At 47.2% G+C, this 288,358-nt stretch overlaps 4 protein-coding genes and 1 pseudogene across 4 annotated transcripts; 4 read left to right on the forward strand and 1 right to left on the reverse strand.

Annotated features, from left to right (window-relative positions):
* The first annotated feature begins 1,071 nt into the window (after positions 1 to 1,071).
* LOC121836833 (solute carrier family 41 member 1-like) lies at positions 1,072 to 47,202 on the forward strand. Its single transcript, XM_042292094.1, has 9 exons — positions 1,072 to 1,595; positions 1,652 to 1,997; positions 2,164 to 2,235; positions 2,313 to 2,460; positions 22,799 to 22,945; positions 24,404 to 24,548; positions 28,365 to 28,438; positions 32,086 to 32,366; positions 46,125 to 47,202. The coding sequence occupies exons 1-9, from the start codon at positions 1,516 to 1,518 to the stop codon at positions 46,311 to 46,313; spliced, it is 1,482 nt and encodes a 493-aa protein (XP_042148028.1). The 5' UTR covers positions 1,072 to 1,515; the 3' UTR covers positions 46,314 to 47,202.
* A 31,878-nt stretch (positions 47,203 to 79,080) lies between these two features.
* Positions 79,081 to 117,103, forward strand: LOC120848041 (long-chain-fatty-acid--CoA ligase-like). The gene is made up of 5 exons (XM_040219952.1): positions 79,081 to 79,209; positions 93,855 to 94,056; positions 95,542 to 95,645; positions 116,785 to 116,987; positions 117,100 to 117,103. The coding sequence occupies exons 1-5, from the start codon at positions 79,081 to 79,083 to the stop codon at positions 117,101 to 117,103; spliced, it is 642 nt and encodes a 213-aa protein (XP_040075886.1).
* A 13,511-nt stretch (positions 117,104 to 130,614) lies between these two features.
* LOC8033002 (4-coumarate--CoA ligase-like 6) lies at positions 130,615 to 205,433 on the forward strand. Its single transcript, XM_040219953.1, has 4 exons — positions 130,615 to 130,863; positions 135,329 to 135,473; positions 204,990 to 205,244; positions 205,378 to 205,433. Exons 1-4 carry the CDS (start codon positions 130,615 to 130,617, stop codon positions 205,431 to 205,433), a joined length of 705 nt encoding a protein of 234 aa, XP_040075887.1.
* Positions 173,592 to 176,503, reverse strand: LOC120848038. The gene is made up of 3 exons (XM_040219947.1): positions 176,378 to 176,503; positions 174,522 to 174,598; positions 173,592 to 173,948 (listed from the first exon to the last, which is right to left on the reverse strand). The coding sequence occupies exons 1-3, from the start codon at positions 176,466 to 176,468 to the stop codon at positions 173,688 to 173,690; spliced, it is 429 nt and encodes a 142-aa protein (XP_040075881.1). The 5' UTR covers positions 176,469 to 176,503; the 3' UTR covers positions 173,592 to 173,687.
* A 59,035-nt stretch (positions 205,434 to 264,468) lies between the features above and the next one.
* LOC120848042 lies at positions 264,469 to 266,622 on the forward strand (annotated as a pseudogene).
* Positions 266,623 to 288,358: the final 21,736 nt, after the last annotated feature.

The raw sequence follows: 288,358 nt of genomic DNA on the forward strand, positions 1-288,358 counted from the left end.
AAAGGATGTACTCGCAATGCGCAAACTTCATCCTTTTCTTTTATTTTTCTACTTCGAATAGGTAAATCTGTTTCATTTTTAATTCTAGTGGAGCAGAAGCTACAAGAGCGAGTGCCGGCCTTTCAGCGTCCTTGATAAGCACGCGCGCTCGTGCAGTGCAAGTACTGTTTGGAGCAACATGCTCATGCTTATACCTTCGGCTTCACTCGCACACAAGGTGGTACGATTATATTTATATTTTATAGCTTAATATTTCTTCAGGTGTGTACTTACTCTTTTGTGTTCATTACTGTCGCCTTCGTTTTTACTACCTCTACAAACAAGCTCCCTTTCACTCTCTTGGTGTTAACGTTTAGGTTTTTTTTGTCTTACAAGTACTTCAAACGTCCACTTGTGGGGCTACGCAAGCAAAGTTTTCGAACCCGCTCCAAACGCTCTTACGCTGAAGAAAAACGCTCCACTAAAACGCGTTTTTCGACCTCCGCTTTCCATTCCGGCAAAGCAGGCCGGGCATGCGCAGTTTGGCACCCCCAGAGCGGAGCGGAAAATGAAAGCGGTCTACTAAAACTCTCTATTATGTGGGCCAACAGCGTCCCATGAAAGTTGGTCTAGCGAAACGAAGCACCGACAATCTCTACTCTCAAGCAGCATTCTTTGGTGGCGGAGGTAGGTATTCACACGAGGGAGAAATCCCGGGGATTTCTCCACGGCACGCGTATCCCGCGACGAAAACGACAGGCTGTGCGATGTGCAAAAGCCTCACGTTTTCGTCTCAGGATGCGGGCGCGCCGGGGAGAAATCCCCGGGATTTCTCCCTCGTGTGAACAATCCGTAAAAACCGGTCCCCACGCGACGCCACAAAAGAAAAACGACAAAATGGCGTTACACGCGCTTTCTGAAAACAGTCAAGCAAAGGTTGGCAAAAAGAAAAAGAAATGACTGTTTGTGCCGCCGTGTTTGCCTTGCTTACGCGGATCGTCAGATTAAGTTAAGGCCAGCGCGTCGCAGCGCGGTTCCCGGAGCCGCCTCGCGTGGCTTCACCTCAACGCGGCGTCATCATTGTCGTTGCAGGGCGAGGCGTCCACGCAGCAGACACCGCCATTGAGTGACGCAAGAACCTCGGGTAGCGGCGCGGGTCCAGCGAGGACCTTGGCGCTTATCTCGGGCGCGTGTTGTCGGTGCGACAGTACCGCTCACGACGCCGCTTATCGCGGGTCCTTGCGTGAAGTTCCGACGACTCGTGAGTCCGTCTAGAAGTCGCCCGTCCTCAGGCACCGCTACGGCAGCACACAGCTCTCCTCCGCCCGGGCCCTGGATCGCAGAGGGTCCAGCCCCGGCGGCACCGGTGCCTAGCATCGTCGAAGAAGAAGAGGTCCGAGCCCGTGGGCTGCTGCCGGAAGGCGCTGTTCAGCGCGCGCCCCTTGGGCCCAAGTCAGCTTGGCATCCAGAGTCGGAGACCGCAGACCGAGCTGGCGTCGCACGATTTCCATCGGAGGCCGCCGACAACGAGGCGCCATGACGGCCGACTGCGGAGACCACAGAGGCGGAGCTGGCCAGGAGCCGCGCGTCAGCGAGGACAAGAGTGCAGTGCTGCGGTGAGCCCGGACCCTCAGTCTGGTGGCGACGCTGACGACAGCATTTCCCACCACAGGATCGAGTCTCGCGACGGGTGTAACAAGGAGCCTGCGGCTAAGAGCCCGGTCCCCGAGCCGCAGGCCGGGGAGCCGGCCGCTGGAGACTGCCACGGCGGCAGCAGGGAGATCCTGGCCAGGCGGGAGACCGACTTGCCCGGTGAGCCGTGCTGCTCGACCTGCGCCCAGGTGTTCGTGCCCTTCCTGCTGGCCGGAATGGGCTCCGTGGCCGCCAGCCTGCTGCTGGACCGCGTCAAGGACTGGCCCGTGTACTCGACCTACCGGGAGCTCTTTGTGCTCATCCCACCCTTGCTGGGCCTCAACGGGAACCTGGAGATGACGCTGGTGGCACGGCTCAGCACTCAGGTAGCCGTGCGGACCTTCGGCCGCGGGCGTCACCCGCTGCTCTTCCTCGCAGATCCTCAAGAGCGAGCGTAAAATGGCCGCACGCCGAGCGGGCCAAGTTAGTCGGGAGAGGCGCGCCGTACATCCGTGGAGGCTTCTGACGGTCTTGCTCCATCCTTTCGTGCAGGTCAACCTCGGCCAACTGGACGCTTTCCGAGACCAGTTGCGCCAGGCGGTTGCCAACATTGCGCTGCTTCAGGTGAGGTCAGAACCATATATGGCTTTGGATGAGATCTTGGACTCTGGGTGACCGTGATCTGAGATTCCTCGTCCTAGTGCCAGTCTACCGTGGTGGCGCTCACGGCCTGCTGCCTTGCCCTGGCCAAGGGCTTGACCCGAGATCCCGCTCGGGTGACGCCGCTTTACGCCTCCATGTTGTGCGCTTGTGGTCTGGCTGCCGCCAACGTGGCTAGCCTGCTTTTAGGTACGTTGGTTTGTATGTTAATTCTAGCTGCATTTAAGAAATTTCACATTCTGCTGTTAATAGACCCTCCCGAAAGTCGCCTTAAGGGCAATGTCTTTGGCTACTGGGCTGGGGAGCGAGTTCTCAGTATGCGCACTAACGCCGTAATCACACTGGCGGTTGAACCGCGTTCGCAAAGCGGTTGCGAACCCGATTTGCTTAAAGGTACAGTATGCTTCTACGCGCGTTTCGGGATGAAAACGAACGAATCAATTTCGCGGTTGCGATTGGAACGCCAGTGTGAATGCACCTTAATTCTTTTCTGCGAATTATTGACGCCGCGCCTGTGTCTAGAGCCCAATTACTCGGCATTTTTCGCCAGAGCGATAAGGTAAAGAAATGTGTTTAACCTGCCTACTGTATACATAAGCGAGTAAAAGTACTATATATCTAGTATAAAGTAACTTAATATAAAAAGAGCTCGTGGCTGTCAATACTAAATACAGCATGTCCCCGAAAAAAAAAGTTTGCAGGGTTTTTTTCGTCCCAAAAATAATCTACGCATCGTCGTACGCTCATGCTTCGCCCAAAGCACGAACCGACATTTTATTCAAAAGTTTAAAATGATTTTCTGAACATTTCAGTGAGAAAATGGTGGCCGACGGGGTTCTCGAATACATGGAGCTCTATGGGCGCCAGAAACCGAAAACGGGTAAAAATGGGCTCTATTTTCCTGTTGAAATTTTCAGAAAGTCACTTATTACTTCTGAATAAAATAGCGGTTCGTGCTGAAACTTCGGAATCTGGTTCGGATTCCTAGCGCTACCTAGCGAACAATGAGCGTTCATTGATGCGTAGCTTACTTTTACGGTTAAAAATAAGAAAGCTGTAAATGTTTTTTTTTTTTTTGGGTGGAAAGGGGGGAGGGGGGGGGACACCCTTTCACTGGCAGCCATGGTCAAGTCCATAGCTACTGAACGTGAGCATAGGATGAGCATCCACGGCACTTCCGCAATCTGCATTTTACACCACCGATGTAAGATCCGGGGAAAGTGGGGGGCTTGTTCTGAACCTGCGCTCTGAAAGCCGCCATTAAATATGGAGCCGCGTGAATGCCCCGTGTAGAAACACGATTGATAGAAATGCTGTCGAGAACCTGAATACTTCCTGCCTTGTGCTTTCTGACTGCGTTCGTACTTAGAGGTTCCTTAAGGTATTAATATGATATAGTATGACTTAAAATAAAGGCTAGTAAATGTGTAATTCCACCCAACGTTTCGTCAAGAAAGTGCGCACTACATCTTATGTCGCGCGCATGTCGTTTTACGGTTTGAGTCTCGAAGCGCGTGCATTTTTTGCGTCGAGATGTCCTTGAGACCTTGTCATTCACTGAACTGCCTTGACAGATACGACAGTGCTTTGCTTTCTGAGTCAGTTATCTGTAATGAGGTAGGCGACACGTCGTAAACATTAAGAAATTCCAATACACAATTCCGAAACGATGTGTCGTCCACGCCGCCTGCTTGAATATGATAATTTGATGCATGACACGTGAATGATCACACCAGAATAGGATACGAAGTTAAACATTTTGTGAATCAGGACGCCATGAAGGCGGAAGGAAAGCAAAACAAAACATGTGATTAAGTTTTTGTTTTTGTTTTTGTGTGTGTGTGTGTGTGTGTGTTTTGAGCTCACAAAGGCTCAAACGAATCATCGCCCTCGTCGGCTTCGAACGTATACATCCGGAAAGCCCCACAATTCCCTTTGCCGTGAAAGTGCAATCTGGGATAGTTGCGAGGTCTCCTGGGATTTTCCAGAGAAGTCAAGTGGAATTGAAGGAAGCCTTTTAAAGTGTTGCGTCTACCTGACCATCTCATAACGCGACAATTACAAAGTTAATGGAAAAGAAAAGAGAAAGTAAGATCGAGGTACACCTAAGCATTCCTTATGAGCTGTGAATCCGAAAGCATGCAAGCCACTCGTCCGCTCCCTTTTCCGTCTGCTGCGTACTTTTTTGTTGCCGGTCAGCGCGTGTGCTCCCCTGGGCATGGTGACCTTGGACGCTCCGTGTTAACGCCGCGCTGATGGACACGCAGCGCCGTGGGGTGAGCGGTCGCGGAAACTGACGAGCGCAGCTGCCAATGGGAGGGGAGCCCCGTCGACGCGCGACAGCCAATAGAACCGAAGGAAACTAGGTGCCGTTTTCGCGCTTCAAACGGATGACGTCAGCTCGCTCCATGAGACAGTGAATGCTTTCGCATTAAAAAAATGGCAGTAGGCTATCTTAACCGCATTCAAGTCAAAGATTTTAGTCGTTACATCCGTTTTCTTTTCTTAAGATTCAGTCTCGTAAATCATGGCTTCAGCAGATTGAGTGACTATTTTAATTTTTTTTTTCCATACCTTACCAGGGCCCCGAGATTGCATATTCCACTCTAATTATCTCCAACAAATACCTGAAGAAAGAAAAAGATACGCAGAAAATGATGCGAAATATTCAATATCATGATGTCATGCGGCAGAAAAAAAAAAGCATTTCAATTTTATTTATATAGTAGTTTGCACGTTTCAGTCCCACAGGAATTTTAGGAGATGCAATGTCTGCTGGCAGACATGTTTCGTTTGGCAATTGACAATGGTAGAAAAATCTTAAGTTTAGTATGACGCCCGTATCTAGGATGTCCATAGCAGACTATACAATGTCAGTAGACCTAGGACGTTTGTAGGCCAATTTTCTATAGGGGACTCCTGGGCCGACGTTAGGATGTTAGCATCATAGGCCGATGCTAGTCAAACCTTGTGGTCGTTCTAGGCAGATATTACAATAGAGCGTAGCTGGGTGTAAGAACATTTTTTGTAAGGGAATTAATTACCGAAATATGACAGTATCTAGTTATTTGATTTCCCTCAGCCGACAGAGGCGCGAGTGCAAGTTATCATAAAATGCAACATTCGATGTACAATGCTCCGATAGCTAAAACGTTACAAGTCAACAAAATGTATGAGATGTTCGGTGATGACTGTCATAAACAAAATTAGATATTTTATAGAAGCGGTTTAACTCTCCAAGTGTGCTTTGAGTAGGATCGAACATAAACACATATCTGTGATGTTGTAATATATTGAGTCTTTATACTGCTAATTAATGCGACATAAAATGCATAAGAGCTGTGAAAGGAGTTCCCGTTGCAGACGTAAATGACACTGCGAGTTGATAATTCTTCCCGTAAAAATAAAAACTCGTATTTTTTCCCAACAATATGCGAAGAAATGAAAGTGATAGCTGTAGCAGGGTCGCGCAATGCGGGCGGAATGCTGCCGTCACGTCCTGAAGACGGAGCTGCGACGTGGTTAATTCTCGTAACCGTCATGGCTGGCGTCGCGGATGCCAGTGACGACCGTAATCTGTGAAGTAAGTTGGTAAGCGCGCAGGAAGTTTCTAAAACCGTTCAACATTACGCGTAGCAACTGGATATTGCCAAAGTGGGATTTCGCATAACGCGAGGAATGTTTGGAAACAACTGTTTGTTTGAAGCAGGTGACAGGAAGATTCTCCCTTCGGGGCGTCTTTAATGGCGGGACACCGGGGATCCCCTCTCTTCTCCCTTCGAGCTGCGCGGCCGACAAAAATATCCGCCTTCCCCCTCCTCACACCAAGGAGAGGAGTGAAGAATTCCTCCTTCCCTCTCCCAGCACCAAAAGGGGAGAAAAGAAGGGTTTTCTTCCATAGCGGCGACAAAAGCCCACCAGTTCGACATCTCTACAAAGTGTCGCCGTTGAAGCTATCGCTTCAAAATGTTAGCCTGGCATCCTAAGAGCACTTCATTTTCAAACCTTCTCCAAAACAAAGTTTGTCTCGGTCATACGCCAGGTACAGGGAGTCGACGCAGAATTCAGCTTTTCTTTTGTCTGTTGCTGGAGAGGAGGGTCATACCCTACAGATCAGTAGCGCGTACCAGCTTTGGAGCACGTGACTGCTTTCTTTTATGCTTACCTGTCGGCAACGGACGCGCATGTGTATTGCAACGCCAGCGGTTGATTGGTCCAGCAAGCGTGTGGCATTCGCTGAACTGTCAGGTAGTGAGTAGGCTTGTATGCGCAAACACCGAGGACGAACACGAAGGAGTGGACAAAGACAAGCGCTCTTTCGTACTCGTCCTCTGCGTTTGCGCGTTCAAGTCTACTCAATACCATGAACAAACTAGCCTAACAACAAGCCTTGCTCAACTGTCAGCTTTGAAAATTGCCAGATTTTTTTTTTTTTTTTTCCAGAGCTCGTTTTCTTATTTGCCCCGCCTAGCGTTCGGGGGTCTGCCCTGCTATTTGCTATTCTGAATCGCCAACGTTCAATATAAGGTTTCAAGAAAGGGTGAGATTTTCTGAAACGTTTAGAGGTGTCGTGGTCGAAACTCGGTTAACGCCGACGCGTAGCGAAGAAAAACAACGAATATCGATGCCCCTTATTTGTAAATTCTGTTCGTTCTTCAGTCGTAGAATAAAACAAAGTATATTACATACCCGACTTCACGACGCTGTAAGATCATCGAGGACGCTTGCTCTACAACGTGGGTTTCAGCAAAGAACTTTGGGCACCGGATTTATGCCTCTGCGACAGCCTTCATATTGGAGTCCAAGGACTGTCAGCGGAGTACAGGAAGCCAACAGAAATACAGTGAACTGTGATGTGTCGCACTTGTCGTAAGAGCGAAAATTTTTAACAAAGACCACTCCAGTATGCACACGTGAGCAACGTGAATGCGAGCAAACATGGATTACGGATTAGTGTTTTAAATAACAAATTCGGGAAGCCGAGATTTAAACTATTACTTTTCTTTTGTCTGGTGAGCACATACGTATACTGTCTGTTCCCATCGATACATTGAACGCATAAAATTGAATACATAAATTAAGCAAAGCACGTTGCTGCAGCTTTACAATCATTCTTTTTTAGTCGCACATCAGTGCCTCTTCTAACTCTTGAGAAGGTTGAGGAGACAGTTCGGTCACGTGGTCGGCATAATCTATTTCTCCTCCAGAAACAACTGCGAGCGATGACAATCACAAGCAGAAAATTAAAATTTTTGATGGAACAATAAAGTAATAACTTTTGATATCCGTGTCCAGTCGTTGGATTGGATTGAATTGGAGTCTGCGGCTCTCTCCTTTGCATAGGATGATCAACAGTAATGTATACTGGATCTAGCCTAGTCAGTCGCGCCTCCCGCGACTTCCGCTTCCGCTTGGTGTTCCGGTGGTCGGTTGCACTCCCTCCGCCGATGTGTCCCTCTCCACCAGACTTCCAGCCGCCTTTTCGTCACGTCTACCGCCGATCGAACGTTCATTTGTTCTTCCTCTCCCTGCTCTGCACCGATTCGGAAACTCAGTGCTACTGGTAGCACCGTCGTACTAGGGACCGGTACAATGTGCCGGCACTGCAGCACCAGGTGCTCCGTCGTCTCGTTGGCCTGCCCGCTGAGTGTGCACGTCCTCTCCTGTCTTTCCGTGAACCTGGCTCTCCACGCCCGGGTCTGTAATGTACCCATGCGGGCCTCTGCGAGGAGTTCACTGCCTGTCGAGTTGTCGTACCAAGCCCCTTTCTTTATGGCCTCCTCTGCGAAGTACATCGGGAGGGACGGCTTCGCCGCCGCTCCCGCTCTCCATCTCTCCGTCTCCACTAATCGGATGCCCTCTCTGATTGCCGCTGGGCCAACCCTGTTCTCACCCGCTGACTCCAGCCAGATCGGTTCGAACCTATAGCGTTGCCGTAGCTTTCGGAGGCGGTCCATCCATTTGGTGCCTCTTTACTGGTATATCATATAGCGCAGGGTGCAGTGGGCCCAATTCGCTTCCGGGAGCCTGTGCACTCTCCTCTCGTACAGTGCCTTTGCGCTGGCTTCTCTGGCTCCGAAGGACGACCAGCCTAGGTCCCCCTGGACACTATCGTTGATTGCTGTTCTCAGGACTGCCAAAGCCATTCTTCCCGCATCCCTCTGTCTTCTCGCCGGGAATTCCCTTGTTTGCGATGAGAGGACGAGTACGCCATTTGCATTCCAATATAATTAAATAAAACCCGTTTAAAAACATCAGCGCCAACGCCTGTACGCCATTCATTAATCATACACTCTGAGCATGCATGCATGGGACATGATGTCCGCGTCAGCGTTCGGTAAAGACTCGGATTTTCTCACGCGCTACCTGTCCAAGCAATGGCGACAAACAATGGCTTTATGAATTTTTTAAAAGGGTCTCACTACTCGAAACCACTCCTTAAAGTGAACACGTTATGGACCAAAAGTCTTGCTATATAAAGCCTGGAGTCTCGCTATTTGAAGTCTATAAACTTACTTCTAGACGCTTCAGTCTATACCATTTGGATAAACAACACGATCGAAACTGTAAACCTGACAAGGCTTTTTTTTCTCTGCCGATGAAACACGATATAGTGTAATCCCCTGACCCGCCCACAGAATGGCGTCCTATGGGAGATGCTGTCGCCGATGAAGTGCTTCGCATTGCCGTTGGGGGTGCTCAGCAAAGGTTTTTCTTAGAGTTCCTGTATAGGCTCCCTACCCGCTCATTCACACTGGAAGCGGATCCGCGTTCGCAAAGCGGTTGCGGACGCGGTTGTATAAATATCCAGTACAATTACACGCGCACTTGATGTCATCGAGTGCACGTGCAATTGCACTGGATCTTTATACAACCGCTTTCGCAACCGCTTTGCGAACGCGGATCCGCTTCCAGTGTGAATGAGCGGTACGGGCGCCAGAGTTCCACGTGCCGTCGCGCCGCTATTCGCCGAGATTCAATCACGTGAGAAGCAGACACAAATGCCGTGCAGGAAAGTAGACGTTGCACTGGCCCCGGCTTACATTCCCGTGCTTCGAACGCGCGCCTCGAACGCGCGGCGCCGCTATTTGCCGAATTTAGTCACGTGAGGAGCAGACTCCATGCGCCATGCAGGAACGCCGGCGCTACGGGGATGAACGCGCAACTCTGGCTCCCATAGGGAGCCTATACAGGAACTCTAGTTTTTCTTAAAGGAGCTGTGCAACGATATTTAATTGGAATGTTTTCACTTGACACGAGCTTACTGGCACACCTGGGACTCAGGGATACTCACACGCAACGCCACTGGCCAAGAAACTCCTTTGTTGCGGTGTAATTTCAAGGACAAAAGCGATCATTTTCATTCAATCTCTCCTTTGCAAAATTTGATGACGTAACGTGGGGATCGCAGTACACCCAAGTGACGATATTTGAATGCGGTGCATAGATTGGACCCGAGCATTGCGTGGGCACTCGACTTGAGCTCGTGATAATTGCTAGCTCGAGAAACATTCGGGTAGTGACCCGTGTCCAATCGCTGCAACGACGACAACAGCCGAGCCATAACAATGTCTGGAACTCAGCGCGTGTCCTGTGCTTTGCCAACCCCAGCGCGTGGCTATGATCAACACTGGCGGCATATAATCGGCTCCAGATCACGTGGCCGCTTGTTCTGGCTGCGAGTTGAGGGTGTGAACGCTGCTCGTTTTTCTTTAATTTTTTTCTGAGACTTCTATTCCGTGGGGTGAAAAACGAACACGTGTTTCATAGGTCATTAACGTTGGGGATCCGTTTTAAGCGGTATTTGCGCAAAGTACAAAAATTGTTGCATTGCTCCTTTAAAGTCCTGGGAAAAGTGGCGCCATTCCTTGGGAGTGGAACTGCTCGACACACGTGCGGCACGCCACTTCTGGAAAGAACATGGCGTCGGAAATCTAGCCAACGTTTAATCTAGCTCAGTGCTGCGCTGTGCAGTCATGATCTTCCCAAAGGCTGCACGTTGCACATGCCTCACTTATCGACGCATCTCGCGCTACTTTTAAGACATGAAGGGGCTTTAGCTTTTCTGCGACCCAAATATGGTGGCGGTTGGTGGCGGTCGGTGGCGAGATGTTTTGGTGGCACCATTCTATGGTTCCCGGTTTTTACTTTGCGAACAAGAAGTTCGGTGGTGTTTGTAATTAGCATGGTGGAAGCTCGATATAATTGCGCTATCAAAGCAACACTCCCAACACCGTCAACATTGAAGTTCTTACATTACTCTTGCTTTCCACCGATGAGAAATGCTTTGCTGAGGCCATAGCCTTTCGATCGCTCACATCGCCAATAGACGTTTTTAGGCAGCTGTGCATGGACGCCGCTATAACCGACCTTCACTCTTGTTTCCTCTTATGTTCGAATTCACTTCATAATTACCAAAGCAGGACAGGTTATTCCCACTTAAGGTGGTACTGTGTCCTTTTCCCTAGCATAAGTTTTTGTGGAGACTCGTCAACGACCGCTTCAGGGGCCCGGCATGTCGGTGGGACAATGGAAGGTCGGCAGCTCAATCTGGCGCGTGTTTAAAGCGTCTAGAGGTAATACCCCCTAGACGAAAAGGCCTGCAATTGACGTAAATTTGTTAGTAGATCCCCGACTCGCCCGAAGCAGCAAACAGGCTGAAGCTTGACCAGAGTATGGGCCGCGTCACAACTACTTCGCATTCACTGGCGGCCACAGCTATGTGCGCGACTGCTGAGCGCGAGCTCATAGCGAGCTTCCAGTTTATTTGCAACGTGCGAAACCTCCCTCGGCCAAGAGCGCGAGCTAGCACGCGCTCCTGGCTTTGAGACGAGCATTTCTATCGCGCGTGCTCGTTCTGCGGAAGAACGCTCCAAAGCAGCGACCTCGAGCTCTTGTGCTCGTGGCGTCGGCTGCATTATCTGTTTGAAGCGTGTTTCACCATGGCCGGACTGAAGGCGCGCGCTCTCTTTCTTTTCTTACGGCCTTTGCAATTGGGGCAATCGCCACCTCCCGCGCAATTCGCGGGGGGCGCTGTCACCTCACCCCTGGGCCAACCTTTGCCGTTTGCTCAGAGCGCGTCTGACCGTGTATCTCAGCGCTGTCGCAACTTGCCGCAGAGATTTTTATAGCCTTTGACACCTGATCCTTACGTTTAGACCCTCAGCCACTATCTAATGCGCTTCTGATAAGCCCGAAACGGTGAATATTTAACGCACATCTCCGAGAGATTCGGGAGTAAAAAGTAGTAAATAAAGACAGCGAATGCAGTTGCGGAAAACCTATACTCGTCTTTACCTCCAGGACTTCTACTGCAACTCAAGAACAGGAGGAGACGGCCCCTTCTACGTGGAGGAACGTTAAATGATAAAGAATTCGTACACTCTCGTGAAATGTAAGCAGGCCCGATCTATCTATTGCCGTGGTCTGCGTCATCATTTCGTGGGCCGCACATGAAGTCGGTCAGCTGCTCTAGGCTTCGACTGACAGGCTGGAACGCAGCAGCAGACCATGACCGCGCTTTCGGAACAACGGCGTGCGGGGGGTCAGACAAGTGCAAAGGTCCCGTCCATGTCACAGGGGAACGCAGTTTGCTGACGACACTGCCTGTCGGCAGAGTGACTTTAACCGGAGCGAAGTTCAATAAACCGTTACCAAAACAACAACCTACGAAACTCGAACACCCGGGCGTATAGCACTTCGAAGGGACTCTCCGAGTGGGGCGAAGTGGGGTGAGGTGGTTGCGCCCCTGGCGGCAAGCAAGTGAACTGCATACGGAGAAAAAATGTCATTGACTCCCGGGCGATTGCAAAGAGAAAGAGAGCGCGCGCTTCCTGTCCGGCCGTGGTTTCACGTGCAGCGATGTTGGCCCTAAAGCGGCCCGATTTCTGCCGTCGCGGCGCTCTGGCCAGCCGCAGCGGTTCAGCGGCACGAGCGCCGCGACGGCAGAAATCGCGCCACTCTAGGGCCAAAATTGCTGCATGTGAAACACGCTTAAGAGTGAACGGAGTATAAACAGCGGCCTCAAAAATGGCGTCCATTGCCAGCGTCCGGCGAAAGGCTTAGCAGCCCTACGCACAGCAGTAAGGCATTTTCACTCATGCATTTGACGCTCCAGGCGAACGTCTAGCTTCATCGTATGCTACAGCAACAGACGCTCGGCGTGGGCATCTGTTTCCTTATCTGCTGCACAAACCACTGAAGCAGGTGATGAAGCAGGTGATGAAGCAGGTGATGAAGCAGGTGATGAAGCAGGTGATGAAGCAGGTGATGAAGCAGGTGATGAAGCAGGTGATGAAGCAGGTGATGAAGCAGGCGATGAAGCAGGCGATGGAGCAGGCGATGGAGCAGGCGATGGAGCAGACGATGTCGCAGAGGATGTAGCAGACGACGGTGCTCAGCCGGGCTACCTAGGGAGCGCTGATTGGGTCTACTAGAGATGACGTTTAGAGGAGGAAACGCTGAGGCCTTGTGTTCTAAGTGGTATTGCTAGAGGGGTAGGTATATCGCGCGCTCCACCGTTCTGGGTAGTTACACGTGCCGCCTCTTTATCACGAAAACGTGGCGCTATGGCCAGGGTAGCGGTGTATTCCTACTCAAAGGGGCCGCGTCATGAAGCGTCTCCTCCGTATCTGTTGTGCACTGAAGTGTTGCGATTGAGCGCGCGGGGCACAAGAGCGTCTCGCACTCCGCGTGCTTATACGGGACGCATTTCTAGATCCAGCGCGACCATCGCGAACCGCGGGATAGCAGCACGCGCAAGCAGGGTACCGGTACCATCGCGCGGCGTCATTAACAAGTGCATAGCTTCGAATATAGGGAGTATTCACTGGACGCCATATTTGAGTGCGATGTTTAGAGCGCATGCTCGGAACGAGCTCACGTTAATAGGCTGCTAAGACCGGCAGTCTTGGTGGTGCGGAATGCCCGTGGCGAAAGAACTGTGGAAGCACGCCGTCAGCACGCGCTCAGCAGTCGCGCACACAGCTATGAGATGTTTCGGTGGCGCCCTCGTTCAGTTACCTTTCGTGACGTTATTACCTTGTGAACAACAAGTTCGATGGTGTTTGTACTGGAAGCCTGAAATCATAGCGCTCTCAAACAACACTGCCAGCACCGTCAAAATTGAATTTCTTATATTCCTCTTATTTCCGTCTATGAGAAATAATTTGCTGAAGTCATAGTCAGCATTCGGCCAATTGTGGTGGCTGACGACAGCGAAGCTTTCGATCACTCTCGTCGCGAATACTCACAAAGCCTGGAAGTTTGACGGCGGAGCCATAGAGTGCCCAGTCGCAGATTTGGAGCGCGAGGATCTGGTAGCACAGAGCATCAATGAGCCATTTCTCGAGGAACCTGGACGTCAGCACACAGCTTTTGCAGCGGCGAGAACCCGAAACACACTTGTTCGCTCGGGAGAGGTGTGTTTCGGCATCTCGCCACAGCGGGGCACCAGTCACGTGGCTCTCCTCTCATCCGTTGTCTGCCTATCGCGAGCACGGTCGGCACGGCGCGCGACTGGTTATATCCGATTGCTGTTTTTCGGAAACACCTGCCGTAGGTAGCGCCAGCAGGCTGCGGTAGTACACTGCAACAGGACGCATCGCTGGCATTGCTCTCATGTTTGTTCGGATCGAAAGAGCGCGTTTCTCAGGCACGGAAGCGCAAGGGCGTTTTTGAGCCCTGACTGCTCTCGTGCCATGGTCGAAATAAGGTGAATTCTCGGATCACTCATAAATAGCCACTTTGCTGGCAGCCGGTGCCTATAGGGACTATTCACTGGACGCCATATTTGTGGGGGCTGTTTAGAGCGCATGCTCAGAACGAGCTCACATTAATAGGTTGCTAAGACCGGCAATCTTGATGGTGTGGAATGCACGTTGCAAAAGAACTGTGGAAGTTCGCCATCCCGCACGCGCTCAGCAGTCACGCACACAGCTATGGCCGCCAGTGAATACTGTCTATAGTCATCAATCTGTCAAGCGCACGCTGACAGACGAGATTCTGCGTGGCCCGCGAAAAGAGCAGACCAGATAACGCCGCCGCGCCTTGCACGCCTTCGATTCAAATGCGGATACCCTATAAAAAACAAAATACCTTTGTGCAGCGCCGCTAAGTCATAGCGTGACGAAACGCTGCGGCCGCTCCTGTACTACAAGGAGGGCGGTGGCACACTTTTCTGTGGGCAGGTCAGGATTATAGTAGGTCATGGATGAAAGCACGGCAGCGAGCGTTTGGCCAATTGTAGAAAAACGACCACAGCGACGCGTTTGGTCGCGCAGGTGGCCAGCGCAGAGCAAAGATTCGACACAAGTGCTGCTTCAGCATTTGGATGGGCGGCAGTCAGCGAAGAGAAGAGATCCAGCTAAACGCTGACACGGCACTCGTATGCCGCTCTTTGGTTACAAGTGTGCGTCACGGGAAGTGGAGAAGGCCTGATAAGGTTATCTGTTATTCAAATATGAAGATAAAGGAGGCTGCGCGGCGGTGAAGCGAAAAGAGGAGTTCATAACTTTCAGGTGCTGTCATTGCACCTTATCAATGGTCGTTTTTACTTGTTCTTTCCGAAGGAAACGAATTCGGAGGTGCGTAATATAGGCGGCAGAAGGCACAGGCAGGTTCTTCACAATGACCGCCGATACGACGTCAGTGCAAGCCATGGATGCTCGTTTCACCCAGGGTGCCTTCGTGTGCGTTCTAATAATAGCGATATTATTATTAATAAAGTGTGTTAAAAAACTACCAGCAGGTCTTCATTTTCGTCCACAAAGATAAAATGCGAAGAAAAAGACGAGAGCAAAAACCAAAGAAAGTCATATACTCAATAGAGACAGCTCAAGGAGAGTGTGCAGTACAAGCGCTGCAAGTACTGCTTCTGCAGAAGTAAACGTTCTAAAGAAAAAATTCAAAATAAATTGCACTTTTCACGCGTGTTCATAAATAAACGTATAATTTTGTTGTTTATATGGAATATTTTATACAAACAAGGTGAACGCGTGCACCGCTCGACCTACGTTCCCAGCGTTGTTTTTGATGCCTTGGTAATTTAGCGAAAGGTCTGTTCACAAAGTAGTAACAAGCCATTCAACTCGCTTAGGTTCTACTCCGTTCACCCTAAAGCTGAGACCAGAAGCTCCGCCTTCAGCGCGAGCTTTCTGCCCTCGCTAACACAAGTGTGAAGGCGCACGCACGCGCAGCCACAGCGTTGCGAAAGCCGGCGACCTCGCGCTGAAGGCGGAGCTTCTAGTCTCAGCTTAAAGGACACATGCAAAGGAAAAAAACATTTTTTTTTAAACGGCTTAGATGGAAAAAGGACGCCATAAAACGATTCTACAACGAAGAAAAAAATTGTTTAGAGCTATATTTACGGCGCAAAACGAATTTGTAGTTGGCGCCCGCGGGCGCCGCGGAAAAGTGGTCTGTATTTATCACGTGACTGGTCTTTATTTATCACGTGGTGCTTGCGCTCTTTCGGAAGCTTCCTATGGCCTCTAAAAGTAACTTATTCATCTTTCTTTGAAGTATAACAAAAAACCAAGACGAATAAGTAACTTTTAGAGCCCAAAGGAAACTCCTGAAAAAGCGCAAGCAGACGTGATAGACCTTTGCGCCGGTCAGACGACGGCGGCGGCGCCCCGAAGCAGACGAACTTGTGCGGCGGCGGCGACGGCGGCGTGGAGAAGCGCGTTGAAGCGGCGTTCGCACAACGCTCAGCGTGCGGCGGCGACGCAGCGCGGCGGCGCGCGGGCCTACCACGTGACCAGCGGCGGCTCCCGCGAGCGCCAACTACAAATTCGTATAGCGCCGTAAATATAGCTCTAAAAATTGTGTTTCTTCGTTGTAAAATCGTTTTATGACATCCTTTTTCCATCTAAGCTGTCTAAAAAAAATTTCTTTCTCCTTTGCATGTGTCCTTTAAGCGTAAACGGAGCATAGTGACTTTTCTTTTTTTTTTTTGTTCTGAGGCGCGTGTAAAGGCCCTGCACAAGCTTTGGGCATTAGCTGTGCCCAACGTTGCTGTACCACGGGGCGTTTTGTTTCCGTGCTCTTTGTTTTGCATTTTCCCCGTGAGCGCGTGTAGTCGGCTTGGAGTGATACAAATAGGACCATAGAACCCACAACTGCCATAAATAAACTTTTACCAATGAAAATAGTATTTGCGTAAAGATTCCTTGGAGTTTGTGCTTTTTAGGCGCGTTGTGTGATATTTTGACAAAAGAAACGTCAAATCTTTGGGAGCAGGGGACGTAATACAGAAATTATTGTTTAAAAACGCTGTCCTACGGCGCTTTCATGTGTCCTCAGGGGTGCAGAAAGAGGGGTGTGTCACGATCTTTGATGTGACTTTTTTTTTTTCTTAGGATGCTCGCAGCTTACAGGTTGGGTTATCAGTATCGACAATCTCAGAATCCACTTGAGTGCCCCAATAAGGTTTTCGTAATATTTCTCCGAGTGGTGCTTTCCAGGTGTGTGTTTGCGTTTGTGCGTGTTTTCTAGCTGGTCACGGTGCTTTCTAGCCTGTTCCAGCCAAACTCTGACTTAGTACACGTGTCTGATTTCTGTCCCGCGATGGCGTCCGTTAGGTGTAGTAGAAGAATCTAGCACCTCACTCTTGGTATCTAGGAGGACTGGATCTAGGCCAAGGTGCGTCAGCGTAAATACCCGGGTGTTTACAGTTCAACTTCCTGGCCCGGCGACATCGTTGTTTTTCCAGTTCGAGGGCTTTGTCGCTCCAATATATTATCTGCAAAGCTTTTATTGCAGCTGCGATATAGTATTCCGATTGGGCTTACGAACCTTGCAGAAAACTCTTAGGAACGGGCAAATGGGTCCGCGTCCCCTTTGAGCGAACTAGATAACATAATGTAAGCAGAAAACAATTTTCTTAGAACGCAGCTCTTAGGCGCCCGTTTCCGGCTTGAGCGGCGTCGGACCCCCCCCCCCCCCCCCCCCCCGAGGTCACGTGACCCCCCCCTCCCCCCCCCGAGAACACGTGACCCTCAGTACCCTTCCCTCCTCCTCCTCAAGAGCTGCGCTCTAATTCGGCGTTACAGGGAGTTGTAAACGGCTTTCATTTTTTTAGATTGGGGCTTTAATTCACGTTGTGAATTTGGTTGGTCAGCGAAGCTGTGGCCACCGTTTTGAGGACGGCTGCTACCGTAACTGCATTGCATTCCATGGAATGCGTATTTCTTGAAGCACAGCGTCTAGATTGCATTTCACCGTATTCTATGGAACACAGTTTTGAAACGAAAATCTAGGTGGCATTTCAAACGACGGGGAGAAGAGGGGGGGGGGGGGGGGGGGGGGCTGCCTTCGCAGGAGTTTTACAACTGAGCTAATCTAGTAAATTTGGCAACTGTTAAGAAAGTTATCGTGCGCACACGCTTTCTATTTCTTTATGTTTTCCTTTTGGGGTTATTAGACCGACATCAGCGACTTGAAAGACTTATCAGCTCGATTTCCAAGCTCAAGCGAAAAATATGCAATGGAACTTTGGAACCATTTTGCGGTTATAGTTTGCACGTTGTTCTTGGAAACAGCTTCTTGCTAAAGTGTGTTTTTTTAAAGGAAGGAAACTATTTTGTAGAAATCAAAGCTTTATGCGAATTTTGAAAATTATTGACCTACAAAACAAGACCAGCGAAGGCTGTCTGAATGTTTTCCTCATTTTTACAAAAGGCTAACTTCGCTATCTTCTACATGTTGAATCACTATATTCTAATCTTACAGTTTGGCTTCGGTGCTGGCAAAGGCGCGGGGGCGAGGTTTATGAAAGCGCTTTCTTTCAATGACTGAGGGCTTACAAAGCATTCTGGAGCGATCGGTAACCAAATACTAATATTACTTTAAAAAAAAATAATCGGTGTTCGAGTGTGTTAGCGTGCATCAAGAGAAAGCTCGCGCTAAAGAAACCAAGGAATTCTGGGTGCAAAACGTTTTAATTTATATGTGCATCGTACCGGGGTGGGATCGTGGATGCCTCCTAGTGATGTTCATTACGCACAGGTTGGTTCATTTTACATACTAGTGTGTGTTCTGAACCTTTTACTCCCTTGCTGCTGCCGCTGCTGTCATATTGTTGTTCGCTGTTGGCTTTGATGTACGAACATGACATGCCTGGTGTGTAACGAATCGTTACCAGAAGATAAATTTTACCTGACTTGTGTAGACTGCAAATACCAGTATCACACTGGTGATTGTTCTGGTGTTACAAAGACAGAATACAGGTCAAAAGGTGCACCCTTCCGCCAGGTCTGGCAGTGTCGAACGTGCGCCACGGCAAGGGCACGGGGGAGTCAACGCGAGAAAGAAATAAACGAAGAGATCGGTGTGGCGAGCATGCTTACTGCAATAAACAAAAAACTGGACAGTCTACTAAGCCTCAGGGAGACAGTAGTTGGCATCGAGAGCTCTGTTCAAATGATGTCTAAACAATATGATGACCTGATGGTACACGTCAAAAATCAAGACAAAGAAATGAAGGACCTAAAAAAAACGCGTAGTTAACATTGAACAAGCTGAAGCGTCTTCTAATAAAGAAATGAAGTCCCTCAGGACCGAAGTGAACGAATTGGAATGGCGCAGCAGACAACTTAACCTCGAGGTACATGGCATCCCATATTCAGAAAATGAAGACCTGCTTGCCAAGCTAAATGAGGTGGCCCAAATGATTGATGTGCGACCACTGACGATGGATGAGGTTACCGCCGTTCACAGACTTAAAGCTAAGCCAGACAAAGTGCCTGGTATCATTGTAAGATTTTTGAGGCAGACTACTCGCAATCAGTGGTTGCACAACAAGAAAAAGCTTGATCGAGACAACATCTATGTACTGGAAAATATGACGAAGCAAAACAAAGCACTACTCTGGGCTACAAAAGAATGGGCGAAAGAGAAGTCTTATCAGTTTGCTTGGCATGTGAATGGCAAAATTCTCGTGAGACGAAAGGCGGGTGAGCGGGCGGTTGTGATTGAGTCTGCAGATTCTCTGCTTAAACTGCCTTAGATGTCACGTGGAAAGGTTAAAAGAAGGATCCATCTTCCGTAATGCTTTATCATGAAAATGTGCTTCCTCGGGAGCTGAAACAGCTTCTTGGTGGCGAGGACGAGCGTTTTTTAAAATGTTTTCACGTTAATGCACAATCTGCTAAAAATAAAGAGCTTAGTTTAGAAGTTCTTTTTGCACAGTTTCAATTTTCATTTGATATAATAATGTTAACCGAAACGTGGTATGCAACAGAAACCGAAGCACTTCAAATGCCATTATATTCCACTTACTTCTTGAATCGCAAATCTCGTCGCGGGGGGAGGTGTGTGTTTGCTTGTAAATAAATCAATAAAGTGTGAACTTTGGGCTGATTATTGCTGTATCACTCCAGACTATGAAGTGCTTTCTGTGAGAACAGGGAATACTGTTATAAGTGTACTTTATCGACCACCAGATGGCCGCAGTATTTTCTTCTTTCAATTCTGCAAGCGGTTTTTGCAGGTCGCAAATGATAACCATTACGATTTAATTTTGGGGGGAGACTTCAATATCGATATGTTGAAAGATAGCGCTTGTAAGCGTGAATTTAATATTTTAATCGAAACAAACGGATGTGTCAACGTTATTGAATCTCCCACTAGAGTCACAGTGCGTAGTGAAACAATGATCGATCTTTTTATTACAAACGCACAGCCTGATAAGATTACATCCGGAACGCTAGGTTATGATATTAGTGACCACCTTCCAATATTCCTATGCTTAAATACCAAACCATATAAAGAAGTTAGAGACACAGGAACATTTGTGTTTCAAGACATAACAAACGACAGATTAAATGCTTTTAAAGCAGATATCTCTCAAATTAATTGGAGCCCAATATACAACTGTGAGGATGTTAATCTTGCGTATAATACATTTTTGGAGAAAGTTACAACTATTTACAATCGTCATTTTCCTTGGAAAACCTTGAAAGTGTCTAAAAAGATTCGCAAGCCATGGATAACGCCTGAATTGTTGAAGAAAATTGAGAAAAAAAATATGCTATACCAGAAATTCCTTAAAACTAGAGAGCCGTCTCAGCTTTTAAGTTTTAAGGTGTATCGAAATCAATTAACAAAAATACTACGGAAAGCTAAGACGGTGTATCACACCAACTCTTTTCAGGCGCAATCTACACGTGCGGATGTTGTCTGGAGAAAATTGAACACCGTTTTAAATCGCGTTCCAAATCGGCAGCCTATAGATAGCATTGTCCATGAAGGGGTGTACTTGAATGGTAATTCTTTAGCTAATACTTTTAATGACTACTTTGCAGGCTTAGTTAGTGACAATACTACCACAGATGCGTTCCGCGGTTACTTAGAGTATAGAAATAACCATTCTATTTTTCTTGAACCCGTCACAAATTCTGAGGTTTGCTCCGTTTTTATGCAACTGAAAAATAGCAGTAGCTGTGACTGTGATAATTTGCAAATTCGACCTATTAAATACATACTTGACTTAGTAGCACCCTGTCTGTGTCACATTTTTAATCTGTCTTTAACAACGGGGTTATTTCCTGAAAAGATGCAGATGGCGAAAGTGGCAGTGTTGCATAAAAAGGGTGATAAAAATATACTCGGCAACTATCGACCCCCTTTCTATCCTCCCGTTATTCTCCAAAGGCCTAGAAAAAATAATACATAGTCGTCTAGTTCAATTTTCTGATAAGCATAACCTGCTGACTCCCGCCCAATTTGGTTTTAGGAAAGGTCGATCGACCGAATTAGCATTACTAGAGCAAAAAGAATATATTTTAAAGAAATTCGAGGAAAAAAAGCAGGTTCTAGGTATATTCGTTGACTTCACGAAAGCCTTTGATTTTATCGACCATAACATCTTACTTAAAAAAATTGAGCTTTATGGTGTCCGCGGGTTGCCTTTAGAACTTCTACGTTCCTACTTGCAACACCGTTGCCAATATGTTTCTATTGGCCAATTTTCTTCTGACGTTAAACCTATTCACTCTGGCGTCCCACAGGGGAGCATTCTTGGACCGTTTCTTTTTAATATGTACATAAATGACATTGTAAACATAAGTCAGGCAAAATTTGTCATATATGCCGACGACAGTAGCTTATTCTTTTCTTCAGATAATAGCGATGATCTTGTCACAATCGCCAATGACAGTTTGTCCAAACTTGGGGTATGGGCAAAAGATAACTGCTTAAAAATTAATACTGATAAAACTAAAGCTATCATTTTTCGACCCAAAAATAAGTGCGTACATCTAACGAGAAGCATTGTGCTTGACTCTACGCCAATTGAAATTGTCAGTAATTTTAAAAGTCTAGGAGTCATATTTTCAGAACATATGTTGTGGGACAGTCACATTAACCACTTACTTGCAAAATTATCAACCATCATAGGTCTGACATTCCATAACGGCAAAACACTCCCAGTTAGTGTGAAGCTTCTAATTTACAATTCTTTATTCTATTCTCATCTCAGCTACTGCAACCTCGTCTGGGGTAACACCACATTCACAAACCTGCAAAAATTATTTTTACTGCAGAAAAAAATGGTTCGAATAATATGCAACGTACCTTATGATTTCCATACCGGCAGTTTGTTTAGTAAGTTTAGCCTATTAAAAATTCATAGCCTTTATGAATATAGATTGATTCTGAGTTTAAAGTCAGAAAAAAGGAAACATTATAAATTGTTGTCAACTCTAGCGGCATTGACACCAAATGTACACGTTCACTTAACTAGACACATGGAGTATTGGAAGGTTGTTTACTGTTCTACAAACTATGGTAGGCAAATGTTACGATATACCGTACCAAAACTGTTAAATTTCCTTCTAGAAAAAGAAATTTGCGTTGACTCTATCTCCTTCAAGGCTTTGCGTTCTCTTTATATGTAGCAGTGATTTACCTCCCCCACTCAAATGATTCATTAATTTGTTTGTGCTATACAGAATGCACTGTTTTGTGTTTTTTGGATTTCTGTTTGCAACAACTGTGCTTGCTATCTCTTTAGGTGACTAATGGCTGTTTTGTAATCTGGAGCACATAATATACATTTTTTTTTTTTTTTTTTGCCGCAATGCCAATGTACGGGGCCGAGGGCCTGGTCAAGCCTCCTTTGAGGCTTTTACCCTTTGCTCCACCATGCTTCATGGAAATAAACTATTATTATTATTATGTATGTTAATAACTCCAGGCCAGCAGTGGTGCTGCATTAGCTGAATTTAAAATCTACAGTTGAGAGACCAGACACCAACTGGGGCTAACTCACTTCCTGCCATAAAAAAAAGAAAAAAAATTCTACACAGTTATTTTTTTTTGCGGCCTAGCCTTTCCCGCCAGTGAGGTCGTTTTGTGAGACCGAGTGTGTATTTCGGCGTTGAACCTTCGATTTTGCAAACGTTTGACGTTATATGGTCAGGCAAGCAATGGGAGCCAGGCAGTAAGCCAAGTGTTGATATCGCGAGTCAGAGGTCGCTATAAGGACGCCAGTCAGAACGGCCAGGACGTTCGCTTGCTTGCGCAGGGGCCTTCATGACGACCATCGTCCTGCTGGCGCGCAAGATGCACCTTAATCCGGACAACGTGGCTGCGCCCATCGCGGCTTCGCTGGGCGATCTGACTACGTTGGCGCTGCTGTCGACCATCAGCTCGAGCCTGCTGCCGTGGAGAGGTGCGTGACGGCCGCCAGAGTCGGCGGGTAACACCGTTTTAGATAACGGCACAATCTTACTGGAGATTTCGCAATTGTTGCGTCGCTCGAGCGGCAACAATAAAAACCCACCCACGTGGGCAAACACACACACGCACGCACGCACGCACGCACGCACGCACGCACGCACGCACGCACGCACGCACGCACGCACGCACACGCACGCACGCACGCACGCACGCACACACGCACGCACACACACACGCACACACACACGCACACACACACACACATATGCACACACACACACACACACAGTCGAAGCTGCGGTGCTCTACGTCGCAACTGTGAAATCGCATCAGCGGCCATTGTGGTGATAGCCTTGCTGCTGAGCGCGTACATTTTGCAACCACGCATTTCTCGCCACCCAATTCATTTGTTGTTTTTTAATTCGGCAAGAACGAATAACTGTAAAGTCTAGCATGGTGCGATGACACCACGAATTTTATTCGTCACCTACCGAGGACAACTTTATTAGATTACCTTAGTTACGGAACTGCTCATAGACACTGCTTGCACGGGCAGTACCCACCGTACCCCCCCCCCCCCCCCCCCCCTTTTCCTCACCACGACTCGCCTCTCGTCGCTTGACGAGCCGGACGGCCGCTATGGTAACTGAAGTGTATTCTATGGAATACATACGTTCTGAGGCACAGCGTCTAGAAGCTTTTCCCTAGAAGGTGTTCCCTAGAAGCGTCTAGAAGCACAGCCCCATAGACGCTGTTGAAAATTATTCCGCTCGTTTTATCCTCAATAATTATCAACGCACTGCAAGTTTCACCTCTATGAAATCTAACTTATCTTTGACTAGACTTGTCTCACGTCAAACGGTTGTCCGTTTGTGTCTCTTCCATAAAATATTTCACCCTAACTCATTCCTGAGTCAACGTCTCCTCACACCACCTTTCTATGTTTCCTCCCGTCTTGATCATCCTCATAAAGGAGGTCTACTACTATGTACCACGAACACATTTCAACAATCTTTTATTCCTAAAACTTCTTCACTTTTTTTCCATCGCGATAATCCAGGCAGATGATTTGTTTAAAACTGCTGTTACTAATTTCTTTTTTTTTTGTTCAAAACTAATATGTGCTTTGCCTTTAAGTATTTTTATTGTATTGAAATAAATAAATTAATTCTCCTCCCTTCCCCCCCCCCCCCCCCCCCCGGAAACAAAATACTGGCTACGTGCCGGCTTGGAGTACTTTCTACATCATCAAGAGAGCGTCTGCTATTTTCCGCCATCGCTGCTTTGATTTCTTTTTGCCGTGGCCCCAGACGAAGCCAATCCGCGTAGTATCCAAATGATTACCCGGCCGTTCCTAAATAGAGTCGCGGACCGTTTACCCGCGGACGTAGGAGAGGTGAGCTGGGTAAGATTGGGAACATAGCCGCTGACTACTGGCCCATTGTTGCAGACTCTCCCTGGGTGACGCCGGGGCTGCTGGCGATGCTGCTGCTCCTGCTGCCCCTCTGGGTGCTCGTGGCCCACAGGCACGAGCGCACGAGGAACGTGCTACGCGTCGGCTGGCCGCCCATCCTGTCGGCGGTCGTGGTATCCAGGTCAGTACCGCAGCGTCGCTCTCCCTCGAGCGACACTTTTGTGTCACCGAAATGAACAAATTGTTTAACGCGAATCTGTTTTACTTTTGGTTCGGGGGTGACTTTGAGACGAGACGTAATGTTGCGGATGGAGAGTACGCCAAGATCATATGGCGAGATGGTCACGTTTCACCTAGGAACACCTGACGTAGGCGTCTCAGGTAACACGGTGACTTCACGTTCACGTGACCTGACGCGGTATGATCGCATATATTACGTTATGTCACGTGACTACACGTGACGCCACGTGACATGGTAACGTGACCCGACGGCACTTAATTGCCTCCGGTGAAAGGATGCTCCATTCACGTCTGGCGGGAGCCTGGATATTTTAATGGAAAATTGTTTCCATTAAAATGATTACAAAAGCTGAGTTTGGATTTGTGTAGCCGTCGCGTCGCCGTCGTCGTCGACGGCGACGCGACGGCGACGCGAAGCGACTTGAACGTGGCGTCTTTCAGGTAAACTTTGTAAGACGCTACTATGGATCCTGGGATTGGTGCCACCACTGTTGACGTGCGTCACGTTACTCTATGCTACGTGAGGTCACGCTGCCTGATTTGCGTACATATCGCTAGTCCCTTTCGCAAAAGGGACGTCTGGACGGTCGATCGAACAAGTACATTTACTTTTTTTTTCATGAGCAGGGCCCATGGCATAAGCTTTAAAAGAATCAGTCATTACGGTAAATAAAACAGCCAGCCTAATAAAAAAAGTGAAAGCCGTTTACCACTCCCTGTAACGCCGAATTGGAGCGCAGCTCTTGAGGAGGAGGAGGGGAGGGTACTGGGGGCCACGTGTTCTCGGGGGGGGGGGGCACGTGACCCCCCCCCCCCCCCCCGAGGGCACGTCACCTTGGTGGGGGCACATGGGGGCAAACACGTGCCCCCTCAGAGGTCACGTGACCTCGGGAGGGGGTCACGTGACCTCGGGGTGTGACTCCCCAGGTCACGTGACCCCCCGGGTCACGTGACCAAAATTTTTCCGCTAGATTTAGCGGGGAAAATTTTCCGCTAGATTTAGCGGGGAAATTTTTTCCGCTAGATTTAGCGGGGGCTTTTTCCGCTAGATTTAGCGGGGAAATTTTTTCCGCTAGATTTAGCGGGGAAATTTTTCCGCTAGATTTAGCGGGGAAATTTTTCGCTAGATTTAGCGGGGAAATTTTTCCGCTAGATTTAGCGGGGAAATTTTTTCCGCTAGGTTTAGCGGGGAAATTTTCCGCTAGATTTAGCGGGGAAATTTTTTCCGCTAGATTTAGCGGGGAAATTTTTTCCGCTAGATTTAGCGGGGAAATTTTTTCCGCTAGATTTAGCGGGGAAATTTTCCGCTAGATTTAGCGGGGAAATTTTTCCGCTAAATCTAGCGGGGAAAGTTTTTTCGCTAGATTTAGCGGGGAAATTTTTCCGCTAGATTTCGCGGGGAAATTTTCCCGCTAGATTTAGCGGGGAATTTTTCCCGCGATTTTTCCGCTAAATTTAGCGGAGAAATTTTTCCGCTAGGTTTAGCGGAGAAATTTTTCCGCTAAATCTAGCGGGGAAATTTTTCCGCTAGATTTAGCGGGGAAATTTACCCATAATGCACCGCGCCGTTACGCCGACGGCGACGGCGACGGCGATGGCGACGGCGATGGCGACGCCGCTCAAGCCGGAAACGGGCCCCTAAGAGCTGCGCTCTAAAAGATAGCGTCAGCGTTTACACACGAAAGTGCCGTTCGGGCCATGAAGATGCGTGCTCAGAAAGTAGAGCGAATGACAATTTCGGGATTGATGATTCTTTTGGTAATTGGAAGTCACTGTACCCCACACTCTCAGAAAAAAAGGCTATATTCTTACACCCCTTGTCGCATATAAGACGCCCCAGAACTTCAGTTCGACGTACAGCCAACTGTTGTCGAACTGACGGTACCAACTTTCACGAGCGGCTTGATAGCCAAGTGGGGCAACTTATTAAAATAGATAATGTCCGTGCTACTGACTACAAAGAAAGTAATCGGGGTTTTCTTGGCTCTTCTGCAAAAAAATTGTGTTCTTTTTTTCTGCAGTCTTTGATACATACTTTACCTGTTTAATTAGGTATATCTCACCGTTATCAAGCCCCTCGTAAACGTTAGGACCGTCTGTTTGAACTCAGTGCGTTGTACGTCGAATCAAAGCTTTGGGGTGCATTATCTGGGACAAAATGGTGTAAGACGACACCCTTTTTGTAGAGTGCACAATGATTGGTTCTAAGGATGATTTGCGCAAAGGTAGACTCGCAATCTAGGTCAGATGCATGTTGCATGTTTTTATCGCGTAAATTCCGTTCAGTGAGAAATCAAGTGTAAACGAGACCACTGGGTCTAAATGGTCCCAGCAGTCCTCACTGAATTCTTCTAAATGGATCTTCTACGGGAGCCTAGCGGCCGCAGCCTTTGGCCATTAAGTATTGGTTCTGGGTCTTCAAGGAGTCGCTTTGCGAGTACGACGATCTGTTGTTTTTGAGCAAGTTGGAGAGTCTCCTCGTAGTCTTTGTATTTTTCTGGGTCTCCGTGTTTCGAGAAGCGCGAGCAGAAAAGTTCGGAGATTTGAGTTGCCCGTGCTCCTGTGCTGCAGTGTGCGCCCTCTCGTCCCCTTAGAACTCATGATGACCGGGTATCCGTGAGACTGGTGATCGGCCGGCCCGTTTTAGCTCTCTTGTGATGGTAGGGATGCCCTAGGCGGTCCGACTTTTGGTGGCGTTCCTTCCTCACTCTCTGACCGTATCTCTGCAGTCAGAGTGGATGATGACTTGGTAACTTGGCTAGGCTTAACTATTTATCGATGATTACCAATTTTTTCGACATTATTCAGGATTTTAGCTTTACCGCCACGTGCTACAATTGAGAATCCAGTTCAGTCGACGACGTTCAAATTCTGACTTTGTCAGTCAAACTAAGCTCGTGCCCAGACGCGATTCCCTTACGTTGGTCTTGTGTAAGTTCACTGTTTCGGACGTCCAAGGAGAGCTCCTTTGTTGCTTTACTAATCCAGTAAGTGCCACATTGGCTGCATCTGCGACCAGTCCCAACCTTGGCTTGAAGAGTTTGCACAACGGCCGTTTGCAGAAAAGAGCACAACTTTGTTAGACGTTAGCCGACCATGGATGTTCGCCAAATAGTGTGCAGTGCTTCTGTGGAAATTAGGTGTTTTTGTTTTCACAGTAACGCCGTGTTCAGTTATCAAATTCGAAGGGTTGTTAGAAAGCAGTCTAACTCTCTGTCGCAGTAGCGGTAGAATCCGCAAGAATCCGCATTGCGATTGACGTTTTGCTCAAATTTGCAATCGCAAAAGGCGTTCGTATGACGGCACGATTTTCTGGGGTTAGGTTTTTCAGAACATTTTATTTCCTACTCCAGATGATGATGTAGCTAGGATGAGAAAATGAGATTCAACTGCCAGACAAATTTTTAAATGTGGTTTGATGTAGAAAATCGTAACCAAAAGTTTGATTTTGCTTCATAACTTATGGACCACCATGTAATATTGGAGGTCATGAAGGCAAAAAACTGTATATATATATATATATATATATATATATTGCATTGATCCCAGTGAGTTCTTGAGTTCTTGAGGAGACATGGCGATTTGGTCACTTTCGTTGTCCGGCAACACCCCTGTGGAACTTAAAATGTTTTGTACTTGTAAAAAAAAAAAGAGAAAAGATCAAAATGCTTAGGATATCTGTGGATTTATACTTAATTCTCCGGAGTGTCCTTGGTGGCGTCCGAACATCAGTTGATCGGAGGTACATCATGCGCAGCTTTGGCGGCTACATTCTGGACTACTCGGTGCTCCGCTTTGAGGGGATCGCACTGCATCTTTCAGCGGTCAACGGTGAGTGAATCTGATTTGCTTTTGCGCAATTTGACAGGAAAAGTTTATTATTCGTTGATTGAATATCTTTATTGCATGAATAATGGCTCGATGAACTAATCACTGGAAGGGAGAGTGGGGAACGAAAAAAAATACCATATTGAGCGGTCGACGTCGGTGGTGCGTGCAAACGTCCACAGTGATAGTAGCGTGTCCTTGATAAGATGCAGACCTCTGGGCTTCGAATATCAAGGGTAAACTTCCATATGTATAATTTAATAGTAATCTATTTTCCTTTAATAATACTTTTTGTCTCAAAAACCGTATCTTTCGGGTGAGGGCCCGCAAGCGGTGTACATAGTCCGCAGACACAAATTTAGGGTAAAAATATAAGTTTTTGCTTCAAAAGTCGGCACGCCGCTATAGTCTGCACTTAGTGCCTCAACCGAGCGCAAAAATTATTGTACACAGCACACCTGGAAAATTTCCTGCTGTATTAACTCACAAACAAGCTTGTGTTCTTCATAAACCGACATTAGCATACTCGGTTATTTATACAATCCTTCACGTCTTATGCAAATAAGGGGTCTAGAAAAAAAAATCCGCACGGGGTCAAATTTCAACTTATAAACATTCATAGTCCGCAGACTAAAGTCCGGAAAATACGGTAATCAAGTAATCTTTTTGTATACATATCAAGGAAAAGTAAATGTAATTGTAGTCAATTTCTTCTATTGAGTATCGTGTACGAGACTGCGCTGATCTGAACAGGACAGGTCTCGTGCAAACCGCACTCATCATGTGTGGTGTACCGTCAACGCATTCTGCGCTCCCCGGTCTCGGTCAGGAGGATTGATCTTGAGTAAGTTTTCCATTAATTTGGATGAGAACTCATCCAGCTGATATATTTTCATACTCTCAAAAAATAAATGTAAACTATTTACAGGTATGTCTGCGATAAATCGCGGCGCGAAACTCCCAAGGAACCGATTTATGCACTTCCATCAAATGCACTAACGAGCCATCGGGTTCGCGCCGGGGCCACATTGCGGGCTGGTTCAGGCGTCAAAGCTAGCACGACCGATTGCATCCTGACCGCCGACGACCGATAACGATGAAATACGTTTTACCATGGTAACAAAGGGCCCCACGTAATGCAGAGTGGAACGCAACGCTAAGTACGTAACGGAACGTACGTAACGAAAAATGTGTTCCCCGAAGAAACAATTCTAGTGCAATGTCTCCGGACACTGCCATCAAAAAAAGTCAAATTGGACGTTTTAGTGATTTATACAGCGTAAGGATGGTCTGCCAGTAGGGGCGACACTGGTTTACACTGTAGATGAGCAATTTAGCCAGTGCAGTACGATTGCTAACCTGGGGTTTTTAACGTGCTCACGCAGTAGTGATACAGGGCCGCACGCCGCTACGATGCTCATCCACATCGAAACGGGCAGGGGTGGCTTCAGCCCACTCGGGCACCGATCCCCCCTGACACTGCCATCGAAGTTGGTATCAGTCACACTTTTCTTAGACCCCGAAACGAGGCAGCAAACGAGGAGAAAGGAAAAAAGGGAACCACACAACGACCTCGTTCTGTTGTCCCCTTTTTCCTTTCTGTTCGTTTGTTCCCCTGTCTCGGGGTTTATAAGTATGATCTTGCACCAGCTAGCCTGCACCATTCCTCTTATTTTGGTATCGGTTTCACTCTTAACTCAGCATTTCACTCACGACGTAGGTACTCCGCTCAAATTGCATCCTTATTTTTGCGCGGGGGGGGAGGTAGGGGGGGGGGGGGGAGAATTCTTTTATGATATACGTGTTCTATCCCTATCTCGGCACCTAACATTGCTTAAGTGGACCATGCAACGAGAGTGGGTAGGAATGTGTCTCACTTTAGACCAGCTTAAGGCCGGTTCAATCATTCGTGACGGTTGCGTTCACAACCAAAACGACAAAAACGATCAGAACTCCGGAAGAAGTGTGACTCACGATTGCTTCAGAAAGTTACCTCTTGCATCGTTTGCCACGTTGTGCACGGCAATCCCAAACACATTTCGGTTCCTGCAAACGCAACTGACACAAATGTGCGAACCAGCCTCCGGTGGCAGGTTTACAAATTGGGGGAAATTCCATCCACCTCTCTCTCCACTCCAGCAGAGCGACTGCTGGAGAGCAGGCGATCCCCTCCACGGCCTTCGCCCTGCTGAGGTGGAAAGAAGAGAGAGGAGTTTCACTCGCACGCGACGCCACTGACCGACAAGCCTCTTTGTCGCTGCGTAATTTCGAGGAGAAAAGCGAATGCTTTCCTTCAGTCTGTCCTTCGCAAAACTTGATGGCGAGGATGAGAGGATCGCATCTCTGACGTTGTCAACATTGCGATCTTCAGGATTTTGTCCTCAAGCTTTGCGATACTCACGGTGACAATATCTGATGAGGCTCACAATGTGGACGCGAGCACCGCGTAAGCATTCGATTTGGGATCGTGACAATCAATGCCAGTGCAACATGCATTTGGGTAGCGGCTCGCGCCCAATCACTGCGATGACTGGAGTAGCCAAACTTCAACAATGTGTCGAACCCAACCCGTGCCCTGTGCTTTGCCAAAGATATATGGTCGGTGACCGGTTAAGAATAAGGCGGAAGTTCCTCCCACCCCTTTCCACTTTAGCAGAGCAAACTCTGGAGAGGTCACCTCCTCTCCAGCGTTCGCTCTGCTAAAGTGGAGAGAGGTAGGAAAACCTTCCACTTTACTCTGAGCTTTTCACCGCGATAGAGACACTGTATATGGTAGTCTTAACTGCCAGAGTAGCGATAGGACATAAAAAAGACCTAGATGCACGACGTCAGAAGCGTTATAGTGATCTCCATGTTGGGCCTGGACGTTACCATGGTAACCTAGCTGCTAGCGGCGCCTGGATTCCTCTTTGTTGGTATACCATATTTTATCTCTTCATCCGTTCACTGAAGCGCGATTCAAGCAGAAAAAAGTGATTAAAAGCCATATAAAAGCGTGGTTGGCATACCAGCGGGGGTTTAATATACAACGTTTTGAGCTCCTCACTCACCATATGTTCAAGGCACGGAGAGACGCGCACTCGAGAAGCGAAAACAGAGGACGATAGCAACGCCGAAATTCCTCGGAACGTCTCGGTCTTCTTCGGTTCTCTCAGTTGCTGTATGAACCGAGCCAGCTCAGCTGGTTACTATAGATACAGCGCTAGGCCAACCGCGGCGAGAGGTGGCGCGGGGAAAAGCGTAGCGCTATTCTGGCAGCTGAAGCTGTCATATGCAGTGACTCCAGCAAACACCAGCACGTAGCGATGACAAACATATATTGGTGGCATGTAATCGGCTCCAGATTAAGTGACCGCTTGTTCTGGTGTCGAGTTGAGAGAGTGAACGCTGCTCGTTTCTCTCGAATTTTGCGACTGTCGTTGTGTGGAGCGAAAAAACTAATGCGTGTTTCATGAGTTGTGAATGTCAGAAACCTTTCCAAGTGGTGTTTACTAAAAGTTAAAAAAGAATGTTGCATCGCCCCTTTAAAAGAGGTCAGCGTTGTATTTAGACCGCGCTCGCAGCTAAGTCTTCTGAAAGCGCGGTCTAAATGGGCGAGTCTTCTTTGTCCATGCGCGTGTTTTCTGAGACGTCGCCGACCGTACATGCAGCGGTGGGAGGCAACCTGGCGGCCATCTACTGCTGCAGGCTGTCCACGTGGCTGAGTCGGAGCGGGAACCGCGGTCTCCTGCCTGTGCACGAGCCCCGCTGCATGGACCCGGTGTCGCTGTTCTGCACCCGCTCGGAGCTGAGCGCTGTGGCGCGCATCCTGCTCCTGGTCGTCATCCCGGGACAGATCATCTTCGTGCTGACCACCGACCTGCTCCGCTTCAAGGGCTTCACCATCACGCCACTCTTCGGACTGTTCTACGTGATGGTGGCTATCGTACAGGTACGCCGAAGCTGCATGCTGTCACAAAGAGCCTTCCCCTTACAAAAAAAAATATTTATATGTATATTCTAACGAAAATGTACATACTTTTCAATTCAGTGTCTATAGTTTTTTTTAAATATATTTTTGTAGAATTTTTGTAGAAATTGGCGTACATATATTGGATAGATACTGTAGAGATAGCAGATAAAAGATCTAACAACATTTCTATCCACCTTCTATAAAAAATTAAGCAGTTTTTGTTTCATCTTTTTGAAGGAAGCTGTCAACACGTAGAAACGTTCAGTCCGCTGGTAGCCAGGTCCTCGATGCGATAGGTGTCAATAGGAAGTCGCTTCATGACTATATACGCTATATACGGTCATCTGTACTTCTCTCGCAACCTGCGCGACTCTCCCGTTGACGTCGGTTCTGGCTGAACTACGACTATTCGCCTGGCTCAAACGTGGGCGCTTTACGTCGCTTTTGATTTTAGCGGTGTTTTTGCCTTTCTTAGTCAGGGCGAATGGCTTGAATAGTGGCCGCCCTTCAACTTTTAGTTTTATTGCACATATCACGCAAAAGCTTCGTCGAGATGATCTCCCCTCATGCATCTTGGCTCGTAGCTAAACAACAGTATGAGCAGTGTGCTTTCAATTGCCTTGTGATACGCATGTTGTTCGGACTTCACTGGACAAGATCAATAACTTCATCCCAGTTTTCCCCAGTATTGTCTCTCGTTAAGGTGGCAGTGCTAATGTGATCGTTTTTGTAAAACATTCGACTTGGCCATTAGCTTGCGGTGTGGCCGTTGAAGTCAAGACGTGAGTGATGTCAAACTCATTCCAGCACTTCTTAAATATCCAGCTTACGTAAGCCACCCATCTGTCCGTGATGGCTTGGGTCGGTAGTTGGCGCCTATGGGTACGGTTCGGATGCGGATACAAAGCATGTGGATGAGGATGCGGAACGGCTGCGGATACAATAATTTAAGAATATTGCGGATGCGGTTTGGGTGCGGATGCGGATCGGATGCGGGTGATCAAACTGCCATCCGATCAGGGCCCTACTGATAATCTATCGCATCTACAAGTTTGTTGCAGGATAAAAACACATTTCACACGTTTCCTCGAAAAACGCTAGAATGCATACACAAAGAAACGAACGTGAATTTGAACATAAAGTATTCAATGATAATGTAGTGAGTGCTCAGTATAAACAGCGCCAAAAAACGACAGGACAAAGACGAGAGTAAACAGGACGAGAAAAGTGAACAGTCCAGGACACGTCTCTAACACAGCTCTGTGTTAGAGACGTGTCCTCGACTGTTCATTTTTCTTCTACTTTGAAACTTTCCTCTTTTCCTGCCTCAGTCTCGGGCGAAGAACAAAATGAGAGTATTGTTGCATAATATTTGCGAAAAACGAGCCAGACGAGGAAGTTCTCTACACGAAAAACACAATGTGGTGGCTTTTTTTTAATTTTTTATTCAAACATCTGTTTCAGTGTTTAACGGGTAATGCCCCTCTACATAATGAATGGGCCACCGCAAGCGCGGTGCCGTGACATCTGTTTCCTGTTTGCAACCTCGTCCGCATAGTGAATTCTACGAAGCAAACAAAGTAAAAACTCCGCCTCTATCCCGCGCTCGTCGCTTTGCATTGCGCTTTAGCCGCACATGCGCCATGTGCGTTATAAAAGGTACAAAGCTCGCGCAGGAGGCGGAACTTTTACTGCGCTCTTCCATCGACTAAAGAATAGTGGTGATCCCGTTTGCAGTTCTCAAAGGGCAGCGTACAGAATGGGCAGTCCTCGGACCGCACGGAGAGTTGTTTCTATTGGAAATAAATGTGCGCCAGCTGCGTCGATCCACTCGTGATGACGTTTGGAGGGGTAAGGCACGGGCCTTGTGTACAAGGCTGTATTGGCAGGAGGCGGCACGAGTCATCCCGTGCAGTGCCACCCGCCTCCCGTTAATCAAAGCTTCAGTGGTGTCACGCATGCGCCGACCGCTTGGTGAGATAGGTCCATTGGCGCCTCAGCAAGGTGGCGCTGTTTTCACGACCAATCTTATCAAGGTATACTTAGCCATCGAATATGTAAAAATCTTAGCCGCACATCATTAGAACGGCGAATGGGTTGCCCGAGACTGCACGTTCTTTACGCCATTCAATGTCAGCGACGATGAACGATCATTTTATGATCAATATTTTGCTAACTTATTGGTTTTCGTACAGTAGAGTATTAATTTACTAGTTTTGTAACAAAGGGAATGGTAAGCCATTTACATTGAGGAAACCAAACATTTAGTGCTTCTTTAACCGTAAAATAAACTACAAATCGCCGAACGCATGGTCTTCAGCCAGGCGAAGTGCTAGCAGACGGGATCAAATTTCAAAGCTCCAGAGCGGCCGTTATTTAGTTTAAAAGCTTTTCGTGATTTTCGAAAACTTTCGATGAGAAAAGGAGACCTGTGGCCGGCAGTCGTCGCCGCTTCTGCATTCGTGGGCTTCGTCCGTCGCCACTTCCTCATTGAAAAGTTGGAATCCTGTCTTCACACGTCGTGCTTTATTTCGGAGGAGTGAGCAATCGACGATGCGTATTTCGCGTTTAAAAATATTAAATTGTTCGTGTTTCAAAGTAAATGTTCTCGCATTTTTTGAAGAGCAATTTCACAAAGTTCTCGCCTTTTTTAAGAGCATTTGGTCATCGCCAATTAAACCACACTCTCGCATATTGATTTAAAGACATGTTACAGTGGTTTCGGCGTATGATTGTTACATCCAAAGACACCTTGACGATCTTGAGCTTTTTATTTATTTCTTATTTGTGAAAACGAGAACTTCGTCGCCTCTCGTGGAAATGGCATGGTGGAAAAAAAGTAAGTGGTCAGCTGGATTCAGATTCAATTGTTGGCCCGTCGTATAAACGCAACAAAATATGTTGAAGATGTATTCCCGGACAATAGCTCATTAGACAAAATAAATCAATGTTGTCGGCTTTCATCGCGCATTTTTTAATCCTAAATTTGCGGGTTCTTTTAAAGACTGCCAGGCGCTGTAAATATCTGATTCGCTCAAGAAAGATGGCGAGCGAATCTGCGGCCACAGCTTTCTGCTTAAGCCGCTAGGTGCCGTCGATTTCGCAAAAGTCGTTAATACACAGCAGGTGTTAATTTCGCTTGCCTTCCCACTCCCACGCCGCTGCTCAATTGAATATTTTCCGCGACGTTACATCATGTGACATAGTCATGTGATAGAACGCGGTTCCCCACATGTTTCATGCCCTTGAAGTAGGAAAGTAACTCTCTCTCCCTGGCACGGTGGTAGACCGTCGGGCTGATAATATTGGGGTTCTTTCTTCTAAATTACCTGTTCGCTTGCATATTTTTCTTCCTGAAATTCGTGTCACAAATTTTGTGACGGTTCTTTGTGGCGTTCCGTCACATTTTCCTCCTAGAACCCAGTCCGCACTGCGCGTGCGGGGCTGTAACAGATAAAACGGGGACACTACAAGATAAAACAAGGATTTCATCGCTTGCTCATACACGTAAAAAAACAGAAAAATAAAAAAAGTTTAATTTTGGAGGGTTAGGGAGCAAACCGAATCTGAAACCACATGGGAACGCGTCCGAGTATTCTCGGGCGTGGCACATCAAAGGTTAAGGGGGATTCAACCACTCGTCACTCAATGGGCAGATTTCGCTACACAAACCTTAGTTTCAGGACTGCACGATAGTATTGATTCTTTTGGAGGTTACTTATGATAACGTAACAAAGGTTGTACGGCCTTTAAATTTTTCTTTTAGAGCGCTGGAGAGTTTTAATAAGATTCAGAAATATGACCATTTTGACTGCTTTTAGCGCGTTTCGAGGCGTTTTTGAAAATACAATTATTTAGAAGAGAAGCGTGACAAAACGCTTGGCCGTACGTACTGGGGGCGCCTCTAATCTTACTTTTCAGACCATGACGAAAAAGCAAAATATTGTTGTATTTGCGTATTTGTGTAAATAAAATCACCCTGTTAATTTTATTTCCAACTTGTTAAACGAGATGGCGACACTAGTACTAAATGCCTCAAACCGGAGATTTTCATGCTGTTGCTGTTGTTGTTTTTATCTCGAGCTCGAATTCGATCGCCATGTCTCGTTGCTCGTGGATCAGTAGCACGTGTAGCGAAAGCTCGCGCTATAAAGCTCACTGATCGTGGATTTAATCCGCCTCTTCTGCCCGTTTCAATCTGGATGAGCATCGTACCGGCGTGCTGTCATGTATCGCTATTGCGTGATGCACGTTAAAGTCGTTAGGCAAGCAACGGGAGACTGCACTGTCTTTCATTTCCAACGAAAACACCAGACGCCCTCAGGGCTGACTAACTTCCCGCTGTCTAAACATACACACAGCACAACTACAATTGATGGCTCCGTTGGTCGGCACTTTTTGAATGTTGCAAAAAACGTGTAACTATTCAACAGCAGACTCCTAGGGAAAGGCCTGATAAAGGGGTATTCACACAAGGGAGAAATCCCGGGGATTTCTCCCCGGCGCGCGCGCATCACGAGACGAAAACGCGAGGGTTTTGCACATTGCAAAGCCTGACATTTTCGTCGCGGGACGCGCATGCCGTGGAGAAATCCGCGGGATTTCTCCCTCGTGTGAATACCCCTTAAGGGGTATCCACACGAAGGAGAACTCCGCGGATGGATGTCGTGACGTCAACAGCCCGGGAAACTCCGTCCCCGGCTTCGCCGCGTGCACCGGCGGAGCTTTCGTGCTGACAGCACGAAGCCTCCGCGCCTCCGCTACGGAGGAGAACGGCGGCGCGAGGTCAGCGAGGCGTCGAAATTGGATGACGTATGTCTCACGTGATGCGCGCTCCGCGGAGGAAAGGAGAAATCCTTCACTTTCCTCCGCGGAGCGCGCATCACGTGAGACATACGTCATTCCTTTTTGACGCCTCGCGGCGCCGTTCTCCCAGTTCTCCTCCGTGGCGGAGGCGCGGAGGCTTCGTGCTGTCAGCACGAAAGCTCCGCCGGTGCACGCGGCGGAGCCGGTTAAAGGGATACGGAATCGAAACTTGAAATATAGAGAAAACATCAAGAAATGAGTTCACTATGATCAGCTAAGCCTGTAATGAATAATCGCACGGTCGTATTTTGAGCAGATGGGTATATTTTATGCTCTAAATGCCGCGATTTTGGCGAGCGCTTCAAAATCAGCCATGGAGGAGCGCGATGCATCTCGGGAGATCCGGCAGACGTCTTGACGTCATCATGCCTCGGACGACCAAGCGTACCGTAGTGACGAGTTCTGCCACTTGGAGGCGTCAACGCATTACAATCTCGCTTTGTCGAAGTACCCAAGGGCTGTAGATATCGCGGGGCCAGCACGCGCACCAAACCTGAGAACAACCGAAGCACGCGTTTGCACGTCGCGCGAGAGCTGAAACCAAGGTGGCTCACTTCGTTTTGGCTCTTTCCACCAAGACGCCTCGGTATTGCGTTCAGGCCTAGGCAATCTATACCAGTGAGCGGACATACCGCTGCGGCGCTGCTTTCAGAGGCATGTTGTCGTCACGACATTCCATTGAAGCTTCATAACCAACTACCAGGTAGTTTTTGATTATCGTTTAATTCACTTTAAAATATGTTTTCTTGCGTTTTCTAGCGCAATATTTATGTTTCTGCGGTTGTGCTGCTACCTGCGTCGTGTTGAAACAAAGAAATGAGCTCCAGAATTTGGTTTCCGTACCCCTTTAAGGGGTATCCACACGAAGGAGAACTCCGCGGACGGATGTCGTGACGTCAGCAACCCGGCAAACTCCGTCCCCGGCTCCGCCGCGTGCACCTGCGGAGCTTTCGTGCTGACAGCACGAAGCCTCCGCGCCTCCGCCACGGAGCAGAACGGCGCCGCGAGGCGTCAAAAAGGAATGACGTATGTCTCACTTGGTGCGCGCTCCGCGGAGGAAAGGGGCGGATTTCTCCTTCGTGTGGATACCCCTTTACAGAGTTTCCCGGGTTGTTGACGTCACGACATCCGTCCGCGGAGTTCTCCTTCGTGTGGATACCGGACGGATGTCGTGACGTCAACCACCCGGGAAACTCCGTCCCCAGCTCCGCCGCGTGCACCTGGGAGCTTTCGTGCTGACAGTGCGAAGCCTCCGCGGCTCCGCCACGGAGGAGAACGGCGGCGCGAGGCGTCAAAAAGGGATGACGTATGCCTCACGTGATACGCGCTCCGCGGAGGAAAGGGGCGGATTTCTCCTTCGTGTGGATACCCCATTAAGGGGTCATGAAAGCAGTTTCCTACTTCTTCCTCCTTAGCTTTAATCCTCAACTCAAATGCGAATTGTGATATCACGTGGTCGTGACATTCCTTCGGCACCGGTGCGATGACCCCTAGCTTCCACCGCGCTTTTTATGCACACCATAGAACTTGTCATCCCCCAGTGACAATAAGTTTCGTCAGGGCACTCATTGGCCTCGAACGCGAATCCAAATATTCGTCGACGGATTGATTGTTGACGAGCGCATACGTCCGAGTGACGCAGTTATCGTGTCCAATACGTGAGCTGAGCTCTGCTGACGTCAGTTTGGCACCGCTGACGCGCTTTGGGAACCGCGGATGTATCATAGTGAAAAGGCGGAGAGCTTTCGAAGGCAAGAAGGTACAAAATAGTCCGCTATATTTTCAAATGTTAGTATCGAAAAGCTGGCTTTTGACTTTCTAGCCTCTTTCTTTTGGCCAACTAAACGATATGCGATTAGTAAAGTCCCAATTTAAAATCATTCATCCCAACCCAAAATTCGTTTCATGGCCCCTTAAAGGCTTTGAAGGCGATACTTTTGTTGAGTCAATTTTTAGGAGCGACGCTCCTTAAGGTGTATCCACACGACGGACCGGGCCGCGGACCGATTGATCACGTGATGCGCGGCCCGCGGGCCGCCCGGCTGCAATGAGCATCCACACGGCGGACCAAAAGAGCAGACGACAGAGTGAACGGGCCGGTCTAACCCTCGACCTCACAGCACCGCCAAACGTATGCAGCGAGCTGCTTTGAGGCTATTTGTAAGGAGCCAAGATGGAGGTTGAACGAAAGAGACGTTTGGCCGCGGTGGCCCTGGCGTTGACTATTGAGGACGAGCAGGACTTAAGTGAACCGAGAAGGGCATGCATCTATTGTCCCACAGAGCGGGGAATTGCTCCACGAGCGCCATGAAGTAAAAGTTGCATCGTCGCACCATGCCACCATCGTCACACAACAAAAGGTTCGTCTTCAACAGTTGGCGCCAAAACAACACGACTTTGGATTTGGATTCCAATCCAAAAAACAAAAGTCAGCTTGTTGCCAGAGTTAGCACTTCAATTATACTAAAAACGCCGCGGTCCGCCGCCAAGGTCCGGGCGAGAAAAGTCGCTTGGTCCGCGGGCTGCGCATCACGTGATCTTACGTCACCGCTTTTCGAGGTCCGCCGGCGGTCCGCGGCCCGCGCTTGTGAGAAATGCCAAGCGCTTTTCTCTCCCGGACCTTGGCGGCGGACCGCGGCGTTTTTAGTATAATTGAGTGCTAAGTCTGGCAACAAGCTGACTTTTGTTGTTTGGATTAGAATCCAAATCCAAAGTCGTGTTCTTTTGGCGCCAACTGTTGAAGACAAAGAAGACGAACCTTTTATTGTGCGACGATGGCGGCATGGTGCGACGATGCAACTTTTTACTTCATCGCGCTCGTGGAGCGATTCCCCGCTCTGTGGGACAATAGATGCATGCCCTTTTCGGTTCACCTATGTCCTCCTTGTCCTCAATAGTCAACGCCAGGGCCGCCGCGGCCAAAAGTTACTTTCGTTCAACCTCCATCTTGGCTCCTTACAAATAGCCTCAAAGCAGCTCGTTGCATGCGTTTGGCGGAGCTGTGAGGTCGAGGGTTAGACCGGCCCGTTCACTCTGTCGTCTGCTCTTTTTGGTCCGCCGTGTGGATGCTCATTGCATCCGGGCGGCCCGCGGGCCGCGCATCACGTGATCAATCGGTCCGCGGCCCGGTCCGTCGTGTGGATACACCTTTAGGGGCTAGCCATGTCCGTATGTCCGTCCGCCGTCGGTGCACGTGCTCCTGCTAGTGAGCTCACGTGCTCACGTGCTCCCGTGCTCGTAAGGGCAAACAAAAAAAAAACAAAAAAAAAAACAACCGCATCTCCACGTGGTGAATGATGTTGATTGGGGCGAAGCTCTAGTGGTGCTTGTCTGCGTAGATGGTGAGCCGCAGCATGCCGAGCCTTTCGTTCGTTTTCATCCATGTCAGAAAGAGGATGTGCGGTATGGAACGTGGTTATATACTCATTAGAGCATTTGACCGCAGCGTGACATGGATGAAAACGAACGAAAGGCTCGGCATACTGCGGCTCAGCGTTTACGTAGACAAGCACCACCAGAGCTTCGCCCCAATCAACATCATTCACCACGTGGAGATGCGTTTTTTGTTTTGTTTTTTGGTGTCTGTCCTATGTTAGCGCGCGTGGTCAAACGCTTGCATACGTTACAAGCGTTGCTCGTAAGCACCCTAAGATCGTGCAGGGTTGAAGAGAGATATCCTGATATGTAGGGCGCCTCCATGTCCTTCTGCTTAGGGTGATGTCACCCTTTGTAGTACCCGATGCCGACCGACAGCACGCGCTCACGGGTAAAATACGAATAAATCGACGAAACCAAAATGTCGCCATAGCACAGTCAGCGCCACAAACACGTGCCAGGACAAGCTCTTTCACACGCTTCTGAACAAAAAAAAGAAAAATAAAAGTGTGGGACAAAATGGCCAGATGTCTTCACCCTAAGCAAAGCGCACATGAAGGCACCTAGCTACTAATATGTATTCGGAAATTAAAAAAAAAAAATACTTGAATGAGTTGCAAATAAGGCTGAAATAGTTATTCCGAACAACGCTTATTTCGTTAAACATTATTTCAGATATTGTCATTCTCTGTAGACCTTGTTTGGTGCCTAGTGAATATGAAAAAAAAAAAAAAAGAAGCATGATTTTTATTATTTTGAACAATTAAAATATATTTTCTCAACCAACCAACAAACAGATGCTTGCTCTGTGATGGAAATTGAGTTTTGACGTTAGCGTTCTGGCGCCCGAAACAATTTTTTGTTTTGTTTTGCGGATTACTAAGAAAACCGAACGGGCCATCAATAGGTAGAAGATACGTTTCTACCTAAGGTGAAGCGTATATTTCTTTCTTTCTTTTTTTCTCTTCACCTTCCTCATTTTTAAGCAAAATTGAATAAACCTCTAAATAACTTTAGTGTCTTCATAAATAACCTCGGGCGACGGCAGTTCACTATGCTATTAGAGAGTTTTAGTAGATCGTTCCCATGACTCCGATAACAATACCCGATACTCCGCCACCGCCTCCCTTGTGCATGCATAGTATCGTTATCGGGGCTATCGGAGGTATCGGAACGATCTACTAAAACTCTCTAATGTCCGTTATCAACACCTCTTTCAACAGTGATCTTACTGTGTTATGGTGGAATGAAGCGGTGCTACCTTACCTGTCTGGAAATAAATTAGGCTGTAAGTATGTTTATACAGCCTAGAAGATAGTCTGCCTCAACGGGCGATTGTCTCCCAGCTATAGGTGAGCAATTTAGCCAGTGCAGTACAACCGGTAGCCTGGAATCTTTAACGTGAACCACGCAGTGGTCATACACGACCGCACGCCGGTACGATGCTCATCCAGATCGAAACGGGCAGGGTTGGGGATTGAACCCAGGATCTTTGGGTCATACAGCACGAGCTTTTGCTTCACGTGCTCCGAGCTAGTGTGCTCTAGCCCACTCGGCCACCGATCCTTTTTCTTTTCTTTATTGTACTTGGCCACCGATCCCTTTTTATCTGTCTGGACTAATGCCCTTTGATGTGTTTGCGTTTGTCTTGCGAGCAACGTCTAATGCGCCAGTGCACGAGGCCCATGTTTCGAGCGGCCCTTGGAAGCAGTTGTCGGTTCAGTATTGAAATGAGCGGCCCTTGGAAGCGAATGGCATCGGAGCACCCGCTTCTCGCATGTGTCTTGCGCGTTTCCACAACAATTAATGGTTGGCGGTACTTGTAAAGCGTGAATTTTATCAAATTAATTTAGTCTGCACTTGCCGGCAGCACCTTCAACTTACGGAGTTTACGAGGCTAACTCGAGTGCAACATGGCTTTGTGTATTTGAGTGGTTCTTTTTCGCTGACAGGCAGACAGACGGGAAGTGTCCTTTCTTGCCATACCCTTTGCCAGTCTTGTCAGCTGCTATGTACTTGGTGCGCGATTGTGGACGAGTAATAGAGTCGCGCCACTTGCTTGGACAGCAAAGTCATTGACAGATGATGAAAATAATCCCTCGAGAAGAGGAACAAGGGGGACAAAGGACAAACACAAATCTCCTAACACAGCTAATTGCATTATAATCATTGATACAGTTCACGGGTGGGAAGCGGTTGCTTCTTGTTGCTTTTGACTCGACGCGCAGAAGTGTAGACCTCTTCTAATGAGCTATGCTTAGGGTCGGTACTCTGTTTACGAGGCTAACTCGAGTGCAACATGGCTTTGTGTATTTGAGTGGTTCTTTTTCGCTGACAGGCAGACATATGGGAAGTGTCCTTTCTTGCCATACCCTTTACCAGTCTTGTCAGCTGCTGTGTACTTGGCGCGCGATTGTGGACGAGTAGTAGAGCCGCGCCACTTGCTTGGACAGCAAAGTCATTGACAGATGATGAAAATAATCCATGGAGAAGAGGAACAAGGGGGACAAAGGACAAACACAAATCTCCTAACACAGCTAATTGCATTATAATCATTGATACAGTTCACGGGTGGGAAGCGGTTGCTTCTTGTTGCTTTTGACTCGACGCGCAGAAGTGTAGACCTCTTCTAATGAGCTATGCTTAGGGTCGGTACTCTGTTTACGAGGCTAACTCGAGTGCAACATGGCTTTGTGTATTTGAGTGGTTCTTTTTCGCTGACAGGCAGACATATGGGAAGTGTCCTTTCTTGCCATACCCTTTACCAGTCTTGTCAGCTGCTGTGTACTTGGCGCGCGATTGTGGACGAGTAGTAGAGCCGCGCCACTTGCTTGGACAGCAAAGTCATTGACAGATGATGAAAATAATCCATCGAGAAGAGGAACAAGGGGGACAAAGGACAAACACAAATCTCCTAACACAGCTAATTGCATTATAATCATTGATACAGTTCACGGGTGGGAAGCGGTTGCTTCTTGTTGCTTTTGACTCGACGCGCAGAAGTGTAGACCTCTTCTAATGAGCTATGCTTAGGGTCGGTACTCTGTTTACGAGGCTAACTCGAGTGCAACATGGCTTTGTGTATTTGAGTGGTTCTTTTTCGCTGACAGGCAGACATATGGGAAGTGTCCTTTCTTGCCATACCCTTTACCAGTCTTGTCAGCTGCTGTGTACTTGGCGCGCGATTGTGGACGAGTAGTAGAGCCGCGCCACTTGCTTGGACAGCAAAGTCATTGACAGATGATGAAAATAATCCATGGAGAAGAGGAACAAGGGGGACAAAGGACAAACACAAATCTCCTAACACAGCTAATTGCATTATAATCATTGATACAGTTCACGGGTGGGAAGCGGTTGCTTCTTGTTGCTTTTGACTCGACGCGCAGAAGTGTAGACCTCTTCTAATGAGCTATGCTTAGGGTCGGTACTCTGTTTACGAGGCTAACTCGAGTGCAACATGGCTTTGTGTATTTGAGTGGTTCTTTTTCGCTGACAGGCAGACATATGGGAAGTGTCCTTTCTTGCCATACCCTTTACCAGTCTTGTCAGCTGCTGTGTACTTGGCGCGCGATTGTGGACGAGTAGTAGAGCCGCGCCACTTGCTTGGACAGCAAAGTCATTGACAGATGATGAAAATAATCCATCGAGAAGAGGAACAAGGGGGACAAAGGACAAACACAAATCTCCTAACACAGCTAATTGCATTATAATCATTGATACAGTTCACGGGTGGGAAGCGGTTGCTTCTTGTTGCTTTTGACTCGACGCGCAGAAGTGTAGACCTCTTCTAATGAGCTATGCTTAGGGTCGGTACTCTGTTTACGAGGCTAACTCGAGTGCAACATGGCTTTGTGTATTTGAGTGGTTCTTTTTCGCTGACAGGCAGACATATGGGAAGTGTCCTTTCTTGCCATACCCTTTACCAGTCTTGTCAGCTGCTGTGTACTTGGCGCGCGATTGTGGACGAGTAGTAGAGCCGCGCCACTTGCTTGGACAGCAAAGTCATTGACAGATGATGAAAATAATCCATGGAGAAGAGGAACAAGGGGGACAAAGGACAAACACAAATCTCCTAACACAGCTAATTGCATTATAATCATTGATACAGTTCACGGGTGGGAAGCGGTTGCTTCTTGTTGCTTTTGACTCGACGCGCAGAAGTGTAGACCTCCTCTAATGAGCTATGCTTAGAATCGGCACTCTGTTCCGCAATACTGCTGTGGGCGCCGCCATCTTGGTGCTTCCACAGAGCAGACGCAACTGCCGATAGTCATGATTTAAAAGTGCGACTTCCTCGGCATTTGATTCGGTGTTAGGAAGCTCATGTAATATTGCTTTGCTCTGTCATGAAGCGTTTAAACATTTGTGGAGGACGTAAAAGCGTTTCCTGTGATTTCAGATAAATTTTCGGATAACTGGCAGTCATGATTTGAAGCCACAATATGGACAAGTGCCGTTACCCTGAGCGTAGCGTATTTAGTGGCACTAGGGAAGATCATGGCGGAACAGCGCAGCACTGAGCTAGATTTCAGACACCCTGTTCTTCTATATATAATGCCACTAAATAAGCTACGCTTCAGAGTAACGACACTTGTTCATATCGCTGCTTAAAATCATGGTTGCCAGTTATCTGAAGATTTATTTGAAATCACAGGAAACGCTTTTCCGTCCTCCACAAATGTTTAAACAGTTCGCGACAGAGCAAAGCAATATTGCACGAGCTGCCTTAACACCGAATCTAATGCTGAGGAAGTCGCGCTTTTGAATCATGACGATCGGCAGTTGTGTCTGCTCTGCACAAGCACCAAAATGTCGGCGCCCATAACAATGGTGGGGAACAGAGTCCCGATACTCTAAGCGAAGCTCATTTAGTGGCCCTAGTTCTTCCCAGAAGTGGCGCGCGGCGAGTGTCTTGAGCATTTCCACAAAAATGATTGGCGTCACTTTTCCCAGGATAGATGGGCTTTACTCCACACGTCCTGGGAGCGGGTTTGCAAACCAGCATTCAGACGGAAGTGCAAAACTGCCACTTTATTTCTTTTTTGCTTTCTAGCTTTAAATTAAGCCCTAAAAATAAACCTTTCTTTTTTTCTTTTTGCAGAGCAACGGTCGCGTGTTAAATCTGGTGGTCCAAACGGCCGCAAAGCCGCACCATGTGCTTTTGATAATTTCGAACGTGGATGGAACTTCGAGTCCATTCGAAAATCAGAGCATATTCTACGTTTCGTAAGCCACTGTAATCTACGTATGTGGTGGCTCGTATCTCACACCGCCTGTCGGCCGCTTTCTGCAGCGGTGGACGCAGAGCGAAGAAGATCTAGCTCGAGATCGGCGGCGAACAGCCCGTGGCCCGAGTCCACGTCGAGCGCCCGACCTGCATGCGCAGCTGCGAACATGCAACTCGTTTGTTCCGAAAAAATTCTGCGCTATCTATGAGGAAAAGGGTACAAATAAATAGCGGTTGAATCCCCCTTAATGAGGTGTGTTATCCCGCAGGTGGCCGTTCTGCTCTACCTGTCCCGCAGCCTCGTGTACTGGCTCTGGTGGTGGGACGTCGACCCAGACAACGCGGCTATTCCCTGCGTCACGGCGGCCGGAGACTTCACCGGCACGGGGCTACTTACACTCGCCTTCTTCGCCCTCGAGGCTCTCAGGGACCCTGTGGCCGTCAGCCCACTCGGCTGAAGAACCGCAGCAGAGCCGGAGGGGTCCCCGGAACCCCCAGCGATGTGAATAGAGATGCCCTCGTGCTTTGCCCTGTCTTCGCTTTTTGGACCCTATGTCTGCACGCCATCGTTGTTGGCAGTGAAGATATCACGGGTAGAAAACGCGAGAGGGTTGCACAGCCCCATGTTTGGACTCTGGTCATTGAAGGCAAATGTAGCTACTGCTGGACGCGGTAGTCGACTGTTAAGCGGCTGAAAAACTAAGTCAGTTATATGAGTGTTCAGTCGCAAAATTGTTCTCGCACCTGAACAGTGGTAAACGGCCAAACGTAAAATATCGTTTAATTCTTTTTTTTTTTTTGCTTGTTCATCTTTTCGCTGTTCAAATGCAAGACAAGCTGCCCGAGGGGCGGAGGAGAATAAATTTAAAGTATAATTTAGAAAACAAGTATTGCCACACCTAAAATATTATGGCTTATTTAAAATAAGTTATAAATAAGAAGTGTTCGTGATTGGCAATTCAAAGGTTATTGAACATTTAGGGCAAAAGGTTTTATTATGGTGCTATATTTTTTTATTATTATTATTCATGTGAGGTGTCTGCTTTATTACAAACTGCATGCAACGATTTTTGCCCCGAGAAAAACGGTGTAAAAGAACGATGACCTCAACTCTTAAAATTTGAGCAGGCCTAGCGTTGATCGATATTATTTTGTTCGCGTTTTATCCCAATTAAATTTTTGCCTACGGTAATATATACGTTCGAAAACAAGGGTGGCACATTGTTCTAGTTTGCTGCAATATTTCTCTCAGATGTCACAAGAAGCGATCTAGCAGACATACGCGTGTTAGAAACATTCGGTATCAGCTTTTTGATGCACTGTGATCTAATTAAACGAGTGCTGGAAGTGTTGTTCTCTCATTTACACGAGTTTGCATTTACTCATCAAGCAGCAGCATCAGAAAATCTGCAGTTTCAGGATTTAAGATTGAACTTTCGAACGAATCCTGTGTGCTCGTCATATGAACCTCGCTAATAAAAAAGATCTTGTTCTTTAATTGCACGTATTCCTAGCTGGTCTTAAAGGGGTACTCCGGCGATTTATTGATGGTCCCCGATCTGCCTGAAAATAACTTGCCAAACATACCAAAAACAAAAAGTAACGCCAGTGGTAGGCAGGGATTCTTTCTTTAGACTGCGGATTTTTTTCCCAAGAGATTACAAGCAGTTTTATGGTGTCAAACGAATGCTTTCGAAGCTCGCTCCAGTATCCGCGCATCACGGAACAAATGCTTGGCGTAGTCTATTTTTTGACTGCTTGTTCGAGTGGTAAGCCTACCGGCCGCTGCCGTCACGGCACTGAAAAGTACGGGTATATTTGAATGTTGGTTTTTGCATCATTTTCTTTGGCCGATTTTACAATAACTCGTGAGTTTCCCGATACTAAATAGCATACCGGAAAGGGTGAAGGCCGGGAATTCACGAAATATAGTTAGTCGGGAGCACCCCTTTAAAAGGGACCGCATCTTCGTCATGAGACAATGCTTGCTAAAACGTTTGGAAGCCATGAACAACAATTACGAGCAAAGTAGCCACCTAACATTAGTGTCATACATTCATAACTTATTCGTAGATGTAAAAAAAAAAAAAAAGAACCTCCAAGGCTGAAAAAAACAAGAACGTGAGAAAAAGAACCAGTGTTCGTGAGACATTTTAGCGCGTGATTGACAACATTTCTGAAAAACACACATTGTTCAGAGTGAAAATGATTCCTCGTCGATGTTTTTACCTTAGCTTCCGTACTCCCTATACATTTTCTGTGAAGACCCGAAACATGAAACCCGTGATATTTGGCGAAATGTGGATTGCTGCTATTGCTCCTGTCATGGGAATAATGCTTCAGGAGATGCTCTAGCACTTATCACACTTTTAACAACATTTACAGTAGCGTTCACGTACTACGCGAAAGCTTTCGCTCCAACTGCTATCAGTGAGTGAGAATATTCTTTCTCATGGGCTTGCACTGATTTTTCGCAGAGAAGGACTTCAAGGTAGAAACACGGCAGATAAACGTCTTGTCCTGGATAAGATGGCACTGTTGCGAAGATGGTACTGCCTCGAAAAAGCCTCATGACTACAAACTCGGTATTCTAGCAATACCAGAATGTAGAGTATACATGCGCAGGGCCCAAGCTTTCGCTACGCAGCATACATTTCTACGCGAATGTCCATGAGATCTGAGGTTTTCCCACCCTCTTGTTTCTATTAACACTGCAGGTGGAACTCTTGCCAATTGAAGTAGCGGAGAAGAGACAAATGATTTTTTTACTCGAACGCTCGGGTAGCTCGCGTGTCGTGATTTGTTAAACAGCTGGTGTAGGAAGTCAGCACTTGCGCGCCTCAAGTTTTTCTATTTATATATTTTAAATAAATTTTCAGTAAAAAAAAAAAGAGTACCAGTTTCGGATAAAAAAAGCAAAAGCAAAACATACTCGTCGGTTCTAGCGGCATGGTTTGGTTGTGCCAGTCGCTAATCTTAACTAACAACTGGCAAAGCGGACAGTCTGGCTTGTGCGCGCGCGTAACCCACGAAAATTGCTGTTCGGCGTGGGAGTTCAACAACCTTCGGTAAAGTTGAGCGCTAGGAAAGGTAAGCCTTTTCTTTTTTACAGAACCTGTTCCTTCTGAGTAACTTGAACCCTGTACGTTTTGTTATTAGTTAAGCTCGTATTCTTTTTTCTTTATTACGGACTTTTTACGAATCCGAAGACGATTTATGAAAAACCCGCCATCAAAATAAAAAAACAAAAAAAAAAAACATTGGTTTTTTTTTAAACGGCATGTGTTCTATTCGAGTAGGTGCATGTACTCTCAGCTATAACGTTAGACAAAGAGGAAATGTATCTTGTATTTGGACTGCTATAAAGTTACTTCGGTAAAAAGTTACGTCCTATTTTATGACAGGAATAATCAAAGCGTCGTGCCTTTGCGTGAAAATTTTAAGCTGTATATATATATATATATATATATCTATATACATATATATATATATATATATATATATATATATATATATATATATATATATATATATATATATTTTAAATGTATGGTTTCAGATAGTGCTACTTCTAATCTAAGCGATGTGATAGTTTTAATATACCATACAGTTTGATTTAAAAGGAACTTACTACTAGTACTATAAATGATATAGCTTCGCGATCACAATAGTATAGATTTCTAAAAATAGGGGCTCAGTACTGCGCATGCGCCAAACCTAAACTGCGTTTTGGGGTATTGGGTTGGCGCTCGCCCCTAACGCAACATCCGAGAAATAGCGTGGGGCCCCTAGCGCCGCTATATGCTTGGGGCCGGGTTGCGTCGGCGAACATGGCGGTACCCTTTCCACTCGCTTCGGAGCAAATTCGTCGTGGTCCCTGCCGTATCAACCATGTTCGTTTCCAGTGAATGGTGCAGCCTAAAGAGACGCGATAACCGTCGACATGGTAAAGTCTCGCTACTCCAAGAGTGAAAGTGGATTTCGTTCGTGGTACTTACCTGCAAATTAAAAAAACAAGTCTTCCAAGGCATCCAAGCTGCTCCAGCTCAGATCTAAAAAATTCAGAGGGTCCCTTGTTAGACAGTTTTAGTGCACCATACGCTATAGCTTTGCGTACGCAAGGAGATTGCGGGTCGTGAGTGCGCATGCGCAGAACGCAATAGAAGGGCTAGCGTATTGCGTACGCACGCAACGCCGGCGATTTTGCGTTGCTGGCTAGCGGGCCTTGCGGGACGCTCTCGAGAGATCTCGGACCCAACGAGAGCGCCAGTTTCAAGATGGCGGTTGCCTCGACTGGCGCAGCAAGGGCGACGTGGTGTTTTCGAAGTTCTGTTTTACGTTTAAATGCGTGGTGTTCAGCTCGGTGATTCTTTCTGGGACCTACCGCGGTCGAATCAGATCGCACTGCAGCTGAAGGAGTGCTCAGTGGAAATGTTCGCCGCTCGCAGTGTGCGTCGACGCTGCGATCTGCTCACTGCTAAGCCTATTCCCACGGTTCATCGCCGACAGACGGCGATGAACTGTGGGAAGAAATCGCCGAAGTTCTCGCTATGCAGTGGACATCAGGGTCATGAATTTCATTCCACGATAGCATTGATAAAAGGTGCCGTTTCCACGGGACGACTGACGGAGGCTCCGTGATCGAATTTGGCTACGCGCTCGTACTCGTAGCCTCTGTACCCCGCAGAAAAGCGCGCTTGACGAGGCAGCTGTGGCTTGGTTTAATCTGAAATAAAATGATTGGACACTTTTTCTTTTTTTACATTTCTTTCCAGGAGTACGGTTGTGCTATAAGCATGCGCAATTCTACGGCTCTAGCAAATTTAACCAAGATCACGCACGGTGTTCACTCGAAAACGTAACGCACAACTCAATTCGGTCCGAGCAGGTCATTTTTAGCGTACGCTATACTATTGCGTATCGCGTACGCAAAAGCCAGCAACGCTATACTAAAACTGTCTATTGTTGTGTATGAAGGTAGACGACAGCTTGAAGACTGAGTAGGCGTTTATTACTACATGGTGCAACTTGACCAGTACCAAGCGTGAGAAGAAACTGCACGGAGCGAGAGCGCTTGCTTTTCTAGAAGTTGCCGGGACCACGTGAGCACACGCGGCTTTTGATAAACTGTTATCGGCAGCGCCGCTATCTATAACACTTATGTTATTCCTAAGACGACTTGAAGGCGAAAGCCCAAGCGTCGATGCATTAAAGGCAGATATCCTTTTTAATGCGCTGAGCCATCCTTCTTAATATGCTCAATCATCCTTTTCAATGTGCTGAGTCATCATCTTACTTCGCTTAGTCATCCACTTAATTCGCTTAGACATCCACTTAAATCATTTTAATTCCTCCTAATTCATTTTAATTCCTCTTAATACACTTTAATTCCTCTTAATTCACTTTGATTCCTCTCAATTCGCTAGTTCTTAATTCCCATCGATTACTCTTACTATTTAATTACTCTAAATTCACTTTAATCCATCTTAATTCACATGAATTCCTCTTAATTCGTTTTGTCGTCCTTCCTAATTTCATTTCTTCCAATAGACCGATCTCACCAGCCAGTTTGACCACGCCACCGCTGCCGCGATGCATCGACGGAACTTTAGTCTTTATGCACGTGCAATAACCTTGCCGGAGCTCTGAGCTTGTGGAGCACGAGACGGCACGAGCGCTTAGATGCACGACTGTCTGCCTCCCGTGAACTAAAGTTATGGCGGCGTCACGCATGCGCCGAACGTTTAGTGAGATCGGTCTATTCGCCTGAGTGGCCACGTAAACGTTTTGGTACCTTTCGTTTCGCCGACGTGTTTTTGTTCTTCGGCTTTGAAGGTCGACTGAACGATGAAACAAATAAGACTTTCACCTTGACAAAGCAGCTGCTCGCAGAGTATGCTCGTTCGGCGTACGCCTCAGTTTCGGCAGAGTTGAATGCCTAAAGGGTGATTCACACACTTGCCTCGAGTCCAACCGATGGTGAGGGTTGCTATAGCAACGGCTGCGTCGGTTTCAACAAAACGGGGCAAAAACCGGTGTTGGAGCCGACGCAGCTGCTGCTATAGCAACCCGTAAAAGGACTAATGTCGCAAGCCGTTGCATTCGCACTATGAGAGACTCAACGCAGGTGTGTGAATCATTTGAATAACCCAGCACATGAACGGCCAAAATCAGTCCGGGAGCTAGCGCCAAATTAGAGCGCTACGGATTGGACTGTTTTGGTTGAAAACAGCTTAAAATATTGTCAAGTCAAAATGTCACGAACGACAAGTTATGAGGAGACGAAAACTGAAGTAAACTAAAGGTTTAATGGGCCGAACTTGTGCCCAAAAACATAAGAGAAAAAAAGCTAGCGTCGCGAGTGTCGATGGCGGCGAAACAGCAGGATCAAACGTTGGACCGAGACTCACTCAACAACGTCCCGGGCAGCGGCTTATCTATAATGCGTCACAATGCGTCACGTCGCGCGCTCGGGGCGAGGGTGAACTGGCACTTTTGAGAGCAAGAAAGCAGGACGGAAGTTACAACCGGAACCAGAATAAACGCGAATCTTCTAGAAGTCCGTGACCGAGCGTTGCTTACTCGGCCCTGCGGGCGGCATTATCCCCCTTTTAAAAGTGTATCATCCCAATGCAACGCGAAAGGAAACGGAAATGGCTAAAAGATTTATAGTGAAACGAAATAAACGTGCAGTGTCACAATCCTAACGCGCGTAGAACGGCTTCAGTCAAACTACGTGGACGACTTCGGGTCCTGGCTGGCGGCGTCCTGATGGTCGGGTTCCGTCGGGGAGCACCTTGTAGTTCAAGTCCCCAAGGCGGCGAATGACCTTCCACACCCACACCCTGTCTCCGGGCTGGAACTCCACGTCGCGGCGACGATGGTTGTACCGGCCAGCGTCGACACGTTGCTGGTCCTTTTTGCGAAGGCGGGTCAGCTGGCATACCCGTTTTGCTCGTTGGTTGACCAGCTGGGCATCGTTGGTGCCGTCGTCCGTCGGGTCGTGGGGCAGCATGGTGTCAAGAATCGTCGTCACCTTTCTGTCGTGCACCAGCTGAAATGGTGTAATCCCAGTAGTTTATTGAACCGCCGTGTAGTACGCAAACGTAACGTACCGAAACACTTCATACCACGTCTTGTGTTCCACGTCCGCGTACACCAAGATGATGGCGGGGATGGTCATGTTTAATCGCTCCGTCAGCCCGTTGGTCTGCGAGTGGTATGCCGCGGTTCGGCGGTGGTCGGTGTGGCTCAGGCGGAGTATCTCTTGTGTCAGTTGCGCCATGAACGAGGAGCCGTGGTCCGTAATCAGGACTTGGAGAGCGCCGTGTCGGAGGACGATAGACTCAACGAAGAACTTGGCTACCTCCACGGCGGTTCCCGACGGGAGTGCTTTTGTCTCGGGGTACCTGGTGAGGTAATCGGTTGCCACGATTATCCAACAGTTTTCCTGCGTCGACGGCGGGAAAGGTCCAAGAAGATCCATTCTAATCTGCTGGAACGGTGCAGTCGGGGGCGCACCCGGCTGCAGGAGACCTGCCGGCTTTGTTGGTGGTTTCTTCCGTTCGTGCCACGAATGTAACGACGCAAGAAGTTTGTGGTGTATTGCCGAGGTTCGTCCTTGTGGTACTCGTTTGTCTTGCGGTTTTTCTGCCTGGCTCGGGTTAGGACTTGATCCACGGCTCGCTCGGGGTTTAAGACACGGGATAGTCCGCCAGTCGTGTCCCGTTATCGGGCAACTCGGCTGAGGAGGCGCCAGGGTGCACACAGAGTGAAAGGCTATGGATAAAGTACCCAGCAGCTCCACCAGAACATACGATGACAGCTGAGCATGGCCTGGAACTTTCCAGAAGATAGAAGATTCATAGAAGATAGGACTGGGAGCAAGCATCCGTGACAATATAACAAAACTGACAGAAGAGAGTCTATCCTGACAACTAAAGAAGCCGCATTGCTTTAGTGGCATTCTGCTTGAATAAATCCTCTCCTTCGGGGTTTGGCGACTGCCGTGGACGAACTGAACTGAAAGAAATGTGGAACCACTTTTCTGGTAATGAGCCACTGCAGACTGTCGTCGGAAAGCGACGTGAACGGGTGGACTGGGTAGGTAACACGCGCGATGAAATGTCCATACAGCTTGCAATTCGCGTACCGAGTGTTGATGAAACTTGTGTCGACTAAACGTGCGACAGACAAGCGGAATCAATACCGGGCGTGCCAGCCCAACAAGTGCGAGCCCGCGCTTGTTTGGCTTAGTGGCTACCAAATAGATACCGATTTTCGCGAGAGGAGTTTCGAAATGTCTACAGGCATATTTCATGGCTGGCTATGTTGATTTTCTCATGCCATTGAGTATATTTCAACACCAGCCAACAGAAAAACGCTATGGAGAAGATGAAGCCCAGGTAAAAACATTTAGTCATATGTATATATATAAAAGGTCAATATTTTTTACTGTACACAAAAGCAGATGCCAAAACATAAATTGTTTCGCCCGCTTGTCTCCCACTGACTAGTTTCAGAACAAGTAATACAAAGGCCTGAGCAAAAGGGGCCATGCAACGATTTCGAGTTCGAATTTTACGTACTTTACGCAAGCATGCTGACGCAAGCGTGGAACAAGTATGCTGGCATGTAACGTGCTAAGCCAGAAGCTTTGTTTTTGGCGATTAATCTCAAGAGTAAAAACGGACTATTTCTTTTCTTCTCGCTTCGCAAAGCATGGTGACGTAGCCACAGGGCCACGGTGTAGCCACAGGGTACTTCGTTCACCCTCGGGTGACAGTGCAGCGAAGGCTATAAGCGCGAGCGAGCCCGCGCTCCTTGCTTTGAAACTTGTCTTCATCGAGCGAGCGCTCGTTTTACAGAAGCCTGCTTCGAAGCCACAAATTCGTGTTTGTAGCTTTCACTACCATGAAAATAGGACATAGGTGAAGCCACAGAAATCACCCGCGGTTGCGTCGGCCAAATGAGACTCGTAGATTGGGCACGAGCGCTGCATCATATCGCTAGCTTAGACTCGAGAACAATGAAAGCCGCCGTAGGGGTTTGGCTTGGAGCTCGTGTTCAATCACTGCGGTGACGGAAATGGCCGAACTCCAACAGTGTCAGGTTCCAGGCTTCCTTTCTTTTGAACACTTCTCTCTCTCCCCAACAGTGTCCGGGCAGAGCACGTGTCCCCTACATTCTAATGGCCGGTTCTCACATGCAGCGAAGCGCTGATGTAGCGCTCCTCACGTGCCGTCAGCTACTTATCGTCTGCCATGAGCAACAGTTTTGAAGGTGCGATACAAAGCTGGTGAAGGCTCCCATCAGCACGCGCTTAGCGCGAGGTAAGCGCTATGCTTGTAGCGCTCCGCTGCATGTGGGAACAGGCCTTAACCCGAGCGCGTAGCTATGACGAACATTGGCGCCATAAAAGCGTGGCGCCAGCTCACGTGACCGCTTGTTCGCGGAACGAGTTGAGGGGGAGAAAACTGCTCGTTTTTCTTTAATTTTTGAAAGCTGCTCCTAGTACGTGGTGAGCTAAACTAATGCCCTTCTCCTTCATTATGAGCCTCAAGGATGCTTTCCGTAAAATATTTAGCGAAAGTGAGAAAATCGTTGCATAGCATCAGCTTGTGGATGGGTTGTGGGCACACGAAGACCTCACCACAATTTGCTTACATCACCCTAGCCTTTTTCCTGGCATATTGGCAAGCTCTTCAGACTTACTGAGCCTCTTGGAAGTATCTCTAGAAAAAATATGCATAAAAAGACAGATGTAATATCTCAGGAGTCGACATGTGAACTCATCGGCGTGAACAGAACAACCTAGTCTTGGCACAGCTGTTTTTTCCAGCGCATCCAGAACAAGCCAGAAAAAGTACACGCAGATGTTTGTTCCATCCAGGACCGCTGCCACTGTTCCCTCCACCACTTGAAAAGCAGAGAACATTTTCAGGGAGGGCTGCTTGAGGCTGCCCTTCTTGAACGACCTGAGTGCAGTCAGGTAGGCTGTCCGTCCAGCCGCAACTAATGATGGTGCCTCAATATCCCTGAGGCACAACTTGCAAACACCACGCTTTGAAAATTTGCCTACAATGTAACCACTCATGTAAAACATTATGCAGTCATGTGCATTGGGTGCAGTGTAGTCGTGATCCAATGTAAGGGACTTTGGCTCTGTGTTAGTCAAAGCTCTAGAAAGCTTTCCGGAGATTAAAAGTTCCAGCCTGTTTTGCGACGACTGTTTGTCCTTCTTCTTGAGCCGCACTGCCTCCTCCATGGTTGCGAGGACTGTGCTGGGCTCTCCGTCAATGCTCCCTCTCAGAGCAGTCTTGATTGGGCTGTAGAGGCTCAGTAAGCGGTAGATGTAGCTGAATGTGATGACCGTCGGGTGGCCTTCATCTCCTCCAAAGGAACGAACCATGCCGAAAAACCTCTGATGAAAATGAAATAACAAATTGGCAAGTCAGTCGGAATGCTGAATTGATATTGAAGGTCCGCTTAGATATGGAACAAATTAAAAGCCATGTTAATTATCATAATTCAATACTGTACTATGTTTGTTATGCATCCTTTAGTGGTAAATTTAGCGTTGCCTCTTAGATAGTACTCTAACTGGACTGACAATGCAAGACTCGGTTGTGAAACTTTACCATACACCATCTCGTACGGTGTTGTTGGTTCTCTGCAGAATGATTTGTTTTCATGCGTATAAAAGACATTTTCGAAAGCTATGCACTTGCTAGCATTACCTTTGCTTGCATTGCTGCACACAACTTGGTCATTTTGCTGCGGGGCAGTTTATCATAAACTTGAAAGCCGATAGAAAGCTATGGCTCTAATCAGGTCTGATACAACGTTTTTTCTGGCATATTGCTCTAATAGATGCAGTTTACATTATGTCTTACTCCTGTTCCACTCACTGCGCTATACTTTTCTTTTTGCAGGAGACAGATGTTTTTAAGCACTAGGCAGGATGCTGTGATATGTGTTTCAACAAGGTCCCTTCGTACCTTTGGCTAGATGGTTATATGATAATGGCTTTATGACCTTTTGTAGTGGGTGGCAGCTTGCACCATTGAGCCTAAAATGTTCCTACTCCTCTTCAGTGCCACCCCGTTTAGTGTACAAACAGATTAATTTCATGCTTACATACATTGTATAAAGAAAAAGCAAGTAAAATTTAAGTTGAGCTAGCTAGGGTGGGAGCAGTAAGTTTCACCTCATTTCATGCACGCAATAAGGTGAAATCCATTGGTCTACTTAAAATTTTGGCCTCTGGCTTTACTATCCTTGAATCAAAACAAACAAGGTGCTTTGGCTGTATTCAAGGTTTCACATTGACTAAGTTTGTTCATTTTCACATTGTGTGGTCACGAAACAATACTCACAAAAAATTAGATGAAACTTATTCTGACTTGCCAAATACTGCCATGAGTAGAACTTGAAAGTACTTTATTGCTGCTGATGACTGGAATTAATGTGCTAAGCCAGGGGTGGCCAGACTGACACTGCCCACGGGCCTCAAGCAAAATTGCTCAGATCTAGAGAGCCTCATGAAGCAAAGGGTGTGTGTGTGTGGGGGGGGGGGGGGGGGGGGGGGGCTGATATGATGGGAATATCGTCCCTTTCGCATAATTTCGGCGCCATCTTACTCGTACCCCATGCCATAACTCATAGTGCCTAAAATATAGGGATTATAGTTTCAAAACCTAACAGAAGATTACCAAGCTTGGAAAGATATAGCAGTTTTTCAATTGCATATCTGCATACCGCAGTGAGCTCGATACTTCATTAGGCAGCTGTATTGCATTGTATGGACAAAGCCAATACGCAGAGCTAGCTCAGGCAAAGACTCTTAGGAAAAGCTTCCCACACAAAACTAACGAAGTTACAAACTAGCACGCAGAGAGCAACAAGAAATTTGGTACATTCAAAATCGAGCTGATATTTCTGCCTGATATGCCCGCTTCTGACATTAGTTTATGTCGAAACGCTTATCGATAGCAATACAACAACCCAGTAATTTTATATGTCGTGTTTTGCACCTTCTCCTCACTGTAATGTTTCGATGAACAGGCTGTGCTTGGCCAGAGCCATTTTAACTTGAGAGTCCTGAGATCACGAGAGACGCACTTGAGGGCATGAAGAGCCGCATGCGGCTCGCGAGCCGCAGTTTGGCCACCCCCGTGCTAAGCCATGTACGGACAGAAACACTTGTTTTGTATATATTTACCTCTAAAGGATCTTGATTTAACTTTGCAGTCAGTACGTAGATGGCTCCTTCTGTTAAAAGTTCTTGAATAATGTCTCGAACAAACAGTAGGGTCACCTTCAAGGACTGCATTGTTACTGCCGATGCAAACATGATCCTATTGGTTATGTGGTTGCGTTCTGTCAGGTTGAGGAGGTCAATGAAATCGTTGATGATCTGGAACAGTAAGAAACAGAAAAAACATCATCTAAACTTTGACAGACGAAACTATAGACTTCAATTAAACATTGAAAAGAATTGAGGAGTCATGGGCTATTGCATGCTGTACTTCCTCATACATATCAGTGTTGGACAAAATACTCGATAAAAGTATTTAAGTTAAGTTGCTAAATACCTGATTCATAAAGTATCTAAAATACTACCCAAGTTACTTTCACTGTAAAGTATCTTGAGTAGTGTACAAATACTGAGATATGTAATTCAATTACTTTTGAAAATACTTCCCCATTGCGTAAGTTGCATCGACGTCAGTGACAACGACAATTATACAGTTGCGCAAATCTGGTTTACCAGAATGTTTTATTAGCACGGCAACAACAAAAAAAAACCGACAAAAAAAGGCATCGCAGGATTACTTTATGCAGTCCAACTATAAAGAGCAGGATATTGTCACGAATGGCAAAAGACGAGACGGCGAATAACTAAAGAAACTAAACGTTTAATGGAACGAACTTGTGTCGAAAACATAATAGAGAAAGGCTAGCGTCATAGGCGTCGATGTCGAAGAAACACCAGGATCGAGCGCTGGGGCGAGACTGACTCCGGACCGCTACGTGGAGCATCTTTTGTATCCACGTCGGTTTCTGGAACACTCGGCGTAGAACGGTCGGCGCGTAGAACATTCGTTCCTCGATGAGACGACAAGATTTTCGAACTTACCGAGAATTTCAAGTTGAAAGATTAAATAGAAGAGGAGTCCGCTCTCCGGAATCGAACCCGGAGTCTCCGCGCGATAGCCAAGCGCGTAACCATTTGGCCACACGCTCGCTCGGATACACGCATGGCAGTATCACTACAGTGTACTAGAATACTTGGGTAGTGTTGGGACCGGAGCGGCTCCGCAACCGGAGCTCGTGAGGGCGCGTTTATTGACAGTTCGTGGCGGCGCTGTAATCGAGTTATACGGAAAAAATCGCGAAGCCCACCTTTTTCTTTTTTTTCACTTTGAGCGGTGCACGTGTCGGTACCACGATTTTATACACTCCATTTCACCTTATGTTGTACCGCAGCGAAGGCTAGAATCGCGAGCTCATAGCGTTGGCAGCTGCCCTTGATGCACGAGAGCTTATGCCGCCGAGATGTGCCCTACAGCAAAGAGCTCGCGCTTGTAGCCTTTCCTGCGCTACGACACAAGGTGAAACAGAGTATAGACCTCTTCTTCAACGGCGCCGCCATCTTGAGAATTGCGGCGCCGACGACGCCGTCTAGCGGCTTAGAAAAAGAAATACCGGCTAGTTCTGGCAGCACAGCTATCTGGGTAGGCAACGGTGTGGGTATGGGGGGAACTTGGCTAGACTTGGCTATGGTGGGCTGCAATGACTTGGTTAGAGCTTGTCCGGTTGGATCCAGCTGGCTACTCACAGGCCATCACCTTGACTCCTCGAGAGAATGAGGACGAAGGCGGTGGGTGTTTTGATTGAGTTTCAACAGCGAAGTATATATGAGCAGTTTAATGTAGTCTATGCAGGTAAGCACTCGGCATTTGATAGCTCCATCTTGAGTGGTGGCACGTAGACTTTTTTATATATTTCACAAACCATGGGGCTTGCAGTGATAACCTAATTGGACCACCTGCACCGGGAATTAAAATCGGTCCTCTTGTCGTAGACGAAGTGGTCGTGAGCTTAAGCGTGACGTTGATTCTGATACGAATCTCTCGCGATTCAAGCTCGCAATCGACTGACTTCATAAATAAGAATTCTTGGGGAAAATGCGAAGCTCGATAACATTGCAGCCACACTCGCGCTGCAGCTTCTTGTGCTCATGACACACTTGCTGCTAGCGTTCTTATGCTTTTTTTTTAATTATTTATTCATTGACCACACAGTTGTAGCCAGACAACCGTAGATTTTCGGAAATTGCAGCACGGTAAAAAGGAGCACTCGGAACTAACTCATGCACGACGTCCGTTTTTAAGCCTTTTCGCCCATACCCTTGGCGGTTGCGTACCCTGTGTCAGCGGGCTATCCAAAAATGCACCAGGTCAAGGGTATACGTCAGTTACTGGCTGGTTTGAGGTTATGCGAAAAAGGTCTATAGTTCCGTGTGTTTTTTCACTTCGAGCAGTGCGCGTGTCGGGACCACGATATCATAGTTCCGTGTGTTCGATCGTAATATGCTTTGAATCTTATGTTCCGATTTTCCGGATGGCGAACGCGTAAAGCCTGGTTCAGACAGTTGCGTTTGATTGCGTTTGACTGCGTTGCGGCGGCGACAAACCAAGACATCCCTGCTGCTTGTATCGCGTGCCAAAATGATTCTTTGAATTGGATTCCACGCTTCATGCGGAGCACAGATGTGCCGGTGACTCGCTTTCGGTTCTCGACGCAACGCAGTCAAACGCAAGTGTCTGAACCGGCTTTTAGGGTAGTGCCGAAATGCCGTCGGCGAACCAGCGACAAAACTCTTGCTCTGCACCTGGTTGCAAAACGGGCTTCATCCGAGTGAAAGGAGTGAAAACGGCGTCCCTTTTCGGCGTTTTAAGTTCAATGTTAAGACGCGTGATAAAAATTGTCACGGCTTATAAGCCATTTCTTACAAGTGAACATCGGGTGGTCCTCGGATGGTCGTGGCAGCCATGAAGAAATAAAAGATTCTCACCCCTTTGCGACCATCGCTTGGGTGGTTCTTCGCATAAATGAACACAAGAATGAGTGACAAGTGAAGCGAGCTGATTAATGTCAAGAAGAAGAACACGGGCAGAAAAGAAGACAGAGAAGTTAACCTGGATATTAAAAACATACTAAATCTATCTCGGACTTTAGTATGTGCCGTTTCCTTCCATTTTAAAATAAGATAGGAAAAAAAAAAAAAAAAAACTGGTTCCGAGTTTTAGATATTCCTTTCAAATATCTAATGTTCGGCCTTTGCGACCAAGGAAATGGGCATTTCATTTAAAATGCTCACCATCCGACAAACCGAAAGTCACAGCCAATTCTACGCTGAAACAGCTTGCAATCCGCGCGCTGGTGTCGACACCTGTAGCGATCAATACCACGCGCTTCAGGCGAGCCCCTCCGGTCCCAACACTACCCAAGTATTCTAGTGCACTGTAGTATCACTGACACATGTTAAAAAACATTTCTGAGACAAAAAAAAAGAAGTTGCTCAGCTATAGCCACATTCCTGAATATCACATCTTGCGGCGCACATTAGACGCATCGTTTAACTACAATCCATACTCCCTATATGGGGAGTTGACTATAAACGAACTTGGGATACGGATATGAGTGAATTAATAACTAAGAGAGCCCACACAATAGCCACGGCACTGGTCGGACCTTCTTCAAATAGGTTGCGTTCAGAAAGGCACTCAAAGTTTGGGGACGCCTTGTTGGCATTTTGAGAGGTCCTACAACTCGTTGTTCGTTTCCTGTCCTGTGCACTCCTTATCAATGTTCGCGAGAGAAAGAAGCGACGGACTGATGACAAAAAGGAAAAAAACAAAATAAAACCTGTAAATTTTGCTGTAGTGGGGTCAAAAATACTTTTTTTTTTGGGGGGGGGGGGGGTTCACTTTTAATTTCTATTTTCTATTTGTTATTTTCTTGACACTCGTGTCTGCATTGTTGTCGTAGGTCGTCTCCCGGTCTGCGTTGCGCCACTGTGTGGCAATCTTTACTTCCGTAAAACCACCCCTTTTGTAGCTTAGGAAACTCTAGGAAATCAAAATGGCCTTTGGGGAGGAGAGGGGAAAACCTTTGTTGTACGAACTTTGGGCTGAAATATGAATCACTATCGGCAAAAAATCGATGTTTTCAGGAGCTCAATCAAAGTCACCGTAGCTAATTGGAGCTAGCAACAGGATTTGATTGCTCGAAAGAATGTTCACGTTTGCTCGTGCCACGCCCACGCCACGTCCACGCCACTTCATACCCAAAAACTCGAAAAATAGCGGAATGTCAAAAATGTATTTGAGATAATGAGTACAAGATACTCAGAAATGTAATTAAGATAAGTATCAAATAGTCACGATCAAAAGAATTTGCAAGATAGCAAGATATTTCAAAAAGTATTTGAAATACAGTATCTTGAGTAGAGTATTTGAGATAGGCACAAGTCTGATACATATACAGGTTAAGCAAGAGGCAACTCATGTTGCAAGTGAAAATTTCAAAATTTCTTTTGGCATTTCTTTGCTGTTTGTTCCAAATTGGCATAGCAATCTGTGTGTACCTGTCACACTGGCATTTAATTATAATTGTTTCCTAAGCTACAAAAAGATAGTTCTGTAGTATGATATGATGTGATATCCGAAATGTTACTACGTGTTCAGTCATAATTGTGGTGCAGAAAGACATGCAGGTATACTTTCTTTGCATTAAGGTCACAAATAGATAAGGTGGTTTTTCCCTAACTGCGCTAGGGGCCTCACTTGCCCATGAACTATCTGCTAACAGTATGCTTGCAACATATAATGCTTGGAGGAGAGGGGACCGAAAAGGGGCATGTGCCACTTTTCCTCTCCCCGAGACATTTCAAACAGTTCTAGTAATCAACATGACAAAAGTGTTAGGCTCCATGTTGGTCCCTCACCTTCCAAGTACTTCCGGTGCCTCTGTTTATGGCCATGCAATCAGTGGCTAGTGTTCAAGGAGCCTTCATATGTGACTGCTTGTAGAATATTAGTCAAGTGGGCAGGTCGGCAGCAGCACGACGTGCTACATGCTTACCAGACTGTCTTTCGTCTTTGTGCAGCTTCTGCTGCTGCCACATGGAACCACTATCAACGCTTCGGGGGACGTCTTCGAGCACGCACCCACACACGGGGGCAGCGGTCTGGCGATGACACAGCCGATCTTGACGCCTTTCTGCAACCTCACCACGGTCGCTTCCTCGAACCAGCACCAGATGTCATGGCTAATCGGAAGACCACGTGGGACATCGACGTCATCAACTGAGACTACAAAAACCAGAATCATCGACAGCTTCTTCAGTGGGCAGGTCGGCAGCAGCACGACGTGCAACATGCTTACCAGACTGTCTTTCGTCTTTGTGCAGCTTCTGCTGCTGCCACATGGAACCACTATCAACGCTTCGGGGGACGTCTTCGAGCACGCACTTACACACGGGGGCAGCGGTCTGGCGATGACACAGCCGATCTTGATGCCTTTCTGCAACCTCACCACGGTCGCTTCCTCGAACCAGCACCAGATGTCATGGCTAATCGGAAGACCACGTGGGGGGACATCGACGTCATCAACTGAGACTACAAAAACCAGAATCATCGACAGCTTCTTCAGTGGGCAGGTCGGCAGCAGCACGACGTGCAACATGCTTACCAGACTGTCTTTCGTCTTTGTGCAGCTTCTGCTGCTGCCACATGGAACCACTATCAACGCTTCGGGGGACGTCTTCGAGCACGCACCCACACACGGGGGCAGTGGTCTGGCGATGACACAGCCGATCTTGACGCCTTTCTGCAACCTCACCACGGTCGCTTCCTCGAACCAGCACCAGATGTCATGGCTAATCGGAAGACCACGTGGGAGGACATCGACGTCATCAACTGAGACTACAAAAACCAGAATCATCGACAGCTTCTTCAGTGGGCAGGTCGGCAGCAGCACGACGTGCAACATGCTTACCAGACTGTCTTTCGTCTTTGTGCAGCTTCTGCTGCTGCCACATGGAACCACTATCAACGCTTCGGGGGACGTCTTCGAGCACGCACCCACACACGGGGGCAGCGGTCTGGCGATGACACAGCCGATCTTGACGCCTTTCTGCAACCTCACCACGGTCGCTTCCTAGAACCAGCACCAGATGTCATGGCTAATCGGAAGACCACGTGGGAGGACATCGACGTCATCAACTGAGACTACAAAAACCAGAATCATCGACAGCTTCTTCAGTGGGGAGGTCGGCAGCAGCACGACGTGCAACATGCTTACCAGACTGTCTTTCGTCTTTGTGCAGCTTCTGCTGCTGCCACATGGAACCACTATCAACGCTTCGGGGGACGTCTTCGAGCACGCACCCACACACGGGGGCAGCGGTCTGGCGATGACACAGCCGATCTTGACGCCTTTCTGCAACCTCACCACGGCCGCTTCCTCGAACCAGCACCAGATGTCATGGCTAATCGGAAGACCACGTGGGAGGACATCGACGTCATCAACTGAGACTACAAAAACCAGAATCATCGACAGCTTCTTCAGTGGGCAGGTCGGCAGCAGCACGACGTGCAACATGCTTACCAGACTGTCTTTCGTCTTTGTGCAGCTTCTGCTGCTGCCACATGGAACCACTATCAACGCTTCGGGGGACGTCTTCGAGCACGCACCCACACACGGGGGCAGCGGTCTGGCGATGACACAGCCGATCTTGACGCCTTTCTGCAACCTCACCACGGTCGCTTCCTCGAACCAGCACCAGATGTCATGGCTAATCGGAAGACCACGTGGGAGGACATCGACGTCATCAACTGAGACTACAAAAACCAGAATCATCGACAGCTTCTTCAGTGGGCAGGTCGGCAGCAGCACGACGTGCAACATGCTTACCAGACTGTCTTTCGTCTTTGTGCAGCTTCTGCTGCTGCCACATGGAACCACTATCAACGCTTCGGGGGACGTCTTCGAGCACGCACCCACACACGGGGGCAGCAGTCTGGCGATGACACAGCCGATCTTGACGCCTTTCTGCAACCTCACCACGGTCGCTTCCTCGAACCAGCACCAGATGTCATGGCTAATCGGAAGACCACGTGGGAGGACATCGACGTCATCAACTGAGACTACAAAAACCAGAATCATCAACAGCTTCTTCAGTGGGCAGGTCGGCAGCAGCACGACGTGCAACATGCTTACCAGACTGTCTTTCGTCTTTGTGCAGGTACGTCCCTTATTTGACAACAGTCACTGTTACCGGTCCGACGACCGCTTTCTGCTGCTGCTGCCCTGCCCACAACGTCTGTCTTCGCTATTAGATTGTATTGAAACGTGTGTTGTCACCTTTGGATCACTGCTTTGCTGCGGGGATGTTGAATCGAACCCGGGCCCCATGACCGTGGAGCAAGCTCACCAGTTCGCACAGATGTTTCAATTACTAACTGAACTCAATTCTCGGTCACAGGGGTTTGAGGCTGGTCAAACAGCGCTAATTAACTCCGTTGATGAAATTAAACAAAGTCAAAGGGCTATCGAAGAGAAGGTTACAAACATCGGTGCAAGACTCGCATCCGTCGAGATAAGGACAGGCGTCTTTGAACAGGAGATACAAGGCTTGCGACAGGAAATCGGAGAGCAGAAGAAAACAAATAGTGCCCTGCCTGATCGTTTAGATGACTTAGAAGATAGATCAAGGCGAAACAACACTCTTTTTTATGGAATTGCTGATAGCGGCACGGAAACATGGGCACAAGCCGAACAAAAGATAAGCAAGGCTCTATCTGACTGCTTTGATGGTGAAACTAACTTGTCACTGGACATTGTGCGTGCTCACAGGCTCGGTCAGTATACTGTCAATAAATGCAGGCCAATAATCGTCAAATTTGCTTCTTTTAAATTAAAAGAGCAAGCCCTGGTTTTAAAGGCAAAACTGAAATTGATGAATATCGGTATAAGCGAGGATTTTTCCTTTTCGACTCGTTTGGCACGAAGGAAGCTAATTGAGTTCGGGAAATCGCATGGAACTACGTTTAAGCTTAACTACAACAAATTATATTTGAATGAAAAGTGCTACGTCTATGACCGTGAATCAGGAACCGTCACCGAGCTGTTTCGTCCACATGCCTCCAACAGTGGTCCACGCCGTGGCACAACTGTTACTGCAACAGAAGGCGCCTCCGTTTCTACTTAGCAATTGCAGAGGGGTAGTGACCACTTGCATTCTTTGTCAAACTTATCTATTCTTTCTACAAATATACGAAGCTTATTAAATAAACGTGATGATTTATGCTCTGCAATTGACTCTTGCGATGCTAACATTATTGTGCTAACCGAGACGTGGCTCTCGGCAAGAATCAGAGATACCGAATCATTCTTAGGACAAAAACAATTCGTTACCTTTCGGCAGGACAGAGAGTTGGGAACAGGTGGAGGCGTGCTAATTGGGGTCATTAAGAGTATACCATCATTTCTTGTTAATATAAACAGCTCCTTAGAAATAATTTGGGTGTGTATTAACGTTCAACATAAGAAATATATATTGGGATGCTGTTATCGTCCACCCTCATATGTCTGATTTTGCTGATAAACTACACGATGCATTGAATGTAATTACAATGCGTTTTCCTAACACGCCTTTGCTTTTGATAGGTGATTTTAATTACCCTAACATTGTTTGGGGTCCGGGGGATCCCAACTCTGACCCATTTTCAGCAGACTGTGCGAAGTTTTTAAGTGTGCTTTCTGATTTTCATCTTACTCAGCTAGTTCATAGCCCAACTAGAATAACTGCCACTACTTCAAACATTTTGGATCTTGTTTTGACTACGATGCCCAACCTGGTTGGTCCAATCGCATGCCTACCTGGCCTCAGTGACCATCTGTTATTGCATTTTACTTTGAGTGTTCCTAATATTTGTGTTAAAAACAAAAGAAAAGTCATTCGGGACTATAGCAAAGCTAATTATGATGCCATTAATCTTGAATTATGCAGTTTTTTAGATACTTTTTTGGGTAACTTCTCAGAATACTCTGTTGAATCCAACTGGACGCGCTTTAAGGAAAAGGTGATTTCGCTCACTGAGAAATACATACCTTTGAAAACATTAATTGTAAACTCTAATTATCCGTGGTTCAACAGGGTGCTCCTGAGATTGTCAAACAAAAAGAAGCGTCTATTTAGAGCTGCGAGACTCACATCCTGCCCAGTTCGCTGGCAAAATTATTTCAGTGCTGCTCAGTGCTACAAGAATGCTGTACAGTCTGCTAAGTTCAACTTCTTCTTCACCTTACTACCTTCCATGTTAAAAAATAACCCGCGTCAGTTCTGGAATGTGTTGTCCCATCGAGATAAGCCTTCATCTATTTTATTGAAAGCACCTGACGAAACTTTGACCGATGAATCCTTATGTGCCACAATGTTCCAGGAAGTGTTTATTAAATCCTTTTCTAGCACCCTAAGCAATGTGAATCCAAGCTATAATCTTGATCCTTTTCCACTGATGGACCCTATCATAATCAGCCCCGATGGTGTTCTGAGTATTCTAAACGGCCTAAAGCTGTCATCGGCAACTGGTGTTGACGAAATTAACTCGAAATTTCTTAAAGCTACAAATCAGTACTCCTCTGTTATTCTCGCCCATCTTTTTCAGCAATCACTTGACACATCATTGGTACCTTGCGACTGGAAAATTGGTAAAGTTATTCCTCTACATAAATCTGGTGATAAGCACTTTCCTATCAACTATAGGCCCATCTCGCTAACCAGTGTTCCCTGTAAAGTTCTAGAACATATAATTTATACACAACTTGTTAACTTCCTGGAGTCCAATTCATTTTTTCCCCAAATCAACATGGCTTTAGGAAATCCTTGTCCTGTGAGACACAGCTACTGTCTATCACTAACGATTTTCATTCAGCATTTGATCAGGGATCTCAGGTGGACTGCATATTCTTAGATTTTGCCAAAGCGTTCGACAAGGTATCGCATAGACGTTTACTACATAAATTAAGTAAACTCAACATTGATTCTAACGTGTTTAACTGGTTGGTATCATTTTTAACAAATCGCTCGCAATTCGTAACATGTAACGGCATGAACTCCTCCTCCGCACCCGTCGCTTCCGGCGTACCCCAAGGATCAGTTTTGGGGCCTCTACTTTTCTTGATCTATATTAATGACTTGCATGAGATGGTTTCTTCTTCAATTAAACTCTTTGCTGATGATTGTGCTATTTATCGTGTAATAACTAATGACTCGGACTCGCAAAAACTACAACATGACCTCGACTCCATATTTAGATGGTGCAAACTCTGGTCAATGGAGCTTAACATTAACAAATGTAAAATCATGCGCATAGCCCGCAAAGTTAAATTTACTACCGCTTATAACATTCACAACATACCCCTGGAACTTGTGACCTCCTACAAGTACCTAGGTGTGATCTTAAGTGACGACCTTTCCTGGAAACTTCATATTAACTATGTGATTAACAACGCTAACCGAATGCTTGGCTTTCTCAAACGTAACTTTCCTTTAGGTCCATCGTCATTAAAACTGACTCTTTCTAAAACACTAGTTAGGCCTAAGCTCGAATATGCAGCTTCCATCTGGGATCCCTCAACCATCTACCTCATCAACTCACTTGAAGGGGTTCAGAACAGAGCTACACGTTTTATACTGGCCAACTATAACCGCACAGCAAGCGTAACGTCAATGAAAAGCACATTATTACTTCCGACCCTCGCACATCGTCGCATGGTTTTTCGAATCTCCCTTTTTCATAAAATCTATCACCATGTTCCTTACCTAAAAGCCCAAATGATAATCCCCCCATACTTTATTTCAGCACGCCTTGATCATCGTCAAAAAGTTGGTGTACCATTTTGTCACTCTAACGTTTATTACGCTTCTTTTATTCCAAGAACTTCTAACGATTGGAACCGCTTACCTGCATCTCTCACATCAATGACTGACCACGCTCTTTTTTGTAATTCTATTACCAACCTCATGTTCCCTATTGTTTGAGTTGTTTGAGATTTTGTTCATTGTTCCTTGTGTATTCTTATTGCTTTTATTCCCCACTCCCCCCTGTAATGCCTTTGTGCCCTGAGGGTGAAATAAATAAATAAAATAAAAACCGCTTTTAACACAGAACGTTTTTATATGCTAGTTTCCATGGAAAGGCCGTCAGATTAGACCGTTGGATGGAAGTAGCGGGTGGCCAATGGTGATGAGATGGTCACATGCTCATGATATGGGGGTCAGATGACCATTATCCATTCTCTATGATCATGCACATCATGCATTTGAGTGAGCTGAACACATGCTGTGGTTTCCTGGTCTGTCAGCATGATCAAGCTGGCCTAAATTTTTCCACGGCTATTTTCACTGCTTTGCAAATTATTAATATTATTATAAATATTATTATTATTATTTACTTTTTATATATGTCTCCATTTATTGGTTTATTTTCATAATTTCCTCTGCCAGTGTGAAATAATTGTCCGATTGGAATATTTTTATATACTCATTAATTATACTTTTGTTTTCGTGTTGACACTATTACATATGTTGCACCACATTGAGGTTACTTATTCTGGTGTTCCAACTAAATTGAAGGCTGGTGCGCTGTAATTATTATTAGAGTCTGATGCAGGTTAAGAACAGCAGGACGAGTTTTTCTCCTCTCTTTCCCTATTTGCAGGGCGAGCGCTGGAAAGAAGGAGGGTGGAGAGGAGGAAACCACCAATCTTGGAGAGGGTGGTGGTTTCCTCCTTTCCACATTACTGACATTCTTAACCTGCAACAGACTATAGTAATAGCTGTAGTTATATTAATAAATAAAATATTTTTGGATAAATAATGTAACAGCCTCATAATATTATGAAGTTATATGTGTGCACATAGCACATACCTTTATGCAAGAAGAAGTTTTTCTTATTCCTTGCAGCGGTAGCTTGAAATTTAAGGCGTCGAAGAGGTCATTCAGTAACCTTGTAAAGGTTTCCGTCCCCTCAGAGCTTTCCAGGCCTGGCCTCCTTTCATTACGATAGATGCGTATGCCCAAAGCTGTGCTTCGACTGAAAAGCTGTTAGGGAAAAAACATTTACAGAAAATTAACTGAACTGAGTCGCCTTTATTTGCTTTTTTGAGTATAGTTAGGTATACGAGACGCTAATGAAAGCTGGAGCATGAATCCATTTTAGCTTGTTCATTAGTTCTGTACTCATTCATTATTGCTATACCAATTAGCATTGGTTGTCACATGATCTCAGTGGGCAAAGGTTGGTCATAAATTAATCAATGTATTTAGTGCATCAGTGAAGAAATAAAATTGTATATAGTCACCTGGGTTGCTAGGCGAACATTCATTTTTCGGAGGTTATCAGAATCCACATGGGCTTTTGAGAGTTTAGGAACTGCCCGCAGCTGCTCGTTGCATTCAACCTCACATAGAAGTCTGTAGTGGTTGTAGTCGATGGGATGCTCCCGGCCTATGAAAAGATATAAGTATTCGACATTAAGACCACAGTTTGTTTCTGCTGGATTTAACTAATGCTTACCTGGCCAAAATTGTGGATTTTGAGATGATTGCGAATGCACTCCATGACATGTGGCACGTCACACAAAAAGTACAAAGTTTTTGAAGGGTCGCACGGGTGTTCCAGCTTGTGGCAAGGTGCTCCAAACTTTTCACGGATACCGAGCTTGGTCCACAATGACTTGTTGCTTCCGGCACCGTCACTCACAACTGCCAGCACAAAGGCGTTGTGTTTATGGAGCTCGATAATTGCATTAAGAACAAGCTTGGCCAGTATATGTCCAGGGGCTGCTCCTTTGCTTGCAAAGCTTGCAATAGGCTGGACCCAGTCAAAGTATAGGGGCACAAACATCAGTACAAGGGCATGGTCTGCTGGCTTCTCCTGCAATGTGGTGTCTTCTTCACCGTAATCCACCAGGCCATCTAGCTTGTACGTGCTCTTGTTGAACACCAGTGCCTTTCGCACCTTCAATTTATCAAGCAACAGGGTACCATAGCACTCGAGCGGTTTCTTGTGTCAAGTTGCGCAGCAATGCTGACAAGCGAGAGCCGGTTAAATTCGAACTGGCATGGTGCATCCTGGAGTATCTTTTGCGGACGGCTGGCTCACTGAAGGAAGTGGTAGTAGGTTCATTTGGGTCACGAGGTTGTATGCTCCAGGGCTTGAAATTATCATGTGCATGCAGCTCCTGAGCCAGTCTATCTCGTACCTCATCCCTTTTGCCGATTTTGCAGTTACCGCCTTTAGGGCAGTTCTGAAGGCCATCTGCTGAGCAGCCGGGAGTCTCTGGATTGCATCATCAACTTTGCATTCTGACAGGGTTCCAAGTTGCCTCCTCAAATTTGTCAACTACTCTTTCAGTGCCTCCCGACGACTTGCTGCTTGTCGCTTTTTGCGAAGCATCCTCTCTTTTGGTCGGGGTTTTCTTCCCTGAGGCTCCGTTTTTACCTTGTTTCTCTGATGCACTAGCTTCCTGAGTCTCATGCAGGAGGGACAGATTTTCTTGTCCACCAGAACTGTGCAGTCTGTCCTGTGCCACACCTCTTCATACTTCACAGCTGTCTTCGAGGTGACAACGTTGGTAAAATCCTGTGCAGCGTAGCCCGAGCAGATGTGGCGCTTATTGAGGTACCCCAGTGGGCTCTTCACTTCCTCTGCACTGTTGAAGTTGGGGTGGTCTGATGCCAGGAAGCTCTGAGGCGGTACCACCCTTCCTCTGGCATTAACGCTGACGTTAAAGTTAGTGTTCACGATCAGCGCAATTTTAATGCGGAAAATGTCCTTGCTTAGTGAGGTCTTGTAGAACACAATGTGTTCGTCTGTGATATCAACTGACCACCCTTCGAATTGCCGCTCTTTTCCAATTGCTGCTAGAAGTTCGCAGAATAAACTTGGCTGTGAGCTATGCAGCTGTTCTGCATGTGTTGAACCAGAATCTGGGTGTACTTCCAACTCGGCTGCAGTTGAAAGGCTCTCTCCGTCCTTCTCCGATTGATAGAGATTCTCAGTAGCTTTGCAACAGCCTTCTAAGGGATCTTTACTAGACAGGTCGGCGCCCCCAGGCAACGTTGGCTGAGCACCTCCCGAAGAGTTATCCACGACATCTTCACACAGAGGCGTCTCACCTGACCGCCTAATCTCAGGCTTCGTATCAAAACGCGGCAAAGGGTCCGCGAACGACGCAAATATGCTTGGGACGGCGTCGGGTTTCAGGATCCACTTATCCTGTGGCCTTAAGACGACTTCTCCACGAATCTCGTGCTTGAAGTACTTCAGGATGCCGTGTTCTCTAAAGTGCAAATCACAGAGGACGTCCTTGTGCGATAGGTCTCGCCAAGGAAAGTTTCTCGACCATAGGGCGAGTTGTTTTTCATCCAAAGGGACTTTGAAGAAATGTCTCGCCTGAGTACCTGGCCCCGAACGTTTACGATGTCGACACTCCGGTGCGCAGCACGCCACCGGCATATTCCAGTAAGATTGCACACTCACGGATTGTCGCTTCACAAGTTTTGAGAAATGTGTGAACTCTTATGTTCTGGTATAAGCTTCTCTGCCTTGTTTTTCCGAGGCGTGAAATGAGCGCGGACGTTCCCGTCGCGGGCGGTTGCAGACGACCGAAGGAACGTTCGCGCGCGCGCGATCATTATTTTACGCCGACAGCAGACGACACTTGGAATGTGGTTTAATTAGAGCCAACAGGAACACAGATTCAATGTTTTATTGGTCAAAAAGAAGTATCGAAATTTCTCATATGTGACTACCAACTGCAGCAGAAACAATTTGAAAGTCGTCTGCTACTGTCATGCCCATGTCCCACTAGAGCGACATACAGAAACAAAAGACAATGACAAGCCTCAAGCCAGAGTCTTTCGCGATTTGAGAGGCTTTGTAGAATAAAAAAGGCTATGCTCAAACACGAGCACCATGCACGCGAGGGTGGCTTTGGCAGGCTTGCAAACGCTCGTGCTTACTTCATGAGCACCGAACGACTAAACACCTGCCAAAGGTACCATCGCGAGCATGCTGCCTGGGTTTGAGGCTTGTTGCTGTCTTTTGTCTCTGTCTGTCGCTCTAGTGGGACACGGGCTTCAGAAAAAGCGCCACGAACATCCGTAAGCTCAATAGGCCAGATGGAACGGCCACAAGCGCGCCGTCAATGATGATGATAGCGAGTATTAATGCGGAGCGCGCGCCCTCTAACAGGCGCCACGCATAGGGACCCCCCTCCGGAGTGGAGTTCCAACTGAGTTGGTTCTAATAACGTTGGCTGAGACGCTGTTTCTAGCAAGTCGGCCCTGGTTTGGAGCGCATGTTCGTTTAGTGTGCCCTTGAATAGGGGCGTGATAAAAACCTCCCATTCGCCAAGTTTTCAGTCACCAAGAGTTATACCTTTTTACTTGAGCGACACTATAGCGACTTAAATTAGTCGAGTCGCGTTTTTAGAGCTCGTGATTATCACTAGGGGCTGTTTGGCGCCCTGTGGTTGGCCCCGAGATGCTCGCCTAATCAAAACAATGTACGGCCAAACTCTCCCAATACACGGCTCTGCTATTAATCAGAGCCGTATATTAGGAGAGTTTGGACAACGGGAGGAGCAAAGGCCACCGCCAGCGCCGAAAACTCCCCCCCCCCCCCCCCCCCACCGCGGTTAGGGCGTAAACTAAAGGTACGACGCAGCGTCGACCAATCAGGAGACTGCAACGTCACAAATTTGCAAACGACATCTAAATCGTGAAATAGACGCGTTCAATCTGGGCCTCTCCTACTCCATCTCACAAATATCTGCAGTAAAGACAAAGGCACAGGCGGGTGAGCCTAGCTTAGCGAAATGCTTTTGTATGTAGGAGAACTCGTGCATAGGAGGCACTTTCCAAAGCCACGCGCTCGTGCACATGCCTTTGTCTGCACTACTGATGTTTGTGCAGATGGAGTATCGGTGACAGTTTGCTCTGGGCCCGCTTGCTAGGACAGCGTCTAAGCTGAGACTGGTTGAAAGAAAACAGTGCAAAGGGTGTGGCGCGCGAGCGTCTTGAGACGCGCATTCCCGCTCGTATCGTGCGCTGGCTTTGGCAGTGCTTTCCTTCCCTGTCTTAACTGAGAAGCTGTTTCTAGCAAGTCGGCCCTGGTTTGGAGCGCACGTTCGTTTATTCTACACTCGAATATTGGAGTGATGACAACCTCACATCCCCAAAGCTTTCAGTCATCGAGAGCTAAACCTTTTCACTTTAGCGACGCCAAAACTGCTTAAATTAGTCGTGTGATATATTTAGAGCACACGACCACTGCTAGGGGCTGTTTCGCGGCCTGTGGTTGGCCCCGAGATGCTCGCCTATTCAAACCAATGTATGGCCAAACTCTCTCTATAAACGGCTCTGCTATTAATCTATTAATTAAGTTGTAGCGCCATCTCCCGGTGGGAGCAGCAAGTAGACGACGTGTTGTCTGCCCGCAGCGCATATTGGGAAATATGGCCAAAAGGCGACGGGGGGGGGGGGGGGGGGGGGGGGGGGGGGCTTCGCTACCTCTGGCGTCTGCCAACGGGCATCACGTGGACTTTGGTAGGTTTTTTGCCTTGAGATTCCAAACGGTAACACTGAACTAATCAGTGCACATTTGGTAAAGGTTAAAGCTTTCCATATACAAGCGCCGAAATTTCCGGCTCGTTTTACAGCGGAAGGTCTGCCAAAACCACTCTATACATTGCTGAGAACAACGGCCTCTTGCAATTCATCCATGCCACGAATTATCAGGTTGTTTCTGCGACCCATATTCTTTTAGTCGTTATAGCACTATTAGGCAGAACGCCTGCTGGTTTCTTTAGCTGAGATCTGAGTGCTTTCCCGCCAAGCACCTTTTCTTACCTACCTCAAGGTGTTTGCAGAGTAATTTCAGAAGGCTTCTAAACAAGTAAAGAATATTAAGGCTCCAACACACGCAGTGAAGGTGATTGGATGGGGAAGCTGTGGTATTACCTGCAACGATTGCCCACCTGCGCTATAGGCCCTTCTTTGGCAAACGCCACCTGGTGTTTGACAGTCTTTGACAGCCTTTAACGTACCAGAGAACTTCCGCTTTATAAAAAGAATGAACGTCGAGCTGTCATAGCAACGAGCTCACCTTAAGACCACTGCTTGAAATGTAGAATAAACATTTAAGCACCAATTCTCCAGGTGAACGCAAAAAGAACGACGAAAGGCGAGATCCGTTAAAATGTGTCAAGTATTCTTCTAAACCAACTTGCCTCCTCCAAGATGTACCACTGAACAGCCGAACGCACTCGCTAAATCTACACCTTTGTTGTCCGTGTAGCATTTATGCTTTCTAGCACTATTGACATAAGCAAGCTCAACAGGTATGCAAAGACGGCGCGACCGGAAATGGTTTGGGACGCAAGCGGCAGTTCATGTTCGTAAACAGGAAAAGGGTCTATACAAAATGACTGACGAAAGAAAAGCAAATGCACTGTACCAAAACGTATTCTATATGAAATGCTTCGTACGCTGCCGCAACCGCAATCTTTACCGAGAAACGCATGCCGGCAGCGCTACGTGCTTAGTATCTCTCACGTCGTTTTAAATGAAATTTGGGGTTTTTACGTGCCAAACCAAGGACGGGCATCTGCCACGCTCCAGCGGAGGACTGAGGATTAATTTGGACCACCTGGGCCGGTTTTCTCGAAGCGATAGAAACCCCTTTTGGTAAACCACGGTGCCTAGGAAGGAAAAACTACCTAGCTACTGTAATAAACGGCTGGATATAGAACAACAATATTATTTTTGATTGGGCAGTAAGATGCGCCATCTAACGGTGAAACAAGCCAGTCATTTTGTTTATCCTCTTTTTCCGCTAGTTGTTATCGATCTGGTATGGTATTTTAAATCAAAATATAGTAATGTACTTGAAGACCAATTTATTTGCTTCAGATGGTACGAAGAAATTTTAGCTACTATGCTAGAGTTTGTCGACGAATATTCGAAAATGTAAGAAACATTTCCTTCAATGTGTTTCGCCATAAACAACGCATAACTTTCCCGAGTGCCTTCCAGTCTGGCAACGCCGAAGCTGTAGTTTGTCCCTTGCGACGCGCGTTTCTGCGATTCCTGCTGATCTCAACTGTTTGCCCTCTCTTCCGTTTGCCCAACCGATCCACCGGTGACAAGAAGCTAAGCTTCTCGTCACCGTTGAATTGCTGGCCACCGGGAATATGTAGAAACCTCGATGCTGTCGGCATACTGTCGGCGCACTGCGAACAGAAAAACAGTACAATGTTGCAGCTGTTCACCCGGAACAACGACTTTATCGAGGATAACCCCCTTTCTCCGCAAAGTAATCGCTGCTCATGAGTTGGCGTGCATAGTGTAACAAATTAAACGTGTTGGTATAAATATATACCAACTTCTCATTCGAAAAACATTTGTTTTTACTCACCATAAAAACACTTGCAAAGCTTATGTATCGTCATATGTCTTGGATCCCGGACTGTTGAAGAGTGATGCGTTCGCGGAATGCTGCCGTCGGTTAGTTTGGTAGTCCCTCTGAACTACCGCTTTGCTTGACGTGCTAATAGGTTGATGGTGCGTCATTAATATAACAACCAGGACCGAAATTAATGTTCAGCAGAACCAAGCAGAACTATTAGCCCTTTAAGCGAAGTCGTGGCCATTTTGCTTGTAGGTCTGCTCCTCCCTCGGCGCCCCTGCTCTCCCAGTCACGTGACCTAGAATTCGCCATTCTAGGGACTGTAGTTAGCTTTATCCCACGGTTCGCGTTCGAGAAAACAGGCCCAGGAGATCTTCTGACGTGCAACCGAAAGCTCTTTTACGCGGCGCCTTCTCCGCAATAAGCCTTCGTCGGATTACGGGCACCTCGACCGGGATTCGAAACCGCCACCTGGGGATCCGTACGCCGGCGCTTTGCCTCTGTGCCACCGAGGCTGCTTATCACGTGGTTTTGATACTTGTTATGTGGTTTTGTTATTCAAGCAAGTGCCAAAACCACTTGATAAGAGATAAGGCGCGCGCGTGGGCTTTCTGTCAACCATCTTATCTGTCGAGTACTGTTCTGTCATTTTTTTTCTTCATGCATTCTTCATTTATTTTTTTCTGATTCAAAATAGGTTGAGAGCTACATTAGTGAGAAAGAAGCATGCAATTCACCATACCCGTCCGAGGTGAATGAATTTCATTTGGTGTCAGCACATCGTATCACTAGTAGATTTACGAAGTCGTGTACTCATTGTATCTATAATTGTTCACGTCTCGGCGGGCGTTACAGCAGCAAGAGAAATAATTCAACGCCACAATAGCACAAAACGGAACGACTATAACCCCCTGCATAACAGAGAAGGCGCACCTATTTAGGTATCTCAATTTCACTCACAAGCCCGACCGTAGCCGGCGGTACCATCTGACGAAGCGAATCGAACAGCACCAAGAGTAAGTACATCGTCGCGACGCTTATAGTTTTCTTTGTGGGTTTATTATTCCCGGATAAACCAATCACGCACAAAAAAAAAAAAAAAAAAAAAAAAAAAAAAACGAAAGCTTGCGGCACTTTTACACCGCGTGAATGGTTTAGTCGGGAATAGCAAACCGGCAAAAAGAAAGTCGAGCGCCGTGGCGGTGCAGTCCCGGCACTGCATTACTGGTCGGTTGGTTGTGGTCAGACCTAAAGTGATACACGGAGAGCACATCTGTCGGCCTAAACCGACAGATTGTCCACCGCTGAACCGCGACAATGAAATTCAATCAGAATGTGGCGTCACTGATGGCGAACGGAACTGGGCGTTTTCAAAGACGCGAGTCAGCATCGTATAGGCTTGCTCGATCTTCGGCGGCCGACGGTTGTCCAGCGTCGCACCGAAGCGGAAAAGGCCGAAAAATTTGGTGACGTACCGAAGTACTTTTCGTTCTTCACTCCATGCGCTCCGAGCAACGAAGTCCAGGATCGTTAAGCCTTTGACGTTCGTCGCCGTACGAGTATGCGACGAAAGTTACGCGTCGAAAGGTGTCCAAACTTGTGCGCATGTACCGCGGGTGGTGTTGTAATTTGTTTGTCTCTGGCGAACTATAAGCGTCATATTCGCACGGTGTGTTGCTTTTCGAGAGGAAGATGGTCACTTCGGATTGTCGGCTGCTCTGGCGCAAGTAGCAATTAGAGCGCCGGCTCTTTCGATTCAAACTTTATACTCTTCTCAGGATTGAATTCGGAGTATAGGAGAGCATACCAATCGACAGAGAAGCTCTGAAATTTTTTTTCAAACAATAGGGCTCCTTATTGTATGAAGACCAGAGGCTTTGTTGCATTTCCATAGGAGTTAAGCCTTTTTCTTTTTTTACGTTTTCCTCGGGTAAATTCGCTCTTTGCGAATCTGACAAAAAAAAAAATGCACCATCTGTGGGCAACGCTGCACAAAATGGTAGTGCGGTAGGTTAAGAAACCGAATTCTGCGGTCGATTTAAAGAGCCTGGCCGCTATTTGGGACAGCCAGTAGTACTCCATAAAATAAAAAAAAAAAACGCTAAAAAGCATTTTCGGAAAAAAAAAAGCACCGTTAAGAGGTTAATACATTAATACGGGCCTGCCTCACGTCGTTTTTATGACATATGTACCCATGCACGCCTTGACATCCCACGCAAACGGTGGCGCTGCGAACGCTACGCCGCACGCGTGGACACTTTAGCTCGGAGAACTGTTATGGGCGTGCACAGCGGCAACGTGTAGGAAAACTTGAATTGTTTTTTTCTGAACAAAATTAGGTGTTTATATTCGATAAGTTTCCACTTCCCTGGCAAAGGTTAATTTTGCAAAGTGACATCAGTAGTCTGAAAAACCTAATAGCAATATGTTTCCATGCCTTGCGTTCTGATTACAGAATGTGCACAGGGTACTGATTGAGCAGAGATATAAAAACATGCAATTTCTATAACCGGTGCGTGCGATATGCTTATACAAGACAGACCAATGGTCTGGCGAAAATGTGTGAGTTTGTGGTCTTGCCAGCCACGAATGTTTCGAATATATTTGTGTTTTTGTTTCAGTTTGGAGCGCGCAGTCTCGACCTTAAGGGGGCACTGCGAGATCAAAGAAATGGCGCTGAAGGTCTTCATCGAGCACGGCATTGTCCATTCCCCCTACCCAGGGGGTTCTGTGCCAAAAATATCAGTGTATCAGGCCCTGAAAGAAAGACTGGCTCAATACGGCGAAGGAACCGCGTTGGTTAGTATCTTCATGTTTCTTCCCCTCATTACGTGACGGAAAGATGATTACCAGACAGACAACTATACCAAGCGCGACCATAGTTCCCTGCACACATTTAGTCGCAGGCGGAGGTATATGATCTTTTATATCTGCTTGTTTGTGCACACCCGCGTTGAGCTTAAAGCCTTCCAGATGATTGTCTAAAAGTAGCTATAATGATACGTGCATAATCACGACGAGTACGCTTCAAAAATGGCCCCAAGAATATCGAAAGACGGCCGGTTTCGTGCCACTCGTATGTATAGTTTTGGAATGACCCAAATACCTCTTCGGCACGAATGGGCATATGAGTCGTTGCCGCTCACAGAATAATTAAGATATGTTAATAGATCGATTTATGGATTCATTTTTGATGTTTATGGCGTAAAAACAATGAGGCCATTTGCGCCAAATTGATTGAATCAATCACTATAGTTTGGGAACGTTTTCCCAAACGTGTAACCTGAAGCTACGCTCTCAGACGGGGTGTAGAGGGATAGACCTCTTGTCCCATATGTAACACTCCAAAGCTACATTTCGGCGTTCAGTCCACTGATGTCCAGCTCGCGATACCAACTTTTACGCGCGGCTCGATAGCTGTTGGATATAACGTACTAAATAGCGAATGTGCGTATCAAAAACTACAACGAAAATAAAAGACAATTTTTTTTTTTGCAGCATTGCATAAACGTACATTAGCTATTTTAATAAGTTGTATCCCTCGATTATCAAGCAAGCGGCTCGTGAAATTTGGTACCGTCGGTTTGACGTCGGTGGACTGAACGTCGAATTGTTTTTTTGGGGTGTTACATATTTCTAAGAGTGTAGAATTAGTGTAGAAGGTGAATGCTAGCAAGAATGTCTATCACAAAGTCAAAAGAGGCTATATGGTTTTCTGAAAAAGGAGCAGGATGAAATGGGATCTGGTGTTAAAAAAATTTAGAAGAATGAGTGCCGTGCTAAGGCTCAAGGCAGGATAGGACCAGAACTTAAATATTTAAAATAGTAGCAGTATCGCCACACTGATCTGAATGGTTTGTTTTCTTCCCAAGCAGATACTTATAAACAGTAGAAGAGTGCCAATTATCACACGGCACAAAGAGGTTTCATGAAGTCGATTCTGGTATGAAGATATTTCACAGTACTCAATAGCAGCTTTAGTCATATGGAACTTGCCTTCACACTTTCTGTCTGCATCAACTGCAAAGGAGGAAAAAGCGATGACTTTATTAAATGCGCTCTTTTTTGATAGGGCAAACAGGCAGACCATTTGGAAAGGTTACCTGCACAATCCGCAAGCCGGTCGGCTTCCTGGTTGCCTGCTATGTCGATGACCGTCATGTGAAGCAGACATGAGTTCACATCGTTTTTGTTGTAGTCATATTTTTAGTATCTTTCAGAACACGTTGCAAGAATCACGCTCTGAGAGACATTAAACAGAACCGCCCCTAGTCTTATTCATAATGCTTTCAATCGCCAGTGATGGCGATCGAAATGCTGGCAAACCAATTCAGTCGTTTCGCTTTAGAGAAGCGTTCAGATTGTATAGCGCAGCCGAAATAAAATGAAGCCTCGGCACCCTATGCAGAAACATAAAAGAAAACTCTCACACTTCATATGCAGTTAAGAAAACTCTCGCTAAATTGCAGCTTACAACTTGCCGTGTTTCACTTTTAGAGAAAAAACGCTAAGAACTGGAATTTTGTGCATATTGAGATGAAAGAAAGGTCTAAGATGCAGTTCGTCAAAGCCGCGAGCGGGCGACGCGCGTATATAAATGTATATTTGGACTGTTTAAAGCGAGCGAGTTAAAAGCGAATACTTAAAATCGAAGGAATAACAACGTGGTGGACAAGCACAGGACAGCCACATAGTTGTCCTGTGCTTGTCCTCCGCCTTTTTATTCTTTCTATTTTAAGGAATGTATATTTATTTCGAATTAATTTTTGTAATTAGTTTACTGCTTCGATATTTTTCTTAACTGCAATAATAAGGAGCATCAAATAAGTAATTCAACGTGAATAACTAACATTGAAAGCTAAATAAATTGGCGCTGTAAATCTATATTTGAGCATGGATGTTAACGTATGCACTGTTAGCAAGTCCCGTGTATTTGGCGAATATTTGGGGTGAAAAACACGCTATTTACACAAATTACCATACATTTACACGATGAGTAACGGATAATTCATTCAGAAATCATGCGAGGTTGTAAAAAACGTGTTTTGGTTCGCTCATACACGCATAACCGTGTAGCCGACCTCGATAACACGCATCGCCCCCGGCGACGACCGCGGCATTGCCGGCTATCGAAGCACCGGAATGCTTGGGGACACACTTAGAAAGGACCGTCGAGACAAATGCCGCGGAAAGAAACATGTCTCGGAGACAGATATATGCACCAAAAGCAATTGCGCCATGTCGCAGGACGTTGGCGAAACCCGCGCTTACCGTTTCTCGCCGCCATCTTCTGGTCGATGGCAATGCGGCTTCCCTCATGTCGCCCATGTTTGTATTTAGTTTAGGGGTCCTGATAACAGTTTCTTAGACACCACAAATAAAGTTATGGGTCTAATTATTCGTTCCAAACAGTTAAAATGGATATAAAAAGCGTGTCCTCGGTGTGAACACGTGACATTGCAGTTGGTTTCGTTTTTGCTTCAACCTTCAACTGCAAGCGATCTGGCCACGGCGCAAGCGCAACGCCGATGTACGCTGGAAGCAAGCGCCGGTTGGCTTTCGTTGTTTTTGTTTGACCGGAGAAAATCTGGCAAGTACGCAAGGCGCCGCTACTGTTTTGGTTTGACGGGACGCGAGAAGCTTCGCATAGAGCTTCGGAGTTTGCGAGCACATAGTGAAGACGTGACCTGAGAAGTGCCCCTGTGATATTCCTGGAAGACGGAGAGTAGCATTCGTAATCGTCGTGTGTGCTTTGAAAGCGAAGGGAGTCACAGGGTCCACGAGTTCGCAACCACAAGCCAAGGTTCACGACAGCGCGGCGTTGACTTCGGCGATCTCGTTCTGTTTGGTGCAACCCGGCGATGCGAAAAAGAGCTGAAACATTCGTCGTGTGTGGTGCGGTGCTTTGTATTCCGGGTCTGTTTGAACCACGCTTTTAACACGGATCGCAAATTGTTTGTTGCGTGGTGGAGGTTCAACGGGTACAGTCCCGTCGTCGTCAGCTGATCCGGTCCAGCTGGTCCGGGAGGACGCAGCGAGCGTTTTTAAAAGTAAATCTTCCTTCGTTCCGTTTGAAACTGTGTAAGTATCCCGACACATACCGTGAGTAAGAAGCAGCGGGCGTTTTCAACAAAATTCCGTTGTTTTAATTGAATAATGGACTCCAGATTGTTGTCTTAAATCTGCCGTTTTTTATGCTTCGTGTTGGACTGCGTTTGCATAGCGACGCACACCGCTCGAGTAGATGATTCGGTCCTGCAACGAGTTTGTTGCGCCAATCATGCGGCGTGAATAAATTAGGGCAAGGTTTCCTACCTGCCCACAGATGCATGTACTGAGACCATTTTTTATGTTGTGAACGTAGTGCTCTTTCTTCATTTTGGAAGACGCGTTGGTGCATTTATTATGGTACAATCACTTGAGAGTTGAGCAATTGGAGAGCGAGCAAGCTTTCTCAACTTTGTCTCTTTCTCTCTGGCACTGCCCTGTTTCAGTTTCAGTAGGCATATCTACTAGCAGGTACAAACTGCTCTAAAGCAGGTAAAAAACGGGAAGCTTAGAACGGTGCGGACTCCGTATTTCGCGCTTTTCGCAAGGTGACAGGGTAAATGCTTTTGTGAGATATGCGGATTGTGCAAGCGATTTTGTTATGCCTGTCATTTGCGACTCTCCAGCAAAACGAATAAGATGATCTACTACAAAGGCGCAATCACAAGCCAAGATTTAAGATAGCAGTCGTTTGCTTCGGTGATCCGTGTAGCTGTATTTTACCCTGCTCTCTGCAACACCGTGTCATGACGAAGAGCTGGAACGGTCACGGTTTGTGCTGGCCTCCCGGTTGACAGAAACCCGCGTCGCCCGCATCGGCACCGAGTGCGCTTGGGTTGTTGATGCTCAAGCCTTTCATCCGCGGCTTGTCGCCAGCTCATCCTGCTGCTCAACGGTGAGGAAGCGGCGAAAGTAACCTCGGAAGTGAATGTAAATCCTCGTTCATTCAGTTATCCGGTGTCAAAGTGTGGAAGATGTCCAACGTGTAGTGAGGGCGGGAACTACGAGCGTTTTGCCTTGTTTTTGTAACCGAAACCAGACCAACGAGATAACTGCCTTGCGTACTCTAAAATGACGGAAGCAATAAGTTTCAACAGGTCGAGTACGTCACCGGGGATGTAGGCGAGACGGTGCACACTGTTTAAACGCTTGCAGTATCCACGAGTGGTACCAGGAAAGCGACGTCAACAGAGAAGGAGCTCGCGATTCAGCCCAATGCACTGCTACGGGCCCGTGTATCTTCAAAGTTCGGGGTGGTGGCAGTATAAAAAAAAGACGCATCAGCGCCCCACACCAGTGTTCACGAATAACACCGGTCACAAACTCCCAAGCCCCACCGCTCTTCTCGACACCGACACGACATACGACAACAAACTGCATCAAAACGCCCCAAAAGTGAAGGCGTCTGCTCCCGTACTGCAACTGCTGCAACTAGCGGAAGTGAAGTGTTGGGCGGATGTCCTTCACAAAAATATATAAAAAATGCTTTGCGCAAGGATCATTTTCATTTATTTTTGTATACGTAATGACAAAATCCCAATAATTTGTTTTCCTATCTGATTCAAGCTAGTCGGACTGCTCATAACACTGGTCAAGCAAGAAAATAACAAAAATTTGAACTTTTTCATCACCGGTTTAAGATTTATTGTTAACATATCGTTATTTATTGCAACGGACTAACATTATAGATTTTGCCTCCATACTTTTTAAATGCAAACAGTTCTAACACACGGCTGTCCATTGCGCCGTGTTTTGTGTATTCTTCTATAAATCTGTAATGGTCAGCGACCAAAGAGCTCACCCGCACATGTCAAGCTTATATGCGCCGCGGGGAGAAATGGATATCGAGTAGGAAGTGTCGGGCGTAGTGTCGGTTGTTGTGTTTGTGTACATGTCGGTGCTGTGTAGCTGTGTGCTGTGTTGTCTGCGCTTATGTAGGGTTGCTGTGTAGTCGTGGTCGTTCGCAATGTTAACAGACTCGTCTTTTTTTTTTGAACAGGCTGCTAGAAATCTCGATAGGTGGCGCAAGTTACCGCCCGATTCTAAATAGTTTGCTCAAGTTATTTATCCATGTAAGTTCGGCATTCGCTTTTTTTTTTTTTTTTTTTGTCTAGCGGCTCGCCGACCGCCGACAACGCACGTACGTACCTTTGCAAGTAGCTACGTCCGCCGCTTGGAGACTTCACTGTGTATAAAAGACATCGAACGAGAACTAACGCGCCCTGTGTGCTTTCAATTCGGCTGAAAGGCGCGCGGCTCGCTGGGCTCGTCTCTCGCCTGTTCTCGGCCGCTGGCCGCCATGTTTCATAAGGAACACGCTCGAAACGGTTTTGCGGAAGGCAGACACGGTGTAGCGTGTTAAGTTTACACAGCACCTCATGTGTAGACGAAAAACACAGATGGCCTCGTGTAAAACGAACACGTTTCGACGTGTCCGCTATGGGACGACGGTTTACACGTCTGGGCGTGTTATTTTTGCTAACAGTGTAGTACTAATTTCAAGTAATCTGGAGAGCATTTCATTTTTGTTTAAATAAAACGGTAAATACCTTTTGCGTTTCGTCGTTTCATTGCACGATACTCTCGTAGATATATAAAAAAAACAGAGGATCGCAAAAAAGTTGTCGACGACCAGAACAAACATCATAGAGTAAACGTTTTGAAAACGACGGTCAAATCTGTATAATCCTTGCATTATTTAAGTTAGCCGAATATAAATATCACCATCCGCTTTGGCTCACACTGCTGCATAAAAAATGGTAAAAGCAATGCAGTCGGGACCCATTGTTGAACAGAGTGGTAAAAAGTGAAACATGATACCCCAAATAGAAAAAAAAAAGAATACAATGAACAAATCAAGAGGGGATGCAAGCTGTGTCGGGAGGTGTGGATATAGTCTCGGGAAGGTTTTCTTGATTCTCTTTGGCATCACCACCTTAATCGTGAGTGGCGGTGATATAACTTTGGGCTACAGCTCGACTAGGATCTCCAACAGTCGAGCGCACTGTCAAGTGCCCCTCTCTCCCCCTCCCCCCCCCCCCTCACGCTCTAAAAAAAGCCCGTGCATCTGGTTTCCCGCACAACACTCGGAGAGCCAATCAGCGCAACTTACGGAGGCAGCTCAGCGAATGACGATACCAAAACATATGTTTAGACCAAAAAACGCAGTCTGAGTTGTGACATTAAGCAATGCAAAACGTCACGCTTGCATTGCTTAATGTCACAACTCAGACTGCGTTTTTTTGGTCTAAACATGTGTTTCGGCATCGTCATTCACTGATCTGCCTCCGTAAGTTGCGGAGATTGGCTCTCCGAGTGTTGTGCGGGAAAGCAGACGCACGGGCTTTTTTTAAAATGCAGACTTATTGCTCCGCATGACAAAACGAATACTGAGGACTTGATACCAACTCGGTATTGTGTCGGGGATTACATCCTGAGAAATGCCGACCCTTGATGAGCAAAGTTGAAGCGGGCGTTTATTGAGGCGAAAGCCTTACTTGTCCCATTGATCGAAAAAGCGTCGTATAAACTTATAAAATACGATTTAGCGGCTCGCGCCGCTCAATGAGCGATTCTACTTGTCCAATTACCCTGGCGTCGTCCTTGCGGTCGTCCTACACCTTTAGGACCTCACTTGTAACATTTCGTGAAAAACAAGCGGCGTCGGCGGCGTTATTGTTGTACCCGAAAGATGGGCATAAAAATACGTCATCAAGCGTCATCAGCGTTATGGCATCAAGCGTCATCAGTGTGATGTCATCAAGCGTCATTATACGCCATCAGTGTGATGTCACCGCCGGAGCACCGTGTGCAAAAGGTGCGATTTGGACTTGATCTGTTTTTGTTGTGTGCCTCGTGCGATCGACTGTGAGGCGACCGCGCCTCAACACCGCCAGCCGCGTCTACATCTACCGCGGATTCCGCAGGCAAATGTTGCCGCCCACGCAAATACGCCAAAGCCTTCTTAACTGTCCTCCTCTAGGCGTCGTCCCTAAGGTCATCCTAGGTGTCGTCCTTAAAGGGCCCATGAAAAGAATTTCGGGTTAGGATAAATCATTTTAGATTGGGATTTTACTAATAGCGCATCGTTTAGTGGGCCAAACAAAAAAAGGTAGAAAATCAAAAGCCTGACTTTCAGTGCGAAAATTTGAAAACACAGCTGACTATTTCGTACCTCCTCCCCTTCGCAACCTCTCTGTTTTTTCACTGTGATACATCTGCGGTCCCAAAATCGCGTCATCGGGTTCAAACGCACGTCACACGAAACCGGGCCTCACTTACACCCTTCACCGCTAAGCTGGTATTGTGGTAGGAGCTACGCGCTTGCCGAACCAATCAGCCGCCTCCCTTTCATCACCTAACCTCATTCTTTGCGGGTGGGTATGCGCGAAGGAGCGTGATCACGTGGCAAGTGTGGCTGGCCCAACGAGCACGTAGCTTCCACAGCACTGTCAGCTTTGGAGTGAACAGGTTGGGGAAAGCAACTTTTGTCTGAATTTTGAGCGACGGGCTGATCTCCTAGGGGGACAACGGCTCTGTCCGGGTACACAAAGCAGATTCCGAGCAAAAGGGGCCTCTCCTCTTTTCGTCTTCTTGAACTGTTTAGTGGAATGCGCGATTTATGAGTTGAGGAGGAAAGCTAAACAGGAAAAGTTGGAAAAGGGTCTCATGACCCCTTTAAGGTCGTCCTAGAAGTCGTCTAAGACGTCGTTCTTGATATCATCTTAGATGTCGCACTAGACGTTGTTCCTAACGTCATCCTAGAGGTCGCCCCATACGTCGTCCTCTAGGCGTCGGTCTGGACATCGTCCTTAAAGTCGTCCTAAAGGTCGTGCAGGAAGTCGTCCTTGAGGTCCTCCGTAAGGTCGTCATAGACGTCGTCCTAGGCGTCGTACTAGAGGTCGTCGTAGACGCAGTACTTGGCGTCGATCTGTAGGAGGTCGTCCTCCACGTCGTCTTAAACATTAATACCTGTAGAATCATTACTCGAAATCATTTCTTCTACGGGCCTATGATACTTTCGCCCTCCTACATGTAAACAGTCTTAAGTGTATTTGTGTTTCGTTTTATGGCGGATTTTCCTAGATTCTTCTGGCTTCACTTCTTACTTCCGTCCTAACTCTAGCCAGTCCTTTTGCATTTTCAAAACACATTACACCCCCCCTAACTTAAACAAAAAAAAAATGGTGGTGGAAATAAAAAAACACTGAAAACACTGCAAGCGATGAGTTTGTGAAAAAAAATGAAAGGCCAAAAGAAACTTGTCACAACAGTGCTGAAGTTCAAAGTTAGCTTTCAGTGTCTGTATGGTAGGGGCTTATTCCCTCTCCATGCTTTGGCAGTGTAGTGGCTGTCGCTTGACAGCTACTACACTGTCGTCTTTAGTGGTTTCAACTATTTCAGTACGTGCTGAGGTGCTTCCAGTCTGAAATTGAAGGTCCTTGTCCTCGTCATCGGAGTTTTCATGTTAGAAATTTTCGACTAGGATGATACTCTTGATCGGACTTTACCCTCTTAAAGAAATTCGCGTTTCTTGTTGTTTCCATATCACGACGACTTATTGTGATTTTCGATCGTTGGGCCAATGTCACCACGTACGGATAGGGTCAAAGCACGTGGTTAGCTTGCTCTGCTCCTTTTGCTTGCACAGTATTCTGTCCCCCAGTTTGAGCGAGTGATGTTGTGTGTGACGCCTTGCATCGGTATACTGTTTGTATTTCCTTTTTGCAACATTGTCGTCTCGGCGCACATCATTGTTTGGTTTGCTTCGTTTGATATGTGTTGTGGTAACACTGTCTGCATCTGTCCGAGAAAAAGGTCGTACAGAGACATTCTTGTTATGGCGTGAGCAGTTGTTTTGTAGCACATTAGGAAGGCATGGATGACTGGCATCTAGTCCCTTCCATGGACATGCAGTGCTTTGTCCGCCTTGGTTAGCTTCTGGACAAAGCACTCTGCTTCAACCTTGGCCTCAGGCCAAAGAGGCGTCACACTGTGGTACTTGAAGCCTAGTTCTGTTGCAAGCTTTTTAAAGTTTCTTTAGCTGAAGGGAGGTCCGTTGTCCTTCTTCACCCGCCAAGGAATCTCTCTTCGTGAAAGTGTATGGCACAGAAACTGAAGGGTTCTTGCCGCCTTTGCCGAAGCCACCACCTTCACCATGGGCAAGCGCAAGTGCTCGTCGATGAGTATGAGCAGGTGGTTGCCATCGGGACAAGAACCAGCGAAATCAATGCAAATGTTTTTTTTATGGGCCACTCGGAAGAGGTGTTGGTTCTACAGGGTCACGATGGTACGTGAGTGTCGAGAACTGAAACGGAATGCAGTTATGTACCGCTTGTTCTACTATAATTTTCCGCTCCGGAAACCATACTGAAGTACGGAGAAGTTGCTTGGTCTTCAAGATATCCACGTGTGCCTTTTCAGCGAGCTTAACAACACGTTGCTGAAGACCTGCCGGCAGTACGAGCCTGGTGCCACTCAGAATGAGGCCACCATGTGTCACTGCAAGTTTTGACTCGACGTTCTTGTAGAGCTTGATTGCGGAAAAATTTCACAATGCATGTCTTTGTGAAACCTTAGCTTGAATGGATTGTCGCAGCTGGCAGTGCGTAGCTTTTTTGCTGGCTGATTCAATTACTTCTCGTGTCATCATTGCCTTTGATCCCGTGTCATCATTGCCTTTGGGACAGGAACAAAAGATACTCATCAGGAACTTTATCTTGTATCCATTTCCACTGAACTTCAGTGGATACCGTGATATGCAGTCGGATGGATTGTCTATGCCCTTCTGGTGATGTACCAAGAAGTTGTGAAGCTGAACGCTCAGACATATACGCACACTCCTTCCGGAGGTTCGAACAGAAAGGTTAGTCAAGAGGCTACGCAGAGGCTTGTGAGTGGTGTGGATATTGAAGTGAGTCCTGTAGATATACACGTTGAAGTGCTTTATTTCCCACACCCCGGCCAGGGTCCCTTTTCCGATCTGGGAGTAGTTGCGCTCCGGACAAATTAGACAACCGCTGGCGTAGGCGACCACCTGGAGTTCGGTTCCATTCGCTTGTGTTACGATGGCTTCCTGACCTTGTGAGCCAGCATCCCGGTCAGATGAGTTGTCTTCTTTCTGTCAAAGCATGCCAGAGTGTGACCACTAGTGAGAGCGCTTTTAAGCACGTTTAGAGCTGCTTGATATTCCGCAGTCCACTTCCAGTCAGCGTCTTCCTTTGTGAGATTACGCGTAGGGGCGGTCAGATCTGCCAGGTTGGGAATGAATCTTCCTGAGTAGGTGATCATGCCCAGCTAGGAGGCTTGCCACTTCTGTTGTACCGCTTGGTGAGGCAATGTCAAGGAACGCCTGGACTTTCGCTTGATCGGGTTTCACGCCTTTCGTTGAGATGTAGCCAAAGAATGTCAACTGGCGTTGGGGAAAGGAGCACTTTCTTGGGTTGAATGTGAGTTAGCATTCCATGAGGCGTTGCAGCACGCCTTCAGTGAGTCGTCGCTGATGTTGATGACTCCTGGAATCCCAGTGAGCACTTGTCCGATCGTGTTTTGGAACAGCTTAGCCTCAGCATAAATTCCAACGTTCAGCCGGTTGTATCATAGTCCGAAGTGTTACAAAAATTGTAATGTCTCTTAAGTCCTCGCGCAGCACTAGCCGGTGATATCCGTCGTTGAGGCCAAGCTTCAATGAAAAAAGTATCACCACTGAGGCTTGTGACGAGATAATTCAGCGTTGGTAAATCATGTCACTTTCTAGTGATGGCTTGGTTCGCCGGGCGCATGTCCACATACATTCGCACAGAGCCAAGCGCATGTGGCTTTGGTGCAACAACTATGGGACACACCCATCTGATGGGACCTGTTGCGTGCTCGATTACATCAAGCTCCTCCAGTCGACGTATCTCTTCTGTAACCAGATCATAAAAGTTGAATGGGATGGGCCGTAACTTTTGTGCCACCGGTGGAACTGCGTCATCAAGGTACAGCTTCACCTTCACTCTCTTGAGCTTTCTAGGTAATTTAAAATGTCTTGGGTGCATTTCCTGAATGTTTTGTGAGGGAGAGGCCTAGTGCACTATCAAGGCGAGACCCAGGGCTTCAGCTTACTTGAAGGAAACAGCGCCTCACTCGGTGTTTTTATCACCGTGACGGTGTCTTTATCATTGTGACGGTGTCTGGTAGCTTGCCATCTTTGGAACCAAATGAAGCAGAAAACTTGCCCATCAAGGGAAATTCTGTTTTAGACCCGCAAGCAAACAGCTTTGACACTAGATCGCTTAGGGTTGGTCTGGTTGCGATGTCGCTCTACGTGCTGTGACTCATGATGCTCACTGATGGTCCCATGTCTACGATGAAATCGGGTGGTTCTCATATCAACCCGTTCGCATTTCTACCCTCTCGTTTTTACCTTCTCATTTCAACCCAGCGCAAAACAACTTTCGCGTTTCTCCCTTTCTCATTTAAACCGTTCTCAAAACAAACTTTCGGGTTTGGACCCTTCTCAAAACGACTTTTCTCATTTTAACCTTTCTCATTTCAAATTTTCTCAAAACATACTTTCTGGTTTTGACCATTGTCAGAAAGACTTTTCTCATTTTAACCTCTCTCATTTGGAACCCAAATTAATCCAACATCATGATCTCGCAATCTTTCTGCGGTATATACGGCGAATTCGGGTAATTAATTGCCTTCGAGCCCTTGCCTGTGGCACCGGCGACCAAAAACGCGCCAGTGGTGCATCACGTGACCCTCTCCACCCGAATGCAAAGCACAATGAACTGGCGTTTTTATTTGACGTGGTCGCGAGTGAGCTCTGTTAACGTCTTCTTCGATCATTCTATGGTACCATGAGCACGCTGCATACGCCAACAACATAAATTACGACTCTTTGAGATGTGTGTAAACAGAAGCGGCTTCACAAAACGTTTCAAAATATTGGCATTACCGCAGTCCGTACAGCTGACAGAATATTAAAATATAAAATCAATGAAAGGGCAGATGTATAAATCAGTGTGGTGCTGCCCGCACGCGCGTCAAATTTCAATAAACTTTGTTTCGATTTTCGATTAACTGTTGCCACGGAGGCTTGCTAGCATCGCTTTCCATATTCTGTTTACTGTTAGTAGAGAGTTTTAGTAGATCGTTCCCATGACTCCGATAACGGTACCCGATACTCCGCCACCGCCTCCCTTGCGCATGCATAGTATCATTATCGGGGCTATCGGGGGTATCGGAACGGTCTACTGAAACTCTCTAGTACCTTTTTTGGAATCCTCAGTCTTCTCATTGCACCCACCCTCCTTGAAATTGTAATGCGTGTTCAAGTTTCAAACTGCATCACAATGCATACTTTTTTTTCAGCGGTGTAATAACTTGTTATTACAGAGTTGTAAAATAAAGTGATGTATTATGCAGCCCGTGTCTCAGAGCAAACATACCTTGCTCAGGCTGGATAAATTCTTTCAAAAATGTTGACTTCCTTTGAAACATAAATTATCTTTCTCTTCGTTGTTTTTGCTATCTTGTTTTAGAGCACAAAAGGGTGCCTGTCTCGATGGCTTCGTTTGCCACTCGAACCCGCTATTTGCCGCCTCGGCGAGCATTGTTTCGTTTGGTTCCCTATCCCGATTCGGATGTGCCGATACCGGATACAGTCTGGCAGACAAGCTGCCCGACCTCTTCGAGCTCGGGAAAACTTCTGCTGGTAAATTGCCGGTACACGTCTGAGAAGCGCAACCCAAAAAGCTTGCACCCGCCAGCCTTTGACCACGCGAACGCCCTTGCCGAAGACATGGGAAAACTTCTTTTCAGGGAAAATGAACACCCGAATTGGCCATTACAAGCAATAACACACGACAAGCACAATGATCCGTCCGCTCCACACGACAACATCTTAACGACATACAGCGACAGAAGAGAAATGAAGTACCGAATCTGCGCTTGCACTTTTGAAACCACGTCACCATGTGACCACGTAGCTGCGTCAGCAGACTCTGCGTGGCACGCAGGCATAAGGAAAATTGTTTCATGTGCTATGCAAGAGATGGTGCCGCTTCGCTTCATCTTCAACCTTCATCCTCAACCGTTTTTTCCTTCTTTCTATAACTCACTATGGTGTTCAAATGACAACGGGTTCAAATGAGAAAGGGTCGAAACGCGAAAGGTTAAAACGCGAAGGGCGTTTTGCGAATGGGTTCAGACGAGAAGGGTTCAAACGAGAATGGGTTCAAATGAGACGGGTATAAATAAGAAAGGGTCGAAACGCGAAAGGTTAAAACGAGAAGGGCGTTTTGCGAATGGGTTCAAACGAGACGGGTTCAAATAAGAATGGGTTGTTTCGAGATACACCCATGAAATCTACATAAGAGACATTGATGGTCAACGTTACTTTCGGAGCTTTTGAGCTGTCGCGTTGGACTGCGAAAACTTAGTCGTCCGACTTTGACTCTGAACTGCGCATGGTTAGCCAGTGGGCCATGTCGTGTTCACGTTGTTGGTCTTTTTCTCTACATGCGTCGGCAAAAAGTCCTCACTTTCTGTAAGCTTTGCACGTTTTGTGTATTGCTGGAGAGGAGAACTTTCTTTATAAGGCCACACTCCGCCCTAGTTAAAATCTTTCTTTTTGAATGAAATGGATGGTTTCGATTTTGAATTGTGGTTGCCCTACCGAAAAATCAAGTATAACCTTTTGCTAACTGGATTATGAAACTGAAAATCTGACTAAGTTTTGTCCTAGACACCTGAAATTCAGTTTGCAAACAATTGTCTACGAACCAGATTCTGTTCAGTCTCAACGGAATTCAGTTTATCGTTGAGTATCAGCGAAATTTTGTTGAGTTTTGATAAAACAGTTGCAGCGCTAGCCACTCCAGCGGCGACTGAAGTCACGGCAAATACCTTTGGTCGGGATGCTATATTCGTTCAATTACAGAGCGCTTTCCGCCGTTCCGCAATTGCAATCGCGCTCGTACGTCAAAAAAAAAAAAAAAAGATACAGAAAGATTCAATAGAGCTGAACAATCACGTGGTTTTGTTATGACTAGGTGCATTTTATGCTTCGTTTCACCTTACAAAGCACCACAGCGAACTCTACAAGCCATCCCAACCAAACTAGCGCTGTGAGAGTATCACGTGCCCACGCGCCTTGCGCGTTGTTGCAAATGCCCCTTCGGAAAGTCACGTGAAGGTCACATGGCGCTTGATCGGGTCCGCTGGCTAATAGCATCCGGTGTGTGAAATCGGAATGTAAAATGGATTACAGTTTCTGACAGACGTGATCGTAAGTCGCCAGTGTTTCCATTGTCGGGTCACAATCACTTTTTTTTTCTAATTTGAAGATGCCTAGCGTGGCCATCGTCAGGTATCATTTATGAAACGTACATGTTTTGCTGTTGCAGATATGCAAAGGAAAGGAGGTGACGTATTCCGAGATGCTGAGAATGGTGCAGTGCTACGCGGCTGGTTTTCAAAGCCACGGCATAAATCCTGGCGACAAGGTGCTCGTGCACGTGGACGATTCTGTGGAAAACTTGGTTGCCATGTATGGAATTGTGTGTGCTGGAGGGGTCGTAATTCCATCTGAGCCGGGATCGGAACAAGGTGTGTAAGATCAACCCATTTTTGTTACACCCAGAACGGGAAAAGATGACAGTCTCTATTAAGGAAGTGTGGGTTCAATCGTGGCCTTACCAAAAGAAGGTGGTGTTGATATTGTATATCACTCCAAGCACAGATCAAGAACAGAATTTTTAGGTTAAAGAACACATATTTTTGGAAAGTGGACCTGTGAAGGTTAAAAAAAAACAAAAAAACATTGGGTAAACACAGCGCCGCAAGTTCGTCAAACCTTAAAGTTAACGTTTTTTCCCCATAAGATGTGGATAACGTTCTCAATCTTATAACTTGCAGGTGACATAACAGCTACTTTTTCAGTGTGCAGACAAGGCTACAGGCTTAGTTTTATTATTTGATTCTACCGGAAAAGCTATTTACAAGCCAGGAACTCCGCGCGAGTTATTTTAAGTGTATAGTGGGTTCATAATGTGATGATGTATACTCTAATTCCATGGCTCGTCCCTGCGCCTCTCCTCAAATAGTAGAACCAAGTAGGTTGCAATAACTCACTCATTTTTTAAGTCACTTTATTATCACAACACACACCGTAAAAACACTGTGACACTGAAAACACAGGTGGCACGCTCCAAGAAGAATGCCCCAATCCATTGCAAAAAAGTAAGACCAAAAAAAAAAAAGCCGCCAGGCTCGTTAGCAGTGAATGGAAAATGACCGAACGCTAAGAAAATCTAAACCTCGTTGAACTGCTGTAGCAGCACACTCCCCGTCTGATATCACCGGATACCACCTAACAACTGCACATCAAAGAAAATATCGGAACTTTTAAAACGCTCACAACTTTGCAATAAATTTTAACTTGGAATGAGAAGGACAGTCTCAGTGACTGGCCCTAGGTATTTACAGCGAAGCTGTATATAACTCTTAGGTGGGATTTTTTCGTGTCCATCGACAGAAAACCCACGCTCGCGCCTTTTCACCCGTTCGCGCACGCCTTATCATTGATCATGCGGTTTGGATACTTGTTCCAATAAGAAAACCACAGAACAAGTGTCGAAACTACGTGATAGACTGCGAACCATCCTGATGCCGGGACACAATCAGGTCGCCCGATCGGCTCTCGTTTCCCCACCTGCCTATCTTACACCCGGGTTTCACCCTGGTGTTCGGTGAAGTAAAATAAAATCCGCTCATCGTTATTTACCCTGCGAACTTAAGATGAAACGCCCGAAAACTGATCACTTAACCTGCCGACCGGGTGGATTCAGCCATGCATGATTTGGCTTTTGTCGCGGACCGTCTTTATATTCGGCGATAACTCAAAAATAGCCTGTCAAGCGGGGAGTGACGGCAAAAACTGAACCACTGCTGAAACCTCGATAATGGTTAAGCTTTCTTCTCATAGATTGCGTGGCTGGCCTTTTGCACATTTTTTTTATATCGTCCACCTCTGTACATGTGTGCCCCGCTTGTTTTGCGGGGAAACTTTGACATTTCAATGAACTCTTGCAGGTGAAGTGCTGAGGAAAATAGACGATGGAAATGCTAGTCACGTGCTCACCACACCAGGAGAAGCCTACCTGTTTAAGAGTCTAACTGAGGGCACGCAAATCCAAGTAAGTACTATGTTATAAACTAGGAAGTGCTACACGTAAAACAACATAGTCATTGTGTCTTTAGATGTGTGATGTTTTCATTCCCGCTGTCGTACGACAAAAGTCATCGGGATCGTTACCTTTATTGAACTGCGTAAATGACCTCTCGTGAGACATGTAAGCTTGCGGTGCGGTCTGGCAAGTTACGAAAAAAATGTGCGAGAAAGAAATAAAAACTAGGTACAGAACGTACGGCCTCTTTAGTGAAAAACAGATTTTATTCAGTTTAAACTGAAACTAACAGCATGGAAGTATCATGCTTCTTGTAATCTCAAGCACCATCATCCATGTTATGTTTAGGAAGTTTTCATCAATTTTAATTCCTTCTCTTTACCATGGCGTTTATCATATCGCTATCCATCATGTTCCATAGATGAGGTTTAGTGTTTTTGCTTTAAACCGAAAAAAAGCCGAAAACCGTTTCCCGGTAAAATTTTCGACTATTCGGATTTATCCGAAAAACACCGATTTTCAAACAAACGATAGAACAAAAAAAATTATTCCCAAACGTTTTGTCGCCAGCTGTCGGAAGGAGAGGGCTACAGGGTCTTAAAATCTGGGTAGACTAACAAAAGGGGAGCTTAGTTTGTTCAGATCCGTTCAGGACACCAGCTCACTATACCAGGGTAACTGCAGTTGTATGGAGGACGGAAAAGCGTTTCCTGTGATTTCAGATAAAGCTTCAGATGACTGACAACCATGATTTTAAGACACAATATGGCTAAGTGTCGTTACTCTGAAGCATAGCTAACTTAGTGGCACCAGCGGGAACAATGAGGAAGAGGCAGGCGTCAAAAGGTGGTGGCTTGTGGAACCCACGGGACTTACGTCATGGCCCCTCCAAGTAATACAAGCTCCTTGAACAAGGGCATGAATAGTGTCATTACATAAGCTATGAGCTCCCTGCGCATAGCTGCGCTCCCTGTGCGCTCCCTGCGCGTGTGCGCTACCCGCGGCGATGACTGATTTTTTTTTTTCGGTTTCCTTCCCTTCTGAAATTTCTCAGCATTCCTTCTCAGATAGTCAACAGCTCACACACAACGTAAATTTACCAGAATCGGAGCTTGTATGAAGGAAGATGTCGCATCGGAGCCGGTTCATTCGAAAAGTGTGGGGAGCTGCGGGACTGCACGTAGTCCCGCGGTTACAGAATCATAAATATAAACTTGGTACTTTTACCTTGGTAACTCGTTGTATATTACGTTTATATCATATATATAATAAATTATACAAGACCGCTCTTTTAAAACGTATATTAATGTCGGATAAACGCGCACGAACACCATCGCGCCGCTCGACAAGAAAGATTTTTTTCACGCCGATACCATATATTTTCTCACGTAGTTGCGCCATGGCCTTCCTTCCTCCGACATTGTGGCATAACCACTCAGAGCGCAGCGGCCTTCTCTTCTAGGAGGTGTTGCCTACATGCTCTCTTTTGTCTCACTAGCCCTCGCACTCCACACCTCGAAAACTAAGAAACAAACAAAACAATTCTTCCAGTTGTTGACGTTCCGTGTAGTGTTGGCTGTGTCCACACTGCGGCGTTGACAGCGCCCTTTGATTGCGCTGCGCCACGCGTCGCCCGCTCGATTGGGCGGAATTTGGTGACCCTGGAGACGCTCCAACTGCGTTGGTTAGTTTAATAAATACTTAGACGGAATGTAATCGTAATATTTTACACGTAGGCTTTTTAGATGAAACTAAGTAGGACTGCGTTATTTTTTCAACATCGAAGATTGACCGGAGTTGTCCTTTAAGCTACCCATCCCGACTCCTCCCTCAACAGCCTTTGAGCCATTGTTCGGTGAAATGCTTACTTGGACGTTTATACGACCAACATCTCAAGTTAAATTTACAGCGTTTTCAACGCCCAAATAGCGGTAAAAACGTTATATAAATTGTGTGGCACATTTTGTGTCCCAAATGAAAAAAAGACTGAATTTGTCGAAGGAGCGAGACATTTCTGAATCCACCAAACGCACTCAAAGTTCAAACTAATTGAGAGAATGTCCGTCGCTCGCAAGGACACTAATACGTATATACAATTGCGCATATTACATCATTCAAGTACTAATGTGAAGCTGGAAGGGGCTTCAGAGGTATTACCGATCGCATTCTACTCGGTTCGACGAAAGCAAATGAATGCAGCTCCGGTCAGACTAACCGACAAGTATGTTTTCTTGTCGTTATTTTTTTGTCGCAGAAAACGTCTTTGTTTTTAATGCCGCTTATAGGCATTAACGTGTGCAGAATATTACAACATGTAAAATAGAGCAAGAGGAGCACACAGCCAAGCTGTGTAAACGTTAAACAAAAACCACGGAAACGAAAGCAGCACCTGCCCGTATTGAGAGAATACCGATGACTTTTGCATGACGTGATGATGTACTACTGGGGCATGGGGGTATGTGAAACATAAGCAATCGAGAAAAAAAATTTAAATAATTTTGGTATTTTTATTAAGATAGGTACGAGAAAATGATTATACGGCAATTAAATGCAAAGGTGCAAGCGAGCTAGACAAGAGTGAAAAGACGGTGAGAGTGCAGGCGAGCTGGTGGTAGCTAATCATGTCGTATTACACCTGAGACTGCGGTGCAGTCTCAGGTGTAATACGACATGATTAGACAAAAGTGACGAAAATAATCCCTGGAGAACGGCAACAAAGGGGACAAACGACAACCATAAATCTCCAAAAAGAGCTAAGTGACTGGTGCGCGACCGAAAACATTTGCCTGGTCCTTGCATCAAACCAGGGACCTCTCCATCTCCAGTGCAGCGCTCTACTAACTGAACTAACCAGGAGTTATGCAAAAATAGTCCAGAAGCCGGGAGATGTCATGATTAAAATAAGAACACCACATAACAAGAAAACAGCTTCATTAAACGTTTCGCCTCCCATGCGGGAGGCATCATCAGTGCATTCACAGGAATGAGAGAGCTTCGGTCAACGCAGTCCTATTTATCGGGAAGGTCCATATAAGCTTCCGGGAGGGGGCCACGGTTCTTGTTGCACGCCGTCTTATATCCGCGAATGAACCATGACTCAAGTAGTTTGCGTGGGCCTCACCTATCCTCCTTCACCAAGGTCGTCGCGGCTGTGAAGTCAAAGGTGTTTCCTGTGGTCCACGCGTGGTCGACCAGCTCCGTCTTGAGACGTGTGGCGTTCGTGGAATACTTGACGTCACGTTGGTGTTCTTTCATCCTGGTTATCTTCTTGCGTCCGGTCTCCCCAATGTACGAAGAGCCGCAGTCCTGGCAGGGGATCTTGTACACAATGCCTTTTTTTGTGTACAAGATCCCCTGCCAGGACTGCGGCTCTTCGTACATTGGGGAGACCGGACGCAAGAAGATAACCAGGATGAAAGAACACCAACGTGACGTCAAGTATTCCACGAACGCCACCCGTCTCAAGACGGAGCTGGTCGACCACGCGTGGACCACAGGACACACCTTTGACTTCACAGCCGCGACGACCTTGGCGAAGGAGGATAGGTGGGGCCCACGCAAACTACTTGAGTCATGGTTCATTCGCGGAGATAAGACGGTGTGCAACAAGAACCGTGGCCCCCTCCCGGAAGCTTATATGGACCTTCCCGATAAATAGGACTGCGTTGACCGTAGCTCTCTCATTCCTGTGTATGTACTGATGATGCCTCCCGCATGGCAGGCGAAACGTTTAATAAAGCTGTTTTTCTTGTTATGTGAAGTCGGTGTTCTTATTTTAATCATAACCAGGAGTTAGACGTCAGTAGTGCAAACGGGTTTTATCAGCAGCCACCAGCCTAACACCAACGAGCGTGAACGGCTTGCATTTTAAGGTTATGATTATAAGGCAATTAAATGCAAAGGTGCAAGCGAGCTGAACAAGAATGCCGAAAATAATCCCTGGAGAAGGGGAACAAGGGAGACGAAAGACAAACACAAATCTCCAAACACAGCTAGGTGATATGTGCGCAACCGAAAATATCTGCCTGGTCCTGGTATCAAACCAGGGACCTCTACATTTCCACTACAGCGTGTTATGACGCGTCTCCATCTCCCTGTGCTTGTGAGGATCGACCTTGCATTCCGGTGCGGACGACGACCAAGTGAACGTCGAGACGGTTGGAGTGCGATCCGAACCCTTTTTGCACGTTCGACCGAAACCGGAGAAGCGTTTCTCTCGGGCCTCGGCTCAAGGGCAACAGAACCGACGTTGCCGTCGGTGTCTTCATTCTACGGCGTCTGCATTCCACGGAGGTGTCTGCATTCCACGGAGGTGTCTGCATTCCGCGGGAACGCCAGACAGAATCCCACCATGAACAGATGGGCAGTCTGTTCTGTCTGCGTCTATTGCATGCAAGACAATCGCCTACTAGTCGCCCTCCATTCGGAGAAGAACAACGATCGAACATCGGCGCCGAGAGGAGGAGGCTGACGTCGAGGCCAACTTTGGAATGCGGCGTTAACCAACCAATGGCACGGCAGCTCCAGAACCCCGATTTTTGTTATATAAGGACCTGTTCGGCTGCCCATTCGGCGCGCTCCTTTTGCCAACATGCTGCACGATATACCCATGTAAATCAATTAGTTTTCAGTCCTGTTAAGTTTTCCCGATCTGTTTCCCCCACTGTCTGGCTGGGACGTTGTTCGCGAGAAAGGTTGGACGCCAGCGAGATGGCCATGCTACCCGAGAGACCAGGCTTGGCGTCGACTCATAACAGCTGGATGGCAGCGGTGGGATGCTGAACAACGAGGATCAAGACCTCCCACAGACTCCACGAACCGATGACCACAGATGTGGGTGAGTGTTCGGCTTTTGTCCCTAGAGACACACCAGGCTTTCGCTACATTTAATTGTTTTGTTAGACGAAGCGGGTGGTTTTGATTATTCTGAGGCGTGGGTTTAACGAAGCCGTCAGGATATGAACAGAGCCAACATTCAGAGCAATCATGAACCTCAGTTCGTTAGGGCAAGGCAGATCTCATTCTGATTTGCGAGGAACCTGGTGTGGAGGGGGTGAGAAAGAAAACGAAGGCGCACATCATTGAGGCCATCAAAGCCACGGGAGGAGATGCGGATGAGCTTGCGGAGAGTTTGGGCTTAGCTAAGGACAGACCACAGATCTCTATGACAATTGCTGGATCGCGCTTCCCCGCGTGTTCGCTGCAGCGCAAGTGAAGCCACCGGACTTCACTCGCTTGGGATACGATTTGCCGTTTTTGCTAGCCTTTGCTGCGGTTTTCCAGCGTGCTGTGGACACGTTTTCTACTCGTTCGTCGTCATTCGCCGAAGAAGTTTTTTGAAGACTCTGTGTATTGTTGAGACTTGCCGTTGTGAACACGTGGAAAAGTTTACGAAAGTGCAGTGTCGCAGAAAAAGGCACAACGCGTCGAAAGGAAGGGCTGGCGGCGTGTTCAAAGCTTCCTTGGCACGCCGAAGTGCCGTGTCTCTGTGCCTTCGCACGCTTTGATACCGACCGAGAACCGACGCCGTGTGTATGTGTCTAGCGAGTGCAATGTGCGTGAAGCTGTTCGTGCCTCTGGATCAGCGTCTTTTCCCCTCGCGGTTTAGGAACGAGCTTAATCCAGCGTCCACTAGCGACGGAAGATGCGGGGAAGGTACGTCTTTTTTTCGTCCTTAGACGATTTACACAATACCGTGCACAACAGCTCCTCATCACTGATCAGTGCTGGCTTATTATCAACCTACTTAATTGCACTTGACGTTTGAGCGCGGCTCGCCTAATTGTAATTGGTCAGCAGATTGCACACGACCATATCGGCCGCGCTTCAAAGATTTTCATTCTCGCCGTCTTGTACTTTTGCTTTCGAAAACCCCCCTGGCTCCACAACGTTGCCCTATTCGTGCTCCCACGGAATCTATTAGAGTAGATTTGGGACATAGCCATGGTTAATATAGTACATAAGAACACGTACAGATCTCTCCCTTTTATTGATAGCAACTCAGCGGAACAGCTGGACGATCGAGAACTCCGTGGCCGATATATATAAATGATCTAAAGGCTTCTACGCGCGACACACGTTCAGAACTTTGGCGCGGCGTCAATTCTTGACCGGTAACCAAGCGTGCGAAGGCACAAAGATGCATCACTCGGCGTGCCAAGGAAGCTTTGATCACGCCGCGATACCGGCGACACTTGTTTTCGACAAGTTGTACCTTTTGATACGGCTTCACGCACATTGCATTCGCAAAACACGGCACCATGACAGAACAGCACACGACAAAACAGCACGCGACAAAACAGCACGGTCAAAACAGCACGCGCCAAAACAGCACAGCGTCAAAACAGCACGACGACAAAACAGCACGCGTCAAAATAGCACGCGACAAAACAGCACAGCGTCAAAACGGCAAAGCGACAGAAGAGCACGTGCCAAAACAGCACGGCGTCAAAACAGCACAGCGTCAGAACAGCATAGCCTCAAAACAGGACATTGACAATATAGCTAGGGTTTGGCGTTTTCGGTTTTTATTATTTTGAAACTCGGCGTGCATTTTTTTTTTTTGGTTTTTATTCCAAGCAGTAGTTTTCGGTTTATTGCTGAGAATATTTGTAGACGCATAAACTTTTCAGTTCTTTTCGGTTTATTGACGAAAACCAGTATACTGACGAAAATGCAATATTTAAAGGCGTTTGTTTAAAATGAATAGTGAGTAAACCAGGTACTGGATTTCTTCTTTATTGCTGTCTGTGGCAGCCGACGCAACCTGTTCTGCAAGACGCACTGGGGCCCTATCGTAATCTGACATTATCGTCGTGTGCTCGTATTTGTACGCAGAATGAGCATAAGCTTTACTACCACTTTGGTCGGAGAGGGAAATATCAAAATACAAAAAAATTGGAAGCATTGTACTCAGTGCGACTTTCCCCCATTTTCACGACTGCGAGAGGTGGTTAAGTCGCGCAGACCAAAAAACGATAATGCAATATATTTATGACCTCCTCTAGTAAACGGAAGCTAGGGGTGTTAAAAAATGTGCTACATTTACGGATGCCCTTTAATTTCATTGTACAGTTCACGATTAAACTCTCTTCTTTGAATAAAGAATTCGGCACAGAAATCTCTATCAGGTGAAAAACCCAGATTTCGTCTTGACGACCATTACGTCGGTTCTACTTTTGTTGAAAGTTGAACCGATCTCGGAGACAAGCTGAAAACTGCTAAAGGAAGTGGTAATACGGTCAGTAATGAGGCACATCCCCCCCCCCCCCCCCAATTCCTCCAAACGCCCTCGAATACTGACCTTTTTCAGTTAAAACCGAATTTGTAAAAAAGATTTCGTCGTACTTTTACCGGTTTTATTGGTTTCAGCGAAAACGCTGAACCCTAAATAGAGCGTATGGAGTTAAAAAATTCATGTCTCAAAGTATGCACTGTAAAGGAATGGAGGGTGTAGGCCAATTCCTCGAAGGTCATCTCGTCGACGGCCAATATGTCGAATCCGTTCTCATGGAAGCAAGTGAGTGGGGAGTATACTCGATGCGCACATGAAGGCTCCGTGGGCAGTACCGAAGCCCCCGCTGGTGCGTATTATGGCTATTTCTCGAGCAGGTCTGCTAATATTGACGCTCAAGTTTGCTGGTGATGTCGTCTACAATAAATGAATCAATCGCACCGCAATGTGTTGTTGTTGGTCGTTAAGAAAAAAAAAAAACAGAAAGTGTGCGCGGCAACGGTGTGCTTAGCCCATGCTGTACGGCAGGAGCATTGAGGCTATGGCATGTTTCTGCTTCACCGGTTTCCACTCGATCGAGGCCTTCGTCGGCAATAATTTGTGAATTTAACTGAAAACAACTTCTCGCCTGCAAGCTGCAGCCGCGTGTTTTCGGGACATTTTGTTCACGGCGAATGAACCCCACAGAATCGGTGCCCATGGTATACACCTTGGATTCGCTTGACATTAAAGTTGCCTTATCTTCCCGGTTCTATCAATGCATCTGTAATCGGCGCATCTCCCGCTTTTTTGGGGGGACGTTTTACGCTTAGGTGGTAATTACGAAACAACGAGTACCCTCACCGGACCGCCGCAAAAGTCCAGACGACGCGGCCAACATCGACGCGAAGATATCACCTCTATCTACCCAATCTCCTCAGAGATCAGCGCAGTAACTACTGCTAACTTCGTTTGTTTTTAGCAATAACATAGCAGCACCAGTCGGGACACTTACTTAGCAATGAAATAGGCAATAAATTTCTTTATAACCTAGCGACAATAAATGAAAAAGTTAAGGAAGTTCGAAAATATTCGCGCAGAGGGAGGTGAAGAGCGCGCTCGAAGTGGCTACATGCGTGCTGTTTTGTCGCTGTGCTGTTTTGGCACGTGCTCTTCTGTCGCTTTGTCATTTTGACGCTGTGCTGTTTTGTCGCATGCTATTTTGACGCCTGCTGTTTTGTCGCCGTGCTGTTTTGACGCTGTGCTGTTTTGACGCGTGCTGTTTTGACCGTGCTGTTTTGTCGCGTGCTGTTTTGTCGTGTGCTGTTCTGTCGCGTTCCCCGCAAAACACATCCACACGGCGTCGATTCTTGGTCGGTATCCAAGCGTGCGAAGGCACAGAGACACGGCACTTCGGCGTGCCAAGGAAGCTTTGAACACGCCGCCAGCCCTTCCTTTCGACGCGTTGTGCTTTTTTCCTGCGACACTGCACTTTCGTAAAATTTTCCACGTGTTCACGACGGCAAGTCTCAACAATACACAGAGTCTTCAAAAAACTTCTTCGGCGAATGACGACGAACGAGTGGAAAACGTGTCCACAGCACGCTGGAAAACCGCAGCAAAGGCTAGCAAAAACGGCAAATCGTATCCCAAGCGAGTGAAGTCCGGTAGCTTCACTTGCGGGAGCGGCAAGCGCGATCCAGCAATTGTCATTGAGATCAGTGGGACAGACAGAGAGAGGAGCTCGAAGAGAGGGAGCGAAGCGACCGCATTCGTCGCGAGGAGCTCTAAGGGATGGAGCGAAGCGACCGCATTCGTCGCGAGGAGCTCGAGCTTGAGCTAAACAGGCAACAGCAGGAAATAGAGCTCAAGAAACTAGATCTCGGGTTAAAGAAATCTCCATCGGACGACGGAAGCGGAACGGGCTCTGGCGGCGGAGACAGGATATCCTTCAAGATGAAAAACCTTATGCAGCCCTATAAGGTAGGAAAGGATATTGGCCTGTTTCTGGTCAATTTCGAGCGAACTTGCGAGAAGGTAGGGTTCGCTCGCCACACCTGGCCGCAGAGACTGCTAACCCTTTTGCCGTGTCAAGCAGCCGACGTCGTAGCGCGGCTCTCAAAGGAGGACGCTGAGAGTTACGACGTGGTGAAGTCGAATCTCCTTAAGAGTCTTTCCACGGAGGCGTTCCGGCTGCGCTTTCGACAGGCCAAAAAGGGGAAGGACGAATCATACCTCGAGTTTGCGTATGACCTAAAGGCGAATTTTATTGAATGGTCAAAGAGTGCTGAAGTATTCGACAATCTGGAGAGTGTGGTGGAGTGCTTCTGCTTGGAGCAGTTTTACCACTCCATCCCTGAGCAGACGCGACCCTGGATCCTCGACCAGAGGGAAGTAAAAACAACCCAGAGGGCAGCAGAGCTGGCGGAGGAGTACGCGGTACGCAGAAACCTTCGCGAGGAGGACCGCTATGGTTCGGGTCGCCGGGACACAAAGCCAAAAGGCTATTCACGAAAAAAAAAATTCGGAGAACGAGAAATTCTCACAAAGAAGGGTGCGCCCGAAACCCAAGGTAACGAAAGGAGGAGTCGTCCTAATGAGGAACATCAAGCGATCAGAAAGAGTTCGGGCACAAAGCCTGAACGAAAGAGGGCGTTCGAAGCCAAGAAGCCAATGGTGTGTTTCAAGCGTCCAAAACCGGGGCATATCGCGGCCGGATGTAGGTCTCCCAACGTCGTGTTTTCCTACATAAGTGAGAACGAGGAAAACAGGCGGCTGCTGGAGCCGTACTTGAGCGACCTGACGGTGAACGGGAAGGCGTGTAGGGTTCTCCGAGACTCGGCTGCCACAATGGACGTGATCCACTCAAACTATGTGGACCCCAACGGGTATACAGGAGGTTGTGCGTAGATCAGGCAGGAGGTCGAGGAGCAGTGTGTGCCTCCCGGTCGCCCAAGTTTGCATAGAGGGTCCGTTCGGCACGCTCCACACCGAGGCTGCGGTGTCGGGCAGCCTGCCGCTTCATTACCCCTACATCTTCTCAAACAAATCGGATTAGGTGATCCGAGGGACGGGTCTTTTCGGTGGGTCTGTTCAAGGTCTAACTCGCTCTAATGCACGGGACCTTGCTACAAAATTTCAGTACGAATCGGAGTGCTCGGATTTGGCTGAGACGGTGTGTAAAAAAGTTACCGACGAAAAAACTAGGGATCAGGCGGACAGTGCTCAGGCACCTGTAAGAGAGACTGATCCCGAGATCACGGAGGCTGAAACAAGCGCGGCGGAAGATGCTCAGCATCTCGCAGGGGAGCTGGAGCCAGAGGGAATCGCCTTGACACCGGCGTCAGCTAGTTTTCAGAGGCTCTTGAGCGTCGAGCGATCAAGTTTGGTCACAGAGCAAGAGGGGGATCAATCGCTCCAAAATCTTGAATGAGTGTTGCCAGGAAGGCCTAGCTGGGAAGAACGTTACGTTCTACAAGCTGTCGGGTGTCCTGTACCGGAAGTATCGAGACCACAAGGGGGCAGAATTCGATCAACTTGTCCCAAGCAGGTACCGACGAGACCTTCTCCACCTGTCCCACGGCGGCTCGTGGTCTGGCCATTTGTGGATCAAAAAGACGAAGGCACGCATGCTGCAGCAATATTCGTTTGACATTAAGTACAAAGCGGGGTAAACTGCATACGAACGCTGGCAGCTTGAGCCGCTGCTCCTAGGCTGATGGAATCGATGAAATGGATTTCCCCCATTTGCGGAAAGTCTATTTGTGCGTCCACAAAGTTGTTAGTGAAGCATTGATACTGGGTTTTAAGGAGTATTCCTAGTCTGTATGAGTCTTAGCTGTGCATTTATGTTAGTTATTTTGGGGTTTCTTTTTACGGGAGTCCGAGTTTATTGCTTTTGTTCTCCGTATTTGTTCCAAGCAATAGCAATGTTGAATTTTGTTTTGCTTTTGTTAAGAACCTTTTGGTGTTATGCCTGGTGTGTCTCGGGGGATGGGCTGGGCGCTTACCTACTGGGTGGTTTGAGGTTGTCGACTGCGGGAGTCCTGGTTATCATTGTTGTTGACCCACCCAAGACACGGCAAATGCAAGACCTAAAGCGGCTGGGATTACAGCGTCACCATCCCAGCGTCATCGACTGCGATCTTCGGCCGAGTGGCTGCTGACCGACAACACCTCAGGATCGACTTCGGGTGGCGGAGGTGCTGTTATGACCCGTCTCCATCTCCCTGTGCTTGTGAGGATCGACCTTGCATTCCGGTGTGGACGACGACCAAGTGAATGTCGAGACGGTTGGAGTGCGATCCGAACCCTTTTTGCACGTTCGACCAAAACCGGAGAAGCGTTTCTCTCGGGCCTCGGCTCAAGGGCATCAGAACCGACGTTGCCGTCGGTGTGTTCTGTCTACGGCGTCTGCATTCCACGGAGGCGTCTGCATTCTACGGGAACGCCAGACAGAATCCCGCCCTGAACAGATGGGCAGTCTGTTCTGTCTGCGTCTGCCGCATGCAAGACAATCGCCTACTAGTCGCCCTCAATTTGGAGAAGAACAACGACCGAACATCGGGGCCGAGAGGAGGAGGCTGACGTCGAGACCAACTTTGGAATGCGGCGTTAACCAACCAATGGCGCGGCAGCTCCAGAACCACGATTTTATTATATAAGGACCTGTTCGCTGCCCATTCGGCGCACTCCTTTTGCCAACATGCCACACGATATACCCATGTAAATAAACTAGTTTTCTGTGCTGCTAAGTTTTCCCGATCTGTTTCCCCGACTGTCTGGCTGGGACGTTGTTCGCGAGAAAGGTTGGACGCCAGCGAGATGGCCATGCTACTCGAGAGACCAGGCTGGGCGTCGACTCATAACAAGCGCTCTACCAACTGGTTCGATACGAGGACCAGGAGCCGCTTGTTCTGGCTCTGAGTTGAGGGGACAAGCAATGCCCATATTTCCCAATTTTTGCGACGTTTTTTTTTTTTATTATTAACGCTAGGGAGTGGTTTTAAGTAGTGTTTAGCGAAAGTAGAAAGACCTTTGTATGGCTTTTTATGGTCGAGGTCACAAGAAGCTGTGTACACTCCGTTTTTTTTTTCGTTTTTTTTTTGCGTTTTCGGAGTCGCTTTAGCTGCATCTATTGCGGCCATCTTGGCCGCCGACAGTCAACCTTCTTCATCGCTGGCACGTCTTAAGTACGAATAAAACCCGGTGTGTTTAAGAATCAAATATCAGCCTGAGCTCGCTTATGTTCTCGACAAGTTTGGCTGGCGCAGTCGATCACGACGCGAAATAACTCGACCGACCTGAAAATCGCTGCCTTTGCGCGTAGAAATACATACGGCGTAAGTTCATCGAAATGGCTTCCGGTGAGATTTCGAGCCGGAAGTACGACACGTGAAACCGCCCTATATAAGACAGAAATTGCAAATTTTCCTTCAATAAATCCACAATTGCAACTAATAAGCATGAAATATCTTTCCCTTTCAAATGAAGTGAAACAATTTTTTTAATTCGAATTTTCGTTTTAATATTTATTTGGTTTTTGCGCATATTTTCACCCAGTAATCGCTATGTCGAGACTAGTAAATCCTGCAAGTTGGAGGTGTACGGACTTAGGAACCAAGGCAATTTGCAACAGCCGTTTGCTCTGTTATGCCAGACGCAATACCTTTCTGTGGGAATTTTAGCTGACAATGGTTGACAACTTAAGAAAAATCTCTTTTGCCACGTTTTCGTTTAAATTACTTTAGTTAGACCAGGGTTAGAAAAGACAACTTCCCTTCCTCCTCTCCCCACACACATAGACGCACAGTCCGACACCTGTTTCTCGCTCAATCCGAGGAGCGTACGTTCGAACTTTGAAGAGATAAGGGAACAAGTAGTTGGCACAAGAGCTTGCCCACGCTCCGTGATTCTTCCGCGGCTCTTCGTCTTAATTGAAAATATACTCATCCTTTAAGAAGCACAAGACACCCTTCTGTACATAGTGGTAAGACACCAGAGGGCTATCTGTGATAGCTCGGAACTATCTGTGTGATAGTTTCGAAGTAATCGATCTTTGATACCGAATTTAATAGAAAAACCGGCCACGTATGAACATAATATTTGATCTTAGGATGCTTAGAGCCTATATTGAGTTGTGATCATAGACTATCGCAGAAAGTAGTTTAGTGCTCCTTTAAGCGTGTGAAAATGGTGATCCAGATAATTGTACATATGATCACTTTTTTTTCTTAACCCTTAGTTTCCGTGATATGCCTTTTACATTACGTCGAAATCTTAACAGTTTGTGTCTGTTCCACAAAATTTATTACCATAATCCTCTGCTACGTGACAAGTTACTAACACCCCCCTTTTACATATCATCACGTCTCGATCATCCACAGAAGATGGGCATTCTTCAAAGTAACACTACAACTTTTTATAATTCATTTATACCTCAGACCAACGGTCTTATGGAACCACCTTCCAGCGTCTGTGGCATCCGTATCCGATTCCATCGCTTTTAAACAATGCCTTAACAGTGTTAAGTTTTAGCATTTCATTCGTATGTATTTTTTTCATTCTTAGGATTGTTGTTTGTTTGCTTTTGATGTCTCCTTGTAACCCACCTTCTCTGCAATGCCCTTGGGCCCTGAGGGTATTTGAAATAAATAAATAAATAAATACTTATGAAGTAGAGTGTAGCCGAACGGAACACCCTTGATTCTTTCAAGGGTGTAAAAAGGCTATAAAAAAGGGCGCCGGGGAGAAGCGACAACATGAGCAATTCAAACAACTCAAGTGAATGATGTTTTAGCGATTGCATCGAATAATTATTGCACGTACCGATGCTTTTACTTTTTAGATACATTCCTCAAACTTTGAGATAATATTTGTGTGGAATAAGGAGGAGAACACAGCAACATACTCGTAATATTCGCAATCAAGGTGCCGGTCAGCTGCGAATAAGTATCTTTCCGTAGGTATCTAAGAGTCAAGCAACTACATTCGTCTCCGCGCTATTCGATGGTAAAGTTAGGCAGTCGGGGATCCGCATTAGCAGAACTAACGGGAGAAAGCGCCAAAGCTGCGCAACCGAAAGGCAGTAGGGTTTTGCGCATCTTTCTACGATCACGCGACCCTTAGATATCGCGCCGCTTTCAGATCGGCTCGTGATGACCCGCGATGACTCGTGATGACCAAACGCACTCACTGCGGATGTTAACGTCGCTTTCGGATGGAACTTCCGTCAATCTCTAGGTTCATCACGGCTTAAATTTGTCCCAGAATAGCGCGTAACAATTATTTTTTTTGCCCGATTTTAACACCAGCTTCGGCATATTTGGCTGACAGGCAACATATATCATATTGAGATCTGCTAGCTAAGACAAACAATTCAAAAGTTAATTAGGCAATTTTACGTTATTATCTGGAAACTATCACCTTGCTCTCGTAAGTTGACTTCCACCGCAGTCAACGATGCTCTCCCGAAATACTAATTTCTTTATGGCTGGTGTTATTTTTATTTTTATTCTCGGGCTTGATGCAACAACAACATGCAACTATGTATATATGAGAGATAACAACGCACGAAAGATGGAACTTCATGAAACACCGTGTATAGGTTTGATGTGAGGGGTTATTTAAATAAGCGTAATACTAATGAACAGCTTCTGGTTGCGTAAGATGCCAGATTGTTAAGTAATACTTTATGCCTAATTGAGTCGAATACTTTTCTACTATTTAGAAGTATTGTAAAGGTAACTGTACAAGTTTACAAACGGCCTTTTTTGGTATTTTCTACATGCATCAGGGCGCATTCGGTCAATTTTTCCTACCGAAAACCAACCTACTTCTCAATTACAAATATATTAGGTGTAAAATACGTATACAATATCGAATGAATGTTCATTTTTCTGGCTTCCGACAAAGTAACATAGGGAATGAACGCAGGCCTATAATGATTAAGACTTACAAGCGTACCGACGTGGGGGATATCACAATATAAAAAAATATCGTTTCATCGGAGAATGTAGAAATAATTATTTTATCCCAAATGTGGGGTTCCATTAGATCTGGTATTAATTAATTTGGAGTGATCGTGGGTCTGTTAATGACACGTGCAACGTTATTTTTAAGGAACATTTGTGCACTACAAATGTTTTACTCGTGTGTTGATTGTAAACTTTACTGAGCTCCACTTATTAAGAGGAACATTAGAGCGATAATCACATATTAGACCGACGATCTACCCACACACATGGCAGACGCCATACATTAAACATGTCTTCCAATGAGACTTGGACATACGCCGCCTTCTATTTGAACCCTCCTGGAGTTATTATAACATTGTAATTGCGCTCCAAACCATAGTAGTGTCTTTAGAATTAAACAAATTTATGCCAATAAACATTTTGTGTGTCTTTCTAATTTTTAGCTTAAGCTTGATTTCACACTTACACGGTAACTCAGGAGTGGGGGAAAAACGAAACTGACAACACAACCCCAGGGAGCTTTGTGTTGCATGTCCCCCCCCCCCCCCCCCCTCCCCTAAGTTATCATGTCAGTATTGATCCAGCTCACCTGCACACTTGTCTCAGTTTCAATAACTGCGTTCACATTTTTATATTTTGGGTTCGCCTTTTCCTAAATTTATTTTTTAAGAAAATAATTGGGTGTTTCTCAGTTTCTATTTTTTGCCTAACTTTCGGAGCTTGACGGATATATCGTTCATCGTCCACAAAATGCTGAGTTCCGACGATCAGCTTCCAGAAAAACAGCCTGATGATTTTTGAAAACGTTTCATAAACAGCACATTGATAAGTGAGACCTTTAGGATGTAGATGAATTTGTTCGAACTAAACATGCTGTCAATTAGCAGGCGAATTCATCTCGAGACAAGGTCTCTTCAGCTCTATGTCCAGCTTGAAACTCCGGTCCCCAGAAATGCGGAGGGCACCTTTCGCATTAGCAGTGGTGGAAGCAGCATTGAAGCTTTTGTATCAGGCTTTGTACCTGGCGAAATATTTTTTTTAATCAGCTTCTGGTGCTTTTGGAGGCGACGTCATCCCCTGTTAGCCCGTCACTTGAAATTAAAAATGTGATTGCATCGCTAAATGAGTTCGTATCTCATAATAATTGAGGGCCTTGTTTAAATTGAAGCATAATATTTATTACCTTTTTGTAATAAGAATATACGATGCAAAAAGAACGCAGAACCTTCTTTTTAGAAATAAGGAGCCCTCAGGTCAGAGTAATTTTAATTTATAATAAATTTTTAATTGTTAAAAAGTTCAGCATTGCTCAACACTTCGGATGATATAAAGTATTTTTTCCTTCCTCTTTTACAATCGGTAGTTAATTTAGTGGATAAATAGAATCTTTCTAAAATACCGGCCAAAATCAGCATATCCTCTAAAACGTTTATCAATAAAAATACGTACCCCCAAAGTTTATGAACAATGAACTCAAGATTTTAATTACATAAGATGCAAAACCAACCACCCGCCCATGTTGTGAACATCTTAATTTGTGTTTTAAATGTGACACTGCGTTTTAGCGACGTTCGAATCAGAGTTGATGCAAAGTTCGCTGCCCTTTCGATTGACCACTGTACGGAAACTACCTGGACTAAAGTATTTATTCAAATATAGTTCTACGTTATCTCTATTTTCTCTGCTCAACGTTTTAATATCAAAGTTCAATTTACAGTCAAGACCAAAGAAGTTTCATCTGTATTAGCACTGAACGTATACATTACTCGCCAATCATGCTAACCCAGTGCACTTCCCTGAGGGGGTGCCTCAGGGAAGTCTACTGGGACCCTTGTTATTCCTTATAATTACTAACGACATTTGCGAGGGAATACAGTCAAATATCAAGTTATTTGCAGATGATTGTGTATTATACAGAGTTAAAGAAAATGACGCAGACGTCTGTATGATGCAAAAAGATTTAGGAATGTTGAGCGCTGGTGCGATCATTGGGAAATGGGCTTGAATATAAAAACGTGCAAATACATGTGTTTTACTCTATCTATTGTTAGAACGGCTACATATAAGATAAAAAATTATAAACTTGAGCAGGTAGATAAACACAAGTATTTGGGAGTTAATTTTTCAAATAATCTAAGATGGAATGACCAGATAGATAATATTGTAGCAAAGGCAAGTAACATGCTATTTTTTTAGCTGGAGAAATTTTAAAAATACATCTCGTAGCGTAACAAAAACATTATATTTTTTTTATCACACCAATTTCGGAGTATGCTTGTGTTATCTGGGATCCGCCTCACCGTTACTTCACGAATAAGTTAGAGCGAATTCAAAATCAGGCATCAAGGTTTGTCACAGGCGATTCTAGTCCGTACTCGAGCTGTACAGAAATGAAGAACAGACTCGGTTGGGACCTTCTTAGACAGTGTTTGCGGTTAAATGTTTTCACAATATATATCACGGGGAAACAGGCATTCAAAAGCGTCTTTACATTCTTGAACCACACCATGTACCTTCAAGGCGGAATCATTCTAAGACGGCGGCAGAGTATCGTTATCGTACCGACTGTTTTTGTTATTCATTTTTTTTTTCAAACCGCCCGGGAGTGGAATGCCCTTCCGGAAGAACTGATAGCTGTTATCAAAAATGACGTCTTTTATTCCAGACTGCAGAGAAGCGTGCTCGTATGAAAATGTAGTACTGAATGATTGTCGATTGCATTACTGAAAATGTCTTTTGAATGCGTTTTTCTTTTGTTCCCCTCTGCATAATACCTGTTGGCACAGCAGGTATTTGTGTAAATAAATAAATAAACAAATAACTTAAGCGCTCCCCACATCAGCCGCTGCTCCAAGCACTCCAGTGCAAAGCTGTTAAGCTCGACGCGCGCGCGTGTGGAGCTTCACCGTCTTGCTTTGTTACGCTGCTTTGCTAAAAAATCTATATTTTAGAAACATTGTAACACGTTCGTTAAACATCCCAGACATGTTACTAAAACACGAAACCTTGCTAACTATACGTAAAACTCCCTTGCGAGGCGTTTCTAACAATGGTTTTCTTTATCTAAGACTTTAGACTCGTTCCAAACAACACCGCAATCAGGAAAACCAGAAACATGCTTCCAGCTCCGAACATTCACATTTTAATGCGAAAGCATTAACTGGTTCCATGGAGCGAGCTGACGTCATCAGCTTTGAACCCGCACCGAACGGCACCTAAACTCCCCTGTACCAGTTGAAAGAAGTGAAGCTGCGATCTGATTGGGGGGGGGGGGGGGGGGGGGATAGGCTACCATTGGATGGTGCACGTCATCAAGGAAAGAGGCTCCTATTGGCTCTCGCGCGGCGTAGTTCCAAAAACAACGCAACCAGAAAAGTCCTTTCCATGGCAGCGCAGCGCACGCAGCGGCACGGCCGCCGGTGAGGTGCGGGCCTGGCCGCACAGCCCCTTCGGGCAAACGCTCCAGAAAGGTTACACGGCCGAGCTGAGCGCGGCACGGCCACTTCACGAGGGCGCGCGCTCGGCCGTCAGCCGCTACCTCGGCAGTAGCGAAACGTGGCTGTTCACGACACTACGCCGGAGATGAACTAAGGGAGCGGAAGAACGACATTCATGCTTTCGCATTCACAACTCATAAGAAGTGCTTGGGTGTCCTCGGACTTTTATTTTTTTTACCGCACACATGTGTTCGCGTAACCCATCGTTTGGCCACCTAGCAGTCTTACCTACGTAGGTAGCACCACATTTCAAAGAGACTTCACAAACAACCCCATGATCACAAGCCACCGCGGTTCTCTAAGCTTCCTGCTGCACTTCGCATTTTCTGACAAAAAGGGCGTTAATCTAGAGAAGCAAAACTCCTGTTCAAAAACTACAGTCACATCAAACTTATTTGCAATCGCCTTCAGGCATGAAAGTAAGGTAAGCAGGCAAACTTGATTTTATCTAAACCCTCTATGGGCTGCCTCTTAGCGCAAGTTAATTTTTGGAAAACAAGAGACGACACATCCACCCCACTATGATTCGCATGCGACAACCTGCCAGACTTGTCCACACCTCTCTTCACAATCTACGACTGACAACTTAATCTAGAAACCAAATATTTTGAGCGCGTCATCCCAAACTCCCAACAGAGACCAACTTTAACCAGAAACCTGATGCCCAAAAACTCCGACGTACATTTTCCCTCACAAAAGCCTCGAAGCAAATCCTCATCAGGCCCAAGTTAGGCCCTTAAGGCCCATACGCACATTCGCGTTTGAACGCGTTGGTGTGGGGAGCGGCGTCCTTGCGGCCAGAAGCGTTTGCTTGCGGCTGGCTTGCGGTACGATGCGCTCCGTCGTGCAGCGCCTCGGAACGCGCCGCAAGGGGGAAGAGACCGGCTCAACTTTGGGTGCGGCACTAGCGGCAGCGCGTTGCGTCAGACCAATCAGAAGCCGAGAAAGGAAAGGAGGGTGACGTGTTCGCTCGCGCCACTCGGCGAGGCTTATCCGGTTCTCCGTTCGCGGAACTTGCTTTTTCGTTTTGGCGAGCGGTGGGGACTGCCTTTTACAAGGCAGCGACGGTTCAAGCTTGACAGAATGTTGGAGAAGCCAGCAGGATTGCACCCAATATCGAACACTTCGAAAATGTTGCCGGGCGCCGCCATGTTTCCGTGGATTTCGCTTACTATTTGTGCGCCGCTAGGGACGATTGCGCGTTCTTATTGGCTTTTGACTCGGTGTCAACGCATCTCTGTGTACAAGCGTGGCGCAAGCGCTCTTCGCAACGCAACGCGTCTGCTCGCCGCTACGGAACGCACCGCGCTGAAACGCAATTGTGCGTAAAGGCCTTTAGGATGTCGCGAAACTGGGGCAAAGTACTCGTTTCGCTGGTGTGCCGCCTGAAAAGGTACCTAGAATTTATTATTTTTCAACAAGAGCTCGCAGAGGATGAATTAAATATATATATATATATATATATATTGTTCACTTTAAACAAAAATGTAAATGTGAACAAACATTCAAGTATGCAGATTTTCGCAGAGGCGTCATCAAATTTAATGCCACGTGAGAGAAAATAAAACTTCGATGCCATATTCTGATTATCTTTTTCTATAGAGGGTAGCGTTGGAATGCCATAATGGTGGTTGATGGTTGGTTTGTTCGTTCTATCCCACGTTAATATAGGGTCCTCTCTGCTAGCTATTGTATCAAGACAAGTAGGTGTAACTCATTTAGTAAAACACATACTACGAATCGCGGGCGATTGATCCCGATGTGCAAAAAGCTCTCTGATGCCCTTTTAAAGGTTTCAGAATATATAAAAAAATTGAAATCAACTTTGATGAGACATAAATTTGCATATAGGCATTGTTTTAACAAACGAAATGGTATTTATAAATTATTAATGAAATATTAGGTAGCTGCTTCTACAGTGCTATATTTGAATTTGTTGAGATTTTAGTGTCTTGTTGTTACTCTCGTTAGTAGTTTTAACTACCTATAAACACTATACTGTTATATATTGTGTTATTTAGGGAGTTGTTGGAAAATTAGATAGTGTGCAGGTTCTATATTTTTCAAATGGCACAAAACTGAATAATAAAAAGGAACACTTTTTCTGGCATTAAGATTTTCTTAAAGGGGCCCCTCAAAGTTTCATCCGCCCATATTAGAATAGTTTACTGTGGCGGTTAGTTTTCATGCTCAGTATCGCTCTTTAACCCTGAATAGAATGCACATGTGCTGAAGGCTGATTCAAAAACACTTGACTGAACACTTTCTGGATAGTAAATGTTATGATCATATTTATTATATAAAATTGTCGAGCTGGAGGAAACAAACCTTCACGAAGCTTTCCCCCTCGCTCAATAGGCCAGCTGGGCTGTTTGATCATCATTTCCTAATATCAGTCGGTCGACATTTCTGTAAAAGAAACACTCTAACCCATTAAGATCCTATTTTTTTTTTATTTACAGACATTTTTCGTCACGGGCGAGAACCCTGCATACATTTCGGTAGCGGAATTCAAGACCATAAAAGAGGAACAATTTACTGAAATTCCTGATATTGACGTTGAAAGAGACCTCATCGCTCTCTGCTTTACATCTGGTACAACAGGTCGTCCAAAGGCAGTCGAAGAAACGCACTACAGTTGTGTCGCTGGTTTACAGCCTTACAGGTAAGCAAGATTGCCTAAACACTAGCGGAAAAGTGCCGTTTCTCATCTACACATTATATTGATTAGAGAACACATATTGTAATCTTCGTTAAAGTAAAAGTTCCCTCTTCAGTTGATAAAGGCTCTTGGTCCTGACAATTACCTTAATACCCCCAAAGAACCAGAGACCGTGCATTCGGTGGCTTCTTGACTACCTGTTGAGTGTCGGGAGTATTGGTATGAAGTCCGAGTACGGCTGGGAACTGTTTCCATTTGTTATGAAGGCTTTATTAGGTATGGAAGGTGTTAAAGTTTGTAAAATGCGTCATTCGTTCTATGTCAATAAACCGGGTATCTGTATTGCGTGCATAAGAAATATATTTTGTACGCAGTACTGAGTAAACTTTTCACCAAGTGTTCTGAAAGCTCAGTGCCTGCTCAGAATGAGGCAGGTGTTTTCATAGCTCAATTTCTCCTTTGTGTTGATTGGATTCTCGTGTGTCGATAGGGTCAAATATTAGTTTGCCAGTGAACTACATCCTTAATACCTGAAACACACATTAAATTAAAAGATACAAATATTATATATTTTCAAAGGAAAACGCATGCCTTTGTGTCATCGCCTTATCTATAGCGGACGTAGAAATTCGGGACGAGGAGATACTACACCTCATGTAGACTGTGTATAATAATATCGGATGGTGCGATTACAACGTATAGAAGGGCCAGTAATGTGAATAGTCACGCCTTTTGGAAGGAGAGAAAGGGGGGGGGGGCAGCCATTTTAAAGACCCCTTTCTGGCCAAGTTTATGGAAAGACGATCGATTGCGGAACATTCAGTGCATCACAAAGTGCGCCACGTAGAACGGTAAACAGGCTAGTATGAACTAGCCCACCTCTCTATTCTGATCAGGGCGACTGACATAAGGTAGGCCATGAGTTTTTTCACTGTTTAATTATAAGGAAGATCGCCGGATGTTTTTCAGTGTATATTAAGTATTCAAAAAGATATGTCCCCGCAGGGTGCACCTGTGAAAGCAGGTGTTTAGTGAACGACGTCACCACGGACCCCTAGCCATGTGGGTTCGCCCACACACGTCTGTCTGTGCGTGGCTTTCCTGTGTAGGGAGAAAAGGGCCTCCTGGTGGTTGAGTCGAGCCTTCGGGGCCCCGCAAAGGATCCAAACCTTCGGGGGGCCCCGAAGTTTTGGACCCTTCGGGCCCCCCGGGCTAAACAACACACCACTTTGGCCCTCGCTTCTCGTAGACGGGAGTCCTGGTAAAGCCCGGCTAGGATCATTCAATCAGTCGTCTCTTTTCATCTCTCCTTTCTTTGTATTTTTTCTCCTTCTCCTCTTCTTTCCTATTTCGCCTTCTTTGGCGGCAAGGGCTAACACTGGGTGGCGATGGACCTCTGTCTAGATTCGCACTTAAGTGTAGTTTCCCGGCAGCACTGTTGGAGTAATGCCTCCAGCAAAGCCATCTTAGCTATGGTACGGTACATAAACCCTTGCTGGGCTCGGCAGTGGGCAGTGTACAGCGGATTCTGAGCACCCTTGTCCTTTTAATACGTCCCTCTCTTCTAATCCCCAGGCAGAGCGACCCCCCAAAATGGTTCGCCTTGCTCTCCCTACTTTTGCAAAAGCCAAAGAACCTGGAACCTGTTCACGTTTTCTTGCTGTTCACGCTGCAAACGACAGTCTACCTTTGCCAAAGATTTCACCTTTTCTTGTCTCTAAGATCGTAGAGCAGGCAATTGAAAAGAATCACAACACAAAAAACTTGCTGGGGGCCTCCTCGTTGAGGTAGAAAATAACGCTCAAAGCACAGCATTACTTAAGTTGGCAAGCTTAGGCGAACACAAAGACTCTGTAACCCCACACCGCACTCTGAATACTGTCCGCTGCGTCATCTCTGAGGATGACCTCCTTCAGTGTACTGGAGAGGAATTCCACAAAGGTCTGCGTAGAAGTGCCGTTGCAGCCGTGCGGCGAATCAACCTTCAACAGGACGGACGGGAGGTAGCAACCCGACATCTAGTTCTGACTTTTGAACTTTACTCTGTGCCTTCCACCGTGATGGCAGGCTACCTAAACTGAAGAGTTCATCCTTTCTCTCCAAATCTTCAGCGGTGCTTCCGTTGTGAGCGTTTTGGGCGTGGTTCCCGGCATTGCTGTGGCCGAGAAACTTGCGAAAAATATAGTGCCTCTGACCACGTCGCTGACATCTTCGAAAATGACCGTAAATTCATAAACTCTGGCGGACCAGACCCCGCGTTTTAACGCACAGGCCCGAAATGGAAGGAAGAAAAATAAATAATCACGTTTAAGGTCAAACACAATCTAAGCTAGCAAGACGCCAGAGAACAGCTTGCCTTCAGGGTATAGGGTTCATATGCCCAGGCAGTGCGAAAAAAGACCCCACTCTCTTTGGTATCCGTGGAGAAGCAGACTTCCCGGAAGACCTGTCTTCTCCGCAAGGGCCCTCTTCTTAAAGTCCGAAGACGGTGGGGGAACCACCGCCTTCAAGCTCCAATGAGGTTGTTGCGCCTTCTAAGGAGGGTTGTGCACCCTCCAAGGAGGCTAGCTTGCGGTCACCGGCACCAGCTGGCCCTTTTGGCCAGGGTCCGGGGCTGCGTCCTGATGCCTCTAGCAGCTTTTTAAAGCCTGGGTGGTCAGTTCCACCTCTGCCGCCCAAAGGTCCTAAGGTCTCAATGGATGAGAAAATGGATGAGAGTATCCCACCCTCCGACGAGGACCTTCCTTTCTCTGGATCAGGGTCTGTCTCCTCGGTCTCCTGCGAGGCTGCAGAATGGCCTAAGTACACAGCAAAAAAGAAAACTATTCCACGGATTGTGGCACCAAAAAACACATAAACTACATTTTACAATATTTTTGCATAACGCATATATCGAACCGTTTCCTTTATTGGAGATAAATGTATTTCTTCCTTCAGTGGAACTGAAGAAGCCTCTTGCCTGACTAAGACAATGGCAGCTATCTTTAAAAGGATCACCGGCCCATTGCATATTGTTTACAGAAAACGCACCAAAAAGACCACCCACACTAATGTTTTTCAACCCTTCGAGGTGCCTCGCAGGACGCTTACAGATGCAGCTAAAGCAGCTGGAGGTGTTCCGGTGGTTGTGCAACATTCAATTCCATGCAACGAGGTGGCCCTGCAGATGTCACTGGAGGCTGTGACTACACGCATTGTGTTAGATCGAAAAATTAGTCTGTTCTTTGTACCTACTTCCCACTTATCAGTTACATATGGAAGAGCTAGAAGACCTCGTTAATCAACTTCCTTCATCTTTTTTTTTACTTTTAGGAGATTTTAACGCAAACAATCTCATGTGGGGTAGTGACAGACGGGATTCTAGAGGGCCCTAGTCGAACGCTTTTTGCTTTTTATAGAATTGTGCCTGCTAAGCAGAAATGAATCCCCATATTTTAGCTCAGCAAATCACACTTTTACTTCTATTGACCTATCTATTTCTTACCTATCATTATGCGTATTGCTTTCGTGGAAGGCCATCCTGAATCGTCACTGAAGTGACCCCCTCCCCATCATCTTAGACTCCAACGAATTTCCCATGAGAGTCTCAACGCGCTTACCTCGTTGGAAGTTTGAAAACGCGACGTGGCCACCTTTCAAAGGAATCATCTCTTTTGCAAGCACATCCTTTGACGATCTTGATATTGACAGAGCCACTGAGCCTACCACTCCCCTTCTTCTCACCTCCTCTCCTCCCTCCTCCTCCACCCATCCTCCTTCCCCTCCATCCTCTCCCACTTTTCCTCCCCTGCTCTTTTTCCTCCTCCCTTCCTCCTCCTCTCTTGTGGGCCACGTGACGTCATAAGTGACGTCACGTGTGACGTTATTATGGGCAACGTCCCATAACGCAACGCGCGGTTACGCCGACGGCGATGGCGACGCCACTCAAGCCGGAAACGGGCGCCTAAGAGCTGCGGTCTAAAAAACTGTTATCACATCAGGTGCCACGCACGAATCCAAAATTGCTCTATTTACATTACACGAAGTTGAAATGGCACTTCTTTGTTCCAAACAAACTCCCCCTGGACGAGATGGTATTCATTACAAAATGCTCGAAGATATTCATCCATCCACTATGAAGATAATTTTGCACCTTTCTAATGGAGTTTGGCTTGAGGGCCGCTTTCCATCTTCCTGGAAGATTGCTGTTGTTGTGCCAGTGCTAAATCCCGGCAAAGAACCTTCTTGTGCATTGAGCTTCAGACCTATAGCCTTAACTAGCTGTCTTTACAAGACATTAGAAATGATTTGATTATAATGCAATTAAATGCAAAGGTGCAAGCGAGCTGCACAATAATGATGAAAATAATCCCTGGAGAAGGGGAACAAAAGGGACAAAGGACAAACATAAATCTCCAAACACAGCTACGTGACTGGTGCGCGACCGAAAAAATCCGCCTGGTCCGGGTATCGAACCCGGGACCGCTCCATTACAGGTGGAGCGCTCTACCAACTGAGCTAACCAGGGGTTAGACGTTGGAAGAGCAAACGGGTTTTATCAGCTGCCACCAGTCTAACACCAACAAGGACCAGGCGGATTTTTTCGGTAGCGCACCAGTCACGTAGCTGTGTTTGGAGATTTATATTTGTCCTTTGTCCCTCTTGTTGCCCTTCTCCAGTGATTATTTTCATCGTTATTGTCCAGCTCGCTTGCACCTTTGCATTTAATTGCATTATAATCATAACCTTAAATTGCAAGCTTCACCCTTGTTGGTGTTAGATTGGTGGCAGCTGATAAAACTCGTTTGCTCTTCCAACGTCTAACCCCTGGTTAGCTCAGTTGGTAAAGCGCTCCACCTGTAATGGAGAGGTCCCGGGTTCGATACCCGGACCAGGCGGATTTTTTCGGTCGCGCACCAGTCACGTAGCTGTGTTTGGAGAGTTATGTTTGTCCTTTGTCTCTCTTGTTCCCCTTCTCCGAGATTATTTTCAACATTAGAAAGGATGATTAAAAAAAAGGTCGGAGGACAGATTCCCAAAACTTTCTTACGAAGAAAAAGTTGGTAAATTTATCTTACGGCAAAGGTGCGAACTTTTGTTTATTCCCGAAGCAAAATGTTCGTAATTTTTGCGTAAGTTACGAATTCCGTCGTAACTTACGCAAAACTTACGAACATTTTGCTTCAGGAATACTCGAAAGTTCGTACCTTTGTCGTAAGATAAATGTACGAACTTTTTTGTCGTAAGAAAGTTTCGGGAATCTGACCTCAGATTTTTTTTCTAGAATGAAACAAGTTCCTTGATAATACCACGCGCGTCGGCGAGCAAGCGCGTGCGTGGCCGAGTGGTTACCGCGCTTGACTCTCGTGCGGAATATGAGGGTTCGATTCCAGGCAGCAGATTGTTTTTTCTTAATTTTTTCTACTTGGCACTCTCACAAATTCGAGAACTTTTTTGTCTGATCGAGTAACGAATGCCCTACGCGCCGAACGTTCTAGGAAGAATGTTCTAGAGATCCACGCGGCTACAAAAGGTGCTCCCCGTGGCAAGCCGCAGTCAGCCTCGCCCCAGCGTTCGACCCTGCTGTTACGCCGACTTCGACGCCTGCGACGCTCTGCTGTTATCTTGTGTTCACTTTTTTGTTTCGGGCACAAGTTCGCCCCATTAAACGTTTTAGTTTCCTGAGTTATTCTCTGTACTTTCGGTTACCACCCGTGACAAAAAGTTCCAATGTGGCTTTCGTTCAGCACGGTTCACTGCCGATCACCATGTTCGCTTTGAGTCTTTCGTACATGAGGCGTTGTCAACAGGCAACAATGTCCTTGCATCTTTGATTTGGAGAAGGCATACGACACGGTCCGGCGCTACGGCATACCACAAGATTTATTCCATCTTGATTTTCGTGGCCGAATGTTGAGCGCTGTACAAAGTTATCTGAAGCACCGTAGTTCCCGCGCGAGGCTGGGAAAAACTCTTCTGTAAGGAGCTCTCACAGAAAAATGGAGTTTAAATGGGATTAAACCTGTTATAGCGCCAGGTGGTGCAGGTTGAGAGGAACAGTTTATTTCCCTTTTCTTGGCTCTGACTTTGAAATTGAAAAGTTGAGGAAAATGAAGTCCCTCGGAGAGTTGTGCTAACTGTCACTCCTTTTATCGTCAAACTTAATTCCATTGGCCGTGCAAATCTTCCTTCAGTGCAATATTCTTTATGTGTTGATAATCTACAGATTTCCGTTTTGTCCTGTAATTCCTCCATTTGTGAACGTCGGTTCGAACCTGCGGTTAATAATTTGGTCAGATGGGCCGATACAAATGGTTTTAAGTATTTATTGAAAAACAACTTGTGTTTTTTTTTTTTTGTTGATGTCGAATTCTTCAAGAACCGTCTTTAAACATCTATGGTACTCCTATTGATGAAAAAAATTAACACAAGTTTTTGGAGCTTCTGTTTGATTCCAAGTTGTCTTTCGTTTCAGCTATTAAGAGCTTAAAACTCAAGTGTCTTAAATCTCTGAACATCCTTAAGTTATTATCACATGCATTATGGGGCTCTGACCGACTATGCCTGCTGAGCATCTATCGCTTCGTCATTCGCTCTCAGCTGGATTATGGTTTATTGTTTATAACTCTGCTCGGATACCAGTTCTGAAGATGTTGGATCCCATTCATCATCAGGGGATGCGATTAGCTGCTGGTGTGTTTCGCACCTTTCCTTTGCATAGCCTTTTTACAGAAACGAACTGTCCCTGGAGTATAGGAGATTTTCTTTGGGTTTTATGTACTCCATCCGAGTACCCTCTGTCGCCGAGCACCTCGTTCGAGATAGTATTGAAAATATCAAGTTTTAGAGCACATTTCAAAGGAAACCTTCCCCTTTTATTCTATAAGGAATAATAGTGCATCACAATCTGGTGGGATGGATGCAAAGCCTCTAATAGTCCAGTACCCAACAGACATATATAGCCCCATGAAACATCTGCCACATGCATTGCGACCTTACACTTACTAAATCTAATAAAAAGGATGTTTCACATAAAGACACAAGGCAGGAATGTTTTGAACTTCAAACCAGATATGAGGAGTATGCAAGTTTTTATACAGACGGGACAAAAAAAAAAGACTCGGAAGTAGGCTGTGTTATGGCGGAACCATCGGTAAATCAGATAAAAATAATCAATTCAACAACACCTATATTAACAGCAGACCTTTGTGGATTGATGGTGGCAGTTGATTACACAGTTAAAACAAAAGACTTCCTTACGCTGTAGTCTATACCGACTCTTTAAGTTCTCTAAAGGCAATCACATCAATCAACTGTGTAACAAAACCAGTGGTTTCTGGGTTAAAGAACAAGAATCTCTTGGTTGCAAAAGAAATCTTGACATAGTTTTTTGCTGGGTACCAAGCCATGTTGGCATTCCTGAAAATGAAGAGACTGATTGCGCAGCCAGCTCTGCTAATGATAGAGAAATCGACACGCACCAAATACTATATAGGGATTATTACAACTCTTTGAAACGCTGCATCCAAGCAAAGTGGAAGCTGGAGTGGAGTAATAAAACCGGCAACAAGCTGTATGTGATCAAACCTTTTCTAGACGAGTGGGAGAGTGCCCGACATGGGGAGCGCTTCTATGAGGTCACGAATCGGTCATACCCGTTCTATACATGGACACCTTCTGAGGGGGGGGGGGGGGGGGGGGCATGCCCCTCAATGTGGACACTGTAACTTACCTCTAAGTGTTATGCACATACTCATTGAATGCCCTATGTGTGTGATCCATGCCGTTATAAACACCTCTTACTGCTTTATAAAGGACGCAAACCACTACACCTTGCATTACTACTAGGTAATGCACCGCTCATCCCATACAGCTGTTTTTTTAGCTTACTCACAGGTACAGGCCTTCTACACCGACAGCGATTTTACTTTATATCCTAAACACATTGACATTTGTTTACACTTATACACAGTCATGTGCATAGCCTTATTACATTCGCTACTATAGCCCTTTCTTCTCCATAAACCTGAATTGCCATAGTCTAAGCTAGGCGCAACATGGCCTTAGATGCGGATGCGCTATGAACTCCCAATAAATCAATCAAAAAGGAATCTATTTGTCGGTTTGCTTTATACTAACAAAACAAAAATGATGGTAGTCGGCGAAAAAGTCTGAAAAACAGAGTTCATGTTAATATGCAATTTGTACGCACACAGACCACGCTTAGGCTTGTCGTAATGAAACAGTACTTGCAAACCACGCACAAAGAATTCGAATATTCTGGAGCCTTTCGTGTTTTGTTTTTTTTTGTTTTTTGTTCTGCTATTCTTTTGCTCCGTGTGACGAAAACAATCGAATTCTTCTCAAGCGAACTGTTTCTTCAACAAGAAAGGCAAGTTGCTTTTGCTGCTTTCACAAGATTCAACCGATAACGACAGCCAGTGTACTTTCGAACACCTTCGTCTAGCTCTTACCTGAATAAAACTGAGGCATATTGACAATCTGTGGTAACCGACCGACTGACCTAACCCTCACGCTACTTTCCTTCAGTATCAGCGATTCTAGTGGTTCGGAACTGGCAGGGTGCTTGATTCGTGGGAAGAGAACGCTTCCGGCCAAAGGCTGAAAAATACGGTGCAGCAGTCATCTAGGGTGGCATGTATCCAGGAACGAAGTGCGCGTAGGATGTCCGTGGGGTACAAAATTTTTTGGGGGCAACATGGGACGATGAACCGTTATTGCACACTAAATAAAACGCAAAAAACAAACGACATTCACACATATAGAAGTATAAAACTTCTTGACCTAGTATTATCTTGGTGGCTAGATATTTGTCAAGTATCCTTTTATGTCCGGCAAAACAGTTGAGTAAAACGAATAGTATTGGCGAATAAATACAAATCACGAAAGTTCAAGTTAAGTAGGTCGCTCCTATTGAAACAATGTTAAAAATGTCCTCCCATTTGCTATATTAGACACGGGCTACTATGGTCTTAATTTGTTTTTTTTTTTTTTTTCATTTCACATCTTGCGTACTTGAGCTCGCCACAACAAGCCAAATACGGTTTAAGGCGGCATAACAAAGCACATAATATCATTTCTCTGATTTCATTTAGACTCAACATGATGTTTGACCAGGCGGAAACTGTTGGAGCAGTGTTCTCGTGCGCAATGCCCGTTGGCTTCCGAATGCTGCTCAGAGTTGTCTGTTCCGGGGCCACGTGCGTAAATATCTCCGAGGGAACAAGTTTTCAGGAAATGGTGAACACTGTTTGCAGATGTCAGGTAATCCGATAGGTTTCATTAAAAAGAAACACATTTGCCAAAAAAACGTTTTATTACCGGAATGCTATTTTTTTTCTGAAACCTGTTTATTCACAGGGTGCACCAGATAACTTAACCAAACTTTAAAAATAAACGGAGCACACTGCGGGGAGTGAAATCAACTGTATGTTACTTAGCGTCTTTCGAAAGTTCGCGACTTCTTTTAGTGGGCCTAGTTTTTTGAGTGATTCAAACTAATTAGCTAATTTTTAATTATTCGTTTAAGGGACGAGTCGTGAATCAGAACATTGCAGAGAGTATTAACAAACAACTACTTAAGATGTTTGCTACATATTACGAGTTGTAGGCTCCTTTTCTTTACCCTAAAAAGTAAGCTCGCATAAAATGGAAAAAAAAAAGAAAACACCTGACAACGCGCACTCACATCGCGTTTGCACCGCTGTGAAGGCTCGTTCACGAACTTGCAACCGAGTAGGACCGGCTGAGGCGAGACCGGTTTTTAAGCCTCTTGCGACGGCTTAGGACCTGCTCCGCAGCAGTGCATCTTGTCTTACGACGTCGCAAGAGGTTTAAAAACCGGTATTGTCCCACTCGGTCGTACTCGATGGCAAGTGCGTGAATGGACCTTTAGGCGTGCTCTAAAGGAACGAAGACCATCTTATTACTGTCGCGCTGTCCGATACAGCGCTTTACGACTGGAGGTGCTCGCGCCTAACTTCGGGGCCTACACCCACAGGAAGCCCTGTCTTGGAAAGTGTTAAAGTCGATTTCGTTCCTTCAGAGCGCGTCGGAAAGTGCTGCAATCACGATGCGGCGTTTTCACGTGATCTTTTTTTTCTTTACATTTCGCAGGCCTTTTTTCAGGCTAAAAAAAGAATCGCTTAAAGCGTATTATGTTGCAACCACTTTAATTGGGTGTTTTTAACGCGCTCCACAACTTTCCTATTTACACCTCGGCCCTTCTGCGAAAAATTAAAATGTTAGCAAATTAGTCATAATTAAATAAAGAGCTAGGTGCACTAAAAAAATGCTAACACTTTCGTAAGACGCTTGCAAACGACAGAGTTGCTTTTGTCCCCGCAGAGCGCTCCACCTTTTTTTTAAGGTTTGATGTAAGTAATCTAGTATATTATTACGAGAGGAATTAACTAAGTGATGCAAATATTGCTGTCTTTATTGTTATCATTCTTAGTCTAACTCAAAAATAGACCCCACACGGCGACATGTAGGAATACAAAATCTCGAGGTCGGTGTACTGGTATCATGAAGATATAAATGCTTAGCTTGCAATAGTGAAGTAGTTTTCATTGTATGAACCGCCTCGATTTAACGCGGAGGCAAATTAAAGGAATGCTTCATTGATCGCGAACCTTCTAAAGTATTAAGACACTCGGGTAATTAGGTACGCACAAAAGTCAACGGCTAAGGTTAAATAATTTGTACTTTGTAACAATCCTTAAAACAAAGTGCATGCTTATCAGTCTGTCTTCCAGAAAGTTCATTCCTTAAAAACGAAGACAGAAATGTAACCCATGATGTATAAAGAAAAGAGTCGTGGTGAAACTCAGTAGCCCATCTGGTTAAACTTCTACTTGAAATTCCAAGTATGAAGTGCTTTCAAATGTTCGGAAGCGAATGCGTCAAAATATGATCGGTGCGCACGAGCTTTTTTTTATTAGTCTTTATTAAGTGCTACCAATCCAAAGGTCTAGTTTTCTTTCGCCTGTATAAAATAGTTCATACGTACGTGCAAACATTGCCCTAAATGTTAAAACTGCCTTTAAAGAATCTGTATTTTCCTCGAAATGCTAAACTCCACTTCCGTGATTTCTTTCATCTTTTTAACTCGTTATATTGCTCTTACCAGAACCACCAATGACTATGTCTAACTTTGTTCCGCCTGCCTAAATATTGATTATGTATATTTGTGAACTTTATTTTTGTATATTGCAGCAGTGTTTTAGACTTTCTCTTTTTTGTGCTTACACTTAAGTAATACATTCTTACGATGTCCTTGAGGGCAATGAGCGTGAACTTAAACTTGAGTTTTCGCTTGAGAATAGCACTTCTTGAATTCACAAGGTCACCCCCCCTCCTCCCATCCATCCCCCCCCCCCCCCCCCCCGACACTGCAAAATTAGCGAGTTTAAGGACAAACAATGAAGCCCTCAGGAATACCTTTAGGTTTCAACCACGGTCATCTCTAAAAGAATATGAGGATTTCTAATCAACGTTGCAATTTTCAAGGCAAAAGCTGTGGTAGTTGTAATCCAAATTCCGAGAACAAAACATCACACATAGGCTTGGTGGCAAAGTGCGCTTCAGATATGAAATGTGTGTGTAATTTAATGAAAGTACTGCAGTGATCTAATAGCAACGTCTACAACGTGAGAGCGCGCGCCCTACTGATTAACCCTGTCAGAACTCACAAATGTGCCTACAACTCCTTCCACAAATGCACTAACGCCATTATTTTTAGTTGCAAACTTTAATTTCATACCATTTCAGTTACTTCCCACTTAAAGGCCCGGCTAGGGAATTACAGAAGTGGGGACAAACTCGAGTGGATTACATCGCCTTGGGAACCTGATATTATTTTGGTACCGAAACGTGGCGGACATCCAATGTCCAGAACACAGATTGACCCTTATGTAAGAACTAAAATATTTTCGAAAATGATCGAGTTTCTAAGATTCCTTGTGAAGTGTGATTTGTATCTAGAAATAAGATGGGTTTGAGTCGAGTTGGACTTCCGCCACGCACTGATTGATTGGTATATGTTACCGCCTGCCTCGGATAAATCCCGGTGACTTCATTGAAAATATTTACACTTGTCTGAGCAAAGTGATAAGTGTTTACTTCAATGGCATTATCATAGTTGCTGGAAATTTAAACTTTCTTGGAATCAGATAGGCGAAACTTAAGCCATTTTTGAGTTGTATACATCCTGGTCCCCTCAACGAGGGTCTTTGTTTCAAACAAACCAGTATAAAGGATTAAAGTTCCAACTAGATATAACGTAGTATTATATTTTTTTTTGTTTTTGGTGCTGAACTTGCGAATTCAAATGATGTTATTGACCTTATTGGATATCACGTAATTGTACATGTAAACACATTTGCCCTTGAAGTGCTTCAGGAACTCTCAAAAGCAGATTAATAACAACATTCGCACGAATGTGGACGGATTAAATAAGATGAAACTCATGTTTTTCTCAGTATAACACAACCGTCACGCTGCACACGGTTAACGACAACTGGATTATACTCAAATCTAGACTGCAGCGTTTGCTTTCAATCTGTCTCTAAAATTTATACCAAAGTACCAGTAACCTACCATTGGTTTATAACCAACTTAAAAGGTTTACTGAATAAGAAAAAAACGGCTATTTACAAAAGGATTGATGACATGATAAACGCTAATATATGTACCCTTCGTAACGGGCAGTAGCTTCCTCCCTTGCCCTTGTAAATCAATTTTCTTCCCCCCTGCATTTTTGTAACTATCACCAGGCAGTGTGTGATATCGCCAAGATAAATTTCAGAAGATCGGGCCAAAAAAACAAAAAACTAAAAGAATCACCTTCGCCAAAATAAACAACTAAATCGGTTTCACACGAGGTGTTTTGCGTACGCTTTGCTTTCGCGTATTGACACGCAACAACCAGCCACTGCCATACTAAAATTTTCCACTGACGTTTTGTAGGAAGCGGCAAGCAGCTAGAATAGAATAATAATAAAACATTATTGCCTCTACTTACAAAAAGAATGCAGTACAACGAACCTTCCTGATATGCTGTCACGTCCTATGTCGCCATCTTACAAATCACTAGCCCTTTTTACGTCGCCAGTTTACCTTAATAGAACTCCACGGCCGTGTGCAACACCAATGTTTCAACGAGCTCTTCACATACCGTGCGTGATGTCTAAATAAAATGTCCCCATACGTCGTATCAGCTTAAGTCTAGGCGCAGCCGACTCTACGAGATAAGGGACCAATCAAGCCCTGCAGCCAAAAGAGCAAGAGACTAGGCCTCTTCTGTTACTCATTGCTTGAGCGATCATAGAACACGCACAGAAATATGACGAACATCATGATAGCGCCTTGTTTGACGCTGCCTGATTGCTCCCATCAGCTCGTAGCGTCGGCTGCGTCTAGACTTGAGGTGAAACAAAGTATAAGTTTCTGCATGGAGCCCGAAAGTGCCGAAAATACCCTGTTCTTCGTAGTATATTAGTATACCTCTGGAAATGGTGGAATACGGGCGGCTGAAAGTTGTACTACATCCCTCGTATTTGACTTCATCGATTCGAGTATTGACTTGAGTAACCTTGTTTTCCAGATTACGACGCTCTTTGCCGACAGCATGGCCGTACATCAACTCGCCGCGAATATGCACCGAAGCGGAATTCGACTTCCCAGCGTAAAACATGTTGTTGTAATCGCCATCCGCGTAACGGAAAGGGCCGCAGAAACTATAATGTCGGCGTTTGATCTGAAAAGCTTCAGGAGCATGTATGGGACCACAGAATACGCGAACGTGATCTCCTGGCTGCCACGGGAAACAATGGAATATAATACGATCGGCTTTCCGGCCCCAGACGTGAAAATAAAGGTGAGCGATTTCTACGGATAAATACTTGAGGTTTTTTTTTCAGTTGAGCCGCCTTTTGCGCGAACACTTTGATAACAATTCGGCGTCTCGTCAATCTCCAGCGAGCACAGGCAGCCAAAAAACACGGCGGAGGGTAACAAGCCCGTGCTGGAGGCCGGGCGTCAAAAGTAAATGCACTGCCGTTCTCATCCTGCCAGTGCATGTACTTTGTTCTCGCCCAAGCTTGTAGTGCGGTGGAAGCTAGGCACTCGCCCGTAGCCTTGTAGCTGTGAAGGTTAAAGGAGATCAAAGAAAAGAGCGCGCGTAGGGGACCCGTCAGGGAGCGCCAAAGAATGCCCCAGTGGTAGAATCCGGAAGCACAGACGCGCTCCTTTTTGTTTTGTTTATTTCGGGAAATGAGCGAGTCGTGGGACTACCCTCCCCTAATACGCCCCCCCCCCCCCCCCCCCCCATTTCTCCGTGCGCCGGTAGCCTCTTTTCATAGCCTCCTTTCTCTTTGTCTCGCAGCGCTGACTGCTCATTCAACACCTCCTAGATGCCAAAGGCAGTAGAGCTCTTCTCGTGACGTCGCAAAGGAAGGCAATCGGGAGCGCGCGTCGAAGCGCCGAACCGGAGGCAAGACGCGTGGGTCGACCGTCGTAACAAAGCGCTTTTATTCTAATAAGCGTGTCTTATAAGATACAACGAAAGATGCACATCCCCCGGAATCATGACGTAGTTTTTCTCGGGACGCGCAAAGCTGGGCCGAGGCTGACGTGGAGAGGATGGCCTACTTGTTCCAGCCACCGAAGCGGCTGCTTTTGTACGAATTTTGAGTGACGGGTTAATCTTCTGTAATCTTGTAGAGGGACAATAGCGACTTCTTGGACACAAAAAAGACATTCTCGGGGAGAGGCGAGTTCCTCCTTCCTCTTTTCTCTCGTGGTGGCTGGAGGTCAGACAGTTATCGTCACTACCTGTCAAGGTTCCCAGACGGGCATTACAAACGAGGCGTTAGCAACAACCACCAGGTGCACTTTGCTAATCGTTTAATTCGTTTTAAAATTTCTTTTTGTGCCTTGTTCATCAAGAGATTGGTGTGTCTGATGTCATACTGCTCCCTTGAACACGAATAGACCAAGAAATAAGCGCCGAAACTTCGTTGTAGTATCCCTTTAATGGAAAAAAATATTAGCTTTTACGTGTGGTAAAGGAACCAAGCTTACTATTTACGATGAACTAACCCACTTCTTTTTATAGGCTCAAGCTGCCTTTAAACAAAAAATGATTTATGCATTATTCAATAATACTATTACATTAATATAGCTAGGATTGTAGTATGAACGCAATAAGGGCAAAAAATAGCATCAGTATAAATAAACGCATCAGCACAAACAGCGCACTTGCAACAATCGCACATAGACTTGCTATTCACATTCCAGTGTAAACTTGAATGTTATCACGCACATTTACAAAATGTCCACGCTATTGCACACCGATAACGACGAAGAACGAGATTCCATTCTATCACGAGACTAAACGAATCGACTGCAGCACTCTACTCGGGTCCTACATGAACAACAAAGCCCGTAAATAAGTTATTTGTCACCTGTCGATCGTATCCCTACATCCCACAATGTCCGTCACGAAAAAATTTAACACGAACTCAAAGAACTCTTTCTCCGTGTCGAGGGAGAGAGATCTATCGAAAATTGACCAGTGCCATCCTTGACTTGTGGCCACACATGTCGATTACACCGTAGCAGGACCGAGAATCCACGCAAATGCCGTAGTATCAAGAAAACACAAAAGAACGACACACACGAGCAGCGGCAGAGCGTGGAACGAGACTTACGTCGTCGACCCATCTCTTGCTTGTGTGCGCTCCCTGCAACATTGACTGAATTTTTTTTTTTCCTTGCTTTTGTGAAACGTCTCAGCGTTCCTTTTCAGAGAGTCAACAGCTCACACATAACGAGAATTTACCAAAATCGGAGCCCAAGAAAATGTCGCTGCCAGAGCCGGTTCATTCGAAAAGTGTGAAGAGCTGCGGAACTGCAGTGTGGTCTCGCGGTTTCGGGGATAATCATAAATATAAATTTGGTAGTTTCAACCTTGGTAGCGCGTTGTATATTACGTTTATATTATATATATAATAAATTATACAAGGCTACGCATTTAAAATATATATTAATGCCGGATAAATGGGAAAGAACAAACCACGTGACCTGAGCGAGCAGACGACGCGGCCGCAGGAGAGAGAACCAGTGAAAGTGCCTTTTCACGACGTGTCCTCTCTTCCTCGGCCATTGTGACGACACCACTCAAAGCCCTGCGGCCTTAGCTTCTAGGAGGTTTTGGCTGATTGCACCTGGAAGTGGACTATGATTTCCGAGGTAATGCAATCATCCAAACGAAGATGTGTTTCGCGGAGAGGCCCAGGCCGCCGCGCGGTGCTCTGCCCTGGTAACCCCAGAGCCGTATATTCGGAGAGTTCGGCCAGTGGGTGGTGGCGACGAGGGCGCCAGAGAGGAGAAAAATAAAGAAAAGGGAGGAGGGCGCCGAAGGAGCGAGAGAGAAAGAAGAGAGCAAAGACGGAGACGACCGCCATTTTGTTGCAACGCTGTCGGCGCGGAGCACTGTTGAGGCTACGCGCCGTCTGCTACGGGCTTATTTCTTTTTCACCGAAATCAATGTTTACGTTCAAAATTGGAGGCACTTAATTCGTTAGTTTTTTAAGCCACCGAGGAATAACACTAAATATTTTCCTGCCAGAGCCTGCCAAATAAAAGGAAAGAACCGAAATTTGGATGTCGATCTCATGCATTCCGCCGGACGAATGAAAGAAAATGGCGGCCCTCCCCGCTAAGCTGGGAGCAGCCGAGAGTTCACGCGTATGCGCTCACGCCTCTCGCTCAGCGCCGCGGGCTGATTGGCTCACTCGGGACAGGGTCTTTCCGGCGGCGAGATCATAGACTGGCCAAACTGTCCCCATACACGGCTCTGGGTCACCCCACAAGCGGCTCTCTGCTACCCTATCGGTAACCAATCAATGCCGCCCCTCGCCTTTTTTTTTTGTCAGGCGGCCGGGCGTTATATGGCTTTATCTAGGAATAGACAGGCTTTTAAATATAAAGTAGGCTATGGCTCGCCGATCTAATTAACCCCCACCCTTCTATCACCTGTACAAATAATTAAATTACTTGTAGTCAATTACTTTTGGGAGTAATTTTGTAAGCGTTCGATTATATTTGTCCGAAAGTAATCGCAACAGTAATCTGATTATTTTGGAAGTACTAAGATCGCTTGCAAACGTTACTTTTGTTTTCCACCCTCGTTTTAGAGCGCAGCTCTTAGGCGCCCGTTTTCGGCTTGAGCGGCGTCGGCGTCAGTAACGTCACTGATGGCGTCATCAGTGACGTCATCGGCATTGCCATCGTCACTGATGACGTCATCAGTCAGGTCATCGGCATTGTCACTAATGACACCATCAGTGACGTCACTGATGACGTCATTGGCATCGTCATCGTCACTGATGACGTCATCGGCATGCGCATCGTCATCGCCACTGATGACGTCATCAGTGACATCACTGATGACGTCATCGGCATTCGCATCGTCATTGTCACTGATGACGTCACTAGTGATGATGACGTCAACAGTGACGTCACTCGTGACATCATCGTCATCGTTACGTGACCTCATAGGGGTCACGTGACCCCGGTAACGTCACAAGACCCCCGTGAGGTCACGTGACCCTTGTGAGGCGACGGCGACGCCGCTCGAAGGGAGGAGTAGCAGACAGGATGAGGACGTGAGGAGGAGGGAGGAGGGGTATACCTTCCCCTCAGTATTCTTCCCTCCTCCCCCTCAAGAGCTGCGCTCTAATTCGGCGTTACAGGGAGTTGTAAACGGCTTTCATTGTTTTTTTAATGGCGCGTCTTTGTCTGCACAAGTTTTTCTACCAAGGATTCCTCGAATGAAACTTCCAACGGGAAACCCGGCTTACCGAAACTGGTGGCATAAGTAGATCGTAATTCGGTGATTCTAATCCAACAATTGAGCGTGCGAAAGTCCCATTTTCAGGCCAGCAGAGAAATCGGTCGTTTTAAAAATCTCAAATTATCGGGGAAAGTAACGGTTTTTTCTTCAAGTAACGGCCAGTGTCTTATCGCTCGATCAATCACGTAATTAAATTGCATACCTTTTTAAGTGAGAATAATTTGAACTTTAATTCGATTACTTTTTTCATAACGCGTACAAGACCGCTCGTTTTTCACGCGTGGATATCGGCGTATGTGTATGTGTTTGTATATGTGTGTGTGTGCGCGGGCGTGTATGTGTCTGTGTGTGCGTGACCTCGCGGTGAAAGAAAGACGAATGGCCGGTCCAACGAGCGCGCGTACCTTCTACCGCACTGTAAGGGGTAAATGGAGTCAAACACCAACTATCTTACGGGCTAACCGCCGATTTTAACCGAAACCAGATTGTGGACATCGACACCGGAAGAGTGGTTGGACCCGGGGAGCTTGGAGAACTCTGGGCCAAGTCCCCGACAAGCATGAGAGCCTACCATAACAACCCAGAGGCGACCCGCACAGTGGTTACTCCGGATGGGTGGCTAAAATCAGGTATACGTTTGAGACATTTTGAATTTGAATGTATTATAATATCTAGTGTAAAATATAAGCTAAGAAGTATCGTACATATTATGTTTGCCTGTTTTCTACGTTTGGCGGGTATCGGAAAGTTTATTGAACGCCGTTCCATTGAACGCCATTGCATAGAAGGGGACATTTTACCAAACACCATTTCATCGAAGGCCGTTTCATGAATAGTCCGACGTCGTTTCACCGAATTTTACTCTACGCAATGTTGGGAGTATTTTCTTTTTTTTTAAATTATATATTAGCATCTTAAAACTAAATAGTGCCTTTTCGACTCTTTTTGATGCTGCTTTCAGGTAGTATTAGAAATTTCGACTTATCCTCATTCTGGTAAACCCGTTGGTTTAGAAAGCGCAGATTGCGCGATGGACATACGTTCCCTTGGAAGGGGAAACCGCTCGAGGAGGGTTTGGCCCTGACGGGGCGCTGTCTATAAGGCGAAAGAGCAAAGTAGAATATATTTTCCGAGTAAAGTATTTGGGTTCCGCTCCTTCCGGGCGTGCGTGTAGTCATTGCTTTTGGATTGCGAGGAACCTCTTGTGACGACCAAAGTAATCGTAAGGGGAGGAGTTTAACGCACCCGCTAATGTATCTACTGTCGAGACCAGTTATAACGAAGTCGGCTATAACGAAGTCGGCTAAAACGAAATAGCGGCTACAGCGAAGCGATCACGATTTCCTATTTGCTTTTGCACTTTGTTATAACCGAAGTCGATTGTAACGAAATAACAGCTACAGCGAAGCGATCACGATTTCCCCTTTCCTTTTGCACTTCGTTATAGCCGAAGTCGGTTATAACAAAATAGCGGCTACAGCGAAACCATCACGATTTCTCATACTCTTTTGCACTTCGTTATAACCGAAGTCGGTTATAACGAAATAGCGGCTACAGCGAAACCATCACGATTTCTCATACTCTTTTGCACTTCGTTATAACCGAAGTCGGTTATAACGAAATAGCGGCTACAGCGAAACCATCACGATTTCTCATACTCTTTTGCACTTCGTTATAGCTGAAGTCGGTTATAATGAAATAGCAGCTACAGCGAAACCATCACGATTTCTCATACTCTTTTGCACTTCGTTATAACCGAAGTCGGTTATAACGAAATAGCGGCTACAGCGAAGCGATCACGATTCCCCATTCTCTTTTGCAATTCGTTATAGCCGAAGTCGGTTATAACAAAATAGTGGCTAAAGCGGAGCGATCACGATTTCCCATTCCATTTGCACTTTGTTATAACCGAAGTCGGTTAAAACGAAATAGCGGCTACAGCGAAGCGATCACGATTTGCCACTCTCTTTTGCATTTCGTTACAACCGAAGTCGGTTATAACGAAACAGCGGCTACAGCGGAGCGATCACGATTTCCCATTCCCTTTTGCACTTCGTTATAACCCAAGTCGGTTATAACGAAATAGCGGCTACAGCAAAGCGATTACCATTTCCCATTCCCTTTTGCACTTCGTTAACCGAAGTCGGTTATAACGAAATAGCGGCTACAGCGAAGCGATCACGATTTTTCATTCCCTTTTCCACTTCGTTATAACCGAAGTCGGTTATAACGAAATAGCGGCTACAGCAAAGCGATCACCGTTTCCCATTCCCTTTTGCACTTCGTTATCCGAAGTCGGTTATAACAAAATAGCGGCTACAGCGAAGCGATCACGATTTCCTATTTCCTTTTGCACTTCGTTACAACCGAAGTCGGCTATAACGAAATAGCGGCTGCAGCGAAGCGATGACAATTTCAAATTCCCTTTTGCACTACGTTATACCCGAAGTCGGTTATAACGGAAAAGTGGCTACAGCGAAGCGATCACGATTTCCCATTTCCTTTAACACTTCGTAATCACCGAAGTCGGCAATAACGAAATAGCGGCTACAGCGAAGTGATCACGATTTGCCATTCCCTTTTGCAGTTCGTTATAACCCAAGTCGGTTATAACGAAATAGCGGCTACAGCAAAGCAATTACCATTTCCCATTCCCTTTTGCACTTCGTTATTACCGAAGTCGGCTATAACGAAATAGCGGCTACACCGAAGCGATCACAATTTCTCATTCCCTTTTGCACTACGTTATACCCGAAGTCAGTTATAACGGAATAGTGGCTACAGCGAAGCGATCACGATTTCCCATTCCTTGTCGCACTTCGTAATAACCGAAGTCGGCACTAACGAAATAGCGGCTGCAGCGAAGCGATCACAATTTCCCATTCCCTTTTGCACTTCGTTATAACCCAAGTCGGTTATAACGAAATAGCGGCTACAGCAAAGCAATTACCATTTCCCATTCCGTTTTGCACTTCGTTAACCGAAGTCGGTTATAACGAAATAGCGGCTAAAGCGAAGCGATCACGATTTCCCATTATCTTTTGCACTTCGTTATAACCGAAGTCCGTTATAACGAGATAGCGGATATAGCGAAGTGATTTCCGATTCCCGTTTACTTCCTTATAACCGGTCTCGACAGTATATGCTAAGTTGTGACATCATAAGCTTGCTGCGCTATCCGCTGGTTCGGTATGATCTGCCCCGTGACGTAGGATCACGTGTGGAGCTATAGCTCGTCGTTCGAGAGCTGCAGCTGTGCGTGCCGACGGTCGCTTGTTCACGCAGACTCGCGTGAGTCGTATTTGCTCCCGCTGTCAGCGCGCTTTCTTTTGGCCCTTCTCATAGCGTCGAGTATAGGCAATGAGCTGTGGATCGCACATTCCGGTGTTCGACGCCTACTGAGCCGCTTGGGAGAGCTCGCTTTTTTACATTTAATTATATCGAATTATGACTAAAAATCCCTTCTCTTTAGATTCTAATGAATTGTCTGCTATGGCTTGTGTATGCTTAATGTTGCTTTGTGTTGCTAACACAACACAAATTCCCCCGCCAGATTTAGCAGGGAAACAACATTTTTTACGCGTTATGTAACGTCAGTGTTTTCGCTAAATTTAGCGGGGAAATTAAATTGTAGGTGTGGTGACGTGACGTTAATGTCGCCGTGAAATCTAGTGGCAAATGCATGGGCGGACGGACGGGCGGACGGACGGACGGACAGACCAAATATTTACCAAATATTCTGTAAAAATGCATTTCATGCTTTGATAATGTGGTCGAGTACGTTGGGGAAGTTTGCAGTCGCGTTCTTTTCTAGCCACATACTCTTGAACCAAATCACGCAACCATGGGGCAGCACTGATGCAGAAAAAGGAGGATTAAGAGTCTGCGAACGGATCAACCTTCGCAGGTGACAAACATAACTAGCCATCCCTCCTGCAAATTTGAATAGCCAAACTCCAGAAACCCACCTCCCCAGTGGGCACGGACCCAAGTTCACAGTGCACACAATGTCGAGTGCCGGACACATGCACGCACTTAACATTGGACTGCTAAAAGTTCTAGGTCGTTTGAAATCTCCATCTTGTTGACCTGCCACCCCGAGTACGACCCCCGAACTTACACCAAGTGATCAAATTCCTACCCCTTAAACTTCCCGACCACCACAATCAGATCCTGGACTCTCTGCTCGCCTTCATGACCAATCTCACACAGCACATTTAGGCAACCATATTTTACCATTTCCATTTACGAATTGCTCTAGTTAAGAGAACCGGTTTTTATATCCTTCCGTTTGAATGGCAAACATACTTAATAAAAAGTAATTAAACAACGTTTCCAGGGAGATTGGGAAAATTGCTCATAAGATGGCGCGACCAATCTAGCCAAACTTTATTGCCCAGCCGGTATGGCTATCGAAAAAACACGATCTACTAATACTGTTTACTGTAATATCCGCGGTAAACAATAATCGTCGCAAGGAGGGCCGTATAATATCTGATGCACATTGCGTCACCCCGTTAGCGTAAACATGACATTAGCACGTTTCCGCATCTTACTTCGAAAGTGTATTGGCGTGCACAAAATTTTAACGCTCAGGTTAGGGTCCCCAATGAGAACTTCCTATTCCATTAGTACTCTTTTCGACAACCTTTGAATTCTAAAAAAAGAAAAAAATGGCGATGTATCAGTCGCGCCAACAGTGACATGCGGTGGCTATTCCAGTTTAGTCACGAGAAAAATGAATGAAAAAAAAAATGGATACGGTGATGATAGCAAAATTAATTTTTCTGTTGTTCGACGGGTCACAAACACAATAATACGAAAACAATAGCACGAGAAGTTGATACTTAGAGGAGTTAGTATATGTCTCATAATAACATTTTTCGAACAATTTTACAAGATCATTTTCTGATACGTAGAAGCTAAGGATTTTCAAAACACGGTTCAGCATGCTGGATGCTGCGGAATTGTGAAAGGAAATATCTAGCAAACAAATTTCGCACGTTTACATTTTCGAAACTAGTCGTTGACTAGTCAGCGAAGCTAAGTAAGCTGAAATTAACACTATGCGGCACTGGTTCGAAAAACAGGTGCCCGCCCCAAGTCTTCGGCCTAGGGACAAGGCTGTAGTGTCTCTATAAATGCAACTGCTAGTGGGATTATGCCATCACCTGCACGTCAAGTCGAAGGCGTGCCTGTCAACACGGCTCACAACGTGAATGACCACCCTCGCACTAATCAGGATCTTCGTCCGAGGCCCCACTGGGCTAACGGTAACCCGGAGCACCAAAACCATGTGTCGAGTAGGCACCGACACCTGGGGCTGCGACCGTTACCCGATAACCATAAGAGTCCTCCAAACAGGACTGAAGAAACGGAAGCAAAAAGCCAAAACCATCGTTTGGGATGACTACAGGGCAAAGATGCTCTCCTTAATCGATCGGTAAACAGCTTCGAGGACCTGACCAAGATTATGGCAGAAGCCAACTTAAAGGCGACTTTCAGGAAGCTGGTCGACGAGAACGTACCCCACCCAAACACACGCCTCCCCGTCCTATTGAAACAGAAATCCATCAGCTTAAAAAAGTACGAAAAGCACTGGAAAAAGAGGAATCTCAGAAGAGCAAACTGCCTGGCAAAGAAGGCCCGAGCGTACGCGAACAAGCTCAGCAAATTCCACAGGTTATAACTCTGCGAAGACTTCAACGAACATATACCTCTCTCAAAATGGTGAGGGAGGCGTGCAACTCCATGTTTCGAGAAAAAAAGAATGGCAACGCCGTACGAAACTAGGCATTAAATACTGACAGGAGCGTGAAATAAGTTCTAGAAGAGACATGGAACATCTTTTTTCCTCAACCAAACAACCACACGAATGATTCCACGTACCAGACGAAATTCGAAGAAGAGGAACAAGAGCACTACAGCACGAATTTAGATTAAGAGAGTTATTGAAGAAGAAAAAGCCAGCTGGGTGGGCCACTCCTTTCTCTGCTCCTGGTATTTTTGATGATTTCGGCCCTGTCTCTATTTGCAAGTAAGACAAATCTGAGCAATTAGTCGTGTCCACGAACAACCGACTGCAGCTCATCGCGGTACGGGTTACTTCAAGTAACCCAAAACACGGCATAACCTCCCAACCCAGTACACCCGTATTGGCAAAAATAGTTAGTGTTCCACTCCCTGACGCAAGAATAGCTTTCTGCTTCCGTCTTCGTATTTTATACCGGAGTTTCTTGTATTAGTCTCCAAGGTATTTGACAAGACTCTCCTCCTTGAACAGAACAACCGAATTTGGAAACAGGGAAAGATCAGTAGACACTGGAAACTGTCCTGGGTACACCCCATACCTAGGCGTGGGAAGAAGCCGACAAGCCACAAAACACAAGTCCTTTGTCCCTAACGTCGGCTCTTTGCAAGTTGGTCGAAGGTATGGTTCTCAACAGAATAGACTGGATCAAGGACGTGCGAGGCGTATACGATACCGTCCAGACCGGATTCAGGAAACACCTCGGCACCCAAGACAGCCTGGCCCTGATCAGAGAGAGAATACACGGTTCCCCCCAAAAGTGGAGAGCAAGCGCGAGAGACACAACTGAGAAGAAAGATGCTGGTGGCGGTCGGCACTGCCAAGGCTTTCGACTCGCTACCGCACGCGACCGTAGTGAACACCACGAAGAGACTGGGATTGTGGGGCAGGCCCCTGGACTTTGTAAAGTCTTTTCTGAGCGAACGACGATACAAGATCAAAATAAGAAACATTGAAAGCAGCGAGAAGTTCATAGTGGTTGGTATGCCGTAGGGCTTGGTCCTATCGCTAACGCTCCTCAACCTGGCCATGGCACCGCTCCTCTGGTGACTAGCCTGAATACCCGACCTGGCTTTCACGATGTACGCAGATGACATCAGCATATGGGCGCTAACCAGCAGAGACGACGCGGAGCAGCTTAAGACGTTACGACAGGGACTGGACATCATCGATGCATTCCTCACACTCACGGGCATGAAGCCGTCCCCGGAAAAGACAAAGTACCTGGTCTTTGGTGAGGGATGGGACCGAGCGAGGGCCAACCTAAAGTTCGACGGCAAGAATAAAGGTAAAACGAAAGAACACGCGATCCTGGGGATGCACCTCAACTAGAACCTGGACACCAAACCCTGGTTACAAAGGATGAGTAGCACCTAAAAACAGGAAGTGGTCATCGTCAGAAGAGTAGCCTCTCGACATGGCGGTGCCGTCGAAACCATCGCCAAGACGATCATCCAGGCAGGGCTGATTTCCAAAATCGCCTACGAAATAAAATTCTATAAACTAAACAAGCAACATAAAGGCAAGCCGGAAACGCTACTGAACGAAGCGAGACACGGAACATCCGTTCTACCCAGGTCCACGAGAATCGGAGACGTACACAAAGCAGTTCCCCTGCCGTAGGTAGACATCGCCAAGCAGGGCAAAAACCACTTTGAACGCGAGCTGCGCTACAGGGAGCAGGAGCGAGTCCTGGCCGAATTATTGAGATGGAAACTAAACGACGCAAACAGAAGCTGCAGCGACATACCAGCGCCGCTCCCTCCATAGAAACAAGTCGTGGTCCCGTCCAACAAGCCTTTGCCTCGCAAGATGAATACCAGCAGTTATCCCGAGAAGAGTGAAATACGCCATGAAACACATTAAGGAGGTAAAGCAAACTCAGCACAACGTGATGATCGGCTACGCGGATGAGGGGTTCTCCGAAGAAAAAAAAAAAGGGGTGGCCCCCGCGTGGCACACACCGAAAGAAGGAATCGCGCGCACAAAACTCTGTACGATGGGATACGGTTCAGCCGTAGAAGCAGAAGCCGAAGTTGTACTAGGAGCTGTACGCGAAGTGGGAAAGACGGCCGACAACGGAACCAAATTTTGAATATTCAACTGTCAGGTTTCAACGTCTCTTAAACACTTGCTCGAAGACACCCGCAAATCATGGCCGCTCATTCCAACCGCCAGAACCAACTGCCCCCGAGCTACCACTTCTTTCTCCTCAACCCGGTGGCTCGGCTGTGCGTGGCAACGGTCGACGAGTCTCGTCGGCCAACCCGATACCTTACAATCCTCCCCCCTTAGATTAAATGTTCAGCCGGTCTTCACAAAACTTCAGCAGCTGGTCAGCATGTGCCAGTCCTGCTGGTCGTCCAGTATTGCGGTCCTTCAAGCGATAGTCGTTCAGCCCCACTTTCCCCACCACCACGAATGGCCCCGAGCGTCTCAGTGCCAATTTTGCCGCCACGCCCTTGCTGGCATCGCTTAGAGTGTGCAGATCACGGAGAACTAGATCACCGATCCTAAAGTTACACTGTCGTCGATTTCTGTCGTAGTAGCGGCGCTGCTGCTCTTGGGCTCTTCTCTGGTTCTCTAGCGCAAACTCGTGTGCGTCTTGCAGCCTAGATGTCACCTCTGCCACGAAGCCTGGAGCTCGGCTGTCTGGTGTAGGAAGTTGACCGGGGTTTTGTTCCCATGGTTTGCGGAGCTGGCGCCCATAGCACAGAAAAGCTGGCGTGTACCCTGTGGTCACACTTTCGCAAGTTCTCATTGCGAATGAAACTTCAGGGATACGTTGGTCCCAGTCACAATGGTCATGGCAGTATGCCACGAGGCACTGCTTCACTGTTGCGTTATGCCGCTCTACCATCTGCCCTGCAGGGCGGTACGGTACCGTGTGGCGGTCTTTGATGCCGAGGTGCTTCATGACGTTCTTCCACAGCCGAGAAACGAAGACTCTTCCATTGTCACTGGATATGCTTTTTGGGAAGCCATGTCGACAAAACACGCCAATCATTTTTTGCAGGATGGCCTTACTGGTCGGAGCTCGAAGGGGAAATAGTTCAATAAACTTCGTGAACTTGTCGATGACCACGAGAAGATATCTGTGGTGGCGTTTTGATATAGGTAATGGCCCAATTATATCTACGCTCAGGTGTGCCATAGGTTCCTCTGCCCAGGTACTGTCCATTAGTCCCCCCGGCTTTTGACGACGAGGCTTCAAAGTCTGACAGGACGGGCAAGATCGCACATAGCGGGAAACGTCAGACCTCATACCGATCCAAAAATACCTCTCCGCGACCCGCTTCAGAGTCTTGAAGTACCCAAAGAGTCCGCTTAAAGGGTTATCGTGTGACAACTGCAGTACCGTTTGGCGTATTTGTTTTGGAACCCAGATGAGCTTTCTTTCCCCTGAAACCTTTAGTAGCTGTCCGTCATGATCGATTTCACTATCATCAGAAAGATGTTGTATTCGACGTGCTTCTGTTTCGTTGGTCGGCAGAGTTCGGTCTTGGAGGTAGCGAATTACCTCAGAGATTTCAGTATCTTTCTGTTGTTCATCAGCGAGCTGGGATGCATTGAGGAGCAGTGATATGTCCGTCTCCTCCACTGTGGCATTTTCCTCAAACCGAAGTCGGTGCTCTGGCTCCACCGTCTCTATGGGGAACCACTCATCGGTTTCGGTGTCCAGTGCTTCCGACGCCGGTCCCGTGACTGGAGCAGGGAACCTGCTCAAGGTATCAGCTGGGATGTTTGCTGCTCCTTGACGGTGTCTGATGAGGCAATCGAAACCTTGCAAGCGTAGCACCCATCGACGTACCCTGCTTGAGGTCTGCTCGGTGGTGAACATCCACTTGAGAGAAGCGTGGTCGGTGTGTACCTCAAACTTGGTATGTTCCAAATACGGCCTGAACTTGTCAATGGCCCAGACTACGGCCAAACACTCCCATTCTTGCACGGTGTAGTTCCTTTCAGCTGCGTTCAGAGATCGACTAATAAATGACACTGGCCGCAGTTGTCCCTCCGTGTCCTGCAGGAGGACTGCTGCGATGCCGGTGCCGCTCGCATCGGTCTCCACCACAAACGGTCGGTTGAGATCAGGGAGTGCAACCACCACCTCGTTTGCCAGCATGGTTTTGAGCTGGTGAAATGCCATTTCTTGCTGGTTGCTCCAACGCCAGGGTACATTCTTCTGTGGAAGAATGGTCAAAAAACGGGCCACTTCAGAGAACTTTGGCAGGAAAGACCGGTAATACCCGGCCAATCCAAGAAATGCTTGAATATCCTTGACACTTTGGGGGGTTGGGAAGTCGCGTACAGCTGCAACTTTATCTGGGTCAGGCCTGCACTCTCCCGGTGAAATTATGTGCCCTAGAAACTTCAGCGACCGCCTACAGGCTTGCGTCTTCGTCGGATTGATGGTAAGCCCAGCGTGGGCGATCCTAGACAAGACCACTTCAATATGCCACAAGTGATCTTCAAATGAACTGGAGTATATTAAGACATCATCCAAGAAGGCCATACAAAATTTGTGCTTGATTCCCACAAGTACTTTGTCCATGAGAGCTTGGAATGTGGCTGGTCCGCCAGCCACGCCAAAGGGCATCCTTTTGAATTCAAATGTACCCTTGTGGCATATGAATGCAGTCTTGGGGATATCCTCGTGGCGGACAGGAATTTGGAGGAAACCTTGGGACAGGTCGAAGCTTGTGAACCACTGAGCTCTGCCTAACTCTGCCAGTACCCAGTCTGTCCGTGGCATCGGGTATACCGGAACTTGGGTTTTAGCATTGAGCGGCCGGTAATCAACAGCTAGTCGGTATCCTCCCGACTTCTTCGCAACCAGGACTAGGGCACAGGACCACTGGCTCGAGCTGGGTTGTATTAAGTCCTGCTGCAGCAGATCTTCGATACAGGAATCCATAATCTGCCTTTTGTGAGCATTGACGGGGCGAAGCCTGCAGCGAATCGGCGCGGAATCTCCAGTGCTGATGGTGTGCTCCATCAGTCCCGTGCAGCCAGGACGTTTGTCAAATAGTGTGCCGAACTTTCCCAGCATGGTTAAGACATCCGGATGCTTTGCATAGTCAACGTCAGGATTGTCGGCGTGCAGCAGATGTCGATCATCTGTAGGCATCTTCTTGTTATGGTAGGCCTGACGCCAGTCATTTTCTCGTAGGGACTGATCATCCGCAGGCTGTTCTCTCTGCACACAAGGGCCTTCACTTGACTCGGCGAACAATCGCTCTAAGCTATAGACTTGTTCGTTATTGGCCTGACCGGACTCTTCTCTTTGGATTTCACCCTTGGAAAACGGAATACGCTTCTGTTGTTCAGACCCGATCGTCCAAGCGCTCGAAGAAATGTGTATGGAGATGCCGGTAGCGTTAAGAAAGTCTCTGCCTAGCACTATGTCCCTGCAAAGGCCTGGCATGTAGAGGAATCGCTGCTTACGTGATCCCCCTGCCCAATGCACTCGGCATCGTACGGAGCTTGTTGTCTGAGACCAACCGGCTGCAAGACGAAGGCAGTGCTGCTCTTCTCGAACAGTCGCTCCTCCAGCCACCGCTGTCGCAATAGCTGCATTTCCTGCTAGACTGACGCTTGACCCGGTGTCCAGGAGTGCGCAAAAGATTCTGTCCCCTATGCGAAGCTCCAGAAGCGGCTCTTTTCCACCGGCTGCTGCAGCTACCTGCACTGACATGTAGACGCCTGCCGGTGCGGCGTCTACTGTCTGCCGTTTCCCGGACAACTCGCTTGCATATGCCCGGGCTCGTTGCAGCGAAAACAGCGAGGCCGGCCCCGGCCCCGGCGCGCGCTCGTAGGGCACTGACGTGACATGTGTCCCACACCCCCGCACCGGTGACACTGTAGCTGGCGATCATAGCTGTTTTCTTGGAGCACGGCCTGCTGTCGGACACGGCTGCCGAAACTGCCGAAACCCATCTGGGACGGTGCTACGCTGTGAGCCTCGACAGCGCCGAGTTGGTCCCTGTAGTACGAAGGTTGCAGGGCCGCCGGATGCAGGCACCAGGGGTACGCGTTTGGAGCAGCGAGGGTGGGCGTGGTCCAGGCTGCTACACTCTGATCCGTCACCGGAACTGGACGAGTCACTGGCGTCACCGTTCGAGTCACCGGAACTAGGCGAGGCACTGGCGTCGCTGTTCGACTTTGGAACACCAAGTCCCGGGCCACTTGGTTTGAGAGTTGGGAAGGGGGTACGTATTGGAGACGTCGCCACACGCGCTCCATTAATCCATCGGCAGCGTCGGCGAGTTCCTTGAGCGTGGCGAAGGTCCTTCCTTCAACGAGATCCCGGAACTGCGGGTGCATCTGTCGGAGTACCCTCTCCACCTTCTGCGCATCTGTCACAGGCTCGCCGATCCTGTCGTAGTAACTGCTGATGACATATATGAACTGCTTCAGGTTTTCCTCGGGGTGTTGAGTTCGTTTCCGCAGTTCCTCTTTCAGTCGCTTCTTCTTGTCCACCGGCGCAAACTGACTATGGAACGCGGTGACGAAGCTGCCCCAGCTTGTAAACTCCCCCGCGAAGCGAAACCACAGCTTGGCACTTCCGTCGAGAATTGCGGGTACGACACGGCTGATGCGATCCTCTGGCTTGACACCCTGAATTAGGCAGTAACTCTCGAGCTTCTCTATGAACCCTTCTGGTGACTGTAGATCTCCAAAACCAGAAAACCTGGGAGGCTGGGTGGAGATCCACAGGGCATGCATGGGATCTTGATCGGGCGCTCCGTTGGTCGCAGTGACGGCTGGCGTTACCAACGGAGAGGGTAACAAGGGCTGCAAGGGCTGAAGCGATAAGGGCTGAGGCGACAAGGGCTGAGGCAACAAAGGTTGCAAGGGCTGAGGCAGCTCAGGGTCGAGCTCACCTTCTGCAAGCTCGATGGGCGCGGCAATCAAGAGCTCGCGTATGTGGGCGGCGATCTGTTCCCGATGGAGCGCTGAACCATCCGTTTGCTGCATCATCGTACGGAGAAAGTCTGGCGGTACGAAAAGCGGTCGATGAGACATCTTATTATCCCGGACGAGCCCCCACTTGTCAGGTTTCAACGTCTCCTAAACACTTGCTCGAAGACACCCGCAAATCATGGCCGCTCATTCCAACCGCCAGAACCAACTGCCCCCGAGCTACCGCTTCTTTCTCCTCAACCCGGTGGCTCGGCTGTGCGTGGCAACGGTCGACGAGTCTCGTCGGCCAACCCGATACCTTACACGATTCGCAAGACGTCGTGAGCGCACATAGGACACAGCTGCAAGCCAATCGAACGATCATAAAAATATGCCAGCTGGCCCTAAACCTGGGAATGAGACAAATCAGGTTGTCCATAGAATGGGTACCCGGTCACGCGGACATCACGGGAAACGCCACCGCGGACGCCGCCGCAAGGGAGCTCCTCCGTTCCAACCTCTGGCCCGACGATCGCTCGCAACAAGGTGTTCCGGTGACGTCATCAGGCGCAAGCTACGACCCGGTCGGTGCGATGCAACGCCGACGCGCCGACATCAGAAAGGCACTCCGCCGCAAACTCGCCGAAGAAGGTGAACAGCCCGAGGAGGCCATCCCAAAAGGCTATCGCAGACAACAGACGATCGGGCAGTGAAGACTCTGCGCCAGGAAGGCAATAAAACCGGCTGTCTTCAAGAAGTGGGACACGAAGCGCCACAGAGCAGACCCGGCCAACTATGTACCAGACCCGGAGTTGCTCCCGTACTGCAAGGAACCCACCAAGCCTGACGACTGCCACCTCCTATGGAAATGCAGGAACTTCAGAAGAGAACGAACTATGGCACTGAGCCTCGTTGAACCGCAAGACAGACCCCATCACCAGCAGGGGCGTAGCCAAGGGTGGGTGGGGAAAGGGGTCGAGGTGCTTTAGTTCCCCCCCCCCAAAATCCAGCCAACCCTATATTACACACGTGTCTTTTGACCCCCCCCCCCCTTCCCCTTCTCCGCACCCCAAGTCACGGACATCCCAGCCAACTCAGCCCCTCCCGAAACAAATTCCTGGCTACGCCACTGAACTCTAGCAACCTGTTGCCATCACGTCGGGAAAGAGACCAAGAGAGGAGCCAATTCTGTCCAGCCTACTCTCCTTTCTAGAAAAGTCTGGATTGGCTATACGCATAGAAAATACACCCGCGCAGCAGCCCGACGGTGAAATACGGAAGGGGACAGCGAGAATACCATCTCCCAATATTTACTCCTCACATCCCATACCTTTCTTCCCAAATCCTCCACCAACCCTACAATCGATCTAATTTCCCTCCGACCCTCCACCAGAATAAATTGTCGGCGAATGCTTCTCTGTATATCATCCTCGCTGACTCCATACTCTATGGAATCAAGCAAACGTTTTCTTTCTCACTCAGCTACAAACTTCGGCGCCAAAGCGGAGCCTCGCGCATCGTCTTCGAAAGGCTTCTTTGTGTTGTGTCTGGACCCTGCCATGACAGTCTCGGTCACTGAACTCCACTATCCTGTCAGGTCAAATCAGCCTGCCCAGTCAAACCCCTGACTAGGCAGGCTGGCTCACCCCCCAACATGGCCTCGTCGCCAGACTACTGCCCCAGCTGGTAGCATGTTCGTGCTGCACTGGGTGAACAGTAGTAACTATCGTCGGGCACCGAATTATGGTGCTTTAATAAGCGTTTATTTTCTCGATCACTCATCGAAGCTATCGCAGACACCGCCCTTGGGGATGAGTGAGTGATGTCCACGCGACTAAAGATGCTACATCCAACCTACAATTCGTTTAATCTTGCCGCTTATGAAGAATCGCTGGTGGCGTTGCTGTTTTTTTGTTGTTTTTTTTTTGGGGGGGGGGGGGAGGGGGGGGGGGGAGGGAGCTGTTTATTTAGCGGCTTTACGTCGTTGTTTCGAAGAACGCAAATCAAGGTGATTATGGCTTGAAGTCTTAATGAATGTTATCAATATGTCCGTGGTCTTAGAACCAAAGCAGATAAATTTATGTTGTCTACTGGGCGGTAAAGTACTGATAATTTGCAGGCTATCTTTGAACGCACATGAACGTAATGATTAAGAAAATTATCGAGAATCGGTCTGGGCTTCTTCTAATAGGTTCGACCTTCTTCTTGAATCATGTCATTTCCCCATATTTCAGATTCTGCACTGTTTAAGGTTCAACCGCATGTAAGCGATTTAGCGAGCTATGAGGCGAGCGACGGCGACATCGACAAGAGCCAGCAATGTAGAAGGAGATTTCTCACTGCCGCTCGTCGTGTCTCTCAGTTTTTGAATTTCTAGAAATCGTCGCTCATCGCTTTGGTCGCTTGCTCCCGTCGCTTTCATGCGGTCTGCCTCGTCGCGCGACTGACCGAGCGACAGTGAAGCGGGTCGCCGTCGCTTGTCTCGCCGCACGCCATATCGCTTACGTGCTGTTTATACTTTATAGACCACTTCTATATCTTTGCAAACATAGATGCAACTAAATATCTATCGCGTACAGATTTAATGCGATTTTAATCTACTGAACGTTGACTGGTTTTCAGGTATAATTAACACCGAGATGTCATAATGCGTTAAAAAGGGTCTCGTCTATTGAGCTATAAAATTTTTAATGGTTATACGCAAGAGAAAGCGCTTGCGAATTACTCCAGGGATAACCTTGATTTAGTTTTATTCAAACTTTCACGTTTTGTAAGTGACCAGCCTAAATCATCGGTTGGTAATTGCTGATGCTTACCGCTCTACACCTGTAATCTTGTTTTCAATGTCCTTACAGATCACATCAGTTTCCTATGTTATGAAATGTGCCTATAGACACAGCAGTGAGTTTTAGTATTGCGTATACGTGCAAACGCAAGCACTGGGTGTTTTGCGATAGTGTTGCGTGTTCCACACTCAGCGTGCGCGCAGCTTCACACTGCGTCTTAGATTGCGGAATGGCGACGACGCGCTTGCGCAGGTTAGAGCACGCAACGCTAATGCAAACGCGCAACAATTGCGTTTGCATCTATACGGAATACTAAAACTCTCTAGTGATTATTTTTGGTTTATTCAAATGTTCAACAAACAAAAATAAGGGACTGAAATTTTACAAAATACAGATGTTGATTTCATATCCCGAAAAGTACCTCAAATACGGTTCTTCAAGAATTTACAGCATTACTTAAAGTTGCAATAACATTAACATAGATTGTAAAGAAAGACAAAGCTGAATGGGTGGTGCAAAATGTAGCATATGCCGTGAACTGACAAAGAAACTCCTTGCTAATGGCCAGTTTCCTGTACCTTGAGCAAGTGGAGCGTAGCCTAAAAAAGCGACTCAAAAACTTTTGGCGTTTCATGAAGAAACATACCAGGCAGTCAAGATATCTAACATTAACGCAATTAACCTGCTATTCCTACGTCTCCGAAGTCTGTTTCTGAGCTGGTTTCACATTATTCATTTTTGGTTTTTCTAACCTCTACACGCTGCCTTGTGACATGGGGTTTTATTGACTCGCTGCCTTTAAAGAGCGGTACCGTCGATGACGTAATTTCGGCTATCGGAAAACAGAACTATAAAGAACTATACAGAACCGACAGGGTTCAATTAAATCCCAGCATTATTGTGAAGGGCTTAATTACAATGTTGCACGACGTCTTTACAGAAAAGTGGAAGTATTCAAGTGTCGTGACGACTTTTAGATCGGGTAATTGTATTGATGACAGTCGGTTGATTTCATTTAAAATCGAATACGCGTTTCGAAGTGTGTTTATTGATTTGATTAAAAAATTTTAATATTATAGCCTTATTTCCACAATGCACAATACCACTCTTTAATGTTTTTAACAACTATTTGTTTCTACAATAACTTGAGCATGGTAAAACACTATATTTGTCCTGCTTGATTTTTGTACTTGCTTCTGTAGGTTATTATAAAAAGGTAAAACTCAAAGCACTCACAGTAATTTTGCTTGTAAATGTATGTATGACGCGTAGCCTATTTTTTGCTTGAAAATAAATTGCTTTGAAATATACAAACGCATATATCAAACGTGATTTGGACAGAGATCTTTTGCACACCTCCATATTAACTCTGCATGCTGTGCCAGTAACTCGAGCTCAAGTTTGTGCACAAGTGTAATTTCCAAGCACGATATACTCAGGAACGTTAAGGTAAACGTTCCTGGCGGTGGACTAAACACGACTCCAGGGAGATTCCGGTTGTCGTATAACACAGCATTTGTCAGAACTGAAAGGAAATGGAAAGTAAGACAAACAGAAGTCTCATTCAGTTGAAATGTATTTTAGGAAATTATCTACAACCTATCAAACAAAACCAATCAGCTAGAACTTCCCAGCTTGTTGCCCCTGCTTCGCGTGTGGTGAGTTAACGCTTAATGTGTGTCAAGCTTTTGACAAGTTCTTGGTCATTCGGAAAGATGTTAGCTTCAGGTACTCACTTCTGTCAGCGTTACTGTATTTTTAGTTTAATTTCCAAATAACCAAATACCTGCTGTTAAAATGAACACAACCGCAGACTTACTCTGGCGTGTGGAAATTGTGACATTTTTATCATACAGGTTGAGGTCAGAATCTAGCTATTGGACTTGGCCACTGAGTACTGCACAAAGGCCATCTTCACTGTTCTATACAACTTCCAAACATAAAACATGCCGGGAAAGTAACTAAGGCTTAGAAGAAGAAAGTATAGTACTTAGAATATACGTAAGATCTACTTGGAACACTTACCTCATGTTTCTGAAGCCGAAACGGAAATTACACCTATTTAATCACTCCGTCTAAAATGAATGAAGATCAAATCAAAGCAAACAATATGTGCCTACGTGTGCACTACCAATTTCTGTGTGCTGTACCACTGTCATGATTTATAACACAAGGAAAAACAAAGGAATAAAGGAGAGATTTTCCGCGGCGCGAAAAAAGAAGAAGGATGAAAAGCTACGGGAGGGGTTCGAAGCAATCCGACGAGGCGCGAGATTTGACGGCTGTCTTCTGGGGTTGCGGAGCTCGGGTCGGCTATGCCCCGTCCTCAAAATCGGCTCCGCCAGGCTTGAACCGGTCGCCTACGTCCTTCCTCGAAATCGATTCCGCAGGCTTGAACCTGTCGGCTACATCCTGTCCTCGAAATCGACTCCGTCAGGCTTGAACCGGTCGGCTACGTCCCGTCCTCGCTATCGACTCCGCCAGGCTTGAACCGGTCGGCTACGTCCCGTCCTCGCTATCGACTCCGCCAGGCTTGAACCGGTCGGCTACGTCCCGTCCTCAAAATCGACTCCGCCAGGCTTGAACCGGTCGGCTACGTCCCGTCCTCGAAATCGACTCCGCCTGGCTTGAACCGGTCGGCTACGTCCCGTCCTCGCTATCGAATCCGCCAGGCTTGAACCGGTCGGCTACGTCCCGTCCTCGAAATCGACTCCGCCAGGCTTGAACCGGTCGGCTACGTCCCGTCCTCGAAATCGACTCCGCCAGGCTTGAACCGGTCGGCTACGTCCTGTCCTCGAAATCGACTCCGCCAGGCTTTAACCGGTCGGCTACGTCCCGTCATCGCTATCGACTCCGTCAGGCTTGAACCGGTCGGCTACGTCCCGTCCTCGCTATCAACTCCGCCAGGCTTGAACCGGTCGGCTACGTCCCGTCCTGAAAATCGACTCCGCCAGGCTTGAACCGGTCGGCTACGTCCCGTCATCGCTATCGACTCCGTCAGGCTTGAACCGGTCGGCTACGTCCCGTCCTCGCTATCGACTCCGCCAGGCTTTAACCGGTCGGCTACGTCCCGTCATCGCTATCGACTCCGTCAGGCTTGAACCGGTCGGCTACGTCCCGTCCTCGCTATCAACTCCGCCAGGCTTGAACCGGTCGGCTACGTCCCGTCCTAAAAATCGACTCCGCCAGGCTTGAACCGGTCGGCTACGTCCCGTCATCGCTATCGACTCCGTCAGGCTTGAACCGGTCGGCTACGTCCTGTCCTTGAAATCGACTCCGCCAGGCTTTAACCGGTCGGCTATGTCCCGTCATCGCTATCGACTCCGTCAGGCTTGAACCGGTCGGCTACGTCCCGTCCTCGCTATCAACTCCGCCAGGCTTGAACCGGTCGGCTACGTCCCGTCCTAAAAATCGACTCCGCCAGGCTTGAACCGGTCGGCTACGTCCCGTCATCGCTATCGACTCCGTCAGGCTTGAACCGGTCGGCTACGTCCTGTCCTCGAAATCGACTCCGCCAGGCTTTAACCGGTCGGCTACGTCCCGTCATCGCTATCGACTCCGTCAGGTTTGAACCGGTCGGCTACGTCCCGTCCTCGCTATCAACTCCGCCAGGCTTGAACCGGGCGGCTACGTCCCGTCCTAAAAATCGACTCCGCCAGGCTTGAACCGGTCGGCTACGTCCCGTCCTCGCTATCGACTCCGCCAGGCTTGAACCGGTCGGCTACGTCCCGTCCTCGAAATCGACTCCGCCAGGCTTGAACCGGTCGGCTACGTCCCGTCCTCGCTATCGACTCCGCTAGGCTTGAACCGGTCGGCTACGTCCCGTCCTTGAAATCGACTCCGCCAGGCTTGAACCGGTCGGCTATGTCCCGTCCTCAAAATCGACACCGCCAGCCTTGAACCGGTCGGCTACGTCTCGTCCTCGAAATCGACTCCGCAGGCTTGAACCGGTCGACTATGTCCCGTCCTCAAAATCGACTCCGCAAGGTTGAACCGGTCGGCTACGTCCCGTCCTCAAAATCGACTCCGCAGGCTTGAACCGGTCGGCTACGTCCCGTCCTAAAAATCGACTCCGCAGGCTTGAACGGGTCGGCTATGTCCCGTCCTCAAAATCGACTCAGCCAGGCATGAACCGGTCGGCTACGTCCCGTCCTCAAAATCGACTCCGCAGGCTTGAACCGGTCGGCTATGTCCCGTCCTCGAAACCGACTCCGCAGGCTTGAACCGGTCGGCTATGTCCCGTCCTCAAAATCGACTCCGCAGGCTTGAACCGGTCGGCTATGTCCCGTCCTCAAAATCGACTCCGCAGGCTTGAACCGGTCGGCTATGTCCCGTCCTCAAAATCGACTCCGCCAGGGTTGAACCGGTCGGCTACGTCCCGTCCTCGAAATCGACTCCGCAGGCTTGAACCGGTCGGCTATGTCCCGTCCTTAAAATCGACTCCGCCAGGCTTGAACCGGTCGGCTACGTCCCGTCTTTGCTATCGACTCCGTCAGGCTTGAACCGGTCGGCTACGTCCCGTCCTCGCTATCAACTCTGCCAGGCTTGAACCGGTCGGCTACGTCCCGTCCTCAAAATCGACTCCGCAGGCTTGAACGGGTCGGCTACGTCCCGTCCTGAAAATCGACTCCGCAGGCTTGAACCGGTCGGCTATGTCCCGTCCTCAAAATCGACTCCGCAGGCTTGAACCGGTCGGCTACGTCCCGTCCTCCAAATCGACTCCGCAGGCTTGAACCGGTCGGCTACATCCCGTCCTTGAAATCGACTCCGCAGGCTTGAACCGGTCGGCTATGTCCCGTCCTCAAAATCGACTCCGCAGGCTTGAACCGGTCGGCTACGTCCCGTCCTCCAAATTGACTCCGCAGGCTTGAACCGGTCGGCTATGTCCCGTCCTCGAAATCGACTCCGCAGGCTTGAACCGGTCGGCTACGTCCCGTCCTCGAAATCGGCTCCGCAGGCTTGAACCGGTCGGCTATGTCCCGTCCTCAAAATCGACTCCGCCAGGCTTGAACCGGTCGGCTACGTCCCGTCTTTGCTATCGACTCCGTCAGGCTTGAACCGGTCGGCTACGTCCCGTCCTCGCTATCAACTCTGCCAGGCTTGAACCGGTCGGCTACGTCCCGTCCTCAAAATCGACTCCGCAGGCTTGAACGGGTCGGCTACGTCCCGTCCTCAAAATCGACTCCGCAGGCTTGAACCGGTCGGCTATGTCCCGTCCTCAAAATCGACTCCGCAGGCTTGAACCGGTCGGCTACGTCCCGTCCTCCACATCGACTCCGCAGGCTTGAACCGGTCGGCTACGTCCCGTCCTCGAAATCGACTCCGCAGGCTTGAACCGGTCGGCTATGTCCCGTCCTCAAAATCGACTCCGCAGGCTTGAACCGGTCGGCTACGTCCCGTCCTCCAAATCGACTCCGCAGGCTTGAACCGGTCGGCTATGTCCCGTCCTCGAAATCGACTCCGCAGGCTTGAACCGGTCGGCTACGTCCCGTCCTCGAAATCGACTCCGCAGGCTTGAACCGGTCGGCTATGTCCCGTCCTCAAAATCGACTCCGCAGGCTTGAACCGGTCGGCTACGTCCCGTCCTCCAAATTGACTCCGCAGGCTTGAACCGGTCGGCTATGTCCCGTCCTCGAAATCGACTCCGCAGGCTTGAACCGGTCGGCTACGTCCCGTCCTCGAAATCGGCTCCGCAGGCTTGAACCGGTCGGCTATGTCCCGTCCTCAAAATCGACTCCGCCAGGCTTGAACCGGTCGGCTACGTCCCGTCTTTGCTATCGACTCCGTCAGGCTTGAACCGGTCGGCTACGTCCCGTCCTCGCTATCAACTCTGCCAGGCTTGAACCGGTCGGCTACGTCCCGTCCTCAAAATCGACTCCGCAGGCTTGAACGGGTCGGCTACGTCCCGTCCTCAAAATCGACTCCGCAGGCTTGAACCGGTCGGCCATGTCCCGTCCTCAAAATCGACTCCGCAGGCTTGAACCGGTCGGCTACGTCCCGTCCTCCAAATCGACTCCGCAGGCTTGAACCGGTCGGCTACGTCCCGTCCTCGAAATCGACTCCGCAGGCTTGAACCGGTCGGCTATGTCCCGTCCTCAAAATCGACTCCGCAGGCTTGAACCGGTCGGCTACGTCCCGTCCTCCAAATCGACTCCGCAGGCTTGAACCGGTCGGCTATGTCCCGTCCTCGAAATCGACTCCGCAGGCTTGAACCGGTCGGCTACGTCCCGTCCTCGAAATCGACTCCGCAGGCTTGAACCGGTCGGCTACGTCCCGTCCTCGAAATCGACTCCGCCAGACTTGAACCGGTCGGCTACGTCCCGTCTTTGCTATCGACTCCGTCAGGCTTGAACCGGTCGGCTACGTCCCGTCCTCGCTATCAACTCTGCCAGGCTTGAACCGGTCGGCTACGTCCCGTCCTCAAAATCGACTCCGCAGGCTTGAACGGGTCGGCTACGTCCCGTCCTCAAAATCGACTCCGCAGGCTTGAACCGGTCGGCTATGTCCCGTCCTCAAAATCGACTCCGCAGGCTTGAACCGGTCGGCTACGTCCCGTCCTCCAAATCGACTCCGCAGGCTTGAACCGGTCGGCTATGTCCCGTCCTCAAAATCGACTCCGCAGGCTTGAACCGGTCGGCTACGTCCCGTCCTCCAAATCGACTCCGCAGGCTTGAACCGGTCGGCTACGTCCCGTCCTCGAAATCGACTCCGCAGGCTTGAACCGGTCGGCTATGTCCCGTCCTCAAAATCGACTCCGCAGGCTTGAACCGGTCGGCTACGTCCCGTCCTCAAAATCGACTCCGCAGGCTTGAACCGGTCGGCTATGTCCCGTCCTCGAAATCGACTCCGCAGGCTTGAACCGGTCGGCTACGTCCCGTCCTCGAAATCGACTCCGCAGGCTTGAACCGGTCGGCTACGTCCCGTCCTCGAAATCGACTCCGCCAGGCTTGAACCGGTCGGCTACGTCCCGTCTTTGCTATCGACTCCGTCAGGCTTGAACCGGTCGGCTACGTCCCGTCCTCGCTATCAACTCTGCCAGGCTTGAACCGGTCGGCTACGTCCCGTCCTCAAAATCGACTCCGCAGGCTTGAACGGGTCGGCTACGTCCCGTCCTCAAAATCGACTCCGCAGGCTTGAACCGGTCGGCTATGTCCCGTCCTCAAAATCGACTCCGCAGGCTTGAACCGGTCGGCTACGTCCCGTCCTCCAAATCGACTCCGCAGGCTTGAACCGGTCGGCTACGTCCCGTCCTTGAAATCGACTCCGCAGGCTTGAACCGGTCGGCTATGTCCCGTCCTCAAAATCGACTCCGCAGGCTTGAACCGGTCGGCTACGTCCCGTCCTCCAAATCGACTCCGCAGGCTTGAACCGGTCGGCTATGTCCCGTCCTCGAAATCGACTCCGCAGGCTTGAACCGGTCGGCTACGTCCCGTCCTCGAAATCGACTCCGCAGGCTTGAACCGGTCGGCTATGTCCCGTCCTCAAAATCGACTCCGCCAGGCTTGAACCGGTCGGCTACGTCCCGTCTTTGCTATCGACTCCGTCAGGCTTGAACCGGTCGGCTACGTCCCGTCCTCGCTATCAACTCTGCCAGGCTTGAACCGGTCGGCTACGTCCCGTCCTCAAAATCGACTCCGCAGGCTTGAACGGGTCGGCTACGTCCCGTCCTCAAAATCGACTCCGCAGGCTTGAACCGGTCGGCTATGTCCCGTCCTCAAAATCGACTCCGCAGGCTTGAACCGGTCGGCTACGTCCCGTCCTCCAAATCGACTCCGCAGGCTTGAACCGGTCGGCTATGTCCCGTCCTCAAAATCGACTCCGCAGGCTTGAACCGGTCGGCTATGTCCCGTCCTCAAAATCGACTCCGCAGGCTTGAACCGGTCGGCTACGTCCCGTCCTCCAAATCGACTCCGCAGGCTTGAACCGGTCGGCTATGTCCCGTCCTCCAAATCGACTCCGCAGGCTTGAACCGGTCGGCTACGTCCCGTCCTCGAAATCGGCTCCGCAGGCTTGAACGGGTCGGCTATGTCCCGTCCTCAAAATCGACTCCGCCAGGCTTGAACCGGTCGGCTACGTCCCGTCCTCGAAATCGACTCCGCCAGGCTTGAACCGGTCGGCTACGTCCCGTCCTCGCTATCGACTCCACCAGGCTTGAACCAGTCGGTTACGTCCCGTCCTCGATATCGACTCCGCCAGGCTTGAACCGGTCGGCTACGTCCCGTCCTCAAAATCGACTCCGCCAGGCTTGAACCGTTCGGCTACGTCCTGTCCTCGAAATCGACTCCGCCAGGCTTGAACCGGTCGGCTACGTCCCGTCCTCGCTATCGACTCCGCCAGGCTTGAACCGGACGGCTACGTCCCGTCCTCGTTATCGACTCCGCCAGGCTTGAACCGGTCGGCTACGTCCCGTCCTCGAAATCGACTCCGCCAGGCATGGACCGGTCGGCTACGTCCCGTCCTCGCTATCGACTCCGCTAGGCTTGAACCGGTCGGCTACGTCCCGTCCTTGAAATCGACTCCACCAGGCTTGAACCGGTCGGCTCTGTCCCGTCCTCAAAATCGACTCCGCCAGCCTTGAACCGGTCGGCTACGACCCGTCCTCGAAATCGACTCCGCAGGCTTGAACCGGTCGGCTATGTCCCGTCCTCAAATTCGACTCCGCAAGGCAGAACCGGTCGGCTACGTCCCGTCCTCAAAATCGACTCCGCAGGCTTGAACCGGTCGGCTACGTCCCGTCCTAGAAATCGACTCCGCAGGCTTGAACCGGTCGGCTACGTCCCGCCCTCGAAATCGACTCCGCAGGCTTGAACCAGTCGGCTACGTCCCGTCCTCAAAATCGACTCCGCCAGGCTTGAACCGGTCGGCTACGTCCCGTCCTCGAAATCGACTCCGCCAGGCTTGAACCGGTCGGCTATGTCCCGTCCTCAAAATCGACTCCGCCAGGCTTGAACCGGTCCGCTACGTCCCGTGCTCGAAATCGACTCCGCCAGGCTCGACCCGGTCGGCTACGTCACGTCCTCAAAATCGACTCCGCCAGGCTCGGACCGGTCGGCTACGTCACGTCCTCAAAATCGACTCCGCCAGGCTTGAACCGGTCGGCTACGTCCCGTCCTCGAAATCGACTCCGCCAGGCTTGAATTGGTCGGCTACGTCCCGTCCTCGCTATCGACTCCGCCAGGCTTGAAGCGGTCGGCTACGTCCCGTCCTCGAAATCGACTCCGCCTGGCTTGTACCGGCCGGCTACGTCCCGTCCTCGCTATCGAGTCCGCCAGGCTTCAACCGGACGGCTACGTCCCGTCCTCGAAATCGACTCCGCAAGGCTGAACCGGTCGGCTACGTCCCGTCTTCAATATCGACTCCGCCAGGCTTGAACCGGTCGGCTACGTCCCGTCCTCAAAATCGACTCCGCCAGGCTTGAACCGGTCCGCTACGTCCCGTGCTCGAAATCGACTCCGCCAGGCTTGAACCGGTCGGCTATGTCCCGTCCTCAAAATCGACTCCGCCAGGCTCGAACCGGTCGGCTACGTCACGTCCTCAAAATCGACTCCGCCAGGCTTGAACCGGTCGGCTACGTCCCGTCCTCGAAATCGACTCCGCCAGGCTTGAATTGGTCGGCTACGTCCCGTCCTCGCTATCGACTCCGCCAGGCTTGAAGCGGTCGGCTACGTCCCGTCCTCGAAATCGACTCCGCCTGGCTTGTACCGGCCGGCTACGTCCCGTCCTCGCTATCGAGTCCGCCAGGCTTGAACCGGACGGCTACGTCCCGTCCTCGAAATCGACTCCGCAAGGCTGAACCGGTCGGCTACGTCCCGTCCTCAATATCGACTCCGCCAGGCTTGAACCGGTCGGCTACGTCCCGTCCTCAAAATCGACTCCGCCAGGCTTGAATTGGTCGGCTACGTCCCGTCCTCGCTATCGACTCCGCCAGGCTTGAAGCGGTCGGCTACGTCCCGTCCTCGAAATCGACTCCGCAAGGCTGAACCGGTCGGCTACGTCCCGTCCTCAATATCGACTCCGCCAGGCTTGAATTGGTCGGCTACGTCCCGTCCTCGCTATCGACTCCGCCAGGCTTGAACCGGACGGCTACGTCCCGTCCTCGAAATCAACTCCGCAAGGCTGAACCGGTCGGCTACGTCCCGTCCTCAATATCGACTCCGCCAGGCTTGAACCGGTCGGCTACGTCCCGTCCTCGAAATCGACTCCGCCAGGCTTGAATTGGTCCGCTACGTCCCGTCCTCGCTATCGACTCCGCCAGGCTTGAAGCGGTCGGCTACGTCCCGTCCTCGAAATCGACTCCGCCTGGCTTGTACCGGCCGGCTACGTCCCGTCCTCGCTATCGAGTCCGCCAGGCTTGAATCGGACGGCTACGTCCCGTCCTCGAAATCGACTCCGCAAGGCTGAACCGGTCGGCTACGTCCCGTCCTCAATATCGACTCCGTAAGGCTGAACCGGTCGGCTACGTCCCGTCCTCAAAATCGACTCCGCCAGGCTTGAATTGGTCGGCTACGTCCCGTCCTCGCTATCGACTCCGCCAGGCTTGAACCGGACGGCTACGTCCCGTCCTCGAAATCGACTCCGCAAGGCTGAACCGGTCGGCTACGTCCCGTCCTCAATATCGACTCCGCCAGGCTTGAACCGGTCGGCTACGTCCCGTCCTCGAAATCGACTCCGCCAGGCTTGAATTGGTCGGCTACGTCCCGTCCTCGCTATCGACTCCGCCAGGCTTGAAGCGGTCGGCTACGTCCCGTCCTCGAAATCGACTCCGCCTGGCTTGTACCGGCCGGCTACGTCCCGTCCTCGCTATCGAGTCCGCCAGGCTTGAACCGGTCGGCTATGTCCCGTCCTCAAAATCGACTCCGCAAGGCTGAACCGGTCGGCTACGTCCCGTCCTCAAAATCGACTCCGCAGGCTTGAACCGGTCGGCTACGTCCCGTCCTAGAAATCGACTCCGCAGGCTTGAACCGGTCGGCTACGTCCCGTCCTCGAAATCGACTCCGCCAGGCTTGAACCGGTCGGCTACGTCTCGTCCTCAAAATCGACTCCGTCAGGCTTGAACCGGTCGGCTACGTCCCGTGCTCGAAATCGACTCCACAGGCTTGAACCGGTCGGCTATGTCCCGTCCTCAAAATCGACTCCGCCAGGCTCGAACCGGTCGGCTACGTCACGTCCTCAAAATCGACTCCGCCAGGCTTGAACCGGTCGGCTACGTCCCGTCCTCGAAATCGACTCCGCCAGGCTTGAATTGGTCGGCTACGTCCCGTCCTCGCTATCGACTCCGCCAGGCTTGAAGCGGTCGGCTACGTCCCGTCCTCGAAATCGACTCCGCCTGGCTTGTACCGGCCGGCTACGTCCCGTCCTCGCTATCGAGTCCGCCAGGCTTGAACCGGACGGCTACGTCCCGTCCTCAATATCGACTCCGCCAGGCTTGAACCGGTCGGCTACGTCCCGTCCTCAAAATCGACTCCGCCAGCCTTGAACCGGTCGGCTACGTCCCGTCCTCGAAATCTACTCCGGAAGCTTGAATTGGTCGGCTACGTCCCGTCCTCGCTATCGACTCCGCCAGGCTTGAACTGGTCGGCTACGTCCCGTCCTCGCTATCGACTCCGCCAGGCTCGAACTGGTCGGCTACGTCCCGTCCTCGCTATTGACTCCGCCAGGCTTGAACCGGTCGGCTACGTCCTGTCCTCGAAATCGACTCCGCCAGGCTTGAACCGGTCGGCTACGTCCGGTCCCCGCTATCGACTCCGCCAGGCTTGAACCGGTCGGCTACGTCCCGTCCTCGAAATCGACTCCGCAGGCTTGAACCGGTCGGCTACGTCCCGTCCACGCTATCGACTCCGCCAGGCTTGAACCGGCCGCTCTAAAAAAAAGGGTGTCATGGGGTACACCCATAGGTGGTGTAAGTGCTTGTCACATATACTACACCCTTTGGGAGAATACAAATGCACCCCAAATATGGGAGTACGTGTACACCCGTTGGTGTGGGGCACATGTACACCTTTTTCTACAGAAATCTCACTCGAAGGGAACACAGGTGCACCCCATTCGATGGTGTACGGCTACACCTCTTCCTACACCCGCTTCACTCAAAGGGAACACAGATGCACCCCATTCGATGGTGTACCATTGCACCTCTTCATACACCCGCTTCACTCAAAGGGAACACAGACGCACCCCTCTCAATAGTTTACCATTACTCTCCTTTCTACACCTACTGCTCTCAAAGAGAACACAGGAGCACCCCGTTCAATAGTGTACTGTTACACCTCTTTCTACACTCGCTGAATTCGAAGAGAACACAGATGCACCCGATTCGAAGGTGCATGGTTACACCACTTTATGCACCCGTTTCATAACTTCATAAACCTATTTAAGACATCAAGGAAAACAGTAAAAAATGTATGCGCCCCGTTGATCGCAAAAAGGCAGGTAAACGGACACACGGTATTGTTTTCAAATCTCATAGAAGTTTATTAGACAGCCTATTCCGTAAACAAGTACAAACTTGCAAGCAATCCGTGATATCTGAAGACGTACAAAGAAGTTTTTACACAACTGAAAAGGTTACTAAGCAAACAAGAACCGGGGGTGAGTCTTAGGTAGTGTCCATTCTGCCAGCAGCCCGTAGAATTATTTCCACAAATATCCACCGGCAGTCGCCGTTAATTCATCGAACGACCTTTCATCGACAGCTCAGATTAGCTTTTCTATTTTAGCTTCTCTCCTTTCTTTTTTTGTAATGAGCCGCCCCAAAATGTATCCGCGAAGTGACGTGTATGGGTGGGACAGGTGGGCTAACATTTTTGTAATGAGCCGCCGCAGACTGTCGCCACGAAGCGGCGCGAACGGGTCGGCTGGGTCGGTGAGCACGCGCCTCAGAGACACACGCGCGACAAAATGTCCCTACAGCGTGCATTTTGCGTAACGAGTGATGATAAAACGTTAGTGTCGATGAAACGTGTCTACAAAACGTGTATCGACAAAAACGTGTTTTCACAAAACGCCAGGAGAATAAGAAAGTCAGTATTCCACCTGCAGTTGTCACATGTTTGTATACAGCTAATGGCAGGCGACTGCCGATAGAATTTCGGGGAAATTATTTTCCCGGCTGCTAGAAAATAGACACTGCCTAATTCTAGAGGTAATCCGGAACGGAACGGTCAGTTGTTGCAAAGGAGTAGGCTGCAGTGCACTTACGATGAAAATACCGGACTTGAAATATGTAATCCGATATATATGTCGACACGGGCACTGCAGAACCACAGAAACACAAAAACGAAAAGAAAGGGGTCCGTGAAGATTCAACACGATGTGTCCGAAGCAGTAATTTGCTGAACCGAACACTAAACACATCACATAACTTCCTTGGGCTTTTTTGAAGAAATCCCCTGCTGCCGATACACGCGTAGGACTTTTCAAACACTGGAAATCTTGGTACACTTGAATACGTTGTCGCGGGCGAAATCTACGGCAGCCCCGCTGGTCGCAGCACAGCACACAAGCAACTAGGCCGGGAAGCAGACATTCCGAGGTCGAAAAAAGCTACTACGTCATCCGTGAAACCTTTACCACATGATCACGCTCCTGCCGTATCCGCGCTCAGACAGAGGAGTCGAGGGATAAAAAAAGCCTTCGGTTCATTGGTCCGGCAACTGCGCGCCTTCTTCCATGCTTTCAGCTTAGGGAGAGAAATAAAAAGAAATGAGTATAAAAATTGAAGCTCCTTCAAGGCCAAAAGGGCCACCCTCGCAAAGGCTTATCTTCAGGGGCAACCCAACAATGAAAGGATTTGTCGCTTATATCCTCTTGAAAGTTCGACCCAAAGTTAATAGTGCAGTGGGTGCTATCCGTGGCCTTGGCCTTCAGACTGGTGCCGTGCTCTGCCTTATCTCTAGCTTGGAGACTGTAGTCACGTGATCCTACCCGGAAACCCGATTGGCCTAAAACAAGCATAGCGTCCACTCTACTGTCAATACCGAGGGAACACGATAGCTTCATACTTCCTAAGAAACTGCCCATCCCAAAGAGTGACCCCCATGGGGGAATCCAAGCACAAGCTGATCGGGGCGCGTGGCTAGCGTGGCGGTGAATCGGTACACCTAGATGTTTTTAAGGGAGAGGGGGATGCTCATTGTCGGTGTACAAGCACACTGGCTGGGCAACGGAGGGTGCGTCTTTCAGGAAAAGGGTGCATGAGCGCCTGATGCACCTGACTACACCCTTTTTTTCTTAGAGTGCGGCTACGTCCCGTCCTCGCTATCGACTCCGCCAGGCTTGAACCGGTCGGCTACGTCCCGTCCTCGCTATCGACTCCGCCAGGCTTGAACCGGTCGGCTACGTCCCGTCCTCGCTATCGACTACGCCAGGCTTGAACCGGTCGGCTACTTCCCGTCCTAGCTATCGACTCCGCAGGCTTGAACCGGTCGGCTACGTCCCGTCCTTGAAATTGACTCCGCCAGGCTTGAACCAGTCGGCTACGTCCCGTCCTCGAAATCGACTCCGCCAGGCTTGAACCGGTCGGCTATGTCCCGTCCTCGAGATTGACTCCGTCAGGATTGAACCTATCGGCTACGTCCCGTCCCCGCTATCGACTCCGCCAGGCTTGAACCGGTCGGCTACGTCCCGTCCTCAAACTCGACTCCGCCAGGCTTGAACCGGTCGGCTACGTCCTGTCCTCGAAATCGACTCCGCCAGGCTTGAACCGGTCGGCTACGTCCCGTCCTCGCTATCGAGTCCGCCAGGCTTGAACCGGACGGCTACGTCCCGTCCTCGAAATCGACTCCGCATGGCTTGAACCGGTCGGCTACGTCCCGTCCTCAAAATCGACTCCGCCAGGCTTGAACCGGTCGGCTACGTCCCGTCCTCAAAATCGACTCCGCCAGCCTTGAACCGGTCGGCTACGTCCCGTCCTCGAAATCGACTCCGGAAGCTTGAATTGGTCGGCTACGTCCCGTCCTCGCTATCGACTCCGCCAGGCTTGAACCGGTCGGCTACGTCCCGTCCTCGCTATCGACTCCGCCAGGCTTGAACCGGTCGGCTACGTCCCGTCCTCGCTATCGACTCCGCCAGGCTTAAACCGGTCGGCTACGTCCCGTCCTCGAAATCGACTCCGCCAGGCTTGAACCGGTCGGCTACGTCCCGTCCTCGCTATCGACTCCGCCAGGCTTGAACCGGTCGGCTACGTCCCGTCCTCGAAATCGACTCCGCCTGGCTTGTACCGGTCGGCTACGTCCCGTCCTCGCTATCGAGTCCGCCAGGCTTGAACCGGACGGCTACGTCCCGTCCTCGAAATCGACTCCGCATGGCTTGAACCGGTCGGCTACGTCCCGTCCTCGAAATCGACTCCGCCAGGCTTGAACCGGTCGGCTACGTCCCGTCCTCAAAATCGACTCCGCCAGCCTTGAACCGGTCGGCTACGTCCCGTCCTCGAAATCGACTCCGCCAGGCTCGAACCGGTCGGCTACGTCCCGTCCTCGCTATCGACTCCGCCAGGCTTGAACCGGTCGGCTACGTCCCGTCCTCGAAATCGACTCCGCCAGGCTTGAACCGGTCGGCTACGTCCGGTCCCCCCTATCGACTCCGCCAGGCTTGAACCGGTCGGCTACGTCCCGTCCACGCTATCGACTCCGCCAGGCTTGAACCGGTCGGCTACGTCCCGTCCTCGCTATCGACTACGCCAGGCTTGAACCGGTCGGCTACGTCCCGTCCTAGCTATCGACTCCGCCAGGCTTAAACCGGTCGGCTACGTCCCGTCCTCGCTATCGACTCCGCCAGGCTTGAACCGGTCGGCTACGTCCCGTCCTCGAAATCGACTCCGCCAGGCTTGAACCGGTAGGCTATGTCCCGTCCTCGAAATCGGCTCCACCAGGCTTGAACCGGTCGGCTACGTCCCGTCCACAAAATCGACTCCGCCAGGCTTGAACCGATTGGCTACGTCCCGTCCTCGCTATCGACTCCGCAGGCTTGAACCGGTCGGCTACGTCCCGTCCTCGAAATCGACTCCGCCAGGCTTGAACCAGTCGGCTACGTCCCGTCTTCGAAATCGACTCCGCCAGGCTTGAACCGGTCGGCTATGTCCCGTCCTCGAGATTGACTCCGCCAGGATTGAACCTATCGGCTACGTCCCGTCCTCGCTATCGACTCCGCCAGGCTTGAACCGGTCGGCTACGTCCCGTCCTCGAAATCGACTCCGCCAGACTTGAACCGGTCGGCTACGTCCCGTCCTCGCAATCGACTCCGCAGGCTTGAACCGGTCGGCTACGTCCCGTCCTCGAAATCGACTCCGCCAGACTTGAACCGGTCGGCTACGTCCCGTCCTCGCTATCGACTCCGCAGGCTTGAACCGGTCGGCTACGTCCCGTCCTCGCTATCGACTCCGCCAGACTTGAACCGGTCGGCTACGTCCCGTCCTCGCTATCGACTCCGCAGGCTTGAACCGGTCGGCTACGTCCCGTCCTAGCTATCGACTCCTCCAGACTTCAACCGGTCGGCTACGTCCCGTCCTCGCTATCGACTCCGCAGGCTTGAACCGGTCGGCTACGTCCCGTCCTAGCTATCGACTCCGCCAGACTTGAACCGGTCGGCTACGTCCCGTCCTCGCAATCGACTCCGCAGGCTTGAACCGGTCGGCTACGTCCCGTCCTCGCTATTGACTCCACCAGACTTGAACCGGTCGGCTACGTCCCGTCCTCGCTATCGACTCCGCAGGCTTGAACCGGTCGGCTACGTCCCGTCCTAGCTATCGACTCCGGCAGACTTGAACCGGTCGGCTACGTCCCGTCCTAGCTATCGACTCCGCAGGCTTGAACCGGTCGGCTACGTCCCGTCCTCGCTATCGACTCCGCCAGACTTGAACCGGTCGGCTACGTCCCGTCCTCGCTATCGACTCCGCAGGCTTGAACCGGTCGGCTACGTCCCGTCCTAGCTATCGACTCCGCCAGACTTGAACCGGTCGGCTACGTCCCGTCCTCGCAATCGACTCCGCAGGCTTGAACCGGTCGGCTACGTCCCGTCCTCGAAATCGACTCCGCCAGGCTTGAACCAGTCGGCTACGTCCCGTCCTCGCAATCGACTCCGCAGGTTTGAACCGGTCGGCTACGTCCCGTCCTCGAAATCGACTCCGCCAGACTTGAACCGGTCGGCTATGTCCCGTCCTCGAGATTGACTCCGTCAGGATTGAACCTATCGGCTACGTCCCGTCCCCGCTATCGACTCCGCCAGGCTTGAACCGGTCGGCTACGTCCCGTCCTCGAAATCGACTCCGCCGGACTTGAACCGGTCGGCTACGTCCCGTCCTCGCTATCGACTCCGCAGGCTTGAACCGGTCGGCTACGTCCCGTCCTCGAAATCGACTCCGCCAGGCTTGAACCAGTCGGCTACGTCCCGTCCTCGAAATCGACTCCGCCAGGCTTGAACCGGTCGGCTATGTCCCGTCCTCGAGATTGACTCCGCCAGGATTGAACCTATCGGCTACGTCCCGTCCTCGCTATCGACTCCGCCAGGCTTGAACCGGTCGGCTACGTCCCGTCCTCGAAATCGACTCCGCCAGACTTGAACCGGTCGGCTACGTCCCGTCCTCGCAATCGACTCCACCAGGCTTGGATCACCGCGCTCGGCATCGTCATCTCGGTCTGAAGGGCACCAGCGGGCCGGGCATCATACTCCGACGATCCGCCCAACGACGATCCACCCGCCACATCTCATGGTGACTATGCAGAGTGATGACAATTTTTGTTAACAGTACATATATTTACTTTTGAATGCAAGATTTATTTCATTTATTCAACACTTTATTCGCATTCCTGTTTTTTTTCTGTTTTTTTTTTCTTCTTACAGTAAAGCACGTTCGAGTTCTCCCGCTGGCCCTGGTTCCCATGATTATCTCTCAACTTCCCGATCGAACCTGACAAATTGGCGAGCTTGCCAGGATTTGTCTAGGCCTATTATCCTAGTTGCGTTTTCTCGGGAAGTGAGAGAGTTGAGGGGAAGGCTGAGTCCGTTGTGTTAATATGGAGCTAGAACGAATAATCGCGTTAGGTAAGGAACTGGGGTATACTGGGGACGAGCTAAAGAAATGGGTAGCTGAAGAAAGAGTTCGGGCTGATGAAGAGAAAGCGCGCGTGAGAGGCGAAAGAGCTGAGGAACGAAATAACGTAGGGGAAGACCGGGAAGCAGCCGAAAAAACGTTAGCTAAAGAGTGCGCTAAATTAGAAGAAGAAAGGGAGATTCTGCAACTGAGAATCGCCGCACGTGAGACTAGTCGTGAAAGTGCAGAAACTGTGTGAGACGAGCGCGGGGAAGCGCCAGGCCTAGCGATTCGAGGGAGTCCCCACAAGTTAATTTCGCAGTTCGACGAACGGAGGGATGATCTAGACTCGTATCTGCAGCGCTTCGAGCGTACGGCAACAGGGTTGAGCTGGCCTTTGGAAAAATAGGCCACAACACTAAGCTTATGCTTAACCGGGGAGGCATGTCTTTGGTTGGCCGGATGGCACCGGCAGATGCGTTTGATTATGGAAAGGTCAAGCTAGCGCTTTTCCAAAGATTTAGGTATACTAAGGAGGGATACCGCGAGAGGTTTCGCAACGCCGAACCTGAGAAGGGCTAAACGCGCGGACAATTCGCTGCCCATTTGGCAGGATTTTTTGACCGATGGCTGGAGATAGCTGGGGTTGAGCAGACTTCCGAGGCAAATTAGGAGACCAGGTCCTGGTGGAACAATTCATGTTGACCAGCTCGAGCAAGCTGGCCGTCTTTCTTAGAGAGCGTGATTGTCAGACTTTGGAAGACGTAGCAGCAAACGCTGGCCTGTTCCTAGACGCTCAGAAACTATCGAGCTGAAACAGGCGAAAGTCAGACGAGGCGACAAACAGGCTGGGCGCTGGAAACGGAGACACTCACGCAAGGGGAGAGACGCGAAAAGCTGCCCGCTGCTTCATCTGTGGGAAGGCTGGACATAAGGCCGAAAATTGCAGAAGCAACGCGCAAGGCAAGAAAACAGTGACGTATTGAAATCGTGGCCGCGCTGGTCATAAGGCGGAAAACTGCAAGGGAAGGCAGAACGAGAAGGAGCAAGCCTCGTGCTTAGTGACTGCGTCAACAGGGGCTGTCGACGCGCCCGACGACTCCTACGTAACACTGATTAATGGTGACAAAATCCCGGTAGTAAACGCGGCCATGGGAACACCTCTAAAGTTCTTAGTAGAGAACATTCCGGTCGTGGAAGGCCGTCTCGGGGAGCACAAGATAACGGTATTAAGGGAAACACCGGGCCTAACAGGAAAGTCAGGCCCGGTGTTTCTGCTAGACCGCACGGTCCGATATCTGCCCGAGGCGGATATAGTTTTACGAACACCCTACTATACAGGGAACGTGACGGCAAAATGTGTCAGTAACCCTCTCTATGATCTGGTACTTGGGAATATACCCCAAATGCGGGAGGCCAATGATCCAAACACTGACTGAGAAAATAAAAACGAAGAGAGTCAAGGTCAAGTTTTGGCCAAGCCAACGTCGAAGCCGGAAGCACTTCCGAACGCCGTTGAAGTCGGCTTCAATGGTCGCATGACACCGGGATTGTTTAAATGTACTGACGAGCTCCGGGAAGACAAACAAGCAGAAGTGTCGTCCGCGAGAGAGAAGGGAGCAGGGGGTCAAATGGAAGGACCAAAGCGATTTTTGAAAGTGTCGTAGGCGGCAGTGATCGATGCGACAACCGAGGAGCTTGCCATGGAACAGAAGGAGGATAGAACTCTCATGAAGTGTTTCCGCAAGATAGTTAAAACGACCAGAAAACACAAGGGTAAGACGAAGTTCCAGGTTTTTCTCAAAAACGGTTTGCTACACAGGGCCGTTGAATATTCACCCAGCAGAAGTGTAGAGCAACTTGTACTCCCGAGAAGGTTCAGGACCGCCGTCGTGGCTCTAGCGCATGACAGCATCATGTCAGAACACCAGGGCATGAAGAACACGCTCAACCTGGAGGCGGAAGAATTTTTTTTGGCCTTGTATGCAGAGCGAGGTCAAGAGAAACATTCGGTCGTGCGATGTGTGTCAACGCACAGTACCCAAGGACAAGCAGGGCAAGGCACCCTTCGGAAGCATGCCGGCTATCGAGACGCCCTTTCAGAAAGTAGCGATAGGCATAATTGGCCCCTTCATACCAATCGCGACCTCGGGAAACAGGTACATTCTGACATTGGTGGATATGGCTACGAGATACCCGGATGCGGTAGCGATGAAGAACATTGGATCCCAGCACGTGGCCGAAGCACTGGTGGAAATGTTCACCAGGTACGGTGTGCCACAAGAGATCCTTATAGCGACCGCGGGACCAGCTTTACTTCATAACTAATGAGAGAGGATGGCCAGCGAAACCTGAGGTTCGGTAGGAGGAGGAGCTCCGCAAGGAGGTCTATGGCTATGATCCAGGACTTGCCCGTCTCTTGCTACGCCCAAGCTGCAACGAAAGCTCTTCACCTCCCAAGCCCAAGATTCGAGGTGAGCTGCACCTCTTCGCGGTTCGTCCGCGCGACGAACTATCAGGGGCATTCTCTGTGAGGGACTGAGGGACGCCTCTTTGCCGATCATTGAACTACATAGTTAAACCCATTTCTCTTTCTATTTTTTTTGTTGTAATTATTTTCCTGATTTGGCTTTTGTTTGTATTTGTATTTTGTAAATAGAATGTAGCAACTTCTCTGCCACTTGACGTTCTTTTCATTCCACTTGCGACCCCTCTCGGGCGAACCGTGATAACCACTTTCTGTCTTTGTTTGAATTGCAAAGCAAGAGCTGATTCCTGTGAGCCTCTTACAAGGCTGACCTCACAAGTTCCATGAAGAGGTGACAAGAGGAAAGCTTTCATTTTGATATATCTTCTTCTTATCTGGGCCATCGTATTGACTCGACCAAATCTGTGGATGCCAGTCAATGTTAAAATTTGACAGAAGGTCCAGTGTAAGAAAACTGGGGTAGCTGAGGGACTGCAATGCTAGCGACATGAGTAGTATCGTTTGTAAGTTTAATCTGATTTTAACAACCACTAGGATTAAGTTGGTGCACTCTCCAAGAGGAAAAAAAGACATGACTAACCGAAGAACACAGACAAGATGAGGGATAAAATATATACCCCGACTCAAGGGTCCTAAAATTAGAACGAAGTAGACGAGGACGGATCCTCGTCTACCTCGTCGGTAGACAACGCCTTTAGGGGTTTTGCCTCTTTTCTCCTTGTCTTCGTGCACCGCAATGCGTCTCGGAACTCCCGGCTCCTTGCAGGAGTCGCACCGGCAGGAGTTCCCTCCTGCCGGTGCGACTCCTGGCCGAGGGAGAGCGGCTCAGCTCTCCGCCGCATCTGTCGGCTTTGTACTCGCAAAGGTGGAGCGATTACGGGTAGGCCTGCACAACAGCGAATCCCCTCGCCACACTGCTGCAGCTGGCGTTGTTGGCAGCGGTGCCACCGGTTTCTGGGGGCCATCCTACTGACAGATCGACCAGAATAGACTCAAAGCTGCGAATGGCTTGTGCGAAAATTCTGCCATCCCTGGAAGGTGCCTGTCCTTACCTTTCGCCGGGAGGATCAGTGGGGATGATGCCCTCAGCGCCTAAGCGGGGCTTCCCTGCCTCTGGACAAACGTCGGCCTCATCAGCTGCCGCTCTTTACAAGGTAACTTTCAAGCTTCGAGCCTGCTTCGAAGTCTCAACGTCTTTCAATCGTGCGCTTCGACACGCCTTGGATTCCTGCCTCCAGACTAAAGGCTTTCAAGGCTACCCTACCGAAAAACCCAGTATAACATTTCGCTATCTGGATTATGGAACTGGAAATTTATCTGAATGCTATCTAGACTTCAGGTTTTCAGAAATTATTCCTTTGCCTACAATCTGGACTTCAGGTTTACAGAAACAATTCCAGTTAGAATTCCAGTTACGGTTATAGTGGGGTTTTCAGTAGGATATCCTATTCACAAGGTCGCAAATACTGCGTCCGTCTTGGTACATTCCCTTGCGGAGGTCAACCGACCCCGGGGACTGCGGGAAATACCTACACCAACGAACGTCGCTGTGCCCGCACAAGCATGCTTGACACTTGTATATAACCTTGCTTAATACGTTGTGAACGGCGTGGACCCTGACGAAACACCGGAAGAATAAATAAACTCCTACACTCTAAGAAAAAACCGTGCCAACCAGCACCTTCTAGGGTTCTTTCGCTTGTCCGATGGGCGGCACCCTTAAAGGTGCAGAAAAGAACCCACATAAAGGGTTCTTACTAATGAACCCTATTTTGAGGTTCTTTTTGGATCGTTTATTGGTTCTTTGTAATGAACCCGATTTTGGGATCTTTCCGGAACGCTTCCTGGTTCTTTTTAATGAACCCTGTTTCGGGGTTCTTTTAGAATCCTTTTTGGGTTCTTACTAATGAACCCTATTTCGGGGTTCTTTCTGGATCGTTTATTGGTTCTTTGTAATGAACCCTATTTTGAGGTTCTTTTTGGATCGTTTATTGGTTCTTTGTAATGAACCCTATTTTGGGTTCTTTCCAGAACGCTTCTTGGTTCTTTTTAATGAACCCTGTTTCGGGGTTCTTTTAGAATCCTTTTTGGGTTCTTCCTAATCAACCCTATTTCGGGTTCTTTCCAGAACGATTTCCGGTGCTCTTGATGAACCCTATTTTGGGTTCTTCGCGGAACCCGTTCTGGTGCTCTTAATGAACCCTATTTTAGGGTTCTTTTCGTATTCATTATTGGTTCTTTAATGAACCCTATTGGGGGTTCTTTCCATAACCCTTCTTTGTGCTCTTAATGAACTTTATTTCTAGGTTCTTTACGGATCCTTCTTCGGTTATTTTTTTATGAACCTCGTTTCAGGTTCTTTCCGGAACCCCTTGGTTTTTTTAATAAATCCCATATTAGTTCTTGAAATTATCTTTTCTTTATTTTTAGTTAACCATATTTTGTATTGGTAAACCACTTTTATGGCAAATCGATTTTTTTTTCACATTCCTAGTTTTTTTGTTTTTTCTTGTAAATCGTATATTATAGTTCTTGCTCTATGAAGTGAATTTTTTTTTCTACCAATCAAAATGTCTTGTAGACTGTTCACTAATCGCTAGTACTGGGCCTTTTCGACAGGTTGACAAACATCAATCTGGCCAGTGTCAAGACATAGCCGTACGTAATTAACCAGGTGACAGGCAGAAAAGAAAAGATCATGTCCATTTATAAACTTTATTAGGGTCACAGAAATTGATTCTTCTCTTCACATTAAAAGAACTAACAAATATGAAACAGTTGTACTTAAGACGAGATGGCTGTCAGGCCAACAAGACAGTTTCCTTTGAACAGTCAAACAGTTAAAAAGTTTACAAACCTCTTAACTGGAACAGAGATGTTCTCTCCGAGAGTACAAAAAAAAAAATGAGCAATAAACTTCATTGTGTGCCCTAGACCCGCCGGGTACTTGACGTCAAAAATATAGTACACTGCCAGCAATGTGCACACAGCTTCTACCGTTGTTCTGATGCCCCTCACTGTCAGGACACCATCCAAAAAGATGTCAAATTCATTTCCCTCGAGATGGATCAGTGGGGTCAGTGTCCGAACTTCCTACAAGAGAGCAAAAATATAAATACATGAGTTTTTCGCGGTATAATTATGCTGCGAAGTACTGATTCGCGATGCTTTTAGATCAATTGTAATTTTGTAGGTTTCCCAAAGCATTGTATATTTCTCGTTTAGCCTTACGCTCAAAAACAGAAACGCGGGTCTGACTTCCTTTAAATCATTTAGTGCATCAATCACTGTGATCTACAGAGCGCGACCAGCTGATGACGCAGCGTGAAAAAAAGGCTTTGTTCGAAAATGTTTTCTGCGCAGGGACAATGAGCAAGCGAAGCGCCATGCTGCCTGCGCAGATTGCGCTTTCGAGCCAAGTCGTTGTTTAGGCGTCGTCCTTCGATAGTCGCGCTCCATAAATCACAGCGGTTGACCCACCGCAGCCAATATGGAAAAGTAGGCATGAGAAAATGTTTTGGTACAGTTAAAAGGTTGCTCTTTTTCATTTCACTTAAATTTATAAAATCCATAGGTTTTCTGCAATAACTCCTTTAGGAATATGTTTTTACAAATAAAAATGACGTGCACTTATTAATAAAGCAATGTATGAACAGCATCAATTACCTCTGTGGTGAAAAGAAGCTGCCGCTTTTCATTGAAAACGAGGGGCAGGTTTAGAAGAGCCACTTTCCCGGGATCCTCTGAAAAAAATATACGCAGCCATTATAATCGCTGTTTGATTTTTCTAGGTATGAAATAGTAGGTTCGCTCTTGTTGACAAATTGTGTTGTTTTATATATATAAATATATAATGTATACTCTATGTACTTTCGCCAAACCGGTCTTTAATAATTAAACTCACGATGTGATCGCAGCAACAAAACAATAGGGCTATTTTGAGGCCAGCACATCAGCAGTTGCAAATATTTATTTATGACAGGACTGTTCAACATTAAGCCAGAAGAGACGGCGTGTGGATCCCTCAAAATCTAAGATGTATATAAACGGAAGTGAGCACAGGTGTGCTAACGGCGTGCATTCGTGTACATATTGCACGATGCACGTTAAAGAGCCCTCGAGTTAAAACCACCTGCTCATTGAATATGGGTCACCTCATTCGCGCTGCCTAAATGCCCCTGCAACTACTTTTTTTTTGTGTGTGTGTGTGGAACGGCTTTGCATTTTATCACACACTTAATAGAAAACTCCCCAAGCTGTGTGTCGTGTATTCGTTATCGCCATGACGAGCCAGATCGCGGAGCGCCTGAACTATCACGTGACTTGGTATGATCCTGATAAAAAACGAGCAAGCTTTGCTCCTGTCTTCTTTAGCAACCTACGCTTTTTAGCCGATGGTTAGGATGAACATGTAGCGATAAACGGCTCGTTACTATTAGCCTCGTGTGAACCCCCTTCGCTATAACACTGTGTAAAAGCGAAAAACACCCCGCATCATCAACTGTTCCCTTTCCAACCAGGGGGTAGTAAAGGAACAAAATTGGAAGTCAATGAGTTAAATTAATACATGTATAAACGTAAAACAACGCCCAACGGGCCACCGCATTTTCTCTACTCTTGGAAAATGCTGTGCCTCCACTTTCCCTCAGAACACTCGAGGAACCGATCAAAGCTATCTACGGAGGAAACTCGGCCAATGGAGAAGCTGAAATAATGTGTCTATCTAAATATAAAATCTCTAGTGTGACACTGTGCATGACCTCAGCACGTGAAACGTCATGGTCAGTGGCATCTCACGCTTCATTCATATTTCTAAACATTCTTTGGCCTTTTCATTCGCCGAGCTCTCTTCGGGAATAGGTGTGATTGGCCTCTCAAGTTTTCTGCGAGAAAGTAGATGCACATGAATTTTAAGTATGTTTTAAGGAACGTTGCGTCTACCCATGTTTAATCCTTCTTGCCCTATAGTCAGTAACAGGTTAAGAAAATAATATATACGAACTGGAGAGGAGGAAGCGGACAGAAGCTTGGAGGAGAGGAGAAACCTCATCTCCAATCCAAGCGTCCGTCGGCTTTCTCCTTTTAGATTTTGTTTAACCCGTCACTGACTATAGTCGCTTATATTTCCTTTAAATTATTTTCAGAAAATAAAGGAAAGAATTGTTTTATATTACTACTGAAAATATAGCACTGACAAGCTTGCACTACCATATGTGACAGTGCGCTATAGTCAAGGGTAACTTAAGTAACTTTTTTGACAATGTAGTCAACGTTAAGGACGCCCTTCATCTTGAACGCCAATCAAGGCCATGCACACGCAGTTTTCACTTCAGAAACACCACAGGAAGTTGCCTCCGATTATAATTTAACCCTGCCTTAAACGAGTGGCGCCGATAAGCGCTCATGAGTTCGTAATGAAATAGTAAGTTAACCCAGCATATTTTTAGTGGTCGAAAGTATACCTCTGCACAGCCGCAGTCTGAAACTTTTGGTAGAGTACAAAAACACTGACTAAAGTGTACCTTCAAGCAGCTCCTCGAAGTTCAGAAGGACGTTTTTTCCTTTGAGGAACACCAGCGTAGAGGCCGTAAACGCCTCCATCTTAGCTTTCATGTCTTCCAGGATGTCTTTCCCGAATGACAGTTTGACGTCCTGTACTAACTGGAAAATAAAAAAGGAATGTAGAGTGTGGCAGGTTTACAAAAGTACATTAGTGTGCGATAGATCTGTACATACTGTTTGTTTCACACATATATATATATATATATATATATATATATATAATAATATATATATAATAATATATAATATAATAACTACATGACAACTTACTGTTACCATATTAGGACTCAGTAAGGCTGGGCCTCAAATCTAATAATATCAATTTATATTTTTCTTTTAAATTGATTATTTAATTTGCTGGTCGCGCTGGGCATGATTTTCTGTATCAAAAAAAGCCTAGAACTACAGATTTTTCTTCTGACAAGTTTTTACTACGTCTTATAATGTGCACTACATAGCGACTTGCCATTGTGCCTCAAACAAAAAAACAAAAAAAAAAAAAGACATGGCAATCATTTGAAATAAAATATTTATACAGTACTATTTAAACTTTAAATCCACTCTAGATCATAACCCTATGAAAAATTTAAGTAGCCGTGAGAGACAATTGTGTTCTAAGATCATAAAAATAATTAAGAGCATTCTTTTTACTTTTTTGTTTATACAACTTTTTGTTACTCTAAATTCAACCAATATGCCCTTAAACTTATTTCATTGTGACTAAAACAATAATTAATGATTCGGAATGCTAAATGAATCATTGCTTAGCCTTATTTCTTGGCAAAATTTTAATATTTAACATCAAAGATATCAAAAGTCCTTAACTCGTTCACAGGCAATAAATTGGGTGGTAAGAAACTTTGAAGTCCTGATGTCCCGTAAAAATTTTGAGTCTTTGAGACAAAATATTAAGGAGACAATATTGAATTACCATTCCGGGAATTGTCACGGCCGGAAATTCCTGAAGACCTGTGCGCACTCCAGCCTCGCTGAGTATCAATTCTTGACGAGACTGAAACGTCCGCATCATGCGGTCTTGGAGCAAGTCGACATTCAGGGGCACTTTGGTTGTCTCTTCTTTCATCAGCAAGACATGATGGCGAACACTCTCAGCGTCTTCACATTTGTCAGTGTCAACGAATCCCTAAAAACAAAAATAATTTGTTACGTTTGTGCGCCGTTTACACATGTAAGCTATTGACATAGAGGTTGCAGCACTGAATACAGGAACAAATGAAACAGTCATTTTTATTAAACATACATTAACAGTTATGCAAACACAGAATACATAAAAAGTATGCGTGTGCTGTTTCCCGCACAACACTTTGAGAGCCAATCGCTGCAAAGTACGAAGTTCGCTCAGCGTATGACGACGCGGAACATACGTTTAGACGAAGAAATGCAGCCTGCGCTGTGACATTAGGCAATGCAAGCGCGACGGCTTAATGACACGGCGCAGACTGCATTTTTGGGTCTAACGAAAAAAAAAATAATAAAGTTCGGCATCGTCACTGGTTGAGCGGCCTCCGTAAACTGCGGTGATTGGCTCTTGGAGTGTTGTGTGGGAAACCAGACGCGCGGGATTTTTTTTAGAGTGTACCAATATCGTTAATGCCACATGTAGCGTAAGCCATATCTGTACATATATGTTCTCTGTCACCTATCTCTCCTATTCGGCACCACGGTGTTAGACAAATGGTGCTCGTGTTCTCCTTTTGATCTTATTCATATCTGAATGCTACTCACTTATCGAACTGGATAGCTTAATCTTGTTAAGATATCCTATATCCTTGATTTCTTGAATGACAGATGAAATTGGCTACAGGCACGTATCGTTTACGCCATTTACGTAATAATTACGTTGAAGTTAAATCCTTCGCTCACTGTCACCTCAACGAAAAAATATGTTTTGTACACTGCGCTCATATATGCTGCGCGAAGTAACTATTACAAAAGTTGGATGTCTGACAAAAAATATGTATCATGCGTTTGAGATATGTATTTTCCCTTAATAATAACAAACATATGACCTCAAATACGCATTAAACTTTCGTAATTCACGTCATAAAAGGGAGAAATAGGTAACACTAAACCAAGCCAGATGTTTGCTCCCTAGTTACGTTCAAAATCTAATGCAAGAATACTAGATATATTTAGAGGCTAATATTGAAAATACTCTGCTTATTAAAAATATAAACAGCACACAAACACGGACTATACGACACGACAGAAAGACAACAGCGCTGAAAATATGTCGTCTCGTACTTAGTCTGTGCGCTGTTTATGTTTTATTCTTGACAAAGCCACTAGTTCATTTACCAATGCTACTCTACTTACACGGCGCCTTGCTTTGGCACACGGCCCTACGATGTCGAGATCTGTCGATCGCTTCCGTCCACGGCCCTTCGTTCCAAATTTCTCCCTGTAGTCTGCGACTTCCTGGACAGACACCAGTGGTCTGCGTTCTTTTTTTAACTTATTCTGAACGCACAGCCTGATCGTGTCCTGAAAAAAGGAAAGCGACAAGGAACAAGCACTTTGACCTATGAAACAAAATATTTTCGTACATCCATTTTGTAACTGATTAGGGGTTCGATGTTTTCTTATCGTTCGTGAAGTGCATTCCTTGCGTTACCATATGGGCGGTAAACCTTGTAGTTCCTGATTACAGTAAAACAATGTGAAGACGTTTAAAAAAAAAATGTGGTACTCGGACAGATCTCATACTTGGAACAGTGGCTCTGGCTAAAATTGCAAGAGCCCAACGGTCGTCCATCGAACGATCAATCAACAGCTTATCTCGTCCAAATTTTCAAACACATTTTGCTACTCCACCCTCAGAACATGCACCTACGCATTTTCCAGTGTCCTGTCTTTCAGAAAGGGGTATCTCGCTCCAAGTGCAACGAAAACATCCGTGTACTGCGTCCTAGTCGGGTACCTGTTACGATAAATTGGAGAAATAGATCAGGGGTGTATTCCGAAGGTACAGCCGGGACATAAAAAAAAAAAAGCTATCATAAGAAGTAAGACCGATAAGAATTTTTACATGAACTATGATCTCAAAAACATCTTTGTTAGCCTTCTAGGCTACGTTAATGCGTTTCCTTAAATAAAAAATTGTAAAATATAAATAACTTACATGGAGTACTTCGTTATGTCATCTGCGAGAGCGCGAACAAGCATCGTGCGAAGTTTTGATTGGCCTGGTTTGAAGAGGCTCTTGTCCTTTTCTGTCAAGCCTTTCTGGAGTACCGGAGGAAATCCTGGCAGTTTGTAAACTGCAGGCCACGAACTGCCCATAGCATCTCGCTGCGGCAACTCTGCTGCTACGACGAGTGGTGGAGCGTCTGGCGCCAGTGCGTTTGAAGGGCTGATGGATATTTTTCAAACATACAATCATCGGGTAAATGAACTGTTATTACCTAAAAGGCTATTATAATTTTCCATACCTTTCATCTTGGAGTGCCTTCCTGGCTCTTATGAAGCGAAGTTGGCTTTTCATTGTCGGGAAGAGGGTCTTTATCATGTCGTCGGTGAGGTTGAAAATTTTTTCGCCATCAAGCTCGTTATCTGATTCAAAGCCAAGAATATTAATCGTTATAGGTCGGAGTAAGCTGTGTTTGTTCTTTTTGTCCATTGACACTGAGAAATCAACTGGTTGGAAAAAATTTAAGGTTGTGAATATTTAGACTGCGTGAAGTTTATTAGCCTTCGAGATGAGGTAACGTGTCACACACGCGCTGTAGATGAGGAGTTTAACCGGTGCAGTACGACCACTAGTCCGGGACCATATACGACGGCGTGCGGTCGTACATCCCGCAGTAGTGATGCACGACCACGCGCAGGAACGATCCTCGTCCGTGCTGCAGAGTAAGTGCGGCGCGATCTCGCTCTCACCAAAATTTTGACGTACAGCCTGATCTAAAAAAAGTAAGCCCCACACACTGCCTAAACAGAAGCGTGAAGAGCATCTTATGGAGTCTAGGCATATTTTTTTCTGATGCGAAGATAGACAAACAGTTCGCACGGGGGAAAAGAAAAACGCTGTTGATGATAGAAAAAAGGAGAAAACGAGCCTAGCATCCTTAACTTTTGTTTGCAGAGATACGATACTTAAGAAAAACAGTAGTGTCGCCCTTCGAATTTGGGTATTTATTCAAAGGTGTGTGATCCGTTTCCGATCCGGGTTGGCAGGTATGCCAGCCATTTGTTTCCTCAACAACATATGCGTGTTCGTGTTTCAGAAAGCGCATCGGCCTTAGAAGCTTGCCACACAACACCCAAACATTCCTGATGCTTAAAATTCTGACAATCTCAAAAAAAAAAAAAAAAGTGGGATCTCTTTTCCGTGCACAAGTGCGACAGGATACAGTATTCCTATTTTGTACAATACCGAATTCTTTTTAAGAGCGGTGACTTCGGTCACTTCTTCCTCCTCGTCAAGCTCAGTCTGCAGGTATGCTTTGATGCTGTGCTGCAGCGACAGGGGCAAAGTGATTAATGATGTCCCCTTGGTTTTTGCCATAACAACATAGCCTACATCCAGGCTACCTAGTCCCTCGTAGCACTGCCGCATCTGGTGCCGTTTTGACAGGGTGTGTGTATAGTTAACAAAATTTCTAGTTATTCTAGCGATGTCTTTAAAATACTGATGTTTCCCTTCGAACCTCACGCACCAGACGTGCCTCAGAGGTCCGTACAAGTTAATGAATCGTGGGTAATGAAGAAGGTAGTGCATTCTTGGCTGAAAATTTTCTGGAAATATTTCCAGAAAGCTGTCCAAAAAATCTCTGATTAGGTGCTCAAGATATGGCACCCAGGATCGTTCAATGGACGGGGCGAACACAATATCCGTGACGCAACGAAAACGAAGAAACATTTCCCACGTTTTGTTACCTTTGGGTACCTTATGTCCAATCAAGAGTGGCAGGAATGTCAACAAAGACAATTTTTGGACAGCTTTTCCGGGTATTGAACCGCTCTTTCCCAAGCATTGCTTGGGTATCGGCACTGGCTTGTCTGTACTGTCCGAGGAGCCATACTTCGACGAAGTGATGCGATTATTTAAAAACTCTAGCGTAAAGTGACGTTCTTGAATTAGCTTCTTAAGCGCAAGCTTAATGACACGAGGCACGATGCCCTCTAAAAGGTCGTGCATTATGTCAGGCGGACAGCCGTTTGTCACGTCGAAGAACTCAAGTTCTGAGAATGGGCATTCAGAAACGACCCCGTACACTCTGCCTAGATCTGGGTCCGCTCGTACTGCTTTCAAGTGCATTTCATGAATCTCTGGCGTTCGCAGTTTGAACACTGATACATCTGTCTCAGTCAGTCTTTCAGAAGTGGCCATACAAAACCTGCAAATTCTTCCCGTCCTAAAGCTTTTTGAAAATCCCCCGAACTGATGTGCTGAGAGACTGTCCATGCTGACACATACAACTGCCCCCCTTACGTTTAGAGCACCTACAGCTGTGTTAAACTCATGACCCCGTTCTAGCTTCTTCAAATTGGAAACTAAGGGTTCTAGAATTTCCCCATATGTATGGTTCTTCAAATAACTGAGCTTGAACAGCACAGCCAAATGAATATGCCTCATTTGGGACCGATACTGCGAAGGTAGGTTACCAATAACAAAGTAAACAGCTGCAATCTTGTATTCGCTTTTTTTTTTAGCCAAGTGGGTTCACTACCGTAAACTCATCAGTGTAGAAATGAAGGCGCAGGGAAAAATCTCCACTCGAGAAAAGCTCGTGCTTTCGGTAAAGGTCTCCATCGGAATAGTCGGTCATACCCTCCCCATCTTCCCGGCGTATGTTACTGGCGAGAAGACTAGACATTACGTCACTTTTTTTTAGCTCAGACTCTATAACCTTCAAGACAGGGACGTAATGGTAAACTTTTTTCTCGCCATTGTTGCAGGCAAGATTACATTCTTTAGGCTGAACCAAATCGTGGTGTTGCTTGCAATAGTTGGTTAGTTTATATTCACTACTGACAGCTTCCAACGCGTGTTGAAAGCACTCATCTAAACTAAGGACTTCGTTTAGGTCGTCGTCGTCCTCTACATTCACACCAACCTTTGCCAAATGATTTCTCAATATCGCTGCGTAATGAGACGAAAAAAACTCAAAGGGAGTGCGAATGTTTTCAGTGACGTCAGTCTGCACAACGCCTGGAACACAGTGTTTTTCTCTCATACTTAGAATGAAACAGCAGAGCGTGTCCTTTAAACCTGAAAACAACTTTCTAAACTGCATAACAGAGTTTGAAGGGGAAAGTGCAGGCACACGGGCAGCATCATGGTCATCATTTCCCTCGTCACTTAAATCATTGGCCTCCTCGCGCTCAATGGCACTTGCATTATCATCGTGTGGACGGCCGAGGAGGTTCCTGTGCTTCCGATGCACGTGTTTGCGGAACGATTCAAACTTGCTGAAATGAGCCGCGCATGAATTTAGCTGGCATGTTAAGAAAAAGTTTGGAGCTTGGCTGTGGATCAGGTAAACGTGCTGTAAGAGCTTGCCGAGAGAAAATTTTTGTATGTCACATATCGTGCATTGAAAAATGGATGCCATGGGGAGTTATTAATCTGAAATAAACAAAATTATACTGTACAAGCAATGCAACGCATCATCATAGCGTAAAGAAAGGCTAGGAGCCCGACGCCCACAAATCATGTCCCTGGCCGCTCAAACAACAGAGACGTTTACAAAACCTATTCGCTCGAGTGTATTGGCCTCATAAATGCGGATAAATGAGCTAATTAAACTTCTCTAACGTAAGGTTTAACATTTACGAAGAGATATCATTGCTCATTTCATTCGCGCTGTAAATTTGAAGTTCCGTTTTGAGACTTTTTGGGGGAAAGCTTTAACTCAGTATTTTGTTAAATTATATAAAGTTAGTATCGCTTCAAAAAAGCGTTTTTCTCTTGTGTAGTTGAACATACGGAAGACTGTAAAAATTGTGTCTTTTTTACAACGTATTTGTGAGGACAACTCCAAGCCAAAATAGAATAATAAATTTCAAACGACAAGCAGCTTAATTAATAAGGGGCCGCCCGCTGTTCCACTCAGTCTGCCTATGCATCAAAGAATTTAAGGCCATATTGAGCGCTACTGAACTTATAGCATTTTTAAGGGAACTTACAAATATTCTCTGCATAAGAAAATGTTTTACCTAGAAATGATGAACAGGCCGATTGCAGTTCATTCTCCGACAGCCATCTGCAGACGTCTTCAGTCGTCCATGTGCTCACGTCCGCTGACATGTTGCAAGTGATGGCTAAGCGCAAAGGCAGGAAGGTACTTCCTTCCAGAGCTTCAAACCCGAAGGGAGAGGAGGTCAAACATTGTTCCAATCCACCACCAGTACGAGCAAGCGCTCGCACTCCCTCGAGCAAAAAAGCTAGATCCTGTTGGCTGACGTCACATCATCCATTTCGAACCGCAACTGGAGAGAGACGGAAAAGCTGCTTTTGTATGAATCTTGAGTGACGGTTCGATCTTCTATAATCTTCTAGAGGGAGAATAGCGACTTCTGATCAAGTCTGGGACACATAAAGGAGAGTCCCTGTGAGAAGAGAGTTCCTCCTTCCCCTCTTCTATTGGGTCGCCGGAAAGCTGAGGGGTTGATGTCAGATGCAAAGCGTGTCTCGCGGACAACGTTTCTTGACAATGCAGTGGAAGGTACAGGCACTTATTCCCTCTCCCATTTTAAGCGCTGATTAAAGCTGGGCGATGGCTCTCTTTCTCTCCCCGAAGATGTCAAGAAAGGTCCCCGAGTAGTGAGCTTCAGCGACCCATCTCGGTTCACCGCTAAGCTGACATCGTGGTGGGAGCTACGTGCTCCCCGGACTTAGCGCACATGAAGGCTCCCTACCCGGACCAAACAATCGCCTGGTTTTCATCACCTGGTACCTTTCAGTGCAGTTGTGATCACGTGGTGCAAGACCGAAGGTTGACTGGTCAAACGAGCACGACGCTTCCACCGCACCGTCAGCTCAGACTGTGTGTCAGCCTAGCGGTGAGCAGATTAGCTCCCGAAACGTCGCTTTTGAACACGTTATTGCTTATCTTCTGGAGTATCGTTGAGCAGTCCGCACATGTCCTCGCTTTTCCGTTCCAAGTTACGGCCTTTTCGCCAGGAAACACGGCGATGACATTGCTAAGCATGTCCGTCAACCGCCGATGAAATTGTCGGCAGTTCACTGTCCTGCCCAAACAGAAACGCAAAATAAACAAGAGCGAAATTCTTGACATGGTGGGACACCTTTCGGCAACGGCAACGAGCAACAAATTGTGTTGAGGAACTCGTGTAGGCCTATTCGGTGGCTGAGCGACCTTTTGTGCCGGCAACGACAACGCATCTATATTTAATGATTTGATGTCCGGTCAGTAGCGTGTTTTTATAGGAATTTACCGAAATAGAGGCGTGGCAAACACTATTCAATGACAATCGAGCCTAGTTTGCAACTGGGAAACGAAGTGATAATAAAGCAAGCAGGGAGAGCGAATAGATGTCGTTGACAAATAATTTTCGTCATAATCGCAGCGGCCTTCGACCCGTCAATTGCAATTTCTGAACAAATATTAGGTCAGACGCGCGTCGCCGAGCGAGTGCGGGTGTGGTGAATAAAAAAAAGACGAAAAAAAAAGTGCTGGAGTGACCGAATGGTTAAACGTGCTTGGCTTTCGCGCGTAGGCCCCAGGTTCAATTCCTGAAAGTGGAAGCTTCTTTTATTTATACGTTCAACTTTGCGTTCTCGCAAGTTCCAGGGCCTTATCGCCTGATCGTGGTTCAAAATCCCTACGCACCGAACGTTCTACGCCGAATGTTCCAGAAAGTCACGCAGGTACAAATGGTGCTTCGCGTGCCAGTCCGGAATCAGTTTCGCCCTTTCGCTCGATCGTGCTACTCCGCCGACCTTCGACGCCTGCGACGCTACCTCTTTCTATTCTTGTTTTGAACACAAGTTCGTTTCCTACTGCGATAAATGCCTCCCTGCCAGTCGTTCGTGACATTTTGGTGGAGGTAACGGGGTACAACCCACGCAGCGTGCCCCTCCGAGGCCTCGCAGAGCAAGCCGAATCCCCGGCTCAAGAGGACCATCCGCAGAGACTACCGAGACCGAGGGAGCCGCCGGGTGCAATGCCTCCCCCGGATTTGGGCTCCTTGCCTGCCAAAGCCAAGCAGTCGACAACACGAACGATTAACAGCCAGTCCGCGCAGACTGAGACCGCTACAGCCGTCGCCTACCTGCCCGTCGCCCAACGAAACCCGACGACCTTCCATGGCGAGGCCCACGAGGATATGGAGGGCTGGCTTCAACACTATGAACGCGTAGCCCGCCATAATGGATGGACCACGGAACAGCGCTTCCAAAACCTCTACTTCTCTTTGGAGGGCACCGCAAGGCAGTGGTTCGAGAACCACGAGGCTTCACTCGCATCAGGGGACACCTGTATCGAAGGCGTGAAGGATACATTCACGAATCAGCGCCATAGACAGCAGTCCGAAGACCTCCTCCGGACAAGAACTCAGGGACCAAATGAAAGCATTACCAGCTTTGGGGAGGATGTCCTGCGCCTGAGTGTTGGGTGGCGTAGAAAAGCTCACCGGAGAAAAGCTCACCGGAGTAAAGCTCACCGCAAAACCGGCAGATGCGGATAAAAGCTCACTGCCGGAGAAAGCTCACAGATTATTTTTTTTTTTTTAATTTTTTCTTAGCTTAGCAGAATCTGCGTCACACGTGGCAATTTAACACAATTCGAATTCGTCACTTCATTGAAAATATGTCCTTTTTTGTAATATTCTTTAAATTCATTGGGCATATTCACTAATTCCTCAGAAATTAGTATAAACCAATTATGTATATTAATGAAGCCGCAAGTATGCAATCAGAACATTGGACACCGATAAAAAGAAACAACAATTTATTGACAGCTGACAGTGCACCGTCGGTCGCTCTGTAATGTCACATTCAATTGGGGCGCACCACACCGCACCGCACTGCACCGACGGACGCGTCGCGTTCAGATGGCCGTGTCGGTGCGGCTGCACTACGTTCATTTGGGATTCGGTGCGGCGCACGACACCGGCGCGTTGCTGCACCAGCTGCACCGTCGAAAGGAGACCGTGCAGCTTCGCGCACTGCGGGCCGGTGCGGCCTTGAGCTACCGCTCTCCGCCTCCTTCGGCCCCTTCTTTCCCTCGCTTCGTCTTCCTCGTCTCGGTAAACATGGCGGCTCGAGAGACTCTCGCTAGGTGGCGCGCGCCGCCGCCCCACTCGCGGCGGATTTTGTTCAATGGTCCACCCGTTTATGTTTTGCCCTTGAAGTGACCGCGCCAAGCGCGTTGCACGGCGGAATGCTTCGTGTTCACTTGGTAGTGCATCATACGCTGCACCCGCACGGTGGCGCGGCCTTGGGGGCAGCATTTTCTCGGTGCTGCGTGCGCCCCAATTGAATGTGACATAAGATTAAACAATTAAGAGGGTTGTTCTTTACAAGCTAATATGAATAGCGGTGTATAAATTGCTTCAGCTCCAAAGGTTTTGTAGTGCCTGATGGATAAATATGTGCTTGTCGATGTAATCAGTGGCGCCTACGCTGTTTTCTTTCTGTTAATTCACTAACAAAAATTTAGTTGCGAGAGCAGCTTCGTCCTGTCGTGTTTATTGTCTTCACTCCGTCGTCGTCGTTTAATCGTTTAAGCGGTTTTCATCATGTCTAACGTTTACCAACTCGCCCAATTCTCTACCTTACAGAATACGAGTTCTTATATAGGTCACGAGTAACAACGGCGACAGTGTGCAGCTCTGAAAGTCATGGGTGGCTCGCCGTAGAATGGCACTATCACACAAAGGCAACGTGTGGAAACACCAGCACGAACGGCTAGAAAACGTGCATGCCCGGGGAAGAAAGACACCTCGATATCCTACTGACTGTTTTATCCCGTTTTCTGAGGTTAACAGAAGCTTCAGAGAGAATTTAAGGCACCGCGTTGTTGCGCATGCACTTTCATATTTTCGAAAATTCCGTTTTGATTTTTAGGTTTCAGGAAAACATTAAGTTTTTGAACTTTTTCCTGTTCTTCAAGCTCATAACGTTTTCAGTTAGGCTTTCGGTTGCCCAGAGAGTAAACCCCAGAAAACAGTGGCCCGCAATTATAAATCTGGAAGCAATATACCCAATAAGCTTAACAAATAGTAGAAAAAAGGGCATTCCCTCTTTTACGTATTGACGAATTTTAATGATAATAAATTGGAGGGAGGGGGGGCGGGACATATATTACGCATGATCCAACAACCTCCATATAAAAAGAAAATGAAAAAAAAAAACGGCGAGCTTTTCTCCGCATACTTCAATTGAGCTTCTCTTCGCATCCCCCGGTTTTGCGGTAAGCTTTTCTCCGGTAAGCTTTTCTCCGGTGAGATTTTCTCCGGTGAGCTTTTCGCCGGGATTCCTGAGTGCCCGCGCTGAACCTCAGGCCACCGAGGAAAAGCAGCTGTGCGCCTTCATGAGTGGCGTGAAGAGTGAACTCTTCGGCGGTCTTGACCGACGCCCCCCAACGACTGTTTACGACTTCGTAGCGAAAACCACAAACATTGATCGTGCACTGTCGGTCCGGGCGAGCCACTACCACCGACTCGTCGGGACCTCTGCTGCGTTAACTGTCGCATCATCGCGGCTGTACCTGGACATCGTCGGTGTAGACAACATTAGGCAGATCACCCGTGACGTCGTTCAGGAGGAGCTCCGAAAGCTGCTACGCGCCGCTGACCGACAACCTTCGCTCTCCATCGTCGAGGCCGAGCGGGAAGAAGTCCAAAGAGTCATCCAACCAGAGGCTCCCAGCAGTGCGGCAATAGTATGAATGCTCACACGCACAACCCGTCTCATAAGATTCGCGTTTTGTTTTTTCTTTCATGCCATCCCATTCTCCTAATTTTTGGTCGGCGACGTCAAACTAGCGAGCCGGATTAACCGGCGGACGGAGCACTCATTTTTGAGACTGCGTTATTATTAATAAATTTGGGTCGCGGACATTTCATCGAACGCTATTTCATCGAACGCCGTTTCATCGAATGAACGGGCATGTCATCGAACGCCGTTTCATCGAACGCCGTTTCATCGAATCGCTAAGGACAGTTTCATCGAATTTCTCTGTACCGAGTTTTGAGGCATATCAGTGCTTTATAGATTTTTCACGCTGCATTTGTTAAGACTAATTTAGTCAGTTGTTAAATTGTTTTGAAGGTTGTGTCAAATTACTAAAAATAAAAACAATTGGCATAAAATTAAATAAAAACAATTCTTGTTTCCGTATTTTATAAACTGCATTTGCTTCTCTTCTGATCAAAAATACTGAGCCAAAACTACCTTTGTAAATAATTGAAACGGTTCGCGCCACTTACATTTTGTATTTCGACTAAAAATAAGCTTTTAGCGGCTGTGACCAGTAGTAAGCCCAGGACTAAAGACGTCACATATTGCGCGCTTTTGGTACCGCGGGTCGCCCCCGTCGGTGGAGGTTTCCGCGTCGTCCGGTTAATATATGACGCACTGATATTTAGTTACTCTCTCCGTGCCCGCTGGGTTGCCCGAACCCCAAGAGACGTGGAAACCGCAAAAAAGGTAGACAATTAAATATGATTTCAGGGCCTCTTTAAAACACTTCTAAGTGTCTATGCTTTCTGTTTCTTGTCTCATTTTTAATTCTTTCATGTGACAGGGAAAGGTGTCATTGTTTTATGGAGGCTTTCTCCTCGAAGCAGGATATGTTCACGATGGAACTTATCTCGTCACTGCACCCCGTGATATAAAAACAGAAACAAAACACAAAAACAGAGTATTAGATGAAGTTGTGTATAAAAAGTCAAATAAATTCTAAAATATTACAGGCTGTAACGTTTTTCGATGAAACGGCTTCTATGAAACGGCGTTCGATGAAACGGCGTTCGATGAAACGGTGCTCGATGAAACGGCGTTCGATGAAATGTCCGGACCCAAATAAATTTTAACGCCCAATATATCGAAGTTAAGTTTGACTTTGCTCAAAATGCACGTGTAGAATATTGGGACCGGACATTTCATCGAAGCCGTTTCATCGAACGCCCTTTCATTGAACGCCGTTTCATCGAACACCGTTTCATCGAACACCATTTCATCGAAGCCGTTTCATCGAACGGTTAGTTCTTGTGGAACAAGCTGTGGTGGAAGGAACCCGAGCCTACCTGAAATCCCGCACAATTTTTTTTTTAAATTGGTCATCTTCTTGTACTTCTCCAGAAGGCCGAACTCCCGCTCTTTCAAAGTATTTTTTAAAAAATTCGCAACTCAATGGTGGATGAGGTACAGCGGTGCGAATGTTATATTTTTTTTTCTCTGTGTGTTTTCCATGTTCAGCTGGCCCCATTCACAAGCAATGAACCAACATGCTCAGCTTCAGCCAATAACATGCTCAGCTTCAGCCAATAATGAGGTACAAGTTCTCCTAAAAATGGTCCAATGTCCATTGCGTCCGCACTTTATTTCAGCGCGTGTTTCGCCCGGGTAGGAAAAAAAAAAAGAAATCGAGGTGAGCTTTTGCCCGGGTCTGTCAAAAAAAGGGGTGAGCTTTTGTCCGGGTCTGTCAAAAAACGGGTGAGCTTTTGTCCGGTGAGCTTTTGTCCGGTGAGCTTCTGTCCGGTTACCAAAAAGAATAGGCTCCTTGCACTGACGTCACATCGCATACTTTTGAACACCAAGGAAAAGGAGGAGAGGGAAACTGCTTTTGTAAGAATTTTGAGTGACAGGTTAATCTTCTCTAATCTTCTGGGGGGAGAATAGCGACGCCTGTACAAATCCGGGAGGCAGAAAGGAGGATCCTCATAAGAGGAAAGCTCCTTCTTTCCCTTTTCTCTGGAGGGCATCGGAAATGACGTCATGTGCAAGGAGCCTATAAGGCATGCAGTTATAGTTTCCGGGTTGGGAAAGAGCGAAAAGGGTTCTTGTTGCAGCCAGGAAAGAGAGAAAGCGTTCTTCGCAAAACGAAGGTCACTTAAGTCTTCTACCTGATAAGGGGACACAATGACCAGGCTCGAAAGGCTTTGCACGCAAGAAACTGGGTGTGCTCCTCTGAGGAGAAGGAAGCTGCCCGTGTCAGCTGTCAAGTTCTTGAAAGCTAAGAGGGGTGGGGCGTCGTAGTTATTTACCAAGTCGCACGGAATTTGAGGCCTAGATAATCTGCGACTCCGACCACAGATGAAACAGGCTTTGAGACCCCGTTCGTTTGCAAACACAACTGCTCGCCGTGTTTTATTTGGTAAGAAATGTTTGTATAATCTTTGGTACTCATTTTTATAAACCAAACGGATTATTGAATTAACATTTAGTTGAATAAATTTGTACCTGCGGAACTCGAGCGTGAACTTTATTTTCGCGGAAAACTGCATACGAATTCGCAAAGGCGCAAAAATTCGATGGATGAGCAGCACACAAAAGAGAGTGCGTGTGGCAGACTTGCACACGTTACTGAAAAATAGTAAGAAATTACGTTTACAATTACTCAAGGCTAAATTGTAATTAATTACAATTACAGTTACCCTCCTATAAAAGTAAGTGACCCTTACCCCAAAAAGTAATCCGCTATTTTCGTGGCGTTACTTTCAAAATTATTTTCCTCAAGTAAGAAACAAAGGGAAGAGGGTTATTCAAGTCCTTATTGTTGCCACCAGTTTAATTTATTGACCTTAAGTATTTTAAGCAACAGCTGGCTCTCGAAAATCTCGTCAGACATTTGGCGTTATTTCTTACTGAAGATCTCGATTGCTACGCTGAACAACCTTTGAAATGAGGTACTGGATGGGAGTGCCATATTGTTGCTCACGAATGCCTTATGCTCTGCATTAAGCTTCTTCAGCGAAGCAATGGAAGTTCTATTTACCTAGGAGATAGAGCAAAGCTTCGTCGGTGCAACTGTTGCCTGATATTCGAGAGTTTTAGTAAATAATTCCGATACCCCCGATAACGGTACCCGATAACGATATGATGCATTCGCAAAGGCGGCGGCGGAGTATCGGATATCGTTATCTGGGTCATCGGGACGATCTACTAACTCTTTATTGTCGAAACCGGGAAGCTGTAGAAGTCGTCATACTATTAGCCAAAAACGAAATAAAAATTTATTTGTGTACATTTTACTATACCGGAGACAATAGAAAAATATAATTGGTACCAGTAACGTGATAATTAAATAATAAATAAGGTTTCGCTTGATATTCCTCTTCCTTTGGTTCTGAACAGGTCGAGTCTCGGTTGAGGCGTTGGTGAATAAGAAAATGTTTTAAATATATAAATAAAAGTAATAGAAAAATTAAATAGAAGAAACACCAGGACGTTCACAACAACGCTTAATTAGAACGTCGGTTAAAACAAGGAAATGTCACCGCACGTTTGCCGCGTGTACACCCGTGAGCGATATGAAGGTGAATAGCCCTCTTGTTTTTGACGCTCCTACAAGTTTTGGAACAAGCTCTGTTACAGAAGAGGGCTAGAACACTAAGTTTAGACCCCCAAGCCACGTACCATTTGAGACGTTGAGAGTTAATATAGCTTTAGGGAGCCGTAAAACAGGCAAGAAACCAGGTTAGGCGTTCACCTTCATATTGCCAACGGGTGTACCTTTCTTGACGCCGTTCAACAACGCACGGAGTACGGACCGATTACAGTTTACTTCGGTGTTTCCAGTTAGACGTCCGCTGATGCCACGGGCAGCGAAGGTCAGAGAACTAAGCTACACTCATGAGCTTCACTCCTTCCTCAAGCCCAGAATCTCTGCTGAGATAAGATGCGTCCTGCGTAAGCAGCGACAAAAAGTTAAAAAAGAAAAAAAGGAAGACAATTACTATTTTCAAAGTGCTCGCAAAGAGCTGACTCACAAAAAGGGTGACTGAGATACAGATGACCTGGCTGAAATTCACTAAGTGTACCTAGCCAACCCTAGAGATTGGAACACAAAAAAAGTAAGTAACGTTCAAAACAGGATCAAAGAGGGTTAACGAAGCAGAAAAAAATGCATCCTGTTTTCAAAGAGTAGATGATAAGTGTGCAGCAGTGAAACGAGGATGCTTGTGGCAACAACGCCTTCACATAATAATCACATCTCTTTTAGTCGATTTTAGGGTAGACGGTGCGTTGTCTCGTGTTATGACATTATGAAAATGGTCGTAGCCACTATTAACCGTGAAGAAAATTTTTAATTCTTGTCTGTGCACTTACCGCTTCGAGCTTCTCAAAGAGGCACACAGTCGCTTGGTGTCCTCCTCTCCCCGTCTTCGATCGCAAAAACAAAAACAAACGATCAAAAACGAAGGGTCTAAAAAAAAAGCGGATATAGCTTGCCCCCACTTCTTTCCTCTTTTTTTTTTTTTTAGAAATATTCAATTGGGTTTTTTGACATTGTTGTTAGGGTGTAAAAAAAGATAATTCAGGGGCTTGGTGTTGTAAAGAAAGACTTTGGGGAACTGAAAAGTGCCAGGCCTCCCTTTGCGCTAAACAATGCGCGTGACAGTGTCACTGCGCTCGGATCGACCAAAATAAAAACAACTATTTTTACAGAACACAAAAAAAGGGGGGGGGGGGGGTCGTGAAAGAATGTAACGGACTACAAGGAATCCGTTACGTAAATAAGTAAGGGAATGGCTTTAGAATTACTCTAGAAAATATGTACTGATTCCGTTACTAATAAATTACCGATAAATGTAAGGGAGTGCAAGTAATTTCGCTACTTCTAACGGATTGCGTACAACTCTGGCGTGTGGTGCTGTATGAGTGCTAGGGTGATTAAGGGGCGTCGTGTTTTTTGAGTAACAAGAGCAATTTTCTAACTTGCTTTTGTGTTTAAACATTACACGCATAACTGCGCGTAGAGATAAAAAATCAATAGAACAGAGGAACGTTTCATTGGTTACTATAAAATGCAGTTGTCCTAGCATGTGGTCATGAAACCGCCCGGCGCCTCTGGTTAGTTCGCGGCACGCGTCAAGCCGCAAAAATCGAGTCGGGACCCATCCGCGCGCGGCATCGAAAATCCTGTTGCGCGGAAGGTTAGTCCCGTCTGTTGCAGTCATCTTTCCTTCAGAAATAAACCAGCCTATAATTTTTTTGTTTAATTCAAGGAGCATTTCTCTGTGGAAGGATACCGGAAATAATGCCATAGACATATTGTACGGTTCCCGGACATTGCATCGAACGCCGTTTCGTCGAACGCTGTTTCATAAAAAAATGGACGTTTCATCGAACGCCGTTTTATCGAATCGCTGACGGCCGTTTCATCGAATGTCTTTTATGTAAAACGTGTGAAAGATGCTCTTTTATGCACGGATCGAGTGCATTTTTGTGTCATTCACTCATTTCATCGTCAGGTTTCTTAATGTCCAAACTTTTAGCTGTTACAATTTATTTTGATGCAAGTAACCCATGATGATATTTGTACCGATTTTTATGTTTGTTTCGCATATTGTGCTTATCTGTTCCCCCCTCTGTATTACCCGACGGGCCTTGAGGCTATACTGTAACAAATAAATAAAAAGTCGCACTGCCGGTAAGAGCGCACTCCAACTCATGGAGGCCAGAAGGCGACTTAGGTTTTGCGCAGGCGCAACAACTTTAACCCTTTGAGCCTCCTAGCCTCTCATGTCTTTCTATCGATACTTTTTTACTGCCCGAAGCTTGAAGTAGCTAAAGCTGACGTGCTATTTATAAAACTACAATGAAACATTTTTTTTTTTTTTTTTTTAGTTCTAAGACTCAATGAAGTCAAAAGTAAGTACGTCACTTCAAATTTCATTTGAAAACTTTCGGGGGTTCATGCGTTCGGTAACCGGACAAAAGCTCACCGGACAAAAGCTCACCGGACAGAAGCTCACCGAACAAAAGCTCACTGGACAAAAGCTCACCCGTTTTTTGACAGACCCGGACAAAAGCTCACCCGTTTTTTGACAGACCCGGGCAAAAGCTCACCTCGATTTCTTTTTTTTTTCCTCCCCGGGCGAAACACGGGCTGAAATAAAGTGCGGACGCAATGGACATTGTACCATTTTTAGGAGAACTTGTACCTCATCCACCATTGAGTTGCGAATTTTTTAAAAATACTTTGAGAGAACGGGAGTTCGGCCTTTTGGAAAAGTACAAGACAGATGAACAATTTAAAAAAAATTCTGCGGGATTTTAGATAGGCTCGGGATCCTTCCACCACAACTTGTTCCACAAGAACTAACCACCAGGGAAAAGTCTATCGGTGACATCGGCTACCTGCTGGACCATTTTGATTGCACGTATTTCAACGGCCGCTTCCGTTATGCTTCTCTTCCATCTGCGGCGGCACCCAGAGCGAATTCTTCCTTTCGCCTGACTCTGCGCCGATGGCGACCGGAGCTTCCCCCGGTACGGTGGAATATGTACGACACCACTCTTCAAGATAAAGACCGGATGAGCAACACCTGCGAAAGATAGAGTACCGGGTTCCAGAAGCTCGTCGGCCACGCCCATCCAAGCGTCTTGAGGCTGATTGAATGCCTACAGCAAAATCAGGCGCTCGTTGCCACGGCATTGACAAAAGCCCGAAGGGGTGAGCCCACCGTAAAGCGGCTGCGAAAAATTATTCTGCACCTGCAGAATCGTCTTAGAAATATTTGCGAGGGGTTGCATGTACATCGAGATCTACCAAGACTGCTGGAGCTAGGGGGGGACTGCATTCGCTTCTAACCAATCGATAAATAAACTTGTTTCTACTAAAATCAACAAACCATGCGCCTGTCAGATTTAATTTATCGTTGCCTTTTGTGTCGCATGCATGCACCTAAGTTGTCCGCACTCGTGTTAAGACCAACATGAAATTTTCTCGTGGTGAGCTTTTGTCCGGGTCTGTGAAAATATGGGTGAGCTTTTGTACGGGTCTGTGAAAGCATGGGTGAGCTTTTGTCCGGTGAGCTTTTGTCCGGTGAGCTTCTGCCCGGTGAGCTTTTGTCCGGTGAGCTTTTGTCCGGGATTCCCTTTTTTTTACATGAGGTGCTTTTTGACGAGAAAGAACGCTTCATAGGGATCTTTCCCGAAATCGGTTCTTTGTTAGCGAAAAGAACCCTTTTAAGCTCATTCGGCTCCTTTTTTTCTGAGAGTGTAGGCACGCTCGTCAATTCAGGTAATCTCAGCTCGCTACATAGGTTCGGGGCGTACTAGTCTGGTCACCCTCCAGGCGCTTCGTCTCCTCCTGACCGCATAATTTACTTTGGCGGCACCTTGAGTTTCAATCCGTATCGCCCAGCGGTGGTTCACCATTACAAATGCTTACGTCTGGACCATATGCGTTCTTTGAGTCCCTATCCATTGGACTCGACCACGGAGTCGCCGGAGACCCCGTACGTACAGGTGCAGCCTGTGCAAATCGGATGATCACGACATTATCGGCGATACTTAGCCAACGAAATAGCGTGGTAGAGCACGCTGTTTCATTGCGTAAGTCTTGGCGGAGGTTTTTCTTCAGCTGAAGCAGCCACGCATGAATTCTGAAACTCGCCACTGACTTGTTTAGCGTCCTATACCGACCATCGAAGGTGGTCCCAAATTGGCAACAAATGGCGTCACGGGAGCCGGCGTGTTATGTTTTCGTCGTCGCTGCGTTTTAACTCCTGACTGCTGAAGCTCCCTCGGACTTTCAAGCTGGCGAACGACCTGCAGCGGAACAGATGTCTTCCGCCTCTGATGCTGCGTTACCATCGGGACTGCGGCAGGCAGCGGCATGACACTTTTACGACGCCATGAAGCGGAACTCGAGGGTGCACAAATGAGAACGCCGCAAACACCAATCGGAGATACACGATCCAGACACCGTAGGTAGCCTCTCGCTTCGGCTCGGGGCCGTTTGTGTCCCCCGATTTGTTAATCGGCCGTTTCAGCATACCTAATTGAAAACTATACAAAATGCTAACACTCTTCAATACCTTGCTTCCTTAGTCCTCATTGTTCTCGCTGCATTGGTATTTGCTGCTAATCCATTTTCCGTAGAGCCCTACTTCCTGATTTTTGATGACCTATGGAGAGGTGTTTATGTTACTGATATAAAATAACTAAATGCCGTTATTCGTTACTTATTCATAAATTAGCCAAAGCACTCCTTACTGTGATAAAAGAACGCGCTACATAAACTTGAAAGCAACGGGCTACTTTTCCGTTAGTCTGAATGCGTCCTTCCTATGAAGCGGCAGCCACTTCAAATGTTTTTAATCGTTAAAATTACATGCTTGTTAAGGTGTTCATTTCCGCATAACTGTGGCTATTGGGCTGAAGCTTCGCCGCGCATACACAGCGCCACTGCTCCTCATGGCTAGGCGCACCCATACTAGTTAAGGTGTGTGCAAACTGGCGCTGTGGCCATAGCGAGCCGAAGAAATTTCATGGCAAAGCAGGGGAGACTTCATTCCTCGCCACAACATGTTCCGGCAAGCTACACTCTCAAGAAAAAAGGGTGTCAAAAGGTGTATTCTTACACCCTTTGTCCCATATAATACACCCCAAAACTTCCATTCAACATACAGCGCCCTACAGTCGAACAGGCGGCCCGAAATTTTACGAGGGGCTTGATAGCCGTGTGGTACAACTTATTAAAATAGCTAATGTACGTCTTACTGAACACGAAAAAAATAATTCGGGTTTTCTTGGCCCTACTGTAAAAACTCGGTGTTTTCTTTATATGGTCTGTGATACGTACTTTAGCTACTTAAAATGTTGTACCCCACGGCTATCAAGCCCCTCGTAACGTTTCGGGCCCAATGTTCGACTGTAGGGCGCTGTACGTCGAATTGAAGTTTGGGGGTGTATTATATGGGACAAAGGGTGTAAGAATACACCTTTCGACACCCTTTTTTCTTGAGAGTGTACGGCATCCCGCCCCGTGAAGTGATCAATCACGGAACCACTAGATGCTACCAATCACATTCACGAGCGGGGGTGGAGAGGAGGTGAAGGCTTGGGCAAGGCTTGCCTGGCTTTGGAGTCGGGCGTCGCCCGACTCCCGAGTGAGTTTACGCACCGAGCACGTGGACAGAGACGGTAGAGAGTTTCAAGATAGCGCACGCTAAAGCTTCGCGTACGCAAAGAATATCGTCGTCGCCACTGCGCATACGCCTTGCGTGCGCTAGTTTTCGAAAATTGCGTACGTACGCAAAAAGTCTGTGCGCACCTCTAAGGTCGATTTGTAATAAGAAGTTGGCGAAAGCCAAGACCATCAGAGCTAAGAACGGCGTCGTGAGCGCAACATCGGCGGCATCCTCGCAACTGCGATTTTCAGTACGGGACGACATTGCACTCGGTGTGGAATACCCACTAAGGTGGGCAACGATCACCGAAAACCTGATGCTTGCAATGCGCGAAAATTTCTCGTCGAAGGTACGGTGTGCAAAAGTTAGTACACGACACCTCTCTTACCGAGGCAACGCAGGCGGACACGATCGGTCGACGGCTCGCGTCGCATTCTCACGTTTAAACAAATGTAAAGTGTTACTCTGGACCAAAAAACTTATTTTTTGTTAAGTTACAGGATTTCATGTGTAAACTAAAATTGTGACTATCCTGGCGGCGTTTCAAGTGCGGTATGCTTGGGCTTTTGCGTCGCAGCGGAGAAACGCTATTTAAAACTCTCTTGCGTAGCATGCTCTAACGTAAGGGCTAAACTTAGCGCTAGCGTGCGCTAAAAGTACGAACGTTATTCTCAAACTCCCTATTTCCACTGGTGGGCCGGTTGGCCAGTCACATCGCTTCCCTCTCTCTGACTCACCACGGCTCGCTGTCGTGTTCAAACAGAAAAATGGAAAGAGAATCCAGCTTTTTTGACGGAGCGGTGAGCCGTTCACGGGTCGCCAGTTTGCGTACCCCTTAAAGGTTCACTGACAAGTCAACGTCATTTTTCGTTTATTATTATCCGAAACGATTGAAAACGATACCTGGACATTATCCTCGGAATTCGAAACTTAGAAACTCAGTATTTGTGAAGCAAAAAAAAAAAAAAAAAACAATTTTCTAAAGCCGAATTTGAAGTTCCCGCGCGATCCGCGCCAGCGCTCTGACGTCAAAGATCAAGTCGTCCGGCAACTCGAGTTTCTCTCACGCCTTCGAATCGTACCCACCCGAAGTGTCGTGTTCGCCCGCGTCCCGCGATCAACCGCCCTTCTGTGAGCAGACGACGCTTCACTTTCGAGTATCAAGTTTTTTTACGGCTCGTTCAGCGGTCTCAAATTCTTTGAAACGACGTGAGGTCGAAGAGAACGCGCAGTGGACCTGTGTGAGCGACATGAGGGGCCACTTCGAGCCGGTGCTGCGCAAAAGGCTGCCCCAGCGGAGTCACAAATTAAACTAAGGTGCACAGACACCGAATTCAGTTGTTTTGACCATTTGACGATTTCCTTTCGAAGTCTGAGAGGTCGTTGGGCCTTTAAAAAAGAGAGCTTCAACGGATCCCCCGACTCGTTGATCATCCTCAATGCGTATGTCGACGCCGCCATGTTTCCCGAGGGAGGGTAAAAAGCCAGTCACTCCGGACCTCGATGTGACGATTCGCTCTAGTCGTCAAGAGAAAAGGGGGGGATCGGTGGCCGAGTGGGCTAGCGCACACCAGCTCGGAGCACGTGGAGCGAAAGCTCGTGCTGCAGAACCCAGGGATCCTGGGTTCAATCCCCACCCCTGCCCGTTTCGATCTGGATGAGCATCGTACCGGCGTGCGGTCGTGTATCACTACTGCGTGGTGCACGTTAAAGACCCCAGGCTAGCGGTTGTACTGCACTGGCTAAATTTCTCATCTACAGCTGGGAGACTCGTCGCCCCTGTGAGGTAGACCAAGTTCTAGGCTGTATAAACATACCACAGAACCCAATTTTTTCAAGAGAAAAGTGCTCCGAGCTCAGGAAAGACACGCCAACCTCCGAGATTCCATGCAGAACTTCCTTCTTTTTATTATTTTGATCTCCTTCTCTCGCGCTCGCACGCGCGGCACCGGAGCTCGCACGAGCCGAGCGAGTCGTCTTTTGCGGCTCGTCACATGCCGGGGTTTCAGAAACTGTCGACCCGACATTGGGCTTCCATGAGGCAATAACAAAACAACATTAAACAAATACCGCGCTCTGAGATATGCACGAGAGTGAATGAATATGTACATACAAAATGCTAAATGAGAGGACACGCTATAAACACGTGCACACACTACAAATTCCAAAAGTTCAGTCATCGGGTAGAGGCTGTGCAAATTCAGCGACTGGTGTAAGATACGGCTTCAGTTCCTCCACGTGCACTACATCGCGGCCATTACCGTCCATCAGTTCAATCTCGTAGTTCACAGGAGAGAGCCGGCTCACAATTCGGTGGGGGCCAGTGAACCGTCGTGTTGCCTTGAGCCCCACGGGTGATGTCTTTAACAACACGAGCTGGCCCTTCTCGAAGGTGATGCCCTTACGTCCCCTGTCGAAGTAGCTCTTTTGTTTTTGTTGAGCGAGCTTCATGTGCTTGGCGGCCAGTTTCCGAGCTTGGGTCAGTCTCATGAACAAATACTGAATAGACCGATGCATCACGTAGTTCAGCGAGCTCCTGGCGTCCATAAACGACGTCAAGAGGGAGCACAGGTTCACGGCCGTAGACTAGGAAAAAAGGTGACTGACGAACGGTGTCCTGGAATCCGGTATTATAGCAGAACACGACGTAGGTAAGGACGTCAGCCCACTTGTCGCCTCCGGCTGTTGTCAAATTTATCATCTGCTTGAGCGTCTTGTTTGCCCGCTCGCAGAGGCCGTTTGCAGCAGGATGGTACGCTGTCGTAGGCGAGTGCTGGATGCCACGGTGTTGAAGGTACGCCGAAGTCGAGCGTGCCATCATCTGAGTGCCACGATCAGTGATAGTCACTGCTGGACAACCGTGCTTCAAAATTATTCGACTCGATGAATTTCTGTACCGTAACCACTTCAATGTTCCGCACAGGCTTGGCCTCAACAAATTTCGTGAGGTAGTCGATGGCGACGATGATGTATTTGTAGCCTCGAGATGCCTTAAATGGTCCAACAATATCTAGATTTACCATGTGAAACGGGGAGTGGACTTCAATCGGTTGCAGCAGTCCAAGAGGTACCACAGATGACATCTTCATATGTTGGCAGAGGTCGCAATGCGTGACAAAGTTCTTTACGTCTCTGAAGAGTTTCGGCCAGAAATATTTTGTGCGAATAGCTTCGAAGGTGCGTCTGATGCCCATGTGTGCGCCGTACTTTCCTCCGTGGAATTCGCGCAAAACTTCGACTCTCTTCGAGTCAGGAAGGCAGACCAAAAAACGTTGATTGATGGGGCCTTGATCCCTCCGGTAAAGGACTCCGTCATGAAGGACGAACTTGTGCTGTGCTCGCCTCTGCTGTTTACGTGTGCCAGCACTTGCATCCAGAAGTTTGAAAACGTCTTGGCAATATGAATCCTCATGTTGGTCACGTGAAAGATCCTCAGCCCGTTCCAAGAAGGCCGAAGATGTGACACAGAGAACTTTCTCACCCAGCTCCCGTGTTGACTGACTGCGGAGTACGGGAGAGGCAATCTGGCGCTCTGTGTAGAGCTCCTGACTTGTAGATGACCTCGAAATCGAACTCCTGCAGGATGAGCGACCAGCGCAATAAGCGTTGGTCCCCCTCCTTGTACCGCATCACCCAGCAGAGAGCACGGTGGTCGGTAACAACTTGAAACTTACGACCCATGAGGTACGGGCGAAGCTCACCCAGAGCCCACTTGACGGCAAGAGCTTCCATCTCTGTTGATGTGTAGTTGGACTGGGAACCTTTGAGGGAGTGACTCAAGCACACTACAGGTCTGAAGTTTCCGTCTTCGTCCTCTTGCAATAGGAATGCTCCCAGCCCAAGCTTGGAAGCGTCGGTGTAAACTTGGACGCCAAAGCGTACGTCTTCCGAAAAAAGCTTAAGGAGAGGTGGTTCACACAGGGCATCCTTGAGAGCTCCAAACGCTGCATCTTGTTCTTCATTCCAGAGAAAGTTTGTTTCTTTCTTGAGAAGTTCGCGCAAAGGAGCAGCAAGAACACTGTAATTCGGTATAAACTTCCGGAAGTAAGATGTCAGACCCATGAAGGATTGGAGTTCCTGGATGTTGCGGGGAGCCGGAAACCTATGGACAGCTGCAGACTTGGACGGGTCCGGTAAAACTCCATGCTTCGTGACAATGTGTCCAAGGTACTTGACTGATGTACAAAAGAAAAAACACTTTTGTGTTTTTGATTATTTTGATCTCCTTCTCTCGCGCTCGCACGCGCGGCACCGGAGCTCGCACGAGCCGCGCGAGTCGTCTTTTGCGGCTCGTCACATGCCGGTGTCAGTACATGCCGGTATTTCAAAACGAAGGGCCATAGTGCGTTTGCAATTGCGTTAGAGAGCATCTTTTAAGAATGTCCTTATTAAACATTGTATAAATGTTGCTTACATAGCTTCTAAGTTTTATAATTTTGGACGTCACAAATAAAAAAAGCGAGGAGGTGAGAAGAGGAAGAAAAAAAAAGGCCAAAAAGAAAAAGGCGCGCGCGCGGGCGAGCGAGTATTTGTTTTTGCGTTGTGGTATTAGCGGCGAGATGTTTTGGTGGCGCCCTCCTATGGTTCCCCCTTGTGACGTCATTACGTTGCGAACAACAAGTTCGATGGTGTTTGTAAATAGCATGGTGGAAGCCTGAAATCATTGCGCTCTCAAAGCAACACTGCCAACACCGTCGAAATTAAAGTTCTTTCATTCCTCTTATTTCCGTCGATGGTATACCCTTTCCGACGTCATAGTCAGCTTTTGGGCCAATCGTGGAAGGCCGACCACAGCGACGCTTTCGGTCGCGCACGGGGCTAATATTTCGGTGTCAATGATCACAACTTGCATCGTTTTAAACAAAAAAAAACAAAAAAAAACACGACCTTTGGGGTGTCAGTGCCCCTTTAAGGCGTACGCGGGGCAGACGACGCGGGAGGCTGCTGCGCTTGTTGTGCTGGCCTCGCGCTTTGTAAAGCAACCTACCGAAGGCAAAAGAACAGTGCACCAGGTATTGTTGTGGTTTTGTAATCAAATGCCACAACAGCATAATAAACAGAAAGGGAAATATGTGTCCCAATAAGTTTCATTCCTTTCTTGGGAGGTAATTCCAAAAAGATCGCCAGAAGCTGCGCATAGGAAAGTTTTCATGAAATACTGTCGTATGATTCAGTTGCGCAACTACGCTTACTTTTCATATTAATAGGGATTCTTCGTATATCCCACGAAAGAGCATGCAAGGGTTTTGCGTTGTTTGTTGGAGCCCGTGCCGTCATTTTGAGGTCGGACGGAGCTCGCACCCACAGGGTCCTCAATCCGCAGATGATGATCTACCAGAGGTCCCTAACGTAAACATACGATAGTTCCCCGTGGATGTTGATGAAAGAAACCGGAATATGCAGTTGCCATTTTCTAAGTAACTTTAAAATGGGAACATACTCCGTTTCACTTTAAGTGCGAGCATGGCAGAAGGGACAACAACGAGCTCTGGACTTTCAAGTGTCCCCGCCACGCACGCGCGCTCGTGCAGTGCAAGCACTGTTTAGGGCCACATGTTGCGCGTGTAGCTTCGGTTTCGCTTGCGATTAAAGGGAAACGGGACATTTCATTTAGCTTACATGCCAGTTTTTTTCACCGATGCTTACAAGAGAAGGCCAGTAAGCTGCCAAAGGCATTAGGTAAAATGAGGCCGTAGCCCGCCCTGCGCACTGACTTCAACACAGGGTTGAATAAATTGGAACTTTTGGCTGTACTCTAATTTTTTTTTACGTATATTATCAAAAAGAATGTATTTCGCCTACATCACGCCTAACTGCTCTCCAAGAAATGTTAAAACATTTGACTCAAGAACATTCCTAGATCGACGAATAGGAGCGTGCTGGTAATTATAGAGGTATAAAAAAGAAGTAAAATAAGTAGAATCAGAGCAGGACACATCACTAAGGTAAATATCTGAAATTTTATGACTAGAACTCATAATTAACCACATTTTATGGAATAAAATAAGGTAAATATCGATGTCCTTTCCTGGTGTTGTGCCGAGACAGCAAACAAAAGAGAAAATCCCACTAGAAACCTTACATACATCTTAAGGAAAGTAACACATAGAAAGGGACGGAAAAAACACTGGTTTTGTTCAAAACTTGAAATTTATTTGTAGTGGCCTGTATCCAAGTTAGAAATGTTTATAAAAATAACAAATAAAGGCGACATTAATGGCACAAGTGCAAGTTGATCGGTGGTCCTTCCTTTTACTCATAAAGGTGCGAGTTTTTGTTACCAACTCACGTACGTGCGTCGTGCGTGACGACGCACGTGCGTCTCGACGCACTATGCACGTACGCGTGACGCGGACGTGCGTGCTCCGTGTGTCGTATACGTGCATGGTAAAGTACGTCGTTACGACGCAGCGCCGTAATTTACCGGTTTGACGGCAGTGCTACATATGCGCAAACACAGGGTGTCGGAGTGAATAGAAAATCTTTTCGGAGTTTGTTATTCGATCCGTTCAGAATACCTGGGAACAGATGAGCGGTGTCACTTTCACGTCCCACTTCGGTTTCTTTGAATGGTTTTACCTACTGTTGCGGCCTGACTGTGCATGTCTCGTCATTTACACAGCAACCGGTAACTCAGACTTTGCAAGGAGGCTTGCATGGTTCAAGCAGTGTTTGCGACAGCCCAGCTGTACGCGGAAAGACAATTTAAGCAATACAGTATCCTCATCTTTGTCCGAATAGCTCGGACTTCTCAAGAGCGAGCGAAACCATAAATACAAACAGCATTTGTCTTGAGACGGATGTCTTAGGTGACGCTGCCTCGCACTTGCGAGACGCACTTCGCTGTCGACAAATGCTCTTCTCTCTGGATTATCTCCTCTACCCCGGGGACTTGGCACACAGGCAACCTTCCTTTGTAGAGGTTTCCGTTCAAAAAAAAAAAAAATATATATAATCACCGCTTTTTCGACAGGGCGAAAGCCGCAATATTACAACGAGCTGCTCGCTATTGCAACCGACAGCACGACGGGGCACGCGAACGTTACAGTAGGGCGAATTTGCACCACGGCGCGGCGCCTCAAATATCGCTCCAGAGCGCCCCCCCCCCCCCCCCACCCGCCCCCCCCCCCCCCCCTGCGCCAGCCGAACAGTCCCAAATTGACATACTCTATGCACATATTTTTATGTGCAAATTACCATACCCTGTGCACGTCTTTTTATGTGCATTTTCTTGTGGAAATTACAGGCGCGAACTGGGGTGAAAACTACCTATAGCACTTGTGTTGCAGACGGACCCCTGCAGAAGTAACTAAATGTCATTACGCTTTACTTCGTCAAAAAGTGAGAAAATTACGTTCCTCGTTTTTTTTTTTTTATTTTAAAGGTAACTACGTCGTCACTTCATTAGCGAAAAGATGTAACTACGTACAGGTAACGCAATATCTACAGGTCTGGTCCTGTATAACTGGCTAATGGTTGCCATTGCGTCCACAGGAGACATCGCCTACTACGACGAGACTGGACGGTTTTACCTTGTCGAACGATTGAAGCAGTTCTTTCTCTGCATGGGACGCCAAGTTGCGCAGTCGGACATTGAGACTGTTTTGCTGACTCACGAGGGTATTGAAGAAGCGGCCGTGGTTGACGTTCCCCATCCGGAATACAATGATGTGGGAAAGGCTTTTGTGGTCCTAAAGCCATCTCACCGAAGAGAAACTACGGCACAGGAACTGAAGGAGTTCGTTTCAGGTAATCACTTATTTTCTGTATCGAGCGCGATAAACATAGTAAGCACAAGCAGTTTACACGATTATTTGCATACATTTTCTTAATAGCTTGTTTTACTGATTGTGTATGTAACTATTACAAATATTGCTCGAAGTGATTTTACGCCGGCCCGACGTCTACGCAATTTGCATGCGGACGTACTGTGATTAAATGTATGGGCGTAATATCGTAGACCAGCTTCGGGCGCTGTTTAACCCGCTAACGTCTAATTCGAGACTAGGGTAAAGTGATGCCGCAGTTGCGGCATCGCACCACTTGAGTCTCACGCCGCGTACGTTACAGGGCTTTCGTGTGCATAAAATAAATCAGCGTCCCTCTTTAAGCAGATATTGATGAATGTCCTTTCAAGAAAGGCGCCAGGCCTATAGGTGCAGTTTACACAAGGATACATTAGTGTTCGTTAAAGTGACGCAGCTATCAATGTGACTTTAAAGTGGATTCACACGGGAATGATCCTTTCCTTATGCACTGCTCTACAGTATTTAAGGACTTTTATGACGTCGAACTGGCAAGGCGTATAGACGACTGTACTGGTAGCGAAAGCATTGCGGGCAGATATTGAGGAAGCAGTAGACGAGAGAGCGCGCGGTAATGTCGGAACCCCTAGCTCTGGTTTGAAGGACGAGTGGGTAGACAATAGCCTCTAATCGCAATAACGCAATAGGTCAACGACCGTCCCGGCCGTTGACTTATTGCGCTATTCCATGCATAGCACTAACCGTACACGTACAATGCACTCTTTTTCCTCTTTATAATCATTTACCAACTCTCAACTCTTTTAACGCCTTGTGCGGGCACTTTGCTTAAGTTCTTTGTCTATTTTAGCCGCTGCTCTACCTTCTAATAATCCACTCAGTTTTCCAAGAAGGGTTATCTCTCGAGAGAGCGCAAATCCGTCTTGTGCTAAAGATATGTGGACCCCTATACACGAACTCAACTCTCCTACGTCACGCCGCGGTGGTGGCGCGTCGGTCGCACTTCCGGTCTGGGGCGGTGGGCAGAAGTCGCCGCGCGAGACATGCATTCTTGGCATTCTTGGGTACTTTTCGGAGAAACCAGAAAAAAAAACCTCCGTTCTCGTCAAAATTCTGCGACGGGGGCTGTAGCAAAAGTGTCTGGAAAGGTTTGAAGATCAGTTTTCATCTGTTTCTGCCCGCTCCGTTCGTCCGAGTACGTGGATAGTAGCCGTGAAAAGGGTAAACAAGACGCTGTCGAACTACGATTGCTTGTGCGAGCAACACTTTGTGGTCGGCAGATGTATTTGTTTTGTTCCAACATGAACGAGAGAAAACCGTCAAGTTGTCCGGGCGACCCGCGGGTTTAGTGCGTCTTCAAATTCACAAGGCCGCATGATCGTTCGAACTTTCGTCTGCTCTTTCGAACTTGTCTGCTTTTTGTCGTCTGCTCGTTCAAACAAAAGCGCACCGTAGACAAAACTTTGACCCGGTGATTGCAATAAGAAGTAATTGCAGGCCTCAAAAGACTTATGTAGGCTCGGTGTAAAGACTAGATACAAGATGTTGATCATTGGTACCAGTAGCCATCACCGACCTGTTACGCTTGGCCTGTTCCCGCTTCCGAATTTCGGTATCGGCGTCGATCATCGCCGCTACCTTCTACACTTTTGCAGCACGAGCGACGTCGCGACCGAAAATATCTAGAAGAATCTCATCATGGTTTTGGCGTCCATTCTGCGGCGTTCACGCGAATGAATCGCCGCACGTCAAATTATTTACGCAAAGTTTAGCGGTGTAACGAGCCTTGATAATTTTGCTCAGGCGACTAAAGCGGTAAGACATTGCTATGAGGACGTAGAATAGACAATTCAGACGCGAAAAACAGTATGCAGACTCACACAGACGCCGACAACGTGACATTGCAATGGTTTGTTGACGCGGGACGTGGTGCTTCTTGCCCGCACTCAATTGCGCAAACGTTCGAACTGTCGTCTGCTCTTTCAAACTTGTCTGCTTTTTGTTGTCAGCTCTAGTTCAAACGACAGCGACCTGTAAACCAAACGTTGACCCGGTAATTGCGATAAGAACTAAGTGCAGGCCTCAAAACACTCTTGAAGGTTGTGTGGGGTAAGTAGGCTAAGTCTAAACAGTAAATACAAGAAGATGTTGATCATTGTTACCAGTGGCCATCACCGATTTGTAACTTCCGATTCCACTTGCGTTTTCAGTATTGACGTCTACCATCTCAGCTACGGTCCACGCTTTTGTAGCCCGAGCGACGTCGCGACTGAAAATAGCGAGCAGAATCTCATCGTGCGAGTCGGGCTTTAGCGCCCATTCTGCGGCGTCCACGTGAAATGAATCGCCGCAAGTCACATTTTTCACGCAAAGTTTTGCCTCGTTAATTTTGCTGAAGCCGCTCAAGTAGTCGGACATTGTTAGGAGGACGTAGGATCAACAATTCCAACGCGAAAAAAAGCACGGGGACTCCCACCGACGCCGACAACAATGCAATTCAATGGTTTGTTTATGGGCGACGGCGGGCTTCTTGCCCACCGTCCACCGCGCATGCGCGGCGCCGGTGACGTCCGCTAGGGGCGCTCCGGTTTGTTTGTAAACATGAGTTGGCGTATACATCTGCCAAGTGGGTAGGGTATGCTGTGTACGGCCGTCAAACCTTGAATATGCGGGGCCCTTGGGCAGTCCGTAGCAGCAGGTGTCGGTGCCCCCTCATGTGTTCAAAGACCGGGATCGGGGGCTAATTTAAAGAGCAGAGGGAGGGGGGAATTCGGAAGCGTTTCAACATCAGACTTTCCGGGGAAGGACGCATAGGCCGGCCCTCTTTTTCAGTAGTCAAGGCCGAGTTACGATCTTTATTCTCAAGCACTCCGTGGGTCATTTGTAAATCACAAACGTTTTTTTCGATATTTTTTTTTATTTTGTACGAGAAAATTTTGCACCCCCTTTCATCTGAAATGCTAACTGGAGATCCTTTGTGTGCTGCGTGCCCTCGGAGCTAAATTTTTATTTGCATTCCACATTGATTAAAACTGCCAGTGGCGGGTAAACGTCCGTTTGTCTTGAGCCACCGACGCACCAGAAATTGGGCGTTCCATATACATTGTTAAATAAAGTGGCCGAAACGCGAGACACTAGCCTCTGAGGCGTTCCCCGGGACGCCAGCGTCGGAGAGCGCGTCCGAGGAACGCGGAGACGCGCGAGGCAGAAATCCTACAGCCAGGACAGTACCCGGACGTTCTATTTTTTTTTCTGCTCCATTAATTGGCTTTAAACTCCGTCCTAACCCACAGTCTTGCGTGATTATTTTGTTGACTTGGTTCGTTTTCGCGCTGTTCTTATTACATTGAATATTTCATGTGTGATAGATTTATGGGCATTATATTGTCACGGGTGGTGACCAAAAAAAAAACAGGAAATAAACAGAAAGAAATAAACGTTTAATGTGGCGAACTTGTGCCAAAAACAAACGAGTACAAAAGATAATAATAGAGCGCCGCGGGCGTCGAAGTCGGCGTAGCAGCAGAGTCGAACGCTGGCGCGAAACTGACTCCGTTCGCCTTGCGGAATCCCTTATGTACCCTCGTGGGTTTCTGGGTCGTTCGGCGTAAAAGGTTCGGCGCGTAGAGCATTCTGACCTCGAACAAGCAACATGGTTCTCGAATTTACCAGAACATTACTTTACAGAGTCAACAAAAATGCGCCTCCGCGGCCAGGAATCGAACCCTGGCTTTCAGCGTGGAAAGCACGCGCGATAACCGTTAGGCCACGCGCGCGCTGCCTACTTGGCCAGCTGCACGCGCGGCATTACTCCCCCCTTTAAAAAAGCGCATCGTCCCGATGCAACCCAAAAACGAAATGAATCAAATAAAACAGAACGGTAAACTAAAGAGTCACATAAGGTCCACAGTCCTATCGAGCGTAGTACGGCTTCAGTCGCACGACGTGGACGACTTCCGGTCGTGGAGGGCGGCGTGACGAAGTCCTTGTTCCGTCGGGCATCACCTCGTAGTTCAGATCCCCGAGTCGACGAAGCACTTTGTAGGGTCCAAAGTATCGTTTCAGCAATTTCTCACTGAGGCCGCGGCGACGGATGGGCGTCCATACGCACACCCTATCTCCGGGCTGGAAGTGGACGTCCCTGCGACGAAGGTTGTAGCGGCCGGCGTCGACGCGTTGCTGGTCTTGAATCAGGAGTCGGACGAGCTGGCGAACTTCTTCGGCGCGTTGAGCAACCGCCTGGACGTCGTCGCTCTCGTTGCCAGATGGCTCATGGGGCAGCATGGCGTCCATCATGGTCGTTACCTTCCGACCATGTACCAGCTGGAAAGGGGTGAATCCAGTGGTCTCTTGAACCGCCGTATTGTAGGCGAACGTGACGTAGGGCAGCACCTCGTCCCACGTCTTGTGCTCTACGTCGACGTACATAGAGATCATATCGGCGATTGTCTTGTTGAGTCGCTCCGTCAGCCCGTTGGTCTGCGGGTGGTACGCAGTTGTACGACGATGGCTGGTGTGACTGAGTCGGAGGATTTCTTGGGTCAGTTGTGCCATGAACGATGATCCGCGATCTGTAATCAGAACTTCTGGAGCGCCGTGCCGGAGGACGATGGACTCAATGAAAAACTTGGCAACTTCCACAGCAGTCCCCGAAGGAAGAGCTTTCGTTTCGGCGTACCGCGTGAGATAATCTGTGGCGACGATGATCCAGCAGTTCCCCGACGTCGAAGGCGGAAAAGGACCAAGTAGATCCATTCCGATCTGCTGGAAGGGTGCAGTTGGAGGAGAAATAGGCTGCAGGAGTCCGGCCGGCCTCGTCGGAGGTTTCTTGCGTCGCTGGCACTCGTGGCATGATCGTGTGTACAGGTGGACGGTCTTGGGGAGCTTGGGCCAGTAATACTTTTCACGAATACGGGCCAGTGTCCGGCTGTATCCAAGGTGTCCGGACGTCGGGTCGTCGTGACATGCTTGAAAGATCTCCCCTCGAAGGTCGGTTGGGATTACCAGCAGCCACGGCGAGTTGTTGTCCCCGAAGTTCTCTTTGTAGAGTACACCTTGTCGAATGGCGAAGGTCGGCACGGCTCGTGAGAAAACACGGGGTACGGTGCCGCCGCGCCCTTCCAGGTGCTCGATTAAGGCTCGCAGCTCCGGATCGTCTCGTTGACGTCGTGCCATGTCATCGGTGTTCACTGCCCCTAGAAAGCACTCGTCATCATCGTCGTCGCTGCTGCCGGAAGGTGTTTCGACAGGGGCCCTGGACAGGCAGTCAGCGTCGCTGTGCTTGCGTCCTGACGTGTGAACCACAGTCATGTTGAACTCTTGTAGCCGGAGGCTCCATCGAGCGAGGCGTCCTGACGGGTCCTTGAGGTTCGCAAGCCAGCAGAGCGAGTGGTGGTCCGTGACTACGCGGAACGGGCTTCCGTACAAGTACGGACGAAACTTCGTGATTGCCCAGACGACCGCAAGGCATTCTTTCTCAGTCGTGGAGTAATTTCTCTCTGCCTTGGACAGTGTCCGACTTGCGTAGGCGATGACTCGTTCGGTGCCTTCTTGTACTTGAACTAGTACCGCGCCAAGTCCTGCGTTACTTGCGTCAGTGTGAATCTCGGTGTCCGCATCCTGATCGAAATGTCCAAGAACCGGAGGCGTCTGGAGTCGTCGCTTCAGCTCGTCGAATGCCTGCTGCTGTTCCTCGGCCCATTCGAACCTCCGGCGTCCTTCGTGAGGTTTGTGAGCGGTGCGGAAATCCGTTCGAAATCCCGAACGAAGTGACGATAGTAGGCGCAAAGTCCAAGGAATCTTCGCACGGCCTTTTTGTCTGTCGGCACTGGAAATGACGCGACGGCGGGAGTCTTCTCAGGGTCTGGGCGCACGCCTTCGTTGCTAACCACGTGACCTAGAAACTTCAGTTCGTCACAGGCGAACCGACACTTTGACGGCTTGAGGGTGAGTCCAGCGGTCCCTATGGCTTGAAGAACAGCTCGGAGTCGTCGCAAGTGCTCGTCGAAGTTGCTGGAAAATACCACGACGTCATCGAGGTAGACCAGACAGCTCTGCCACTTCAGTCCTGCCAGTACGGTGTCCATAACACGCTGGAAAGTTGCTGGCGCCGTACATAGACCGAAGGGCATTACCTTGAACTCGTACAGCCCATCCGGCGTGACGAAAGCTGTCTTCTCTCGGTCCCGTTCGTCGACTTCGATCTGCCAGTAGCCGCTCTTCAGGTCCATCGATGAGAAGTATCGAGAGTGGCGCAGCCGGTCTAACGTGTCGTCGATTCGGGGGAGTGGGTAGACGTCTTTCTTCGTCACCGCGTTCAGCTGCCGGTAGTCCACGCAGAACCGAAGCGTTCCGTCCTTCTTCTTAACCAGTACGACTGGAGAGGCCCACGGACTGCTTGATGGCTGGATTATGTCGTCGTTCAGCATCTCTTGAACTTGCTCCTGGATCACCTCCCTTTCTTTAACGGAGACTCTGTACGGTGATCGATGCACAGGGCGCGCGTCGTCCTCGGTAATGATGCGGTGCTTCGCAACGGCTGTTTGGCGTACCTTCGACGACGTCGCAAAGCAGTCACGGTATTCGGCGAGGAGGTTAATCAGGTGCCGTCGTTTCGGGTCCGGAAGCTTAGGGTCGATGTCGAGTTGCGCTGGCGACGTACCGTCTTGCTGAGGTGGCGAGGATTCATCAGTAATGGCAGCGATTTCGGCGGAGTTTCGGAGATCCTCAACGTGGCCAACGGCTGCACCTTTTGTGAGGTGTTGCGTTTCATTCCGGAAGTTCGTCACGAGGACCACAGTGCGGCCATCCTGAAGTTCAGCTACTCCTCGTGCGACGCCTATTCCTCTTCCCAGGAGCAACTGGAGGTTACCTTCCAGAAGAACTTCGCTACGGGTAGCTGCATCGGTCACGACGGGTACGACAACACTTGATCGCGGCGGTAGATTCACGTGGTCGGCGGCGACTCGGACGGCGGCTGACGCAGTTTGGAGGTTCTCTGAAGGCGGAACAGGTGTCCGCAGCGTCAATCTGTTTTCTCCAAGGTCGATGACGGCGCCGTATTCACACAAAAAGTCCATGCCGAGAATGATGTCTCTGGAACAGTCTTGTAGAATGACGAATTTCACAGGACACGTCTCGCCGTGAATTTCGACGCGAGCGGTGCACCTTCCGACAGGCGTGATGAGGTGTCCTCCGGCGGTTCGTATCTGCGGTCCATCCCACGGCGTCGTGACTTTTCGAAGGTGGCGAGAGAGCCTCCCACTCAATACTGAGTAGTCTGCCCCGGTGTCAACGAGTGCCGATGCGTTTTGGCCATCAATAACAACGTTTAGGTTGTTGGACACCGTTGCAGGCGCGTCGGCGCAACGCGGGGCGTCGAGAGAGTGGGAGCGCTCCGGCGTTCTTGGAGGCTGTTTGCTTCCGTCGTTTTCGGCAACGTCACCTCCAGGCGTTGCCGCACTCAGTTTTCCCGACGACGCAGGGGAGACAGGCTCTCTCGGCGGGATCGTGGCGCTGGGGAGGCTGAACGTCGTGGCGATGGGGAGCGGGCTTCACGGCGGAGAGACGACACTGGGGAGGGCGAACGTCGGAGGTACTCCTCGATGTCGCGAGGGCGTTCGCCGTACCTCGGGCGTGGGTCGTTCGGGTGGAACCCACGCAGGCCCATTTGCCGGTAGGGACAACGACGGTAGATATGGTCGGCCTCCCCGCAGTGGTAGCAGATGGGTCGTCGATCTGCTGTCCTCCACACGTCGGTTTTCCTTGGCGCCTGCTGTTCTCGGCGGTCGTACTGACGTACTTCGTCGTTGCGTCGGGGGTACGCCTGCGTTGATGGGTCTCGTCGTGGCGCCACCGGGTAGTGTTGAGCAGTTGGCGACGGTCCTCGGGCCACTGCGGCGTAGGTCAGCGCCGGCTCATCGGCTGCGGCCACGCTGGCAGGAGTCTCCGGTTGAATTGCGCGCTGAACTTCTTCGCGCACCACTTCGGCTGTCGACAGCGAAGCCGGCTGGTTGGCAGCAGGCAGCAGCTTCCTGAGTTCTTCCCGGACGACGTCCCGGATGATGTCGCGGATGTCCGGGATGCTGCAGCTGGACGGCGAGAGGGCAGCGAAGCCGGGAAGTCTCTGGTAGTGTGAGGCCCGTGCGTGAAGGGCACGTTCGATGTTGGTGGCCTCAGTAATGAAACCCTGGACAGTCGTAGGCGGGCTCCGCACGAGGCCCCCGAAGATGTTTTCTTTGACACCGCGCATTAGGACCCGCAACGTTTTCTCTTCGGGAGCGTTTGGGTCGGCGCGGTTCATGAGGCGGAGAACGTCTTCGACGAAGCTTGTGACGCTCTCGTTTGGCCCTTGGTGTCTTGCTTGGAGGAGTTCTTCGGCACGCTGTCGTCGCTGCTGGTTGGCAAAGGTGCGTCGCAGCTCGGCCTGGAACTCTTCCCACGTAGAAATCGACGCTTCGTAGTTCTCGAACCAGGTGCGCGCCGTGCCTTCCAGAGCGAAGTAGACGTTCTGAAGGCACTGCTCTGGTGTCCACTGGTTATGGCGGGCCACTCGTTCGTAATGCTGTAGCCAATCCTCCACATCCTCATGGGCCTCACCATGGAACAGCGTCGGGTTGCGTGGGGCGACGGGCAGGTATACGACGCTGGCGGTGGACGGGTTCTGGGACGACTGGCTGTCCATCGTTGGCCTCGTTGGCTGCTTAGTCTTGGGCGGTAGAGGTCCGAATTCCGGGTGTAGACCTTGGGTGCGACGACTGAACCGGATCTCGGAAGTGCTTTCGTCGGTTCTTCGTGGGCTAGGCGTCGGACTTGCACTGCGGGCCCTCGGAGGGGTACGCGGCAGGGGCATGCGGTACCCCGCACCTCCACCAAAATGTCACGGGTGGTGACCAAAAAAAAAAAACAGGAAATAAACAGAAAGAAATAAACGTTTAATGTGGCGAACTTGTGCCAAAAATAAACGAGTACAAAAGATAATAATAGAGCGTCGCGGGCGTCGAAGTCGGCGTAGCAGCAGAGTCGAACGCTGGCGCGAAACTGACTCCGTTCGCCTTGCGGAATCCCTTATGTACCCTCGTGGGTTTCTGGATCGTTCGGCGTAGAAGGTTCGGCGCGTAGAACATTCTGACCTCGAACAAGCAACATGGTTCTTGAATTTACCAGAACATTACTTTACAGAGTCAACAAAAATGCGCCTCCGCGGCCAGGAGTCGAACATTGGCCTTCAGCGTGGAAAGCACGCGCGATAACCGTTAGGCCACGCGCGCGCTGCCTACTTGGCCAGCTGCACGCGCGGCAATATTGTTTGGTTTGGAATGATACGTTACGGGATCCTGACCTCGTTTAGATGTAGAAAGGAACTAAAGAATTTTCTTTTTTTTACTTTGACTGTTCGAGTTTTGCTATTACCAAAGTGCTCATAATTTTTATTCATAATACCGCAGTAAGTGTTTTAGATGCCTGCAGCAAATTTCGGACTGTAGAGAACTTACGAAAATAATATGTTTTTCACCTCATCGAAGTTACTACTTTCATTATGTTGTGCTTTACTACAGAACGCCTCGCAGTCTACAAGCATCTTTACGGTGGAGTTGTTTTTGTTGACTCCATACCAAAAAACGCACTCGGAAAAACAGACAAAAGAAGTTTAAAACGAAGTGCATAAACACCGATGAAACAATTTTGAGGAGACCAAGACTGCCAAAAATGGGACATTGGGTCAAGGATTAAGCATTTCCAAACACCAGTAACAAAAAAGAAAGAACTAAATAATGTCGTTGTGTCCTACAGAAATAAAATGGCCTTGAATTTTACAGGTTTGAAGAAGTCTGATTGTTTTGCGCCTTTTTTGTTGTTGTTGTAGCCTTGTATACAAAGTGCGACAGGGTACAAAGAAGCAATCGCTCCTTTTTCTTCATTCATAGTCAGAGACTGTCATCGAAACTACACTTTTAGTGTAGTTTAGATGACAGTCTCTGGTGATGAAAGAAGACCAGCGAAGCTGTACGCGCGTCCCGTGTGTTTCTTCTTCGTCCTCGTTTGTTTTGTGCCCTGTTTTCTACTATGAATTTCCACCAACTCGCCCAACTATCCATTCTTCTATGATAGCTGGATAGGTTGCCGCCATCTATGAGCGACGGCGGCAACCAGACTGGTTGTCTGGTTGCCGCCGTCGTTCCTAGATCGCGGTAGCTGTCCAGAGTTTTGTGTCGGCATTTGTTTGGTACCGGACACGAAACTGGGGAAACCAGCCCTTAGCTCCGCTGTAAAAAGGCTCATTTGGGCAGTAAGTACTAGCGTTACAATTTGATGCCGTCAACACCTCTATTGTGTCAAATGCAGAAATGGGCCCATGTCATGTGTTCCCGTTAAATGTATCACGTATTGTGCGTGTGGCTTTTCTGGCGCATTTTTTTCAGGTTACAAGCAAAATAACTAATTGTTATTAGCAGATAACAACGTTTCATGCAGGGTGTAGGTTGATTTCAAATATAATACTACAGGCAGACTTCATTTGACCCGACATTGAATTCCTCCTACATGTCTGACCAGCAACAAAACAGCGTTATAAATGTGAAAAACCAGCGTATCAATCGATATGGCCCAGCACCACATAGCTAAAAAGGTATTATGCAAGATATTAAATTGCTACAAAACTTGAAAGTATAAAACAGCGAGGACGAGGACGGGAAGAGGTCATCTTTCATTCAGCAACAACATAAAATGGCACGACAAAACCGCCCCCAAGGTTTCAACGTTCTCAAAGAGGGAAAGGAGATAATGGTTATAAAGGAAGGAAATTTATTGTAAGCATAAAAGTTTAAAAAGCGCTGGCGTCACGACGAGGTATCACTACTCTAGTTATTTCTGATTACTTAGAATTCAACCTATGTCGTTGTCAATGATAATGAAGGTACAGAAATATTGTTGTTTACAGTCGCAAAGGGAAACTTACTATAAATATAAAAGTTTATAAGAGTTTAAAAGAGCTTTTCAAACTTTTATAGTTATGGTACATTTACCTTTGGGACTGTAAACAACAATATTTCTGCACCTTCGTTATCATTGACAATGACAAAAGTTGAATTCTAAGTAAGTAGAGATAGCTAGATTAATGATAGCTCTTCGTGACGCGAGCGCTTTTTAAGCTTTTATGTTTACAGTAAATACCCTTTCATTTATAACAATTATCTCCTTTCCCTCTTCGAGAACGTTGAAACCTTTGGGGGGGGGGGGGGGGGGGGCGGTTTCATCATTGTGCCATTCAATGTTGTTGCTAAATGAAAGATGTCTCATTCCCGTCCTCGCTGTTTTATTCTTTCAAGTTTTGTATGCGTTAACCAACACGCCCAGTTTTCAATTGTTAAATTGACAGAACCGACCAACAAACAAGGTACACAGGGCGTTTCTCGAAACGCAGACTAAATTGCTCCTGCAAGAATTATGCATCGCGCGAACAGTCATGCCCTCTCTGCCGAAGGACCTATTTCGGAAAATTAATATTAATCATTATAATTAAGTTCTCACGACTTTTGAGTAATTTATATATCTTTGGTTAATGATCATTTATAGTCAAGAAAATCACTATTAAAATGTGGGCGTTGAAAATATTCTAGAAAAAACTCTTAATTAAATATGGCGTTTCACAGGGCTCTATTAAGTGTCCATTGGTATAATTATTACATATTAACGGTATAATCAATATCTAAAGTGCACCGGACATTGGCATGTATAGAGATGATCCGAATGATGATGATTAGGGCATTAGTGGCGCACTGACAACGGAGGTCATATTGCGCCAATTCAATGTTGTTTAGCTGGCACTAAGCAAAACGGTTTAAGATAACAGTATAAAAAAAATACAACCGGTGTAGGTAACCAGTTTTCTTTAGGTAGTCGAGAACGCGGTGAAAAGGCACTAAAGGGCAGTCACTAAGTAAAAACATTGGAAGAAAGGGAAGATAACCTCTAAAAAGTTCAGGGAAGCTAGACCGGCGCAACTGATGGTGAGCAGGGCAATGCCATAAAATGTGCAACACTGTAAGGCCTTTCCCACAATGGGCACAAAGCTTCACATTTTCGTCACGAAGAAGGTGCAAGTGCGTTAAGCGTGTGTGGCCAATTCTTAGGCGGCAGAGCAGAACCTCTACACGCCGTTCCCTGTGATGAGCTCTCCCACAGGGCCAAAATGGGTTTTATGACATGAAGCTCATTGTCATACTCTCTGTCCCACTCCAACTGCCATGACATCAAGAGTAATTTCTTCAAAAACGGCTTCAAATCTTGATGAGGTAATCCACAAGTTGCTACTAAATCCTTGGCAGATGCAGCCAAGCTATCGGCTTTCTCATTCCCTGGAATCCCCACATGACTCGGCACCCAACAAAATTTTATGTCATGTCCGAGTCGGAGGGCTCCATATAATTTACCTCGTACTTGTAGGGTAAGCAGATTCTTTGTAGGGAGCAGTGAGGACACAGCCAGTAATGCGCTTTGAGAATCAACAAAGAGAATAGCTTTCCTTATATTGTTTTTTAGTATGTGATCAACAGATAGTAAAATGCCATAAAGCTCTGCAGAAAAGATGCTTGCCACACAGTTAAGTTCAAGAGATTTCATGAAAGAACCAGAATATACTGCGCAGCCAACAAAAGACGAGGATTTCGACCCATCAGTATAGAATTCAGTGTAACCTATATATGTCTCCTGCAATGAAAGGAACTCCTGCTGGGGAACTCGTGGGGAGGTAACCCGCTTACTGTATTTTGTAAGTGTCCAGTCGCAAACGATTGGGACTTCGTCGCAAGGAGCAACTCTGTCCCTGTAATTTAGCACGGCAACATGAAGTGGAACATGAAGGGAAGCACTGAAATTTTGAATGCGAAAGTTGAGTGGCCGCACAATGCTCGGCTTGTTTTCAAAAAGTCGAGAAAAACGACAGGTATAAATGGCACTGTAAACTGGGTGTTGTGGATTAGAATAGATCCGATAAGCATAACAAAGACTCAGGTACTGTCTGCGTTTCTCAAGCGACATCTGATGTGTATCGGCATATAGGCTTAACACAGGTGATGTGCGAAATGTGCCGGAGGCAAGTCTGAGCCCTAAGTGGTGAACGGGGTCTAGCATCTTCAAAGTAGAGGATCGTGCCGAATCATACACGACTGCACCGTAGTCAAGGCGAGACCGAACCAGGGAGTTGTATAATCGTATGAGGCATCGCCTGTCCGACCCCATGAAATGTGGGACAACACCTTGAGAACATTTAAAGAACTTAAGCATTTGCGTTTCAACTTTTTCAAATCTGGCACAAAAGAAAGCTTCTTGTCAAAGATTACACCAAGAAATTTGTGTTCCTGTTGAACAGATATGTCTATGTTATTGAGATGCAAAGTGGGGTCCAAAGACAAACCCCGGCGCAATGAAAAGGGAACACAAACAGTTTTTTCGGGAGAAAACTTGAAACCGTTTTCATCCGCCCATTTGCTCATCCTGTTGATAGTGAGTTGTAGTTGCCGTTCACAACTGGAGAGGTTACATGAAGAGAAGGAGATCTGCACGTCGTCTACATAAAGAGAATAAGATACCGATGGCGGTATCACCCTTCCAAGACTGTTGATTTTAACAGCAAAAAGGGTAACGCTTAAAACTCCTCCTTGAGGGACCCCATTTTCTTGGCTAAAAACATCTGACAGTGTGCCACCCAAGCGAACCTGAAAGGTTCGCTTGGTTAGAAAGTTTTGTATGCACTGAAGCAATCGACCACGCACACCGCAGTTGTACAGATCTCGAAGGATTCCATACCTCCATGCGGTATCGTATGCTTTACGCATATAAAAAAATACCGAAACACAATGTTGTCGGTGCACAAATGCCTCACGAATAAGAGTTTCTAAACGAACCAAGTGATCTATGGTTGATCGTCCCTCTCGAAATCCACATTGGTTAACATCAAAAAAGTTCTCAGCCTCCAAAAAAATAAAGAAGACGCCAATTAATGAGCCTTTCATATGTCTTCCCCAGGCAACTAGTGAGTGCGATGGGGCGGTAGCTTGCGGGGACAGATGGGTCTTTTCCATGTTTCAAGAGAGGTATAACATGAGCACATTTCCAGCACTGAGGAAAAGCAGCTTGTTTCCATAGGTAATTAAAAAACGTCAGCAAATGGCAAAGTGATTCAGGGGACAGGTGTCTAAGCATTTCATAATAAATTTTATCTGGGCCTGGTGCAGCCTGCTTTTTTGTAGCAAGTGCTACTTTGAGTTCACCCATAGTGAATGGTTTGTTGTATGAAACAGTGGCAGACCCTAACATGGAGATTGACTGCTTTTCAGCAATAGACTGGAATTTCTTAAACTTTGCGCTGAAATTTGAGCAACTATGATAAGCTTAAAAAATGTTCGCCAAGGATGTTTGCGTGGTCTTTGAGAGATACAAAGGAGGAGGAAAAGAGAGGAGTTCGAAAGGATTGGCAATCTCCTCGGACCTTCCGCAGGCGGTCCCACACTTCTTTTAACGGTACAAAGCTATTTAGGGCTGAAATATATTTAACCCACGATGTCTTTTTGGCTTGTTTTCTCGTCCATCGAGCCTTGGCTCTGCTTTTTTTTTAATTCTATCAAGTTAAGAGGCGTCGGATATCGGCGGAAGATTCCCCAAGCCCTATTTTGTTTCTTTAGAGTGGCTGTACACTCATCGTTCCACCAGGGTTTGCATCTCCTGGGGAGCTTACCAGAGGTTTGTGGGATAGACGATGCAGCAGCATTAATTAAACATTCAGTGACATAAGTTGTCGCCTCCTCTGCAGACATACTTGTAAATAAAGAGGAATCAAACACAGCTTCTGAACCAAACAGAGCCCAGTCGGCCTTCTCAAACTTCCACCTTGGAAGGCGGGTCGAAAGCGAAGGAAGAGGTATAACTGTTTCTAAAATTATGGGGAAGTGATCGCTTCCAAAAGGATTATTTAAAACCTTCCACGAAAAACATGGAAGTAAAGATGGTGATGATATGGAAAGATCTATTGATGTGAGTGTGTTATGAACAGAGCTAAAAAGGATTGGTTCTCTCTTATTCAAAAGACAGAGTCCAGATAGCGATAGGAGCCGTTCGATGACTCCACCGCGGGAATCTTGACGAGAGCTTCCCCCCAAAGGATGGTGGGAATTAAAATCACCTAAGATTAAAAAAGGTTTGGGCAGCTGATCTACGAGGCCTTGGAGTTCATGGAGATGCAATGGACTGTTAGGTGGAAGGTAGAGCGATACAATGGTAATGAGGCGATCAAAGAGGACACGAACTACCACTGCCTCAAGTGGTGTTTGAAGAGGTACTTGAACACACACCACCCCATTCTGCACTACTACTGCAACACCACCGGAAGGAGTGGGGGAAAGGCGATCCTTCCTAAAAACTTGGTGATGACGTAAGATCTGTGTATGATTGTCATTGAGATGAGTTTCCTGTAAACAGAGCGTTACGGGACGGAGCTCATCAAGAAACATGTTCACGTCATCAATATTGCGAAGAAGGCCGCGACAGTTCCATTGCATGACGCCCATATGTTCACTCATAGCAATAAAAAGGTAAAAATAGAAATAAACTAAAAAAACAGAACGAAACATAAGATGACATCACTATGGTTTAAAATCAATTTTTACAGGTGGAGTGTTTTTCTTTTTCGACGTATCTGTCTGCCTCCCAGTGGAGTCACTGGGGGCAGAAAAAGAGAACACCGATCCTGAGGAGGGAGCCTCCTCGTCGGATCTGGGCCCACTCTCGTCCATGGGCTCCTCATGCGTCGCCGGCGGCCGCCAATGGGGGGTCGACCGCCGCGACGGCTCACCAGGTCTATTCGGACCAGAGGTGCGGGGTTGCCGGCCCCGACCAGGGAGGCCTTCCCCTGCTCTGAAGTGGATGCTAGTGAGCCAGCATCCACCCTGGGCTTGGGACCCGGTGCCACTGGCACCGCCCCTGTGGGTTTAGGAGGGGACTTCAAAGAGAGCCGCAGATCATCCGGAGACGTCTGGGTTCCCGTCGATGCCGTCACTGGTCGTGCCGGTCCCCTGCGCACAACCTCGGCATATCCACCTTTCGATAAGAAGGAAAATCGTTTCTTTGCTTCTACGTATGGTATGTTTTTTTTTTTGGCTTTCAGCGTCAGTATTTCTTTTTCTCGTTTCCAGAGAGGGCAGGAACGCGAGTATGAAGGGTGGTTACCTTCGCAGTTTGCATATTTCGGCTCATTGTCACAGTTGTCGGCAACATGTTCTTTGCTTGAGCACTTAGCACATGTGTCGGCCCCCCGACAGCTACGTGACCCATGGCCGAACCGCTGGCACTTGAAGCACCGTTGGGGGTTCGGCACGTAGGGTCGGACTCTGCAATGTAGGTAGCCTGCCTTTACAGTCGTAGGGAGAGTGATGCTGTCAAAGGTTAGTATGATGTGCTTTGTTTTTCGTTCATTGCCATCACGACGGATATTGATTCGTCGCGCAGCGACAACTCCTTGGCTAGAGAGGCCCTCCACTAACTCTGCGTCTGATGTGTCTAGCAGGTCGTCCTCGGAAATGAATCCTTGGACAGTGTTCCGCTTTCGGTGCGGAGAAACAGTGACTTTGTAGTCCGAAACCGAGTTGAGAGCCAGGAGGGCATCACTCTGTTGTTTTGTACTGATCTCTACAAGGAGGTCTCCGGATGCCAATTTCTTCGCATGAAAGTTCTGACCAACAACGCCTTCTAGTACCTTGGCTATAAGGAAGGGGGACAGTTTGCCCAGTGGCTTTTCACTTTCAGAATGTAAAACTAGAAATCATGGAAACTTTTCGGAAACAAGGGACATTTCAAATTGAAACGGTACTTCGGTGCGGACTCTTTTCAGGGCCCGATCAGGAGGTTTTTTAGTTTGAGAACCCATATAGATGGGAAGGAAATTCAGTGCCCGGGTGCACCGCCCACCACGGAGCCCAACAAGGGGGTAGGTAATGTGCCATAGCAAGAAAGGCTTGGCTGACACAATTACACTACCAGTGCTGCCCGGGCACTATAACCGAGTGTGGATGCAGGGACAGGACCTGTTTCCACTCAAGGTTAGCCCTTGCCGCCTAAGAAGGTGAAAAAGGAAGGAAGAGAGTGCAGAAGAAAAGAGAAAGAGGTGGAAGGGAAAGTGAAAGAAGAAAGAAGAGGGTAGAAGAGGCGACTGACTGAATCATCCTGGTCGGGCCAAGCCAGGACACCCGTCTACGAGAAGCAGGAGTCGAAGCGGTGTGTTGCCTCGCCCGGGGGGCCCCGAAGGGTCCAAACATACCCCGGGCTCAGCTCAACCACCAGGGTCCCCTTTTCCCCGGACACGGGTACGCCACGCACAGCCAGACGTGGGTGGTCGAACCCACATGGCTCGGGGTTCGTAGTGACGCCACTCACCAAGCACCTACTAAAGTAGGTGCCCCCTGCGTGCAGGTAGGTGGCCCACGTGGCTGGGGTTCGTGGTGACGCTACTCACCAAGCACCTAGCACCTAAGGTGCAGGTGCCCCCTGCGGGGCTCGGGGTCCGTGGAGAGGTGATCCGAATGTTGAAGAGCGGAGTTCTTCGGCGCCCGTTTCCGGGTTCAGCGGCGTCGCCGTCGCCGTAGGCGTTGCCGTCGGCGTAACTGCGAGTTGCATTATGGGACGTTTCCTCGCTACAGTTAGTGGGGAAATTTTTTCGCTAAACATAGCGCGTAAGTTTTTCCGCTAAAAAATAGACCTTTCCATTCGGGTCATAGCAGAGAGGGTAATAGAACGAAAAAAATGCTCTCCCCCTCTCACCCGCATGTCGTCTGCACCGCCGAGTGGGCTGTACCTAGCATTCGGCTAGCGTAAAGCTGTTTAAAATCGCGTAATTTTGGAAATCTCAAGCGCAGATGCGCAGATTTTGGTATGCCAGTTATCGTGTAATACTATGCTAGATAAAAAGACTCACAGGATTCAATTGCGCAATTACCTGCGTGCAAATGAAAAAAAAAATCGGTCTCCCTGGCGAAAAGTAAATCCGCTTGCTGCACCTTTTTTTTACTATACAAAGTTCGTACTGGTGTAGGCCTTTAGCGACCATGATTGGAAGTCTGAAATAATAAATAAAAACATTCTCTCCTGCCGCAATACACGCCGTAGTTGAGGTTAGTACTGCCGGCTGACTCAAGTGCTATTTAGGTAACGGAAAAAAGATATGCTAGTTGATCATCTCCCGAAATAGAACAACAGAGAACTATAGGCTGATTTTGGAGTAGCCATAACTATTCCAAGAACGCGAACCGCTTCACGACGGCAGCCACGAGCGAGAGTTGGATGATCCGTACAGGCCGCCGGTACAGCCCAAAGATGGAGAATAACAACCTCCCGGTTTGTCGTCTGACAAACTGTAACTTACTATAGTTTCTTTCCGACTCCCGACTTTTTATTTTTGTTTATTTATTTCGAGTATCCTAACAGCCCTGGGGTAAGAGTATTGCATATTGGAGTGATTCATTAAAATATTGAAATCAATGTCACGGAAGGAGTCCACGATTTGGAGGGAAATGGCGGCTTCGCACAGGCCATTACAGTCGACAAGCCTTTTGAGAGATATAGTGATCAATGCGAGGGGATATCCGATGCGGTGGCAAGATGAATGCGTCTTGCAGGCGGTCATTGAATATAATAAACCTATGAAGGAGACAAACAGTACTAATTTGACTACATGAACGCAGGGGTGTTAGTAAAAAAACTGCATTGAAGTTCAGTGATGCAAGCAAACCTAAGATATAGAATAAGGTGAGCAGCCCAATTCTGAAGCAAGTCCGGATTGGATGCGAGCTATTTAACGTGTGGGCCCCAGTCCGAGGATGCATATTCTAGTTTTGGTCACACTATTTTAACATAAGCAATGAACTCGACAGATGAAGAAGCCAGACGGAGGTTACGGCATCAAATATCAAGGATGCACTTTAAATAAAAAAACAAAAAATACACAAAAAACAGGGCATTCTAGAAAAGGTAGCGAGAGAAATGTACAAGACATTTGCAGTACAAAAAAAAAAAAAAATGCCACGTCAAGGTTACCAATATAGGGTGTCCCAAGACACCAGGTTCGATCTGAAATGGACTGTACAAATCGACGCCTTCACGTAGCACTCTAAGCATTTCGTCAAAGGTGTATTGCAGAGGTCGGTTCTTTCTTGTAAAATTACAAAGCGTAGCTCTCTTTCTGTAAAAAAAATAGGACCAAAAATTTTGCCGGGGTCAACGGCGGACGGTGACGCAGACGACCCAGTGGAGCTGCAGGGTGTGTTTGGCGCGCCTGTTGATAGATAACGTCGGGAGCAGCGTCCGAAGGCGTAGCCGACCAGCCAACGTTACTAGAACCGCTCATTTGGGAAACTGCCATAGAGACTGCTCTGAAAAAGTGGCACCGATCCGTACTCGAGAACCGAGCTAATGGCGATCACAACGCCGCCGCTTCTCTAGCAGCTGCCACTAGAGGAAGGGCACGTGACTTTTATTTTGGCTTTAATCGGCCAGTTTGGCGCCGAAACAGATACAGTGGAAGGGGTTTCAGGGGTTACACCCCCGTCTTCCAAACCGACGCGCCGCGATTTACTACCGAAGTTAGTATGCGCCTAGGTCGGGACACGCTACCTGAAATCACCGCTGAGGCATGGTTGTATAAAAGCATTCTTAATTGTGTTGCAAAACCTTGCAAACTAAAGATTTTAGAAAACATCACGCGCCGTTCATTTTGTACTAAACTCGAATAAAAGGTACTACAAAAAGAGGTTTTCCTGTTAGTTTTTACGCAAAAACATGTTTTCTAAAAGCTGAAGGTGACCACAGCACAGACGGAAGATTAAGAGTGGCGCTGTTGTCGTATTTAGCTCGGCCTCGGTGGACGCCAGCGGCCCGGGTTTCAACGTTAAGTTTCCCAACTCGGGGTTCTAGTAATGTTGCGACCAGCGAAAGAAAGCAGACGACACGCAGACCAAATCCGTTGGCAACAAAAGCGACGTTGTTATGCAAACGCGTATTTTTTTCTTTGAGCTTTAATTTTATTGTCTGCATTTATTTTTAAACTAAAGGTACATTACAAAAAGGTCGTGTTCATTTTAATAAACCGCGGAGGTCGCGAGCAGTCTCGATAAAGAGGTAGAGTTATCTATAAATACGAGCGCTAAACGCGCTCCGCAACTCGACTCCGTCGTCTGCGTCGCCACCTCCTGTGGACCCTGGCCAGTTCTTTGGTCCTATTTTTTTACAGGAAGAGAGCTATGCTTTATAATTTGACAAGAAAATACCGACCTGTGAAATACACCTTTCACAAAACATATACGTGCAGGCGTCAACTTTTACGGTCCATTTTAGATCGAGCCTGGTGACTTGGGACGCCCAACAGTGTGGTGCCTGGAGCGAGTCTCCAACTGGTGTGTTTAGCTTCCTATGCTGCCCATACATCAAAAGTAGTCCCGAAGTGGCACAAATGACGTCACAGAAGGCGGTGTTTCATGCTGCTGTCGGATGTCGCGATCCTGGAAGTTGGTCGTAGAAATGCTTGCAAAAAGCCCGAGCGACCGCGAGTGTTGCTGTCGTCGCGGTGTCCCAACTTCTGGCTTTCCGTAGTTTCCGTGGACCGTCACACCGAAGAGCGACCTGCAGCAGAACAGGCATCCGCCATGTCCACCACCGCTGCTGTGGCACTGCCAGGATTGCGGCCGGCAACAGCATATGACACCATGAAGTCACCGGGAACAAATCAAGGGGTCACTTCTTTAGACGCGGTAAACAGACCAGTCGGAGGAGACGCGTTCCAGGCAGCATGCCAATGGAGTAAGCAGTATAAAATGTCGGCAGGATCAAAACAAAAATATCTATATTTTGATGTGTAACAAACCATTACTTAAGTTTACATAACTTTCAAAGTTAAATCAATTTTTATATGGTTGATATGACTCCGTAAATGACACAGACATGAGACAAAAAGGCGAACATTAAAAAACGAGGAAAGGGCAAGTTAAAAAAAAATCATAAGATATCATTCTGGTATGCCAGAACCTACGGGAGTGCCTCTGGAGTGACATAGATGTGAGGGGGTTTTCGATCCATGCCAGTATAAAAGAATGAAGAGGAAGTGAGGTGACTTTTGTTAGTAGTCGCTTCTGAAAGACGTCATTGAAAGCGGAAGGCACTATATGGGACAGGGCAAGCAGTCCCAGCAGCGTATTTTCTAAAACGATTCAATAGACTGATCTCATCAGCTAGTTTGAGTACGCCACCGCCGCCGCCATGCATCGTGCGAGCTGTAGTCTTTCTGCACGTGCGACAACCCTGCTGGAGGTCTGCACGAGCAGAGCACGATACGGCATGAGCTGTCTCGTGAACTGCCGTCTGCATCCTATGGACTACAGTTATGGCGGCGTCACGCATGCTTGGAACGCTCAGTGAAATCGGTCTATTGACCGCTTGAGCAAGAGCAAGAACCAGTGAAGATGCTGACAGAGCCCCAGGAGAAAGTCATTAAAAGAGAAGCAGTAGCGCAGGCATGCCTCGTGAAGCGCAGAAGTGCTTTGCTGCAACGGCACCAGACCTAATTGAGTACAACAATGCCTTCGGCGTATTCAGGCGGCTGCTTTATAGCAACAAAAGATGGGTCACCCTTAAGAAGGCTGATGGTCACATTATACCCAACCTGTTTCTTCTGAAAGAGCAACTAATTGGTCACATTTTGATGTGTCATATTGCTCCATGCGCAAAATATTTAGAAAATTAAGTGTTTGCATCGATTCTTTAAAAATTGCTAGTTTTCCCGTGGTCAAGAAAGAGTTAAAGGATGACTGTACGGCTGCTAGTATTCCAAATATGCCCCATATGTTAAGTGTTTCCTGAGTCTTCTAGAACGTTTCGTTGGAGGATGTTCCCTGAAGGTGACAATAGGGAGTTTTCGTAGATTGTTTTGGCCTTTCCGCAACGCTATCCGCTACCCGCTACGAGACCCGCTAACAGAGGCATAGCGGAGACTCAAAAAAATGCTTTCGTAGACCGTTCTCTGCGGGCTACGGTACTGCGACCATGACAGCGCCACTAGGAGTCGTAAAAAGTACTATATAATACAATCAATGCGTACTATTACTGCAACCAGGTATCTGTTTTATCAGAGTGCCTCTTTTCGAACACAACACATGGTTAATTTGCGATTATGAATGTTAATCTTTTTTCTGGATAAATTCTTCGTAGCACATCTTGCCAGCTTGCGGGCTTTTACTTAAAGCCAGATTCAGTTCGGCCAAGCCAATCCTCTCTTACGCGCTCTTTTATGTTCGTGAGCGCGTTCTCCGCCAATTGCCGAAGGTGCAGCAGCTCAGCGTTCTTGAGGACCAACTTTTATTGTCCAGTTTAAGTTGGAGGAAAATAGAGGATGTGTATTTGATGTTTTCGGAACCGCCAAAGCGGCGGTTTCAGTCAGAACCCGGCTTCTTGGATGTCGACCACCTTAACGATCATATCTTTCGAAGCCTGTCTCCCTTCCACAAATGAGACATCGGGGAACTCCTTTCCTGCCTTCCCATCCCTGACAAGGTGACATCCGCCCAGGGGGTCGTGGTGGCCGGGGAAGAAGCTCTATGTATCACCCTCCGCCGTCTTGCGTACCCAAATAGGTGGGTCGACCTCGAGATGCTATTCGGGAGAAGCTCGTCGACGTTGTCAAGCTTAGCCACGAAAATCCTTCGGCATATCGACACAACGTTTATTCACCTGCTACAAGACCTCAATGTGCACAGCTGGCTGGACTTGGCCGAACTAGAGCGCATGTCACAGGTAAGAACCTCATACATGTAAATGTCCAACTCTAGGTGCCCAGTGCTGGAAAAATCGCTCCAGGAAATATACATGTTTCTGAACTTAACAGACTTATGCGTTCTAGAAATAATTACGTTGGAAAGTTCGTCACTAAATTATAAATGATTTCGTGAAGTTTTCAATTGACCACATATAATCGAATATTATAGGTCAGTGGTTCTAACTCATCTGAGCATGGGGGCCAGATAGCTCACGGTGGAAAGGCCGAGAGCCGGTGTTAGAGGGGGGAAGAGAGGGAGAAAGACCTTGTGCTCTATGCTTTTTGTAAACTCAGTTTCGCCAGTGACATCTCTAGGCCCTGGCCTTAACGTGCTGACATTTTTAATAGAACAAGAGAGCAAGTTCACTGTCGCTCCCGTTGCTCAATTCACTCGGGAATTAACAAAGCTCAACATGTCTCTAAAAAAACAATTGGTGTCTTTGACAGTTCTTGCTTTCCTGACGATTTTCATTGCAATACTCTGAAAAAATGTGTCTTTTAATTGTGATATATTTTTTACGGCAAAAATTTTGAGCTCATAGCTTTATATTTGGCAGCTGCTCTTGCTGATTGAGAGTTCACACAGCCAAGATGCATCCTTCAACAAAAAGCTTGTACTTGCAGCCTAGTAGCAAAATTGTTGTATATTACAAAAAGCTGGGGAGCAAAAAATAAGGAAAACAAAGGGCACGTAAACGCAGATAAAAGCTATGTGAATACCTTAAAAGAGCAGAGCTACTTTTCAAGTGAAAATAAATCTGCAAGACGAGATTACTATGGCGCATGCCATTTCTAGTGCTCGAGTCATCGGAACCAATTAAGACTCATAGCCGGTTGCCTGCGGGCCGTGTGTTTGAGACTTCTGATATTGGCGACTCCAGCGAAATCGATGCCGCGTAGCAGGAACGCCGAGAAGTTCAGGAGAGGAGCGTTTTGACTCTGTCACCTCCTATTGCTGCTTGGTTCTCGTAGGCAGCATAGAAACAAACATCGTTTCCAGTAATTATTGTTATGCTTCTGCCGTGTCATTCCTACACACTGGCTATGAGGTTTCTACCGTCAAATAATCGCTTTGATTTCATATGTAATGCAGATTTTATGGTGGTCTGCACGCTGAACGACGAAAATGACCTGCTTTTGTGCGCCTTTTTGCCTGACCAGCGCGCCCCCTATAGCTCGCTGGAGTCGCGAATAGGCGATGCGATTACTAAATGTTACGTAATTGAATGACAAAATATGGTTACTAAACATTTTATATGAAACTGACATGTTTGCTTTATGGCTACAAGTAACCCCCAGGAAGCAGCCGAATGGCAAAATGCATTACCCCCAACTGCCAATGACAAGCTCTCTCGTCACTTCTACTTTTGGCTGCAACTGCCGATTACAAGAAAACCCATCATGGCACTTGGACTGATAAAGCACAATTCCGTGAAAATTTTCTTTGGTAAAGCCTTAATTTACTCAAATGTTTGGTGCTCCAAGCTTACTCAGAGGTCTAACTCGGTTAGGGTGTAATCCACCATGTGTAGTTGCAAGGAGGAACTTTTTGTTCAGCCGTCCAAGGGCATAATAAGCGGAACAAAATCATCCGCTTCATTCTGAGTCAAGTGACAAGAAATGCCTCCTGTCCAATGAGAGTGAAGATGACCTTGACTCGACCGAGTTCTCTAGTGATAAAAGCACAACCGATGTTGTGTGAGCTATGTTGTGAAAAAGGCTAGAAACTAAGAACAAGTAATGAACACACTGGCCTGTAACCTGAAATTGCCATTTCGGGTGTGTTTGGCTAAAGGATCGGTATCATACCTCCTATAATAAATAACATTAAATACACAATAAATCAATAAATAAACATTTTAATTACAAAGAAGGTATTTCTCCTGCAGGGTCACCAAAGAATATAGGTCGCTAGTAGTCGTCTTTATCAGAATAACATGCGTTTGCAAACATAAATTTGGGCTCTTGTCCGTCCTCGTCTTTGTCCTTCCCTTATTTATATCTTACCCCTACCAGCACGCTCTTTATTCCAAATATATGCAGTTTTACAGCATTTTTTTTTTGTAAAAAGAGATGGCAGGTATGGTGTCAAATTATTTGACATCAATAAAAGAACGTGATTGGTATTTGAGTGCATTAATATGTCACCCTTTTGTACTTTCTCGGGCAGTGCATGCCAAGGGAGCCCCGCTGACAAACTGTTGGGGATTCTCGGACGGCACAGAACGGGCCATCTGCCGTCCCTCGCGGTCCCAGACCGAATACTTCTCGGGGCACAAGCGACACCACGTTATAATATTCCAATCCGTCATGTGCGCAAACGGCATCATTTGTGAGTTGGATGGACCTTACCGAGGGAGACGACATGATACCGGTAAGTAATAGCATGATTCTTAGAAGCACCTGGTCTCAAAACATGTTTTTTCTCCTAATTCATATTATTGCCGCAGGCATCGCTAATGGCATTAAACAGTGTGAAAATGATTCGCAACACTGAAAAGTATAGAAGGTGACATTTTTCATTTTATGTTTAAGAAATATAGCACTTCATATGTAAATTTCGCTTATATTGTGACAAGCAGTATTTCAGCTGTTAGAGATTGCTGCCGCCTGCACTGCATTGTTTCTCAATGTTTGCTTTCTGCGAGTGTCACGTTTTGTTTTAATCATGCGAGATGGACAGGCAGCGGTGTCTTGACAAATATAGCGACATGGCTGAAAGCACAGCGTAGAACACACGACGAGCAGTAATTTCCGTCTCCGCCTTACATTGCCCTTTCTGAGCTTCCGGCCAAGCCTGACACGTGACCCAAGAGGGAGAGAGAGGGGCTGCCGAGCGCGCGCCACCTTCACTTCAGTTGCTCATTTTGCGTGGTCACAGACAATGCCGGTTTTTGTTGTAAACATCTTTATTGAAGGAAAAGGAGAGGAGGGGCGATGAGGGTAGAAAGAATTATGAGGAGTTGAGTGGGTGCTTCTAGTCCGAGGCTCCAGTTGCCTTCAGTGCTGCCATGGTGCCCCATACGTCCCGGCGTCTATACGAAGTGCACACTTTGTAGATCTCTTTTCTTAAGCAGGTTGGCTGCCGCCGTGCCAATTGTCCCCCTAGCGAAGTTGCGGCTGGCTTGCTGTGAATCTGTCAGTATGGTGGCTCGCGCGTTGCAAGTGACAGCCAGTGCTATGGCCACTTCTGCATGCTCCGCCATGTGTGCGTACATCGAGGCAGTGTCCATGATTTTTACGTGGTCGCCCCTTGCCTGGGGCCCGCTGCATCCACATAGGGATGCAGCGGGCCCCAGGCAAGTGCCTCAAACCTTGCCTTGCGCCGATCGGTGTCCCTGTACGGGTTTATATTGCTCAGGATTTGGCTCGTCTTCATTTTCTCCCGGACCTTTTGTTGAAGATGGATTCCTTGTTCTCGATATTGCCGTGCGTGCAGCTGGCCAAGTAGACAGTGCGCCCATGGCCTAACAGTTATCATGCATGCCTCCCACGCGAAAAGCTAGGGTTCGATTCTAGGGAGCGGAATGTTTTTAGAGCGCAGCTCTTAGGGGCCCGTTTCCAGCCTGAGCGGCGTCGGCGTCGCCGTTGGCGTCGCCGTCGGCGTCGGCGTCGGCGTAACCGCGCCCCTCCCTCTCCTCCTCCTCCTCCCCTCCTCCTCCTCTTCCTCCCCCACCTCCTCCTCCCCTCATTGTGTAGTATGGTCCGGGCGGGTCACGTGACCTCGGGGCGAGGGGGTCACATGTCCCGTTTCCAGCCTGTGCGGCGTCGGCGTCGGCGTCGCCCCTCCCCCTCCTCCTCCTCCCCCTCCGCTCCTCCTCCTCCCCCGCCAAGGTCACGTGACCCCGGGGGGTGACTCCCCTCCCCCCGCCGAAGTCACGTGACGGCCCGCCCAAGGTCATGTGACCCCGTCCCCTCGAGGTCACGTGACCCCCCGGAGCTTGAAGGGGAGGAGCTTGAAGGACGAGGAGGTGGTAAAGGAGAGGGAGGGGGAGCAGGAGGGGAGGAGGACTAGCAGGCATGATCACGAGGGAGGAGGAGGAATATACCCTCCACTCCTCCTCCTCAAGAGCTGCGCTCCAATTCGGCGTTACAGGAAGTTGTAAACGGCTTTCACTTTTTTTATTTATTTTTTTTACTTGGCGTTCTCGTAAATTCGAGAACTTTGTTGTCTGATCGAGTTACGAATGTTCTACACGGCGAAACTTCGCCTTGTTCAGCCGTAGGTGCGCTGTTCCAGGTGTAATTCATGATATGACGAAGGCGTATACGAGTTAGGTTGCCTCCTTCTCCCCTAGTCGGTGCGTCTTGTCTGCGATTCGTCTCAGCACTCCGTTCACTTGACTTGTCGCCGTAGCTAATTTGTCGATCATACTCTTGTTGCCCAAGTCCTGTGTTATCAATTATTCTAGGGTCCTGACTTCCTTAGGTGTGGGTACCAGCTCACCGTCTATGGTTGTTTGTATGTGGTCCACTTGCTTCTCCCTTGAATTCCTCAAGATTAGCAGTTCCAATTTTTCCGGTGTGCACTGAAGACCTCGGTTGCGCGCATATGCCGCAGCCATATTCGCCGCCCGCTAGGGGGCGTTCCTCCCCCTGGATACGTGCCTGTATCACAGCCTATGCAAAACTTGTGTTTCTTTCACTTCGTTTATACTGACTTATTATTAAGTTTTGTCGTATGTGCCTACTTTGTGGTATACGTTTCGTGAATATCGAGTTCGAACAGCTACAGGAACAGCTTTTGTTTGTGACGAAGCGACGGTGGACTCAGCGCATGCAGAGCCCCATATACTGTAGAAAGGGCTCTGAGCACACAAATTGAGTGCAACATAGAGCATCAGTGTTCTGTGAATCACGTGACAACGATGAGCGTGCTGCTAGCACCGCCTGTTGGCCTTGCCTCTAAAAGCACAAAATAAACAAAAAAAAGCAATGCCAATGACTTAGTTGGCATGGTGTTGACTGCGCCGACACAGCGCCTTTGGTTGCGCCGTTGGCTGTGCCGCACTTTGACCGCTAAAAGTAGCAGGTTTTGGTGACTTTGCATATCTCAAACTTTGTTTACCAGTTTAATAAAGATTTATGCGTAATTAATTTGCGGTATTAGGTGTAGGGTCTTTCTAGGGGATGCTAAAGGGAACGTCGTTTTCTGAATGTGAAAAATGAAACGCAGTTGCCATTTTCCACATTGAACTGCAACATGTCCACATTGAACTTTCACATTTACACATTGAACTTTCCCATGTCAACATTAAACCAACTAGCCCACCTATCCACAAGTGGATAGGTGGGCTAGTTGGTTCATAGTTTTTAAGAAGTAATATCGCCGAAAACCGACAAGGATGAGGACAAAGTGAACAAACACCAGGTGCCTTGTGTTTCTTCACTTCGTCCTTGTCTGTGTTTTCGGCGCTATTACTTTTTTAAAAATGCTTTAATTTTTGTTCGCTGATTCTCATAGGTAGGCTCCGTGGCATGCTGCCGCTGATTTAATATAGCCCTGGCGTGCTCTTCACCATTCTTTTTGCATTGGCCACTTCAAATTTCCTGGTCATGAAATATGCCTTCTACGGTTTGTTCACGTCTCCTTCGGTTCGTAGATCTCTCTCATTAGAGCAGCTGGCTACAAACAAGGAAACAAGTCAACCTCGTTCGCTCCACGATTTATTTTATTAAAGCTTCTCTTAACTATCTGCCTGGTTTTCGTCTTTCCTAGCATTGTGTTAAATATGGGCCACACGTTGTGTGATGTCTTACGTTTCTTGAACGCTTCACACAGCTTGAACCAGTCGCCTCGTTCCAGCTTGCTGGCATGTTCTCTTGCTTGCTTGATCGGACGGTCTACTTTTCTGAGTTGCTACAAGTCCTATATTCTCCTAAATGTATGCAGATGCAGTTCAATGTTCTTCTTGTGCCATAATGACAGGAGCATCATGTTTGGTGTTAAGGCATCGACAGCTACTTCCTTCTTAACAGTGGCCCTGTTTGCCTTTTCTACCATCGCCGTCGCAAGGTCTGCTATAGACATTTCGTCCTGTGTTTCCGCATGCACTCTCTGAAACTTATCCTATTCAAAGTTCTTGGTTGACTATTTGAGTGCTGCTCTAAGGAGTCTTGAACTTCTCTTACTTCACATTTCATCTTCTTGATGTAAACATGAGATTTCGTGTTGTTTATTTCTGCCCGTCTGCTGTTCTATCCCATCTGGTCCATCAGGGCATTGATCAATAAGAGGTTGGTATTGTATGTATCGACAAACTTCTGTGAAGTGGGCGCAGTTTTCATGAAGCTCCATGCAGTATTCACTTTATTAGCCAACTATTATGATGCACCCCTTGGGAAACACTGCACAAATTCTCTCGTGAATGAGTATTCCTCGCCCTCTGCTGACCTCTAACTGGGCCTTCCGTATGCAGAGATCAGAACGGCCCATTGCCTCTAACCTTCGTGCGCATGGCCAAAACTTCCTAGACATCTCTATACCACACTCGTGTGCATGTGGGACAGGTATATAGACCTTTTCATCTCTGTAATTACCCGCCGCGTAGATAGACGGCACTAACACACGGCATTGCTGCGGCTGTAGATTTTTCCATCGCTTATCACCGAGGCAAGAAATGCTTAGTCACTGAGCTGTGGAGGCGTGCGCAGCATATGATATACTGTACAGCAGAGCAACAGCGCATGCTCGGAAGGCATTCCACAGCCCAGCAGACAAAGATGGCGGCGCGTAGAAGACGGTAATTGCAAAGTTCAATAGTCGCTCAGGATTAGAACTGAAGGCTGTTCCTTTCCGATGCTAGTCTTGCAGCATGCGCTCGTTGCTTTTCATCGTGATTTGGCTAAGATTTCACTCTCAAGGCTCACGAGACACCAGAGTGTTTTAAAATGCAAGCAACTCGCGCTTTAGGCTGGCCAACTGAAGGACCTCTGCCATTTTAATTCTCTCGGTGCAGTGAAGGTTGTGTTGTTAACAGCCTCCTCAAAACAAAACATACTCTTTTAAGCCTGGTTAAGATATTTTCTTTGCTGGTAGTCACTGAAACGTAAACAACAGCATGACAAGCCCAGCTGCACAACCGTGCTTCATATGGGGCATGGCAACAAATATAAGTTGATGGAAGGTGCCACCTTGTGTGGAATATGCAACACAGTTGTCTTTTTAACTTTGCTTTTGCTGTCATTTAGGTTGCTGCAATCCAACCAGTGCGAATGTGTAAACCAGCCCTTAAAGTTTTTGTTATTGAGTTATTTACTGAACAGCACGTATTCAATGTTAAGCAAGTTGAACTATCGCATTTCATTTGCAGGCATGCTGCAGTGGAGCTGCCTGTATGAATGATTACACGGGCTCGTTCAGGGGCGCTCGTACGTGCTATACGGAGGCCCTGTATATCACATCAAGGCACTCATACTAAAGCCATATGGGGTTTCTGGAGCCACAGCAATGCAGCAGCTCTTCAACAGTCAAATGAACACTGTGCGACAAGCCGTGGAGTGGGGATTCGGCAAGATCGTGGCAGAGTTCGCGTTCGTCGAGTGGCCCGGATGTACAAGGTAGCCACCATACTGGCAAATTGCCATACTTGCATCTATGGCAGCCAGGTGGCAAGTTTTTTTTTTATCTGGCACCCCCAACGCTTCAGGAGTACCTTAGCAGTGGTTTAACTCCAGTCTAAACTTGTCAAATGTTTTCTACCTGTGCCGATTTGAGGCAGTGTGTATACAGAAGCTTGCTGCTCAGATATTGTGGTTAAGATATCAATGTTAATTTTCGCATCTAAGAATCATTAAACTTTTTTTTTTTCGCCATATTACGTTTTTTGAGGTGTACTTTGAATCAGAGATTTCTGGAACCATGGCATTATCTCGCACAGCAGGACGTTCTATGTCGGAAGAAAATTAACTGCAATTTGAACATGCAACGCCTTGCGTAGAAATTTCACTATTTTCAAATTCAGTCACCTAGATTTTATCTACAATTTTTTCGTAACATATCTTCATACATGAATAATATGTCCTAGTCTTGTGGGGCAAACAACTTCAATATAAATTTCCAAACTTGGCGATCTGGAACTAATCTTTATAACCAGGCCAATGTCTTTGTTGCTTTTTTTTTCTCACCATACTGTCGTCATTTGTTCTCATTGATCTGTTTCACATAGGTCTTTAATTGTTCCTTGGGCCAAGTAATACATCTTGCTGGGAATAGCTCAACGTGCTAATGTAATTTTGCATGTTTACAGCAGCACCTGCAGCTTTTGTCAAGCTTATCTAATTTGACTTGAATGTCATTTGCTATTTCTCAGCTTTTTTTTTCTGTTGTCGTTTGTAGACAACAAAATGCAAATGTGTTGTGGTTTTTACAGGTGATGGAATGTGATTGCTACTAGTGGGGATAGCAGAATTTGGTTATGTAGTGTACAAGTTTCAGTTTGAAATCTGATGCTTGACACCAACCTGTACATGTAAATGGCAACAAAGTATCTGTCATGTTTGTGCTCTAGCAGTGGTTGGTTATGAAGTGCAACCTATTTTTTAAGAAAGTATGGAGGTTTTAAAATGTGTAATGTATTATGTTTAAAATAAGTAATGAATATAGGAGCATCTTTCGTTTGATATTAAATAAAATGTTTCCTAGATGTTTTATTCTTTACATTTAGTCTTTCTTCACCTGCTTCACCTGCCCTGGCTTGGGCCTCCTCGTCGAACTTGCGCTGATCCAGGGCCATACGCTTCTCTTCCAGTGCCAGCCTCCATTCCTCCAGGTTCAGCTGCCGCTCCTTGAGCACACGTTCGTTCGTGTCTCGCTTGTCGATGAACGCGACGACATCCGACCTGGGAGCCTTTCCTGCAGGAAAGAGCCACACGAAAATAAAAAAAAGAACATTGTTTTATCCACTGTAATAGACGTTTTAATTTCCTTGGATGACTTCTATTCAGTTCACATATGAAAAAAACATGTATCCTTGGTGGATCCATTTTTGTATTCGCTCCAAAGAACCAAGAGACGTACGAGCCACAACATTCCCATCTCTTCGGTCATCAAAACTGCACTTATTGCGGGCTTTATACTGAATGCAACAATTTGGCATTAGTTCTGTTAAGATGCCTGTCAGCCGCCAAAGGTGTTGAAAGTTCTTAAATTAAACATGGGGAGGCTGTAGCATTAAAGCACAGAAACTGCTTGACTAGTGCAGCCACCATGAACTGTGAAAGGGGGGAGATCTTTATGGAATCATGCAGACATGCTTGAATGGTTTTACATAAGTTGCCCACGAGGCTGTCATGTAACATACTTTTCACCTTTTTAATGCTGGGACACTAAGGCAACACGGAACTTGCTCTTTGCAGATGACAATAGATATTTGTTTCTGCTATCTTCCAAAAGCAGCTAAGTTATGCAACTGAGAAGGGCTGTTTTGTGCCACAATTCACTGACATGGGCCAATTAAAGATTAATCTCGAACAATGGAAAGCATTTCAAAACTTTAAGGGGATGAAACAAAGTCGAAATGTGGAGAACAGAAAGATGCCTCAAGTACATCTCTGTCAAGTGAAATTCATAGGCATGGCTCGCTCTGGGCACTGCCAGCAGTATATGACAGCTCGGGCTTGCTTCTGAGGTGCTTGTAGAACTGTTTAACGGGTTTATGAAAAGGATTATGATGCATACTTGTAAGTTCTATTGGTAGTTTGATCCTGGAAAGCCTTTTCTTTTTTATTGCCACAAAACACTTGCTTCAACATTTATTATGAACACCTCATCTTCCTGCTTCTTGTGACATGTGCAATAAAGTGATTGCTGCACCAAACTGCAGAAGTAAATTTTTATTTCTCAATACTAAAACTACAATGCAGTGCCCGACACATTGGTGGATTGTTATGGTAGAATTCTTTCAGTTTTAGAAAAGTTCTATTATCAATTATCAATAGGTACAATTTAATTAAAGTCTTCTGCTGAGCACAGACAATACTCTTAGGTTTAATTATATTTCTCATGCTAGAGGTTTCTTTGCTACGTTTGGGTAGTTCCCTTGAGTGCACTTGCCAGTGAGCTCTACAGTCGGTGATTGGTTAAGAGTGCAGGGGAAGCTCCTCCAGCAAAGCCCTCTTCCCTTTCCACTTTAGCTGGGCGAACGCTGGAGAAGAGGTGAGTCCCTCCTTGCCTCTTCTCCGGCATTCACTCTGCCATAGTGGAAAGAATCGAGTGCTTTATGGGTGGAGCTTCCCTTGCATTCTTAACCTGTCACCTACTATAGTGCACTCCAGAAAAGAGAACCTGGAATTACTATGCACATATTCCTGTGCTATGTGCTTCATCAGTCAGTTAGCATTTTTTTTTCTGCAGTAGGGCTTTCTTACCAGTGGAGTTGGAACAAGGGGGTGGACGTCACGTCAAGCCCCCCCCCCCCCCCCCCCGAGATATTTCAAAAGTTGAATATAAGCGATATGGGGGAGGGGGCAAAAAACATCGCCCCCCCCCCCCCCTCCCAAATAGTTCCGACGTCTGTGTCTAGCCATAAAAAATATTTTCTTGTCGCTAGATTCTTGCCGCATTGTGTGGTGCTTATAAGTAAACAGTGAATTAGGTATTTGTGGGAATTAAGCTGTCTGCTGTACAATGGAGGTTAATGCCTGCAAAGAAGTGGGAAAGCCAATAATGCATTGTTTTTCAATAGACTAACGCAGTGGTTCTCAACTATCGATGTTCCACGAACCCCTTGCGGCTCGGTGGAGAAAATGGAGGACCCCGTTTGTGGTGAAGAGAGGGAAAAGGTATGGGTTAAATATAATAATGATTTAATAAATGGATATGACTCAGGGCTAGTGCGAAATAGACTTCTCTTATTGACAGACACACGATCTCGCCCGAAAGCGGAAACGTTTCTCGATAGGAAAAAAGACAACTTTTATTGCCGGGCTTTTTTGATGAGGCAGGGCTTAGCGGACCCCTAAAATGCCTTCACGCACCCCCATTTGAGTACCACTTGATTAACGAATGCCTCAGCCTTAAGATAGTATTTGCAGTTGAATAAGAACAAAATTTATGTTTATGCACCACAAGCTCTTCTCATTTGAAGAAGCGCCTCAAAATGACTAGAAGCAACCATGTTATTTCATTTGCAATGCATACCAAATAAAACAGCTCTAATACTGCCTTCAACATCCACGCAAGGAGGAACTAAACGGAGAATCAATACTCTGGAATTATTAGACACTCACCGCGTACTAACGGTCTCCGCTTCCTCGGTGGTGATGCCGAGATGCGACTAGTGTCGCAGGTTGGCGACGCAACATTTTCGTTCTGGCTGCTGCAGTCATCATTGCTGGCAGCGTTCACGGCGGGGTCTCTCTTGGATGTAGTTGGCATCATACTTAGACGAAATCCTTTGATAATTAAAATAGAGATACTAGCCCCTCCAGCATCTGTTGTTGCTTTGAGAATTCTACTGCTTTGTCTGCAATGTCAACACAAAAAAGCAAAGCAAATAAAGCACTGAATGTTAATTTGGCGACTGCATACAGACGAGCAAGTAGCCTTTAGCCAGTGCAATGCTGGTAACCACAAGGGTGAAAGAAGGGAGGGGACAGTAGAAGATGTGGCGACTAGACTGAATCATCCTGGCCGGGCCTTACCAGGACACCCGTCTATGAGAAGCGGGGGCCGAAGTGGTGTATTGCCTCGCCCGGGGGGGCCCGAAGGGTCCAACCCTGCCCCGGGCTCGGCTCAACCACAAGGATGCCCTTTTCCCCAGACACGGGAAAGCCACGCACAGTCAGACGTGGGCGGGCGAACCCGCATGGCTCGGGGTCCGTGGAGACGCCACTCTCCAAACACTTGCTTTGACAGGTGCCCCCTGCGGGGCAAGTTAGACAGAGGTTCATACTGTCGCATCAGGGAGATAATTAGAGGGAGATGATGCGATACGACATATAGGAGCAGTGATGGAGGAGAAATTTCGGGAACGGGTACATGTGGAAAATAGGAGAACCGAAGGAAGTAGCAGTCCAGCTTGTGATATCGTGGATTTTGGACAAAGAGAATGGGAAATGGCGGAACAAGAGTCCCTAGTGGCACGTCGACAGGCACAGATGGTATCCCAATCAAGCTGGTGAAAAAGTTGGGTCCTAAATCTAAGGCAAAACTAAGGGAGGTAGTGAGCACTATGATAACAAAAGGAAATATTCTAGATTAATAGAGGCTTAGTAGGATGAGTATGATATATAAGGGAAAGGGAGATAAGTCTGATATTAAGAATTAACGTCCCGTAAACGTGACACAAGTTATTTACAGGTTGGTAATGCAGATTATAAAGAACAGACTGGAGGAATGGGTAGATTGCGAGGGCATACTGGGCGAGTTACAGAAAGGGTTTCGAAAACAAAGAAGGTTGGAGGACAATATATTTTCTCTAACACAGTGTATAGAAATAGCACAAAAAGAAAACAAACAGCTCTGGCTGGCATTTCTGGATATCAAGGGTGCCTTGAACAAAGGAACCTGTGGGACATAGTGGAGAGCTGAAACCTAGATGAAGGACTAACAGCAATATTAAGGAATATTTACAAAGATAATAAGGTGATTATAACATGGGAAGTAAATACAACGGGGTAAATAGGGATAAGACGAGGCCTTAGGCAGGGTTGCCCGTTATCGCCTTTGCTGTTTATGTTGTACCTGAGAGGACTGAAGGATAGACTGGAGAAGAGTGGGCTTGGATTCGACCTTTCGTACAGTAAGCTAGGCCAAAAAATTCAGCAATCCTTACCGGGATTGATGTATGCGGATGACATCGTACTAATGGCTAACAACAGGACAGAGTTGCAGGAATTACTGAGCATCTGTGGTAGGGAAGGAGAGGAATTAGGTTTAGAACTCAGGAGTGAAAAATCAGCAGTCATAATTTTTAACTATGATGAAGTTGAGAGGCTGAAGATACAGAATATTACAGTTGAGAGAGCTAGTAAATACAACTATCTAGTAGTAGTAGTAGATTGGGGTTTTGTCGCGCAAAAGCAGCTAAGGCTATGATGCGCCAAGAAATGATACTATTGCAGAAGAGGATTTTGGAGAAGAAAGAGCTTTAGTAGCTGGTAATTTGCAGAATGTATAAAATAAGAGTAGGACCATACATTATAAATAATGCTACAATTTGTGTAAAAGATCAACGCTTTTTAAAAACTTAAAAAGCTGGGTGGGTGGGAGTAGTGGCTCATTTCCAAGTAACACACATAGGTGTAAAGGAACATGCTCTTTGTACAGTTGGAAAAAGTAGTGGATGCGTTTTTCTTCATACGCAGGACATTCTAGAAGGATATGTGAGACACTCAGCGGTTCCTGGCAATGTTCGCATTCAGGAGGGTCCTCCCCACGTAAGAGGTGTCCGTGCGTGAGCCGCGTGTGTCCTATGCGTAGTCGACAAAGGACTACCTCATAAAACCTGTCTCTGTGCCTAGCACTCTGCCACTCACTAAGAAAAGGCTTAATCATGTGCAGCTTGTTTGACACCTGTAGGCTCCATTCTGCTTGCCACTGGGCTTTAACATGGTATTTAATTAGGGCACAGTAATCTCTGTACGGGATGCTCCTAACGTCTACAGCACGGGAGCCAGAAGTGCCCGCAGCACGATCTACCTCTTCGTTCCCTGGGATTCCAACATGGCTCGGTACCCAGCAGAATAGAACATTACATCCTTTCCTGGTTGCCGTTATTATTTTGTTTTGTAATAAAACAACGAGGGCATTCTTTGAGGTTTCAAGCGATGTCAGAGCCCGTAAAGCACTCAGCGAATCTGTATATACAACTGACCGAGAGTTACTTGTTTGGATGATGTGATCTACTGCAAGCAGAAGGCCATGCAGTTCAGCAGTGAAAACAGTAGCGGACGAATTAAGCCTACGAACACTTCTTACTGAAGGGCCAATCATGGCACAGCCAACAAACGATTCAGTTTTTGTGTCGTCTGTGTAGTAGTGGGAATGAGAATCGTGTTCCTTGTGGAGTTCGAAAAATTCTTGTCGCATGACCTCAGTTGGGGTATCCTTCTTATTGAACTTTGTTAATGAAAAATCACAACGTACGCAGTTCAAATCCCATGGAGCCACCGTCCTTGCAACTGTATCAACTGGGAGCTTACTGTCTATCCCAATAGATTCTGCCAAATTCCTGTTTCTCATCACGAATGGAGGGATAATGCTAGGCTTGTTTTCGAATGTCTTCTGGTATCTAGTGCTCTCCACAACCTCCCGGGCTGGATGCTGAGCGACTGAACGTATCCTTAACGAATACATAAACCCTAGCGAGAAACGCCGTCTGTCAAGGGACATCTCATTTCCTTCAGCATAGAGACTGAGCACAGGCGACGTTCTAAAGGCTCCAAGTGCTAAACGAAGTCCCTGATGATGGATGGGGTCTAGTGCCTTAAGAGCTGATTGCCTAGCAGATCCGTATACAAAGCTACCGTAGTCCAGACGTGAGCGAATCACAGAGCGATACATTTGTAAAAGACATAGACGATCAGAGCCCCATGTCTTGTGGGACAGAACTTTAAGGAGGTTCAGTGATTTCTGACATTTTATCTTCAGATTCTTTATGTGAGATATGAAGGACAGTTGACGGTCGAAAATAAGACCCAGAAACTTATGCTCCTTCTTTACCGGGATGGGAGTCTGGTGCATTCGTAAGGAAGGCTCTACGGAGATTCCCCTTCTCCGAGAGTAGCAGACACACACAGTCTTATCAGGAGAAAACCTAAAACCATTTTCGTCTGCCCACTTCAAGAGGTTGTTGACTGCAACTTGGAGTCTACGTTCACAAATGGAAAGATTGCATGATGAAACGGATATCTGGAGATCGTCCACATAAAGAGAATATTGCACACATGGAGGTATAGACCGGGCTATTGAGTTCATCTTGACTATAAAGAGAGTAACACTCAAGACACCGCCTTCCGGAACTCCAGCCTCCTGAACAAATTCTCTGGAGAGAGCAGTGCCCAACTTCACAAAAAAGTTCGCTCAGATAAATAGCTCTTTATGATAACAAGCAACCTGCCACGTACCCCTACTTCATACAAGTCACGAAGGATTCCATAGCGCCATGCTGTGTCGTATGCCTTCTCCAAGTCGAAAAACACTGATACGCAGTGTTGTTTATTAACAAAAGCCTCACGAATTGTGGTTTCAAGACGCACCAAGTGGTCAACAGTGGAATGGAAGGAACGGAAACCACACTGATTTTTATCTAAAATGTTTTGTTTTTCTAAGAAGTGCATGAGCCTTTTATTAATGATGCGTTCAAATGTCTTGCTTAGGCAACTGGTGAGGGCAATTGGGCGGTAGCTAGATGCGGACGAAGCGTCCTTGCCGGGTTTCAGAAGTGGTATGACTGTGGCTACCTTCCATGCCAGTGGGAATCTACCCTCTTGCCAGACGCGATTGAAGAGGTACAAAATAAGAAGTAGCGTAGAAGGATGAAGGTGAGTAAGCATCCGGTAGTGGATACCATCAGGTCCAGGAGCTGAAGGCTTAGTTGAGCGAAGGACCATTTCGAGCTCGTGCTGTGTGAGGGGTTGATTGTAAGCCTCGCGAACACCACCTGAGGTCTTCACGGCATGTGCTTCCGCTTGCTCTTTGTATCGAAGAAATGCAGAGGAAGAATTTTTGGAACTTGATACATGAGCGAAATGCTGACCAAGAAGATTGGCCTGACCCTCTAGGCTCTCTGGACAGATCCCATTGTGGGAAAGAAGTGGGACTGCGAAAGCATGGTATCGCCCCTCGATCCGATGAACTTTATCCCAGACTTCTTTTAGTGTTGCAGTGCTATTAATTGAGGAGGCATACCCCTGGAAATTGTCTCGCTTAGACTGGCGGCGAATGTATCTTGCCCGAGCTTTCATTTGTTTAAACGCGAGGAGATTACTCTGCGTGGGGTAACGTCGAAAAATACCCCACGCTCTGTTTTGTTTTTTTTTTCGACTCAGTGCACTCTTCATTCCACCACGGCTTGGGTCTCCGAGGGAGATACGTAGAAGTCATAGGAATAGCAAGAGATGCTGCATAAAGAATAGACTCACTTAACAGTTCTGTAACTTGGTCCACCGAGATTTTATCAAATGATGTACAGGCAAGCTGCGTTGATTCGGTAAAAACAAACCAATCTGCTTTCTCGAACTTCCAACGGGCAGTCCGCAACGGCACGGACTTGGGGGAAAAGTTGTTTTTCAAGAAAATTGGAAAGTGATCGCTTCCGTGTGGGTTAGTATCTGCGACCCACGTAAAAGAAGTAAAAATGGAAGCGCTACCGATGGAAATATCAATACACGAGGATGATAATGAGGATGGGCTAAAATAGGTTGGTTCTCCCGTGTTAAAAAGGCAAAGTGAGTGAGACGTTAAAATTGATTCTATCATTCGACCACGGGCGTCAACGTGGTCGCTACCCCATAGAAAGTTGTGGGCATTAAAATCTCCAAGTAAAAGAAAGGGCTCCGGAAGTTGGAGTAAAAGATCATTAAAATCATTTGTCGAAAATGTAAAAGAAGGAGGAATGTACAAAGAACAAACAGTCACTACTTTGTGAAGGAGGAGACGCACCGCTACTGCCTCTAGCGCAGTATTAAGAGCGATTTCGGAACAGGGAAGGTGCCTTTGGACAACCACTGCAACTCCTCCTGCAGAAATACACGCATCCTCTCGGTCTTTTCTAAAAATATGGTAGCGTCTAAGAAAGTTATTATGCTTTGAACTAAGATGCGTTTCTTGTAAACGTAAAGCATGTGGGCGATGTTGCTCCAGGAGGAACTCGATATCATCGAAGTTCCTCAGTAGACCTCGCCAATTCCACTGAATGATCACCGTCATTCTTTATAGAAATTTAACTATCAGAGGAGCGATGGAAAAAGGGGTGATGTATGTGATGCTTCATTTAGGAGGGAAAACTGGTGTTTTCCCTTTATGTTTTGGTTTCTGGGTCTGCCACTCCGTATCCTCTGAATCTGGTTCTGGGGCAGAAAGGTCGCCTGCCTCTGCAGTCTTTTCTGCTTCTAGGGACTTCTTGGCAGGCCTACTGGAGGCCTTAGAGTTGTCTAGGGATCGTAGGGGCAACCCACGACCCCTGCATTGACCTGATGGGCCAGCGGTCGACGTGCTAGGTCGGCCCGTTGTCCCGCCGGTATCGTCTGTTGCACGTGGCACGTGCTGCCTCCTAGACGGGGAAGTCCTCCCCAGGGAGGAGGAGGGAGACACTCGCTCCGTTGCCTGAGGGGAGGGACCAGGAGGCGGGGACGAAGGTGTAACCTCCGTCGCTGCTGCGGCACCTATGTCCTTGGTGCGACTATGTGGATCTGCTGCTTTCGCAGCCGAGATAGAATGCCCAGGAAGTGCAAGCTTCAGCCTAGGCGTAGAGGACTGCAGTGGCTTCCCGTGGTCTGAAAAAGACACCTGGGTCGCCACCGATACCTTAGACGGTGCAGGTCCTCTGCTGGACACCGCCTCGGCAAAAGATCCTCTCTGGAAAGCAGAGAGGCGGCGCTTTGCATCCTGGTAGGAAATGTTTTCTTTCACCTTGAGAGCAAGTATTTCTTTTTCCCTTTTTAAAGTGGTTACATGATCGAGAGTAGGCAGGATGGTCGGCGTTGCAGTTTGCACATTTATAGTCGAGGTTGTAGTCGTCAGCAGTATGGTCAGAGCCGCTGCACCTGGCACAGGTTTCACGACCACGGCAAGCTCGTGAACCGTGACCGTACCGCTGGCGGCGAAAGCAGCGAAGCGGGTTCGGGACATATGGCCGCACTTTGCAGTTAATGTAACCCGCCTTTACGGTAGGGGGCAACGAGTTTTTCTCGAATGTCAGTATGACATGTTTCGTAGGTCGTTCCTCGCCGTCCTTACGGATTTTAATTCGTTTTGCGGCCACAACACCTTGAGTGCTTAGACCCTCCACGATTTCCTCTTCGGAACTGGTTATGAGATCATTCTCCGATATCACACCGCGAATGGTGTTTAGCGTACGGTGTGCAGATACGGTCACTTTGAGATCATGAATCATATTCAGATTGAGGAGGGCAGTTGCCTGATACCTTTCATAAATCTCGACAAGAAGATCACCGGAAAAAAGCTTTTTCGCTTCATATTTTGCCCCGAGTGTGTTTTGAAGAACTTTAGCAACAAGGAATGGAGACAGTCTTGAGAGTGGCAGAGAAGAGTCATCGGAATGTAGAACGAAAAATCTTGTGAAGTGATCATTTGAGTTGTCTTGTTTCAGAAATGTGGATAGTGCTTCGGTCCGGCCTCTTTTCGGAGGCCGATCAGGTTGTTTTTGCTTAGAACCCATAAGAGGGGAATGGTTTTCGGAAACTGTGGTGCACCGCCCACCACCGAGCCCAACAAGGGAATAGGTAGCGCTTCATAACAAGAATGGCTTGGCTGAAGACGTTACTCTATTAGTGCTGCCCAGTTTCTATGACCGAGTGTGGTTCTGGACAAGGGTCTGTCGCCACCCAAGGTTAGCCCTTGCCGCCAAAGGAGTTGAAGAAGAAAGAAGAGAAATGAGAAGAGTGAAAAGAAGGAGAAGACAAAGGTAAAAAATCGGAGGGGATAGTAGAAGAAAAGGCGACTAGACTGTATCATCCTGGTCGGGCCAAGCCAGGGCTCCCGTCTACGAGAAGCAGGGGCCGAAGTAGTGTATTACCTCACCCGGGGGGCCCCGAAGGGTCCAAACCTACCCCGGGCTTGGCTCAACCACCAGGATGCCCTTTTCCCCGGACACGGGAAAGCCACGCACAGCCATACGTGGGCGGGCGAACCCGCATGGCTCGGGGTCCGTGGAGACGCCACTCTCCAAACACCTGCCTTCACAGGTGCCCCCTGCGGGGACAACTATCTAGGAGTATGGATATGTGATGGTGCAGAATATCTTAGTGAGCATGAAAAGTATCTAATAAGTAAGGGCAACAGAAATGCAGCTGTAATGAAAAAGACAGCACTTTGGAATTACAACAGGTATGAGGTGGTTAGAGAGATTTGGAAAGGGATCATGGTGCCTGGCTTGACTTTTGGAAAAGCAGTGCTATGCATGAAATCCGAAGTGCATGCAAGACTAGAAATAAAACAGCGCGGAGTAGGTACACTCTCAGAAAAAAAAAGGAGCCAAATGAGCAGAAAAGGGTTCTTTTCGCTAAAAAAGAACCGATTTTTGGGAAGATCCCTATGAAGCGTGCTTTCTCAAGCAAAATTATCCCATGGAAAATAAAAAAAGAAATGCAGAGCTAGTTTCCGGCCTGGAAAGAGCGAAAAGGGTGCTTGTTGCAGCCAGGAAAGAGATAAAGCGATCTTTGGAAAACGAAGGTCGCTTATGTCTTCTACCGGATAGAGGGACACAATGACCAGGCTCGACAGGCTTTGCACGCGAGAAATTGGGTGTGCCATTCTGTGGAAACAAAGCTGCCCGTGTGAGCTGTCAAGTCCTTGAAAGCTTAGACAGGTGAAATGTCGTAGTTATTTACCAAGTCGCGTGGAATTTGAGGCCGAGATAATCTTCGCCTCCGACCACAGATGAAACAAGCTTCGATGACTTTGACTTCCGGGCCACCTGCTTCAGCGGTCTGAACACTGGCGTTCGTTTGCAAACGGAACTGCTAGCCGTGTTTTATTAAGAAAGAAATGTTAGTATAAAGTTAATCTTTGGTACTCATTTGTTAAACCAAACGGGTCATTGAATTAAAGTTTATTTGAAGAAATCTGTACCTGCGGAAATCGAATGTGTACTTTATTTCCTCCCAAAAAAACTGTATACCAATTTGCAAAGGCGCAAAACTTCGTGAATGAGCAACACACACACACACAAAAAAGTGCGTGTCGTGTTGAATGAGTGATACGGTGATTAAGCGGCGTCGCGTTTTTTTAGTAACAAGAGCCATTTCTTAACTTGCTTTCGTGTTTAAACAATGTACGTATAACTGCGCGTATGAATGAAAAATGAATAGAACAGAGGAACGTTGGTTTTTTTTTTTGGTTTTCTTTTAGTATAGAATGCAGTTATCCTCGCTTGTCGTCATGACACCGCCCGTCTCCCAATACGGCGCCTCTGGTTGTTTCGCGGCACGCGTCAAGCCGCAAAAATAGAGTTGGGACCCATCCGCGAGCGCCATCAAAAATCCTGCTGCGCGGAAGGTTAGTGTCGTCTGTTCCAGTCATCTTTATCTTCAGAAATAAATCCGCCTGTAAATGGTGGTTTTTAGATTTCAAGGGGCAGTTATGTCTATAACGATACCCCGAAATAACCTCATAGGCATATTCTATAAGTGCGTATTGAGTGAAGCAAAACTAAACTTCGATATGTTGTACGTTCAAATTTATGAATAATAACGCAGTGTAAAAAATGACTGCTCCGTCCGCCGGTGAACCCCGCTCGCTACTTTGAGGTCGCCCACCAAACGTTAGAAAAATGGGATGGCATGAGGAAGAAAAAAAAACAGAGACGTGGTCGCTGGTGTTCTTGTAGTTTTCGCGAGCAATATGGCATGGTAGGATGCAGAACGAAATGGCCTCGGACGAAATGGCCCTGGACGAAATGGCCCCGGACAAAATGGTCCGAAGTGATTTTTAGACACTAATCTTTGAATGAGGTGCTACTATGAAGTTCTATTAAGCGTACATTCAATGCTCCTATAATGCAACTTTTGTATAGACTATAAAAAAAGAAGCTGTATATAGACGCGACAATGTTGGATAAACACACACAGGCAGGCACCTGTCTCGTGTTTGTTTTTCTTCGACTTTGTACCGTTTATTTTGCACTCTTTTTTATTATTCCGATCAAACAACTAGCCCAACAACTATTTTACTGTTTGATACAACCTTTTCCGATATCCCGCTCGAAGCTTTAAATCGGTACGGTACAGTTACATTTTGTGAACTTAATGTTTTACTTTATAGGAGCTCCCTCGCTAGTTCAACAGAGCTACAACAAGACGTTTCGAGTGAAGCCATACGTAGCGCACATTTAAAACTAGTTTTGAGTAATTATATGCTTATTTCACAAAAAAATGTATTGCATTATGCATTTATTTATGTTTTTATATGTTGTGATTGTACCGACTAAAGCTAATAAAAATAAGGAGCAAGAAAAAATACGACAAAATTTATTTGGACCATTTTGTCCGGGTTTACTATTCAAACAATTTTGTCCGGGGCCATTTTTCCTGTTCTCGGGCTGGTTTTGTGTTTTCGATTCCCATTTCTAGTGTAAAAGGGGTAAGCGCCGACTGCACGCCTAAGCATTTGCGTGACGTGGCGCTTAACTGAGCTAATATTTGTTCAGAAATGGCAATTGGCGGTTCGGAGGTCGCTCCGATTGGAATAAAAATTATTTGTCAACGACATCTATTCTCTGTCTGATTGCTTTATTATCACTTCTCTTTCCAGTTCCACAATAGGCTCCATTATCATTCAATCTTGTGTTCCAGGCCTCTATTTTAGAAAATTTTTATAAAATAAAACACGTCACTGACCGGACACTGAATCATCGAATCTAGGTGCGTTGCCGTATTGCCGGCACAAAAGTCGCTCAGCCACCAAATAGGCCAACAAGCGTTGCTCAACACAATTCGTTGCTTGTTTCCGTTGCCGGAAGGTGTCACACCGAATCGAGAATTTCGCTCTTGTTTATTTTGTGTTTCTTTTGGGCAAAAGAGTATGCTTGGTGATGTGATCGCCCTGTTTCCTGGCAGACAGGGACGGAAAAGCGATGGCATGTGCATATCATCTTCGCCAGAGAACCACGGTTCGGATAGCTCAACGGCACCCCAGTAGATAAGCCATAATGTGTTCAAAAGCGACGTTTCGGGGCTACTGCTCACCACTAGGCTGACAATTCGGTGGAATCGTCATGCTCGTTTGACCAGTGAACCTTCTGTCTTGCACAACGTGATCACAACCGCAGAGAAATGTGTCAGGCGATAAAAAACAGGCTACTAATTGGTTCGGCAAGCACGTAGCTCCCACCACGCTGTCAGCTTAGCGGTGAACAGGGATGGGTCGCTGAAGGTTACTAGAGCCAACAGGATCTAGCTTCGTTGCTCGAGGGAGTGCCAGTACTCGCTCGTACGAGTGGCGGATCGGAACAATGTTTGACCTCCTCTCCCTTTGAGTTTGAAGCTCTAGAAGGAAGTACCTTCCTCCCTTTCCTCTTAAGGCCCGTTCAGACTCTTGCGACCGAGTACGACTGAGAGAGACGAGATCTCTTACAACTTCTTAAATGTTTCTAGAATGAGGGGACACACTGACATTGTGGCGCCATCTATGCGGTGACCCTAGAACTGCATTTCACAAAAGCGAAGGTTTTGCGGGATTTCCGAGGTCAAATGTGCGTAATACCCATAGAAAGGCTCGTTTATAACATTGACAAAAGTTTTTCGAGCCAAAAAAGAAAGGATATTGCGCGAGAAATAAAAAAAAAATATGCCGGACCGCCGAGTTTACACTGCTTCCCAATAGATGGCGCCAGTGTGTTCTCTGGTTTAAGAAGTTTCAAGGAACCCAGGTTTAAGAGGTCGCAAGCAGTCGCAAGAGTGTGAACGGGCCTTTAGCCATCACTTACAACATGTCAGCGGACGTGAGCACATGGACGATTGGAGACGTCTGCAGGTGGCTTTTTGAAAACGAACTGCAATCGGGCTGTTCATCATTTCAAGGTAAAACTTCTTCTTAATCAGGCAATATTTGTAATTTATCTTGAAAATTTCTATAAGTACAGTAGTGCTCAATATGGCCGGAAATTGTTTGATGCATAGGCAGAATAAATAGGACAGGGGGCGGCTTCTTATTAATTAAGCTACTTGTCGTTTGAAATTTGTTTTTATGCTATTTTGGCTTGGAGTTGTCCAAACAAGCACGTTGCAAAAACAAAAAAACACAATATTTTGACATTCTTGTATGTTAAACTACACAAGAAAAAAACGTTTTTGAAGGGAACACTGGATCTCATTACTACGATACTGACTTTATATAATACGACAAAATACTGAGTTCAAGCTTTCCGCCAGAAAGATCTCAAGAACAGAACTTCGAATTTACAGCGCGAATGAAATGAGCAATGATATCTCTTCGTAAATGTAAAAACTTATGTTACCGGGCTTTAATTAGCTAATGTATCCGTATTTATGGCCCCAATAAACGCGAGCGAATAGGTGCTGTAACCGTTTCTGTTTTTTGACCGGCCAGGTACATGACACTCCGAGAGCCAATAACTGCAGTTTACGGCACCGATCAACTAATGACGATGCCGAGCATTTGGTTAGACCCAAAGATGCAGTCTGCGCTGTGACATTAAGGAATTCAAAACGTCCCGCTTGCATTGCTTAATGTAACAGTGCAGACTGCATTTCTTGGTCTAAACGTATGTTCCGTGTCGTCATTCGCTGAGCGGACTTCGCAGGTTGCAACGATTGGCTCTCGGAGTGTTGTGCGGAAATTGACAGGCGCGAACGTTTTGTGCATTTTGTGTTTGCACAAATGTGGACGTATGTTTGATAGAAATAACTGTTTTATTTGGTCCTATATTCAGTGCTGCAACTATTATGTAAATAGCTTACATGCGTAAACGGCGCATCAACGTAACAAATTGTTTTTGTTTTAGGGATTCGTTGATACTGACAAATATGAAGACGCCGTGAGCGTTCGCCGTCATGTCTTGCTCATGAAAGAAGAGATAACTAAAGTGCCTCTGAACGTCGACCTGATGCAAGACCGCATGATGCGGACGTTTCAGTCTTGCCAAGAATTGATCCTCAGCGAGGATGGAGTCCTCACAGTCCTTGAGGAATTTCCGGCGATGACGATTCCCGGAATGGTAATTCAATATTGTCTTCTTTATATTTAGTCTTAAAGTTTCGAGATTTTTACAGGTCATCAGAACTTCAAAAGTTTCTTACTACCCGTTTTATCGCCTGTGAACGAGATAAAGGCTTTGATACCTACTAAATGATATAATTTTACCTCGTAATAAGGCTAGGCAATGATTTACATAACATTGCGATTAATTAACTATTGTTTTACTCTCAATCAAGTGAGTTTAATCGGCATATTGGTTGAATTTAGAGTTACGAAAAGTCGTATAAACAAAAAAAGTAAGAAGAATACTCATTTTACTCTTTTTGTGTGTTTATAACACAATTGTCTCTCATGGCTACTTAGGTGTTTGATATGATTATTATCTAGAGTGGTTTTGAAGTTTAAAAAATAACGTACAAATATTTTATTTTAAATGTTTGCCATGCTTTCCTTGTGTATGAGGCACAATGACAAGTTGCTATGTAGTACCCATTATAAGATGTAGTAAAAACTTGTCAAAGAAAAAATCGGTTGTTTTAGGCCTTTCCTGAGATACAATATCATGCCCGGAGATCAGCGCGACCTAAAAATTGATTAATTAATCAATATAAAAAAAACATAAATCGAAATTATTTTAATTGACCCCCAGCCCTACTCCACTATAGTGAAAGTAAGTGGTCATTTAGTTTATATATATATATATGTGTGTGTGTGTGTGTGTGTCTCTCTCTGTGTGTGTAAACAATCCGTGTGTACAAATCTATAGCGCATAAATGTACTTTTGTAAACCAGCAACACTCTCCATTCGTTTTTTATTTTTCAGTTACTACAAGACGTTAAACTGCCGTTCGGCAAAGACATCTGGAGGCCATGAAAGCCAAGAGGGAGGCATTTACAGCTTCTACACTGGTGTTCCTCAAAGGAAAAGAACGTCGCTCTGAACCTCGAAGAGCTGCTTGAAGGTACACTTTAGTCGGTGTTTTTGTAATCAATGACAAGTTTCAGACTGCGACGGCACAGAGGTTTACCTTCGGCCACCATAAATATGCTGGGTTAACTTACTACCTCATTACGAATTGATGACCGCTGATCGGGGCCATTCGTTTAAGACAGGGTTAACTTATACTCGGAAAGAACTTTCTGTGGCGTTTCTGAAGTGAAGAGTGCGTTTGCATAGCCTTGATTGGCGCTCAAGATGCGCGGGCGTTTTTAACTTTGACTACATTGCCAAAAAAGTTGCCCAAGGGTGATTTCAGATAAGATCGACCAAAGGGTGGCTGGTCGACATTTTTAAATCAACTGATGTTTTTATATGACATTGTCTAGTGTCTGGTATAAACGAATCCACACTTCGTCTTGACCAGAAAAAAAAATTTGGAGAAAAGAAAAATAGTAAGGCAGGGAGAGGTGGACAGTTGCAATAACGCGCACTGATGGAGGGGGCAAGTTTGAAATTGAATAATTAAAACAATAAAACTAGGAGAATTTTAAAACTTTTTACAAACAAACTATGGGTACAACTTGCTTGTAATATAAAGTAATAATGTTTATTAAAAATTTATTTAGTTTTCTAAAAATTGCCAAACATGCCTGCTCGAACGACAAATGGCAAACTTTGGAAATCTGTATCTCATGAAATAATTTAATCATTATTACATAACTTGCAGACATTATTTTACTAATATATGGCTATTATTGAAAAACTAAATAAGGTATCTGTGTGAAAGAATAGTTACAATATATTTAGGCAAACATGGGAAAAAAATCAAACAAAGAAAAATTTCAATGCGAATAAAAAAAAAACACCACCTTCGATTTTTTTTTAAATTTGGGTACCCTGTTATACTCTATTTCGGCATTCATTTCTATTAAAACATGTTGCATCATTGCACTGTGAAAGAAGAAACAACTCCCCAAAGTAGGGTCCTTTTTCAAAGACTACACTTAGCAGTGTCCTATACAAGAAGTGACTCTGAGTTCCAGTTTCATGAAACTTGCACAAATCTTTTATATACATTTATTCAGATGAGGTCATTGATAAAAAGAGCCATCGGTCACACAGTAAAAGGGAGGAGAAACTATATACAGCATTTTACATAAGCGTACAAAGTGGTATCATATTAGAGACTAATGATTTGAGAAAAGATGATGCAGTGTGAAGTTGTACCTTCCGGTATATTTTACATCTAGAGTAAAATAAATAACTTTACTTCCACACACAAAAACAAAGATATAATAGTAAGATATTTAGGTTGGCTGTGTATTTACGATTACAAACAATTTCAGGTGACGGATGCCATAGTGCCTAACTGGAGCAGCGTCGATGCTCTCGGTGTGTGAATGAATCGTGGCAAGCCGATATATTTTATCCTGCTCGAGGATAACATTTTGGGATTTTTTTTTATAGTGATCAGATAAAAATTATTAGTAACCACCAACAAAAACAGTAGGTTAAATACCCCGTGAAGAAAAATGTGATAAATAAGATGTCCCTGCATTCAAAATGAGCAGTCCTTGGGAAATCAAATTCGGCACTTTACGCTAAGGTTTTCCTCGCTGTACCCATTTAATAAAGTTGCTTCCAAGCAGATCCGACTGTCCGTGCTACATATACGTCACAGGTCCCTTCTGTTGATGACTTGCTGAGCCGCCACGCGTGCCAAGACTGAATGCCAGGGAAGGCGCGCACCGTCAGCCACTCTTCTTTTTTTTTGTTCACGATACCGAACAACCTCATTTTCGTCCAGATATACAAGATGCACGCCTTTCAGTTTCTTTGATAGAACGCTCACCATTGTCCTGGCCGTCTGAATTGCGCTTACTGAACGTTCTCTCAGGTTGTTCAGCGTGGCCTGGTGCTTCACGAGTCCGCCAACTCCGTCACATGCATTTTTCCCATGTCCAGATGCAGAAAATAACCACTGGGCTTGTGGGCAATCGTCCTTTGCAAATTGGTGAAGCTGGTAGCGATTCTTGAAATGACTGGCGGCGCCGTCACTTACGTACGTCACGTACGAGTATACCGCAACGTTGTCTTCAACCCACTCCTTCACTTTTTCTAGAGCCAAGCAAGCGTGAGCGGCGTCGTGACACAGGTCCTCACTGATGATGGCAAAGCTGTTTGCAGATTTTCTTGTCGTCACTACACATGTAAATATCGAAACTTGTTTTTTTTTTCCAGTGATATGCTTGCACTTCGTCAGGAAGCACGATGGTCCAGTTTTCAGCAAAGTCAAAATGAAAGACAATGCTCCCGCGTTGCATGCACTGTTTTTCATCGTAGATCGCTTTACCTTGCGTTTGCCGGATATGGTTGTGAAGTAACCAACTTCCAACCGTCACTTGGATGACTTTTAGGAAAGTCTCAGGTTCCAAAGTTTTTTTCACAAGGCCGCCGGACTCCCATGTTGCAAGCACAATCTCTTCATCCTCCGGGATATCAAGTTCCTGGAGTGTAAGAAACTGGCCTTTTGGGCAGTGATCACAGTCTCCTTGAAGGCACAGTTCTGTTGCTGGGTCGCACAGAAATGCCGAGTTCATTTCACCAGTGTTGAATGTTGAGCCTGTAACGTTCTCTAGAGCGGCAATACAAAGATAATAATTGGCGCAGCGCACACAAACGCACACTTCCTGGTGTGGAATACATTGGACCCATCTAGGGCGCAACGAATAAAATTTCGTTAGCCCAAAGCCGGAATCGGGATGCTTGTCTTTGTATATACGGAAGGCCTCTCGTATTGAGCGTGTCATGAAGCGCTTTGGCACGAACGTTTTCTCTCCGTTGAGCATGACAGAGATGACGTCCTTCTGGTTGGGACTTTGGCGCGAACATTGTAGCTCGTCTTTCGTGAAGTACTCTAGGGCAGCAGACAGGTTCTCAGGGCTCACCTTGCACCTCGTGTAAGGATCCGGCTCATACCACACGCCATGCTTTTCCTTGAGTTTTCGGGATTTACTGATGAGGTACATTGAGGCCTGTGGAATCATCTTTTGAACCTCATTCTTCGTCAGTGTTGACGGCAGGAGTGTAAGCAGTTGACAACGTTCCCGGATTGAGGTGGCGGTTTCAAAGGCCTGCCGAAAGTTGTCCACCCACTCAGTGCATGTGGAGCATGTTGGTTCGGACGACCCCGATGGTGCGTCCCTGTCGTACGCAATACGTAGCCTTGAGCGTATATTCTTGACAGCAACCTGCTCCAGTTCTGTCTGCTTTCTCTTGACATAGGCAGGCCTGTCCCGACTTCTTACGACGCTTGGTTGTCTCAGCGGCGACACATCTGTAGGTAGTATGCTGCGATTTAGATCTTCAATTGCTTCTTCAGCTGGCACAAATATGTCAGGGCACTGCTCTGAGCTTCGCATCGAGATCTCCGTAGTGATGTGCATGAAGCAATGGTAGCACAGGTAGTCTGTCGCACTCACTTTGGTGGAACAGTCAGGCAGAAGAATTTGCTTCAACGAGTTTAGGTCCAACTCGCCAACACTTCGAAAATTCCGCTGCTTTGGTATAGTCTTTTTGTGTTTGCAAAAGTAATCTGCACAAAACACTCGTTCGGAGCTCCAGGACGTCTTCATAATGTATACATAAATAATAGAAATTAAACCCCAACTGATGGCATATAATTGCCAAGTGAAAGAACTACTGGGTGCACAAGTGACAAGTCCGAGGCTGAGGAGCTCACTCACTGCAAACGTACATTTGAAAAGAGAGGTCACAACTGAGGCTGTCGGCAAAGCTTGATCCACGTCAAAGGAAGAAAGAGGGAAAGTCTCCAGACAAAAAATTGTGGTCAGCGGCCTTCGAAAAAGACTTTCCGGAATCGCACTGTCGTCCCTCCACGCGCTGATATGAAAGCACCCGAGCTTCTACCACGTGGTTCATGACACAGCCTGAGCCATGTCGGCGACCGGTTCGCGAGGGGTTGGCGGTGGGGTTACGTTGATGGTCACTCGGATTAGCCCTTGCTGTACTGAGCTACCGCCTGCAGTGCCTTATCGCCGGCTGGTGTCAACAACGAGAACACACACACCCTGTCTACACCAAAACTACAAGCGTTCACCACACACGCGTCGCCGCCGCTTTTAAGCTTTTGTGAAATTGCTTTCTTTTGCCGCGGAGAACCGCCTTACCTTAACTACACGCCTGAAATCCTTCCAGGCGGGCGTACACAATATCAAGCGTTTCGAGAAATGCCCGTGGAGTAGAACTATGGGAAAATTCAGAGCCCGCGATGTCGATATCGTCGCCGTTGTGTTAGTACGCCGTCGCGTACTGCAGTCCCCCGTTGGGGGAGGGGGGGGGGGGCGGTCTTACTACGATAACATGGCGACAGCGTTTACACTCTATGTATTTACGCGAGGCTCGAGTATTTGGGGATAATGCTGCCGGTTGGTGTGCCCCTTTGTGCCTGATATTATCGCCCGTGACGCCAGCGAGTGAGATGGCGACAGGCATGACTGCTCAGTAAACAGGCGTCGGCGGCCATGTTTTGCTGGTTGAAGCGAACCCCCTTGTCCTTGACAGCGAGCGGGGAAATGCGAAAAAAAGATTGTATCGGCCGTTTTGCCAGAACTAGCGACGAGTGTCGTCTGCGGTTTCCGGCAACTATTTTGCCATAATCGTGAGCTTAGCGAGGAAATGATTTTTGCTAGCCACAGAACACTACCACGCAGAAAGGGAATGCTTGAACATGTTTTTGTTCTGGATATATATCAGGGATATATATGAGAGAGAGAGAGAGAGAGATGAAGGTAGAGCGGAAGAGGGAATAGCATATAGTGTCGCAGGAGAATAAAGTAAACAAAGTTCCTAGTGGCCGATGGCTGCATGATCTTTTCTCGGATCACTAGTCCGTAATATGATACCTCTTTGTACACAGTAGTTTCTCCTTAATTTAAGTGTGTGAACGATTTCTTTAGTTATCATTGGCCTCATCTGAATAAAAATATATAAAAGATGTGTAGGCTTTGAAAAAGGACCCTACTTTGGGGAGTTGTATCTTCTTTCTCAATAAAATGATGCAACATGTTTTTAATGGAAATGAATGCCGAAATAGAGTATAACAGGTTACCTAAATTTAAAAAAAATCGAGGGTGGTGTTTTTTTTTATTCGCATCGGAATTTTTCTTTGTTTGATTTTTTTTTCCATGTTTGAATAAATATATCCTAACTATTGTATCACACAGATACCTTAGTTATTTTTTAAATATTAGCTATATATTAGTAGAATAATATCTGCAAATTATATCATAATGATTAAATTATTTCATGAGATACAGACCTCCAAAGTTTGCCATTTGTCGTTCGAGCAGGCATGTTTGTCAATTTCTAGAAAAATAAATAAATTTTAAATAAATATGATTACTTTATATTACAAGCAAGCTATACCCATAGTTTGCGCTTAAAACGTATTAGAGTTCTCCTAATGTTATCGCTTTAGTTATTGACTCTCAAACGGGCCCCCTCTATCAGTGCGCGTTAATGCAACTGTCCACCACCTCATGCATTACGATTTTTCCTGTCCCCAAGTATTTTTTCTAGTCAAAACTAAGTTTGGATTCGTTCATACCAGACACTAGACAATAACATATAAAAACATCAGTTGATTTGAAAATGTCGACTAGCCATCCTTTGGTCGATCTTATCTGAAATCACCCCCAAGTCACCCCCGAGTATAGTCCATTGTCACAGATGGTAATGCAAGCTTGTCAGGGTTATATTTTCAATATACGAGCTAGTAATATAAAACAAATCCTTGCTTTATTTTCTGAAAATAATTTAAAAAAATATTAGCGACGAAAGTATATGACAGGTTCAGAAAAATCTAAAAGAAGAAAGCCGACGGACGCTTGAAATGGAGAGAAGGTTTCTCCTCTCCCCTACAAGCTCCTGTCCGCTTCCTCCTCTCCAGCTCGTAGAATTTTTTCTTAACCTGTTACTGACTATAGGGCAAGAAGCATGAAATATGGGTAAAACCAACGTTTCTTGAAACATGCTTAAAATTCCTGTGCATCTACTTTCCTGCAGAATTCTCGAGAAGCCAATCACACCAATCCACGAAAAGAGCTTGGCGACTAAAAAGGCCAAAGCGTGTTTAGACATATGACTGAAGCGAGAGATGTCACTGAGCATCACGTTTCACGTACTGACTTCATGCTCAGTGTCACGTTAGAGACTTCATTTTTAAGTCAAAACATATTTTCAGCTTCTCCATTGGCCGAGCTTTCTTCGTAGATTGCGTTGATCGGCCTCTCGAGTATTCTCAGGAGAAGTGGACGCACGGGCATTTTTAAGAACAGAGAAAATGCGGTGGCACGTTGGGCATTGTTTTACGTGTATACTGTACATATATTGTAACTCATTGACTTCCGATTTTCTTCCTTTACTACTTCTTGCTTGGAAAGGGAACACTTGATGCTGCGTGCCATTTTTCGCTTTTACACAGTGTTGTAGCGAAGGGGGCTTCGAAGGGGTCGCTTCGTCATCCGCTGGTCGCGCTCTCTAGATCGCACATGATTGACCCACTAAATGTTTTAAAGGAAATCACATCTGCGGGTATGTTTTAGAGCATAAGGCTAAACGAGAAATAAAATGCTTAGTGAAACCTACACATTTATAATTGATCTGAAAGCGCGGCGAATGAGTAACTCGCAGCATAATTATACAGAGGAAAATACATGTGTTTATATTCTTGCTTTCTTGTTCTGGGAAGTCCAGACACTGATGCCACTTATCCATCTCCAGGAAAATAAATTTGACATCTTTTTGGACGGTGTCCTAACAGTGAGCGGCATCAGAACGACAGTAGAAGCTGTGTGCCCATTGCTGGCAGTGATACCCGTCTCGTCTTAAAACTGTTTCAAATTTTGTTAGTTTTTTTACTGCGAACAGAAGAATCAATTTTTGCGACCCCAATAAAGTATATGAATGGACATGATCTTTACTTTTCTGCCTGTCACCTAGTTAATTACGTACAGGAATGAAGTGTGTTAACGCTGGCCAGACTGATGTTTGTCAACCTGTCGAAAAGGCCCAGTGCTAGCGATTAATGAGCAATCTAAAGACACTTTGGTTGGTAGAAAAAAATTCACCTTGTGGAGTAAGAAATACAAAATACGATTTACTAAAACTAACTAGGAATGTGAAAAAGAAAAACGATTTGTCATAAAAGAGAGTTAGAAGGACAAAATATGGTTTACTAAAATAACGCTAACATAATCTAAAGAACTCGGGAATTATTTAAAAAACCAAGAAAGGTTCCGAATAAAACATGAAATAGGGTTCATAAGAAAAAAAACCAAAGAAGGATCTGTGAAGAACCTCGAAATAAGGTTCATTAAGAGCACGAAGAAGGGTTCTGGAAAGAACCCGAGTAGGGTTCATTAAGAACCAATAAAGGATACGAAAAGAACCCTGAAATAGGGTTCATTAAGAGCACCAAAAAGGGTTCTGGAAAGAACCCGAAATAGGGTTCATTAAGAGCACCAGAACGGGTTCTGGAAAGAACCCGAAATGGCGTTCATCATGAGCACCGAAAAGGGTTCGGGAAAGAACCCGAAATAGGGTTGATTAGGAAGAACCAAAAAAGGTTCTTAGAAGAACCCCGAAATAGGGTTCATGAAATAGAACCCAGAGGCGTTCTGAAAAGAACCAAAAATAGGGTTCATTAAGAAGAACCAATAAACGATCCGAAAAGAACCCCGAAATAGGGTTCATTAGTAAGAACCCTTTTTGTGGGTTCTTTTCTGCACCTTTAAGGGTGCCGCCCATTGGACAAGCGAAAGAACCCTAAAAGGTGCTAGTTGGCACTTTTTTTTTTAGAGTGTAGGTTAGCTTTGGAGGCACATTGCAAAACGGCAAACCAGGAAGTACAAGGAGACATGGGGTGGCCGTCATTTGAGAGCAAGGAAGCTGTGAGCAAGATAGAATTTGAGGATCGGTTGAGGCAAATGGATGGGGAGCAATGGGCACGAAATGTTTTCAGCTTTTTATACATGAGGAGTATAGACACAAAGTGGAGACAGCGCACTAGGAAATTAAGAGGAAAGTTTTTAGGTTATAGTGGAGTTACGGAAGAGCAGGTCTCAGTTAAGAAGAAAGTTAAGGCCACAGAACGAGATCGGTGGCTAGAGGGAATGCAGACAAAGACGGCTCTGGAAAGCTATAGATTAAACGAAACAGTTATTGCCAAAGAAAGCATTTATGACAATTCTAGGGGAAGCTCATTGTTGTTTGAGGCGAGGACGGGTGTTCGCGAACCAGAACACACAGGGGGAAGTACCAGAAAATGGATACAGTGTGCACTGCTTGTAGAGAGGAGGACGAGACGGCTGAGCACTTGGTATTCTACTGTAAAGGGCTTCACCTTATGCCTACCGAAGACAACATAGATTTAATAAAGTCATTGGGTTTTAGAGCCAGCGAAGGAAGAGTCTTTGCTTGGTAATCTCTACTAAGTGAATGGTGGCAGAAAGCGAGAGAAACCTAGGTATTTGCTTATTAACTGATGGCAAGGGGGTTTTATAGCCTCACTTTCTTTTCAGTGCGGAGTGAGTATAGTTTTCACATTTAAATATTCTAAGCTTAAAAACAAAATGGCTAGGTGGCGTAAGCTACCGCCCGATCCAAAGGGCTTAGCCGGATTCATCCATCCATCCATCGGGGCGGCGCGACAGGCAGCGTTCGACTACAGTGGCTTTAAGGCGGTTGTGTAGTTACCGCGTAGCCTCCACTATGCATCGGAAACGGCCGCTCCTTGGAAGACGGTGTAGGTGGCGCTTCGATCCGTAGCACCGTTAAAGTGCCTGCATCGGCCGGCAGATAGAGGCACCCTAACACGCTTCATAGCTAATATAAATACCTCGGAAACAATTATTTGTTTCCAGTGAACTTTTAACAACATGATTTGTGTTCGTAGGTGAATAAAAATGTGAGACTAGCACACGAAAGTGTGGTCGACAGCTGCGGATCGGCCGGAGCCAAGCTGGCCAAGCCGGAGCCACAGCCGGAACGACGGTGCTGCAAGCGCCAGCGCCACCCGCGGCCGTCTTCCAACGTTGTGCCGCTTCTCCGGTTTCGTTCGTTACACTACCCCCTTTAAGCCATTGCAGTTCAACGCTGTCTGACCGCCTCGACGCCAAAATGGAGCATGCCGCATTCCACGCCGGCCGCGGCCGCGCCAGCGACGCCGGACCAAAATGCATCACGCGCTGGCTCTCGGCAGTCCTCGCGCGGGAAGCGCGGCGAATACGAGCAATAGCAGATGACGGGAGGACCACTCCGTGTGGCGTCATGTTAGAAGAATCGGACTCGGTCGTCGACAAGCTTATCGAGGGAATTCGCTTTCACCCGTGTGTCTACGACACGAGGAAGCTTGAGTACCGTGACACGGACAGGAAAAGCAGTGCTTGGGAGGCCATTCGGGGGCTGTGCGTTTTCCCCACAGGTAAGCTATTTCGTTGCTCCGCACATCACCTGTGTTCCGCTGCTGCAGCAGATGCGGTCATGTTTTGTAATTTGCTTTAAAGGGGAAGCTTTATATAAAAACCCTACACTCACATTTCTTTGTTAACGTGGCGGTCGTGGCCGGATAAAAAGAGAGAGAGAGCGGATACGCAACGGAGTTTTTTGGCTGGGGATAATGCGGGCAGGGATCGTCGCGCTATCCACTTGTGCTTATATAGATTGTAAACAAAATGCAATGTGCCCCAGAGAAAATGTGTAGAGATGAAGGAAAGCGTGCGCGTGAGCGGCGGCTGGCAAACGACGTGCGGGCCCGACTTGGACGTGCAACAACAATACAAGCGCTAGTTTTTGTCGTGCAAGATACATCCACGCCGTCGTCCGAACTTTGCGCTAATGAAAGCGCGAGAATTCTCGTCTCCTATTTGAAAAGAAAAGGCGCCAGAAAGGGCGCACTCTCACAGGAAACGCGTCCTCGTAGTCAGATTACGCGCATGCGCCATGCTGGTGGCCCACCGACGCGCGCCGCGGGACCCGCGAGGGCCGCTTTTGACGCTCGTGGCGTGACTGACGTGACGTAGACAACTTCGGACAGCGTTCGCTGGCGCGCGCGTTACGTCGGAGTATAACAGAGCCTTATGTCTATCCAAAACTGTGACTTCACTAAAATTAGGCTGGCACTTGCAGTCCCTGCGGTGTAAAGGTAGCAACCTCCCGACCGTGGCCCTGAGTGAATATGAATGAATGCTATGAGTCTATTATTTAGGCAGCGGCCCGTCTGTTCAACGTACACCTTGCCATACGGTAATGGGATCTTATAAACCACGCCAGGCACACAAGCCACCAACGGGACTACGTGTTTTTGGTGGATATGTTTCTCGACCGCTTTTTGGCAGTAGCACCGACCTTTGCACATATCTGACCCATTTTTTTTCTGAAGCAGAGAACACCACCGGGACACCACAGCGACCTCCGACTTGTTTAAGGTTATGGGAAACCGGATGAAGATAAAGCACGACCACCATTCTTTTTTTTTGTAGAATTCAGTCGTCTTTTCCCTCCCTTTAGCTTTTTTTCAAAAGGGAGGTAGCCACATCAGTCAAAAGGGCAGATGGAAATCCTTACAATTTCAATATTTTAACTTCGCCGTTAAAGCTTTCCTTCATCAAGTGGAAGCAGGATTTTTTTAGGGCGGACCCGAGACAAGAGGCCGCTATACTGATCTTAACCAATTTAGAGTGGTATCACCTATAATCCAAAATGCCCTTCTTTTTTTTTTTTTTTTTTTGTGCGAGGACTAAACGACTACCAAACCCGACTCTTGTCTCGGGTCCGCCCTAAAAAAGTCCTGCTTCCACTTGATGAAGGGAAGCTTTAACGGCCAAGTTAAAAGGTTGAAACTGTCAGGATTTCCATCTGCCCCTTTGACTGATGTGGCCTACCTCCCTTTTCTTCCTTCCTCCCTTTGTATAATAAACAGTTGTTAGTTCAGCACCGTCCTGTCGTGTTTGTTCCTTTTCTCTTGTCCAAGTTTCTTTGCCACTGTCTCTTCCCAAGATGTTCAAACTTTTATATATTTGCTCCCAACGCTCGCCCTGTGTTCTCTGTAGTTTTTGTGGCTTGTGTGTGGTGTTGGAATTGTCGAAATGCAGATCTATCAGCTCCCGCATCCACCAAAACTTTTAACGAAATGTAGTAGCTTTATAATTAACCAAAAAGCAACACTCCTCAGAGCACAGCCATGATCTGGCTCAGCGTACTGAAGCACTTCGTTTGTGCACGGAAGATTCATGGAGCTTCATTAACGTCAGTTATCAGAACCACGGAGCAGAGTGCAAGCTCTACAAAATAGTGGAGCATTTACACGCGTGTGCAAAAAAAGTTAAATACAGAACTCGAATGCAGCTATCGGTGAATGCTGACGCCTCACTTTCTGTATGAACCGATGCGGATATTTTATGAGGTATAGTTATCGGTAGATATCTATAAAAAAAAAACTAGGAATCACTCGTTTATGATCTTCTTGACAAACGATGCCAAGCGTTACCATTTCGAAACGACTTAGAATTCTTACCCTGTGCGAACAGGGCATTAATCAAAGAGAAGTAGCAAGACTGCGCAGCCGCCCATTGTGCTCGATTAACAGAATATGGCAGGCGTTTCGGGACGAACAACGAGTTGACAACCTCCCGCGTGGATCACGACCGAGGGCGACGACGGAGGACGAGGACCGATGGATTGTGGCCGCTGTAGCCGTTACCCGACACTGACCACCCAAGAAATAAAAAAATGAACTCAACCACAACGTGAGCGTGAAGACTAGGCGAATGTTACTCCGCGAGGCTCGTCCGCGTAGCCCCGTCCCGGCAAGAAAGCTAATACTTTCGACAGTTAACATGGAAAAACGGTTTTTGTTCGCTAAGGAACATTCAGCGTTCACTTCAGTAGACTGACAGAAAGTGCTGTTCCCGGATGAATCTACGTTCACTACTCGCTAGGATCAACGTCAGCAAATATGGCGAGCCGACAACACCAGGTAAGAGCACTGAATAGTCACGTGAGAGCTTTATCATTTTCTTGCGACTGCAGGTCCATAGATTACTCGACTTACAATCTGCATTAGTTCACAAGCTAAGAAGCCAGAACATAATTTTAGGTCCTTGAATAGCACGCTCCAATTAGTACAGTGTCAGTGTTCCCACAAGTATTTACACTCGTTAAAAGGGTACTCCACCGATTTTTTGAGCTACCTCAACTAACTATATTTTCTGACTCCCCGGCCTTTAGCCTTTCCGGTATGATATTTAGCATTGCGAAATTCATAATAGGTATTGTGAAATCGGCAAATGAAAATGGTGCAAAAACCAATATTCAAATATTCGCGCACTTTTCAGTGCCGTGACGTCAGTGGCAGGCAGGCTTGCCAGTCGAGCAAGTAGTCTAAAAATAGAATATGCCAATCATTTGTTCCGTGCTGGAGCGCGGATACGGGAGCGAGCTTCCAAAGCACTCATTTTACATCAAGAAACTGCTTCAAATCCGTTGGGAACAACTTCAGTAGTCCAAAAAGTTAACCCCTGCCTTCCACTGACGTCACTTTGTTGTTGTTGCCAGTAGAGACTTTCAGTTTGAAAAACATGGTGAAGACCAAAACTGTAAATTTAATAACTTCGCGAAAAAAACAATATTTTGACCTAATATTTGGGATAGTAATTTAGCAATGTTTGTTGGTTAGTTTAGCAAAATTTCAAGCAAATCGGAGACAATGAAAAAAACGGTAGAGTACCCCTTTAAGCTACTTCATGATACTCTCGTGAGATGAGACATTCAACTCCGATAAAAGCTGACACAAGAATTGAATTATTTTTTCAAATTCAAGCCATGCAATCTTCAGCGCATTGCAAGCAGAGCCCGTTAAGCTGTGAGCGTATCGGGTGCGCTCTCGAAGGACGGACTGGGTCCTCTGGTTCGCTTTGAGGGCTACTTCAACTCCGCTGCGTACGGAGAGCTTGTGGAGTCGGAGCTCCTGCCGTACGTATGCTTTGGATGGCCCTCTCAGTGACTGTTATTTCTATCTACAGCAAGATCGCAGCCCAATCCACAAAGCACGGTCCGTGACCGAACTGTTGCAAGACAGAGGTACCATGACGCTCGGCTGGCCAGCCCAGGGAGCCTACATGAACGTCATAGAGAACGTCTGGGGGGGGCGGGGGGGGGCGGGGGGGGGGGGGGCAATGAAGAAGTAACGTTTCTATTTTTTTTTTCTCGGGCGATCACGCGACAGCAGTTTACACATGTGCAAGGCAACACCAACCGAGGAGCTGACGTCAGAGAGCGAGAGGGAGAGCTGCTCATTGCCCCCTACGGGTGCCACGAACAATATGCTGCCAGAGCTCGACAATCTGCCACCATTCCCCAAAATAGTGTGAGCATTTATGCGTTTTCACGCGTTTTTTTTTTTTTTTTTTTTTGTGCTCTTTCGCTTTAACTGAATGCGGCTATTTCGTAAAAATGAATATACCAGTTTTCGTTTCCATCTTTCAGCAGGGACGTCAGTCATGTTACTGATGATGGCGAGCGACTTGGGTAAAGCCATAATACCAGCCCACCGCAAGGTTTGCATATTGCGTGTTCAGATAAATTACAAGTTAACCAACAAGATTATGCTAACCAAGCCAGAAAGGACATACGACGTAAAGCCTTCCAAAAATTAACTGCGCCCATTTTTATTTTATTTGAAAAAGAGCCACCATGGCTTCACAATTATGGTATTTAGATTTCTAAAGTTAGGAATGGCTCTTGTTGGCACCCTATGGAACTGTCCCCCCTTAGTGCCTGCTCACTAACGTGTTTGATGATCTATTTTTTTAAATTATTACTAACTTGCCAAGAGCATGCTATTGCTCAAGTGCAAAGTTCCCTCAAAAACGAAGGAACAAAATCGGCAATCGATGAAATTGACCGACCTGGTCTTCAAACTCGGTGCCGCGATTATTTTTTTCTTTCACGCCTGTATCCCAGTCATCCTCCAAGTGATCTTGCGGGAAGCGCTGAAGTTGAAAAGAGAAGATTCACAACTAAAGGCAAGCGTCCAGGGACCTGCATTGCCACTTTACCACCAGGAGGTGCAGGCTCTCGAGACCCGGATCTTAGCAAGGAACCACCGCCAAACCATTGTAAGCCAATTAGTTAACTCAATTTTCATTTCACAAAACATTTTATAGAGTATCTATGAAATCTGAAAACAAGCTGATTATGTGTTTCAACGGATACATACTTATAATTTCTTTGTTTGTTTTCGTCATATAGATTGGCTTTCTACGACCGGTGGCGGCACGGCGCACGAGACAGCCGTTAGCGTCTTGCGAGCTACCCTGACTGACCAGCTAGCAGCTGAGTACAGCTGGTTTGGTGCAAAAGGCAAGCTGCACTTCTGCACGTTGCAACTTGCCAGCATTTTACATGGTGAGCTGACTTGTTTTGCCCATTTATGTGAATATTACTCCTGCGCGTTTCCCAGACGCTGTCAGTGCCAACAATGCCCGGCCGATGACCCAGAGGGAGTTTCAGGCAGAGTGTCGAACCGATATTTTTATCGGTTCGGTTCGGGTTCACGGCTTTCGGTTCAGTTCCGGTTCAGTTCCGGAGCGCAAAAAATAACGGTTCAAACCGGTTCGAACCGGTTTGAACCGCTAAATTGAGAATATATTTTCCGCGTTGTCCTGTCAATAGGCACTATTTAAGCCGTGAAACTAACTGCTGTAAACGGCCTGATTTTTGCGAGGATCTATTTTTGAGAATTTCACTAATCGCCTACAATTCGCGAAAAACGGGTCCCGCGAACAATTTCGGTAAAATGTAAACACATTAAAATTTATATTGAGATTCCACCGCGTCGAGAAAATTACAACCCGCGAATTATTCCAAAACTTCAGCTTTGACCTAAATCGCGAAATATTGAGCCCACGAAAAATAAGTCGTTTACAGTATATAGTTTTCTTTTCTTTATCGTTTGTTCAATCCAGTCTTATTTTCAGGTACCAAAATTATAAAATTTTGTTATTTATTCCTACACAACAAGAAAAGAAAATCTAGATTAACATACAAAATGTCGTGTTTAGACGACTCAACAGCCCTTCGTTTACCAGAGTCACATACATTGTACCTGAATCGAAATGTTTTCGCGAAATGAAGTAGGTTGCCTAAAATACCCGTGATTGGTACAACTTTGTATCGCAGTATTAGATGTTGAATCGTGGTTTTTCCCTTGAACTAAGGAATTAATTACAGTGAATAAAATCATGAAATGGACACCTCGGTGTCATACATACCATAAAATGTGTTTCACGGATTACGTTTCACAATATATATATGATGACGAGACGACTGAGCTTAAGGCAATATAATTTTCAAAATGTCACGAAAGTCACGGGACAAGTCCTTCCAGTGCGGGCGACGAATCATGCGAAAAGGAGTGGCTGAAATGGTTCACTCTAATCTATGAGCACCTTCGTACTGAGATCGAATCTTACCTAAAACAGTGCTTACCCATGTGAACATTTTTTTTTTTATATTGGATAAACTGGCACAGCCTGGATGTTGAGGTTTGCTCTTGACAAAATGCCGGTCCATTTAATTTACAAATAAGCATCATCCTCGCTAACTGATGATTTTTGTTAAATAGAACAAAGTGGGATTTCATGCTCTACTCAATTCGGAATCTACTTAATCGGACACTTTCTGAGAGTTTAAGTGTGCAATCATCATAGTTCCACCATTCGTTTCAGTGAAAAAACGCGATAATAAAAACACATAAAAAACGCGATGATAAACTTCTATATATTTGAGAAGTTATATATGCGTGAGGAGCACATAGCTTTAAATTAGCTTCAAAATAAAAAAAAAATTATTTAAAGCTTTTCCAAATCACCTATAACGTGTCTATAGAGGATAAAAACGCCGAAAAAGATTTGCAGAACATCTTTCAGATAATTTAAAGGTGCATTTACTTATATATCTTTGAGGTGAGGATGTTCTATTTATGCTGCCAAATCTTCAGACAGGAATTAAGTATATTTTTATTATCATCGATAAATTTGACTTTATGAAGTTCACATAACCGCCTGAGACGGACACGGAAGGACGATACTCGAAAATACGCCAGCTGTTGAGTCTTCGGCAACGTGCTTTTGTTAGCTGTTTTGCAGTGTAAAATACTGGGTTGCAGGGTATGCCAAAAAACACTGTGGTCACTGTTGTGTCGCGCCGAAGCGCCAAAGAACAGACGCTCCCACGCAGAGCAGCAGCACACAAAGAACAAATTTAATATGGCGAAGACACATTTTACAGAGCAAAGACCAGCGCACCCTGGTGGTGAGAATAGGAACCTGTGACATTGCTTTATACATACACAACACTCCTCCACACTTACATAAAAGAACACTAGTACACCAGTCTATTTGGAGGGCGTCGAGCTCTGCTCGACCGTTGAACTTCCTGAGCAGCTAGGCCACTGCCAGCATTCAGTGGCATAGGCACCTCACATTCGCCCGGTTCATCAACACTCTCACTGTCACTCGATCCACTCTCTGAAAAGGCTGATCGGGACGAGCCCTCACTTCGAAAGCGCAAGCGATCAGCATGCACATAACGGATCTGGCCAGCCACCCGCACCAGGTATGTAACCGGACTGATTACTTTCTTTAAAATGCCTTTGGTCCAGTTTACTCTCTCCCCCCTCACATTTCTGACCCAAACTCTGTCGCCCACTTGAAAGAGTTTCGTTGGACCTCTGCGCTTGTCAGCCAGCTCCTTTTTTTTGTTTTGCTTCTCTCGTCGTGGAAGGGACGTTGCACCTGGCTTGAGCTGCGACAGTCGGGTCCGCGGAAGCCGTCCCAGGAAGAGCTCTGCAGGTGCCTTTCCAGTACTTGTGTGTGGTGTCGTCCGGTAGGCAAGTAGGAAACACGACAACTTCTCATGGATATTCCTTCTCTTCCCTTGGAGGTCGTCTTCAAGTACCTGCTTGAGCAGCGCTCGCTTGACTGTTTGCACAGCCCACTCCGCGGCGCCATTCGAAGCCGGGTGGTAGGGTGGCGTCATGGTGTGCACCACTCCTTGATCCTTCAAGAAGTTCTTGAACTCCTCACTTCGAAACTGGGGGCCTCCATCAGTCACCACTTCTTCGGGTAGTCCAAACTGTGCGAAGACAGCCATAAGTTTCTCGACTGTCTGGGGTGCGGTTGTGGAAGACATGGGCAGTACCTCAACCCATTTAGAAAAACTGTCAACCAAAACAAACAGGTTGGTTCCCGACTTGGTTGCAAAGTCCAAATGAACACGTTCAAAGACCCGCGAGGTCATCTTCCATGGCTGGAGTGGTACTGGAAGAACGTCGTTTTGGACCGCTTGGCAGATCTCGCATGACTGCACCTTGTTCTCGATCATGGCATCGATTCCGGGCCACCACACATGCTCTCTCGCAAGTTGTTTCATACGCACCATTCCTGGATGTTCTTCATGCAGGCTCTTGAGGACCGCAGCCTGTAGTGCCTGTGGAATCACGACTCTAATCCCCCAGAGTAGGCAATCTTGGTCCGTTGACAGCGTCTCCCGCCTGTGCCAGAAGGGTTGCAACCCTGGATCTTGCACGGATGTTGGCCAACCTCTCTTGGTGTGTTCAAGGACACGTTGCAGCAAGGGGTCGCTGAGGGTCTCTTTCCCCACATCAGAACTTGAAAGAAGCGGTTGCTCTGTGGGTGAAAAATATTTCAACATACTTTCCTCTCCTACAGTTGTTTTCAGAGGAAGTCTCGATAGGGCATCAGCATCCCCGAGCTCCCCGCCCTTGCGGTACAGGATCTTGAAGTTGTACTCTGCAAGTAACAAGCGCCACCTCTGGATCCTCGCAGCAGCTATGGCTGTGGTAGAATACTTAGGTCCCAGGATCGACGTTAGCGGGTAGTGGTCAGTTACGAGGGTGAACGAACGCCCAAAGAGATACCGGTGGAATTTCTTGACCGCAAATATGAGTGCCAAGGCCTCTCTTTCCACTTGTGCGTAGTTCTTTTCAGCCACACTAAGCGTCCTAGACGCAAACTCCACAGGTCTGTAGTCCCCGTTTCCCATGTCTTGTGTTAAGACTGCTCCGAGGCCGTAGCTGGATGCGTCGGCCGTCACTCGAAGTGGTAGACTAGGGTCGTAGAGGACAATTACCCCAGCACTGCACAACTGATCTTTGCTTCTGTCTACAGCCTGTTGGCATTCTTCTGACCAATGCCACTTCTTGTCTTTCTTTAAGAGGTCATACAAAGGTCCCAGTGTGGCAGCTAAGTCTGGGAAGAAACGAGCATAAAAAGCTAGCAGCCCCACAAATGCCTCAACCTCCGTCACGTTACTCGGTGCGGGTGCCTTTTTGATAGCCTCTACCTTCTCAGGGCATGGCTTTAAACCCTGGTCACTCAACAAGTATCCCAAGTAACGCACTTCGCGTACAAAAAATTGACACTTGTCCTGATTCACACAAAGGCCATGTTCCTGAAAGCGTTTCAACACTTCCAAGACTCTCTGGTTGCAGTCATTTTGGTCTACGCCACCCACCAGTACATCATCAAGATAGCACGCTACCTTGGTTAGGCCCAACAAAATCTTATCCATTACACTCTGGAAAATTGCTGGTGCGCTCGAGACTCCGTAAGGCATACGTAAAAACTCAAACAATCCTAGGTGAGTGGTCACTGTGAGCAGTTTCCGCGACGCTTCGTCAAGGGATAACTGCAAGTATGCAGTCTTTAGATCCAAAATAGCAAAGATGCCACACCCCCGAAAGTTGTTGAACACCTCATCTACCCTCGGTAATGGGTAGTGCTCCACCGTCACCTGTGGGTTTACGGACACACTGTAGTCACCACAGATGCGAACTTTACCCCCTGGCTTGGGAACCACAACAAGGGGTGTTGCCCATTCACTACTTTTTACAGGCCTCAAAATGCCCTGCGCCACCATTTTCTCAAGCTCACTCTCTACTTGCTCTCTAAATGCGTATGGCACCACTCTGTGTTTACAAAACACCGGTTGAGAGTTTTCTTTCAGTACAATCCTTGCCTGAAAACCCTTTATCGGCCCCACTGGACCTTCAAAGACGCTAGGGAACGACCTTTTCAGTGAGTCTGTCATCGTCTCGTTCTCAATACGACCTACGCCCGACCAGTTAATTTCTAACTGCTCGATCCAGTCTCTGCCTAGAAGAGCTGGTAGCAGGGCATTCGCGGACTTTACCACAATCAAAGGTAACTTTTCGCTAGGTAGCTCCCCGTTTTTTACATTAACGCTCGCTACACCCTTGATTGGCACTAGAGCCCCGGTGTACGTTCGGAGACGCATGTCACTCGCCTCAAGGGGCACGTGAGAAAAAAAATTCACATACATTCTTTCTGGCATCAAAGTAACTGCTGAACCAGTGTCGATTTCCATCGTCACCGGTTTTCCTTCGATTTTCAAAACCTTCTGGAATGCCGCAGACGCGTCATTCTTCCACATACAGGTTACGCTCCAAGGTCCGCGCTTGGTGTTCGAAGTAGGCTTAGGCTTGGCCCTACACACCGCCTTAGTGTGCCCCTGCTTCCCGCATTTGAAACACTTTGCTTTCGAAAACGGACACTTCTCGGAAGCATGCACGGTACTAGCGCATCTAAAACAAGGGCCTACCGTACGCTGATACTGGACCTGTGGCGATGCCGTGGCGGAAGGTGGACACCCGGAGTGTCCTCCACCATCACCTTGAACGCGGTGCACGTCCATTGAGTCCGGAACGCCGGGCTGCCGTATCTCGTCCGTTTTGCGCAGAGAAAGTTCTTTGGCCAGGCCCACCTTTAGAACTTCGTCGAAGTAATCGTCGTCGAGCTGGATGAGTGTCCGCTGTACCTCAGGGTCGCGACACCCCGCCACGAGCCGGTCCCGAAGAGCCTGGTCGAGGTAGTCCTTGAAAGCGCATGTCTGGGCGAGCTTCTTGATAGCCAAGGAGAAGTCCGCTAGGCTCTCGCCGACCTCTTGATTTCTCCAATGGAACTTCGTGCGCTCTGCAATCACTAAGCGCTTGGGCGCGTAGTGGCGTTCCAGCACCTCGGAAAGTACGTCGTACGATTTCGATACCGGCGAGTCTGTGACGAGCAAGGTTTTCAGAACCTGGTACGACGCTTTCCCGATGTAGTTCAGCAGCGTCACGGCCTTGTCTTCCGTCTTGACAGCGTTCACTCGAAGGAAAATCTCGAAGCGTTCGAGATATTCGTCGACGTCGTCCTCCTCCGGCTTGAACTCCGTGAACTTCGGCATTGTGCTGTTTGCCACGTTGTTACTCGGTTCGTTCGATCTTCCATCCGAGCCTCGTCGCCATTGTTGTGTCGCGCCGAAGCGCCAAAGAACAGACGCTCCCACGCAGAGCAGCAGCACACAAAGAACAAATTTAATATGGCGAAGACACATTTTACAGAGCAAAGACCAGCGCACCCTGGTGGTGAGAATAGGAACCTGTGACATTGCTTTATACATACACAACAGTCACATGATATATCGGAAGGCAAATACACGAAATGGGCAGAAGTAAGGAGTTGACACGCAATTTGTTTCTAAATAACCCTTACACAACGCTTTAGTGCAAAAAGAGATGCATAGAAATGCAGAAAATGATATTTCTAATTAAACATAGATTCCGCGCAGGGCAGACGAAGATTTTTAGAATCCTAATATAAATCACTTTTGGGCATCAGCTTGCCTCAGTTCGAAACGTCGCGAGATGCTGCCTCGGGAGGCTAATGTTATCTTAGGTTTTACGTGCACTTGTTTTGGGACCTTACTTCACGACTCTTTATCAGTCATGTGCTCCAACATTTCATTAGGCTGCCGTCTATCATGGCGAGACTGCTATAAATACTACACAACTTTACACCTTGGACGTCTACTGCTGGTGTTGCGAACGTCGCACTTCACCAGAAAGCTGAAGTATTTAACATGGTTTGCACGTGACGTAATCGCACTAGATCAGGGGTGGCCAGGCTGACCTGGCCTAAGAGCCGCAAACAAAACCACGATAATTCCAAGAGCCGCAGGAGGGAGGGGGCAGGGGGGGGGCAAACTTTTCTCTAGAACAATCAACACCAGAACTACTTTCAATCTATCCGAGTCAAAAGCAGTTCAACTGTACATAAGGAAGTAGTAGCACAAGACTACCAAACCACCACCTGTCTTTCAATTTAAGACGTGTTCCATTTCTTTTGGGGAAGTGCTCGTGTGACCGGGAGAGAGGCGTGGAAGTGGGGTTGGTTGGGGGGGGGGGGGGGAGGAAGGTAGCCGCGAGTCGCACTTTAACACGCAAAGAGCCGCATGCGGCTCGCGAGCCGCAGCCTGGCTACCCCTGCACTAGATACTGGTTGTCATTGCGAGTTGTTCTTGCTGAGAAAATCAAATCCGGTGGGGCAAAATGTACGCTGCAAAAGTTTCGCGCTCAGTGCAAGCTATGTATTTGAGAGGCACACATTTTTCTTGTTGGTGCATCGTCGTTAGGCACGGCGCGAGTATCTGGCACGACAAAAACGTGCTTTCTGGCAAGAGTGTTTTTACAAATAAAAGTGTTACCAACTACCCATCTGTCACTATTGTTTCCAGGCCACGCTTTCTAGTCTGCGCCGAAAATGCGGGCAAGAGGAATCTTTACGACACAGTATGCTTTAAAACTACCCCCTCCCCACTCCCCCTTTTTTTTTTAGTTGCTCCTCAAGATACTTTTTATTCCTCAGGGATTGCCTGCTCCGTATTGAGTGGTGTTCACTCGACAATTATATTTGTGTCACTTGTTAACAGTAATTCTTCCTTGCTTTTACTTTGCACCACACTGTGAAGTTTAAACAAAATACAGGGCGGTCGAACGAAACTTGGAGAACTTGAGAACGACACTCCTGTGAGACTTAGAGCGGCTGCCAACGTTCGGCTATCCCCGTGAGGCCACTAGGATCTTTCTTCTCAGGTATCTGAGAATAGTTCCATGTAACGTCGGACTAATACCTCACATTTAGACCTTTTAACACTTCTATTCTCGGGACAACTTTCTGACGCAGTTCAGCAATAACGAAAACATGTTTGGGAGCCTCAATGGTGTGCATACATGTAAAATGGGTGGTTGTCATGTTCTTCCGAGGGGACGAGGGCATGTCGAAAGACGAAGCGACACATAAGTAGACGAACAAAAATTCATTTACTCACAAGCACAAAAAAAAGCAGAACAGAAAACAAAATTATAAGCAGAAGCGAAAGGAAAAAAAAATAGAGTGGTTAAATAGCTACAGTCAGACAGTCTCGGACGCGCGCTGAGAACACTCACAGTCTCGAGCGTCGATCTTGCTTGGAACGGAACGCGGCCTTGTTCCTCGATGTTACGGGTGTGGATCCAAGCCTGCAGGAGCTCTAGGCCTTCCAGCACCGGTTCGATGGTGTCGCTTGACCGACCAGGTACGCGGCCTGGGTTGACAGGAATGTTGCGAGGACACCCCTTCGCGTCCGCCTTCGAGATCAAAGTCCAATGCTCCGGGCTTCTGGTGAGAGCAGCAGGCACTACGTCGCTCCGGCTCGATGGCGGCGAGAAGACCTGGAGCGGAGCCAGGGTTCACCAGGAGCGAAGCCTGGGCTGCCGGGAGCGTTCGCGTGTCAGCTGCCGCCCTTCAGGTTCAGTCGTCGAATGTCGTGCGCGAGCTTCTCCTTCCCCTTTTGCTCGAGCTTACCCTTTCCCTTTTGCTCGAGCTTGCCCCCTTCTTCGCCTTTCGCTTTCACTGTCACTTCAGGAACGTGACACTCCCCCCTTCTTCAAGAGCCTCACTTCCTGAGGCGAATAGTGGTCAAAGTTCTGATGAGATGTGCGTCACGTTGTTGGCGTCGCTTGTCTTCCTCACAACGCTCACCACACACACACGCATAAAAGCATCAACGTACACATAAAAAGCAAAATGAGACATGATAATCGCACCAGTCTTACAGTGTTTGTAACACTCTAGAAACCTTTCTGTGACTTTCCTTTAACTTTGTTCCAAATGAACACAAAGCTCCCTGGAGCATTATATAAGCTGGTCACGACTCCTCACACGCGACTCATAAAGTCAGCCCCCACGTTGTCTCTACCCTTAATATATTCTACATGAAAGCTTTGATCTTGTAGAGTCATACTCCATCTCATCACTCGACTGTTGGTGTGCTTGGCTTTGTTCAAGAATTCCAAAGGTTGATGGTCGGTCTGGACCCGGAACGTCCTACCGTACAAGAACAACTTGAACCTGGCAACGGCCCATACCAGCGCCAAGCATTCTTTTTCCACCGTTGCGAACTTCCGTTCTGCATTACTAAGCTTTCTGCTTGCATACGCTACTGGATGTAGCGTGCCATCTTCTTCTTGAAGCAGGACTGCACCCACGCTTTCATCAGAGGCGTCCGTTCTTAGTACGAACTCTTTTTCTGGGTTCGGTGCTAATAAGATGGGAGGTTGTCCCAGTCTGCTCTTTAGCTCCTTGAACGCCTCTTCTTGCACTGGCCCCCACTCGACCTCATTCCGGGCTCCTTTTTTGGTTAATTCTACTAGCGGTGCAGCCAGACGAGCGTAGTCTTCTACAAACTCTCGGTAGAATCCCGTAAGACCAAGGAAGGACCTGACTTGTCTTTTTGTTCGAGGCCTCGGAACATCTTGGATTCTTTCAATTATTTTAGGGTCCGGCGATATCTTGCCCATTCCGATGTCGTGTCCGAGGAAGCTGATTTCCAAGAATCCTATTTCACACTTCATCGGCTTGATCGTGATGTTGGCCTCTCGCAGGCGTTGAAAGATACGGCTAAGCGTCTCCATATGTTCCCTCCACGAGCTTGTAGCGACCAGGACGTCATCTATGTAGTGATACGCGTCTGGGATTCCGTCCAACAACTTTCGCATCAGCTTTGTGAACGTAGCTGAAGCAGTTTTTATTCCAAAGGGCATGAAGTTGAATTGGAAGAGCCCGCTCGTTGATGAGAAGGCCGTCTTTTCTTTTGCGCTTTCCTCCATAGGAATTTGCCAATAACCTTTGGCCACATCCAGCTTTGAGAAAAAGCGCTTCTGCCCCGCTTTGGCAAATGTGACGTCGATCCTAGGTATCGGCTCCGCATCGGGTTTAATGACATCATTCAATCTCCTGTAGTCGATGCAAAATCTATTCGATCCGTCCTTCTTCTTCACGATCACCACCGGTGCGTTGTATGGTGAGGAGCATCTCTCGATGACTCCTAGCGCCAGCATCTCTGAGATCTCTTGCTCGACCACTTCTTGAACTGAAAGGGGCAGCGGGTATTGTTTTACGTGTACCGGGCGCGTCGTGGTGACTTCCAGGTCGCATGTCAAGAGATTTGTTCTTCCCGGCACATCGGAGAAGATCTCGCTGAAGTCTTTGATCAGCGCACGCACTTCGGCACCTTTTTCCGCGTCCAAATTCTTGTTCACATTAACGTCCTTCCATCCTTGTTGCTTCGTCCAGCTCGGTGTGGGGATCTCTCCAGCGTCTTCGAAGCTTCGCTCTTCTAGAGCTTCATCTTTGATCTCAGCTGCGACATGACAGGCAGTCTGCTCTTGTCGAGTCGTCTCCCTCTCCTCGTACTTTTTTAACATATTGACGTGAAAGACCTTCGTCTTCCCTCCCACGTCCAACTCGTAGTCGACCTCGTTCTTTCTTGCCGTCACCACGAAGGGTCCTTTCCATTGCATGATCATTTTGTTGGCATCTGTTGGCAGAAGGATCAAAGCCAAGTCACCTTGCTTCATTTTGAGGTTCGAAGACCTTCTGTCATAATAGCCCTTATATTTAGCCTTCGCCTCCTCCAAGCATTTGTGCGCCAACTCGCACGTGTTCTCTAATTTCTCTCTCAGTTCGAGCACGTGGCTGTACGATGTCTTCGCCTCATTTTCCACCTTTTCGCTCGACCACATTTCTTTGAGAATGGCCAGAGGCCCTCGCACTCTCCTGCCGTACAGCAGCTCGAAAGGAGAAAACTTCAAACTTGATTGTGGAACCTCCCTATATGCGAAGAGCAGCGCTGGGAGGTACCTGTCCCAGTCCTTGGGCCTCTCTTGGCACATTCTTCTTAACATTTGTTTTATAGTGCCGTTAAACCTCTCGACCAATCCATTGCAAATGGGATGGTAGGGCGTGGTGAGCCTGTGCTTCATTGATAATAAACGGCTTACTTCTTTCATCAGGTCTGATGTAAAGTTAGTCCCGCGGTCGCTGAGTATCTCTGTTGGCACGCCGTAGCGTGTAAACATCTCGACCAGAGCTTCTGCTACCTGCTCAGATCCAACGGCCCGCAGCGCTACTGCGTCCGGATATCTTGTAGCCATGTCTACCATGGTCAGGATGTACTTGTTTCCCGCACTCGACATCGGCGTGATAGGTCCAATAATGTCGATGGCTACTTTCTCGAAAGGCGTCTCGACCGTGGGCATATTCCCTAAGGGAGCCCTACCCACTTTACCCTTCGGCACCGTGCGTTGACAGACGTCGCATGATCTGACGTATCTTTTGATCTCGCTTTGGATCCCAGGCCAGAAAAACTCCTCTGTCACCAGGCTTAGCGTATTCTTCATCCCTTGGTGCCCGGACATTATGCCATCATGCGCGAGCGTTATCACTGCCGGTCTGAACTTCTTCGGGAGTACCAGTTGAGTTGTTTTTCTCCCCGACGAGAACTCAACAGATCTGTGCAACAGGTCGTTTTTCACGACGAACTGAAACTTTGTCCTTGACTTAGGCTTTCTCGTGATTTCGCCAACCACATCAAAACACCTGCTGAGTGTGTCATCTTCTCTCTGCTCTTTAGCGAGTGCTTCTGGAGTCGTATCGATCATTGATACCTGCGGTACCTTCAGGGATGCTTCTTTGTTTTTCTTTTCTCCACTTCGCGTGACGCTCGTACCGCGAACGGCCGCCACTTCCGCTAGATTCCCCTGACACGACCCCTCATTGTTTTTGACTGAGCCGGACCCTCCGTGAACATCAGACCACCTTTCGGACCGTCGACACTGCTCGACCCGGTTGTATGGACTCTCAGGTGTCACTTCATTTGTCTTTTCCCAATCTGGGTCTGGATCGTCCGCATTTCGGACTTGCGGGATGTTCCCCAGCACCAGATCATACAATGGATTTTCGATACACTTCGCTAGAACCGTGCCTGTGTAGAACGGCGTCCGGACCGAAATCTTCGCTTCAGGCAGACACTTGACCGTGCGGTCCAATAAAAAGACGGCACTCGACTCTCCGGTGAATTTGTCGAGAGGAACCAAGTCCTTCCTGATCACCACAGTGTTACAGCCGGTGTCCCTGAGTACCTTTATTCGTCGGTCCCCGAGTCGTCCCTCAACCACAGGCATGTTATCTGCTAAGAACTTTGGAGGATTCCCAAAGGCAGCGTTTACGACCGGTACCTTATCTCCGCTCCTCAGAGTGACGAAGGAGTCATCTGGCTCGTCCCAATCTCCTGGTGGCTTTGTCCACAGGCAAGAGGCCTGGTGTCTTCCGTCCTGCCCCGCCTTGCACTGATTAGCCCTGTGACCCGTGCGTCCACAGTTCCAACACGCGGGTGATTTAAACCCTTGAGCCTTGCTCCGGCAATTTTCTGCCTTGTGACCCGCTTTCCCACAAAGAAAGCAGCGGCTACTTTTCCTGGCCTCGCCTTTATCATTGTTAGATGGATCTCCTGCACTCAGTTTCTTTCCAGTCTCTTCTTTCTGTTTGCCACCGGTGCTCGATTGCGCTTGCGCCTCTAAAAAGAGGTAAGCTTTTGCTGCCACTTCGTCCAAAGTTCGGCAGTCCCTCTCTTTAAGAAATACCGCTAGCTTGCTTGAGCAGGTCCCGAGAAACTGTTCCACCAGAACCGTGTCTCGTAGCGCTTCGAATGTCTTTTCGGTTTTTGCCACCTCAACCCACCGATCAAAGTAACCTGCCAGCCTAGCGGCGAACTGCCTCCTAGTTTCACCCTCCTCGGGTTTAGCATCCCGAAATCTCTCACAATATCCCTCCTTTGTGTACCTAAATCTCTGGAGCAGAGCCAGTTTTACTTTAGGATAGTCCAACGCGTCCGCGGGTGTCATGCGACCAACCACCGTGAGCGCTTCTCCTGTCAAACACAGGCCTAGTGTCGTCGCCCATTTGTCCTGAGGCCACCCCAAACCTGTCGCTGTGCGCTCGAAACGCTGCAGGTATGCATCGAGGTCGTCCCTCCGTTCGTTGAATTGCGGGATCAACTTGTAAGGACTCCCTCGGAGAGCTTGGACTGGCGCGTCTCCGCGTTGCCCATCAGCCCCTTCCTGGTAACCCCCTCGCGCAGCGATTCTCAACTGCAATATCTCCCTTTCTTTCTCTAGGGTAGCTTGCTTAGCTAGTTCCCCTTCGCGGTTTTCCCTTGCCAACTCACGCTCGTGAGCTCTCTCCTCCCTTAATCGCGCTCTTTCGTCGTCCACCCATTTCCTTAACTCTGGCCCAGCATAGCCCAGTTCCTTTCCGACAGCCGTTAATCTCTCTACCTCCATGACCCTGAATGCCTTTCGTCTTCCGACGCTCCTCCACCTCTCAGAAGAACAAGACGTCAGAATGGGCCATCATCCTGGCAGGCTCGCCAATTGTCATGTTCTTCCGAGGGGACGAGGGCATGTCGAAAGACGAAGCGACACATAAGTAGACGAACAAAAATTCATTTACTCACAAGCACAAAAAAAAGCAGAACAGAAAACAAAATTATAAGCAGAAGCGAAAGGAAAAAAAAATAGAGTGGTTAAATAGCTACAGTCAGACAGTCTCGGACGCGCGCTGAGAACACTCACAGTCTCGAGCGTCGATCTTGCTTGGAACGGAACGCGGCCTTGTTCCTCGATGTTACGGGTGTGGATCCAAGCCTGCAGGAGCTCTAGGCCTTCCAGCACCGGTTCGATGGTGTCGCTTGACCGACCAGGTACGCGGCCTGGGTTGACAGGAATGTTGCGAGGACACCCCTTCGCGTCCGCCTTCGAGCTCAAAGTCCAATGCTCCGGGCTTCTGGTGAGAGCAGCAGGCACTACGTCGCTCCGGCTCGATGGCGGCGAGAAGACCTGGAGCGGAGCCAGGGTTCACCAGGAGCGAAGCCTGGGCTGCCGGGAGCGTTCGCGTGTCAGCTGCCGCCCTTCAGGTTCAGTCGTCGAATGTCGTGCGCGAGCTTCTCCTTCCCCTTTTGCTCGAGCTTACCCTTTCCCTTTTGCTCGAGCTTGCCCCCTTCTTCGCCTTTCGCTTTCACTGTCACTTCAGGAACGTGACAGTGGTGCAGCATTTTTTTTTTTTACCTTAAGTTCAAAAAATACCGCTAAGATGTAATCCCTGACGTTGATAACTTGCAAAAGCATCCATTAGTTTGCCCCTCCGCGAAATGGCAGACAGTCGAAAGAAAGAAATGAAACAGCTTTCCCCTCCTCAACTCGCAATTAGAACTATCAGCCACGTGATCTGATCCTAATATATATACACCGTCAGTGTTTATCATAGTCGTACGCAGGGTTGGCAAAGCAGAGAGCATGGGCTGATCTTCAGATATAGTTTTAATTGGGCTATAATGCCCGAGCCCCACTAAAGCGACAAACAGAAACAAATGACAGCGGCTAGCCTTAAACCAGAGTATTTCGCAATTTGACAGGCTTTGTAGAATAAAGAAGGCTATGCTCAAACACGAGTATCATGCACGCGATGGTACCATTTGCAGGCTTTAAACGCTCGTGCTAACTTCGCGAGCACCGAACAACTCAGAGCCGTATGAAGGTACCATCGCGAACATGCTGCATGTGTCTGAGGCTTGTCGCTGTTGTTTGTTTCTGTTTCTATCTCTAGTGGGACTCGGGCCCATGATAATCTTTGAGTTGAACACGAGCCGTTACCCAAATGTTTGGCGATGCTGGTTGTCATGAACCAGAGCATTCAACTCGGGATCATGACGATCGGGTACATCATGGTGTCACGTTACTCTCAGTACGAAGTTGTGATGTCATGTGACGTCACGGTATCAACAACGTTAATAGATCTAGCGACGTCCTCAATTTGAATCGACTTAACGCGGTGAGTCACGTGACGTCACGGGGTCACGTGATGTGACATTACTTGACAGCATGCCTTGACATCATGACGTCACGTGAAGATGTGACACATGGCTAATCATAGTGCCAATAAGAAAGCGCCGCAAAAAAGCAGGATTTATTATACATTGCAATTCTGTATATGACGATTTGATCAATACGTAGAGGAATACACGTGCCAATTTTTTATTCCCAAATAATAAATTTGTAATACTAACAAAAAAAATACCGTGAACCGTTTTGAACCGGTTACCGTTATATTTTTTTCCGGTTCAGTTCCGGTTCAGTTCCAAGATGGCGGCGAAGATTTCGGTTCGGTTCAGTTCCGGTTCGGCTAAAAATAACGGTTCTGTTCCGGTTTTCGGTTCGGTTCGGTTCCGGTTCGACACCCTGGTTTCAGGTGACCGCAAGGGTTTGGCTGAAGCGCGCACAGAAACGAGTTCAGCAGAAGCAGAAGTGAGGAGCCTCTTTTTCGAACGTCGCATCCTCTCTTGACTTTCTCTTGAATTTGAGAGTCACCTTAAATCTCCATATTTCATGATATTATTTGCTTCCAGCCCGTTTTCCAGCCTGCATCATCCATGGACGGCGCCTGCACTCCACCCTGACTGGAACCCTTATTTATTCCGAAATGATTGTTTTTTTCACCAAGCTGGTGTTTCTAACCCGCGGGCTCCTAATGAATCAGGAGGTAATTTCAATTTGTCCAGAGGTGTACTCCTAACTATAGAAATCGTCGTGCAAATCCGTTTGCTACGTAGGTATTTTGATATCTACAAAAAAAAAGACAATTGAGATGTTTCACGATGTGCTCATAGGTTAGATATAAGAACAGGCTTAAAAAAGCATGAATTTTTACGCTTTTTGTCTTTTATTTGAAGGACAGAAATTTTTGTGTTTTTAACATGTCAATGTTGCGTCAAAAGTACGAAATTAGGCGCACAGGTGAAATGCCGGTTTGACATTTTATGAGCTTAGCTTTAGTATTGCGGTGCTATTCATACATTTTTTGTTTGCCGATATAATGTCGCCTATGGACATGAAGTACATGCCCGACGTTTCTAGACTTTGAATATACGTTCCATACTCAACCAGGCATCCAAATATCACGCCCATTTGACGACCTATGGCTATTTTCTGTGTGACGTGACATATTATTTTACTTTTTTTAAACATTGATGTAACATTATAGATTAAGATCCCGTCTAATTTAGACTTGCACTCGACGTTTTATGGTCGTTAAATGGGACGTTGTGTCAGCGTTGATATAACGTTATCATACCCGTGCGCACGGTGTTTCTTGTCGTTAAATTGAACGTTATTGTCGTCTACTGAAAACTGTTGTTGCGCACTCTCAAGAGAGAGCGCCACCTCACCGGTGCACGTGACAGCGGGCACAGGTTCACGCAGCCAGCGGCGTTCAAGGAAACCTCGGTAGAGGCCGCCAAAAGTCACGATGACGTCTAATATGTTGATCACCCACTCCGGCAACTAGGACGAGTACAGCCGTTAACATCCATGTTTCCTCGGGGCGCCCTTTTTGCGCTCAAACGTGGGGTTCTTGTTTCCACTGCCTCAAAATATGGCGTTACGATCGACACTGCCGCCGGGCCGGTGGCCATGGCACCGGCGTGACGGCGCAACCGGTGCAACGGTCGCCGACAGCCGATGAGCGTGATCGGCAGCTCTAAGCGTTCTGCGGAAAACGTGGTGTTCGCTCGGTCCGCGCTAATTTGACTTCGAAAGTTCTGGTGCTCTCGGAAGAGGATACCTTGGCGCTACTGCGCTGCGAAAGGGTGCGGGAACTCCACCAAGCCGAAAGTCTTGTCGTTCCTTCTATTCCGAAAGGTGTTCCGAAGCCAGATGTAAAGTTTCGTTTTCGTCGCTTTCGTTTCAAGCCCGTTCCATGTGGTGCGATCCTGGTTGCGATTTTCAGTCTCGTGCGGCAGACACCCCGTGAACACAGCACTTAGCACACATTTGTTTTCGTTTTTTCTTACGTATGAGCGACGTTGCACCTAAAATTTGCAGGCAGATCGAACCGTACCACGTGCTAAGCGCACAGGACGACACAGGCATTTTGGTGCTCTCTTTTTGCTCACAGACCCTTGCCTTACTTTTGTGGGCAAGCTTGAGTGCTTTCTGGCGTGCATTCTCAATCTGGTATACAACGATGATGTGTGAAGAATCTTAGTGCTTTCATGACAGAACAGTCGGAGACCTTCTCTGTCCAACAATCGGCTAGAAGTTCCTCCAGATGTTCTGCTATGAACCCTGGTGAATTTACGCCTTTTAAAAGAAGAGATCTGCAAAGACCTCATTTGAAAAGGTCTGCAGCTGATAGGAAAGCACAGAAACCGTAAAACAAGTCATCTATCAGCTGAATAACAAAAAAAAAATCATATTTTTGTCTAAGAAAGATTGAAGTTTCTGCTGATCAAAACTGTGGTGGTGCGATGTCTTTTATAAATCTATATTTCTTTCATTGTGCTCTTTCTTGCTTCTCGTGTTATCTGTTCTATTGTTCCGTAAATTTTATCATCTGTATTTATCTTCCACTTTATGTATGAGATCTGTGTAAATAATAAAGAATGTATGAAAAGTAAATGTGTGCTCCTTGCCTCCTACCCACTTGAGGAGCAGCTTCTCTGAAGTTGCGCTACAGTGGTTTATGAAAAAAGATATAAAATAAAAGCCCCAGAAGACGAGAATGAAATCGACGAGAAATGAAATCAGGAAAGCGAACCGGAGGGGGGGAGGGGGAGGGAAGGGGGGGCAGCGAGCGGGGGCTTTGATTGATTGATTTGAGTTTTATGGCGCGAGAGCTACCAGGGCCAAAATGCGCCAAGTGCATAAACTATTGCAGAAACAAGGGTTGAACAGAGCTATAAAAGCTGATGATCTAATAAGACTATGAATATGAGTTGTGTATCACATAAACATGAGTTCTGGGTATAAAAAATTACGATGTCTATGAATTTTAAGATTACACACTGACCATAATCTACAACATTTTAAAATATCTACAATGAGAGTGATATCTTTTATGAATAAAAGTTACCACCGGTGTATGTAGCCAGTTACTTTAAGAAATTCTAAAACACGCCGAAAAGGGACTAGAGGTTGATCACCGAGAAGGAAGGCAGGGTGAAACGGGAGATGATATCTAAAAAGTTCTGGAAAACATGCCCGTCGCTGTTCATGTAGGTGCCTGCAATTCCACAATATATGTGTAATACAGTCACTACCTTGCCACAGTGCTCACACTGTGGAGCATCTTCACCACAAAGCAAATGCAGATGTGTCAAGCGCGAGTGGCCAATCCTCAATCGAGACATCAAAACTTCATGGAAACGATTCTTGTGATGGGAACTCTCCCACACCTCCAAACAAGGTTTGATAACGTGTAGTTTATTGTCAATTTCCCCATCCAATTCTGACTGCCATACTTTATTAATTGCTCTTCTGAAAGCTGGCTTAAATCTTCATAATGAAGTTTAAGGGACATTTTATTGTTATCCTTGATAGAGGCGGCTAGCTTATCTGCCCCTTCATTACCGATAATTCCTACATGGCTCGGCACCCAGCAGAGTTTAATATCGAGTCCTGGTAGGAGAGCACGGTGCATCTTTACACGCAATTGTTAAGTAAGCCAGTTTTTCGTGTCGGTAAGAGAACGAACTGAGAGCAGGGCACTCTGAGAGTCAACAAGCAAAATAGCTTTCATCACATGATTCTCTAAGATATGTTCAAGGGTCATCATTATACCATAAAGCTCAGCAGTAAAAATACTTGCAATGCTATCGATACGTCTTGCTTTCTTGTACTGTGGTGAAAAAACTGCAGAACCTACGTAGGATGAGGTTTTGGCCCCATCGGTATAAAATTGTAGGTCGCGTGTCATTGAAACTGACAGCTCACTTGAAATCTTGTGGATTTCCGCATCTTTGCCTACCAGCGAAATAGTATTGGGCGTGTGTTACGGGCCTCCCGATTGCGACTCACTTTTCACTGAAAATTTTCATGACAGCCTGGAAAAAGTTCAACGTAGCCACCCCAAATGCACTGTTTACTTGTGTGGTGACTTCAACTTTCCAACGATCGATTGGACTGTCCCAACTTCTTCTACTCGTGAAACCAGAGCATTTATTGAGACAACCCTCTGCTTTAACCTCAGCCAAATGGTCGACCAACCAACGCGCGGCTTAAACATTCTCGATCTTGTCTTTATATCCGCACCTCAAGCAATCACTTCCCTTTCCTGTTCAACTGGCCTGAGTGATCATTGTTTGTTACAAATCTCTCTTTCCTTACATTCCCATATCCGTAGTCCTATAACAAAACAAATTCGGGCGTACAACAAGGCTAACTACAGCGAAATTAACACCGGTCTCTGGTCCTTCTATGAATCCTTTTCTGATGCCTTCTCTGCTAGATCTATTGACGATAACTGGTCCTTATACAAAACAAAAATAAACGATTTAATTAATACCTTTATCCCACTCGTCAAAATTAGGTCCGATAAGAATCAGCCCTGGTATAATCGTCAACTCGAGAGCCTACGGAATAAAAAGAAAAGACTCTACTCATCAGCTAAGCGACTGGCAACAGACAGTGCTTGGTCACGCTACTTGAGTGTAAACAAAGAATATGTCACACGCTTGCGACAGATAAAAAAACGCCTTTTTAATGATGACCTGCCTTCAATACTAAAAAATAATCCCAGAAAATTCTGGCGACTCATATCACCTAACGAGAATCCCTGTGCCATACGATTAACGACTGACAGAGGCACACGTATTCTAGAGGCTGATAACCCGATGGTCCTTAACGACCACTTCAAATCAGTCTTCACCATTGAAAACACGGACAACATTCCTCCAGTTGAAGTCGACTACCCATTTATGGCGCTCATTGCTATCTCTGCACGCGGCATTGAAATGCTTTTCGACGACTTAAAAATATCCATTTCCACTGGCCATGACGATATAAATTCAAAAATTTTAAAGAACACCAAAGAAATCTCTAGTAAAATCCCTTGTCTACTATTCCAACAATCCCTAGCCACAGGCCAAATTCCCACCGATTGGAAGATTGGCAAGATTATCCCGATCCACAAAAATGGTGAGCGTAGCCTAGTTTCAAACTCCCGCCCTATATCCTTGACGAGCGTGGCATCCAAATTGCTCGAGCACATCATATTCTCCCACACAGTATCTCATCTAGAAAATAACAATTTTTTTTATGAGAAGCAGCATGGTTTTCGTAAGGGGTTTTCGTGCGAATCACAACTAATAGAATTCACTCATGACATTCACATAAACATGAACCAGTACACTCAAACTGATGCCATTTTCTTAGATTTTTCCAAGGCATTTGATAGTGTTCCTCATTGCCGACTACTCGCTAAACTCTCTTCACTTCACATTGACTCTCTTACACTTTCCTGGATACGTAATTTCTTAACGCTACGACACCAATACACAGTGTGCGGTAATTACCAATCTAACATGTGTGATGTAATTTCTGGTGTGCCACAGGGAACCGTGCTCGGGCCTCTTCTTTTTTTAATATACGTGAACGACTTACCCGACTCCATCTCGTCCAAAATACGCCTCTTTGCGGACGACTGTGTTGTTTACAGGCAAATCACTAATTCCGATGATCACATAATTCTCCAGCAAGACCTAAACTCCATCAGTGCTTGGTGAAACAATTGGCTTATGTCTCTTAATGGTTCAAAATGTAATGTAGTAACTTTCAGTCGCAAACAATCGCTATCGCGTCATTCATATCTTTTATATAACTAGCCCCTCTCATTCTCATCCTCTTACAAATACCTTGGTGTTCATCTCTCTGACAACCTATCCTGGTCTAACCACATTGACGCCATTACAAGTTCTGCATCCAAAACACTGGGATACTTGCGACGCAATCTTTTCTCTGCACCACCCCATCTACGCAAGTTAGCGTACAAGACATACGTTCGCCCTATACTCGAAATTGCTTCCGCTGTATAGAACCCCCCCCAGAAATACCTTATCAATCAGATCGAAGGCATCCAAAATCGTGCAGTTCGTTTTATAACATCAACCTACTCTCGCCAAGCAAGTGTCTCCTTTCTTAAACACTCTGTCCTCTTACAACCACTTGAAATACGTCGCACCACTGCCCTAAAAATGCATCATTCATAAATCACGCTATTCTAACCCTAACGTTATCGCCCCCCTGCTTGAGCCCCCTAACCGAACATCTCGTCGTTTGACAAACAGCCGAAGTTATAAGCGCATTTTTGGTCATACATC

This window comes from Ixodes scapularis, unplaced genomic scaffold, assembly GCF_016920785.2.
Source record: "Ixodes scapularis isolate PalLabHiFi unplaced genomic scaffold, ASM1692078v2 PGA_scaffold2__306_contigs__length_199485367, whole genome shotgun sequence".
NCBI classification, from domain to species: domain Eukaryota; kingdom Metazoa; phylum Arthropoda; class Arachnida; order Ixodida; family Ixodidae; genus Ixodes; species Ixodes scapularis.

Excerpts from the sequence above, each read along its gene's own strand:
- LOC120848038 (XM_040219947.1), bottom strand. The coding sequence starts at position 176,468 with ATGAAAGCTAAGATGGAGGCGTTTACGGCCTCTACGCTGGTGTTCCTC. Across the intron at positions 174,599-176,377 it reads CTTCGAGGAGCTGCTTGAAG|AGGATCCCGGGAAAGTGGCT; the intron begins GTACACTTTAGT and ends TATTTTTTTCAG. Across the intron at positions 173,949-174,521 it reads AGCTTCTTTTCACCACAGAG|GAAGTTCGGACACTGACCCC; the intron begins GTAATTGATGCT and ends GCTCTCTTGTAG.
- LOC8033002 (XM_040219953.1), top strand. The coding sequence starts at position 130,615 with ATGGCCGTACATCAACTCGCCGCGAATATGCACCGAAGCGGAATTCGA. Across the intron at positions 135,474-204,989 it reads GGATGGGTGGCTAAAATCAG|GAGACATCGCCTACTACGAC; the intron begins GTATACGTTTGA and ends TTGCGTCCACAG. Across the intron at positions 205,245-205,377 it reads ACTGAAGGAGTTCGTTTCAG|TGATTTTACGCCGGCCCGAC; the intron begins GTAATCACTTAT and ends TATTGCTCGAAG.
- LOC121836833 (XM_042292094.1), top strand. The coding sequence starts at position 1,516 with ATGACGGCCGACTGCGGAGACCACAGAGGCGGAGCTGGCCAGGAGCCG. Across the intron at positions 2,236-2,312 it reads CCAACATTGCGCTGCTTCAG|TGCCAGTCTACCGTGGTGGC; the intron begins GTGAGGTCAGAA and ends TCCTCGTCCTAG. Across the intron at positions 32,367-46,124 it reads TGATGGTGGCTATCGTACAG|GTGGCCGTTCTGCTCTACCT; the intron begins GTACGCCGAAGC and ends GTTATCCCGCAG.
- LOC120848041 (XM_040219952.1), top strand. The coding sequence starts at position 79,081 with ATGGCGCTGAAGGTCTTCATCGAGCACGGCATTGTCCATTCCCCCTAC. Across the intron at positions 94,057-95,541 it reads TGAGCCGGGATCGGAACAAG|GTGAAGTGCTGAGGAAAATA; the intron begins GTGTGTAAGATC and ends GAACTCTTGCAG. Across the intron at positions 95,646-116,784 it reads CTGAGGGCACGCAAATCCAA|ACATTTTTCGTCACGGGCGA; the intron begins GTAAGTACTATG and ends TTTTATTTACAG.